This window comes from Falco rusticolus, chromosome 9 (assembly GCF_015220075.1).
Source record: "Falco rusticolus isolate bFalRus1 chromosome 9, bFalRus1.pri, whole genome shotgun sequence".
Taxonomy (NCBI): Eukaryota; Metazoa; Chordata; class Aves; order Falconiformes; family Falconidae; genus Falco; species Falco rusticolus.
This window is the reverse complement of record NC_051195.1, coordinates 48749581-48969329: the sequence shown is the minus strand read 5'-3', so window position 1 is coordinate 48969329 and position 219749 is coordinate 48749581. Positions and strand designations below refer to the sequence as shown.

The 219749-nt window shown below is 46.2% G+C and overlaps 7 protein-coding genes across 24 annotated transcripts; 4 read left to right on the top strand and 3 right to left on the bottom strand.

The window, feature by feature from the left end:
- Positions 1 to 2642: 2642 nt before the first annotated feature.
- AK8 (adenylate kinase 8) lies at positions 2643 to 75362 on the bottom strand. The gene is made up of 13 exons (XM_037398943.1): positions 75240 to 75362; positions 72571 to 72655; positions 68494 to 68543; positions 67651 to 67764; positions 61935 to 62003; positions 53419 to 53500; positions 51788 to 51859; positions 50747 to 50947; positions 47793 to 47924; positions 44813 to 44902; positions 31546 to 31687; positions 5440 to 5520; positions 2643 to 3237 (listed from the first exon to the last, which is right to left on the bottom strand). Exons 1-13 carry the CDS (start codon positions 75315 to 75317, stop codon positions 2991 to 2993), a joined length of 1443 nt encoding a protein of 480 aa, XP_037254840.1. The 5' UTR covers positions 75318 to 75362; the 3' UTR covers positions 2643 to 2990.
- On the top strand, positions 74879 to 82143 carry SPACA9 (sperm acrosome associated 9). Of its 2 annotated transcripts, none has more exons than XM_037398946.1 (4): positions 74879 to 74914; positions 76036 to 76189; positions 79050 to 79252; positions 79790 to 82143. In XM_037398946.1, exons 2-4 carry the CDS (start codon positions 76046 to 76048, stop codon positions 80172 to 80174), a joined length of 732 nt encoding a protein of 243 aa, XP_037254843.1. In that variant the 5' UTR covers positions 74879 to 74914; positions 76036 to 76045; the 3' UTR covers positions 80175 to 82143. The 2 variants fall into 2 exon arrangements, with proteins under 2 accessions (XP_037254843.1, XP_037254842.1); XM_037398945.1 differs by lacking the exon at positions 74879 to 74914 and adding an exon at positions 75428 to 75535.
- Positions 82144 to 85064: 2921 nt separating this feature from the next.
- TSC1 (TSC complex subunit 1) lies at positions 85065 to 114035 on the bottom strand. Of its 7 annotated transcripts, none has more exons than XM_037398937.1 (23): positions 114014 to 114035; positions 106620 to 106682; positions 104948 to 105123; positions 104012 to 104115; positions 103203 to 103355; positions 101365 to 101509; positions 100157 to 100311; positions 99766 to 99839; positions 98134 to 98312; positions 97539 to 97648; positions 97177 to 97300; positions 96687 to 96802; positions 96283 to 96355; positions 94804 to 94902; positions 94134 to 94704; positions 93381 to 93424; positions 92579 to 92745; positions 91502 to 91684; positions 91022 to 91132; positions 90341 to 90463; positions 89124 to 89311; positions 88851 to 89012; positions 85065 to 88139 (listed from the first exon to the last, which is right to left on the bottom strand). In XM_037398937.1, exons 3-23 carry the CDS (start codon positions 105051 to 105053, stop codon positions 87653 to 87655), a joined length of 3474 nt encoding a protein of 1157 aa, XP_037254834.1. In that variant the 5' UTR covers positions 105054 to 105123; positions 106620 to 106682; positions 114014 to 114035; the 3' UTR covers positions 85065 to 87652. The 7 variants fall into 7 exon arrangements, with proteins under 7 accessions (XP_037254834.1, XP_037254837.1, XP_037254838.1 ...); XM_037398940.1 differs by lacking the exon at positions 114014 to 114035 and adding an exon at positions 113831 to 113972 and having other exon boundaries at positions 89124 to 89308; XM_037398941.1 differs by lacking the exon at positions 114014 to 114035 and adding an exon at positions 113831 to 113972 and having other exon boundaries at positions 96687 to 96799.
- A 4477-nt stretch (positions 114036 to 118512) lies between these two features.
- GFI1B (growth factor independent 1B transcriptional repressor) lies at positions 118513 to 130018 on the top strand. Of its 2 annotated transcripts, XM_037400905.1 has the most exons (7): positions 118513 to 118682; positions 123985 to 124113; positions 125624 to 125770; positions 126332 to 126594; positions 126860 to 126997; positions 127451 to 127616; positions 128079 to 130018. In XM_037400905.1, exons 2-7 carry the CDS (start codon positions 123999 to 124001, stop codon positions 128255 to 128257), a joined length of 1008 nt encoding a protein of 335 aa, XP_037256802.1. In that variant the 5' UTR covers positions 118513 to 118682; positions 123985 to 123998; the 3' UTR covers positions 128258 to 130018. The 2 variants fall into 2 exon arrangements, with proteins under 2 accessions (XP_037256802.1, XP_037256803.1); XM_037400906.1 differs by lacking the exon at positions 118513 to 118682 and having other exon boundaries at positions 124010 to 124113; positions 125589 to 125770.
- A 4095-nt stretch (positions 130019 to 134113) lies between these two features.
- CEL (carboxyl ester lipase) lies at positions 134114 to 149583 on the top strand. 3 transcript variants are annotated; one of them, XM_037400899.1, is made up of 14 exons: positions 134114 to 134341; positions 140528 to 140723; positions 141391 to 141495; positions 141910 to 143406; positions 143912 to 144062; positions 144503 to 144625; positions 144971 to 145168; positions 145262 to 145392; positions 145824 to 145931; positions 146154 to 146271; positions 147183 to 147369; positions 147917 to 148120; positions 148613 to 148810; positions 149320 to 149583. In XM_037400899.1, the coding sequence occupies exons 4-14, from the start codon at positions 143185 to 143187 to the stop codon at positions 149528 to 149530; spliced, it is 1851 nt and encodes a 616-aa protein (XP_037256796.1). In that variant the 5' UTR covers positions 134114 to 134341; positions 140528 to 140723; positions 141391 to 141495; positions 141910 to 143184; the 3' UTR covers positions 149531 to 149583. The 3 variants fall into 3 exon arrangements, with proteins under 3 accessions (XP_037256796.1, XP_037256798.1, XP_037256797.1); XM_037400901.1 differs by having other exon boundaries at positions 134116 to 134341; positions 141910 to 142477; XM_037400900.1 differs by lacking the exon at positions 134114 to 134341 and adding an exon at positions 140018 to 140033.
- Positions 149584 to 150596: 1013 nt separating this feature from the next.
- GTF3C5 (general transcription factor IIIC subunit 5) lies at positions 150597 to 159596 on the top strand. 3 transcript variants are annotated; one of them, XM_037400902.1, is made up of 11 exons: positions 150597 to 150780; positions 151112 to 151334; positions 151578 to 151776; positions 152810 to 153005; positions 153370 to 153474; positions 153986 to 154100; positions 154763 to 154843; positions 155390 to 155487; positions 156128 to 156210; positions 156506 to 156648; positions 157335 to 159596. In XM_037400902.1, the coding sequence occupies exons 1-11, from the start codon at positions 150631 to 150633 to the stop codon at positions 157580 to 157582; spliced, it is 1641 nt and encodes a 546-aa protein (XP_037256799.1). In that variant the 5' UTR covers positions 150597 to 150630; the 3' UTR covers positions 157583 to 159596. The 3 variants fall into 3 exon arrangements, with proteins under 3 accessions (XP_037256799.1, XP_037256800.1, XP_037256801.1); XM_037400903.1 differs by having other exon boundaries at positions 157313 to 159596; XM_037400904.1 differs by having other exon boundaries at positions 150669 to 150780; positions 151159 to 151334.
- RALGDS (ral guanine nucleotide dissociation stimulator) lies at positions 157992 to 219491 on the bottom strand. Of its 6 annotated transcripts, none has more exons than XM_037400896.1 (18): positions 219368 to 219491; positions 166523 to 166633; positions 165791 to 165984; positions 165320 to 165394; positions 164939 to 165132; positions 164414 to 164535; positions 164048 to 164263; positions 163822 to 163925; positions 163399 to 163483; positions 162646 to 162723; positions 162472 to 162558; positions 162073 to 162105; positions 161710 to 161831; positions 161444 to 161539; positions 161098 to 161299; positions 160525 to 160884; positions 160277 to 160391; positions 157992 to 160076 (listed from the first exon to the last, which is right to left on the bottom strand). In XM_037400896.1, the coding sequence occupies exons 1-18, from the start codon at positions 219383 to 219385 to the stop codon at positions 159901 to 159903; spliced, it is 2388 nt and encodes a 795-aa protein (XP_037256793.1). In that variant the 5' UTR covers positions 219386 to 219491; the 3' UTR covers positions 157992 to 159900. The 6 variants fall into 6 exon arrangements, with proteins under 6 accessions (XP_037256793.1, XP_037256790.1, XP_037256789.1 ...); XM_037400893.1 differs by lacking the exon at positions 219368 to 219491 and adding an exon at positions 203758 to 203975; XM_037400892.1 differs by lacking the exon at positions 219368 to 219491 and adding an exon at positions 183567 to 183856 and having other exon boundaries at positions 160525 to 160851.
- Between the last annotated feature and the right edge of the window lie 258 nt (positions 219492 to 219749).

Below are 219749 nucleotides of genomic sequence, written 5' to 3'. Positions count from 1 at the left end.
GACAGGGTCAGAACCACAGTTTGCTCCTACTTAAGATCAACTGGGCTGCTCTGGGAAGCAGGACTGGGGGCGCTGGCCCCTGCCAAGCTGCCTTTGCTCCAAACCAAACTGGACGGACCTGCAGATGTGCGTGGCTGGCGCTTCCATTGCTACAGCCCCGCAGCTCCAGCACCTTGCGAGCGGACGGTGGCACCACCGGCTACGCCCGAGGGCTCTGCGCTGGCACCGCACCGAGCGGCACGCATGCCCCTCGGGGAAAGCCGAGAAACCAAAGGAGGCGGCAGGGAAAACCTGCCAGAGCTGCAGGGGGTCACTGCAGAGGTGGTGCAGGAGGGCTGGGTCTCCTGCCTGGGGTGCTCACGCATCCTTCCCTCACAGCGTGCCAAGGGATCCATTCTTTGGAGCAAGTGGACACAAAAGTTTGTGGAACAGTTGGACACACTCATCTTGTCACTGAACTACGTAATTAACAGCATAATATATAGGGTATAGCACAACCTCCAAGCAGCCCTCTCCACAAAGCGTCTTCGGGAAGCGGAGTGATGAAGGATGTCCATTTCGGAACTGGGCAAGCTGTACAATAAGTAACGTCCAGTCCCTGCTGCGTTCTTACCACCTCCTCTTTACCTTGTTTTTCTCATTGCTCAACATTTGTTTTGCCAGAATAAGATGCTAATAAAATCAAGCGTAGTTACCAAATTGGTTTTCAAGTGTTGCATTCCAATTATAAAAGCCTAATTCCTCCTTCCACCCACTGAACCTTTTTGGTATTAACAGGCTTTACTATGCAAAGTGATGCAGGGGCTGTTTCGTTTACAGTAATTAAATGAGTGTCAATTGTTTTAGTTGTTTCTGAGGGAGAGTTCTACACGAGTATTAGCATGTTCTGCTAACCCTTACGTTCTGCACTTCAGGCCTGCTGCAAACCCTTGGGGGTTGACCATTGACCTGAGACTCCGTACCCAGACATGCCAAGTGCATCTCAATGAGACGAGCTCTTTTTCTCAGTTTCTATGGAACCAGCAGAGCGGAACTAATATAGCGTCCGCATATAGATGAAAGAATGAAGAGGAAAAAGGGCTTTACAGCTAAATTAATTAAGCAGATGTACCTGTCTAATTAAAGATGCACTGTTCCTTTTGTACCCTAGCTGCAGTACAAACAGTATTTAAATAAACTCTCTACCCATTTCATCTATCAAAATATTTAGTAGGAACACTCAGATGAAGGTGATATTAGCAAGATGAGCTTCCCATGTATTATTAATAGAAGGGCTCCCAATTATGCACGAATGCTACAGCCTATCTTTCTAGCAATAGCATAAAAAACAGCTGCCCAAGTAGGTTACCAAACAGCACATTTGTAACAGGTAGGACGGTTATAAATGCCCTTGCCCAGCTTTACGCGAGGGTTTGTGGCTGGGCCCTGCGTCGTGGGAGCAGCCTCTACCTCAGCCCGGTGCTGCAAGCCAGAATTCCTCGGCACAAGAGGCACAGAGGACTCGGCTCGCTTGCCTGCTGCCAGAGAATTTGGCTTTCTTAGATTTCAAAGATACTGAGGTTTTTAAAGGTGCCCTCAAGGCTGTAAAGTCTAATTCCCCTTTACCAAACCCCCCCAAAGCTACTGACAATTCCGACCTTAAACTCTCCCAACATAATACAACATCCCCGTAGCCACCTGGATAACCAGGGGCTCCCCACTTGAATTTACTCAACAGGTGCGAGGAGGCAATTTGGCACGGACATCTCTACAGCACTCCCTGAAGACCTGGGGACACACAACCAAAGCCAGCAACAAAGACCCAAACTTATCTACAGCAACAGGACTGGAGAAGTCCTCCAAACCCAAAAGGCTTCTGGAGGCCTGTCCTCTCCGAAAGGAGAAGGCACGTGCCTCCTGCATCATCCCAGCTACAGAGGCTTCCAGGAGAAAGCATGAAGCTCCTCCCCAGCCCTGGTCAAGGGGAATTCACACATACGCAAGGGAGAAGTAGAAGGAGACATAATAGAGGCATCAAATTCAGCGCTCCTCTGAATCACAACAAATCACGCCCCTTTCTTAGAAACATTAAGGATGAGCATTTCCACAGCCAGAGACTGAGCTAACAGAGTGCTGTGGTTTTCATCACAGATTTTCCAGTTAAGAAAGACTCACCTGAGCATTTACTGCTGCCAAATCCAGCCGAAGCAAAAAGAAAATCCAGGCACCAACCTGCCTAGCCACAGCTCAGTCAGGGCAGCCACAGAAAACAGAATTTAGTAACCTATCTGCTCCTGCAGCTCGTTATGTCCTTGATTGGGTTCTGAAAGTGATGAACCTGTAACCAGTTTTCTATGGCTCTGGGTATTTTTTTCAGTTTTTTTGAGTTTTTCTGCCCATCCATAGGGTTGGACTGCAGAACAGGGTGACAGGGACAAGTGTTTTGTCAGAACTTTTTAAGCAATCTGAGTTAACAAGGGAGCAAAAACCTCTGCACCCTGGCCTCAAAACACTGCAGCTGTCTTTGGGGAATGTGCCCTGCAGAGCTGCAAGCTTTGTTTTCCTATTTGCTTTTGTGTTTGCTTGCAATGAGTGTGACAGTGCGGTAGGCAGGTAGTGCCTGTGTAGTTTTGTGGAAAGCATCAGGTGAATTAAGACACAAACACATCTAATAGCTTTAATACTCCAAATTGGCTTCATAGCCGTTACACAGTTAAGGCAAAACTACTATTCACTGGATCACAGAATCAGAAAAAGACACTGAATTAAACACAGGAACTTCCCTAGCCACAGTGCTTCGTACCTTGCATCACAAAACAAAAGCCAAAAACATTTCCCCTATAGCACAATTTCTTACTCTCTGTACTTCACTCGGCCTTGGTGAGCTTCAAATTTAACACAGCTTGGCTGACTTTCTCTTCACTGGTGGTAACTTGCCACTTCAGTGACCAGACTGCAAATGTTACAGGGAAAAATTCAAAATCAGCTGTTCCAGAGAACATCCTTATTAATTATAAGCTTTTTAATTTTTTGCATGGAAGGGGCGTAATGATACAGCTTTCTATAAACTCAAAGACAACGTGAGGGTCTTGGTCAGCATTAACGTAAAAGGCATCTTCATAGAACTTCTCCAGTTCCTTGACATTCCTGTAATAGGTCTCCACACGCTTCTTGATATTTTCTTCCTTGTCTCTAGGGTTCTGCCTGAGACGGGCTTGGATCTCTGGTGTGGGTGCTGGTCTGAACGTAGTGTGGTACCTGGAGATGAGATACAAATGCCATTGCTGCAGCTCAAGCTGAGGACGCAGCAGACATTTCCTAAGATACTCCATGGTTTTGCTTATCACAGTTCCTTGCAAGTGCCTTTTTCTGCTCTGGGTTGGGGGTTTAAAACAATGATTGCAAATTTCAGGGCACGTAACATGTCATTCCAGCTCTCAAGAATCCTGGAGACTCAAAAGCCAAGAGTTTCTCTTGAGGTGACACAGAGAGAGTGCTGCTAGTGTTTATATACTTCACACAGGTGTGGAGAAATCCCTATTATATGCCCAACGCTCTGGGTTCAGAAGCATTTCCAGGTCTGTTCCAGATCCAGTCCCAAGGTAACACGCTTTACTTGTTCACTTGCATCTAAAAAATCCTAACCTGAAACCTCAGCATCCGTTAAAAACCTTTGCTGTGGTTTACTGTTATGCTGATGCTGCATATTAGGAAAAAACTGCCAAATGTTCAGTGCTTTGTGTGTTGAATCAGTGAGCCCAGACATAACCCTGTGTCCAGGCATTGCTGAAAGACCTGTAAATTAAAATGTCTCTAAGGCTCTCAGACAGTGGGGATGTTCCTGCCAAGATTCAACAGTGCAGCAACAGGGCTGGGATCACCCATATTACATTCTGAAAGTATTTCCTATTAGCAAGCATGTGGCCGAGTGCTTCCAGCAAACAGCAGAAGGGCAGCAGAAGCACAGCCCTCACCCAGCACAGTCTCCAAATCACCACAAGCTTGAGCTTGAAAGACAGGTATGTGTCCTCTTGATAAGCCACTACAAATAGGATTAATACTGTTACTGCTCTTTTGCAAACATCAATTTCAATTTTCTGCCATGGTAATTCTACTTCTGAGTAAATGTCTCCTGCGCCCTAGTAAGAAACCAGTTAACCCCTCTTCCCATACAGCCAAATTTTCTGAAACTGTTGGGACAGATGGAAACTGAGGAGAGAAGCAGAGCCTGTGTCTCTGCACAGAACTGCATTACAGCTCCTGTTGGTACAATGATGTGGACAGAGTTCATCCCACGTCAGAATTAGAGCACAGCTGAAGGCCGCCCTCCTCACTGCTGCAGCCAGCGGTGCAGGTTTAACATAATGCCGAGGATTAGATACAGCATCCAAACCAATTCAATTCACAATGAATTTGGAAGGAATAAACCACAGAGTTTGGAAGAAGGAAGCGTGTTAACTGGAGCAGATACTGAACAGGCTAATCCTAATGATAAGAAATGCAAAGATGTGTGAATGATTTGCTTCATACTGTTCTGTTCTTCCGAACAACTGCATCACTTATTACTGCAACAAAGAGAACAGTTACAGCAAATCACTGTTGTCACAAGTTAATGTTGCACCTCAAGTGAGATGTTTGAATAATCAGGTATCACTTTAGGACAAATCCAGTATTTATGACTTTAACCTTTGACGGTTCAGCATTTGTCTTTGATTCAATAGGATGTATTTAACCATTAGAAAAGTAAACCAGTGGTTTAAAACTTAAGTGTGGGGAATCATAAAACAGAGCATAAGTGAAGTTGCAAATGCACGCCAATTTCAGCAGGTATTTAGGAAGATAGTACATTGTTACTTGTTCCCCGAAAAACAAGGGTGGAGAAGACAGTAAGCCTGAAGGCTGTGGGTGAAACAGGGTGATGTGACTGCCAGTGAGATGAACTGCCACATTTCAGAACCCAATCTTACAGGGACTCAGTGACTCAAATGAGTTTGCTCTACTGAGCAGGAAATATATTAATATCTCACAGCAGACACAACCATTACAGGAGCTGGGGGAAGTAAAACGCATCAAGTTTTCCATTTTCCCTGGCTGGGAAGCCTTCAAAATTCCCATGGGAACGTCTGAAAACCATCTGCATTTAGGCTAGGTTTCAGACATCTTCCCTCAGCCTTATTTTACCAAACCATTTAGTTACCATTAAAATGTTAGACCTGAGCTACTTGCTGCTGTAGATTTCAGGCTCCAAGATTTTAAAATGTCCTATTCTGCAAACAGGAGCTTGCAGCAGGTGGTGGGTTGGTGCTCAAGTAGCTATGGAAGTTTTAACTTTTCTTTTAAGGAATCCCTAAGCAAGAGTACAACGTTCCTGAGTTTCCTTAGATTTCTATCAAGTCTGTTTGGTGCTTTCATTTCACTGGCAGTCTTGAAAATCGTTAAACATCCAACTTGAGTGCTAACCTTTCCCCAGTGACAGGATCAGTCCTCCGTTGAGACAGTCGTTCCATGATAGATTCATAGGGGAGATTAAAGAAAAACACCCTATGGAGAACATAATAATTGTGTTAACATCCTGAGAACATCACTTGTGACCTTCAGAGTATAAGTTAATCCTTACCCAAACAAACGGCGCACACAAACGGGGAAGTGACAGTACCACTCAAAACCGCAGCATCAAAAAGCACTTGCATATGCACAGGACCTCTGCGCTCTGGTTCTCCTCCTCACGTGTTGTTTAGGCTCCAGCTTATCAAGGCAGAAGCTCTTTGACACGCAGTGCCGTGTGGTGCTGTGTGCACTGACAGGGCTTGACAGACAATCCAGCATGGGCACCAGTGACTGGATTACAGCTGGAGCCTATCTCAGGGTCTGTCATAGCTTGCTCACAATCCAGCAGTTACCTCTGAACTTCCTCTGGATCCAGCTTCCCAACCCAACTAGCAAACACAATCACAATGGCATGCTGCGAAAGGTAAATAAAAAATTGGTGGTACTGTTCACGTCAAGGACAGAAAAAGAGCTTGTCTGCCAGGATTATATGTGTTCTTCCCTAATAACAGCACTGCACAACTCAGTGCCCACAAAAGGGATTTTCCTCTTGCTGTTTTAGTCCACTGCCACCTCTTTTGCCCATGCCACCCCACACAGCCCCACAGTGTGAGTCCTCCTGTCCCCTGCTCCTGTCTTGTGTCCTCAAAAGCAGAATGGCTAATAAGACTCAATACGCGCTGTGTTATGATGCTGACAATTCCCTGTCCCTTCCGTTAGCATTGACCTGCAGAGAACAGCGCCAGGGCTTGGAAGGCAGCTCAGTACAGCATACCCCACTCGGCAATCAGCCTTGCTGTTGAGACTGCTAAAGAGGAAATACTAATGTTTGATTTTAAGATAAAAATCTGCAATTCTCATTGAGTCTGAACAAGACATAGTTGCTCAGCATCTTAAAAGGTCAGACGCCCAGTGTCAGTGGTGTGGGTTCCATGCTATGAAGGATGGAGTGGGACTTGCTAACGCATTTCACACAGGTTACACAAAAGCCCTGATTTGAATCAAGGATGCAGTCCCAGAAAAAAATACACAACACTATTGACCCCAGTCACATTACACTGTTGCCTATAAATTGTTGTGTCCATCTCACGTTGATTCCTCCTTGGCATTTTGGTTCATTATAATGGTGCTGTTAATTTTATATTCTAGTCGAAAAGCTCTTCAGCAGAAAATTCTCAACAAACTGCTGAGAATGAGCAGATCCTGCACCCTCTGTCCCCCTGCTATTGGAGACTAAAGCAGATCCGGAGAGAGATTACATTCAATTATTAATTCAGAACAAAATAAAAAATAAGGCTTCCTTTGAAAACTTATGAAAATAAACTTTTACCAACCAAGCACAGCCTGAAGACTGTAAATACATCTTTCTTTATAACACACCTTCTCCTGCTGCTGCCTTCAAGGCCAGGCTTCCTATTTTCGTTTGTGTCTGCCTCTCACAGAAGATACTGTATGCTTCAGACATTCACCAAAGGAACATTTTACCCTGACTGGGTGGGATCAGACCAGATGAAAGGCTGAGCTTTACCTTGGCATGCACATAGCAGATTACTAGAATCCTTTGTAGGATTTAAAGTTATGAAAATCATCTCTCTTTTCAAATGTTTACAGATAATGACTTCTATTCACACTGTGGTAACAAAATAACAGCCAGGAATAAAACATTCAAGATCTTGGAGATTCCAAAGACAGGAAAGAACAACAGTTTCAACACTCTTTTATCCCTTACACTCTTAACATTTTGTTTTTCTTTGTTTCTGTTGCCCAACAGTGGCACGAAAACGTGATTGTCAGAACAGGTAACATCTGATGATATGTCTCAAGATGAATATTCTAGTAGAGAGGAACAACATTTATACAGTCATGATAATTGATACGGTTTCCTATTATATTCTGAAATAAACAAAACCACTAAAGGATTATAACCTGGCATATCAAGAAAGCTTGTCGTAATTCATAGTTACTAACACAAAAAGTATTGTGGTATTTGAAACGGAAGAGCCTAAAAACTCCACTTAAAAAGCTGCCAACAAAATGAACTCTGAAAGCCTTGTCTGAGATTCCCTTCTTTTTTATACAAGATGCTTCTTATTATCCAGCCTGGTGTCACCATTAAAGAAGAGTGTAGGGGGAAGATGTGGGAAAGTATAGACATCTGTGCTAATACGGATTTTTTCCCCCCACATGCATTGTATAATGGCACACACAGAATATACTGTACAACAGCCCAAACTCCTAATCCAATGGTCCTTCCAGTGGAAGGTGGGATGCCTTACCCTGCCATACCATACTTCTCCTATAGATCAGAGAAAACAACACTCCCCAGGGCTGTCAGTTTAAAATTGTTCAGAAGCAGGAAAAAAAGATGAAGGGGAAAAACACTGTCAGAACTACCGTCTCGACTTAAAATACTTCCAATTAGAAAGCTTTATTATCATTTTGAAGGAGACACATACCACACACAGTCTATTATGCAGCCCCAGGAGGCTTACTCACGTGAGTAAAGCCTATTTACATGTATGCACTCTGTGAAGCGTTAGCCTTGGCTATATGCTACGTCCCCTCCAGCTCCTCAAGGTATTTCTGAGCAACATTTTGCCTGTGTCCCTCTCTCAGGCTACTATGATTCTGGTCGCATAACAAACCTGACCCTCCAGCTGTCCAGGTAACATGTCTGTTGGATTTCTCTTGGAAATCCTCATTAAGATAGAGAGCTGCATCCACGACCTTGATCCAGCATTGACGGCAGTAGCTGGAACAACTCCCTACAAATACTGGATTCATCTCCAAGCAGAGCTTGGCCCCTTCCACATACCAAGTGTAATTTTTTTCACATAAATGCATTCTCTGTAAAGCTCGCTTTAGGAATCAGCCAGGCTTTGTATGTTGTAATGTGTCACAACTTCTATCAAGGGGAAATAGGAAACAGATGTCATCAGAATTGGTAGACAGGGAGGCGAGGAAACACAGCCTCATATCAAAGTATACTACATTATACTGCTAGATTAGCATCTAGTGCAGCTTCTCTTTCAGAGTTGGCAAGCTGTTCAGCTCTGCAACAGGTGAATTATGTCAATCAGCAGCAACGCGAGATGCGCACCAGAGAGGGCTGGGCAGAGCTGCACCAAGAATCCCCACTCCCACATCGCGGGATCAGCATCTACCCAGTGGCAACCACAGATCATTGGCATCTGGTTAAAAATTGGTGCTCTGTGGGGTGTAACTCAGCAGAGCCCCTCAGCCCAGGTCTCTGAGGACAAATGCCTCCCTAACTACCACGGAGTGGCAACACTGCTGCTAGATGCAGGACTGAAGCCAAGTGATTCATAAGCAAAACTCTGTCCTCTCCTTTTTGTTGTCTCTCCCAGGAGAGGGATGTGAGAGAAGGTCTAGTCCCATCCCCTAGCTTTCACAGATAATAAATCTGTGAACACAAATATTAAAAGGGAAAAAAAAATCTTATGTCAGAATCCTGTCTCTTTCTCACTGTACTTGACATCACTTATCTAATCTATTACAGCTTTCAGATACATTAGAGAGATTAAATTCCAACAAATTAATAATGCTGATGACACCTTCACTGTGTACCTAGTCAAATGAGAACTAGTTGCCTTTGGACGACGATGAAATATATAAGGCCTCTAACAGCTGGAATTTAATGTTGTTTTCCTACCAGCCATCTGGCATTCCAAAAGTGTATTCCAATTGCTTCTGGCTTCTGACTATTCAGGCAGCATTGTCTAAGATCCTAGTGGTCACCACGGTATCCTGAGGCTTCCCTTTGCAAACGGAGAGAGGAGAAGGTACAAGTATGGGTGGGAGAAGTCTTATTTCACACCTGATCGTGAGGCAGGTTTTTTGGAAAAATGTGTCACAACCACAAAGTCAAGAAAGGCTTTTTGACCTACACACCAGCCTTCAACTAATCCTGAACTACATTTGTTCCAGATGGCAACCAACCTAGTTGATCCAAGTTATTAACAATTGACAGTGCTCAGAGTTGTCCTCAGGAGAATTTTTTTCAGTGGTAGTTTTCCTGTTTTGCGGACATAATGTCAGCAACTTAAAGCATCTATAATGGAAAAATGATGAGTGTTGCTACAAGACAAGCAAGTACTGTGTGCCTGAATTCTGGTATCCCTGAGCTACGGATTAAGGGACATCCTCCTGCATACTGACAGTCACCTTCCAGGATGGCTCCACTGCCTTGCCAGCTGCCTTCACATCTCGGGAGAACTAAAGCTCTTTCTGTAAGCCACAGCCTTCCACTGGTTTTGGTCTTGTAATTTAAACACAGCTGTGTCATGGGGCTGATCTAGATGGGTCCAAATGTTGACTGCTCTAGACCTGAGCTATTTACTTAGGTCAGATTCTCATCCTTGGCATTTCCCATTACCTGGAGTTGCTCTGGATTGACACTGGTGAAGGGGAGCCCAAAGCCAAGTCCTTTTTGTAGAATTATTTCTGTGAAATTTGACCTATACCATTAAATCTAATTGAATTCATACCTTGTTTTCATTTAACGATGAAAAGACAATGCAACATGTATCTGAGACAGAATCCTGACTCCTTATCTGGCTTTTAAAAACCAAGACTACTGATTTGCTTGTGGCTATACCAGGGCCAGATCAAACCTCGCAATAAAGTTAGGATTCTTGAATCAGAAAAAAAGTACACCACCAAATGACACTGGGCCACTTTTAATGCAGCATTTAAACTTTTGAGTGGAAACTGCAACTTTAAAAATAGTAAGCTATTAATCTTTCCCTTATTTTCTTGACTCCTATATATCTTCTCCCTCGTAGGCAGGTACCAGCTGCCATATTCCCATTCTTCATGCTCTGCACTCTGCAAAAAAAAGAGGCCCCTGCTGGCCAATTCTTGTTTAAAATTGTGCATAATTGATAGTGGCAAATCTACCCCAGCTGTGTCTAAAACCTCTCCAGGGGCAAGAAAAACACTCTCTGTGACTGTCATTAACTACTAAATTAGCAAGTGCTCCTGGCAGTTTACAACGTACCACATCAGTCTGCTTTAAAAAAAAAAAAAAAAAGTGAAAATCAAGATGCCTGTGTGATCTCAAAGTTGCAGCAAACTTTGCTGGCAGGGCTTTGACAGAACCCCAGTTCAATCAGAGCAAAAGAGAACGGGAAAGAGAGAGCAAGACAGAGAGAGGAAGAAGAGGAAAGGACAGAAAGTTACCCTCCTTTCCAGGCAGACAAATAAAAAATGTCAAATTCAAGGTTAGCAAACTGAGCCTGTCATAAGACACAGTACATCTTACTCAATATGGAGATATCAGCACAGTGCTATCTGATGCTATGGCACAATTCCCCATGGAAAATAACTCTCCTGGAGGACTTAGTTCTGGCAAGGCAATGGCTACCATTTTTGTAATTGAGATATAAAGCTGAAAAAAAGAGATGAGGCTGTTGAAGTGTGTGGATGCGGTAGCTCTCTAAAAGGCTACCACAGGTACAATCCTTGTGTGATCACTGGCACAAAGGCAAGCTCCTCCCTTTGGTTCATAAAACAGAGCCAAAGCAGGCGGAGAAGGAAATACCACATTTCTCACAAAAGGATGGAAAAGCCTTGGGGGGCATTACGGACAGAACTGGCACAGAGACAAGTACTGACTCAAGTAACTCTCCTGAATTTGGCTAAACTGTAAGACCCACTGTTAAATTTGACTACGTGTTTTGTTTTAAAAGTTTCCAAAAATGCATAAAACTGTACAAACTTTTGGATCACACAGAGACCACAAGCCAGCCAGGGGCGGGACGGCAGGCTTGGCCATGACACAAGAAAAATCTGCATTGCAAAAAGGTCTTTTTCTTGGGTAGCACCATTGAATTATCACAATAATATGGCAAATCAAGTTAGTGGTTCAAGCTGACAGGTACAAGGAAGTTCAGATTTGAATCCAAGTGACTAATCCCAGATAAAACCCAGGTCATCTCATCTTTATTGACTTTTTAGCCAGAGACACCCGACTTGGATCAATCAGTTCCCCTAAAGAATGCTCCTTTTCCTGTAGCTTACAGACACCTTGAACCTGAAACCTTGGCTAAGCCTCTTCTCAAGCACTAAGGGCCCAGCCACAGGATCCTGAGCACATTGTCTTTCCATAATTACACTCTGCATCCCCAAATTCCCTCTTAAAAATTAACTGGTTACATAGATCCCATTTACCTTTCCCCCAGTCTTGCTCAGGTTTCTCTCAATGCAGGTATGTTGCCCATGGGTAAAGAGACTATGAAGGATCTTCTGAGGCTGTGCTACAGAGACTGGACATGGATCTTCGTTTACATCCTATCCTAAATACTCTTTCTGCATGTCTCTGCAATGAATGAAATGATCCTTATCTCTTATTTATGGAAGGAGCTGTTAAGAGCTTTTTATCACCAATGTCTTTCAAATTCTGGGATATCTTCTGATGAAAGATGCTTGAATCTATTTTGGGAAGTAATTTCACCCTCTAGGTTTTGACCATAAGGGAAAATACATTGCATAAACAGTAAAACACAGGTTAATCATCACAAATGTTTTGCCTATTGAGCTCCTGTAGCAATTCACGTGACAACAAACTATTTCCAGACGCTGGATCTTTCTTTTCAAATGGATGCATTTCTGTCGAGTAACTACAAAAGGCAGCTAAGTGGGGCACTATTCCCAGGACATGGCTTCTGGCCAGGGGAGCGAGATGAACAACATCCTTCGTAGCTGCAGATGTTCCTTCCCTTCACCAGCAGTGCAGAGTAATGACTCCGTTAGTTTTCCACCTGCTAGTTAGATGTGCTCAGCCTCCAACAGCCAAGGTGGCAGGGTCCCTCTCACATCACACCCCACCAGCCTGGTATCCCAGCAGCATCCCAGTGGGTGCCACACCAGTTTACGCAGGGGGAGCAGGCGCAGCCCTGCCGGGTAGCACTGCCCATCTGTTTGATAGAACAATGGGCTGGATCTTGAGCTGGGAAAAAGCAAAGTGGCTGCACTGGCATCATGCAGATTTACACCAGTGAAGAACCCCAGGCCTTTTGGCAGTGAGAGCCATTCCACGTGACAGTGGTCTGAAGAACTACCGGCTGTGTAAACGTTACATAAGCACAGCGAAAGGCACACATACACAGAGCAAATGTTTTCATACTAGGGGCTTCAATGCATTTTTAAAGCTTCTTTTGAAAAGGCAGTATTAACTCTTTCCATACGTAATAAGTGGCTGGGATGCATTAGTACCTCCATTCAAAACTGCTTTACATTTCTCCCCTCATTTTTATTCTTTCCCTCTTTCTTACTCTCAGCTGTTATTCTAGCATCTTTGCATTCCCCCTGGAGTTCATTCCAGCGGTGCTTTATGAATCACAGAATAAGATGGCAGCCAGCACCGCTTTAGAGTAATGTGGCTGGCACAATTTCCACTATCCGCAAGGTTAATCAAACTCAAGCCTCAGATAATCGAAAGCCTCTGCAGCCCTGGAGGCCTGAGGTCAGGAACCTGAACTCGCTTCCCCAAATGCAGTCATGTTTCCTTAGATGCTTGCACCCCTCCCCTGCAATAATTAGATTCTGCAAAGCAAATCTTGAGTGGAGCAAGAACCCCAGGGTTAAGCACGAGCAAACTCATATCAGTACTGATGCCTTTGCTACCTGTCTGGAGTTTTTCTCTAGCACCTCCTGCTCCTAACAAGGAAACCTATACTCCTCTTTCTTATTAAATAAACAGAATCAAATTTATAGTAAATTATGTTTAATCTTAAGTGTCCCTATAAATTATTACATTAAACTCCCCCCACTCCCATAATTTAAACGCTAACTTGTGGTGGTGGTAGGATATTTGGTATGTAAAGTAAAATAAATAGAATAACTAACACCAAAAAAGTGTATGATTTGAGGGCAAGGGGAGGGAATAAAAGAATGGATTATAATGTGTCATTTTATATGTGTGTCAAAGGAAACCAATTTCATAATAGGGAATAAAAATTCCCTGTTTAAATACTGTCAAATAAATCCTCAAATGTAATAGGGTTCACTTCTGGGGAAAAGAAAACTAAATCTGATTAAATATTAATGTGGCATAGTATTAATTAAGAGAGAAAAAAGTCCATCAAGAGAACCCCAATATGTTTACTGTGTCCCCAGGAAGCTGGAAAATTTCACAATCAAGTGTGTAAATGTTCTAAAAAAGGGTCCTGAATATTTTATGAATATTTGTCATAAAACAGAAATAATAACCACTGTGCAGAGCTATTAGAATTAATATTTATGCTGCCCGCCATGAAATATTCATGGGGACAGAGAAAGGGGGGCCCGTAAGACAAGAATTAATTTACATTGGGCTTGGTTTACCCACTGGCTTGATGTTTAAAGACGGGTTGACAAGCCTCCATATGAATCCGTCAGTCACTTGCAGCAGTAGGTGGGGTGAAGGCAGGGGGAGGCGGGGGGGAAACGGGTCCAAGCTGCTGACAGCTCACAGATTGAGTTTCTGACAGCCCTTAAAAAATCTAAACGGCCCCCCACCTTTTTTTCCTTCTTCCATTGCCCAAGGCGCTCTGTACTGCCACCGTTCATCCGATCTCCCCTTCCATCTGCTGAAATTAAGGAATTAATGAGCGCTATACACTTTACAGCGGGCCCCAGGAATGTTTACTGGTGATTAAATTATAATGCAGCCAAGCTGTATAATTCATGAACCAATTAAAGGAAGTGTTAGTTGATTTGATGGGATGAGGACGTACAAAAAGCATTTAACTAATAGGGAACCGTGGGCTGCCGGTCGCTTTGGCTTTCTCAGATTACGCGGCTAATTGCTCTGCTTTATAGGGCTGTCACAGATAGCCATACATATTTCATTGTTCTCAAATACTTCAATTGTTTGCTTTCGTGTTGCTGCTGTAATATGTAGAAGCCCAGCCAAACTTCAGTGTAGTTAAAGCACTACTCTGCAAAAGCAGGTTGCTTTGGGAGGAGGGAGGAATGAGGGGGGGCAGAAGAGAAGGCTGGCTGACAAAGGAGTAACTTAAAGCTTCAGAGTTAAATGTCACTCAGCAATTACATGATTAAAAGGTGCAACATATGATAGTCTTTTGTTTTACAACTTTTTGGACACTAATATTCTATGCTGACTTCACCACAGAGAAAATATTGGTATACTAAGCTGCATGGTTTTTTTTTTTAATACTGAGGAGCAAAAGAAGAAGGTGGAGAGGGAAGTATATTTAAAAAAATCCAGCAGGGAGGAGCTAGATTGCTGTGGTTATCAAGAATAATACATCGTGTTTTAACTCACATGGTTCGATATTCTAAAAGACATGAGAGATGATGAAGGAGGTTGATTTCCCATCTGGGAGAATGCTCAATGTCTAATTCAGAGAGCTGCTGAGTCGTGCTAGCTAGTCATACCAACAGCTTCAGTTTATTACACAAGGAATGGGGGAATTTACCATTTCTGCTGTTTTATAAAGCACTCCCGCCCAGCTGACAGGCCACAGGATCTGATGAAATGGATTCTCTTGATTTGAGGAGGCCTATCAGTCAAGTTACTCTTGTCCTCAGTCAAAACCAGGCACGTTCTTCTAGCAATGAAATCCTCAACCCATATACGGAAGCACATGTACTGCTGAAGAAATTAGGTACTATCAGATAAGTATCACAAGCACGTACCCTAATTTGTGGTTAGACCCTGAAATCTATTGAATAAAGAACCAGCTGGGTAAATATGCTCTTTCTGTAGCTCAGGGATGAAGACTGCAAACTTCTGTGGGTTCCTAACGAGGTATACTGTCACCCACCTGAGGAACACCATGGCAAAACCTGACCTCCTGTCTAATTTAGAGCTTTACATTGCAAAGTATTGTACAAACACCAACTCAATGACTTTCAAGATATCCTATTATGCAAAGCTTATAATCTGGTTCATCCCTTTCCTTGCACTGTTCCTTCCAGGATTTGGGTTTGGAAAGCAGACCCTTCGGAGAGCCCTCATTGACATCCCAGCATGTGCCTCTCCTCCTCCTGTGCCCCCACCCTATGGCGCAGAGCATGAAATCCCCTCTCCACATCTGCCTGTTCCAGTGAGCCCAAGAGGGTGTGCTGGTCTGCCAGAAGCAAAACTCTATGCAAAACCACACCAGTTTTAAGGAAGGTTTTGTTAGTTAGGGACAGTCAGCAGCTGGTGCTCAGCATAACTCTTCAAAACGTGCCAGCTTCACTTTGACGTTCCAGTTATGAGCCATCTCCCAGCCCAGCACTACAACACTAAACTAAGAAAATCCATCTCTGCCCTCCTGTTGGAATTGTTCTGTTTTATATAAAGAATTACATCAAACCAGGAAAGCAGAATATCTTTGCAGTCCAATGCAGGTGTTCACCAGGGAGGCAGGAGACAGGCTTACATTCAGTGAATACTTACTTTTTTCTAAAAAGCAGAGCAAGCTTAAGAAGCCTCAGAAAGAAGGAGCTGAATGTCCCATTTCCCAGGACAGCACTCAGATTAGCCAGCTAGGGGTTGTCCAGATGGAGAAGCAGGCAGGAGAAAAATAATCTTGGGATACTAAAGAAAAAAAATTTCTCATATAGCTCGGCCCTGATGTGAAAAAGGTATTGTGCCAAAAAAAGAATGATTTAAAATAATTTCCTTTATTCAGAACTACTATATATTGTTAGTTTGTCCCTAGCTTCTGGGTTAAGTAATGTAAAACTTTAGTTTAAGATATTAGTTTAATAGGTAGTCTCCAAAATAAGGGATAATGACCCAGTTACACAGCAGGAAAACTTGCCGTTAACCCACTGTGTGGTTGAGTAAAATGGAAATGGGATTGCCTGTTCTAGAAAATAGAAAGGTTAAACTGTCTGGGAGATAAGGTTGATCCTAAACTCACCTAAGTGGACAGTGCCTACGATCTGAAACCTGACTAGGCAGATAATCATCTGGACAGTTATACACACAGTCAAAAGCAAATGTGTGATCTTGGTAGGCTCTGAATTATACCATTGTTGGATTAATGCATCTGCGGTTTGGTAAAATCCATGAAATACATGTATGGACACTCAGCATCTGGGTTCACAACAGAGCGTGTGTGTGTGTGCTCATGTAGGTAAACTGAACGAGCTCACGCACTGGCCCCAGAAGCAGTGAGCTGCATCAGTGTGGGCCTTACACAGGGAAAAAGCAGAGGCTCGGTGCAGGCCCGGGAATCTTTCTGCCAACGATTGCTAACAGGAAACGTCAGAACTTGGCAATGTCAAGAAATCAGAAAGACTGCAGAAAGTATTTTCTTTGTTGCTTCTGAAGTGCCCTGGATACAATCAATCATACAGAAAAAAACCTATATTTTGGTTCAATGTGGAAAGGGCTATTTGCATTTCAATATGTTCAACTTATCCTGCCAATAAAAACATGGAATCGTGAAGAAGAGATCAGGCCACTGCAGTGAAAAACAAGAGATGACATCCTGCAGACCTTTCAGATAAAACAACTCCTTGCTTGTAACATTTCTGTTGACGTCCCAATATTTCTGAATGATTGGGTTTTCAAATGAGATCAGTCAGCATGCAAATGAGGAAACGGGATCAAGACATCTCCCATATCTGATTGGATAGAGAAATTATCAAAAGACCCTTTTTTCATATCAAATTTCCATCACAAAAGGTCAAACTTTCAACTCCCATTACTTTTGCTAACTGCATTTCACTGTGTCTGCCAGCTCATTGCTGCTGCTGTTTTCAGAGGAAAAAAGAGAGAAGTAACAAATGATTACATCTTCTCCCACATCTGTCATACAGGATGGACAAACATTTTCTAATCTTATTCTATTTTTCTCCACAGCCCTCAAAATCCTTGCAGCCAAAACATCACTTCTAACCTGATTAGCTATTCCCAGGTTGTTCTTATTTTTACAGGTTCTCCTCTTATTTTCTAGCCTACAGACTGACAAGAGCACCAGCTGTTTTGCCAGAATGTTTTGTTCTACAGTTTGCCCATTTTAAATACTTTTTGATGTGTGCTTTCCTAAAATATATTTCCTTGTGTTGTCTGGCTGGACTCACCTCTAAATACTCAAGTAATGGATGTTCCAGAAAAACAAGAGAAAGAGAGAGCAACATTTCCCCCAGAATCCTCACATAGTTTTATTTCCTCTTGCAGTCCATCCCTGACCACAGATGCTGCCTGGCCTTCCCAACATTTTGATCCATTCCTCCAGTGAACATCTGATCATGGCTTGAGACTGCAAGGCTTTGCCCTGCCTACTCAAAACACTCAGCTCATGCAAATTCAGAGGACTTAGACCCCTGCATCCAAACACAGGAGAGCTCAGCACCCCTAGGTCTCATCCACTGCTTTTCTAGGTTTAAAGCTGAATTTTGAAGCAGCAGAGATAGCAAGTGGGGCAAGCACAGGAAGATGAAGACATTAGTAAAAAGTGCAGGATTCAATGTATTTGTTGCTACTGATCCCATAAAAATTCTCTCTCAACATTATTATCATTGCAACATATATAACCCATCAGATTAGTACCTAGAGATTTCTACTCTTCTGATTTTCTCTGTTCTTCTTATTGCTCAACAACTAAATGTTTCACAAAGCCATTTCCTACAGAAATATTTATGTTCCCAAATGTTTATTGGCCCCTCTATCATGATCAAGCTTTTATGAGCACTCTATACAGAACTGAATTAAATACATAATTCCTGATCTATCAGATCTTGGCTTGATGCTGCGTTTTGTCTATTTTATACAGCAAGGCACTGTAGTGAACTACAGAACACCTTACAGAAAAACTAATTTATACAGTAAAGGTATTTCTATCCAACACTGACTGTGTGGGTTAGTGATTACAGAAAGCTAATGAGGACCAGGAGGATCTAGAATTTAAATTCCAGGAAAGGCATTTATTCATTGTGCTAGTTTTCTGAACAACCTTTTCCGGTAATTTCTATGCAGCTATGAACATTAGGCTCTGTAGCATCACATGCTGGAAGGAGATGGAGGATGCTTCTTGGAAATGTTACACAAACACTTCTCCCTCACTTGCTCCACGTCACACAGGTGTCCACAGCTACACAGGTGATTTGCCCTCAATTGGTGATAACTGATTGGACTCTCTATTCTTGCTGGCAGCTGTGAGTTATAACCAGTTAACAGATCAGTCTGTTGGCTGGCTCCAGGAGCTATTCTCCCAGATTACTTCCATCATCTTTGATTTTTCATTTTTCTTCTCTTCTCCTTTTGACCAAAAGTGCCTGTGGTGATTTGTGAATATCTGTATATATCTAGTCAACTGAAATTTTGGCCTCTTTACCACATCAGATCAAAGCAATGTTCCCTGCTCCTTCGTACCTAACAAATGCCAGTTGCAGAATACAGGGAGACTTTGTGCATGTTAAGTTCTTCAACAGCGAGATAATGGTGACTGCATTTTATCTATAGGTATCAACTCTTCACAAAACTGTTACTATTGAAACACTAATCATCAGGCCACTCGAATGGACGAAAAGTTAAAGGTTAAAATTTGTAGTATTCTTTTTTTTCCTGGGACAAGTCTGGTCAAAGGTTGTTCCAGGATGAACTGGGGATCTTAGTCACTAGGTATAGTCCAGCGTTCACATGATTTAATAATAGGCTCTTCGATGTAGCTGAAAAAAATCTAAAAGGATCTGCTGATTGGAAGCTATATTTGACACTCAGAACCTGAGGTGTGGGCTTCTAATGATGAGTAATTGCATAGCAAGTTATTCAGTCTTGGATTGATTTCACAGGCAACTTTTAAACAGAGTGATTTTTTTTCATCTAAAAGATACTACAGTTCAAACAAGACTCTGTCTGAATCTGTGGTGAATTACAATGTGTTTGGAATTAACCAGACAGAACCTGACATCTAATGAAAATGAAAAAGATGGATTTTTGTTCTTAGAACTGTTGTAAATAAAAAAGATTCCTGTTCCTTAAAAGGCCTATCAACTTTGCATAACTGTTTGTACCTAGAAATAAATTGAAGGTAAGGGCACTCACCTTCACTTGCAGTTTGTACATACCAGGAAAATGTAAAAGGCTGAATGTTTATAGTTATTTTCTCCCTAATACGACATAGAATCCTGCCTAACACCATAATGAAAAAATCCTTTTACAAAATCCAGTCCTCTGGTTTTTCCAAGGGCAAAGCTTCCAGGTTATGCAACAATTAAGGATTTTCAAAATATACTGTTCATACAACCACACAAATCCACTGGCACAGACCCACTTCATGCACCATGTTAAGACTTTGGCATTTTCAGAAATATCAGACCTTCACAGCACATTTTTGCAAGGGCAGGGAGGAACTCCGAACAGGTTTTTGTGTAGGCTTCCAGTAAACGGAAGCTTACACTGCCATTACCATCAATCACCCCAGAATATCAGCAGCGATATAGCGTCTTTCATTAAAAAAATACCGCAGCTTCTTTCAGAAGGACTGCCACTTGCCATTTCTTTTAGGTAATCAGATAGCCGTTAATTAATAAACCTGTCAGGTGAATTGTCCTGCTCTGGTCATCATTATCCATTCTGTAACAGAATCCTGCTATCATCACTGCTATCCACCCCATAGCTTCCAGCTCAATTAACTTAATGCTATGCAAATGAGAGGCTCTCCTCATCATTAGCTTATAGCCCACAAATGTTAATAACATAATTGGGCCTTCAACAGGGTAATTAGACACGATTTCTTCCATTAGTCTTACAAGGCTAATTATTGTTGATAGGAGAGAGGGGATGAGTCCCAGTGCTGCATGCAAAGAGGGGCATCTGGTTAAAGCAAATATAGACAAAACATCAACAAGGTAAAACAACAGTTGAGATCTATAGCAGGGTCAGGTAGGGGTGGGAGGAAGGAAAACCACATGATGGGAAGCTTAGGAACCACTGGGGAAATTCTGTACAAGGCAGGAACTAAAACCAAATATCCAGCCTGAATATGGAGCTCTCCTACACTTATCAGTATAACAACATGACGCTTGATAAATCAGAGGAAGCTACTCTCAAGTTTTTGCAGACAGGACAATTTGGAAGCTGTCCTGATCAAAATCCCTAGGTTTGAAATGCAAACATACAGCCATAGAAGAGACCTTAATAACTGAATCTGGTCCTAGATCTCCCTTGTCATTATGCCCAAGCTTCTCTCCTGCCATCATCGGGGTTTGCTGTGTTTTATTGGATGATTTTTCTGAGTAACAGCTACTTGCTGTGAGTAAGAATTACAGAACTGGAATACAAGGAATTCTTTAATAATCACAAAGCAAAATGAATTTCAGCAATCTATTCACGGAAACTTAATAAAACCCTGGATTCAGTATTATGGACTGGCAGTAACATTAAAAAAAAAGAAAAGGTATCAAGTTTTCAGGCTGAGATTATATTTTGGTGGAAATAAAGCTAAGGGCTTGCTCCTATACCAGTTAACTCTATGCAGTCTCATCCACGGAGGTTAGAAATGTACAGCTGGAGACAGAATTCTGTGAGAAAACCATACTTTTAAAAGGAGAAAGTAAACTTTCCAAAAATATGGCAAGTTCACCATACACACCTCTTGGCTCTGACTGTTCAGTGTTTTACTTCAAAAACCGCTTAGAAAAACATACGTCAATCTGAAGAGCCCGCAGGACTCAAGAGGTTGAGAAACCATGTGATTGCTTTATTTTGTTTCTGTTTTCTTTAACTTTGGGGCACAATCATGGCCAATACCAATCCTTTGATTTCACTGCAAGTATGTGAGGAGGAACTCCTCCTATACACTTGGCCTGCTAATCAGCTTAGTTTACGTTCATAAAAGTAGTGAAAGGGTTAAGGAAGGTGTTATAAATACCTTAGATACTTGGTTGAACAAAAGAGGCTCTGATAGTTGTAAGGTAAGTAGTGGGAGTGAGATAAGGGGACACCTGGATAATCTCAAGGTAGACAGCTCAGTCCTGAGAAGGGATACACAGGACCACAGAGATAAGGAAGTTACACGAGAAGAGAACGGCCTTGCAGGATATGGTCTACTGGTCCCAGAAATGAGTTTGCACAGAAGTGAAGTTCCATCAGCAGGCACAGCGAAGAAGACTACAAGCTGTCATCTGAAGACCTCTACGGCTACCCGAAGACCACCAGGGAAGATGACTGTGCATTTGGACCAGCGATTTGCATATGTTCATGAGTTCCGGGAAATCTCATGTATATGTGAATAAGTTCTTGGAAACCTTATGAATATGTATAACTTCATGATATATAATCTCTAAAAATTTGCCAGATTGGGGGAAGCACTTACAGTGGAGCTATCCCCAGTGCTACCCCAGTGCTGCAATAAAGAATGCCTTACTTAGTAACAGTGCTGTTATTGAGTTTTATTGTACTGGACTCCTTACCCAGCTGCACCTAGCCTCCCATTTTGGCGAGGTTAGAAAGCAAGGGGGTTTGGATGCTGCTGATCTTTGTATCAGTAGCAGCATTTACTAGAAGGTAAAATTAAACAATTCTTTTTTAACCTGCTGCACCTTGATCTTTGGTCCATTACATCAAAAAAACAGACTGTCCTCTGGATCGTTCTCTCAGTGCATATCAGTGGGATATTAACCAGCATTCATATCAGAATAATATTAGACTACAATTTTTTAAAAAATAATTTTTATCATGCGCAAAGCATGAAAGTGGTCTTATTGAGCTCAGAAATACAGCACATGTTAGAAAAGGATAACGTTTAAAAGCCTCTGTGGGACGGATGAAAGCCTTACTCAAAATGTATTTCAAGCCTTACAGAGTTCTGCAATACAGAATTTTGTAAACATAATGTATTTAAGGACAGAAAATATGAACCTTATACAGCACAAAAGCACTGAGTCACCACTTACACCTGAGCCAAAGGAAGACAATTTAAGTGATGGTGATTAATACATTCATGTGACTGCAGGTGATCCAGGCCAACAGAATTATATCCAGTGCATTTGTCAGACATAAGGGACCATTCCTACATCCTTTCTGCAGAATAAGCTATGACAGTATTCAGATTCACTCTCTTAAATTGCCCTGCACTTGTTAAATTTACTTACTAGAAAATTCTGAGCAAATATCTTGTTCCAAGACAAACAGCAGTAAATCCACTGATGTTTTAATGAAGATTACACTTTCTAATCCTCATGGTAATGACAAACTAGTCTCCATTCAATATGCAATATTACTTGACAGTTTTAATCACCCAAGCCGTATTATATTTGCTACAGACTGATGCACTTGTCTTCCCAGATCTTCAGCTTGGAGAATCTAAGCAAAAGAAGCATCATGCCTGTTCTGACTCTGGTTTTCAGTGTGGGCCAATTTTGCTAGCCACACTAGCTCTGAGTAATGGTTTACTCGGGGATTAGTCTCTGATCCAAGGAGACTACTAAATCGGAGCATAGCTGGCACAATCTTCCCTAAGTTTTTACTCCAGAATTCCTGAATTCTGTAATCATGGATTTAAAGGTAATGTCCATTTGTAATGTGGTTCCTCTAAAAGTACTGCCCCTGCGCTCTCAGTATCAGACAGCAAATGCAGTAACAGGCTTTCATAAACTTGGTTTTAACCTGCACAGATGTAAGGGTGACCTTTCTACATTTACTCAGAACAATATTCAGCCAACTTTTGCTACCACGTTGCTGAAGTAAATTGTAGGGGATCAACACAATGTGAGATGCTTGACAACACCCGACAGCCCTCCCTTTCTAATTGTGCTGTCTCAGACACTAAATGTCTTCATCTATACTTGTCACACATGTAAAACTCTCATTAGTTTTATCTATATATGTTCTCTTATCCAATACAAATTAAAACACTGCTACACCATTATATTTAAAGTTTTCCTTCCTTGTTTGTTTTTCAAAAGTTTTTCTGGTTCTAGTCAGATCTTGAAACCAGTATCTTCCTTACAAAAGCTCCTAAATCCTACAAAATCAGACTTGCATGTACATGGTTCTTATTTGTATGTGAACTACTGAGGAAATTAAGGAAAAATCTTGAAAATGACTGCTTTAGTCCATGCATAAATATTCAGAATTGACAAAGCACATCATATTTTACCCTGCTGAGATCAATCAGTGTTAGATGCCTCGAAGCGCACTAATGGTGCATGACTGCAGCTACACCTTTCCTACATACCTGTCTTAGCAAAACTGTTAGTTAAACATGACTCTGTACCAAGCAGCCTCACAGAAGGAGCTACAGCACTCAACATCTTGAATCCAGCTGGATCCAACCCAGAGTCAGTCACAGAGAGCAAGATGAACAGAGAGCAAACTGGGAGGCCCGAGGGAACCCAGGTCTGTGAGCTCTCAGGTATATTCTTTGGCGACAAAAATGCCTGAATAAAAACCTGAGCAAAGAGAGTGCAGAGGGGAAAAAGCACAGGTTAGACTACTTGACTACTATTTAAATGATAAAGCTTTGATTTCCATGACTGTTTCGTTTCATTCCTTAAACAAAAGTTGTGTCTTAGGTAAATGCCCTGAACAACCTTTGTTGATTTGAAGCGATTAGTACCATGAAGTTATCATTGTGAACTAGGATTTTAAAAGCCCGGTTCTTCTTTCAGGGCCTCTCAGTTCTCCTCTCAAAACAACTTTTTTTCCCCTGACAGGATAGAAATGTGCAAGTTGCCAATGCTGACAACAGGACACCCCTCATCTCAGCTTCCTGAGTAATATGGGAAAGGTTTAAATACAAACATGTGAGAACTTGGCTACTAGGTTCAGTAAAAATCTTCAGTTTTTTCTAGGAACTAAAGACAATACCCTATAATAAATAGGTTTTATCTGTAGGGAGGAAAGCCAGTCCTTTGTCCTGAAGTGACTGAGAGCATGTAAGGGCACAGGACTCTTGAGTAGCTGACCAAATCAGGCCTTCTTGGATCTTGACTCTTCCTGAAATGTTGTGTGATTTACCTAGCTCCTTCCAAACTGCAGAGTCGAGTACTCAAACAGAAAGCTTCCTGTAAGGTTGAATTTGACATTATTCAAAGTTCTTTGACTCTTCAAGATTCAAATACAACCCAATGTCACCTCATCAAAGTCACCTTGTTCAAATTGCTGCTGCTACACAGGCATCTCATTTTGGCAGCCAAAGGAGGAGCTAGGAGCTCTGCCTTGAAAGCATGGATACTTCACAGCACTGAAAGCATTAACGTTAAGCCCAGCGCTTTCACAGTTTGACTGTATCTGTTCCCATGCAGAGAAAGCAGGGACACTGCTGGTTTGGTTTGCCTTTTCTAAAACTTGCTGCCATTGCCAGAGACATGAAAAGTAGCTTGGGCTCTACTGCTTTACAGAATTTTCTCTCTCCAGTTAGGTATTGAGTTCAGAAAGGCAGCCTTGATTCGAGTGGGATTTTCTGAGAAAAATGGTTTCAGCATAAGGCAATGAGGTCTTCATTTCAAACCTGAAAGTCTTCAGGTTTCCTAATGTCTCCTCATTTGTGAGACAGTTACTGCAGAAAAATATCCCACCTTTCAGCAGCAAAAAGAATGAAAGGACTGTGCATGTGGGTTTGGGTCCTTGAAAAAAAAAAAAAACCAAAACACCTGACTTAGAAGTAGAAACTTTTCTTCCTTCTCTTCCTGGAGACTTAGGAAGCTTGCTGAGATCAGAGATCTCCTTAATTGCCATACCCAGGATTTCACCAAACAATCTCCAGCCATCAAAAGGAGCTTATATGAGGTAACTTCTAAAAATAATACCCGCCTCCCACAACTGAAGCCAAATATACCTGCTATTCTTGCTGGAGCAGAATAAGCTTGTGAGAGCAAATGCAGCATCCTACAAAAAGCCCATAGAAGGGTTTGAAAACTGCACTTGCTGTCGTTGGCTGAAGATGCGTATTAGCACCTTTCCCCAGGATAGGAAGGCTCTTATGGTACCACTATAGGTCTGGCAGAATGGGCAGCAGAAGTGCATATTCTTTTTATTGTAATCATCTGACTTTCTGTCTATTGGATTATTTAACAGCAGTAGCTTCTATTCAGATTAGTGTTATGTCATTAGGGAAGACAGAGCACAGTCTACAAAGGAAGAGATGGAGAATAGAGTATAAGGATCCCTCACCAAAGGCCAAACCTCAGAAATCTGCGTAAGGAGCTGCTTCCATCAGTTTTGTGTAGGGTAAAAGACTGTGTGTGTACAGCTTTTTGCACTACACGTGGAGAATTAGTTGTCACTATTAAGTAGCCCATGGACGTGACTGCTTAACAGAGCCTTCATGCCAGAGCAATGTATACCTTTTCATGCACAGCTGTTACACATAAAGTAATAGGAGCTTCCCTGATGTATTTTTCCCATTACGGAGTGCTCAGCAATGTCTCTTGCAATAGAGGCAGATCAGGAAACAAAGGTAAAAGACTTAATTAAAATCTTGTCAATGAGCAGGGTAAGTCTCAAAACACTTGAATCAAGAGGTAAGACAGTGACTGAATTATTGTAGCTTGGAAAAGGCTACGGGGTAGCAACCATGCATTAAACTGATCCCACTCACTGAGGGAAGCAGATGAGTCATTCACTAGTCCAAGTGAGAGGAAGTTTGTTAATTTTGCCCAGTAAGCACAATCTGTATTGGATTTTGGTTGGGAAAAAAACTTGTAATTTTTACCACTTGGCCAGGGTGTTCTGCTCCCTCAGAGCATGGCTATATGTGTACTTGATGTATAGCCAGCATAGCTAAGCGGATGAGTACTTCCACTGGAGTGGGGAAGGCAAATAAGAATTCATAACCTAAACCAAACTTTCTAAATTATGTTTCTATTTCATAAGCATACCATTGACCTCAAGAAGATCCTGCCCTTTAGTTCCTGCTGTCTTGCCCCTTAGTTTTTACCAGACCAGTCAGTCTCTTTTACGTTGAACATGTGATGGAGCAGGAAGAGCCTAGCTGAGGTGGGAGCAATGATAGGCAAAGGGATAATAAAAAGGAAACCAATTAGTATTAGTGAAGACAAGAAGTCAGTAAACCAGCAATATAATGGCTCTGGTAAGAGCCAGCTGCTTTCTAATCAGAAGAGACAAAAAATGAGAATGACTGAAACAGAAAATTGGTCTGCCTATTATTTTTACTACTTTCTTTATAAACTAACCCAAATCCTGCCTAGGTCACTTGGACTTTTCCTATTCTTTCTCTCTCCCTGGTGCTGGCAGATTTTACTGTACTGATTTAGTACTTTGATTACCACATCATTTTTCTGATTTTTGTTTTCTTTTTTCCCCCTGAAAATTAGAAGAAAATAAGGAGATATCATTATAACATTTCTTCTTTGTTTCTCATCATATTTTTGTATGCCATCAATTAAAAACACATCTATTATAAATACACAATATCCATCAGTTAAATTAGGCCAAAGTTTTAAAAATGCCCTGTAAGATTTTTCCATGTCGGAATAATTCAATCACTATTATGTTTCCTTGATGCAACTATTTTGGGACTTAGCTTGTTCCTTGATAGGATTTTAATTAAGTCATTTACATTTAATTTCCAAAAATGTAGCTGTTACAGAAAGCAGCAAGGAAACGAAAAGACAAAAAGAAACCTGAAGACAGCCAATCTTTAAGAAAAATATTTCTGATATAAAAATGAATCTGAGGAATACATATTCAGTGATAAGTATTCCAGTCCATGTCTGGTAAACTCTCAGATAATGGCAGCATGGTAGGGTCACTGGGGTTCTATTAGCTCAATTAATGAGGAGTAAGATAAGGCTAACACCTAGCTCTTCAAACGGCTAAAAAATAGAGCTGATAGTAATGGAGTTATTAACCTTCACCAGCCATTGAATTTTGCTGCTGATTCAAACTCCATTTCCTAGTTCAGACCTCCATTAATAGGCTGTTTATTATCCCTAATCCACATTGGGATCAGCTGCAGAAATATGAAAGCCCCATGTAAAGACCAAATAGTTAAAAAAAAATATCTTTTTTTTCCATTCTGATTTTTCCCTTTTCAACATATTCACAGATGCTGCCTTAGAAATTAGGAACTTCATTATCCTAAATTGTTTGAATATGGGTTCTTAGTAGAGTGATGAAAAAGAAGCTTTAAACATATTATGTAAAAAGATGACATAATTGGGGATACAGTCACATCATTTTGAAGACCAAATAGAACATTGCTGGAAAACTTGCACTGCAGAAGCTATTGCTTTTTATTTTCTCTAGTGGGAAAGAAAAAAACTTTACTATTTGAAAAATGGGTATTTGAAATATATTACGTATATATTATTAAGTCAATCCTCAAGTTCATCCTTCCCCTGTCCAGATTTGTCTGTCCACTTGTATTGTTTGTCAATACTACTGTAATATAACTAATCAATACTGAAATGTAAAACAATCGACCCTGGATTCAGATCAGATGGAAAAAAACAAAGGAATTGATGGAACAGAGGAATGAGGAATCCCAGGACACACTTAGCAGCAGAGCCCCTTGGCATGGATGGAAGGGCTCATTTTATCAGCTTGAGAACTCTAACACCAACCTGGCTACAATTTTAACTACAGAGATCTTGAGTTAAAGGGTCTTTAGGCTTCCTGCTGAGTTTGCATACACTCAATTGAGATTTGTGACACACTGTGATTTTTCAGTATTTTTTCAGAGAAAAAGACACTATATAGTTACTTATAGTCTACACACACAAGACATTCTTCCAAAACCTATCACAATAACACCTAACAGAGTATCAGCAATCATGAATAATGGAGTTAGGATCAAAGTAAAAAATGTTTATGCCAATATATATACATCCAGTACACAGTGCTACTCTCAAAACTGAATGCAGTTCTGGTTGTCCCATCTCAGCACAGAAACAGCTAGAATAACTACAGAAGTTAGAGAAGAGGGAGACAGGCTGGTCAGAGTAGTGAAACGACTTCTAGGAAAGGAAAAAGGATAGACAGACCAAGGTTCTTTGCCTGGGAAAGAGGTGACTGAACAGGCATATACAAAAGGCTTATAAAATCAGGATTGTTAGGACACACGAACAGGGAACGCTTACAACTGTTTCTCAGTAGAGGAAAGGAACTTGGAAAAAACACTGTGAATTATTTTCATGTGACACCCAGTGAAAAAGAGAAACTCCCTTCCATGTGATTTGGTGGAGGCCAAAAGTACAGTTTTGAAAAAGAGACTATAAAGTCAAGGAAAATGGGCTATTAGACAGTTGTCCAGATGACCCTCTGGCTCAGGGAATCTTTAAACTGCTGATTGCCTTAAGCTGGCCTGGAACCAGCAGACAGCTGGTCATGAACCAGCTGAAGCTAATGACAAGAGATATATAACAGATGACACTGTTGCTGCTGAACCTTATTTTAATTGTAAGTTTGGGAGAGAACAGAAGGGGTAAGAAATATTTTGGTAGATATTAAATAGTGTTTTCCATATATTAGAATTTTCCTTGGCTATACTATGTATTTCTTACTGTTGCTCAAGCATTAACAATAAAAAAAGCTAAAATAACTATTTACAGTCATTTGGACAAAGAACTGAATTCAGTTCTTTGCGTTAGTAGTTGTGATGCCAACCTGTAACTGTATTTGGATTCCCACTTACCATAGGCATTAAGTGGTTAATGGTGTTCTTTTACTAGATAGCTGAGAGGCCACTAATAGATTCAGCTTCTTATTTGCCCTAAAGGCTGCCACAGTTCAATACGATTAGGATCCTGTCCACTTAAGCAGTAACTGCTTCACAGGGAGGAACATAGAAAGCAATACATGTCTTCTTCCAGTACAGAAAGAGCAGTTCTTTAGTAGACAGGTTTTGTCTGATACAGGCAGGTTTTCCTGTACCACTCTTGTAAGCAAGCCTTCGTCCTACTGCAAATTCTAATTTAAAGAAAACCCTGCACCTCACTTTTTCAGCGGAAAATGAATTATTTTCCTTTTTGTTCCAGGGCAGTTCTTCGGATGCAGTGGCTGATGCTGTATGAGTTTTTTTTATTATTACATTTTAACAAACTTTATAGCCCATTTTGTTTGTTTTCAAATAACTTTATTTTCCTTCTTTTCTACCATCAATTACTAGGTTTGTTTTTCTTTCCATAAGATGGAGGAGTCAGGAGACTGATCCTGCTCAATGCTGTATAATTTAGTATTATGTGTACTAGCTTTATGAGGTGGGAGTCAGATAAAACATAGTATTTGAACACTAACCATTTATTAGCTCTAAGGAATAGATTTGTGACTTGACAAGCAGACAATAACTCTGTGTTCTGATCAGCCAAAGAGGTCTACTTTGAGTTCAAAACACAGAGTAACATACCCTTTCACAAATAATTTTGTTTACTGATGTGACTAGATTTTAATAATAAACTTGATATATATGTAAATTTATTTTAATCTAATTTCATCAACAGAGCCCTCCTAAAAATGAGACTTTGTAGATTATTCTGTGTCTGATTTATAGATTTCCGCATCCTATTCCCAGATTGATTTCAAGGCTATAATTCTATCAGGTTTTTCTCCTGATGTCAGAAACACCACCTCTGCAGATAGTGTTTTATAACTAGCATCACAACTGAAACTGAATTACTGCCCTGCTATCCTATGCTGCAATATGTCCTTTTGTTTATAATCACCCTCTCTCCCTTATATACCTACTGCTTCAGTTTCATGGAAAATATCAGCTCCGAAATCAATCAGGTAGCAAGATGTCTATTTTTGTCCCTTACTTCAACCCCTGTATGAAATAGTAGGGGCCAAATTCTTAATTCAGATATGAATGTGCAGAGCTCTTTAAAGAAAATGGAAGCTAAGCAAATGGATCAGTGCCAAATTTCTACACAGACAATTTTATAATGAGTTGTTCTTCCTCACTTGATGAGGTCTCAATCCTGTAAAGGAGCACAGGGCACACGCTTGAGTATTCACACTGATCTCAGGTACTCAGGTACATGTTGAGGGACTCAGGATCTACTTTCTAAACGCACATGACTAATAATCCATGGGAAATGTTATTTAACTGAATCTAGCATAAGTTTCAAGATTCTTTCTCTCTTTTCTCACGAAATGGATTCCTGTTTAAGATGTATATTATCTTACTTTTAATAAAGAAAGCTACTGCTGTTTTCACATACTTTAATTTTTAAACCTTGATGGCATGACAGCTAGATGCCTCCCTTCTCTCACTCCAACTCAATCTTACCCTTTTACATTTTTCCACTATACCCTGTACGGGGAGTGGGGAGGGGACTGAGGGCAGCCACACGGAAGACACAGGAAGAGTGACTTTGCCAACTTAAACACTTACTGGGTAATGTACCTTTTCCACTACTAGTTTTTAAATAAGAATAAGCTTCCTGGAAGCACAAAGACTACAGATTTCCAATGTATGCCTTCGGAACATCCACTGTGTCAGCCAGTGGTATGGACAGAGCCAGGAACCCCTAGGAGAGGAATGGAAAAGCCTCTTGGCTTTGATCAGTACACCAGTATTTCAAATCCTCACCACCTTTGGACGAACTGTAAAGAGTAACCCTATTTTATTTGCCTGGCAGTCATAACAGTTCTCTTTTGATGCTCATTTCTCTTATATTACATTTCTGAACACTTCATTATCGCTCAAATAAAATATAATTCTCATGTTGTTTTTAATTATTTCACAAAACCCACAAGTCTCATAATGAGCTCCTCACAATACTAATATATTTCCATGATATTATGCCAATGCTAAAGAAAGATGATGTAGATCCCCCTCCTGCTGCAAATAAAATGCACCTTCTGATATAATCCAAACTTTAATCCATTTCTTATGGTTTGCCTTTAGAGGCAACTCAAACAAATAACCAGAAAAACAAACCTCTCTCCCACAGTTTGGCCATCTGGAGGATTTGTAAGGCCAGTGCTCTATTTCCCACTCTCCAGGAGCAAGACCCCTTTTCTAGCTAAGGAAGCAATAAATAAGTAAGATGCAAGAGCCTATGCAATGTCAATAAAGATCTGTATCGTTCCATAAACAAATTTTTCATATATGTAACGTCATGATTGATAAATTTATATCTTACCTGTTTGGAATAATATGTGCTTTTTGCAGCTGTTCTCCCTGCTCTATGTCCCTTGGGAAGCCATAAAGCACCCAACCATTGGTCATGCAGTCTAGTGAGTTTAGGCGTTCTGCCAGGATCTTCATAACAAGGTTGTCTGAGACTGCAAAGGATTAAAAAGATGACATTTATTTTGTATGCTGAGTCTGCAATTAAGGAGGATACACAGTACTTTTTCTGTTTAGACTGCCACAGGAACTAAACCACAAAGAATTATTCCTGTTTATGAGTGATAGATTTTGCAGAAAGGAGTTACTGTTGACTTCTGCATATTTACTGTACTATCATGGAACCCCCAAACTCACAAGGAACTGTAGGACTAAAGCAAAGTATTTGGCAGAAACTGATGCCTACATAATTTTGCTATGTACATTTTCCCTCTGCCTTACTGGGCTGATGTCACAATGAAGTGTGTGACACAATCTTATCAAAATGCAAAAATAATGACCTGAGTTGTGTAAAAGAAATCCTAAGACAGGAAAGCAATTTCTGTAGCATTCTGTATTTAACTTAGCAGGTGATAATGGTTCTGCCACAGCAGGCTAGATGTGATATTTCTCCAATTTGCCCAAAGGCTTGAAGCTTTTACAACTGAAAATAAATTTCCAAAATGTATTTCAGCTACTGTAATTACTGCATTGATGACTCCCTAATTTTAGAAATAAAAGTTCTCTTTCCTCTATTATTATTTTTCTTTAGGGCAAGAGAAACATCAGCACAATGCTGACTAGGATTACAATTACTATGCAGGTTTAAAAATTCTATTTAATGGGACACAGTGGCAAGAAGGTATCCTGCATTTTTTCACTATAGCCTTCATAAAGTAAAATAGTTCAATCAAGATACTTAAACTTATGTATCTTGTAATATTTTTTCCCCCAGAAGATTCAAAAGATTATGTTCAACAAGAGTGACTATAAATTTTCCAAGGACTCTTGCAATGTGCTGAGCTTAATGTCAAATAACCCCAAAGAAAGGTCAGCAAAATCACCTCAAGCTACTTCCCAAAGAAGCAGCCAAAACAATTTTCAAGCAGCAATGAGAGTCCCTTCTCTTTATTTGTACGGTATGTCTAATACACTGTTGCCTCTACTGGAAACAAGCGATAAAAAATGCTACATAAATCCACATCTTGGAATGTTGATGTTTTGATACTCACCCTGCCATCGCATCTGCATACAAAAATACAACAAGTACTTGTAGGAGAGCATATGTGTCAGATTTCTAACAATGCAATTCGCTTTAGAACTAGCTGACAGGAATACGCCTGTATTTTAGTAGAGTATATTATTAGCAGTGCACATTTATACCCTGGGTACCAGCAGGTTTTAAACCGTAATAATAGAATCCATTTGCTTCTTGAAATTTAACATTTCCTTAAAACTTACACCTCTACCATGAAATTCATTACTTCTCCTTTAAATAATCAAATTACTGAGTTTACAGAATTGCACTCAGGATTCAATGTACCAGCAAAAAGGGAGGAAACCCACAGGGAATTAATTAGAAAACAGATTAGGGTATTAATTGAGAATATCCACATTATAAAAACACAAGTTAAGGAGAGTAATATTCTCCATCTGCTAAAAGAAAAAAGGAATGGAATAAGACCAGACACTTGACAAGAGAGCAAAATGACAATGCAAAACTAGGCATTCTGTTAAAAATAGGATTCATAAAATTAACAATACAATAGCGCAGCAGCAGGCAGAAATGTTATTAGACAGATGATACTTATCTAAGACCTGCGCTGCAGGCAGGTGTAGAGAGGATAACAGGAGAATTTCAGTGCTCTTTGCAGGGCAGTTCTCCCCACCCTCCAGGTTACAAGAACTAATACAAACCCAAGACACTGTAATAGGAAAAAATAAAAATAAAAATAAATAAAAAATTAAATCCCACTTTCTCTTTCCCCAAAACATATTCCATACAAAGACCAGTGGAATTTTCCTGTAGTCCTGAATTTCTGGCTGCAGCACTAAACTTTCTGTCTCGATGCATGTTATTTTATCATGATTCCTACTGCAATCATTAACACGGATTTACAAAGATGCCAAATTACATGATTTTTTTTTTAAAATGTTTTCAGAATGCTTAAAACAGTTTAGCAAGGGATTGGAATAAAACCTACAAACCCATGAGTAAGGCTGCACTAAAGTAGGATCCTGCCAGAGCTGACATCCCTGCGAGATGAACAGGGAATCGGCGCAGAGGCTGAAAGCCCCAGGAATGGCACAGAGAAATAAGCGGGTATACTGTGCTGTTGAGCTTCCAGCTGATTGTAGGAGATTCTCCAGTTCCAGGGGCCAAACTGCTTCCATCCTGCGTATGGGAAGGAGAAACACTACAGCCTACATGAAAATTAAAAAGCAATCGTGATGGGAACCAGACAGCATCTCGATCTGATCACTTCCCATAGGCCTTCTGTGAATTCTTATTATCAAAATCCTCTACTTTGGTCACTATTTTTGAATAAAACTGTAGCAATCACAAAAGCAAAAAAAAAATCTGACACGATGCAGTGACAATTAATTAACAATTTATCTAATGGTATGCCAGCTTGGGGTTTTTTTGAGTAATACTGGGGATATGGGGTAACTCTGACACCTTGCTAATTTCAGCTATGACTGACTGGAAGATATCAGCAATACACTTGAGATTGTACATTCATGTACATATATATATCACTGAATAATATAGATGCTTACATATTTTCTGTGCCTCCCTCTAAAGCTTGATGGTGAGAAATAAAACATAAACAAGTCAGACAGCAAGCTCTGCTCTCCTCTTGATTAGCAAACATACCTATCACTTCAACACAATAGGGGAACATAGCTTGTTGGCTGTTCAATGGCATTACAAAGTACATCAGCTGCCCTTGAACAGGAACAGTCACACTTAAAACAGCTGCATTAAAACTGTAAAACATCTTCTGCAGACCAGAGGAGGAAAAAAAAAAAAGAAAAAAGAGAAAAAAGGAAGAAAGAAATCAGTATTATTCTTATTTTGCTGTGGTACAGAGTGGGTTATGTAGAAATCTGCAGTATAGTATTCCTTTTTACTCATGTGAAACTGTCTCTTGAACATAAGGCAAATTAATAACCTGTAACTGGAGTGGCACACAGTCTGTAAGTAACACCACAGGTATCCTGGCCTTAAGCACATGACCCAACGGGCTATATAGCAAAGTAAAATCTTGACTGCCTCATCAGAAAAGCTCTACCTATGTGTTTTAAGTAGATTATGAAGCACAAGAGCTTTGAATAATCAATTCCTTGTGTGAAGTTTCCAACTCTGAAAGTTGGAGGAATGAGGCTCTAGAGAGATTTTACTTTATCATTAGAGAAGTCCACAGGTAAGTTTCTTGTAAAAATTACAGTGTGCTACAAAGAGATATCCAGATTAGGTAATGTGGAAGCACATCTCTATTAAGGTGAGAAATCAAGGTACAGGAGCAAAATTCATCCATCAGAGGCAATGCTGCGGAACTGATGAGCTACAGTGATACCATGTTGAGAGCAGCCTACATAGCTGTGGACTGAGGTCACGGTGAACCTCCGAAATGGTATATATGGCAGAATGAGGCCACAGTCAGCTCCATATAGAAATGTAATTCATTCACGCATATGTTCTTTCCTAACATCAATACCACACAGCACCTCTCCTTCATCTCCCAGCCCGTCTAGACCATGTTAATGGTTTAGACTATGCAGCTGAATTAGAAGCTGTGGACCTAAGAAGTGATCTAATCAATTCAAGGGTATGATCAGGCAGAGTACAGGTGACAGAGGCTTAAATTGCTGCTGTTCATGCTGGAACTACTGCATGGACACCTAGAGATTTTCTATATCGAGGGCTGTCAATCAGCACCTTCCAACAAACCATTTAAAAAATAAATTTACTTCCCAGAGCTTCAAAGGTTTTCACAAGTATAAGGTACTCCTCATGTAAAGTACTTCCTCATGAAACTCCTAGGAGTGTGGCCTATTAGCTCTTACCCAGCCCATAGATCTGCAGGACTAATAGAAAAGGGGATCAGGCAATCAGTTGACAAAATCATAGCACCTGCTCAAGGCAAAAGTAACAGAACATTAAAGGCACAGTCTGAAAGGCAAAAACACTACTTGAGAGATTACAGGGCACTGTTCTCCAATAGCTTCTATGCTGTCAGTGCTCCAAGCTATACAATTATCAGACTTAAATTGATTCCTCCTCCATGTATTTCCCTTTAAAACAGACTTTTGAAGGGTATTGACTCACTTCTTCAAACCTATAAAACCTCAATTCTATGTGCAGCATAAATGCATTTTTTGTGGACAAAAATTGTCAGGTTTGTGCTGTAAAAAGTTTAAGGTCCTTTTGACAATATTGTCCATTTATGCTTTATCCTTCCCTTAGAGATTTTTTTTTTAGCTAGGTCTGAAGACTTTCACAGCTAATTCAGATGCCTGAGGCTTGATCCCAGTACTTGACAGTTAACATCTTGCCCTAAGTAAAAGCTACCGCCAAAGGCTACTTTCCTGGATTGTCCTGTCAATCCTAAATTTAGGCAAAGCATGAGATTTACTTATTTTATCACTCTATAAACGCTGGATTATTCACAACGGGTCATTTTATTTGTTTTTTTGGGAGAAGCGTTCTATTTTCTTGCCCACGTTCAGGACCTCGGCGATGGTATCAATTTGTTGTTACCACGGAGGTCGATCGATGTTTTAATCCCATCCTGCCAGCTTCGCGCGAAGGGGCTGCTTTCCCATTTCCCAGCACACAGCCCAATGTGCTTAGTGGGAATGATATATAAAAAAAAAAAAAAAGCAGCCAAGCGCGGGGGCGGCGGGAGGAGCCGGGCAGCGGGGCGGAGGGAGCGGCTGTGCCGGCGGCGGGGGCCTGCCCTCGTGCCCCCCGCGCCGCCCGCCGCCGTTGGTTGTTCTTTACCGCCACCTGGCGGGCGCGGCGGGCAGCGCGGGGCGGCGGCTGCCGGGACCCGGGACCCAGTGCTCGGTACCCGGTGCTCGGTACGCGCCCGGCGGGCAGCCGCGGAACCGCCGGAGCCTCGGGAACGCAGGGAAAGGGAACAGGATCTGCTTCGTCCGCCTGCGTTACGGGCACCGGCGGGCTGCCACGGCGAACCGGCAGCATCTCCGGGCTTGTGGCGCTGGAAGCCGGCAACGGAGGCACCGGCACAAGCAGCCGCAGCGGCACGGCCTTGGCTGCCGTTGTAATTTCATCAAACGGAAAATTTACACAGAAATACCGTCTGCGCTCGCTCATTTGACATATACAGCACTGCTGAGCATGGCTTCCCGCGAGGATTGGAATATTGATTTTAATACGGTAAAATAAACAATATAAACCATTTCATTTCCACATTTCAGATTTTTTTCTTTATTCAAATATTTTTGTTTCTTCAAATATTTTTGTTTCTTCAAGTATATTACAATATTTTTGGGGGGAGGCTTTTAGTCATTTAAAATAGGAATGAGCTGTATTAAAGAGAAAGTAATAATGTTTCTAAAGCAGGTATGATCCCAAATCATCGATCAAGCGATCCGTGATAAATTAAGACCTTCAGAAAAGCACGGTAAAGGAGAGCATCACGCTCTCCGGCAGTTACCAAGCCAGAGATTGAGGAATCTCAATCTGCTCGCATTTAGTGACTCGATAAGACGCCAGCCCCTTACACTGCTTTACCTGCTACTGGCATCTTCAGATTTAGCAATGGAAATCCAGCCCAGATTCCAGCATATGAACACAAAAAGCTTTTCTCCCCTAAAACTAGCACCGGTGATGTTTTGGGTGCCCGTGTGTACCTGCCTAACAGCAGAGGCCATCGGTGAGTCTCGGGCCGATCCAGTGGGCTGGCACTAAGGTCAAGATCCACGTACCCAGGCCCCTGCCCACGCTCACTCACTGACTGCAGCTTGGCTCGAGGTGAATCAGGTTTTCTGCCTCAGTTTACCCACCTGCAAGGCAAAAGCTGCTCTTTTACCTCACAGGGATGTTTCCAACCTGAAAATTTTGAAAACTAGTAACAAAATGTGTATTTGCACTACTACTTTTTACTCCTTCAGCTTCTGCATAGCTGGACACAAGACAGCAACTGCTGTTCTAACCCATCTAACACATCATTCCCACTATCAACCAAGTTCCCCAATTCCTCCTTATTACTCAACTAGTCCAGCTCTACTGAAGAGCACAGGGCTTGTGACAGGGCAGAATTTGGCCTACAAAACCCTTTTTGACAGTGACTGCAGTAAAAAAAGAATAAATTTGGTCTGATGAACATGGTGAAAAACATCTTGGCTTTCTATACCAAATACTGCTGCAGCACATGATGAGAAGAAGAGAGGAGTTAAGGGGGCTGTCATCCCTTACCAGTGATGCCTGCGTGTCTCCCCTTGCTGCTCCTCCTGACACCTACCAGCCCCACTAAAGGGACATTCAAAAATTGTAAAGCCGTACGCAAAAGCTATTAAATGTTTTGCTTGACATTTAACAAGTCTCTTTCATACAGGAGCCTGATTCTGCATGTATGACACCCAGTGAAATAGAGCCAAAGGCAGAATTTGATGTTAAACTCCAAAGACCATAAAAGGGAATGCTGCCAATATGCAACATGCTTTTTCTTCCAGTTTACTTATAAAAACTCATGTGATTTTCCCATCCCAAACTCCAAAATGAAAAACAAACAGGATTTAAGTCAGCAGACTTTTGCTGAGGAGCTAGTGCTGCAAGAAGAGTAGCAGGAAATGAAACATCAGTTTTCTAAGTTTCTAAGAACGATTGTCCGCAATAAAGATCAAAATAAATCTAAAAGATTAATACTTAGCATTTCTACTGCACTTTGCTGTTTAAAAGCCCCTGACAACCATGAGGCCCCGTATGGCCAAGGACCACAGTGTCACTCAGATCCATGAGGGCTTGTGGCACTTTGGTGGCACACAACAATGCCTGCTGACTGAAAATGAGAACTGTGGGCATCCGATAGGTTTTAACTTACAACCTGTTTTACCCCCTCCTTCATGCAAACCCCTAGCCTGCAGCAGCACTACCCCTGTGAGCTGCGATACCTCGTATTGGACTATTGATACTCCAGTAACATCAGTAATGATGAATACTGCTGCAAAACCAGGAAATTCACAAAATATATACAGGCAGGACTGACTGATTATCACAATTCCTCCAGAAAACAATGGCAGTGGACTCTTAAATAAAATAGTTTGGGTTTTTTTTGCTCTGGTCTGGCTTCCAGGGTTGGTTTTTTGGGATATTTTTTTTTGTTGTTTTTTTACTGTTAAATATGGTGGCCTTTAAAAACATCTTTGTAGACTGAGTGCCCCAAGTGTTACTTCAGCCCTGAATATCTGCTAGGTAGATATGCCAATTTTGATTGTTGCATGTTGTGTAGAATAAAGAAAAATACCTTCTAAATTTTCAAATAAAGAAAAAGAGGACTCTAAGTTATACTGTAGTGATTCAACACGCAAAAAAAGTAAAATTCAGGGAAGAAGATAACTTACTGCCTATATGCCTTCATGTAAAACTTTCTATTCTACAACCTTGCATTTTTTATTAAAATATGGACACTTAAAACAGAAAAAAACCCATTAAATTTTATTTTGTTCTCTTGACCACCAATTTTCTCCTAGTAGGAAAAAAGCCTGCTACCTATTTTCCATAAAAAAACCTTTGTAGCAGTCCCAGAGGAAAAGTCAAAAGTTTGACTTGAAAAACGGAGCTACTTCAAAAGCATTGTCAAACAGAGGTGAAGGTTTCTTAAAAATGCATAAATTAAAGTACGGTGTATTCATAAATATCTCCATAACTTTACACAGTATATTTGTGATTGAGGTGCATATACAGGTAAACATATAGCATCATTATAAAATTAACTTAAATAACGCAGAAAATGGATTTGTTTATTAGCTACTGTTTAGGTTCTGTGTGTGTGTGCGCATGTGTGTGTGCATGTGTGTGAAAAATGAAAGAAAAATGGAGAGTTTTTTTCAATAATAAAAAGGGAGTTGCACTGCAGGGCCCCTAAAGCTTGTGAAAAATTAAACTCGACGGATTCAAACTGTCCTATTTCCACTTCAAAAGAGAAGAGGCACTGAGCTCTTCCCAACTTATCTTCAAACGCCCAGCACCCTAGAAAGTTTCTTTAAAAAAAATAAAGTCTCTAGTTCCCCCAAGCACTGTACCCGTTACTGTAGCTGCTGTCTCTCCCTCTTCTAATTATACCCATGTGAGTCTATTAATCAACTTGTAAATTATTTAGAGAGCCATGCGCTGTCTTCAGCTAGTACAAACACACTGCATGCAAAGACTTGCTGAAAACCAATGGAGCTCCCAAAGGGTCTCTCTCCAATGTTCAGACAGCCTGCAGCTCGCCAGTACAGCGCTGTTAAAAACAAGAAATAACACTAAGCTTACCTCCTCAGATATAAAGATTTACTCAGCCTTTCAACTCTGAAACTCTTTGCAAGTTTTTAACAAAGAGAAAGCTGCTCTATTGTCAAATCTGTACTTCACACTTAGTGATGAGAATATTAATTTGATGTCAAAAAAACCCCCAAGTGCTTTCAGTGAGACTGTGATCACAATCACCAGGGGACCCCAACTTTCAGAGGCTACACCAAAAAGCACCCCTTTAAAACCATTCCAATTTAAAATAAGGGGGAAAAAATAAAATCTACATTTGTACAGTAATAGTTTTTATTAGAAAATAGGAGAAATTAGGGAATTCCAGATTTTACCCCCTGCATGCAGACTGCCATTGGGGACAGCTTCAGATATTACTACTTAAAAAATAGAAAAAGGAAGGGGAAAAAACAACACAGATTGTGTGTGTTCAACTCTAACAGGCTGCAAACAGTGCAGTGTTCTCTGTTTTCCATGAATCAGCTCTCTTTTACCACCTGAATCTTCATATTGATGGAAAAAACAATTACCCAAACTAATAGTGGTTCTCCCAGCTGAAAAGCAGAATTTTACTGGTTTGGGAGTGGTTTTTTCCCCCCTCCTCTTCATGCTCTTTTCCTGTTATCTCACTTTTCTTGGCTCCATTTATTGCAGCATTGCAAATAGATACATTAATTAGCAGTGATTACTCCATGCTATTTCACCATGAAAACATGGAAAATTGAATAGACAGAATGGCATGCAAATTTCTTTTCAACTGATGACCTTTCTTATTTTAGTGATGCCCCCAATGCCAACATCTTTCTGCCTCTATTTTCATTAATAAAATGCAAACATCTCAAGGAGCAAATACCAGGGAATGGGTGGGGAGCAGATACGCTTTCTGAATATTTTTTTTTCTCCCAGGGTATCAAATTCTGACAGACACCTTTAAAATGGTGCACATAGATCCTCCAGATGTAACTTCAAATTAACGCATGCCCATGTTTGCAATGAGACAGGTCCAGAAGGCAGTCTAGACCGCTTCAGAATTACAGCAACCCGGAGACACAAATTTTGCATAAAGGTCTTCACAAAGCCTGTGGGGTCTATGAACAGGCTATCTACATATGCATCATTTGTCCGTAGCCTGAATTACTGGAAGCGGAGGAACAGTCTACAGAACAGTCTCTTCACAACATTCCAGAAGGAATCACACCGAATGAATTAATTTATCTGAGTTGTCTTGCTGCTTGTGGAAAGGTTCTGGCCACTATGCTCACCACTTACTCCAAATGGAAGGTCTCCTATGCTGCCCAAGCAAACGGCGTGTGCTTATTGACCCAGATTTAAACTAACTGGAGTTAGTGACCAGAAGACTGGTCTCAGACTTCAATGCTGGTAATTTTCTGCCCAGAGTATAGTCAGCAATAATTACCCAGTATTCAGCAAAAACCACAATATCCTAAAGGAAAAGTCTCTGCATTTCAGACTGGTTGTCCAAAGAACAAGTCTATGTTTATGACAGACAGAATGCAGTTGAGTTGCTTGACTTTTCACTGAAAATGCATTTTTCAATATCTAGTGTGTACCAACTGTAGACTAGAATGTCCTGGGAATTAAAACATTAATGGGCTTCAAAATATCTATGCTACCTTAATTAAGCAAAATAAATCACCATATACAAAACTGAGAAGTTTGATAAAGCAGGAGATGTAAAAAATACAGAAAATGGGAATGCACTGAGTTGCCTTCTGGGGTGAATAATAGAATTGTCTGGGCTGTTCTTGAAATACATGTTGTATACATGAAGCTGCAGTACAGGAAAAAACAATATAAAGAATGTTTGTGAATCCTAAACCCAAGAAGAGATCTGAGTGAGTCAACCAGAACTAGAACAGACCAGTGGACAGCCTCAATAACTCAGTAACAAGGTAGCTTTAAATAAGCTGTTTTTTGAGTAAACTAGTTTTTGAGCATTTTTATGACACCACAACATAACCCGTTGGCAAGCTTAAATGACTAATTGTATGCAATCAGTTGTGTCCACAAGAAGGGAAACCACACTGAGATCAATCCCCAGGGCAAGCATTTTAAGAATATATGAGGCACATCCTCAAGATTTTATGGCACTAGTTTCATTTTGAGTAGTAATGATTTGAGTACAACATTTCTCATGGTCTGTCTTTAGTTCCAGAGTATTCTGTGATGTTATCACTTGCATGATTCCTCTCCCAAAGGAGCAACTAAGCTTACTTGGTAAATAACTAGAAATGCAATGAAAATTTTGAAGTTCTAATTGCTTTTCCAGTTATAACACTGTCTGCTATTGACTAAACTAACTCTTTTCAAATTTCATTTTCTTGAAACTGAATATAGTCAATAGTGTGAGAATCTTTCCTCTGTATTAACCTGGTTGTAACTCTGTAGCAAGACAGCAAGGATTCTTTGCCCATCTTTCCCCTTCAGTACACTATATTATTTCATTTTCTCCAAGCCTCTTGCGAGGGCCATAATGAATTCTTGTTAGTGTTTACTAATGTAAATTCATTCTTTGTTATTCCTGGGAGAGGAGGATTAGCAAAATGACAGAACTTATTATTTCTGGTATTGCTATATAATATTTATTTTTATTCAGCCCTTAATTCCGTTATATGTCCCACAAAATAAAATATATGTGCATACAGGAAAAACTAAGGGAGAAATTTTCAGCACAACATGGTTATGATTCCCATTAACTTTCAGGAGCATTGTACAGCTTTATCCTTGCATGCTATATTAAAAAATTAATCTAAATCTGAAATAATTTCTAATTTGGAGGAAGAAAGGAATTACAACTTCAATGTCATTTTCCTGAAATGAAAGCAGCTCCCCTGGACTAAGGATGTGCATATTTTTAGGACTGGCTAAAAATTACAATCTGTGCAATTATTTTACTCTATTGGGAATGCTTTTGGTATCTCCTTTAAGGAACTTTAATGGTTAAGATGAAGTTTATAAAATATACAAAGAGCACTTTAGTAAGGAAAGCTTTTAAAGGACCTATCTTTGAACAAATAGATCATCCAGACTCCCATCTCAGCCATAACTGAAATTTAGAGAGTGAGGCTGTCCTTTACTTCACAGAGATGAGAAAAAAGTGAAATTAGAGTACGCACATAAGGTTCTGACATTGATGGATACCATGAAAAAGACACAAACCCAGAGCTTAAAATGATCTCCATGTGTGAGTTAGACTGGATACACAAGTAGTCACATTCAGGTCAATCAGACTATACACACGAAGTTACTCCCATATGTGAAGATCCAGGGTGCATTGTAATTCACATAGGCTAAGATCTCTTGCCTTTGAGTGAAAAGGCCATTCTGATTAGCAATACCTCCAAATCAGAAAATCCTTTCCTAGATCTCTGTGCCTGCATTACAGAGGACCCAGCTTCCTTCTTTCAGGCTGTAGAGATTCATGTTTTCCATTCTAGTGGTTCCCACATAAACTCCTAGTCCCAGCAATAGAGTGGTTGCCACGGAAAATTGATGCATTGAACAAGCCAAGTTACTGCATTATAAGTAAATGCAATCCATCCACTACAGATGAAGTTTAGAGTTAAAATGTATTGCCTTGTGGCTTGATAAAGTGACTGACAGAGGGATAGAATACCCAAAGCTGCAGGCTGCCAAAGGTCTTTTTTTAAATGCTTAGAAAAGTAGTGAATCTTTTGGTATGGTATCAAGGGAACCTCAGTTAATTTTATAGGCTCATGTCTCAGATCTGTGTAATTCAGTCTAAGAATTAAGCTATTGTGCAAAACCCAGGACTTTCAAGCTTTCCACCTCACCAAATTATTTTCCTTGCCAAAAATAAAAGACAATGAAGATTTCTCTTTGCTCTGGGGGGGTTTGCTCAAAATTCCATTAATACTGAAGCTTAACCGAGATTTCTCAATCTTCAGCAAGATTGTCTCCTTATATTTGTATATAACCATTTGGCCTGTTGCCAGAAACAGGACTGAAAATTCCTCTTCCAGACCACTGTGATTTGGCAAAATAAACATTCTTCCACCCTACTGAAACACAACTTATCCTTTGGAACCACAGATCTTTTCTGATTTTTAATACCCACCACATACAGGAGCTGTCCTTGTGCAAGATCACTAACAAACATGTAAGTTTAAGCTGCTGCTCTAAGGAACTTATAGTATTTATAATTTATACGAAATCACTGCAGAGCTTTCCAAAAGCAAAGCATGCTTAGATATTCTTTATGGCAGTCCTCTCCTAACCCAAAAGTGCTGATAGAAATGAAGTGCAAAGAAACTTTAATTTTAAAATATTTGCATGAAAGTAGAGGAATCTACAGTAGCGTTCTAAAAGTCAAAATCCACATAGAAAAGCAGAGTCTTTATGGAAATCCACTTGAAATACAAATGAAACACCATACTGTGTTGTAAGTAACAGTTTTTAAGTGTATTAAAAGTTTTTTAAGTTTTAAAAATAAAAGTTTTTAAGTGTAGTAAAAAATTTATAAAACTAACATTTTAAAATTATACATCTATAGAGATAAAAATATGGAATTCAAATTTTGGAATGTGTACAAGAAATTGGAATGTCACTGGAACAGTGAACTATTTGCTTGGAAGATATTGAAGAGCTTTGAAATCTAACTTCTGTTATGCAGCGCTACAAATCATATGTAATGAATGGAATTAATCAACTTCCAGATTACTCTGATGTAACTCAGATTAGAATATGACCAAGAAAAAATCACTCACAATTTATTTTTTGCCACAAATTTGTAACTACAGTGTAATGAGACAACAACATGTCCTACCTGGGTATCCATTGTCAATATAAGGCTTAACGAGTTCTCCAAGTTTTGTCTTCTCTGCAACAGCCTCCTTTAGCAGTTGCCCACAGCAAACTAACAGGAAGGAAGAACAAAAAAGACACAAGGTTAAATTTTAAAAAGGAAGCAACAAAGAAAAGAAAAGAAAAAAAAAAACCCAGAAGCTGCATACTGGAATAAGGTCACTGAATAAAATAAAAGTTGTAGGTTTTTTGGGTTTGTTGTTAGTATATTATTATTTTTTTTTTTGGCCAAGCAGAGCAAAAAGCGAAAGAGACCGAGCACAGGAGAATACTGAATAAAAAAGAATACATTTGGTAAAGAACATATTAAAAACAGAGACAGAAGGAAAGATATTAATCAAATATGTTTCTGAAATAATAACTCAAGGGATTGCTAGCAGTTTTCACTTTTTATAAACTTATAATTACTGAATAAAGTTACACCTGCTGAACAGCATCTGAACTGCACTGTTGGAGGTGCAGGATAATCCACAGTTCAAGGAAGTGACTCCCTAGATCATTTAATGATCATGTAAGAATTATACTTAAAAAACTGCGCTAATGCAATATTATCATTGACTTCAAATACACAGAACACCAGGAGATGCAGATTTAAAGTATTAGTCAGGACAGCTGTACATGAAATACTGCTACTTTGGGCTTGGATAGCACTTTCTGACCAATATTAATGAGTCTTACTGCCCCATGCCTGTAGATACCACAGTCCTGACCCTTATTTTACAGAGAGGGAGCTAAGACATAGAGAGGTTACACAACATCACAAGTCCTAGTTTCAACTCAGTTTTGGTAAGTATTAGATAAAAGTCACTCTGTACGTTACTGCATGACCTTTCAATTAATAATCACAAGTTGATTCCACCTTTTCTGAAATCAATAGCACCAATATCTACAGCTGCACTGACTTTAACAAAAAAAGAAGAAAGCTCTTTCATCTGCATTATCCCTGTTAATCACACTGTTTGGCAAACAAGAGTAAGAACACTGCACAGGAACATCTCTTGGACAAAGCTGATGAAGCTTAATGTTTAAGTGACAAGGAATGAACACAAATTTCAACAGGCACTAGTTGCCCTGGAGAAGCAAATTCATATTCACAATAAATGGTGTAAAACCGTAACAAACTCAGTGCACAGACCCCAACTTAAGACAACTGATACATATATATATAATTTCAATCTAATTCATGCGACTGTTTAAACACAGGTCTAAATTTTTAAGCCTGTGCTTCAATCCCAAGGACCTAACTGGAAATTAAGTATATGCTGAATACTATTCTGAAAAATTACAGTCTTCTGACTCTGTTTTAAATACTTAATTCTTCAAGTATTTGGTTTACAGTATACTTAAAATTCAACATATGGATAAAGGTATTTAGTAAAAAGAGCTGCAACTCTCTCATATAGTAGTTACTTTAAAAAAAAATATGTAAATTTTGACCTAGATGAAAACACTATCAAACTTGCAGGTTTAGAAATAAAGTTAAAAAAATAATTCAGAAACATGAAAACAAGTTAATTTTTCATTAACACATTCAAATATGCATTTTATTTTTCATTAAGCCAATTAAACAATTATTAAAAATACAGCTTTGAATAATCTACAAATGTTTTCAATATGAATCGATAAAACAGTGCTATTAAAATAACTGATAGCATAATGATTCTATCAATTTTATTTGTACTTATCAGTATTGTAACATAGATTTTTAAATAATTTAAGTTTATCTTTTTTAATTTCACTGGATATCATTTGAGTCATATTCACAGGGGTTTTTAAAACACTAAAATAACAATAAAAAGATTTAAAATACAAGAATACTAAACCTAGAAGCCCAAACTGATAGGTAGACAGTTTTATAGCCGTTTCTGTACCTCTAACGAACTGCACAAACCTACGACCTAGCCATTACTTGGACCAATTATATGGAAAACATATGGTTTTTTTCTGAAGGTTCAAGGTTGAACTTGAAATAATTGATTTCTTTTCTGAGCAGATCTACTGATCCTGTAATTGAAAACAATACCACTCAGATCTTGAGGTTATTCTTCACATGTAAAGCCAAATCCAGGGTCAATGAAATCTTTTGACTTCACCAGGAGTTCAGGGAAGACACTAGCAAACTGGCACATCACTATGGACAACAGAGTAAGTTCTACTAATTAAAGAATCTCCTGAAGATAAAAAAATCATTTCCTACTTAACTGATTTTTTTATTTGATATACATTGAAAGAATACTAATGAAATAAACTTCCATTTTACTTCACAAAGAAGATATGACTAATCAGCAAATTTTACAGATATGAGACATTTGTTTGAAGTAATTTGTGGCTACTCCACTATTAGAAGACATTATAGAACATGGACACATATTGCATTGATCTTATCACCAAGCTGTGTACTCATGTTATAGGACTTTATAACATTAGCATGCTAACCATGAACAAGTCTCATACAGAATTTTCTGGGCCTCTTTTACAAGAGAAAAGAGAGCACACTTTTAAACAATTACTTCCTTTTCTAATACATTACTTCAGATGCACAGAACCTGAGTCTTCATTAAAGTTCAGAGGAAAATCTATTTTAAAAGTACCCCAATTTTGGTCAGGCAGCTGAAAGTGCAAAGACATTACTCATGATCCACTGATCCACAGAGGAATTCAGTGCACTACAGGAATCTAACACATGGAAAAATAGTGATGCAAAGAGTATAAAAAATGATGACTGAAAAAATGTTAGAACTGGTTTGTCACAGAATATATGCTCTATTGGTTTATATTTCTTCATTGAAATACTCTTCACTTCCCTCAAAAATTTGACATCCATAGCAATGGAGAAACAGAGAAATTTTATGAGCAAGTAAGAAAGACAGACAGCAAAAGATAAATGATCAAAAAGAGAGAAAGAGGGAATTCAGCAAAGTGCATATTTACTGAGAACTTACTGTTGACAACACCGTATTTCTGAGCTATTAGTGCTGCCTGCAGGCTCTTCCCACTGCCTGGGGGTCCACAAAACAGAACCCGTGGTGTAAAGGGGGCAGCTGATCGGTGCCGTGTTTGGACATACGTAAGGACTAGAATAGGAGAGAAAGGCAAGAAATACAGTTTACATGTTTGGTTGTTGTTGGTTTTTTTTAAATATAAGTACTGATTAACTTCTGTCTTTATTTTAAGAAGGTTATAATGCTGATTATTTATTTTATCACCGAAACATCCAGATACTCCATCCAAAATCAGGACTGATAAAACTGTCATGTCAGCAACTTGCACTGAGAGGCACTTTAGAAATCTTACTATTATCACATTCCTATAATTTCTTTCATCAGTAGATGTAGATGTCAAAAGCATTTTAAAGAGCAGATTCAATTAATAATTGCTCTTTTACCATGTTGTTTTTAACAGAAGTAATTTTTGCTTGATAGGTACAATTTTACCATGCAAATTAGAGGGATATAATTACATTTAATACTTTCTGCAGTTTGTGAACAAATATTTAAGCATAAAAACTCAGGATGCTAAATTAACATGTCATTTATCCAGTTGTGTGTGTGTGATTAACAGACTCCTAATTACAATATTATAGACTTGTAGCATAGGATGTTACATCACAATACAGCACGAACAACACTTAACCGAGTATGATTTTATTCTTTTATCCATTATTTTTGCATAACGTATAAAGGATATGGGAGCTTCTATATCCAATTTCACTCTGTTTGCTGGACATCATTCTTCTACACTTTGAACCGTGCAGGAAAAACTACATTTGGGTCAATCTACAGATTATAAAAGCTTTGGAAAGACCACAGGACACATGAAGCATCATCAACATTGCTGTATCACAGAGATCTGAACTTTGTTACAAAATCAAAAAAGAACCTGACAGATCACCAAGAAGCTAAAAGAAGGCACAGCTTAGCAGTGAGGGAAGATTAGGATAGCATTTGAATATAGCCAAAGACTCTTACTCCCCATACCCCTTTTATGGCTAACAGTAACTAGTGAGGAGAGCAGCTGAAGCTTCAGCACAAGCTATGCAAGCTTTCCAGGGTTCATTATTCAAATGCCATTGCTAAAGTTCACGCCACTGAAACCTGACTGCTGTGGTTACCCATGATTAAAGCAGCATGGGCACACCTACACAGGCTTTGATTTCCTCTGTAATTGCAATAGATACAATTAAGTGTTAGCCCAGACATCTTCGGTTCAAATATAACACTCTAAAGAGTCCTTGTAATAAAACAGTATTTTAGTCTAACAAATAGGACAGGCTTAGACTTGTAATGTTTGTATGAATCATAAGCCCATATTAAAAAAAAATCCAAACACAAAGGATTGCTGGAGAACATCATAAGGCTCAGTATTTTAACTACCACTGTTAACACGTTGCTGTATACTAACTAACAATTTTTTCTGAGGACCCTCTGCTACACACTTTGGTATCATTATAAAATCTTTTTGCAATAACAAGCATCTCCAACAAACTCCAGCCCTGCTACTTCTAGATAGTGGACCTAAAATGCTGAGGAACTAACTCATACTGCAACCACATGGGATTGTGTATCTCCCTTTCTCTGGTGCCACAAGCTGTACTGGGTTACTGCGCTGTACAATTGTATTTGATGTCACGTATCCTAGTATACATTAGCAGTAATCGCATTAAAGTTTAAAATTTTACAGATTTTTATAATTGTATGAAACATTCCACAGTAATACTAATATTGGTGAGAAATCTCCTCTTTCTTTTTTAACTCTATCTGTAACAATAAAAGTACTTAACAAAACCCCTGAAAAATAGTAATAGAAAATAGTGTGTTTGCTGCATAGCTTCCTAAAAACCAAGTATCAGCTACCCAAGGAGTGCTCTAGTTATTCTGAACATTTTCCATAGCCCAGTGTATTGAAAAGCACAAACATTACAGGCAAAGCACCCTGCTTACAAATGATGCTTAATTTGCAGTAAATAACCAAGTTAATTAGGAGTAATGATCCCCTAGACAGTCTCCACATCTAATTATTCTTAAAAAAAATAAATATCTGGCTGCTTGATGCACTGCAGAAAAAAGATCTAGAGAGAATTTTTTCATTCCAGTTTTCAATTTATCTCACTACATTATTAATTAATAATAATTAATATTCAGGCTCTCACATTTTTATTTACAATTCAAGGCATGAATTCTTTATGAATGATGATATGAACTTTTAAATTTAATTAAGTAATTTAGAGGTAATTAATGTGTAAATTCAGAATATAAACTTCCTACTTGTTTATCTTAAAAGTGCAGCACTTGTTATTAAAAAAAGACCTTTCTGAGATGCAAAATTACTGGGATATAACAGATCATCTACAGACTGACAGCTACAAAGTACATTATCAATTGGTCTTTCTGGCAGTTTCCTTATTCTCTTCTTGAAGAATCAACATTAGAAGTCAGATTGCATTACAATCAGGCAAAGGCAAACAAGAATTGTTGAACAGAAAAGCTATGAGGACAAACAGCTTTTAAATAATGAAATGTTACCAGCTTTGAACTACTCCTACTTCTTGTTATCAGACTTGTGGAAGGTACTAGCCCTTTGGGAGATTAACAATTGAGCCACAATGCAGCCTTTTAGAAGAGACTCTTGCAGAAATAACCGTGACATTTGCTCTACTGAGTCAGCTGTTCCTTGGCAGGACTGTGGAACTAAGACTTTCCAGTTATCTGCACTTACTCTAGTCCTGTAAAATAATTACCAGGAACAGCTCAAACACTATACTAGAGAGAACACAGCTCAGCTGGGAGCCATCTGTGTTGACTAATCCTAATCCTACAAACCATCTCTAACGGCTAGGACATACCTTTCAAATAAGGGTTTATCAACTATCAGATTTGCCACAAAGGTACATATTTACCTTGTGAGAGGACATCCATAGACGGTTGGTCTGCATTGATTGATTTCAAAACTTTTTGGTAGGTCTGGAAAACCTCAGGAAAGTTTCTGTGATATTCCAGCAGTTTCTTTGACATCTCCTGTTCAGATAGATCTTCTGGTTTCACCAAACGTTGCTGTACCAGGGGATCACTTGGCCAGTCAAAGGTTGTATGGTACACCTCTAGAAGTTAGACACTGATTAGGAACTAAGAGGATGACTTAATAGGTCTTGCTCAGCTCCAAAAAGTTTCCTAAACAAAATCAAGGTCTTTAATCTTTATATTGTGGCACAAGCAATAACTTGTGCATGTCCCTTGCTACTTGTACTGACAGCTGACTATTACTCTGCAGATGCACAGTTAGGAAGTGGCCAAGGTAACTGGCCACCCGTGTAGCCAGGACAGCAGGATGAGTAAGAACCAGGACCTGGGGATAGCTCTCCGAATTCTTAGACTGAACCTTAAGCAAGACCTTTGATAAGCAAATCTCCTTTATAGCAAGTAAAAGCCATTTTAGTTAAGAATGTTCCCTCTAATTCCAATCCTAAAACTTCCAACGTGATTTTTTTCATGAGCAATGTCAGGATTTTATTTCATGATGGATGACTGGTAATGATACTCAACAGACAATACAGAGCTAAGTCTATTTGACAGTCATTTAATGGAAGATACCTAAAAAGTATATCTGCATCTCAGAAAAAAACCCAGGATCTAGCAAAGATGCATAGCAAAATTTAAGCTCATGTGAAGAGATCCAACCTTCAAATATTCTGTACTGCCATAGTCTACTGTTTGCAGGCCCAATACTGAGCTTTACATTTTCCCATACTTCATTGGCACAAAAAATAATGCAATGTCAACAAATACTTTTCCCAAGCAGTTTAGATTTATTTCATATAAATAAATTTATATAGCTTAAAGGGATACCATCTAAATTTTGATCCCACTGTTTTTACAGTGTTTCTTGACACCAGGCAACACTCCAGTTTCTAGTGGAAATTAGAAACAAACACATACTGCACCTTCTGTGAAGGGATCAAGCCTTTTCCCACTGTTCCTCTCTACCAGCACAGTGTCTGGAGCATAAAGCACAACTAAGCACAAAAAAAAAAAAAAAAGAAGAAGAAAAAAAGTGTAGCTCTTGTTAGTTACTTGTGTAGCTCTTGTTAGTTAAGTATTTCAAGCACATTTGCCTCATTCTCCTTTCCGAATATTCTACCTGCAAGTACTTTATGCTGCTTCTAAACAGAATTTCAGAATTTTGTTCCACCTCCTAAACAGTATAGAGGGATAAAATACATGTTAATACAGTCCAGTACCCATAAGTACTAGTTGTCCCCATCATCCACACCAATTAACAGGGTTCCCCCTCACTTAACACTGTACCTGGAGCCTAGGACAGAAGTGCCCACAGATCATTCAGGACCGATTCTCTTCTATACCACAAACAATTACTTTTAACTCAGGTACTTTGGTAGTGAGAGCAGTGAAACTTTTTAATAATCGCACAGAAGAGTGTTCAAACTTGACTAGAGAGCATCAAAAGATGGGAATCTCTCAGTTCCCTAGGTTCCTTTTGGCTAATCATCCTCACAGTTAAACACTGTCATTTAATTACTATTTTCAGTGCATTTGATTACAGGTTTCAAACAAGTTCCTCTTATGACTTTCTTCTCTGTATCAAATAGCTCTTTCAAATACTTTTCTCCCTATTAAGGTACTCACACACTGTAAATCTCCTCTCAATCTTCTTTTTCATTAAGTAGACAGACTGAATTTTAAGATTCTCATTCAGGTCTTGGTTGCACAGATATAATTGTGAGCAAAACTCAACTTCAGATGTTATTAGCTATATTAAAAATACATGCAAGTACTAGACATTAAACATTTTTGCCTAACTCTATTGCAGTGATTCTGAATTCTTCATTAACAGTCAAATCTCATCCAGATCAAATCCAAAGTGACAATTCATCAAGTTCGCTAACATTCAGTTCGCTATCCACTAGCAAGCTCTACATTTATCATTTCACACTGTATTCCACACCGTTGTAATAATTTCTTACATTCTAAGTAGGTCCTCTAACTACATTCATTTGGGACAACTGGCTTCTAAGATGGCAAGGGCAACTGTCACTGTCTTGTCTATCAGCACTGCCAGTAAACACACATTCCTCTCAAATCCACCCATACTCTGAAAGGTCAAGCTTAAAGTCACAATGTTTCCACTTCACTTGGTGGAATAAAGTTTGCTAGGTTGGCATTCTCCAATTCAATAGAAGGATGAATTTGTATTTAGTACACAAAGAATTGTTTTGGTCTGAGGATAAAGGCTGATTTCTAGAGATGGAAGTCAGAGAAAACTTGGACCCACTCCTAGGACAGAAACAAAGCTACCAATAGCTGCTCAGAGACACTTGCTGGAGTGGTCTTGAATTTACAGAACTCTAACGTGTAAGAAAAGGGGTCTTGTGTGAAAGACAGGGTTTAAAGTCTCACAGGTTTTTGAGTGAATCTGAACCATACTGAAATATTCTGCTGTCTGGTGACTCCAGTGTCTTCAGTATTGGTATTGAATTTATTGAGGATTTGGGGGGATAAACACTTCCAGTCTTTCCTACTGGATGCAATCACACATAAACCTTGTACTGCTTACCAACATGCCTAGGAATGATGCCAGATGATTGCAGCATCCATGCCTGTTCCTGATTTTCAGGGAAGCCTTCCAAAATCCATCCCTATTGAACCAAAACATGAAACAGTTATTGATCCTAGAAGAGAAAAAAACCCAAAAGTTAGCACTAAATATCAGTGCTATTTGCACTAAAATTACCTCATTTGGATCCCACAACAGCACGGTATTTATTATGGATGCTTGTGAGAGAAGAACGCAAACATGAAGCACTGATATTTTTCTGAAATGGCATGCACTAATACCACTGCCACAGAGAGATGGGAACTTACGTATTGTTGCAATGATTTTTTTTTCATGTTTCAATCTTAAAAAGAAAAAAAGAAACTTCTATCTTGAATAAAAACAACCCAAAACAATTTCTACAGTTTTGAAATATTCAAAAGGATACCAGCCCACACTGTGTATAAAAAAGAGGCTAAACAAATCTAAAGACAGATTTAATGCCAAGAACACTGAGGAAAATATGCACGCTTTCATTATTTTCTTAAATTATACAGGAAAACTCACAGTAATGGAACCAGCATTCCCAAAGCTAATGAAGCAACAGAGCAAAAGAAAGAAAAAAGAAAAAAGAGCCTTTTGCTCCCTTAAGTCCTTGTTATAGCCAGCTAAGTGTTGGATTGAGCATCTTTAAAAAAACATTTACAGATCTGTGAAATACCATAGGACAGCTACAGCCTCAGTCAGTTTCTGTGTGATGCAGTATGTGAAATCTAATCCACTTCCCAGTCTCAAGTCTGAATCTTCTGAACTTTCCCTAATTTATCTGTTAGTTGCTTAACCACACATATGCTTGTCACTATATCCTATACCTCAAAATAACTTGGTGGTACTACAATAAATCTGGAAACCATCTTTGTACTGAAATAAAGAAAATATTTTAATATTGCATTAGCTAGCAATCATTATCATCTCCCACATAAATCTGAAGCTCTGTCAGTATGGGGTCCAAAGGTTTTAGAAATATTTCAGGAAAACATATCTCCATTACTTCTGTAGGAGGAAATTGGGACATTCCAATTATACAAGAAAATAGAGTAGAATATTTAAAATTCCTTAATTAGCCCGGTTTCAGAAACATGTCATCCTGCTGATATCTGTAGAAAATAAGAGACTCTAGTAACTGCAAGCCATTTTTGCCACTCCCAGTGTTTGCTCTATCAAATTACAATGAACCACTGCCTAAGGTCACACAGGTGTGGAGAAACTGATTTGTCCCTTGGGACTCGCAGGAGGCAAGGCTGCACAATATTTTTACCATATGCTAGGAACTTCAGCACTAGTTCTGAATGTATTGTGCCTGTACAACATATATATAGGCCCAGCTCCTCTTCTGGGGAGAAATAGCATCAGAGGTCTGAAGCCAATGAATCTATGCCAATTTACACAATTACACAAGATCTGGCTCATTTTCTCCACTCCAAGTGCAATACTTTTGAAAACTAAACCAAAACAAACAAAACCCCCCCACCCCTCAAAACCATTGCTTCTGATGTCACTACAGCTTATTGCTCAAAATCACATGCTGAGCAACAGGCAGTAAACACAGTATTGTATTTTAACAATGTATAGCACACTTCAAGAGGTTTATATACAAATTTCAAAGGTCCTTAAAACAGGCAATAAGCAATTTTACAGCTGAAAGTTTTTGCAAGAAAACATAGCTCAGTATATAGCTTCCTGCAACAAATACATTTTAAGGCATTAAACAAATGCAAAATAAACACACACTACAAAAATAGTTAGCATTTTGGATCTTATTTCCAAAGGTCTCAGAGTTCCAGGGTATCAGTCAGTCCCTAATTAGAATACATTATCCATCTACTTGACACTTCAGTGAAATGTCTATTCCACCACAGAGCTGCAGCTTTGTTCAGAACAGGTTTATTGATATTCTGCTGCATTCCCTCTCCATACCCCCAGTGGCTTGGTTCTGTTTTATCACACATCAAAAAGGCCGTATGCTCAGGGCACCCCATGCACAGCTCAGAGCTGGAGGTCTGAACAGCTGCAAGTAGTATGGTATCACAGGAGGGACAAGCTCCAAGCAGATGTCACAGATAAAAAAAAAAAAAAAAAGAAAAGAAAAAAAAGAGTAAAAAGGGAGTGTGGCTTGGGAACGAAGCAAGAGGAAGCAAGACACAGCAGAGCAAGACCTGACTTAAAATATGCCTATCATGCTTTATGCAAACACTGGTCTTTTTTGCCCTTCTGCCTATCATTAAAGTGTAATTAGTAACTTCACATGGTAAATTTGTTTCTTTAAGAAGCCATCTATTTTTTGTTCTTGATAGCAGTAACCTTACATCCATGCATGGATTGCACCTTATCACATCAAGGGTGGAACAAAGGCTAAAAGTGAGTAATTCCACAGTGCCTTTACTCTGTGGTCACTGTTTCCTCTCTTTCAGCTGGAAACCTCAACCATTCCCACACAAGACTGCAAGACTGCTGTAAATATAGCATTCTGCTGTTGCCTTAATGCCAGGTGAAGTGCTCCTTGGAGACCCATGCCATGCTGAAAATCAGCAACAAGGAAGTACTTGCAAAGCCATCACTTTCCTCTCTGGATTTAGGGAATCTGGAGAAAAGGAAATGCTCAAGGTCGTTCCCAAATGGAAATCTCACTCCTTTGCTGGCACTACTCTCAGCTATAATACCAAGCCTACATATTTTCACACTTTCCACCCCAATAATAATGACTTGGGTATTCAAGTTCTCTCTTTCTATTTGACCTGCACATCCTCAATATTTTTTTTAAATTAAAAAATCCAAAATTGACACTGCCTGAATATAATGAAAAGAGATAGTGCAAAGAAATAATGCTGACTTACATGGCATATCTGAAAAATCTCAGCCACAAGCATAAAGATCAAAGGTCATAAACACTGCTGCCTTCAGGAAGCATCATCATTCAGTATTTTTTAGAAAGTATTAATGCCTTTCACTCCCATCTGATGAATGGGGACATACAATAACAGAAAAAAAACCAGTATCAGTAATAACTTTGCTAGTATGGATCTAAAATTTCTGTGATTTTCAGAAAACAGCAGACTGAGGAGAGTGCAGTAGAAAATACTGTCAATGAGGCTTCTGCAATCCATCAACATTAGCAGTACGGATGATGGAAGAAGCTCAAACTTTACCAAACTTCCCATTAGACAGAAACCTTTTATTCCCCACATTATTTTTGTAGGTTGAGTAAGCTGCAAAGCTACTAAAAAAAAGTCACATTCTTCTTGGATAACAAAAAAGATAGTGAATAGGCAGATTCTCTCTCCAGATAAATCTACATAACTTCACTATCCTTGCATGGAGTTTTAGAGAAACAACATGATGATCTTTACCTGCCAAGGTAAAACCAAAAAGAACCAATAGCCACTGGTCTCTTCACCTTCCTTTTCCAGGGTAGCCACTACCATTCTGAACCGTTTAATACCAATCAAAAGTAATCCTGCCACTTCTTCTGTCAATCACTGGCCTAAGCTTAATTTCTAAATGGTCCTAAGGTATCAGTAAGGTTGCTCAGCTTGCTCTCTCACAAATTCATCATGCAGCAATCTCTTCACTAGCCTTCTCCAATTCTATAAATTCCCTCCACACCACCAGCAGTCAGAGGTGCCACAGCCAACATGTACTAACCCTGTAAGATGAAAAGTCTTCATATCAGCTTCACAAGTCCCAGGTTCTAACATTATGCTTGCAATAAGTTTTCTGCGTATGCTGGAAGACCTACCTGTCTGATCTTTTGCAGTCCTAACTGCATTTGTATTAGAAGAACACGTAACACAGAGTCTCAGCAGAGCTGTTGATCAATAAAAATGCTCTCCTTAGAGAATGCCTGTGACATCTATAAACCTGTGAGTGTCAAAACAATGGCACAAAAATTTCTGTATTCCTACTGTCAGTGGGATGAAAGCTGTACAATTAATGTCAAGCCAATGACACCACAAGGAGAAATAAAACAAACAGCTGGTGGTACTATGGTCCAACATACTGCTCCTAATCTATTAACATTTTCAGTAAAAAAATGCTGAGTCATGTTTTGAAAGAAATGGCATAAATCTCTTCAATGATGTAAAAACCCCACAGTATTAATTCTATTTCCAATCACGCAAGGAAAATATTGCAATTAAAATGCACAGATGCCCTTTCAAATGGAAAAGAGTTATATAATCTGAGGAAGTTTTAGTGACTATGAATTACTGTCTAATAATTCAAAGATTTTTAATAACCATCATGACTTTGAAAAGTCAATTATGTTTTTTTCCTAAAAATAGCTGAAACCTTAACTAGACCAGTAACATCCACTCCATTCCTGCTGAATGTCAGGGAAGCTTTATAAAGGGTTGATTTTCCCCCTAGTTCTGTAAGACATCCAGCACTGATTCAGTATTGTTGGTGGTAACAGGAACATAAAATGTAGGCAGGACACTATGCAGCTGTTGGCATTTTAACCATCTTGTCACCTTACTCAGAGATTATGTGACTTAATACTTAACATAACAGTCACTGAGAGATCCTTCCCTTGCTAGTAAAAGGAGAACTAGAACCATGCCAACAATTATAGAAAGCACGGGGCAAAAAAAGCGCAGAGTGGATGCAGCCTTTGGAGAGCAACAGATTTCACTTACACACTGATGGTTAGTAAAACTCCCTTTAACAATATCACAACAAACACTGGAAAAATTAGCTATTGGAAACATACCTTGTTTTAATCAGGCAGAGAGATTTATGTGAAAAAATAAGCATGTTGGAGAGGTTTTAGAGCTTCTGTTATAAAACCCTAAACTGAAGAGTTGTTCACCTACTTGCTAGTTTACAGCAACTACTGCCATCCAACAGCTCTCCTCCAGATAGCATGAGAGGACAGATTGCCCCCAGCAACTATTACCTTTGAGAGATCATGTGAGAAAATATTTAACCAAAAATACTGAAAATGCCAGGGTACTTTGGCATCTTCCCTATCCTACCTGTTAACGACCTAGTAGCACAACCAGAGAATCTGTTAGTGTTAAGCTGAAGGGGCCTGTGTTTGGGGTCTGAAACCAGCCTAAAGCCTAGCAGTCAGAAGAGCAGGTTTTCTCTTGGGTTTGTCATCTAAGTTACTTTCATTTCTACAGGTTTAAAGATATTTTAAACATACTCACTAGAGGAGAAGTTTCACTTGAGATAGATGTTCCACATCTTGCCACAAGGACAAGGTAGTAAATCATACAATCACCTCACTGCCTGTATATCCATGATATCTCTTTGCACTGCTTACATAAAAAATGTTGACATTCATAGTCTTCTTTTGCTGCTCATTTGCTAGTATATCCAGAGCTGACAATATTGGTTTCTCAAGCGTATCTCAGCTACAGTCTTTAATTCAAAATGCCACAAAAATGAACAAGATGGTACAACACATGCATGTTTTTAAACAGGTTCTCCTGTCGATTGAAAGACCTAAGGCCTGTGTGAATTTAGTACAGATAAACAAATAAATTAAACACTACCAGATACTTGCTCTGTCGTACCAAATAACTATTCTGAGTTAAAACAAAATAAAATACTTCAGCTAAAAAGACCTTAAAGAGAAACCAGACAGACCCACACAATTCAAGCACAGTGTCTAGCAATGCAAAAGTTTAATTCTACTTTGCAAATTAAAAATTAATAAATCAATTATGGTGTAAGATGCACAGTGTTTTGTAGAGAAAAACTGATAACCCTTAGGTTTTCTGCCAATCTCTTTACTCCTTTCTTTCTAAGGATGCAAAAATAATTGCTTCAATTTCCCAGATGATGAAGAATGGAGCAAGAAACGTGGGATCCTAAACCACACAAAAAATGGTCCAATTGGAAAAGAAGGGGAGGGGGTTATGTCCATATACATAAAGAATGAGAAAATTCTTCACAGCCTTCCCAGGCCTTGACCATATGTATCAGTGTAGGAAGGGAACTCACAGAGAAACAACAGCTTGGTTGAGGAAGAAAATAAGAGCTTGAACCAACAGCAGTGTGCATTTTGCCTAAAACCTGTGTCTTATCTGCATGGCAAAGTAGATTTTATTAGTTCATAGTAAGTAGAAAGAAGGCAGGACAGGGCATGAGAAAAATCCACACTTTGCAGTTCAGGGTTGCAGGTACATTTCAAAATCCTAACACTTTGACAACTCCCCACATAAGCAAATACTGGTGTAGTTTAAAAGTGCAGGGTTCAGCTTATCACTATGTTACTCCAAAGTTGCAGAAATTCAACCCCATGAATGTCAATAGGATTCATGTCTGGTATAAATCAAGAATAACTTAGAGATGAGCTATGTTTCTGTTTAATGAATTTCCCTTCATAGAAACAATTGCTCACATTTCCTTGAAGGAGGAAAAGTCCTAGCCTGTCATGAGTAAATATGTATGGGAACCAATAACACATCCCAAAGTTTTGTTATAGTGAGTCTTATGTTAAACCTGGATATAGCTAAAAATGCAACGAAATGTTCAAAAACCACCCACATAAATTTTTATTCCTTCAGAGCTTTCTCTACTGATGAAAGAGGAAGGACTTTTATAGCAAGATACTTCCCAATACAAGTAAGGGCACTGTCATGCAAATAAGGGTACTCATGCACTCTTTTCTGACCTGGTAAAAGAACAAGATTAGCTGGGCAAGGAAAGGTTTGGTTTAGCTTAATGACTTTTCTCAGTAATATTAAACACCAGCAGATAGTATTCTAAATTAAATTCTCATGCAACCAGTGAATTAGGCAATGGAATAGGTCAAAGTTTTGCTATTGCTAGTTCTAAGCTACTGCTTAAACAGACCAGCATACTACCTATTTTGCTACAACTATATGCTCCCTACAGAAATATGACACAGACATACGTCCTCTGGCAAACCTCTCAGGCAGGAACAATTTAAGAGATCACATCTCCAGCTATTCATTACCATCCTGATCAAGTTATCCTTTCCACAGTTCATACACTGGAACTGACCATCTGATCTAGCTTACACAAGGCAGGTCCATCAAAAGTCACTTCCAGCAATGGCTTAAGCTAGGATAGTTGACTTTGCACTGAAGCACATGAAGACTTCTTTGGCAATCATTCACAATATCCCAGTTCTAAAGACCAAAACCTTCAATCAGGGGCAGAAAATCTTTTCAACTCTTCTTGCTAGTTTTGTTGATGTTTCTCTGTGCCTACAGACACCTCTGCACTACAGAATTATCATCTCAAAAACTACAAGGCTAAGGCCCAGCCCCTAAGATGACTGTCTTATATCAATGGAAGGATCCAGTCTGCAGATCATCACAGATTACATCAAAAATCACAGAGAAAGAAGTACAAGACATAAGGTTTTTAGCATTTCCAGTTTCTTTCAGTGCCTAATACTAGGAAGCAATTGTCACACTTCAATGAAATGTTAATTACCAGCCCTGCTTTATTCAACCAACGAGACAGATGATGATGATGTTGAGAAGCAACAGATTTTAACGAAACTATGAGCTTTGCAATATTTCTGTGAGGTTAGGAAGTACTAGTTATCCCCTGACGCAAAGGTGTGAGTGTGACAGAGTGACTGTTCTGAAAACATGTACTATTTATCTAAAAAAAGGTGTTTAGTCCTTCATGAATGCAACAACTACTTTGTACTGGACATTTTCCTCTCAAGAAGTCCATCAAGTAATGTAGTCTGTATTTTGGCACTGTTTAAAAGCAGGGGTTTATCCATTACATCAGTATGTCTCCTATAAATAATCCCTTATACTGGGCTGATTATGGACTCAATAAACCATAACATCTGTGATTCTAAAACAAACATGTAAAAGAGATTTTGCTTTCCTTGAGCCCTGACATTAATTTCAACCAATATTAATCTAGTTAAGTTATCTTTTGGTTCTGTGTTAAAGGTCTCTACTCACACTAAGGCTAAACACATAGGGGCACAGGGGGGAAAGACACACATCTGTGAATACAGCTAAACCTATTCAGTTGCCTATTTGTGTAAACTAACAGTGAACATATTAATTATTACTTAGAAGAGAGTATATTCAAATGCATTTTTTTCCTAACACAAGAAGAAATAAAAGACACAATGAGAAATAAAGAAAATTGACATGAGTTATATTAGACTATTTTTCCCCCTTTCCACAATAAGAATTAAAATCTTAACATATTGATTTCTATATATTTTCTGTTTATCTGTTTTGTCCACTGTATCTCTGCCAGTTGCCCCAGGCAATCAACAAAGCTACGCTTGTTCAGCCTTTGATCATCCCTGTGCTTGAATATTAGCATATGCATACTCTCATCCTCCCCTTTATCCTGTTAATAAAGCTCCAAACTCCCTCTGCTGATGTTCAAGAAAGCAATCCACTCCAGAGCCCCCAATGATTTGCCCCCATTCCCTCCTCTGCTCAGGACTCAGAATACTAACTACTATGCACGAGTTGTGTAAGTGCTTATCCACCAGCCCTCTGTGGAGCAATTCTTACTTGTTTGATGCAGTCCACGTTTGACAGACGTTCCTGGATCAGATTGGCCCAAAGCGCATTGGGAATTTTCTAAAGAAAGAACAAAAAAAGGCTGAATATTCACAATTGAGTTCAAAAGGAATTTTACCATGCAGGCGTATTCCGGTTAAAGGTGAAGTGAGATGTCATCTTAAAAATAAATAAATAAATCTGTGCAACTCCCAAGTCATTAACATAATATATCAGAGAGCTAATAAGGGCACAAAAATCAGTATTAAAGGTAAGCTGAACAGAAAGCCTACATCCATGCTTTTTGCACACTAACATGGAAGCAGGGCCAAGTCTGGCACGCTAACACACACACTGGACACCAAACCCGCAAAGGGATCCGTAAGAACACCACATTCACAATAGTCCTTCTTACCACGAGTGTCTGACCCACTACTGCTTCATAGGTCAGCTGGCTCAGCTTTAGTGATCTTCACAGGTATCGTGTGAGACAAGCAGAATCTCAGACACACAGCAAGTAACAACAGTCTGATATTCGGGAGGTTTGTTTCACAATTTCAAGCAACTGTCACTCTTTCATGAACCAGAAAGTTTATTTAAAATACATCTAGTTTATTTAACATACATCTTATGGTTAAAGTTAGTTTTAAAGTTAGTTCATATTTAAACTCAGGACTGTGAAATGGATTGAAACTGCATGTGCCAGTATTTTCAGAAGTGCTGTTTCTTTTTTTTACTTTACCCATGTCTAGAGATGTTTTGTAAGACAGTATTGGCTATCTAACAGAAGAACAGAGTTCCTCTACAGATTTAGCTTCCCCCTCCGCCCAATATTTCTTCCATCATTGTATTAGATTTCCTGAGAAGAAACTAACAATACCCTTCTTTCCTTCTTGTAAGAATTTTCTTCACTACCTTGTTAATTTAGGCCTTCAATCTATGCTGAACTTGGTTAAACAAACTCTGTTAGCCAGTTTAACTTGATAAAAGTCTAAACCTTTGGCCATGTCAGGCAGAACTGCTGTTAATCATTTGACCAAATGCCTTGTCTCGGTCTCATTCATTTTATTGTTATTGGCAAAATAAAAGTCAGAAAAAAATCTGCAGTCAGATTCTCTACTTCCTGAGTCAAAAAATTATCTTTCACCTAACAATGTGAGGTTGACATTTTGTTCCATGCGGTTCCATATATTGTGGGTTCCCATCTCTTTTTTTCTAACCAAACAGTCTGAAGAGCATAATCCTAAAAAAAGAGTATTTCTGTAGGCTTATGTTGTACAAAAGGATGTAGAGAAATAAAATGAAAATGTGGCTGACTATGCAGAAAGATTTCATAACAATCTTCTTCATTAAATCATGAAACTATGTGACCAAGAGTGGTGGAAACACTATCACACAAGTCACTTCAAAGAGTGGAGAAAGCACTGCAGAATACAGAAGAGAGACCAGTCGTCATCTGACTGTGGAACAGACAAGGTGGCCCAGTCAGGTAGTGGGTTTTCTTGTTTCATTTATCTCTGCTGTCCCCAGTCCTCAGTGCCTTTCCTAATATCAGCCATTCGTAAGGCAACATTCAAGCAGGTAAAAAAGGGAAAGAAATTGCTGTGTTTCTTGAAAGTCATCAGGTCCCTTAGGGTGCTGCGTCAAAGCCTCCTGCAGCCTCTCACTGCTGGAGCCTGGGTCTGTGGCTTTGAGTCTGTCACCTTCCAAAGGTGCATCAAGCTGCTATCAAAAACAGCTAGCGTCTTGCTTACTTCTTTGATGTGTCATGTCAAGACAGACTAGCAACTGCTGGGGGTCTACTCTGCTAAGCCTTGCCAAACCAATTTAAACCAAAATTATACTAACTTCTTTCAGTGCAGTGGTATTCTTAGTCCTCTCTTTTGAGCAGGGTTTATTGCACAAAAAACTGTCAAGGACACACATGCAGGTATTTCAGTGTTTTAGTTCCTTCTGCTCTCTGTGGCTCCATTCCAGTCTCATTTCCTGGTCAGTTTTCCTCCTACTGAGCAGTGGCCTACAAAATCATTTTCAATAGGTTGCTTGCAGAATGCCTCATTATTCAACTAGAAATCATTAAATCTGATACATATCAGGTAGCACATTTACAATTTCTCTCATAAACACTCACATAAATATATCATGAGCCTGGTAGATGGGACTGTACCTCCCAGGAATTGCAATAATGGACTATGACACATTTCTACTTGATAACTGCAGAACCATATCTTATCTAAGACACGCTGAGTCTGTCCCAACATTCCGTTTAGTTAACGGAAAGACCTGCTGCTATGGTATTTTGTTTATGTTCACACCACTTTTCTGTGCACACTGGTTTAATCACTATTCCCATACTGATGAAAAACGGTACTCACTCATTATTAATTTTAAATATTCCATGTTATTTCAGGGACATCATACATCAACTTACATGCCTGATCTACTCAGAGTTAAATGTGAATGATCTTTTCATAAAACTGCTACTCTTTTTTGGGGGGGAGGGAAGGAGCACTTTCACTGGACATTTTTATTGCAAGGTTTGGATATATTTGTTCTGAAAACAGCTACAGCTAAAAACCTCTGGGTTCTCCAAGTTTGCACCTTGGAGAGAAACGCAGTCAAGCTGAAGAAACAGAGTTTAGTATTCTGAGAATCATTCATGTTTAGATGTAGCTTGTTCTGATAAATGCACATGAAAGGCTGGCCTTTTTTATGTGTACACAAGACTGGAACAGTTCCTATTTGTTCCTTCATAGTGGCATGTCCTGGAATAGATTAGAATGCTGACCATGCATAGATAAGGATGCCTTGGGTTTTCCTTTATTATATTTCTTCTTAAAAAGCACAGGGATATGATGCAACTCTAGAGTAGTTTTCAGTCATTAAGCAGTATGCAAACACCTTAACTGCAATTTAGTATAGCATTAAGAACACACCCATCCCACAAGCCCACAATTACCACAGTTGTTTCAACTTCTTTTATTATCCAGTTAACAGGAAAAGTGAAACATGCGATAGCTCATCATTAAACTTCACTATAGGAAAAACCTGAAGGTGCTTCCCATTAACATTATAATAACTAGAGATGGGGGAATAATTTGCAATGATTTATCCAAAAATGTAGCCTCTTTTTCTGTTCATGGAATATTTATTGATAGCTCGTGGTTCTTCAAATGTATTGAATATTCAAAAAATTTGACTTTGTTTTTAAAATAATTTTACATGCAGAATGATCACATTTTGCTTTGAACAGTCAATATTTAAAATTCACTACCTGAGCTGTGCTCATTAGTAAGTGGCCAGGTGTGCGTTAGTGAATGATCGGATGTCCAACTTGAAAAATTGAGCTTTAGAGAATAATCACGTATTTAAAATATGCTTTCCATGAATTCTTGTGCCAGAAAAACTCAAAATGCTTTAATATTCACTGGGAGCAAACACAAAAGAGATGAAAGCTTGGCTAAAGATAAGTAAAATATGTGAACAAACATTTGCAGACCTTTTTGCAGTGTTTGCCCAGATCTAGTAACACTGGCCTACTGACCTAAAAATGAATGACCTTTGGCTCTGGGGTTAATTTAGCCACAGTAACTTATATGCATGAAATGTTCCTCTAACAACATTAAACAGCGTTATATGATCTTCACACCAGACTTTCAAAACAGTCTTAGTTCCTGCTTTTCCTCTTTCCATTTATTAAATTGCTTTGGCCAGGACTACAACTTTTTAATGCCCTGGTTGCATCAAAGATAGTATAAACAGCTATTGTTCTGTTCCTGAATAGACACTCAAACCCTATTAGTGCTAATGGATGTTATGTATGCTAGAGGAGTCAAGTTAACCACTTGCTTCAGCAGAATCAGGGGTCAGTTACAGCAACAGTAGATTTAGTCAGCAGACGTGACTCAGTAGGGGAAAATACAGCTCTGGAGATGACAATTTGGCTACGTTTTAAGTCATTGTAAAGCTTACATTGATTTAGAGGAAGTAAGGAGCTCCCTCCTAGTTTTAGGCATAACATGTGAAGAATCAAGCTCATATAAAAGAACAAAAGAAATGATTTAGTGAAAACTTCTTCTAGGATCTAACATCTCAAAAACAAAGGCAAACTGCAGAGTACTAAACCACCACCACATTCTGTTCTCTGGGTGTTCCTTACTACCTGATTAGCCTTGACATTTTTGACTTTCATCTTCCATACCATCCATCTTTTTAAATCAAATAAACCCAAAAGGACACCCTTGAAAGTGCATCTGTATAGTCTGAAATATGTTAATAATTACAGTAATTAAACCAAAGGGAATTTTTGTTTTAAATTCTCCCCCTCCAAGTTGAAATTTATGAACCTAGCAAAACAATCTTTAATAATTAGAAGATTTCTAAGTACATATTCTGAATAAGAATCATTTCATATCATCCCAACCAAAAGCAAACCCTTTTGCCAGTAAGTTCAGTGAGAACAACGAACTCTTTCCTCTCAGATCTTTAAGTATATTACTCAAGGCATCTCCAAACTGCATTCACTAATGCAGTGTAATAAACACTACCCTATTTTCAGCCTGATTTTCTACAGAAAAAAAAATAATCTATGTATCACACCATCTACCATCTCAGCAAGTTATAAATCTGTTGGCCAGTTCTAATCAAATTTAGCAGTAGTTTAGAATTCTCACAGATATGAAATTGCTTTAATTTTTATGAAAATAGGTGATGAGGGAGAAAAGATAAACTCAAACTAGTTGACTTGCTAGACAGACTTCTTTCATTCTATTACTCATGGAACAGGACATCTGAAGAAAGGAATCAGCTAAAAGGGGAGGAATCAGAAGCAGAGATGCTTCTGTGTATTTGGGATATTTTTTTCAACATATTTTTCTGATCTACTTGTCACTAGCCTTCAATAACAAGACAATTACATTGCTGATCAACTAATCCTGTGAGTCATGGCATCTGGAAAGAATGTTCTTCAGACCAACTGCTTTGAACATTAGTTAGGAGGCCCACAATGATGCATGAATGGACTTGAAAACCTGCTTGGAGCAAACCAGGTACTTTGAGTTGGGTAGAGCACACAACCCAAGAACTGAATGATCTCCCGAGTCAGCTGCTATTGCCTCAGCTTGAGAGCTTCCAGGTTTTCAGTAACTGACTGGATTGTCATACTCCTTTTGAGTTAATGCACCAAGTAAGTTATTTGTGTCATGCTACAGAGAAATCAAGTATGCACAACTAAGTAGCACTGTCAGATCAAAAAAAGTTCTTTGTGTACATATTTTCCAGAGCATTTTGTACCAAAGGAGACCTCGGAGACTAGTGCTTATTTTATTGAGGTTATCAAACATGCTGAAATAGAAGACGCTTTGTTTCATGACATAATGAAACATTCTTTAAATTGTACTGTGCTTACCTGGACTTGTCTCAATTCTGTTGCTCATGTCTAAGGTTAATGTTTTCAAGACCTCCATTACTTTACATTGTCTTCCTCTCCTGCCCCTGTTCTACGCCCCGACACATTCTTATCTTTGCTCATGTCTTCTATCTAGCAGAGGTTACCCTTCTTCTCTGAAAGACCCTGTACCTACAGATACACAAACCAATGTACAAACCACCACAGATATAAAAATATTTGCTCTGATCTACTCAACTCAGAGCAGTGGAAATCATGGGAACGCCACATAATTCCTTTACTGTGAAATGAGAACTACTATTATTACAACCTCTTACACACCTGTTTTCTTTCTTTATATGCCTTTGCTTCCTTTGTCAGTGCCAATATTTCCTTGAATAACAAAGTCTCCTGAGAGACACGTATGGCATCCAAATGTTTACAAAGCCACATTGCCTGAGGGAAGAAGGAAAAAAAAACCAAACCAAAGGTCAAAATATTTGGAAAGAAAATGAAGGACTTTTTCAGAAGGCTGCAGAAAGATAGAGAGCATTTTCCTAGCTTTCCTTTCAGTAAACAGACTATATATGTAACTTTAAGCAGTTTCTTATAAAGATGTTCAGGAGTCTACAGCTTTGAATAAGGTCTTTTTCATCTAATGTACTATAACACAGATCATAAAGAAGAAAGCACTTTTCATAGCATGCATACACCACCATCATCTGCAACTTCTGTGGTCAGCTTTCTCTGTGGTTGAAACACAACTCTGACATTTTCTATTAAGCAGTACCAGTGGACATGACAGACAACTGGCCATGCAAATGGAGCAATCCATAATATGGGAACACCAGAAACGTGTAACTACGGTATTCCTCCCAGGTTAATTAGTCCTGTTAAAAAGCTGGGAAAACAAGGTGGGCAGAATTCTGTTGCATTACGTTAGTATCACTACCGCTACCTAAGCGAGTTCTTGCAGAGCTCTCTTGCATGTTTCCATTTAACCTGTAGTGTAATGTACAGGTGTATCCCTTAGGAATGCCACCCTTCAATTCATCTTGTGCTCTTCTATCACTTAGCAAATCTTGAAAATCACATTCTCAGAATAAGATTTTCACAAGTACTGAGCTCAGTAGAAAGTAAAAAGGGTAAAGGACAATGTTGTATCATAGAAGGCAGTATACTTACAACTGTAGTTTTCCCAGAAGCAGGTGGACCAAGTACACAAATTCTTGAAGCTATGAAACAAGAATATGTGAATGTCAAGATGCAGAAGACCAAAAATCCCAACCAGTTTCCCCACTATTGCATTGTACAATATAAATGTAATCACAATTAAACAATTATTTCAGTTGGAAATCTGCCTGAACAGAGACTTCAGGATTGGGCTCCACTGGGGAAAAAAAGGGGGAACACTAAGTCAGTCAGTGCCACCTGGGTCTTCCTTTAATCTCCATGGTCAATGAGATTAATACTCTGACTAAACATGCCACTTAGAGAGATATCTTATAATCTCTCTATCTCAATCAATTTAACACATGGATAGTTTAGTGGGTGAACCAGAGCATAAGATACATGAGTTTAACTTTTATTCCCAAAACATTGATTTAGACCCAACACATTTTGTGATGAAAAAATATTTTAACTTGTACATGCAGGACAGGACTATTTATAAGTGACTATTATCATAATCATAGAACAGATAAGATTGAATGGGACTTCTTGAGATCATCTCTTCTCTCGTTTCCCTTACACAGTATGGTAGTAAAAATACTTTTTATTTTTGCAAAGCTTTTGGCTCTCATCACAAAAGATGCAATTTCACTTTTTAGTTTCATCTAAATAGGTTGTGTCAGGGCTCAGAGATTCAGGTACTGCAAAATTAAGCATTCTCTCTCTACCCTTTTGAACAGTTACCTTCAATTTTTCTAGTCATCATTAAAAGTCATGTAATTTTCTTTGTCCCTGTATCTTGTGTTCCTCTACTGCGTGTCCCTCTTCTTTCCCTGAGGGGACGAGGTGGGAAAAATGCATCCCAGCTCTGGGGAATTCTTAATCTAATGCTTACAGACAACACAATAGGTATCACTGTTCTAAGTTTCATCAAGAATGAATTAAGAGGCAAGACAAACAAGGGGAAATGGAGTAACTCTTAGGAAAAAGTACATGGGACTTTTTCCATGAACACACCTTGGACTGCAATCCCTTGAGCTGTCATTTTATACTAAATTTGATGTTTCTTCCCCCCTATACCCTGGGGAGAAACAAACAAACCAAAACAGACTTTATACAGAACGGATAGTTTACTATTTAGTGGCAGTAACATAGGTCAAAACAGAGGCGGGATCTAGTCACCCAAAAACCTCTTCAGCTTTTGATAACCAAGAGAGATACAGTGCCTGATGGCAGCAGACAGGAAAGGATGTGAAATGTATTTTTATAAGGCTTTCCATGCACTTAACAGTTATTGGGCAGGTGCAATTTTTAAACATACATGAAACCCAAATTACAGATTCATCTTTACAAAGTTATCTGACTTGGAAGGTTTAAGAAAAACTCCCCCCTTATTGGTTCTTGCAAGTGCAACAGAACTAGTACACAATGTAGAAAAATACTTTAAAAGGATACATCAGCTGTTTTTATCACCTAATTTCTTTCAAATGTAATGTGATTAAATCCTAGGGTGTTTTTTTTTAATCTAACACCTTGAAACTCCAGCCCGGTACTTAGGAATTATTTATAAACAGCGTCATAAAAGAGTGCTCGGGTGCCAACACTAATCAACTTCTTCAAACCACTTCAAAGAAAATCAAAAAACCTTTCCATCCACAGATCCTTTTGAGGTTTAACTAGGAGCATGATTTAAAATTCACAAGAAAACCCTTAGGTATTGAAGCTTTAATACACAGCTTTCTTGGACAAACGTTTGATAAAAAACGAAACATACCATTATATACACCATATCATGCTTTAATATTGCCCAGGGCTACTGTAAATGCTCACTTTGTACTAAATCTGGTTTTCTCTCTGCTTAGTGGCTGGCAGCAGATGGGGCAGTGTAATTCACTGATTTACTCATTTGCACACTTGTAAGACTCCTCTAAAGCCTTCTCCCTAAACATATGACACAAGGGCACAACCAGGACACCACTGTATGTAATGTTTAACCCTCTCCAATCAGCAAATAGTCAGTATTTAATACTGGAAGTCTGCACCAGCAGCTAAACGAAGTGAGGAAAATCTAGAAGATGCCTTTTCCTTCAGTAACAAATCACATCTCATTCCATGTTTAGTCTTGATGAAATGTTACAGGATTTACTCTTCCAAGTAAATTAAGTTTTAACATTCAACAATGTTTTTAGTAAAAACAAAATTAATCCTGGAATAATGAAAAAGAACAGCTGGACTCACTGAGTTCCATTTAAGTCCAATAGATTCTATGGGTAATATTAAGGTAACAAAATTTGCTTAACTTGTAAGAGAAATCCTTTGTCAAACAGGAGACACACGCAGTATACCATGAACATTCTTGCAGAACTTTTTACATTTCTTCAGAGGTTTGACTGTAAAGGAAGAACTCCCAGAAATGCCACTTGGACCCTGAAAGCTTTTTCCATTAGCACAAACCAAGATAATAGTGTAGAAAACTAGTATCTTCATATATGAAAGAATTATCAGTCTTCATGTGGTTCTTTAAGGTTTTTAGAAGGAACACATGAGAGAACAATAGTAGAGAGCCTTAAGCACACTTTAGCCACACATTTGACCTACGAGATTTTCAAGACAGTTGTAAGCTATAATCATCATTAGACTTGTTTATATTTTTAAGAGTACTTTAGATCCTATTATTAATTAAAAAGGTTTTCTAACTTCACACCTGGGATAGATGCAATGCTTCTTTTCCACGCATCTCCGTTTGAAATTTTCTCTAGGGCTAAAACTGTCTAGCAAGGCAAGATCATGAAAATTCATCACTTTACTGATGGCTCTAATAAGGTTTTTTTTTTTCTTCTAAATAGTCAGCACCTTCAGCCACGATCAAAAGGTAAAATCAACTCTGCTACAGATTTCTGTTACATTATTTTCCATATATAATTTATTCTTAAAACAACATTTAGGCTTTAATTTTAATTGGAGTTCTTTGGCTTTCTTAATAGGTTTTTCCAGACCAAAAGCAGACAGCATTTTTCCTTTGACAAACAACTGCTGTAGTTCTATCTTTAGCCTCTAAGTACTGAAGTCATAAAATGGAAACCTGCCTAATTCTGTTCAAATAATACTGCGGGGCTCATGGACAAATGTTAGCTCAATGTGAAGAAATTTTATCAGCATTCTGTCAAACCGCACAAAATTCTTCTGCATATTTTCCATGGGTCTATAAAACAGATTGATTACTCATGCTGCCTGCAACAGAAAAGGCTGGACACAATTTGCAGGATTTGAAATTATTTTTTTTTTGCTATTTAGCAGCATTTCAGTCAACATCCATCTGATCACCACCACTAAGAGCTCACGGCACCTCTAGTGATAATGATTTCATTGATGCTGCAGCAGAACTTTCATAATGGTTTACCATGGTTTTAAAGAAACATCAAAGCAACATGACACCAGCTATCCCTGACAGCTCATGCAGAACAAAAATTATAGTTCAGTTGTGCATATCCAAATATAATCTGCCTAAGGGTGAACAGTTTGTAAATCAAATAATTTGATTGAGAGTACATGCTTTTATTGTGTAGAATCCAGACTTCCTATTCAATTTATCAGGTTTTGTTATACATACAAGTAGGCATGCTCCCTGTTCCTTCATCTGAGATGCCACTGAGCAGTGGAACTCATTAACAGCAGCTAGTAACTAACTAATCAAAAAACAGAGAATCTGCCAGCCCAGGTAGAATAGGAAACCAAATTTACACCTGACAAAAGGAGTAATTAGCGAGCTTAAAGACAACAGGAAATATCAGATGGGGCACAGAACGCATTAATAATTAATACACTAGAACTCTTTGTTATTCCCTTAGAGGGTTTCATTGTTATAACTGTTAAAGTGCATTTTTTATTAGATTACCCACTAAAAAAAGAAATTAAAAGCATCTTACCTATAACTATTCCAAAACGCTCACTTTTTTCTCCACCCCTCCCACCCACCCCCCAAAACACAGTCTGAAAAGTTTTATCCATCATCTGCCAACTGAAGTGCAGCCTTCAAACAGCTGTTTACAAATAAGGAATTGAACTATTTATGGTGTCTCAGTTTTCACATACCATCATCATTGTTTTGCTTTAAGTGGTTTATCATATACTGAATGGGATCATCTGGCTTATGAATTAATAGTTCTTCAAGCATGTTCTGAAAATAAATAGGACAAAGTCAGAGGAAAATTTAACATAGCTATGCAGTTATGATATATTGCATTTTTACAGCAATGTTACAATGAGGATCTTAAAGAATTTATAAATGCTTGTTTATTTTCTTAAGGCCCCTTTCATAGACAAAATTCAGACTATGAAACCCGTTTTCAATGCTGAAAAAACTGAAGTAAAGCATGGTCAGAAATTTTCCAATTAAAAAACCCACAAAACCTATTTGCTTTGACTTATTTATGATACATACAGAGACCAGAAAGGTTTGCCTCGAGCAGTATGGTGTTGATAAGTGTTGAACCAGCATTTACATAAAAACCATACAAGGAGTTTCAAAACCAGAGTCAACTTATATTACTGTCTCTGCAGGGCAAGTTAAACCTCCTTCTGAAGCACATTCCCACAAGTTTCTGACTAGCCTAGAGGACTGCAGAACAGATAAGACCTGCAGAAAACACAAAACCAACAACTAATCAAAGCCACAAAACCAGCACATTTCATTTTGGTAACTACCAGTCTTCCTCCTACATGAAAAGTAAGCGGTGGGGGGAAGGCTTAAATAATTTCCTTGAATGTCTATTTCAGAGCCCATTTTCGTATTAAATATTTGAGATTATACAGGGCCTTGCTTCACCAAGCACCAAAAGCAGTGTGGATCTTCTGCTCATTTCAGTGAGGATTGTAGCTTTTACAGGCAGAGAAAGAAATAATACTGAGAAACACTAACTCCATAGATTTTCTTAAAAGACATTTCAGCATAGCCAAAAAATCTGTAATTAGAACTAAACACCAAACAGCAACTAATGTTCTGACGTAGATTACCTACTGAAATGCTTGCACTAGAATAGGACATCTCTTTCTAAAAATCAGTCATAACACTTTAATATTTGCAAGTAAATTCCATAAAATCTGTATATTCCATAAAATTTTATATTCTAACCAATTGATTGTCTTTTATTGGAGTGGCCTATTTTCCTTTTCTAATTCATCCACTTCATTATAATAATTAAAACACTCAATTTTATTTACAAACTGTTTTACATCCAAGTTCTGATGCTTCAAGATCTGCGCAGTGCATAGCATGGAGTATAAAATTTGTATTTTTATTGGGAGTACATTTAAAAATTACTACCTTTTTTAAATTTCATAACATTCATTTAAACTAACAAAACTTAATTTGGTGCCACAATTATCAGCAGCTGTAAAGACAAAAAAAAAGCTAAGAAAATCTGGTGTTACTACGAACTGTTCAGGCTGACAGTGATTGATACTTTCACTATTTCATGCCCAAGCCCTACCAGATTTACACACATGCTTCATTTAATTCAGCTCTGCTAATCTCAGTTTAATTTTGCATGAGTTGTTACCGTTAATCCCTCGGGGAGGGTCACGTTTTGGGTGTCGTGTTTTAGGCTTCACATTTGGGGGTCTGTAAATGTTTTAAGTTTAGGGCAGTAATTTCAATGCTGTGTTTGTTTGTACCATTATGTTGCTGCAATACAACTGAAGCATGAAAAGGGGGCTCCGAGTAAATTCCTGAGCGTTTAATGTAAAATGAGATCCTGCAGCTGCGTTCAATGCCTCATGGCACGGAGAACACAGTATTTCCGTAAAAAAACCCACAAATATGCTACACTAGACATACCCCATGGCCCTGAGTTACAAGAAAAAAAACAAAAGGTGTTTGTGTGTAGGGATAGGAAATAAAATAAGCACGTGTGTGTTTTCTAGTGGATTTGAAAAAGTAAAAAGGCCTTATAACATAGAGTTACGAGTTAGCAGCGGTACACAGGGGAAGTCTCTCTAACAAGTTCTCGTATCGGGGCAGCAGAACTATTACTCAGTCACTCGCAGAAGCCTCCCCACGCACGACAGAAGGGCTTTCTCCGAACTCACAGAACAGAACATACCTTTTTTTAAGGCAGGGAACCCCACCGTGCTATTTACTGAAATCACAGCGATGTGAGCAGTGTACCTCTTTATTTTTGACACACACGGCTCCACAGAGAACCCACCGCAGCAGCAGGGCGGGCAGGGAGCGGTGTCGGGGGAGGCGGGTAGGGGGCTGCCGGGCCGTTCCCTCAGCGGCCCCTCGGGCGGGGCGAACCCTCGGCCCAGCCCTTCCCGCCCTCCGTCCGCTCCCGCCGCCTCCCTCCCCGCGGCCCGGCCCGGCCCGGCCCGGCCTTTCCCGGCTTCCACACCTGCCTCCCGCAGGCTGCCGCCTTCCTCCGCGAAGAAACGGCACGTACGAACCCCAGCAGTTGCCAGGCTACCGTTAAACTTAATTAAGTTAATTAATTAAGAGAGCCCTCGGCAGGTGCGCTTTCCCCTCACGCGGGGACACCCGCCCGCCGGTTTCCACAGGAGCCCGGTACCGGCCGCTGACGGGAGGGCGGCGGCGCTGCCCCCCAGAGCCAGCCGGGCTCGGGCCCCCCGCCGGAGGTCGTGAGGAAACCGGGCGGCCCCCCCAGCCCGGGGCCGGGCCGTCGCTCGCGGGTGCCCCTCACCACCCCCCGGGCCCACCGGGCCGGTGTTGGGGTGCCCCCGCGGGGCGGGCGCGGCCCGTTCACCTGCAGGAGCCGGAAGAGCTCCCGCTCCTCCGCGTAGGCGCCCACCGGCGGCGGCCACGGCCGGGTGGGGGCGTCCATGGCCGCCCCTAGCAACCAGCCCCGCCGCTCCGCCGCGTTGCTAAGGCGTGCGTCATCACGGCGCGACGCGGCGAGGCCCCGCGAACTGCCGGGGGTTTCGTCATCGAACAGCGCCGCACCGCCCCAGGGGAGACGCGCGGTTGCCGGGGAGACGGCGGTGCGGTTGTAGGGGGCCCGGCCAGGCGCTGCCCACACCGGCTCCTCGGCAGGCGCCGCCGGTAGGGAGCCGCGGGGCGGGGGAGCGAGGTCCGCTGGGGCCCCGGGCGGCGGGCAGGGGCGGGGGGCGGCGGGCAGGCGAGCCCCGCGGGAGGGCCCGCCGCGGCCCGGGGGGCGCCGGAGCGGGGCAGCCCTGGGGCGGCCGCGGGGGCCGGAGCAGCCGCCTCTCCCCCCGGCCCGGCCGCAGCCGTGCGGCTGATGCACCGCGCGGTGCTGCGACAGAGCCCGGGGCTGATGGCCCGGACCGGCATCGGGCCCGTCGGGGCGCTCCGCCGCTTTGGCAGCGCCGTTACAAACCGTTACCTTACTCGGGGGCTCTGGGGCTGCAGAGCTTTGACACAACATATCTTACCTTATTGCCTTCTGTTTTCTCCCCCCGCCCCTTTTTTTTAATTTTTCCACTAACCTACACAGTTCCAAAGCAGGTGAAAGAGTTACATATGTAGAACAGCATCGTTTCTAAAAAGCAGCTCCCTTCCTCTCCTTCTCTCCCAAAATCCAGGAGAAAAAAAATGAATGAGATAAAGGAGGCTCTAAAAAACACGGAGCAGAACTACAAGCTCTTCCGGCAGCAGCAGTTTACATTTATTAGAGCACTGCGATGCACCCGAGAGAATGCCCGTGACATGTTAAGACCCGTGGCAAGCATCAGCCAGGTACAAAGTATTCAGCACAAAGTTCTCTGCTGATGAGAACAGGGACCGATGCAGGGCTGTCGTGCACTTGGGTCTAGCTGAGGGATGAATAAATGTTTTTACTAAGGGAAGATGCACAAAAACTCTCTAGTAACATTTGTGTATACCTCTGCAAACCAGTGGCAAAAGATTAAGTAGGGAAGAGAAATACCTATGTTAGGTCTTCCCATTACAGAGAAGGAATTTTACTGCTGAGCATCACTCTATGATTTAGTTTAACACCATCATTTCACTGCTGAGCCGCAGCCAGAAATACAGGGTACAAGAAAACAATCAAACCGACCCTCCTTCCCCAGCCACACATGGAATCCATAATCCTTAACTTGTAGTAACCGGCATGCTTGCCTCTTCCCCCTGGTATTGGTGCTGCTGTATCTTTCTATAGTGCTTATTAAAAATAATGGCTGTGTTACAGAGGTAGGATGATGGATTGAGGGCTGAAAGTCTCAAGTGGGCTAGGGGTTTTCTGGGCTGGTGAGTGAATTGTCTTGGAATTTTTATAACATGGGATGTTTTAAGTAGTGCGAAGAACTTAAACCACCTGCAGACAAGAGGGGGAAGAAAAATCTAAATAAAATTAGAACTGTGGATTTGAGACAGCAGAACCCAGGCACAAAAACCAGCTGGATGCCAAAGCCAGAGTGAAAGCCAAGCTGTTATTAGGATTAGGACACAGTAGCGAGCTGGTTGTCTTTTCTAAGGGCTGATTCTCTCTAATGTAAGTGCTTTGCTCGTAACATTGAAGAGGATTGTGACAGACATAATGCTGAACCATTTTTTCCAAAAATAGGCATTGAGGTTTTGCATAACATTATGCTGTTTTTAAAAGCGCCAATATTTCAGTGGCATTGAGCAAGCCTGAGCTCTGCTGTTTGGCAGAGGTGGAAGGCCGGTTTGTTGCGGGGATGAAACCTTGTAGGTAACGACTTCAGCAGTTACATTGATCCATCTTTTGTGGTACAGTAATATGTGAACTTTGTGGTGGCAAACTGTACTGCACGGACAGTCCTCAGGGTACCATCACATTACCCCGGGGGGAGGATAAGAAAGGGAAAAGAGCGGGTTACTGGGGAGAACCAGGAGCAACTGATGCAGCACATATTGGTGATGTGTTGTACAGGAATCAAACCGCTACCAAATAGTTTACTAGTGACAAAAACAGACATCCATTTTATTTCACTACCATTCTCCTGAATCAGCCCAACTCTGTTTTTAATTTTGCATGGGTGGGCACAAGAATAAAAACAACTAATGCAGAAATATGTGTGGCCTCAGCCTACAGTTGGCTTGACTGCCAGCTTTCTTTGCATGTAAACACAGACCCTACAGAAAAAAAAATGATACTGCACTTGAACATGGCTACATTTCTATCCCCTAAAAGCTCAATGTGGTAGCATTTTTAGTGTTGAGTGATGACATTTCTCAGAGAAAAAGAGGAAAGCATAGTAAGGTGGAAAGGTCGAAGAGCACACCATGGTCAGGCAATGGCAGCAGCTCCTTAAAAGACTTCTGCGTGGAGTAGGGTATAAAGTCAAATCCCAAGTGAGACAAACTCCTCAACCATTTCTTCAGCCAGAGATTCAAATCACCCAGTGGGTCTCTGCACTGCAGAGCCTGGCTGTGGCCGTGACATCAGCCCAGCGCAGGGGCTGTGCATGAACTCCCCTGGCTGCAGCTCAGCTGCTCCGCAGCTGCTGGCTAATGCAGAGCTGGGCAGCCCTTGCGAGTCGTTGTTCCTTGTAGTCCTGGTCCCCATCCTGGTTAGGCAGGTGCATTAACGCTCTGTTGTTGATGTGGCCAAAAAGAAGTCCTGTTATCCCAGCGGTGAACATCCAAGCTAAAACACTATTCTCTTTAGGACTATTTCTGCTCAGAGCAGCAATAAAAAATCCTGCCACTCACAAGGACACAATGCTCAGCAAACAGTGTGGAAGGAGGAATCTGTAGTGGAAATGGACCCTTAGGGGCCATTTTTTATTTTTCTTACAAACCTGCTGAGAGTTTGCCCAAGCACATAGCATGGCTTTTCTGTATGCAGAAACCATACTGATGTTGGAACAGCTACTTCGTTCTTGTCTTGAAACCTTAACAGAAAGCACTGAAGGTGTTAAGAGTCCAGCTATGACTGCCAACCAGATCGCACAGTATTTTATATTCTGACCACTCACATCTGAAGTGCCTATAATTTCTTTGGAGAAGGTACTTAATCTCTTGGCATAACGTTTCATCATGAATTACCATTCACTCCAAGTAACAAAAAAGCTCAAGGCAAATAGGGAATATCATTGCTATAACAGGTTAGCAAGGACAATTTAGGTTAAATGGGATTAGTTTTCAGTCACATCTAGTGATGCCAAATAACCATGAAGAATGTGTGATGCAAACACATCACTCCAAACCATTCCCAGCACAGTCACTGCCCTCACCTCCCACCGGGCTCTGCCTAGGCAGCCGTGGCAGTGGGTACCCTGCTCAAAGCAGGCAGAAACTCTGCTCACGCTTACCCTGTTTCTGCAGTGCTTACAGCGGAGCTGTATTGTTGGCAGTGGTGCTCCTGTACTTCTTCAAAGAGGGAGGAAGGCTCACCGGTGTGCTGACATGCAGATCAGTTGCCCCAGCCCTCTTCGGTCAAGAGGAGCGACAAGCAAACATCTCAGATGTGCTCTAGAAATCCTACTACCTGCCATGTTATTGCAGTTTCCGTAGTGGCTCAGGCCTGCGGTGTCACAAGAGAAAGCAGCTTCTCCTCACTACCCTGAGTAACTTTGCAGCATAAGTTAAATGTAATTTAACATGCATGACTGTCTGTCCCCATGTACAGGTACAGTCCTACATGGACCATCACTGTAACAATTCCACAGACAGGTGTATCCTCAACATGTTCCTAAACATCTGCAACGATCTATGCAATCTCTGCCAGAAGCTGGAAACTCTGCAATCTGGTAACGACATCACCGATGGCATTTTGGAGAGATGCAAGCTGCTCCTTAGCCACAGCAATGATCTGAGCACCATCCGAGCTAAGTAAGTCTCTCCATCAGCTTGGCTTCTCTAAGGCAACTGTCACATATTCCCACTTGACTTCATCAATTCTGTTAGAACACCTTTCTGGCTTTAGCGCGGGTACAAGGTGCTACCCAGTTTGCTCTTCCAGCTGTTGGGAAAACATTGCCAGCTTCCATTCACAAAAAGGGGGTGGTTTATTTGTTCTTTTTACCCGTGCACGGCAGGGCATATACAGGCAGGTTAGCACCCCGAAGTCCCATGCAATGCTCAGGCTGTTTACCTCCTTCCTCCTATTCCTGCTCTGCACAGAGCTCGTTTCTGTGGTACAAGTGCCTGTACGTGCTCTTGAAGCCCTCCAGATCCAGCCCAACAGCGGCACCAGTGTGTTTGGCAGGACTCCTTTCTCAGGATGCAGTTCTAGCCGCGCCTTTTTGTTTTGAGGAAACAGCTGGCTGTGCATTTCTGCTCCTCCACTGGGGTCCTGGGGTGGCACCGTGGGCTCACCAGGTTGCATTGTGGGGACTACTCTGCCAGTTTTTTCCTTCTGTCCCGCAGATACCCCCACGATGTAGTGAATCGCCTGAGCTGTGACGAAGCAAAGAATCATTACGGAGGTGTGGTGAGCCTCATCCCCATCGTTCTAGACTACGTGAAGGAGTGGGTAGACCACACTGAGAAGCTGCCACGGTACATGCTGTGTAACGAGAGTGGTGGAAGTGCTCTCTCTGAGAAGAGGACACCCCAGGGTGCGCCAGCTAGGGCAGCCGTTTCCCAACCACCACCTCCTGTGCCCCTTGGAGCTCAGACCTCAGCTAGTAACAACAAGAATGTACAAGCACAGGGGAGTAAGTGTGTCTGGAAGAAGTACCTGAATAACACAGAAAATCACAGTGGGAAACTTAAAGGTCCCTGGAAACCACCAGGTAGACATGCCTTTTAAGGGATCAAAGTTCACACATCTTCTGCTTACCGCCTTTGATCAGGCAGCTAATTAAAGACAATGAAATAAACACTAGAGATCCTTCCTGTCTGAGTCCACTTTCTGAGGAATTAGCCTCATAAGCCAGACAGACACATACTCTTTCCCTTGCTGATAATTCCACTCTCCTCAAAGTCGTATCCCAACAGACGCAGCTGGAGCACTACAGCTGGTCCCTTTGACCAGCGCTGCGGTGGGAGCAGGGAGTAGGCAGGAGTCATCAGGTTCTAATCTCTCAGGCAATGAATCTTCAGCAAGCTACCTGAAACAGGCGATTACAGTTTCCCAGTCCTCTTGCTGAGGAACTCACTCACCAAAGCCAGAGGTGTGAAGAGCCTGCATGTCTGAAGGACGTGAGGCAGAGTGGCAAAGGCCTCTCATTATAGATTCAGACATGTTTGAGATTTAGACTTGTCCCTAAAGTTCCCTCACCCCACTGAAGTTGTGTGGTGATTTGGACCACTGCATCGATGCTTACGGGACAGCAATGATGTCTCCTTTACATGCCACTGAGCTGCAGTGGGCAGTGTGCTCCGGCTGCGCTCTGTTGCATCCTTCTTGCAGGCTCTCGCGCCATTGCAGGGACACACCACTCCCCTGACACCTGTTTGACTCCTTTGGCATCCAAGCTAGAGATGTAAAGGAGAACAAACCTCATTCTGCACTTAGTTTGGTAGACTGACAATACCCGAACTTGATTGAATAAAACCCCTGTCCTCCCCAGAGCTCTGCAAAACTAACGTCATTTCTGCTAAATGTGATTGACGGGAATCTGGTGGGAGCAGAGAGAGAAAGCTGTGGCCGTTTTCAGATGGTTCCTCTTCAAATTGCAAATTAAAATGTCTGTGCTTTCCCTTTTCCGAGACGAGAATCCAGCTTGCTTAGCTTTCAAGGATGTTACGAGGTCTAGTTCATTAAAAACTGCAAGGCATCTGAAATAGTCTCATGCTGCTTTGCTACCAGCACTTTGCAATTCCAGTGCAGCCACTTTGTGCCGGTGCTGAGAACAGCTGGCTGCCCAGCCTGCCCAGGGAGGGTCGGCAGAGCCACAGGCTATTCCCATTCTCTGGAGCTGAGATGCCCTTTTGGCAGTGCTTTTATTCAACCCGTTAACTGCGAACTTAAGATCTCAATAGCGCGGTGTCTCCCCTGTATCTGACAGCTCTTTTCCCCTCCCACAGGCACATTAGCTCCTGTTCTTTGCATCCTGCTGGAAGACACTCCTGAATAAACAATCTCCCCTTGCATACCTGCCTCAGTGTGCTGCAACTGTGAGAAAGCTTTTGCTTTAAGACAACCAGATTTTAGCAACAAGCAGCCAAAAAAAAAAGGGAGAATTAATGCAGAGGAGGGAACATAGGAAGGAATGATAGCTCCGGTGAAATGGGAAGCGTTTGCAAGAGCATTTTTATTTCTCACAGAACTCCACCTTTCTTTTGCACCTTTTTCCCCCTTCCCCTGTCCACTGCACTGTGGTGCAATATATCTATCCACTCTGGAGTAGGAGCCTATTTTTAGGAGATGACATGATCCAACTGAGTCGAACCTTGGTGAACTCAAAATGGTAACAAAGCTCGCCAGGGTCACCCAGAGACTCCTGGGCACTAGGGGGGCCACAGCTGGCAGCACCAGACCATCACCCTCTCGGGCTTTACTTGCAAGCCCTGTCGCAGAAGCAGCTTCAGGCAGAAAAATCAAAAGACGCTCGCAGCTGCCTTACTGTGTTTCATGTTGCAAAAACACGTGTCCGATGACAGTTGCCACCTTGGAAAGTTTTACAGAACAAGTACACGCTGTGTGGACTAAAACACAAGTGCTGGGGACACAAGAGACACTGTTCCCAGATCTCCCTCACTGTTGTGCAGTTTAAATTTGAACACGCAGGCTCTGACGAGACCAAAATTATCCTCCAGTTTGTGGTTCACTTTCAGCTTCCACTGCACAGCACAGATGGCTTGTCAGAACAGTCCTCTCCAACGCAGCCTACTACCTCCCCAACCCAACGCCGCTGCCATTGTCTGTCCGTACTCCACCAGGGTTGCGATACAGGCAGGAAACACAGTTCCCAAACCTTAATTATAATTTCTACCCTAGCCTTATCCTTTCAATCAGTCTGATGCAGTCAAAATTTTAAGGTACAAGCAGAAAACTTGCAGTCTGAAGTTTGGCAATGACATGACCAGAATCTGTTGGAAGACTGCAAAGTTAAGTCTCACAAAAATGTCTAGACAAATTACTTAATTTCCATACAAGTTCTCCTCTTCCAGAGTGGATGGACACTTCAAAAGACAAAAAGATACAGCAAGGATTGTTTTTCTCTACTACAAATCAAGCTGTTTGAAGAATTTACATGAACAGGATGTAAATGCCAAACACAGAAGTGCAATAAAGTTTTACTTTAGCCTCTGTGAGCATAAATTGCAAGATACACACTGAGAAACCAGGCAGGGCACCGACTGGCTTACTGAGAGATCTGTCACTTAGTCCAGAAAATAAATGCGTCTTTTTTGTTCAAAGACTGAAGAGATGTGGGCGGTAGCGGATGATCTCCACAGAACCCTGGCAGCTGCAGGCTCCCCCTGAAGCACCCAAGGGTCAGTCCAGGCTGTAGCCAACCTGTGATCGGGTTGAAATAGTTGGGATGTCAAGCACCTGCGCCAGCGGCCCACCCGCCGAGAGGAAGGGGCACAGCTCGGATCCCCAGCCAAGCTCGTGCACCAGGGCTGGCGGTGGGCTCTCAAGGGAACGAGAGGGGGGAGCCACAGCAGCAGGGACACTTGGCATCCCCAAAATGTTGTTAAAGGATGAGGGGTGAGGTGGTGAGCTTTGCCCGGTGGCTGTAGCTGGGAGGCAGCGGAGCAAGGGCTGGGTCCTGCCCACCAGCTGTGGGCCCCTGCGCTGCCCCCCTCACACTCTCATATTAGTGTCCACTGGGCAAAGGCTCTTAAAAGTGGTTTTTGAAAAGCTCTGACAATCCCACTGTGCCCCCAGCCCCCACCCAAAAGGGCTTCGTAACACTGGTTACACGTAAGCCGCGGGGCTGCAGCACGCCAGGTCCCACTCCTTCCCCAGCTCCTGCTGCTGGCACGTCAATTTTTCTTCCCTTTCATTTCAAAGGAGCCATCGGCTGCTCCCTGTCACCACCACCCTGCTCAGGCAGGCCGCTCACCCCCTGACAGGACAGCTTTGTTTTCGGGAGTTCTGAATGCATGTGGAGGGCGTGTAGCACCACTGCAAACTGAGCTTTACTAAAAGCTCAACTGCAAAGTGAGCATGGCAGTGCTGAGACAGAGCACAGACCACTTCGAAGAAACCATAAATAGCGTTTGGCACACATTAAAGATCACCAAGTCAGTCCAAAACCAGACAGTGCTCTTGGATTGACAAGGACTTCCAGAAAAAAAGAAAAAAGATTTCACCATGTAAAGCTCACAAACACCAAAATCATCAAGACCATCAGTCAGAATTACTTGGATAAAGTTTTGTGCGAAAAGTAAAGCCTATGTGAATGCTAACTAAGCTTTATTTGCAAAGCTCCTGTGCGTACGAACATATGAAAAAATAACTCTAGTTCAGAAAATCAGTAGAAGTTTTTTGTAACCAATTACTTTTAGAATCCACCACTGCACCAGCAGCTCAGTAGTTCCAATAAATCAGGATCGATCAGCAAACATACTTTACATTCAGGAAATGAAATGATTTCTTCCCTAATGTCCACTGCATGTTTATCAGCTGGGTTATAAACCACCAAACATACTGTTGAGCATTAGCAAGTAGGGAAGGTACTTTATTTTTCTCGTTGTACCCTAGTGAATGTACTTCTGTCTGTAATATATACCTAATTATTTTTTACACCGGCAAGTGCAGCTTTTCAATGCTAAGCTTGTTAAGGGACATGCAAAATGGATTTAAGGTAAGGTAAGAGCAAGTCAAATTCACTTTGTGCTTTGTTTTCAGTTCACTTACACTGCTGTAGAACTTGTCCCAGTGCAAAAGGCCCCCAAACAACTTTCTATAGCACTTAACTTTAAGCTAATGTTTATGGTAACTTTTATATAATAAAATTCTCCATAAACACCGTTACTCAGACAAAGCATGTTCACAGACAGACTGTATGTAACTTGCACCATCCCCTTGCACATGTTGTTCAAATTTAAGAATTATACTCAGTCGTTAACTGGAATGCTGAGGTGCATGTATGAATTTCTAAATTTCTTTGAGTAACCTTTCAAATATTTATTTATTTCAAGAAAAAAAAAACCCAACAAAAATGCCAGCTGGGAAAAAAAACCCCAAAAAAACCCCCATGAGAACAACCTTAACCTGCTAGTTTACGCTTACAGTAAAATGGCCCCAAAGTTGCCCTTAGTTTGAGAAACTGTTGTCCTGCACATACAGTGACTCTCGAGCAGGGCACGGACCAGAAAAGCACGTAGACAAGGACAGAGCGAGTCAGCCAGCTTCTGACAGTGTCCCCAGCTTTGCAAACAACAGTCTTTGACATTTTCAGCTATTAATTTGTCTAATTGCTGTGTAATCTCTAGACTGCGTGAACAATGCCATACAGAAAGCTCATACGCAGATTTGCAGTACTGAATTGTTCGCAGTTAATTTATGGATTATACCGGCATGTTGTCAAGTTTGGTTTTCACAGAAGAAAAAAGCCTTTGGCTCCATGCAGAAAAATAAGCTTCTAACAACGAACCCCATGCAAAAAGGGGCAGAACCACTTATCTGCTCTGTACCACGCAGATCTTGGAAGATGTTTCGATAATGACCTTGTTTCTGCATGTTTCCTCTCAGCACAGCTTGGGCCCAAAGAGGTCAGCTTGCAGGGAATTTAACACAAAGTAGTGCAAAACAATACATTTTATTTGTTCACAGTTAAACACAAGCAACTGCCTTAACATTTTAGAACATTCTAATAAGGACAGCAAAACCTCCTTTTGGTTTAAGTTCTCTTTAGCTTACGATTGTACCATTTCCTCGTATTTCATATTTATGGCATTTAATGTGGATTGTTTAACATGCTTACAAAGAGCGAGGCAGGGAACAGATTAACTTGACAAAGACAGCAATTTTAGATTTAACTAAAAGCAGTCAGTTAAAAAAAAAAAATCTGTTTCCACTTCACTGATGGGACCCCTTCAAACAAACTGCAAGTTAACTACATACAGCAGACTTACCAAAAAAAAAAAAATTGCAAAATTTGTTCCTCCATAATCTTTGTGGTCCATAAACAAACCTAAAGTGGTTTCCATTACTATCCCGTTGCTAAAAATCCTTTTTAAAAGAAGAAAAAAGCCACCTTATCAATGAGCTTGCGTTACTGCCAGGGCATTTTTGTAACTGACAACAAAAACCACCTCTCCTCAGAACAAGTGAAGTCGTCGTATAAAGCAAGAAACTTCTGGGCTTGGCAGAGCAGAAGGATGGGCGAACACACTCCTCCAGCACAACGGCACCCAAGAGCTGAGCCAGCCCTCCAAGGGCAAGGTGCAAACCATTCACTCCTGGGGCTGGGACCCGCTGGGGCAAGAGGGCAGGAAACCTCCAAATCTTACCGAAACATACGCTACCACGTTTGCTACCACTAAGTCTTAGAAAAACCTATGGACATGTCGACAAAACCAGTCTGTCACTTACAACCAACTCTCTATTTTCTATTCCATGCAGATTCAAGCTTGGACAAAACCACTGAAGTTCACCTTTACTTTCAGAGTTAGGACTGACCAACCGAAAGGACACAGAGTCATTGAGACAGGCAGAAATGTATTTAGACCCTAGGTGTTACGGAAGAAGTGGAAACGGGACGAAAAACACTGTCAGGCGCCCGCTGGCATTATTGCCAGCTGCTTTGACAGAGTCCTGTTCCTAACCAGGTTAAGAAGGGATTTGATCTACAAGTGCAAGTGTATATGTGAGACTATTCTTAAACAGCAGCTGCCACCCACAAAACATTTAAGAAAAGAGGCCACGTGTGATGCAGGGTAACCGTGAAGCCCGACATGTCTAAGTTCACACAGACCCAGACATATCTAACACTTAAAACAAGCACACTGCTTTCCTAACAGCAGGCTCTCTTTCTTCTGTCACAAAGGACACAGTCTGACCACTGAGAAGCCCTGATCCCACAGTCCTCCTTCACAGAAGGCTCATCGCTGACTTAAAACACGACCAATGCAGAAAGGCTTCGTGACAGAATTCCGATTCTCAGTTTGAGCAGGCTTTATCCCTGGCCTTGTCTTCCAAGGAAACGGGATGAGGGCGAAGGGGAGATACCTGGAGCCAAACTGACATCACTGAGCTGAAAAATGTGCTGCAGTCTGAGCAGAACAGCACTCAAAGGAAACCATGTTCTGTAAGGCAAGCCTGAAAACGCATTCCCAGGAAGAATGAAGCCAATTTCTTGCACTCAAAACACAGTGGCCTTGCTCAGATCTGGAACGAAGACCAGAGCTATGAAACAGGGCCAGGCAGCACAAGTATTTCCCCGATTAGAGAAACAAACGCTCCTCTGCAAATCTTCATAAGCTTGCAATGCTACACACATGTTCTGCACGCTCTCCCTTACTTCATTCAGTAAAGTTTCCCTTTCCCTCTTCTCCCACCCCAACTGCTTTCCCATACGAACCAGTCTGAGGTCAGTACCGGTCTGTCAGGCAAACAAATACCAGAAAGATCAGAAGCTAGTGTTTTAACAAGTCTTCAGCAAATACGGTCTCTTCCGCATGACAAGCTCCAGTTCCTTATTAAGTGTCTGTTCAAATGTAACTTGCCAGGAAATGTTAAGGACAATATAAACAATGATCATTAATCAGGGCAAATGAATCGTTTTGCAGAGGTACACTGTTCTTTAAACATTTAGGTATTTGATCAGAGTCCAACTTAATGAAGACTGGGCTCTGAGGATGAGGGACAGGCAAAATAAGAGACCTTTAGATGAATGCACTAGAAATTGTAGCGCTGCTTCGTTCCAGGATGAAAGCAACCGAAGTCACCCGGACAGGCAGCACAGATAACTGCTCTAAATTGGGAAGCTTGCAAGGAAATACAAAGCATTCATAATAGACTCACAAATGTAAATTTGGCCTCATATTGCACTCAAGTTCATAAACGCAGCCACTCAACTGGGGACAGGGAGAAAGGGAAAAAATACTTGCAAATGCTAACAGTTGTCCCTTCAAATTAGTACACGCTGCTAAGGACTGAATTTGAGAAAGAAGAAAGAGTTAGGCTGGGCATTTCAATTCCAGACCCAAAAATCCACTTTGCATTCATTCAGCAGCCTTCTTCCGTTTCTGGACATCAATCCTATTCCGCTGCATGAGCTAGCTGCTCAGACCAAAAAAACATAAAAGCTTTTAGTTAAACTTGCATTCACGCCTCCTGTTCTATGCCAAGAATATGAAAATAACACTGACTGACTATCTTCCTTTTTAACTGTGGTCATGATGAGTTTCATTGTAGTCCATGATATGAAGCTGTCCAACACTGCATTCCTGGATCTTAGGCGAGAGGCTAAGGTTATCGGGGCTTGGAGGGGCCTTTGTCTCCATGCTTGGATCTTTATATAGTTCAGTCTTTAGAGCATCAGAAAGCCTGTTGATGGTTACACCCTCCTCATCACACTGGCTCTCACTCTTGTTGCGAAATAATTCTCGTGCCTTCATTCCAAGGAAGCTCTTGGAGCTGGGGAGCGAACCTACAGTCAGTGGGACAGCAGTTGAGGGCTCCAGCAACACGGATGCCTCCCAGCGACTGCTGAATCTCTGGTTCTGGGGTTTTTCTGGGGTGGAGAGCTCACTGCTGCTGCCACCCTTACTGCTACTACTGCCTCGAGTGCTGGGAGGTTTGGTCTCTCCGTTTCTACCATTTATTTCTTCACTGTATCCTGCCACAGTATCTTCATTACCACAGTCCAGCCTGTTTTGGAAAGAGAGAGGATACAGTGTCAAGGAAATGGTAGCAACTTCGCAATGGAAAAGGGAAGGCAGGTGACCCTGATTGGCTTTCCATTTCTGCTTCTGTGTAAGTACTTCCAACAGTTTTCTTGTCACAGTTTTGCAGCAAAGCAGAAGTGACAGAGGGTAACTGCAAAGTAAGTGTCACATGCTCAGCTTTGCAACACCCAGTGTTTGCAAGCCCAAAGCGAACAATAATCACAAAGCAGAATGGAACTCTATCCTGATCTGTTAAGGTAAAGGACGAGATCTGTACATCGTTCCTTGGATTGCAGATCTTTCTTTAACCTAGCCCAAGCATAGGCGATTGTCACAAATCCGGTGTGCAAGAAATTACCCTGATGCTGTAGCAGAATGTGGTGCAGGAAAAAAAATAAAGGTATGATCTCAGGGAAAGCACAGAAACACCTAGATGCTTTATGTAAAACAACTACTTAACAGTGTAACAATTTTTAGATTAAAGAGACTGGTCTGAAAAGTACTTCATGAGCACTTCCAGTTTTTTCAATGACTGTCAGTTACCTGGGCAGAGTCCTGAAATAGATTCAGCCTATAAAAGGGGGAGTAACAGAAATGTTTTGAGATGATGCATCCAAGTGCTAGGAATTCCACAAGGGTATCAAATTCCAAGGAGCTGGTCATCAGTCCAGCACATTTTACATCTCACCCTTACCTTTCTTCTGCTGCTTCAGCTGCTTCGGTTTTATCGTCTTCAAGTTTTTTCAGTAAGCTGCTCTTTTCCAGCCGGCCAAACAGATCCAAGATCTCCAGTTCAAATGCCTGTGTGATTCTTTTCTGGGCCTTGTACCTACTTTCTACTGCTTGCAGCTGACCTCTGAGCAGAAAAAGAAACCAAAATCCATCAGGTCCAGTGTCTCCAGATTCTGCCTCAACTATGACAATGCATCTGTCAATGCATAGCTAAAATTTTAGATGAAACCCCTACCTTGCTTGGATTTTGACATCTTCCAGGTATTTCTTTTGCTCCAGGAAGAGGTGGTCCTTTTTAGCAAGCTGACATTCCAGTTCAGCTATCCGTTTCTGGGAAGCATCAAGCCTCTGGCTTTGCTGTTGAACACACAATTTTGCTTTCTCCAGTTCTTTCCGAAAAGCAGCGTGCAACATTTCAACCTCCTCAAAGGAAAGAACACAATGTTAAAGTATAATGATTGTGTGTTATTTTTATTAATATTTAGACATGTTTCTAATGCTATACATAGGCACATTTTTAAACAAGATGGAATAAAAGAAGCGTTTCTAAAAACAGATATAGAAAACTGTATACTCTGAAGATGTACACTATTAAGTTACTGTGAAAATAACCATACATCACTGGAATTTATTAGCACTTTATTGTTCCTTATGAAGTGTCTTTTAAGCAAAGCAAACTTGCCACTTCTGCACCAGATTAGAATAGACAAACGCTGTTTTAAAGCCATTTTTGCAACATGACCTTCATTAAATACCAGTCAAAGACTTTTCTTTTTCTTTTAAAGCTTATTATTCACCTTCTTTAATTACTTGCTCTCACGCAGGAACAGTTATATTGTTGTGTAATTTACTCGCTTCTAATTAAAAAAAGGTTTCTTTGAAGTCAGGAAGTAAAACCATATGAACCACAGAAGTTTTGGTAAAGTTAATACTAACTCTTAATAGGAAAACAACTGAGTGAGAAGAATAAGACTGGTTGTTTTAAAACAGCACCTCACAAAAACCTGTAAAATCCTGGTTAAGATCTTTCTACAAATTCTAGCACTACTACTCTACGTTATACACCTTCGCAAGCAGAAAAGCCCACAGTTACTTTACTAGTAATAGCCTGCTGCCAGTTACATTAAGAGCACAGTAAAGTCTTGGCCTCTGGCAAGAAAAAATTGTTAAGAATTTACATCAAGTGACTAAAAGTGACTTCAGGTGTACCCCAATATCCTCCCTTCTTAGCTTTCAGGCACTGGACATTGGAGATATTCCACAAACCTATAGCACACAAAAATATCTGAATATTTTCAAATATGGAATCCAATCCCTGAAAATCAATTTCAAAACAAACTGTTAATTTACGAGGCACCTCCTTCATAATGAACACAAGGCTGAGAACTGCTTGATGATGACCTCAAGTGAAGTCTTCCCTAAAAGGCACCCTCTGCAACTCTGCAAGTGTACCTTTGTAGTGTCTGTGTGCTTGTGCTGCAGCTGCTCCAGGTACAGCTCATTGACCTCCCCAAGAACCAGAAGCTGCCTGTTCAAGAACTCCATCTGCTGTTGCACTGATTCACTGTTGGAAAGCTTTGAAAAGAAATTGAACAGAATCAAACACTGGAACGAATAGTTCAGCAGGAGAGTCACAGCTGATCGCCACTGTGTTCACAGGATATTTTTATAAGGGAGGGAGACAAAGACAAGAACATAATGCATCATAGGTAATAAGTGTTAAATAAAGTGGTTTTCATAAAGCTGGTGGCAATCCATACAGAACTTCACCATCTAGGTACTGCCTCCCCTAAGATAATCGTGTTTCCACTTAACACAAGAAGTCCATTCAACTTCTGATATAAGCAAAGATATAGCAGGGCTTGGATACAAGTTCACATTGCTCAATCTGCAAATTCCTACTGTAGAAAAAAAAGAGCCAAAATGAGAAGTTTCAGAAGCCTTTGAACAGAGTTTGAGGTTTCTTCATCAAAACACATTTCTCTGTGTTGTTTTTGTGCAATTAATATCAGATTCTATGGACATAAGCACTAGCTTCTTTCAGAAGAATAAAGAAAAAGCACCTGATAAAAATAATCTGAAAAAAACCCCAGACAGACACAAGGGGACCCTGGAAGCAGCAACTTTTCTTACCTTTTGAGAAACTTGGCTAAGCAGCAATTCAGTGTGACACACCTTGTTGTTAGCCTTCTTCAATTCTAACCTCAGATCTGCAATCATATTCCGGCAGTCTTCCAGCTTGGTCTGTTCAAATGAAAACGACCTCACTCAGGGTTCTGAAAATTTAATAAGGACTAGCAGCGGCACATGGCTGGAGGGCCATAACCCCCAGCGCTGTAAAACAAGTTACACTGAGCACTTGTGAAAGCCCCGAAACCATTTCAGAAACTGCATTTCCCTATTGCCAAACTGAAGACAGGACAAAACAGAACTATAAAAGGATGACGACTAAGTTAGGCATTTCCAATTATGCACCGTCTTATTCTGAATCAGAGCAGTATCTCTAATAGAGATACGTAACTTTCTCTCAGATATTTCATGCCCTGTTATTAGGAAGGTTATTTTTAAAACCAGTAAGTAGATAACAATTTTGTTCAGTGTTGTGCTTCATACCTGCAATTCCTGGCTCTGGTTGTAGAATTCCTCCCGGTCATGTTGCAGCTGTCTGATCTGGCTGTGAAGCTGAGCCACTATATTTTCATGTTCCTCCTGAAACTGGTGGTACCTTGCTTGCTCTTTCTGCAGACTCAGTTTCAAGGCCTGGATTTCTTTTTCCTGTAGTTTCAGCTGATCTTTCTGTTAAGAACCCCATACAAAGCATCAGACAAGACACCTGCCTTATCAGTCAGAACATCTGTCCTAACTTGCTAGCTAAGTAAAGCTATGAATTAATAGCATGAAGACGTAACACTTTTCCACAGATATAATGTTCATAGATAGAGCATGTTCTTAAGGCTTTTGGGGTTTGATTTGTTTCTTGGCTGAAAAAGAGATTTAATGGCAGTAGAGTGGACAGGCTGAAAACCCAGTCACGTCCAGAGGCACAATGAGCAATAGCAGATTCTTCCACTGCACCTCACACTTTCCACAGGGATTTGGGTTTCACAGCTCAAGCAACAGTCCATCTTCCAAAACCTATCTGGAAGTCTATTTTTGGCTCTTGAACTGAATTATCAAAAGGTGAAACTGTTGATGGAATTCGCTATAATATGGAGATAGAGAAGGAAACATGGCTAAATCCGTAATGAGACATCCTTCAATGCACTTATAACTTCAAATTTTATCCTAGAAAAACATTCAAGTTTTCCAAGTTTTTGCTATTACTCCTCAAATGAGGATTGAAAGGACAATACTTCTTCAAATAATGCAGTGAGGTTTAGCTAGGCATTAAGTAACCGCTCCACTAATTGTGAAGCCTTTAACATTATGCAAAGGTAAGTGCTGGCAGGGGTCAAGCATGCAGGCATCCACTGATTCAGCTGCCTACAGTCAAACAGAAACTACTGGTCTGAATAATCACAGAGCATGTAACTTGTCCCCAAGTCACTCCACAAACACTGACTTTAATAAGGTAGAGAAATGAGGCTTCTTTTTTAATTAGTGGTACTGAAAGATACTGGCCAAACCAATTAATACTCATTTTAGCACTAGTGTGTTTAAAATCACTGCTAGAGTTGTAGCCCTGCTCACCATGGCAGCATTATGTTCCTCCAGAGCTGTTGCTTTAATCACTTTTCGCAAGAGTCGACGATTCCGAAGGGCATGCTGCTGTCTTTTGAAGCGTTCATATAATAACTGGTTGTGCAGCAAAAGCAATTGGTTACGCAGGGTGTGAATCTCATCTGAAGGGGGAGAACCTGGATGAGAGTTAGAAGACAGAAGAGGTTACTCAGCTGTAATGTCCCTGTTCCACACAGGGGAAATTTTCTAAAATAAGCAAACTAGACTTCTTTGAAATTACAAGTTAAAAATCTGCCTGCTCCATTTGATCATCAACACAAACTTAAAATTTTAAACATTTCTCCCAGGGCAACATGTGTATGTTTCAGATGGATTGCTCCTTCTATTAGGAAAAAAGGCCAAGCTCACTATCACCATGGAAGCCTAAGAGCACAAAACTACGACACATGTGAAGCAGCAAGAAAAACCAATCATCAGGTTTAGATTCAAATAGTACTGAAAAGCTGGAAAGATCTGCTCGATGATCTGCACCACACTGAAGGCTAGCAGATGTTAAATGGCCAAAAGCAGAAACATCTAGAATTGTGGGGAAGGCAGTTTTAACTTTTTAAACATGAAAAAAAGCAGCTCATCTCACTAGAAAAAAGATGTCTATCTGCTAAACAGATAAACCATGACTTAATGGAGGGCACCATCTTTCTGCAGTGTTACAAAAAAAAGAAAAAAAAAAGAAAAAAGTATGCAGGTCATTGTTTAAGCAAGTCTAATAATAGAGGAACAGATTGCCAAAACACATGAGAAACTTCCTCACCTCCAAAGTGAGTCCAGTCAGCAGATTTGCTTGGCAGAGACAATCTGAAAAATGAAAATGCACCATTAAACAGTAAGTTTAAACACAAAACCACTCTGCAAGTCACTGCAAAATGGAATGCCCACCTCAAAAGAGCTTACAGCCTAATAAAAGTACAATTATGGTTAGTCTGCATGAAAAGAGTATGGAGGATCCGTGGCGAGGTTGCAAGGGCAGAGGATGGAGGGCATAATTTCTTAGAAGCTGGAGAAAAATTCTCTCAGGCATAGAGAACAGCATAAGGACAAAGGAATACAGCAGATACACCTACACCTTAGATCTGGTTCTCCAGTTCTTAGCTTCACGTGTATTAGAAAGAAGAAAGTGTCAATCTCCCCATGGCCTCTACATTTGCTTTTGAGTATCTAGTGTGAGACTTAAACCTGATAAACAAATCTCACTAACAGTGGTACCAAACCCATACTTGTAGCACAGCCAACAGCCCTACTTCTTCATCCCAAGCTGTCAGTGAAGGCAGTAAGAGTACAATGGTCACAGGCCCCCTTTTTTTATATCAAAACAAACACATCAGCGTTGCAAATATAAAAACCCTCCACCCAGAACCCCTAACTCAGATAAGAGTCATGTTTCACAGAACATGGTTTCATTGTAGATTTCCAGAACTGGCTGCTTTTCAGGCACAGCTATTAAAATAAAGCCAGCACAGAAAGGAGTAACAAGAACATTTGCGAAGTAAGATTTTCAGTCACCTACTTGTTCAGCTCCTTAGTGTGTGCATCCGCTCCTTGCTGTATCAGTCTGTCCAGTACTTCCACGGGAGAAGTTGAGGACATGCACTCATCATCCTGGGTTCCCTTGGCTTTCTTTAGCAGCTCCTCAGTCTTCTTGCCAACGAAGAGGTAGGCAGTCTTTGGTAATGCAACCTCAAAAAGGTGCTCATAGAGGGGAGGCTGCCCACTCCCAGACACCACTCCTCTTTGTGCTGGTACTTTGTAAGGGCTGGGAGTGCGGATACTTGTCTCCCCAGAGGTTCCTTCCCTGTTACCAGCAGGGCTTTCACCAGAGCCTCCACAGGGCTTGTCTATGGGAGTAAACGTTTGTTTGGGTGTTTCCCGTGCACTCTCAGGCCCAGGCTTGTCCAGGGAAGATGTTAGAGGCTCAGAGGTCTGACTGTGTCCCTGAACACTAGAGGCTACTGAATGGGTCTTCTTCTGAGAGCCTGACAGACTTTCATTTGTGCGGTAAAATGGAGAGTCAAATCCTCCTCTAGGCACCATGTGTTCAGCATCGGTTGTGATCTCGGAGATCTCTTTAGATATTGCATCTGAGAAGGATGGCAGGGAGGAGCACAGTTATGGATGTTGTATTTTGACATTACAAACAATGCCTTAGCTAAGATGTACGTAAGGATGACAGAAATTACCTTCCTCTCTGTCCTTTTCAGCACTATCTTCAAAAGACAAACCACCCAAAAACTCTGGAAGATCACTTAAGGTTACTGAACTTTTACTACTGGGTGTGTCTGAAGAAAAGAAAAGAAAAAAGAAACGTTAGTTGTACAAATGCCATTCTCTCCAGCCTTATCAGAGCACAAACCCAAAGTCTTTTACTACTGTAAGTTCCTTAGAATAAGCTTGCCCCTCCTTCAGATGCTTCCTCAAAGGAGGAAGCTATCTGACTCCTGTTCCATTCCATGTGGAAACCAGTTCAGAGATCAGTCACTGGTCGGCCCTGATGCTGAAATGCAATTTTGTAAACTTAACATTTGCTGTTGCACAACAAGCCTAGGCAACTGCCTGTATGAGTAAGAATGGAATAAGAATGGGCTGTTTGCAATTTAACACACTAAATAAAGTGGCTTAAGTGTAATGTGACTATTATTCTTCCATATTATCATTAAACTCCCCTTTAGCTTCTGATCTGCCTACACAAGGACACAGCACTTAACCTGAAAAAAGGAAGTTCAGCAAACCGATGTAATACAAATTTGACAATATGTGGCTACCGATCAAAACTCTGAGACAGCTGCCAGGGAAATACACACTAAAGCATGCAGGATAGAAACTTCATACTCATAGCTTAGTCACAGATAAAGAATCTAGTGAAAAAACCTAGCCTGCTCTTAACTGGGAATTCAGAAAGTTCAGATTCTGTTGTTGCTATACAACTTCACAAAGGAAAACCAGCTTTAAATTTCACTATCGTCTCCACTTTGAGGATGGTAAAGATTCACAGTACAGAAGTCTCAAATATAGCGCCAAAATCCCTTTCTACAGCTGTCACAGGTATGGATGACAGAACGGAAAATGGCATCTAGATTTACCTATTAGAAGCTGAGTTCCTCAACCATCCACTGTTGATTTCAATATTCCACAGGACTTTAAAAAAAAAGGTTCAAGTACAGCAATATAATTGTAGATAGAAAACAAAAGTGGTTCCAAGAGCCTTTAAAAGGGAGTATCTTATCTATCCTTATGTGTAGCCTTACAGTTTGATCCAAACATGTGACATAAAACTTGAAATAAGTTCATGTACAACTTGTTGTTTCTAATTTAAAAAAAAATCCTCAAAGAATTAGCTTTTAAAAAAAAAGTCCTTTTCCAGCCTTCAGCGTAGATCTGTATATTTAAACATGCATAAGAATGTATGAGGGCCAGTTAAAAAAAATTCTGCAAGCTATTTCTGAAGATGAGTAGTTAAAATTAAATCAAAAGCATCACAAGAAGGTTTTAAGTTCAATCACAGGTTAAGGCAGGATCCTGGAACTACAAAGAACTCGCAGGGGGTGGGATGGGGAGAGAAAAACCTGTGGGAAAGTGTTTGGTAACTGGAATACAAGTCAATAAAAACAGGATTCATTTATAATAGGCTATTGTAATGAGGAGAGGAAAACTGAGTTTACCCAATGATTTATCACTGTTTATGACATTTTGCTGTCGGTACAGTAAAGGCCTCCCAGTATCTGGTTTGTCCTCCTGAAAAAAAAAGCCAAAAACCAAAACTCAACATAGATTCTCTGCATCAGACATCTGTTGGAAACAAACCCCTTGGTCAGTTCCATAGAAAGGAAATTCCTTCAAATACATGGCTTAAATAGCAAGCCAATATAAGAAGTCTTAAAACCGTGCACCGTGGAAAAGGCAATAGTTGTCTAAACTGAGAAGAAAATTAGGTTTTGCAATGAATTGCAACGTGTTTTGTAAATCAGTTACTCTGATTTTTCTTTCTCTGTTATGGTTCCTGCCTGTATGGCAAGCCAATGAAAAAAAATAATCAGATCTGTTTGGCAAAAGAACTTCATTATACCTTTTTAGAAGGTGTGGCAGCAGCTGAAGGGAGTGAAACATGCACAAAGTCATCTGAAGTGCAGGATGGAGGAGGAGATGTGGCTGGCGTTCCCAAAGGTGTTCCTTTTCCCCCTGCTGAAATAGAGGAGCAAAAGCTTTCTCAGCAGGCTCCCACTGCCTCCTTTCAGCCAAATATTGTATGTGAAGAACTGTACATTCAAACACTATCTCAACCATTTACTACTTAATCTCTTTCAACTATTTATCAAGATAAAAGTGCAGTTTCCAAAAGGCTTGCTTCAGACTTTGGCTCTTAATTCACTGTAACTTATTTCCTGTCTCAGTGTTTGCATTAGCACTGCTCTAGATGACCAGGTACTCAGTTCATGGAAGTAATGACTTAAGGCTATCAAATTGTGGCATTCCTGTTCAAGCTGACAGCAAAATTTACAGCCAAAATTTCTATTATAATAAACCTTGAAGGCCTAATTCCAAAATTCAGCACGCACCAGATGTGCCAAAAGCTTTGCTGTAAGGTTGTGATGCAGACTGGGATGATTCTGATGGGACAACTCCAGGGGAGGTTGGTGGAGTGGTCATACCACAAACTGCAGAAGGACTCCAGATGGTAACCTGTGTAAAAGCAATACACAATAAACACAAATCAGTGAAGCTCAGAAAAGGAACACGTGAAGCACCTGTATCCAGGTTCTGACATAGGAAATCAGATGGGGATTAAATCTGAAATATACACTAAGTTCTAAAGAATTCACAGTACTTCTCAGAAACAAGTTTTTTTAAGACTGTCACGAGGAACGACAAACAAAGTGCAAAGCATTAAAAACATGCTGTGCTGCATCTTCTCCTTTACCTGCTGTGGCTCAGTTGACTGCCGTATTGACTGTGGGCTCAGAATCTGAGGTAGCTGCCCTGGCATTTGTGATAGTGTTAGCCGAGGAGTGGAATATGGGGTAGAAGTCCCTGAAAGTGTTTGGTTTTTTTTAAAAAAAAAAAAAAAAAAAAAAATTAAAAGTATCCAGCACATTAAAGACAAATCAATGTACTTCTGGCTAGTACTAGAGGCTTTTAACCAAAACATTTTGATTCCATTCAACACACACATTTGTAGTTAGCAAACAAGAGACTTTTCTTCCAGCCTCAAAAAATATCTACTGAATATATTAGATACTACAGCTCTTTTTTTGGTTGGTTTGTTGTTTTGGGGCAGGGGGGACAGGGGAGGAGGAAACAGCAGAAAGGCAACTTTGCAAACATACTGTATGTCTGCATGACCAGAGCATGTATGTATATATTTCCTTCTTTTTTTTTTTTTTTAAATGACAGTCTATTTTATGGTGCCCTAAGAATCAGACTTTAAGTGGAATAAATTAGTAAGATGTCTTTTTGCTGTAAGGCGAGTTTTCCTCCAGGAATTGGGTATTCATTAGGTGTCAGGCAGGTCTTACCATAGCTGCTCTGTGTGTCAACGTAATGGCTGGCACTGGGGTCAGTTTGATGATGTTTTAAGCTTGTGCAGAGTTTCCGAGACACAGAGTAATAACCATCTTCATACGAGGCTTCTGCAGGGTCCAGGGAGATTTTGGCACATTCTATCACAACATCATGAGTTTCTAGTCTTTTCCACCTGCAGACAGTTTTTGGATCCAAAAGAGTAAGTTAGTCAATTATTGTTACAAACAAGAGTTCCTGGAGACATGAGGAATTGGCTTGTAGGATGGCTCATTTGTTCCAGACAGCTTTGCATGCTCCCAGCCAAAACTGGAACAAGGCACCATACAGAAATTGCAACCAGATGACTTGTAAGAGGGGGTCTCAAAGAGGAGACAAACAGCTTTGACACAGAGATCCATAAAGGTCTGCCATGGAGCGCTCTGGAAAGGAGGAACAGCATACGAAGAGTTGGTGGATCCTGAGCTTCAGCAGCTGTAGAAATCAGCTCAACTAGACTCAGATGTTGGTAGTCAAAATTTAGACATGCCAGCAGTGAGGGAATCTTACATTATTTAAGCAAACACCATCTGCAATGCCAGTTTGAGGTCTGTGTTTTTCCTCCCAAGTTTTGGGAATGCTTTTTATTATTACTGCCTCCTTCGTTCTGAAAACTTTTTTCTCTCCCTAAATTAAGCAGCCAGATTAGATCTGCCCAATATTTCAGGGTATAGCAGTTCACTGTAAAGAAGAGAAAGCACACAAGGCTATCTGTTAAAGGCCAAATTGCTTTTGAATGTAAGCTATTATGTGCAAGATACCAAACCAGAAGGCTTCAACTGGTAGTTTTGTGCCAATTGTACTCCTTAGCAGCGCCACCCTCCCCCCTGTCTGGGAGAAGCCTGCAAAATTGGGCATTGTGATATTCAATGGGTTCCCATTTAGTAGTGTTTTCCTAGTGGCTCTGAAAAGCAGGGCAAGAGCACTACTGTGCAGCAACAAGAGTCAATTGCTCCTCTTCAGTGGCTGGGCCTGTGGAGACAAGAGAAAAGCAGCAAGTGGTGCTGCTGCAGGCAAATGAGCCTATTTCTAAAGAAAACTAATACAGCTGATAATGTTAAGACATACCTGTTAAAAGAATTGATCTGTTAACTGAACCAATATCTAGGTACCAAAACAAGACACACTGAAGCCATTTTAAACACTTAAATCCCACCAAGTACTTCAACAAACCAAAAAAAAAATAAACGACCCAAACCTTAAGCCAATGAAGCAAGTCAGTGGTAGTTTCCCTTTATTCATTATAACCAAATTCTTATAGAATTTTATGAGGATGTTTGATTGTTAAGTCAAATTAAGACAAAGTCAACTGTTAAGTAGAAGACAGATTCTATCCCAGACACAAAATTAATTCAGAACCCCAACATTATTAATGGCCTTCCACAACAGTTTTTGCTTATTCATCCAGCTGTAAGCTTGGATGAAGAAATGCTACACGTTTACCTGGTGCACCTATGAATATGGGTGGCAAAACACCACTGGCACACACTGCTGCTGACAGACAAGGTTTTGCTGTAAGCCTTCTGAAATAACCCAGCTAAAAGCTGCTCATTTCTAGCCTTTCCTAATAGCAGAGTGAACATATATACCTTCGTGGGTCCAGTTCATGGTCCTTAGATCCAGTCACTAATTCTGGATGAATTCGCACATGTTCCATCATTGGCTGGATGAGCAAGAGCAAGAAGAAGTATGTATTATCGGTACAGCATCTTTTCATTGCACTAAACTACACAAAGGTGATGAGCAAGCTACTGATCCCTACAGTTCAGAATGTTACATTTAACAGATAAAGCTAACACACATCATCACAGCTTCAAGAGATGATCTTGCTCCCACCTGAGATTTCAGTCTTCCAATAGCCAGTTTTTATTCTGCTTTGCAGAGCAGCCCTCAATTAAATCAATGTAGTGTATTAAATTGCCAAATACCTGCCTTTATACAGCTATGAATTCCTTGTCTCAGGTAATATACACATTTTACCTTGACTACCTCTTCAAAGGTCTCCAAGTTTTCCTTCATACTGTAGTGAGAACGCAGAAAGGAGACAAAATTGCAAGGATACATTCCATAAAGACGATGAAAGAGAGCATAAACGCTGGCATGAAGATGGACAAGATAAATCTCTGCCACGTGACCTGGAAAAAGTAGTTAGAATCTTTTTCATTACATTGGAGAAAAGAATAAAACTTCTAAGGATGCAAGCAAAGTACTTTTAAATTTAAAATGTTAACTGGAACAAGTCTTCTGAGATATGAATAGTCCCTAGCGAAACTGTGAAGTCTTCTGAGAGTATAAGCAATACTTTCTCATCAGCTCACAGCAAAACCAAAAATTAAGACACGGACCATTAACTCCAACCAGTATCCTGTCGTTCTCAAAGCACAGCATTTTTTTTATTATTCAAGTTAAAACCCGAAACCCCTCTAGATAGTGAGCCAGAGTTTGCAAGACTGCCTGCCTGATTAAAAATAAAAACTAAGGATTACTTCACTTCAAAGGTAAAAACTAAAAGCTTGTACCCACAAAAAGCAAACATGACAGATTTGAACCTTACTAGCCACCTTACAAGTTCCAATCCTACTTGCCATGCAAAATGGCTCTCTGAATAGCACTTCTATATGCTTAACACAGCATTTGTTCATACAGCCATGAGACACATTTATAACACTTGTGTTACATATCAGACACCTTACAACAAATTCAGCAAAACCAATTCATCAGAACCAATGCTACAACTGAGAAGCCTAGTTCTACCAAGACTTTCATGAGTGCTGATAGTTGCATATTAAAAGAAAACCTCACATGTTTCTTCCCCCTCCCCATCCATACCTAGCAATCTCAAATTCCCAAACATCTGCCTCAAATATTAGCATTTTATCTTCTCTGTTCCATTAAGATCAGTCTCTGCTTTTCACTGTCATCAGGGTAGCACTTTGGTCCAGTGAAACATCATGTAGTAGCAGCACCACATGGACCAATCTAAGACACTTAGAAATTTTGAGCAAAGAAGCACTCCCTGATGCTAACTATAAAAAACAGACCAGTTTGTGGGCCCTAATACTTCATTTTCTGCATTTAAATAATCTCAGACCATTAAGAGTCTCACAAAAGAATGCGCTCACCAACTGTGCAAGAGTCACAAGGATACTACTAAACCATAACTGCATGCAACAAAGTTGAAATCTCACCTGGATTCTGCAAGCACCAGGCTGAGAGACGCCCAAAGATACCAAAGAAATCATGAAGGTACTGTTTGCCAGACTGAGGAATCATTGGCAACATGGTTATCAGCACTAGGACACCTGTGGTGAGTACTACTACATCTGTGTCAGTCTGCAAGAAGGGGAAAATCCTGCATTAGTCAATTAAAAGTGTTGAACTTAAACCTACAATATTTTAATGAACCAAGACTATTTTCTCTTTCATGCATAACAACCCTAAGAAGAAAAGATTTGGGATTCTTACTCCTATTCTGCTGCTGCTTTTCTGTATAAAGACTTGACTTAAGTTAACAAGTGAACATGACCACAGTTCCATAATAGAGTAGAAAAAAAAAATAAATACTGGTATGTGAAGTATCTTACACACTGCCTTCCTTCCTTCCCAGAGCTAAGAACACACAGCATTCAGAGCCTGAGAAACTGCAAATCTGATTCAGGGTATTCAAGGATGTTGGCCAGTTACCAACGCAAGGGTCAAAAGCTTTTCTATCAAACCTGGTTGATGACTCCAGCTGCTAAGTATCTCATAAAGTGGTAATTCAAACAATAACTAGAACCCATACCAAGAGAAAGGGAGGTGGCAGTAAAAATTTTTAGTTAGATGACATCAGTAACAGAGAATCAGATTTTAGGACAGGACACAGAAAATGTTTAAACTCTCCTGGTGGGCTCCCTACTTGCTTCCCCAGCTTAATGCACATTTTTCTTGGTATTTCCTCTGCTTTGTCAGGACAGGGGTGCAAACAGCACAGGTAAGCCTGTGGCCAGATGCGCTGAGCTGGTCTTGGTACCTCCCAAAAGCCATTTGGGCTGGTCAGACATATTCAGTGTTACGATTTTTTCTTCATCTGTGTAATCTACAGCCTCTGTTCTCCCTCAGTCAGACATAACCCTTTCACAGCATATTTCACATCCATCACTATCCCTCTGTACACATCCCCAGCACTTCCACATCTCTGTTCTGCTCCTGCCAGCTTTCTGACACACTTCACTCCTCTCACAATCAGGTAAGACTCACACTGAAAAGGGTAACAGAACTCGTCAGGCCCATCAGGAGTTCCACTAACAGCACTTGTAGCTTCTTTGGCAGTTAAAAATTTGTTGTGTTTTTGTTTTGAAGAGCACTGGTACATGACTACATTTTATTGTCACTTATATGACTAATATAAATTCTTCACTATCATATTAATCAATATTACTGACAACACATTTTAGGTCTCAAAACACTTTCCATTCTTTATTCACTGTTACAATACTGTACAGTATTATAACTGATAAATTTGCAGATGGGGAGAAAAAAAAGCATGGAGAAGCAGCTACTTCCTTGTAATCCAGCAGGTCTGTAGCCAGGAAGGGAAAGCCTGCAAATTCCAAGGTAATTTCACCATGGAATAGTCTGTTGCATGGCCCATCTACACTGCAAGGGCAGTATACCAGCTGACATGCACAAATTTCAGAATATGCTAATGGGAAGTTATTGTATTTCTCATTAATTCACATTCAAGATATCCATCAACTTCACTGATGGTCTTTAACTTACTTTTCTAAAAGTTTTAGTAAACTTTCCTAACTCCAAGTTATACAGTGACAGTGGCTTTTACAAACAAGATTGTCGGTAATAACAGATCAGCACAGAATATTTAGCTGATGTAATTGCACTGTGGCTTAGTGTCCTAATCAACAATTTATTTTTCTCACAGCTTAACTAAACGACATCAAAACAGAAAACAAATGTCTTGTATAACAAGTACATATGTTTACAGCAGGTGTACAAGTGTTTGATGGACAATACTGACAGTTCTTACCTTGAGACATTTAAGTAATGAAAGGAGGAGAGGTGCTTGAGAAAGCTTATGTTTCCAAGATGGTTGTCGTCTTATCACATGTCCCAGCAGAGAGAGAGTGGGTAAACGGGTAGCAGCTTTGCCCATATATTCATTAATTTTGTCCAGTAGATGCTGATAGAGGATTTTGCAAAGAGTGGTAGAAAAAGAAAAGGTATTTACATTTAACTGGTAGATGCTCTTTTTCACCGATCTATATTCAGCAGTTTGCCACAGCTGACTATGGAAACTATGGGCATTTTACAAATATACAGGATCCAAAAGCAAATAAAACCCAGCAATAAATTTAAGTCTGCTGGCAGCCAAATGCAAACCATTCAGTCCAGAATCAGTCAGTGCATTTCAAAACATTTATCATAAATAAATAATTAAAAAATCCTGATCAGCAGAAGTAAAACAATTTGTAGTGCCATTCTCTCAATCTATTTAAAAATCCTTACTTGCTCTCAAAATACCCAATTTTTTTTAGGCTAACACATCCAACATTGAGCAAGTGGCAGCAGCACTGCAAAGAGACCACATCAGTCCTCAGAAAACTTTCATTTGTAGAGATTCTTTGCTTAATTGGGTCACTTTAAGCAACCCAGGAAACTGAGACCTTTGAAGGCTTTTTTTAAAATTTAACTAGCATTTACTATAGAGATACTACATCTCTACAACAAGGTAATTCTATACCAGAATGGAAAAACAAGAATTCTAAGAGATGCTATTTAAAGGCTGCTTCAATACCAGGCTAAAATCTGCTATGCTAAATAACAAGAATTTTTTACCTTGTCATGAGGCTCTTGCAACGTGGACAGTATATGCAGTGCCTGCTGAGAATTGGTTTCCAAGTAATAGTCCACCAGGTTGTTCACAAGCATAGGTCCACGGTCTATTTGTTTACAGCAAGAAAAAAAGCACACATTCTCAATACACTAAAAGTGAAGCATTTGTTACAGGGACATTGCGCAACTTGTTACACAATTAATAACGTAAACCAGCACTTAGTGTTTACCAGACCTCTGGGAAAATGAGACCTCTCAACTACATTTTCTAATTTCTAACCATTCAAGCAATTGCATTCTGCTCAGGGAAGGGAACGAGTTTTTTTAATAACTAATGATTACAGTCTAACCTTAAAAACCTAGTAGTACCTGAACTGCAACAGTGTTTTACCCAGTACAGGAAAAGAGTTCAGGAGTAACTTTACATTCTCTCCCTTCAGCAGATAAAGACGACCAAGTTCATGAAAGAGTGCTCTCACGCTCTGAAAAGGCTCTATCAAGATAAGGGATGCCTTAATAGCAGCAACCATTTTTTCAAGAAAGTCTGAGTCTGTTGTTTTGTTTGGGGTTTTTTTGTTGCTTATTTTTAAAATTAACAAAATCCCACTACTTCCCATAATGTGGATAACACCTAATTCTTTCTAGATACATTTGAAAAAGAAAGTTCTATCACCTCCTAACTTGAGGCTATGCCCCAGGAAAAGCTAGCCATTTTATAATGGCATTTTAACAATTACATAACAGATCTTCCAAGAGGCAGGCCATTAAGCAAAATGGACTGAAGAGAAGCTTCAATCCTTAAAGCAATTTCAAGCTCAAGTATGAAGAGTTTCTTTCAAGTTGCATTTGCAAAGACTGTGTTTGATAGAAAAAAAACCCCATTATTCTACCTTTATTGGTGTGAAAGCAATTCCTCAAATTACGTAAAGGAATACATACCACAAATGAGATTATCCTTGAACGCAGCTGTTATATCTTCCAGGACACCCAGAATTGGAGAATCCAGCATTGAGAGGAGCTCACCAACATTTCCTTGCTGGGCCATGATGCATGTACTGACATGAATGTGGAGGTTAAAATTTCAGGAACTTCCTCATTGGTGCCTCTCTACCAGACTAGGAGAGAAGAGAGAGCAGATGAATGAACTTTCCTTTTTCCCTTTCAATCTTAAATCTCTCATTACTTCCCTACTTCTTTTCTGCAGTATTGCCCATTTAACAATGAAATGTTTGCTAGATTTTACACACCTGTAATAAAAGCTGTAAGAGAAAAGTTTCCAAAGAAGCCAATGAGTCACAAGCAGAGTTTTCTTCCTCTTTTTAAGAGAGACATTAATCTGTTTTGCAGAAGAACTTGGCTAGCATGTATAGACTATCAGAGCATTCTATTACCATATTTTTTTGATTTGCTCTCCAGGCCAGTCAAGAAGACTAAACTTCTGAATAAAATGCAAATAACTCCCTGGAATCACTCCATTCTCACTTTCCTACAGCAACACCTCAACTAACCTTTCAAACCCTTTACATAGCGGTCTACACTCTGAAGAAAACATCTCAACATCCTTCTTCACCACTCTGGCTAGATTAGAAATTCACTGCCCTCAGCTTTTCATTATTGCATACTAATAGATTTGTGCTTTAATACTTGCAACGTGGCCAAGTTGCAGCTGTCAGGAAACTCAGTTTGGGTTACTACAGCTGCTGTTCCTCAGCCACCCTGCACGTACTAAACCACAGGCTGAGAAGCACAACATACCTTGATTGCACATATATTATTCACGAATAACATATTAAAAACTCTGCAGTGCAAAAACTGTTTATAGATATTAAAACTCATATAGATTAGAACAAGTCTTACGAGGAGCAGCTGTGGGAACCGGGGTTGTTCAGTCTGGAGGAGACTCAGGGGGAACCTTACTGCTCTCTACAACTACCTGAAAGGAGGTTGTAGACAGGTGGGGTCAGTCTCTTCTCCCAAGTAACAAGCAACAGGAAAAGAGCAAACAGCCTCAAGTTGCCCCAAGGGAGATTTACATTGGACATTAGTAAAAGTATCTTCACCGAAAGGGTGGTCAGGCACCCAAACAAGCTGCCCAGGGAGGTGGTGGAATCACCATCCCTGGAGGTATTTAAAGAACACACAGATGTGGCGCTTCTGGTTTAATGGTGGGCTTGGCAGTCCTGGGTTAACAGTGGACGTGATGATCTCAAAGATCTTTTCAAACCTAAATGATTCTGTGATTAAATGCAACAGTGTGCAGATAACATGACTGGTCAGCTTCACAGTACCAAGCAGGAGTAAACCTAAGCCATTTCAGGCTTTTAAAATGGCTTTCTCTGATGTATCAGCAACAGAGGGATTCAGGTGTCACATCTATCTATCTATTGCAACATGATTCAATTTTTTCTTAATCCATAAGAATCCCAGGCTGTACATTCCCACTGGCAGAAATAATCTGGCTTCACATCAAACCAGATTTTATTAGCAAGGGTTTCTTCTTTCCTCCTACTTCCAGCTAGCACACATTTTTCACTTCCTCCATGGAAGGCAAGACAACACATACCAAGTTTACACACAAGATTTTTCTTTACTGCTGTTGTGTATACAGCACCTGTTCTGTGGATGAGCTGAGCCGCTGTCTGCAATGCTGTCAGCCACACACCTTTCATGATCACTAATAAAGAAAAAGCATGAAGAGGTTAACAAAAGGCACAATTTATTTCTTCCTTATCAAACCTTGTATATTCAGAACAGCAGTAAGTTCTTTACTAATAGCAGAGCTATGTATGTACCTGCTGTGTGAGGAAAGTCAGTCCTTAGTAAGTGGTGCACAGTTGCCTTTTTCAGAATTGTCAGCAGGTTAACTTTTGCTATTGCCTCAAACTAAACGGCTTTCTCAAGACTGTAGTTTTGTATTGTGAATCTTCAAAAGCTGCTAAAGAGTTTTATTTATCGTAGGTAAAATCTTACATACAAACAAGTCCTCTCTTACCCTACCAAATTCTGAACCTAGAATAATTACTGTAATTGTTTAAGTCTTTAGATTCTAGTCAGAACATTGTTAGACATTAATTAGCCAAGGGCCATATATCAGTGCCCTATTTTAAATGATAATGCTGTAATTACTTATATACATATTACTTTCTTGAAAGCTTATGTTTAACGTTACTGGACAGAAGGAGTTAACCTGTCTACCCGTAAACTTTGTCATTTGCAACATACCACTCTGTAGTTGCAGAACTGCCCAAGGTCATTTTTATTAGGGCCACAAGACGTCAGCTTACTTAATCTGGCACTGACTGCAAATTCGAAGGTGATAATATGGCACCACACTCATAACAGGCATTTCACTAGCAACAAACTTTAGGTGTTCCAGTGATCACCATTCTGGAACATAAAACCCCCTACCCTCTGTTTTCAATGATCATAGCTGCACGGCTGAACAGGACAAATAAAATTTCAGTGCATCTACAAGCAGCTAGCAGAGTCTGCTCATTGAAGTGTTTCAGATTTAAATGCGATTTTCTTTTCAAGCCCCATGCTGGCAAGACCTTAAAAACTTGCAGACTGAAAAGTGGCTGGTACTGCAAGCAAGACTTTGAACTAAAGATAATAAAATAGAAACTTGAGGTGGAGGAAGATTCACTTTTTATCAAGAACAGAATGGATCTCGGCTTTCCAAAAAGATTAGAGCTGGGATTTGTTGTGGCTTGGGGTTCTGGGGTTTGGTTTTGGGGGTTGTTTTTTTTGGGGGGGGGAGAGGGGTGTTGTTTGTGTTGTTGGGTTTTTTTATCTATACATGGTACAGACTCAAGCTTCAGCTTCTTTCTCAAAGAGCTTGCTGTTTAGAAGCCATGTTCAAAGAGTGACACCATCCTTTCAAAAAGTTTAAAGCCACTCACTCACCCATGCAACAATCTAAGGAGTCAACCTTCCACTTTGTTACTGATTTTCAGGAGTCAACTGCTTTTTCAGTTTCTAGTACTCACTGCAGTATTTAATTTACTAAATTACAGTTATACTGAGATACCCTGAATGCATGCAGAACTATATATGGGGAAATAAGTGTACTGCAAGTAACCTATTCCTTTATTTCCGAGAACACCATCTTTGAGACTGTAAAGGGCTTGCTAACATAGGTGTCTCAATTTCTACCAGGATACAGTCTCAGTCATGGTTAAGCAATAGATTCACCAGCTTCCTAAGCAACATGAATTAGTTGTTTAAAGTCTAGTTAACAAGAGATGTGCGACCACACCCCCAAACCAGCTGCAAGCAAAACCTGTTTTGAGATTTAAAGGAGCATAAATCCTAGTGTCTCTGCTTTTTTAGCCCATGAAGACCTTGTCAACTCCCTTTTCTTTGATTTCTCACCCCCCACCATAATGAAAATAATGCTTTTATTTCTTATTTTCTTACTAATAACAGTAATACTATTAAACTTGGATCAGATCTTCATCACACTAGTAAAAACCTCAACAGCAGGTTTCACTAATTCTGATATTGCCTGAGGAAATTCTATAGCATGGTGAAATCAAGAAACATGCTTTTGCAGACACCCTACATAGGTTCAGGAAGTCAGGTTCAACAATACACTTGCAGGCAGATGGGAAAAACACCAGTTATACGTTGAGTAGGTAAGAAGATTTCAAACTTTACGCTACTGGCCCGATGACACGCACAAACACTACAATCAGATAAAAGCAAGGTTGATACCACAAGCTTAGTTGCCGATAACTATACACACAGGTAACTAACAACTTCCCAAGCTCCCTAAACTAAAATAGATGGCTCAAGTGACCTTCTGCCAATAAACCCGGCATATTTTAAATAAACTTGTCGATCACGCGCTGAAGTACTTTACATAAAGTGGAGCAAACTCCACTCCAAAAGCCCATGTTCAAAATATTAATAAAAGTATTTCAAACCACATCTACAAATGGGACAATATTACACACAGGTATTTCACTAGATGGAAAATTTATCTGCTGAAGTTACATATACTAGTATAATGTCATCACCCTGCTATACAAAATGGTCACAATTTAAAAAAAAAACAACAAACCAACAAATAACAGCTTTCTCAATGCAGGAATATAAAGTAATTTGTGAGGAATGGATTTGAAATCTTCAGTAAGACTAAGACTGGAGATCCTCTAATCATATTGGGTCTGCAATGCCCAACACAAACAAACAAACCGGGAAATTCCAGCAATAGTCTTAAATCACGTCACACTTTTTTCAAGCAAAGACGGCTGAATAACTAGTTTACAGGCAACAGGCTTTTAACTTTAATCAGAAAACACTGTTCTGGTAGGTGAAGCACAGTTCCCAGGGCTCACTGTGTCAGTGTGATTTATGACCAGCCCCACCAGTAATTTGTGATGTGATTTTCAAAACTTGTAAATACAGACCTCAGGACAAGCCAGGTCCATGACCTTGTAAACCAGTGAGATCATCCATTGAATGCCACAGCATTTTTTATCTGGGATTGATACATCTGTAGTGAACAGGCTCACCCTTAAATCTTTACAGTATCATATAACAATCACACCTTTCTTCTCAAATACATAGGATACAAGAGGAGTCTCTTTAATGCTTCCATCCCTAGCTATAGCAATCATTCTCCTGTTCGGAGAATTTTCACATCCTTGCAGCCATGCTTGGAACTGACAAGATTACAACAAAGTCTGTAACTTTTCCATATGGTTTGAGTCACCGATTCTTCACTAACTGTTAAAATCAGTTTTATATAAAAGATCCAAGGCACTAGATAGTAAAGAGTGGAAAAAAAATACCTTTTTAAATACTTTTTAAAATGCAACAGTTTTATCTCACTGGAAGATACAACACCAACAGCAAACTTAGTCTTATATTCAAGAGCTTTCATAAAGACAAATTTTAGTAGAAAGTATTAATTTTAACTACCAATACAACTTTGGAGCCAGCTTACAGGAGAAAAAGAAGCAGCCAACAAGCCAAAAACCAATTTGGTTTAAATTTTTTTTTCAGTAGCTAATTTAACCACAACACAATACAGTTAAGCCACAAACACAAAGGAAAAGACTGTAAAAATATTCATTGGAAAAGGCTAAATAGAGAAAGAGATAGCAGAGTATTTCCAAAGATTATGACTTCTGTAAGTATTTCTGTCAAGAGAAGATGTTCTTCTGTTCAGTGTATTTTTATCTCGAGCCAAATGAAAAAGCAGCTGGTAGTGCCAGTTATGCGGCTCTGAGGGGTGGGGAGGAGGGGGACACACTCAACACAAAATGCACACTCCTCCCAGAATGTCCTTCACATTTGCTGTAACGTAGAAATTCAGACACCAGAAGCACTTATTCTGGGGCGATGGGGATCAACATCAGCATTTCACCCCTCTTCATTAATCATAAGTTAAATTTGGGGCACGTATTCCCCTTGCCCCCTCCTGCCAAGAGTAAAGGAGGCTCACCACCACATACGACAACTGCTGACAGCAATGAAGGGAAGCCAGACCTCAAGACTTAGACTTTTCCATCTGATTTCTACTGCCAGGTAAAGTAAGGTTCCGCTTTGGCAGAGGCCATGAATCAGGACACAAGTATTTTACAGCAATCACTGGTTTCAAAGAAAAACTCAGATTGACAACAAAGCAGCCCTTCTCACTCAAATCTTTGAAATGTTGGTCATGAAAGGATAAGCCTCACTCCCTCCCATCCTATATAAAAAAGATCCAAGCCTGTCTTATACTTCCTAACAATACTAAATTTTATATTTTCTTCACAGGCAAACTTAATGCTACCATTATAGAAGTGACATAAGCAATGAATGAAAAGTGACAGTAGGGAGAAAAATCACTGGTGGCAATAGAAAAGTAAGCAGCTGATCATTCCCTTTTTCATCAGCCAGAAATAATAACTCTCAACACTTTAAACTTCAGTTGAAACTGATCATTACAATTGGCAGTACAATTAATTTAATTTATGTAGTCATTTGTAAAGAATTAAGTGCCTGGCTTCTAGTAGTCCATGTTTTCCTGGTTATTTTAAGATCTGATACAAGATCCCATTCCTAAACTCGATAATTCTAACTCATTATTATATATTATATTCTCCTGTACTCTGTTACAGATGCTTAACCAAGCAGCAACAGGAAGATCACAAAAACCCAATAACCCCAAACACAGAATCACGTTCAGCATTTTTAAAGATTCTTTTGAAACTGTGCTGTGCTAACAAACTATGCTCATCGCTACCCATCAAATTTCTGTCAGAGGGAAAATTGTTTAAAAGCAATGCACGTCAAAAAGAGCCGACACATGGTAGGGCTGACACTGAACCCTTTGGCAGAAGCCACGCTAACAAGCCAGTTACCAGCCTGAAAGGGAATGATTTAATTTCCTGATACACAAATGCATGTATTAATAGCAAATAAATAAATAAGAACGAGCACTGTTTTTCTATGCCAATTTAATTAACAATATACAAGGAAAATAAGTTCAACTAAAGAATCTTGTTAAAACTATGAACAGGTAAAGAGAGCGCTCTGGACTTTGCAGTAATGCATGTGCCTCCTGAATCTCCACAGCAGCTTTTTTGCCACCAAGAGAAACCTTTAAACAGAGTGAGGCTGCAATTCAGTAATCTTGAAGCCACTGCAAACTACCCAGTGTACTCAGCTGAAGCATTTTAGCTACTCCAAGAATTAAAGTAGGCATTAACTTTTAAATTAAAAACAAAAAATACTACCCAGGAAAGTGACAGCAGTTCACCACTGCAAGAAGTTTGCTCTGTATTTTAACGTGCTACCCAAAGAAATGCTTACGCTAACAAAGGAAATATTATTACTTGTCCTCATTATGTTTATTAAACTACACGAAAATATAGCAGACACATACCAGACCAAGATCCTAAGTTACAACACTCTTTCAAAAAATATGCAACTGTCTGCAACATGCCATAAAATCTGGTACCCTTCCCCTGCCTCCACCATTACAAAGTGCTTTGATTATTCAATTTGCTTATTATGGAAGGTATTTTTTTTCAAAGATAGATAGCCCTATGTATATATTCTTATATATATATGAGTGTGTGCACATATGCATGTGTGTTACAAGCTATTCAGTTCTTATATCGAGACTGAGTGGAAATCACATCACCAGCCCATATCAGGGCTAACAAGAAGGTGTCTGGCAGTGGTAAGAATTTCACCAATCTGTGTAAGTCAACATCCCAGCAGTCCAGCTCTAAATAGGGCCAGCATTCATTTTAAACTACAAATAGTTACTAAAGTCAAATATTTGTTTAAACACCAAAACATCTGCAATTGGACTGTATATCTCATGTGGGAAACCTTTAATAATGCTACTTTTTATCAGTCACCATGAAAGTAAATTCTCAATTAACAAAGAGTGAAGGAGTGGGGATTAAACACAGCCAGAGATAAAATCATTTTAATTAAAGCTTATCTCATGACACATTAGATATTCTGACTGTATTTTTATCTGAGTAAGTCCATGCAACTGCATATAAGGGCGATTTATTACTGGGTTGACTAGGCTGTTAAAAAAAAACCAACAGAAACAAAGCTGAATAAATGAACAAAGAAAAACAAGGCAAAAAAGTGTTTTACTAAGTAAAGGATTTTAAGACCATTATTTTATTTTAAGCTTAAACGTGGCATAGCTGTTTCTGATAAGCAGAGTATCTGACTGCTGCTTAGCAAAGTACAGTCAACTGCATGCAGAAGTATGTATTCCCAAGGCTTGCACTAATTATTAAAACTTCCTGACTTTTCAAAGATTCAGTTTGTAGCTGTTCATGCATGTAAACTGAAGAGGGATTTTTCCACCTAATAGGATCACTTCAGTAGTGCTTCAATTACGATGGATTTCTAACAACTTGCCACGGAAGTTTATGTCAGGGAACTACAAGATGAGACCAGACAAAGAAGGAAAGCCTTCTGTATTAGCATCCACTGGAAGGTTCTCTGGAAACAGCAGCTCTGGAAACAGTCGTGCACACAAAACCTGATCCCAGTTTCTGTGTTATTTCTACGGGGTTTGAATCATATCCTCCTTTAAGGCATGTTCTTTCTGTCACGCACTGCCTTGTAAAAGACTCATCAAATAAAAATAACAAACCGAAACAAACAAGGAAAGAAGCACTGACTAAACTGATAAAACAACGACCCCGCATCCACAGCAAACAAAGGCTGTAAACTTCAGAACTGCAGTCTTCCAAGTTCTTTGTGACAACAGGAAGCAAAATGTTTTCTGGTACAAGTCAACAACATCCTGACTTCACATCACCTCCCACCAGCCGGGCGCCAAGCCCCCCTCAGCGAGGGGACAGACCTGTACCACTGTGCAGCGCCTGCCCCGGCCCAGGGGACCCTTGGCGAGCGGGGGGGCAGGGCAGGGCTGGCGGGGGCCGTTGGGGCGGCTGACACGGAGGCGCGGAGGCTTCTTCGGCCGAGCGCGCAGAGCCGGAGCGGCGCGGCCCTGGCGGGGGACCGGGGGGGCAGCGCCCAGCCCCGGGCAGCCCGGCCGCGGGGGGCGGGAGTGGCTGGGGGGGAGGGAAAGGGGGCGGCGGGGGGAAGGGGACGAGGGGGGAAGGGGACGAAGGGGGAGCATCGCCCCCTCCCCCCCCCGCCCCGCCAGACTTCACCCTCGCCTTCCCATCCCCCCGGCCCCTTCCCTTTCTCCAGCCGCCTCCTCCCCGAGCCCTTTCTCCCTGCCTCCCCGCTCGTCTCTTCTCTCGGCCTCCTTCTCTCCGTCCCCCACGTCTGCCTCCGCTCTCGCCCCGCTGGGGGAGGAAGGAGGAGGCCCAGCGCACTCACCTCTCCTTCTCCTCCCCTCAGCTGTTTACCACTCAGGGCTCCTCTAGCCCACAGGGCGCCGCCATCTTGGCCCTGCCTCCCCCTCCCATTCACTAGCCGTTTCTCCCCTCGGATCCCTCCGCCGCACAAACTAGTCCCGCCTCTCCGCCTCGCTCCCCTCTCGCGCCGCGCCGCGCCCCTCACCGCCCCACTCGGCTCTTCCCCCTCAAGGACCCTTCTCCCTGGCGGGGAGCCGGGGGGTGTGTGTATGTGTGTGTGACTCCCTCCGCGCCCGCCCTCTCTCCCGCGGCGGAGGTATCCCGGCTGGGGAGCGATGCGGCCCCGAGGAGGTCGCGTGATTCTGGGGGCGGTGCTGCGGGCGGGCGGGCGCGTCAGGCGGGGCGGGGCCGGGCGCGGCCGGTAAACAAGGCCCGGCCTGAGGGGAGCGGGGCAGCCGCGGCGGGCAGGGGGCAGCGTCTGGCCTCCCTAGGCCTTCCCAGCGGCCGGCCCGGGCCCCCGCCCCTCCCCGGTGCCCAGCGTTTGCCCTGTGTCGCTGCCGAGCCCGTGCCCGCCCTCGGGTCGGCCGAGGCTGCTGTCAGGCCGCACCGTGAGGCGGGGGCCAGGCCCATGCCCATGCCTAAAAGTGTTTATTCAGTGCGCAGGTGTGCTGAGAGGGAATAAAAAGGGCTTAAAAGTGCCTCTGGGTGTGTGCAGTAACGGTGACGGGGCGGCTGGGCATCACAAGTCCTAGAAAGAAACTGCAGGGCAGGTGCCCAAACCTGGATTGCCTTCGAACTGGTGAATATGCAAAGCTCATCTCATTCTTCCTTTTTTTGGACCCCTAAGCCAAACCATGGACAAGAATAATTTTTTTCTTTTCTGAAATAACGCAATGGTACGGCACAATCCATCCTTCCTTCCAGATAAAGAGTGTTTTGCCCTGTGGAAAATGTAGAGTAGGAAAGAAGAATGGAAATTACCTCAGGGAAGGCTTACCAGCCTTCGGTTTTGTACGCTGCACCCAACAGGTTTGCAACTCCACATTTCAATCCCCACTGGCAGGATCTCAGTGTTTCTCATTCTCCAAGGAGAGGCAGCTCTGTGGGGATGCACCCGAAGGTGCTTGGCAAGCTGCTGATAAACTCCTCGATCCATATGAATTCTCCTCAGTCGCCAGCAGGAATCGTGGACGTTAAGTTTGCAAGGTAGAAACTGGGTGTAAGGAAATAAAAGCAGATTAGAATGCCATCTGAGAAGTATCGGCTGATTTTTAACTTCTGCAGCATCAGTTGTGGTGTTCCGCAGCTTTCATCCCTGCAGGGCTGAGATGGATCCTTCCCGCTGCACCTGCAGTAGGTCATCCTGCTTCTGGATGAGATAGAGTTGCTTGGAGCCAGCATGTTTTTAATCTAGTCCTCCTGCCTTGTGCATGACAATTAATATTTATTACAGTCTGGACTGAGCAATGGTATTTTTTTTCCTGCTGTGTAGAAGACATGTTTATTTAATCTGCCACAGAAAAAGAGTGGAAATTAGGATGAGCTTCAGAAAAGAGCTGGAAGCAATTAGTTGTGTTATTTTACTGTGTCTTAATTGCCATAACATTCAAATCGACAAAGAAAACATGGATGCTACAGGAGGGGTTTGATCCTAGATTTGAAAAGGAAAACAACTGCATTAGAATGGACATGATGTGTTATAATTAACCTGTTTATTATTACTGTTACACATTTAATAATCTATTTACTTAGGAAGCACTGGAGCATATGAAGTGTAGTAAGAACTCACAGCAATACACAAGATTAAACTGTCCTGGGATGCCAGCAGAACTTGCTGTACCTCCACCACAGCCCATGTGTGTCAGTGCCTGGACAAGCCTACATGAGCCCAGCTAAAGCCCTCTGCAGCTCTCTGTTCTCTGCTGACTCTGAAATGAGTGAGCAGGGAGAATTACACCACCAGGAAGAACATAAAATAAGAATGACCACAGGGGGTCAGCTCAAAGGTCCTTCTAGCCTAAAGTATATCTCTGGTACGCTTTTTTTTTTTTTTTTTTTTTTTTTTTTAAATTCAGCTTGTATAAATCGCCTTTTGATGGCAATTTCAATGGAGAGGAGAGGTGGTAAGTTTAACAGAAGCCATAAGCAGAAATCTAGGGAAGAGCAAGAACACAAAAAGCCAAGGCGATAGCTGGCTGTGCTCCCATCCTGCAACTATTTGCTTTGTAGGAACTCTTGAAATAAAATAAAGGGAGAAAGGGTGGGTGAGAGCTGAACCAGACTCTAGTGTAGTGATAACAGTAATATGCATAAAAGAGAGTATTTGTGCTCATTATCTCAGGGATCAGTTTGTATGCAATTATATCTGGGCTTTGTGAGGTGATGGCTACTTGGGGAAGCAGAACAGCTGATACAGATGTTTTATTTGCAGCTGCTCTACACACAGGTTACTGACACTGGGAGATGTAGTCATCCTCCAAAGGACTGTACCCAGTGCTTCTTGGAGCACCTCTGAAACCAGCTAGCTTGTGAGGTTTCACTGAACATGCTATTAGATTTATCACACAGCTAGTTCTCTCTATCATTTTGTGTGTGGCTGACTTGCTGTTGCTGTCTCTAGTTTAAGAGCCACATTCTGCAGCCATTTGCGCTTTATGTCAATGGGAAGTCTGTGCTCAGGGGTGCTGGCAGAAGCCAGCTCCAATGTTTCATAAAATAACATCTCAGTCCTTTCAGCAGCTTGTCATTTTCCTGTTTTGTTTAATTCCTGTAACTGTCTTCATATGAAACCCTGAAGCTGCAATGTACATTTTGGTTTTCTGTTACAATGCTTGTTTTTGTAGCGGGAAATGTAATCCTTCAAATGCCTGTGTTTAAGAGGATGCAAATCAGCTTGCTAGCACAATGCCTTGGGAACGTTTCTTTCATGCAAAACCCAGCTAGATAAATAAGGAGGGGAGGGGGGAGAGGGAAAAGGGATTGTTTGCTTCTATAAACAACAAGAATTAATTACGTTCAGTAAATGACAGATGGGTTAAGATCAAAATCTGAATCTTTCTCAATGGGGGTGAAATCTACACTCCTGTCCCTGAGTTGCATCAAAACCCATTGCACAGCCTGTCTGGTGCCACAGGGCAGTGACAGGGTGCAATGACAAGAGCTGTGACTTGTGGCTGGCCTGGTAGACAGTGCTAGGGCCAGCATGCCTGGCACCACTGCCTGCTACAGCAGGATGCAAAATACCTCTGTGATGAATCTCAAGTGCCTGCTCCATCATCTGCCTACCACTGACACTGCTGCAGGACAGAAAAAGGGTTATTGCTTCCTGGTGCTTTCAGCACCCCAAGCTGCAGTAGGAAAAGGGACCCAAGTGAGTCCTGGTTTAATGCAACAGACTGTAGAAACAGCACAAAGTGTTTGAAAGCTCACAGAGAGCAAAAAAACACCGTGCTATAAAGGTGTTTCTCTAACAGTGATATCCCGGTACTTGGCACTCGACAGCGGCATGTATGCTTATATACATTTTAAATTATAAACTTCTTGGAAGGTGTCTTTGCTGTCCCAGTTCCAGCCATGCACAGGGTGTGCTGTAGTGCAGGAAGGGACAACCGAGGGCACATACAGCTCATGTTCTTGCACAGTCAGGAAGATTGCGATAACCAGAGAATACGTGAAATAAGGAATTACTTCCCCGCCCCCCCCCCCCCCCCCCCCCCCAGCATTTGGGGACATCATCTCTCCTTGTTTGTCCCCAAACAAGAGTCATGCCAAAGATTCTGAAAAAAAAAAAAAAAAATCACTGCTCTCCAGCTCCTGCTCCCACCTCTGCTAGAGAACAACCAGGTCATCTGAGAAAAGTCACTCTGCATCTGCTTCATTCTCCCTCCTTCCACCCTGCCGTTGGGGGGGGGGGCTTGGCAGTCAATTATTTCACATTTGCAAACCCATTTTCAAACCCATTTTCAAACCTTTTTTGAAAGCAAGTGATAGAAGTGCAAATTCTTATTATTGCTCTTGAAGAGCTTTTTGCAAAGATGCTTGTTAATGAGCTTGCTTAATGAGCTTTCTTAAATCTATATTTATATCCTATATACAGCTGTATATAGATAGAGCAATGCCTAAAATATGTATGGATTGCACACACATATGCCTAGGAAAATGAAGGCTGATTAACACACATCTTTTTCAGTTACTGTGCAAGTATTTATTCCTTTTTCCTTGGAAATTGGAGAGATAAAAGATCCATTCTGGAATAAAATAATTTTGTGCATATGTGCTAGATGGTTTTGTTTATGAGACTGAAGTATGTGAGTGTGTGTATGTGAGACAGATGGTGTGTCTGTTTGTGAAAGATATGATGCGTGGATGAATGTGTGTAAAAGTACAGGTTTCTTAAGAGCTATTCTTTTTTTCTTTTCTTTTTTTTTCCTAAAGAAAAGACAAAATAACAAATGTCTGCTTGGTACATTATTTCACCATGTCATGCTCTTTGTCAATATGACAGAGGAATATTCCTGCAGAAGGTGAAGCTGCCCCAGAAAGTGAAGGGTGCTGCCCTGAGGGTTTCGAGCTGGGCATCATGAATTCTCTTCAAGTTTTAAAAGTCCTGGAAAGTTTTGATAAGCAAATACTTTCTGTGCTCTGCTTCTCTATTGGCTGTTTCTTCACCGCCAGATTTTGACACAAATAATCTGATTGAAAAATCAGGGAGGGGAACAGGGGCAAAAAAACAGAGAGAGAAAAAAGGAGAAGTATCTATTTCAGCAGACTGCGACTAAGTGAAAAAGTGGAAGAGGAGTCCAGAGAGAAGACGACGTCTCGCTTGTCTGGGGAGATTTCAAGGCGAATCCAGTAAAGCAAAGTCCCCCAAACAGGTGATTGATTTATTCTCTTAAAAGCTTTTAATTTCATTGTTTTTTCTTTTCTCTGATATGTTTTTCTAAGCTTTTTCTCCTTCTTTGCTTGTGTTTGTAAATAATGTAACATATTCCACTGTGTAAGTCACTTGTCCTGAGGATTCCTTTATGATAATGGTTCACTTAATTCAAATGAGTCAAACCTTTTAAAATTATATACCATATACTTCACTCTGGTGAAAATGGTAATAGTAGAACAACATAGAAAAGATGTGACAACGGTCTCAGATACCTGTGTCCCAGCGAGCTCCATGCAGCAGGAATAGTTTCTAGATGTAGACTTTTGTACTTAAGCATTGAGGAGAAGGCATACTATATTTTTCTTTTAAATTGCTCTTTTACAGGGCCAGACCTTTAAATTCAGAAAGCAGCACACCTCTGCTGACATCAATTAATCTGTGCCAATTTTGCTACATGAGAATTCAGTGTCCCCTGTTAAGGATTTTTGCTTCAAATCTCTTATTTTTTTCCATCCTTTCTACATATAGGCTGATTAGTGTAACAATTTTTAGCGTATGGAATTAGCTATTTATAGACACTACTCATATACCACCAGCTTGATTCAATACATTGAGCAGGAAAGCAAATGATTTGCAAGTTCACACCGTAACTATCTATACGTTAAAGGGATATAGAATTTATAGAATTTGTTAAATTGCACTATGTAAGTCTAGTTAACCATAGAAGCCTAAGGCAAAGTTTGCTGAAGTCAGTGGCATTCCCAGCATCACTAGGAGCTAAATGAGTTTTCTGAAGAACAAATACTGCAATTATATTCTAAACATTTTTTCTAGATACTGCAGATGTACAAGCATTTCTGTTCCCCTTCTTGGACAAAATTTCCACCATAATTTGCTAGCCCTGCCATAATGTCCATTTGCCCAGTATTACCACAGGAATTAAAAATGCTCTGCTCAGTTTTCCACTAAAAAAAGCCGCATTCAAGTTACTTGCCCCAAGTCCATTTCATTTTGCAAAGGTGGACTAGTGACGACATGATTAATTTTGTTGTAAAGAACTAAAGTTATTTTTTAATATGACTTTATATTTAAAGAATCAGAACTCCATAAAACCTCTTATTTTATTTGGACTCTTAAAATTTTTGAACACAGGTCATGTTCTGTTTTGTGCTTTTTCCTCAAAAATGTAGTCTTCTGAAAGACAAAGTATTCTTATTTTTGGATGCTTCATCTTTGCCAGGAAGAAAAGAAAAAAGCAATATTAAGATTTAAATATAAATTAAGCAATGTGAAGGAAATAAGCCTTTTTTAGCCTAAAACTTTGTATGCTCTTTGGACCTATATGAAGACATATCAATTGCAAGCTAAAATCAAGTATTTCTGCTAACTAGAGTGAGAAAAGGGGTTTCATCTCTACAATTAACCTTGTAAATTTGAAAACAAGTTCACCTGAATTTAGAGGAAAATGAAAGCCAGCTTTGGAATGGAACTTATGCTGCAAATTGGGTTTCTGATTCAGCGTGACACAATCCTGCAAACACCTGTTCCCAAACACAGCGTTTCGTGTTATGAATTGTCTCACTGAAGGAACCAGAGAGAGCAGCTCCATAATCTAATTCAGCGAGAATATGAATTTCTTCTAAATTCTATCAAAGGGCTCAATCCTGTATTTTTGGGTACTGTGAGCTGCCATGCAGTGAAGAGGGAGTTAGGGCTTCAGGAGGAACATAGGATCAAGTGAAATTAGGATCCTGAAGTCAAAAACCACCCCCTAAAAAAAACCCTTTTAATTTGGTTCTTGCACAATCACCAGTGTTTCAGTATTACATTCAGTTTTACATGTGATACTCTGAAAAATACCAGAGATACCAGAGAGCATCACTGAGGATGAAGGAACTTTGAGTTTGAGCATCGGAGGGGAACACGCGAATGCTGGGTCCACTTTCAGATCTGATGGGGGAATTTGTAACTGGCAAAAGAAGCCCTTCTGAGGTGCTTCAGGTCAGGTACCCAAAATAGTGAAGGAGGCAGATTGATTACTACGTTGTTGTACAGCTACATGAATGGCTAACAAATAACAATGTCAATTCTGGCCAGCTGCAGATTTTGTATTCTTTATTGAATCCAAAAAATGCCACGACACTTCCATTTTAGTAGGCACTCTTGCCCAAACAACGAACTCCCTTGTTCACTTGCCAATCTGGGTAGAAACTGTTGCCACAGAGGCTGGCAAGAACAGACTCCATAAAAATGAAGTTTAATTTCTAGCAAAAGGTTGAAGCTGAATTTGGTCAGAAGCTTCAATGACTTTAAGACACAGCAGAGTCTTTTGGTCATGGCACTACTCTCCTTGTAGAATATAGTTAGCCATTAGTAGCAGCTGATCACTTGCTATTGATAATCTTTAGTTTCAAGGACAGATAGTATTTTTTTCTCTCACAATCTGTGCTTCTAGCTTTCCTCTAACCCAGCTGGGTGAATTACAAAGACAGTCCAATGCAGTTGTTAATTAACTATGCTTTGGGCTCCCAGTTCCTGTTTTCTCTGTAAAATGGGGTGGGGGAAGGTAACTTCCTTTTGTAACGTTCAGTAGTGCATTAGAAATCGTTGTGCTCAGTAGAGGCCCTTATCAGCAGCCAAGATACTGGACCAAATTTGACTTTTACATATGCTGGGGCAAACACATCCAGAAAAATCCCGTTGATTTGTGTGCATCTACTTTCAACTGCCACCAGAAAAGAAGGGCTGTATGTAGTGCGTTTGTCTATTTAGCATATGGGTACTACCATAAAACACTGCAAGACTGCTTGTGCCACCCATCGCCAATCCTCTAATGTACCTGGCTAAGCTGTCTGGCTAATGCCATAGGGTCGTCTAGCCAGCGCGCAGGGGGAGCGACTCCTCCAGCAGACACCCCCGGGGTGCAGGCTTCCACCCTGCGAAGTTACCCGCTGTCGAGCCACCTCCTCCACTGTGTAGGAAGCCCAGGGAAATTAACTGGTTAATTCAGGCAGAGAAATCCACTGTCTAAAGTTTGCTGGGATGAATGCCCTCCATTGTGGACACAGTGCTGCCCCACCACATGGGAAAATCCCTTTGACATGAGTGGAAATTCCATGTGTAAAGGGTTTGTATGGAGTTTGCAGGACTCTTGGGGCACATCTACGCTGCAGAGTGCAGCTCCGTGCACAGCCCATCTGGGACTGACCGAGAGCAGCGAGACCCTCGGAGCCAAGCACTCCTGCTAGGTGCAGAGGCTACAGAGCACACTGCTAAAAGGGCTGTACCCACTGCAGAACAACCCGTCTTTGTACCAAGCTGGAGGGATTTCTGTGCCCACAGCCCTTCGCCAGGCAGATAGACTTTGCAATACTTAGAAGGGACCTCATCAGAGAGTTACAGGAGAGCAAATACAGCAACGTACCTCAGCGTCCCTTCCCTTAAGGGCATACTTATGGTTCATTCTCAGTACTGTTTTGTCCTCTTTCTAAAATTAAATTAACAAATCTACTCTTGGCCTCTGTTTTGTCCTATTCATCTCAAGTTACATGCAAATTTCTTGGAAAAAGATGAAGAAAAACAGGTGAGTCATTTCAGAAGAAAAAAAATGGTTAGCAACACCACGAGTTATCCCTGAAGTCATAGAAGAAACAGTGGGAATCCTGGAAGAGATTTAAAAAGACAGCTGTAACTCCATTTCTGAACGCAGCTGGGCCAGTGAGCACTTGACTCACCACCAACAGCGGGCTTGGCAATCCACCTTCCAGAGCAGACCTTGCTGTGAATTCCACAGCACACGTGCCTGCAGCTGTAGGCACCGCTGCAAATGTGGCCCTCGGTTACCTTTAAACGAACCCCCACTGGCCTGTGTAATTATATTTAGCATGTAAGGGTGGTACAGGCACTTCTGAACCCTAGGGAGCAGCCCTTTTCCATCCCTGGCTGGTTGGGATTCCAGGAGGCCACACTGCTCTGTCCTGACTTAGACAGATGCTTCAGGCCATTCCAGCTTAACAGAAGCAAACCTTGGTGGCGTTTGGGTTTTTTTTTTGTAAATAAGTAGGCTACACTTCAGCTGCTGTCAGGAAAAAACAACTCAATAAGGCACTTTACCATCAACAGAGAGCCAGGACTTACTGCTGACTTTTCATATAAAATGTAGCAAGATTTGCTTTTAGTGCTACTATCCTGAACAATTACAAGGGAAAAATGCAAATACGTATGGAAATAAGGTGCCAGCTGATACAGCCACACACAGCATCGAGCCTGTTGTCGCACTGCCTACATCAGAACTGTTACTAGCCATGGGGAGTGGGCACAGGGCGGGCTGGGTTCTGGGTAGTAAAGATAACAGATGCATTGCAAGAGAATTTTGTACGATTAAATTTCAGCATTTTATGTTTGTTCCTAACCCTTCTTTTCAACGGTTTGTGATATTTGAGTCAGATCCAAAAGGTAACCTCTCTCACCCAGCACTTCTGCTCTGCCTCTGCTTTACTGTTTGTCAGCCAGAATACAAAATCCCCAAGCCACAGCCAGCAAGAAGGAAACTCACCACACATCATGGCTGTGGGGATTTTCTGCTATGTCTCTCCTATTATTGATGTCGTTTCTATAATTATTATTTGTGTAGCCATTTCACAGAGCAGCCCATGTCATGGCTTGGGACTGCACCCTCCTAGGCAGGGTACAAACACTAAGACAGACCCTTTCTCCCAGCCTGCGGTCCCAGGTATGTCCTTGCAGGGAGGGTACGGTCAGAGATGCACTGTGTCCTGTAGCCAGGGCAGAGAGCTACGAGAGAGATCCTGACTGCTAATGTATCTTTGCCACAGGCACAGTTTTGATCTGTAACACGGGACTCAATTTAAGCATGCCCCTGTTCCCCCACCTACAATATAAAGGTAACAGTAATCCTTTGCCTCAACGTAGGGGTAGATGGTGAAGTGTAATTTTTATGGAGTATACTGTAATCTGCAATGCCATCTTCAATCTGCCATCCCATCTCTACATTCAGTGGCAGAGACTATCTCACAGCAGGTTTTTTCACTTAGCCCCCTCCACAGCTGTGTGTTTTCCCCAGAGTTGAGATTCACCAGGTGCCTATGCCTAAACCCATGCAACTACTCCCTGCTTTTCAGCTGGGTGGAGGGACGTTTGAGATGAACCCTGTCTGCCTAGCAGAAGGGTTTTGATTCTCATCACTGCTGCATACAGAGGTGACGTGCTGGGCGAACAAATGAGACAGTACCCCCCAAACCACTGAGACTGACCTGCCGTTTTTCTGTGTTTCTGCCCAGGCAGTGAATGGAAAATGCCACGTTCCTTTTTGGTGAAGAGCAAAAAGGCTCATACCTATCACCAACACCGCTTTGTGGAAGATGACCTGCCTATACTCACGTGGGATCCAATAACCTCTCCCTTCACTGGTGAGTCAATCTATCCACTGGGCTTGTAAGAATACACCGAGGCAAATTAATAATTGAGTACGCAAGCTAAGGGATTAGCATGAGTGAGCTTAAGAGTAACTAAGGGCTTTCACACAGGAATATCCGTCTCAGGACAAACTGATCCCCTGCTGTGTGCCCTCTTTCTCTAGGCCAAATCCACACAGTCCCACTGAAACCAAATTTAGATCCTCCCTTTGTTTCCTGCTGGATTGCTGGGGAGGTTTGACATATAAGATTGCTGTGTGGACTTGGGCATGTTTGGGAAAGATGACCAACTTCTGGCAGCTAACAGCTCGGAAAAAAGCTTGCACTTGGTTGTCAGTCTTCTGCAAACCCACCACTCTGCTACCTTGATCTCCAGCCTGCTGTGCTCACTGCCTTGTTCCCTCTGGACCTACATCTTCTCTACCTCAGTGTATTACCACCTCCTCCCGATGATTTGCAGTGAAGGTCACAGCTAGGGTGAGAAAATACTAGTGATGCCCTAACACTGACTGTGAAAGAAGCCCTACACACTCACAGGTGAAGGGGCAGCTGCGATAGACTATATTAGCACCAACCAACAATTCTGCTTACGCCTGCTGTCCTCCTTCTGCTCATGTTCATGCTCTCCCACAGCCACCCATGCAGTGGCAGGGCTGGGGCAATTATCTTCTTCCTTCAGGCCCCACTCAAATTTTCTTTATTCAAATCTAGGATCAACTTACCCTTTGTTCTAGCCCTGGCAATCAAATTAGAGTCCAGCCCTATGATAAGTTTGATAAAAAAGAAAGGGGGTGACATTTTAATTTAAATTCCTGCCATCGTCCTTTGGCCATTTGTTGTGTCTCTCTGGTGCACAAGAGGGTTTGGACAACAGAGGAATAATGTCCTTCAGCAGCCCAGTCCCATCTCCAGCAGAAAGGAGGCATGTATATCGAACCTCTGTCCATTTTAGATTCTTACTATAAAGTCTACTTCTAACAAGTGCTGGTTGGTCTCTTTAAGGGCTGGGACAAGCATGGAGAAATGGGAGCATGGGCAGGAGGAGACGAGGCTCTGTGATCACCTTTGCAACTGCAGAAGCAGTTACCTCCCCTCTCTGCTTCCCTACCTGGCTGTCCATAAATTCAGTTAACAATACCAAACCCTCTTAGGGGAGGGGTGGGAAGGTTAATAAGTTAGTGATTGTTAGTCACCTGCACAAATGAAAATGGGTTTAAATAAGGAAATGATTCTTATAGGCATGTGGCCTTCTAGGGTCTATTTTCTCTATATAGGGTATCAAGTGTCTGATCGTTTCTTCCTGCCCCCCTCTACCTTGCCTATCTCATCCTACCTGGAATTTCCCTTTGTCAGCAATGGATGGACCTTGACTGCCGCACTGATTGCACCACTCCACACTTACGCAGGGAACTGAGCAGGAGTTCATACAGAAGTATGAATGCCACCTTAACAGACTCTTCTCTTAACAGCTAGAGTAAACTGTGATACTACTGTGTGATTACAGCCATAGGAGACAAGACACCAGAGGACATCAAGAAACAGGACCTAGAATGCATGGTTCCAAAACAAGAAAAGGACTCATCTGAACTGAAGGAAGAAAGTGTCCCTGTCCAGTACCTGAGCAGGATGCTGCCAGGCCCTTCAGCTCAAGGTCTGCTACCCAAGACCACAATTGCAAGAGAGGGCAGGGCAGGGCTGGCTTATGGATTCTCTGCAACTGGGTCCAGATTTTCAGTAAATGGCAGCTCTTATTTTGACGTCAATGGTCAAATTTGCCCCAGGCAGAGGTCATCAAGAGCCTTCTGTGTTTCCCTTTACAATTCTGGTTTAGATCAGCATCTCCCTGAAGGACGAAGCTATGATTCCCAATGAGTGAGCCTCCAAATCTCAAGGACTAAGGCAGCTCTGTGCTACAAGGGTCAAGGCAGGTGTCCACATGATACTTGTTCAAACAGCACATGAAACAGGGCTAATGGGGGGGTTAATATTCCCTTAGCAACCCCTCTCCCATAAAATTTCCTCAGATTGAAATCAAAGCCATAGTAGGAACTTTATATAGGGATCAAGATTTGAATCAGGAGTTAACAGCTGCAACTCCCAAGGTCAGGCAAGAAATTAAGTGGGGGAATGGTACCTGGGGAACTTTTTTTACTGGTGCCCAGCTGCAGGCAATGGCATGACACTCACTTCTCCCTCTCCTTTGCAAACTCAGAGATGGCCATCCCAGGTCTGCAGATCAAAGACTGCACTAACACGACAAGCACCCCTACCTTCTACAAAACCGGCTTTTCTTGGGATGCTTTCCATTTGCCATACAGCTACCAACAGATGTCTTCCACCATGCAGTCAGCCCTCTTGGAGCACCCAGTTAGCCTATACAGAAGCCACCTCCTGCCAAGCACCGAGCCCCCTCTGGATTACAGCATCCATTACTCCTCAGACATGGAGACCTACCACTGCATGAAGTGCAACAAGGTGTGTGTCAGATGAGAACCTCAGGGATGGCCTAGAGTGATTTTCAATGCATACCTCAGGGTTTCACTGGGTTACACCAAAGTGCAATGCATGTGGCTCAAAACGGGTACCTACTTGTTCTCCTGGCTAGGGGACAAGGGTGCTAGGAATGATGCAGTTCACATGGCCCACGAGAGGGAAGAATCAAATAAAGAGAAGGAACTGAAAACAGAGATGAGACACAGCCTCCTCATATAAAAAAATCACTTGCTTTTGTTTTTTGCAGGTATTCTCCACTCCCCACGGACTGGAGGTCCATGTCCGAAGGTCCCACAGTGGGACCCGTCCCTTTGCTTGTGAAGTATGTGGCAAAACCTTTGGACACGCTGTAAGCCTGGAGCAGCACACCAACATTCACTCCCAGGTGGGTAGCACATTTCCAGAGAACCAGCTCTCCAGAGCTCAGGAGTGCTTGGACCTTAGCTGTTGCTTACTCCATTATAAAGGAAGTGACATTTCCTAGGTTACAAACGTGATGACTTCCCTATAGCACCCCATGACAACGACAGCAGCTCTGAAGTCTGTAGAGCTTGGTCTCACAAATCTCAGGCTGCCCTTGCGAATTCCTTGGAGGGGTGGGGAGGATTGTTGCTACTGGTTCTTCTGTCTCACCTCCTCCTAAAGGGTGCAGGAGTTTGGATCACAAGATGTAACCTATTTCCATAAGTAACCCTCCCCACATTCTCTTTGTACTGCAACTAGCATATCAGTCCGTGAGCCGAGGAGATTTGCTTATCAAATCTACTATTCTCAACACTCTTCAAGCTCTGTCACGTCTTGCAGCCACAGACATCCCATGATTTTCGTTTCCTAACAGGAAAGAAGTTTTGAGTGCAAGATGTGTGGGAAGACATTCAAACGTTCCTCCACCCTCTCCACTCATCTCCTGATCCATTCAGACACACGGCCCTATCCCTGCCAGTACTGCGGCAAGCGCTTCCACCAGAAGTCAGATATGAAGAAACACACTTACATCCACACTGGTGAGAAAATATTCCCAATAAGCAAATACAAATTAATAGTCCATCACATTGATACACATACATTGTCCCCAGACAGAGATATTGGACTAGGGACAAGTGTCCAGTGGCACTGGGAAGTCATTCTTCCCTGGGTGGTAAGACAGCAGAAGGTCTAAGCATCACCGAGATGCACATCCTCCTGTGTGACAAGGAGGTGTTATTGACCAGCCTCCAGTGTGCGTCATGGTTGTCCCCAGCCCCAGATGCAGACAGGGCATGGGTCGCACCGCTGGAGAGGACTGCCTCTGGTTCTTCTCACCCTCTGGTGCTGGATCAGAGTGCAGATGCATTAGCAGGACAGCTGGACTGTCAGCACCCTGATGCCCAGGCATAGCCAAGTCAGGTCCAAGTCCACTAAAAGGCATTTCTACCTCCCTTCTCTCATCTGTCTAAGTGTTTCTTGCCATTTTCTCTGCCCTGCAGGGGAGAAGCCCCACAAATGCCAGGTCTGCGGCAAAGCCTTCAGCCAGAGCTCTAACCTCATCACTCACAGCCGCAAGCACACCGGCTTCAAGCCCTTCAGCTGTGAGCTCTGTGCCAAGGGCTTCCAGCGCAAGGTGGACCTACGGAGGCACCGAGAGACCCAGCACAGTCTCAAGTGAGGGATGGCTCTAGGTCTTTGCTGGAGCTCCCACTGCATGCTCCAGGGAAGACGACTCCACAGCGTCTCCATCCAGCGTGGGGCTGCCGACTTCTTAAAGCTCATATAGTGTCCTGTGTTCCCATGGGGACTGGCAAAGTCATGCCATTGGTGTTCTGGCACCCCATGGCCTTGCACGCCCCAGTAGGTGACAAAGAAACCTGTAGGAGCTCTCACTTTTCAATTACAACAGGTGCCAGCCCAGATCTCATATCACCTGCGCAAATCCAGAGGAATTCCTCCAAGGTCACTGTTATTCTGGATTTATACCATGTGCAGAATCTGGTTTATCAGACTGACCAGCAGCGAGGTGGGAACTCCTGGGCCAGTGGCAGCAACAATCTGTGCCAAGCTAGTGCTGTAACCATGTTCTGCTTTGATGGTTAGGAAGATAAGGCTGGGTCATGCAAATAGATGGCATTCAGTGAGCTGTATTCAACCTGGACAGGGCTTCTGCAGAGACTTGCTCAGGTCATAAATTCTGGCAACAGACACCTAAAGTAATTTTCTTTCAGCAAAGCATTGACTGTGATCAAATGACAACTTAACTGTGTTGTATTTTTAGCTTGGAGTGGGAGGAAAATACTGGAAAAACAGCTCCTATCCCTAGCTGATAACAGGGGTCTCTCAGTGCATTCCTCATACGCACCACACTGCAAAGATCCCTGGCTTAGTGGCAACCAGGCAAGCTCCAGGAAGAGCCGTGCCACAGCACTAGGCATAGGCTAATAAGTCCCATGTCTCAGTACCATGCAAGAGAGACTGGCTCTTCTTGGAATCCAGGCTGGTATGTCCCACAATATTTCACTGCATGCTGGACATACTGACTTAAGAGCTGTCCTGGGCAATCCTGTGTCACTGCATAGTCAGGAACAGCCCCTGGATACCAATGTCAAGGGCCAGAGCTCTGCTTTCCAGCCACTCTCTTAAAGGAGGAAGTGACCTAGTCTGTACACATTGGCATAATATGCAAGTACCTTACAAATATTACACAAACAGAGCAGCAGTATTTCCTCCTGTGTCCGGGTCTAGGGGTTGAAGCAAAGCACTGGAACAAGTAAAGCACCAGTTCCCCTCCAAGCTCTGCTGCGTTCTCACTGTATAACCTTTGGCAAGTCAGTGCACTGGGCTTTTATTTCTCCACCCCTCCTGGTGATGGGTAGGTTCGTAGAGTCCCTTGAGTTCTTAACGGGAAGGACAAAGTAGTATCATAGCATTAGGAAGACAAGCGCTTTCAGTTAAGCAGGGCATTGTAGCAGCACACAGCCTGCCCCATAACTACATCCCTGAACATATGGCCTCGGACAATGACACCAGCGGGAAGCAGCCTGGAGAACAGGCCGCGGCACTAGCCATTTCACTCCAAACGCTTATGAAGGAAGGCTGCCATCATGGGCAAAGAAGAAACGGTCTAAGTGGAAAATTCAATTATTGTCAGGACAGAAGAGGTCTGTCCTGCCCTCAGTTACACTGCTGTAAATCCAAAGTTATTCTCCCAAGACCTAAAATGTACTTGCCCATGTTTTATGCTGTGCCTAAGCTGTTAGTCATTAATATGCATTCTGGAAGCTCAAAACAGAGTCTGTACTCCTGGCTTTACTTGTACACTGTAAATATGTATTTATACTTATTCTAATGTATATTTTTATTGCACTATACCAGACAGTGACAACACGTACAGACCTGCTGGGATTTATCTGATAAATCTGTTCCCTGTGGGTAACTGGGCTAACACAGTGCATGTCAAGTCAAAAATATCCATTTCAAGAAAGGCTTATACATGGCTCTGGAGATGCAGGTACTGGGGATGGAGGGGAAAAGAAGGGAAAGATTACAGCATTGTCCCATACGGCCCAGGTGGAAATAAAGATGGAAATTCACATGCAGAACAGGGCTCCCATCAGGAGCAGAGCTCCCAGACTTAGACATGAAGTCCAATTCGGGGAGCAGGGGGCTACTGGCTACAGAACAGCCATGAACAATGCTCAGAGCCTGGGATCGGGGGCATTCATCTCCAGAGATCAGTGCAGAGCCACACACAAGCAGCAAGTCAGCTCTCCAGAGCAAGAGAGCTGTGCAGCTGCAACTGCCTCAGATGACACGGGATTGTGTACCCAGACAACGGTGCTATCAAAGACCCTGCTAAGACTCTGCTGTCCTTTCCTGAGTCATGCCAGAACCTGGGCAGGGCAGAGCCTCCAGGGGAGGTGTACAACCTGTGACAGAACTGGGTTTAGGGAACTGGTCCTCAGGTCCTGACCATGACACCAGGCACACATATGTGTGAACACTCACCATGTACACATGCACAAGCCTTACTCAAGGTAAAGTCATTTCAGCTCATTAAAACTGTTGCCAAAAATGCAAACCATGTTTGTTATTCCCCTTGTCCTCCACAAATCTGCAAGCAGAAATATTTAAAGAGCGTGTCAGCATGTGAACTGCTCAGGAGCAAACACCCTCCAGCCCCAAAACACAGGGGCACACTGGCAGAGACTTCCCTGTCTGTCCTGGAGCCAGCAGGTGTGCCTGACTCATCCAAAGCTCCCCAATTCTGGCCATTCTGGAGGGAAGTGCTAGCACACACCGATTGGCACAGTGGCAAAAGTGCCTGTAAAACCACTCATAAAACCAAATCAGACAGCTGGTTCTTCTGAGCCTGCTAAACAAGAGCTACTGCATCCATGAGATTTCCATTCCTATCTTTGATTTCCGTGGTACAGAGGAGGTATAGCCTTCAACACGCAGCTGGGGTCTTTCTGTCCTAAACCTGTGCTTTTACAGCCTGCTTCTCCCTCCTAACAAAAGCACAGATCACCCCGGTCCTGTCCTACTTCCCCAGGACTCTAGGGCAGGCAGATGCTTTCACCATTACTGCAGTTACTGAGCCCAGAGATTACTGAAGAGCAGTCACACGCTCTCACTGAAGTGTCACCCTTACCCTAATATTTGTGAGGAGCCAGGTGAGCACGTCCCCAGGAGATGCACAGGCTGCTTTAGGTGTGTGGGCAGTGAGTAGAGCAACACACTGGGGTGGCCTTAGGGACCGTGCTGTGGCAGAGCTGTGCCCAGGGAAACGTGTCTGTGGGCACGGCAGCTGAGGGGGGCCAGGCTGACCCACTCCCACAGGCACTGGGAGCCTATCTCCAGAAACACGGGCTGTGGATGGAGGCCAGCTGGCAAAGGCCAGTGAGCCAGTACAGCCGGAGTCAGGAGGTGACCTGAGAAGGGAGGATTAAAGAGGGAATTAATTTGCAGAGTTTTCCATTAAGGCACTACAGTTTCTTCCTCTTGAGTAAGGTGCTGGTTTCAGATCATAGAGTAACACTGCCTGAGCCCTGTCCTTCCCTTAGGACTACAGATACCAGCAGCCCAGTGGAAAAATGAGGCAGAGCCCCACAGCCCCTTGCTGGCTGCAATCGCTGCTCAGGGAGAGCTGTCTCCTGAGGAACAGGATGGAGGGACCCAGCCTGGCTGCGCTGCGGAGCAAACGGCAGCACTCTGCGTGGTTCCCTGGGCTTTCATCTGCAGCCCCTGAAGCTCTGGAAATGCAGGAGAAGGAGTGAGGAAGGAAGCAGATCCGGCATTACCCAAACCTTGCCACACCAGGCTGGGGGAGAGCCTTCCGCTCCCAACATGGTACCAGCCACAGGCTGGCCTGCTGCATGGAGCCAGCAAAGGGATTTCTGGATCCCTGGAACTACTGAATTCACACAACGGGTACCCAAAGATGCTCAGCACCTGTCAGGATCAGGCCTTGGCTGGCACAAACTCCAAACACACCTGGCCTTGCTCTCCAAACATACAAATCCTCCCCAGTTCTGACTGCTCTGAAAACAACCCCTTTCCCACCATCTTCCCTTGCATCAAAAACATTCTGGTCAGTCAATCAAGGAAACTGATAACAAAAAGCAAAATCTCAACTAATCTTTGTGGCTGAAGAAAGAGCTGATTGTTCTTGCCTCTCTCCGAGCCTGCCCTGTATTCTGCACTTCCCCAGTCCTCTTCATGCCTTCTTCCCTTTATTGCTGGGGAAAGAAAATCCTGGTCTCTGGGCTGTTTTGTTTAGCAAATGAGGCACATGCAAAGCAGTAACCCCGGGCATCTGTCAGGTGGAGAGAGAGGTGCCTCTGTGTCTTCCAGACAGCCTTCAGGCACCGAGAGCAGCAGTTCAGAAATACTATGAGCAAGGGTGGATTTAAGTTTGGACACGGGATGCATCTTTCTCTTCCTAATGAGAAGAGAGCCACAGGACACCTGCAGGAAGCAGCGGTGTGTTCCCAGCTAGCGCAGCATTCCACTGGAGCTTATCTTCAGGTTGTATTAACCTCTACAGAGCAGAATCCTAGGGAGGGCCAAACCCTGAAGTTTTCACATTGTGTTGGCAATGGTTAGGGAAGGCCTAACCAGAACTGAGAGGAAGAACAGGGAAAATTTAGGTTCCAGTTCAGTACAGGCTGTATTGAGGAAAACAAAAATAATAAAAAAATGTGCTGAGTCCAGTTGCTTCCACCCTAGACCCCACAAAAAAGCATTTTCAGTGAAAAAAAGATAAGAGCAGAGTCCCTTGTCCTCACAGCAGGTCATTCCCCCAGGGCCATGCAGTCATAGGTGATGGGGACACACCAGCAGGTTAGTTCCAGCCCATCAGCACAGCACACAAGGGGAAACCTGGAGGCATTAGATAAACTCCCAGGAAAAGATTCATAGATGTGTTTCCCTGTGTAGGGCAAACATTCCTGCCTGCCATTAAGGGCCTAACCTGGGAACAGACAGGGAACTTGACCTCCAAAGCTGCTACAGAATTAAAAAAGGACACCACAAACAACTTTTTTATCACTTATTCCGCCCTCAAAGCAGAGATGTTTTTCTACTTTTCCACTGGAACAGCACATCCACACAAAGCAGACAACCCAGAACAGCCACGCCAAAATTATTCAAGGATTGTTAAATCAGTTGGTTGCCTCTGTGCTGGATGAGACCTAAGAAAAAACAGATCCCTGCAGAGTTCCTCACCCACCGTCTTACAACTAACAGTCACCACAGACACACACTGATCTTAAGGCTGCAACCCCGAGCTGAGACTTGAGATCTGCCACGTTTCCTGCATGACCTCAGGCAAGACAATTGCTGGATTTCTGAAGTTGTTCAGCACACTGTGAAGCTCACAGAAAGCTTCACCCCATTTGTGAGAAGAGGATAATAATTCCCCATCTCCCCTTCACTTGTTTATTTCAACGGTAAAATAGCCCAGAATGGGACTGCCCCTCCTTATCTGCTCCATGCAGCACCTCACACAATGGAGCCTTGATCTCGGCTGGGACGCCTAAGTGCTACTGCGATACTAATAACAAGCAATAGAAACTTAATTCACCAAAGCAACCTCATTTCATAACTGACTTCGAAAGAAATCCTCCAAGCATGCACAGCCAGACCCCAACATTAAAACCACGACACTGCCAAATGGGTGGAGAAACAGGGTGAGCAGAAACATGGAGAGGATAAGCCAGACATGAGCAGCATTTCCACTGATGAATAATATTCCAGGCAGAGGAACAGAGCTGGATACGGATGCTACAAACATCCCACTTCACACCCTCATTTTAAAGGTGTTGCTTCAATTAAAGCATTTTTCAATCTGGTCCTGGGGCCGATTTTGACCTGCTGGCCCAAGGGTGATTGTGTTCACCATAGCAGGCAGCAAGGCAGGCAGAGAGCAGAGTCCCCAGGAATGGGGAAATCTGAGGCTGGGGAGGAGCTGAGTGTGCACTGGGCTCAGCTTTGGTCTGATAAGTTTATCAAGCACTGCCGGCTGCTAACTGTCAGCCAGCAAAGTGGGCCTGTTAGGGAGGAGGAACAGCTCCCAGGGCAAGATAGCAGAGCCAGTGCCTTATCAGAGTGCCTGAGCCCAAGAGGGAACTGGAGAGCGAGCACTTTCCAACCACTTCATCTGAACAACAGACAGATTGGCAGGAAAGGCCTGTCAGCCCTTCGCTTCTGCCACCCAGGCATCAACACGGAGCCCCCATCCATGCAAATAACCCTGGTAAGTGCAGCATGAGAGTTGCAAATGTGAACACAGGGGCCTGAGAGGATGCACAGGGTAGGTTTTCTTAGGAACATTGCTCAGCAGGGAGAGTCAGATTTACAGCAAGCAACTCAGATGCTTACTGAGCAAGCTGCTCCTGTTCGGTGCCCAAAGCAGCACTTCTCCCCCCCACTACCTTCCCTAGGTTTGGGAGGGGACTTTAGCACTTCAGAATAACATTAGTCACTAAATTTTGGTGTACAGATAATTGCCTTGTTTTCCCTTTACTGTTTCTGAAAAATATTAAAAAAATCACTGAGAGAATAGAAGAGGAAAAACCTGACCATTCCCTTCTGAGCTGCAAGAGTATGGGCCAGCAAACACCCCTTCAGACCTGCTCCTAGGGCAGCAATAACCAGGTCAATGCAGCTGACAGCAGAGAGACTCTCCTACATTTGGATGAGCTCCCTTGGACCTGTGCAAGCTCTCTGTCCAGAAACCTCAGCCATGACAGGGAGGGTAATAAGAGATTCCCACATGGCACATCCCCTGCTTGGTTTCCCTGCTGAGGATGGGCCATGCAGGACAGAACCACCATCAGACCAGCTGTTTCAACACGCAGGGTTTCTTGGGTCTGTCAGACCACACTGTGAGCAGGTCGCTGCTCATTTAGTGCATCTGGGCAGATGCCATCCTGCATCTCACCCACTTCTGGGTCTTTGGCTGGGTTCAAGCTGGTGCCTTGGGTCCTGTCCGTATGAGAGGATTTTACTGAGAGCTGGCCCCAGTACAAACCCTGACCCTGTGCTGGGAGGATGTGTTCATGTTTGGCTGCAAGTGCTGTCCCAAGCCCTGCAGGTGATATGAGGTGGGAAACCTGCAGCAACAACGTAGGCCAGGATACCTCCAGTGTAAGCTAGTCACTCAGGGGCTCCCTTTCTGGTAACAACCCTAGGAAGCAATTTAGCTCCTCCTAAAGCACATATGTAAAATAGGACAGAAGTCATGCCTTCAACACACCTCCTTCTCTCCCTGAAGAAAAAGGGAGCCTAGTATCTGTAGACATCTAGCGCTACATGCGTCACACCCCTGTGGTTTCTGCACTACTCTCAGGCCAAGTTTCTCACAGCTGTTTCTGCTCCAACCCATAATCTACTGTTCTCCAGGCCATGAGCAAGCTCTAAGCCGTTAAATTCCTCTGTGCATCAAGGGCTCCTAGGCAAGTCCCAAGTACAACAGCTACATTCAGTGCTGGCCAACACAACTCTGAGGTTCATGGCTTCCTCATGAAGAATGAGGAGTTAAAAAAACCCTACCCCATTGATTCTGCCTTCCTCTTGAATAATTTTAAAGCAATGGGACTTAATCTTACATCCCAGGCCCTCCTGTATTAGGAGCTTTGGTGGGATTTTTGGCAGTGGTCAAGCCCACTGGTTTCTTCTCTTTATAAAATAGAAGTTATCTCTTGTCTCAGTTGGGGAAGGGGAAGTCAGAGATGATGGAGCATTCCTGTTCTTGAAAGGGCCCCATCCTGAGAGTGTGGACATGGTGAACCAGTGTGTCAGTCAGACATCCCTGCACTAGCTCCTTATTTAGATCCAGCCTGTAGCAGCTTGACTGCAAATCAGTCAGGCTCAGTGGACACCCAGCTGTGACAGCACCTAGAAAAGAGTCCAGAAACTGCAGTTGCATCTTCTCACATCATACATCATGGATAACCCTAAATATGAGACTCAAAACTCAGAGGAGTGTATTCCTGGCTTTGACATTGTCAGCTGATCTGAGCCAGTCACTATCCCTCCCTATGTCTGAGGTTTTCCCATTTGCAAAGTGAGGATAATAACACAGACTTGCTTTGAGATCAACAGATGAGAGCAAGGTAGAATTGCTGCACGTGCACAGTAACCTCACACTGGGGTGGCACTGTGAAAACACACAAAGCATCAAAGCGAGGTCTCTGCATTGTGATCTGCCAGCCTGCATTCTTCATTTTAAAATGTTTGCCCAAATTTGAGTAGGACAACTAGAAATGGAACTCAGGTCACCTGGACTTCCAGTTTTGTTTGTTAACCAACTCTCCATCTTACCTCCTTGCAGTATATCTAAGCAGGACATCCCAAGTAAAACTCTGTTCTTCAGAAGAGTATCAGGTACCACTGTAAGATTTTATTTCTGAGTTCTTCAAGATACTTACAAAGATATGCACAAAACTAATTTTTAGTGCCTTACATTAAAGGCAGAGCAGAAGGCCTTATGGTTTCAGAGAATGCACACAGGACAGCTGAGGTTTCCTATCTTAACTGGAACTTAAGGAAACAATTAGCTAGAAAGTCAGAGAGCCATGTCTGTGCACCTGCTCTATAGTCCCACAACACTGCATTTAGAAATACTAAATGATACTTGGCATTTGAATAGCGTGTACTACCTAAAGATTTCAAAATGCTCCACAAAGATGGGAACACCTTATCCCTGTTTCACAAGGAAACCAAGAGCCAGGGAGAAAGTAACTCAAGGTCATACAGAGAGCAAGTAAACGACCTAAGAAATGAACCAAGGCGTTTTAGCTCCCAGCTCTTATTTCAGTCATTAGGCAGTGGGCAAAATTAAGCCCTGTTGTTATAGAAACAGCTGCATAAGTTGTACCAGTGGAATTTGGTGCGTTCTCTCAAAAAAAAAAAAAAAGGTAGATGACCATCTTGGAGCCCCGTCATATCTTTACTCACACTGTTCCTTGCTACTGCAAGTCTAGAAGAAACCACTACATACCATGACCTATTGCAAGACAAATTCCTATTTTCTTAACTATGTGTTCCCACTGAAGAGGGCACAACACACAACAGTCAGCAGGATTTAGCCCCTAGCCTGCAAGTTTTCTCACAGCATCATTATAATTTTGCAGGAGATACAACACAAGCCTTGTGGTTGTCAGGATCAGTAATGTATATTTTTGGGGCACCACTTCCTCAATCCCAAAGTCCACAGCAATCTTAGCTCAGAAGGGAATGTGACTCAGACCTTCAACTGAAGGACTGTCATCTGCAAACCCTGAAGACTAGATGTGGCCATGGTTTTATCACTGGCCACCAGCTGCCTCTAGAGCCCTTGCCTCCTCCCCAATGATTCAGCAAATCTTCTTCGTGGATAAAAACAAGCATGCAAGTGAACAAATCACAATGTCAGATTACAAAAATGAGCGGGGAAAAACTGCAGCTCAAAGGAGGGAGATAGAAGCTGGTAAAGTCGCATGGTTCAAGGACTGAAAGGCCTGGGAAGACTTTTTTTTTTTTTGAAGGGGATGTGAAAAAATAGTGTTGTAATTTGGATTCTTTACACTGTGAAACACTACAAATGAAAGAGAACATAATGTGGAAGGAAATGAAGTATATTCTGCCCTCTGCTATCTGGGCATTGCAGAGGGCTGATATGGATTTTTACTGGTATAGATGAGAACAGAATAGTCCATTCCAGCTTACACTGCAGCAAAGTTCCACTAAGCAAACTATTTTCAGCAGGAGTTTCTGCTTTCCATAACAAAGACTTTCAATAGTTTGGAAATCCATTGTCTGGCGCTTTGAACATCACTATTCCTGGAAAAAAACGTTCTGCAAGTAATTTGGTATCTAAGGCACAGCAGAGAGTGGTTAGAAAAATTGTTTTAACTTCTGACAGTTTTGGCCACTGTATCATATTTATATATTACAGCTCTTTTCTGTAAAAATTTTGTTTCCTGCTGTAACAGCTTCTGAGGTAAAACACAGTATCAGCTTAACAGCTCATGATACACAGTCTATAGGATAGAAAGTAAAGAAGAAACTTCAGCCAGACCTTGGCTAGGAGGTGTAATATTTCCCCTAATGGCATTCAGCCCTGACACTCCAGTCAGACCCCAATGCTTCCAAGAATGCCGTGAAAACCCTAATGAAAATAGGAGTGTCTGGAATTTATGGAGAGTTCACATCATGTCTGTGGAACCTGTCAGCCCACTGGGTCCTCTGATAACTGAGGCAGAGATGCAGCCTTCCACTAGATGAACTGCAACACAGAAAGCAAGTATAGAAGGAAGAGGAGCTCAGGAACTGTGTGCACACGCATCGTGGATGGATAAACTGAAGCCAACTTTGGTCTCATATTGCTTTCACACTCTTCCTGTTTTACCTCACTATCCAGCACAGAAATTAATGTTTTTGACACTAAAGTGAACTAAGCAGGACTGACTTACCTTGCTATGGGTTTGTGTATTTTCTGTGAATACTTATGCACTCACCCCACCAACAACTTTGAGCTCACAAAATTTCCTTGCCCCCTTTCTGAGGGCTCCTGGGGGGATCAAGGTTTTGGTGTACATACTTACAGTACCTGCTGCTCTTCCCTAGGAGACACAAAAGAAGCAACCACAGCACAAGCCACAGACCCTTCTCCCCCACTCACACAGGAAGATAATGCTATATAAAACATGTGCAAGCAATGCCAGGGCTGTCTCCTTTTAAAGCATCTCCCTGTACTGCCACCTGCTTTCACAGGTTTGGGGGTTTCCTCCCAAGTCTAACAATAATCAGGTGTGCTCTGAAAGCTCAAGTGTCAGAGCCAACCGAATTACATTTTTGAAGGTAGAAAAGGGGAGACCTTATCACCATGTTGCAGTATTTAAAGCGTGGCTACAAAGAAGATGGAGACTCCCTTTTTACAATGAGTCACATGGAAAAGAGGAGGAGTGATGGGTACAAGTTACTCCTGGGGAGATTCCGATTAGACACAAGACGAACATTTTTCACAATGAGAGCAATCAGCGACTGGAATAGTCTCCCCAGAGAAGTGGTGGATTCCCTGACACTGGATGCTTTTAAGATTCAGCAGGACAGGGTGCTGGGCCATCTTGTCGAGACCCTGAATTTGCCAAGAAGGGTTGAACCAGATGATCCTTGAGATCCCTTCCAACCTGGTGTTCTATGATTCTATGAAAACGTGGTACTACTGCACCCTACAGGCTAAAACCAGCAAATATATATTAAAACAAAAAAACCCCAAAAACCCCCCACAATTCCTAAGCCAGGCTCACACTTCGGGAAGGGAGACTGGCTCAGGGCTGCTGGGTATTTAAAGCTGACGGTTCTGCCCCACCCTGGAGTTCTCACAGAATGAGTGCTCCCACTGCCCACCCTGCTGGGACAAGCAGGAGGAACAGCAGTGGCTGTGACACTAACATGCAAACATACACACACACACAGATGCCCCCAACCCTACCTCAAGGACCTCATGGTGGTGGTGGTGGGAGCAGCGCTCAGCAGTGCTGGAGCTGCCCTGCACACCCCAGCTGCTGTGCGCAGGGTACCCACGGAAAAGGGGGAGCTCAGGGATGGGGGAAGTAGGTTGCTGGGGTGGGAAATGGGATGGAGACTTTCACCTGTTTAAGCTGCTGCCTTGTTCTGTTTTATCCCTCTTGATTTGATACAATGGAGGCAGGCACACTTGAGAAACTGCCTGGACAGCAGAAGCTTTAGCAAAAGTCCACCTCAGGACCTGCCAAGTGAGGGGACCTGGTGATTTGATGAAGATGCCTGCCTCCCCCAGCACACTACAGGCGGCATGGGATGCAGTGAGCCCGGCTTTTTGCCTGCTTCCAGTGGGATGGAGCCGAGGGGAGAGTGTGCAGGAGTCAATGCCAAATGTTCCTGTGATCGCGCTCACTGGACCTGTTCCCTTTTGGCCCCTGGTTGGTTTTGCCAGGAGAACAGTCTGTGAAATCTCCCACAAGAAACATCTTTCATTTTCTCACTGTAGTCCTTCATCGGCACTTAAAAAAAAATAATTATCTTAACTGCATTTCCATCTTGCCTTGCCCATGTACCCTACTGAGCGGCAGTAATGACAGTGGAGCAAATGCAGAGGCATTTCACAGGGGTTAAGAGTCAACTGCCTGAGGGTTTCCTGCCAGAGTGCAGGGGACCTCTGTCATTGTGCAGATGGATGTAGCTTTGCAGGGGGGGGTTAAATTTCAATTTTCTTTCTTCACTGGTGTCATGAGATTCTTTCCTGGTACCACCACTATGTGATAGGGAGGTGGGCCCAAAGTTAAACTCACCCAGCTGAGTCCCTTCTCTTCCAAAACCTGGAGCACAAACTTTGTTTTTGCATGTTCCCGTGAAGGCCCCAAGTCTGTGTGTGCTGGGGGCAGAAAGCAAACCCGATCCTTTCCCTGTTTCTTAGGGAGGGCTACAACAACCCCCAGGTGTCTGGTGAGAACCTGATTGGCCTCAGCAGGGCCCGTCGCCCGCACAACGCAATCTTTGTGAACTTTGATGATGAAGAAATCCCAACTAAACCACTGGATGCTGCTGTACAGACCTGGAAGAAAATGTGTACCAATCCTGTGGATAGAAAGGTGGAGGAAGAACTGAGAAAGGTACGTGCCTTATTCCTGACCTGAGCACTATACTGTGGCATACAGACCTCACCAGAAATTGTTGTGGTTTTAAATACTGCTGGCTTCTCTGAAGGTTCTGGGACGGGGTTTCCAGTTTAACCTTGTTAACAAGTGAGATATGAGCCTGTGTAATTATGCCAGGGACCCACATCCAGGCCTTTGGGTTCCACTCCCATTCAATATCAGCTGTCCTTTGTGCCCTTAGCAAAAATACACATTTGCTTTTTCTGTTCTCTAATCTATCAGACAAGAAGGGCTGTACTGGCAAATTCTGCCAGGGATACAGGAATATTTGGTGTCCTGAACAGCTGCAGCTCCCCTTGAAATGATGGGTGGGATAAAACTTTGTCAAGGCATGACAATGTCACGTCAGGAAAGTGAGTGAGTGGCATGTATCTGAAATGCTACCCACAGCTCTGAAATTTTATTCCTTAGAGTTGGCCATGTTCTGAAAATGAATTTTGCAATGTGCCTTGTGCAGAGCTCTCCAGCCCTTTTAGAGAGTAGACTGGCTGCTAGATGGACATTGTCTGCTTTTCTGAGGATAACGATGGGCAAATCCGAAGTCTGACCAACATAACAAGTCTCATCAGATGCCACTGAGACCACTGTGTTCAATTCCATGGTTGTTTCTGTATTATTTCAGCTCTTTGAAGTCCGTCCCGTCTGGTCTCGGAATGCAGTAAAAGCCAATATCAGTGTCCACCCGGACAAGCTGAAACTTCTGTTGCCGTATTTGGCCTGTTACATGGTAAGTCTGTACATCTGCCCTTGTGCCTGTCTGAGGCTGCTGAGAGGCAGAGCAAGGGTGCATCAGCTGGGTGTTCCTGGTTCTCTAAATCTTGTGCAGGATGCTAGGTTTCAGGCTTTGGGACAGATGATTCCCATGCCCTGATTTTGCAGAGGGAAAGTGGGGGGAAAGGACCTTCTGAGGTTATCTCATAAGTCAAAGACAGAGCCGGCATCCAGTCGTTAACATCAGGTCGCATCTCCCTCTTTCCAAGTTAAAGGATTTTGTTGATTTTCTCCTCTCCCTACTTTGCTAAAGTCACCATACCCCAAGGATCAGCCTGCCTTACACACACCAGCCCAGCACTTCTGTTACAGAACAAGGGATATTCTGCTCATCTTCAGCTCATTATTGGTTGTTTTTTTTCACGTCTAGGTTATGCCCCTAACGACATGCCCGTGAAAGCAAAGCACAGCACGTATAACTACAGTCTGCCCATCAATGTCAAGAAGCAAGGTACGTTGTACCAGTAGAAGGGCTTTCTTTGGTTAAATAAGCAGTGAAGGTGGCAAAGAGCAGCTGGCATATGAGTCTGCAGAGGAGGAGGATGATGAAGAGGAGGAGGAAGAGGACTTCAGGCCTTCTGATGGGAGTGAAAATGAAATGGAGACAGAGATTCTGGACTATGTGTGAACTCCGTGAGCCGTCTCGCTGCTGTTGGGCAGAATCGTCTCTGCTCTCGTTCCATGACAGCTGTGGGTTCAGCGACCATGCCCAGGATGTGGGAAAGCAGAACTTGTACTAAGACGACCACGGTCTCTCTACACTGACGGCAGTGCCTGCTGATGGCCGTCACTGTGGGTGTTTGCGAGGCATTGCCCACATTTTCACACTTGCTGGCCAACAAGCCCTGCAGCAAACTCGCAAGAGCGAGCCCAGAATCCAGACCAGCAGGCAGCACACCGGAATGGAGGAGGAGCTGCATTCCCAGATCTCTCCATGGGTGAGAAGTGCACTTTGGCTGGGTTGGTGGCCATGTGGACAACAGAAGAGGTGCCTGAGGAGGTGCTGGGGGAGCACTGCAGTGTCACCGGAGTCCCTAAGGCAGGTGCTGCCCTTCTGCTCAGCTAAGGGGAGTGAAAATACTGTGCCATGACTTCAGCATTGACCCTCAGTGGCGATGTTGGAAATAAAGCCATCAGCAAAAGACACTTTTTGGCAGTGAATAATTCTCTTCTGCAGGATGAAGATAACAGAACAGAGTAATTCCCTTCTGCTGTCCTCACTAGCTGGCACACTTCTCAGCTCTGTTTTGACCTCCCCAGCAGTTAGCAAGGACGGAAGGAAGCGGGCAATGGGGCAGAACTTCAGGTCCACAGTGGTTGGCCACTCATTAGTCTGCCATCGCTGGCTGGATTGTCAGCACCCATTAAAGAGACATTAAAGATCTGCTGGCGTTTTCTGAGTCTTGTGCATTCCCTAGTGTTACGCGTGCAAGGTTTCTCAGTAGTTGCCGATGATATGCTCTAATGCTTGGCTTAACGTTGATTTCAGCCTCCTGCACTTATGTGAGGCTTTCCATAACTTCAGGATTTTTTTATGTTCTCTGAAGTTCTGTTAGACTGAGAGATTTCCTTAGGTTTGGCGTCCAGCCCACAAAAGCAACATCTGCAGGGCTCTCACACTGTGACGCCAGTCTTACCTTAAGCCATGGTTTGGCCTCAGCCTACTGAAGGACAGGTGTGTAGAGGCTCCTCTGGTTTATGCAAGAGCCAAGACTGGGTCATGGCATTGACGCACAGCTGCACTCCTAGCTCTATATATATCCCTCCATCTGGGGACTTGGTCTTCAGGTGTGCACTCACCATGGCTCGCTGGGAGATCCTGTGCTTTGCCTTGTGCTCCTACCTCGGGGTAGCATGGGCTGCAACTGTAAGTACAAAAGCATTTCTTACAGCCTTGCAAGGCATTTTGCTGTTCATGCCTGAATGAGCAAGCTGCTGCCACCTCTGGTCTGGAGCCCATGAAAGGGCCTGCAGACTGTGACAGCCGAGACAGGGTGTTTTCCTGCCCTAAACATGGCAAAGGCTCTCAACAACGTTTTTCCAAAAGTTTGTGCACAGTTCTGTGTCAGGTCTGGCCTGGTTTACACCTGAAGGTCCTCACCTTCTGCCATTCACCTTTGGGAGCGCAGGGGAATTGCTGCTGCCTATCTGCTCCGAAGGGCAGCCTGCAGACATCTGCAGGGGCACATCTCCAGCGGCAGCTACCTGGGGCCTTTCCATAAGGTTCCAAAGGGCTGGCTGGGGAAGCTGGGCTGCGAGTGGGTCCATCTGGGGACTGGCCAGGGCAAGGTGTGGGTGCTGGCAACATGGGAAGACAGAAGCATGACAAACTCTGCAATGGATTTTTCTGTTCTCAATGGTGCCATGTGTAGCTGGGTGTGGTGCTCACCGAAGGAGGTTTTGTGGAAGGTGAGAATAAAAAACTGGGGCTCTTTGGGGACTACATCGACATCTTCAGAGGTATCCCCTTCGCTGCCCCTCCAAGGACTCTGGAAGACCCTCAACCTCATCCTGGCTGGGATGGTAAGATCCAGCTTTTGAATGCCTTTGGTTTGGGGTTTTATTTTCACTTCTCTCTCTTTAGTCCATTATCGACAAGCCAGAGATGTTGCTGCCTGCTTTCATCTACTAAGCAGCACCAAGAAAAAGCTTAGTCTCATGGTGGGTATGACAGTCTGTGTCTAAGTGTTCCCAAGCAATTCAATTAATCACATGAAGTAACAAAACCAAAGCAGGGCACCTGCACCTCCCCTCCCCATGCTTTAGCTGTCTGGAGCTAATTCACATGCAAAAGGGTCCCACTTTGCCACTCCCTCAAACTGGTCTCAGGGGCTGGGGAGGCTTTGCTGCCTCTGTGCTGGACTCACAGAGGAGAGGATGGATGAACGGACAGTCAGTTTGCAACCACAGGATGGAGTTGATGCCTCTAACTAGGACCTGCTGTCTTCCCTCTCTCCTCTCAGGAACACTGCAGACAAAAAAATTCAAAAATCGCTGCATGCAGATGACACTTACACAAACTGATGTCCGTGGGAGTGAGGACTGTCTCTATCTGAACATCTGGATTCCTCAAGGGAAAAGACACAGTATGTGCTTGGCTGAGACCTGGAGAGGAGATTCTCAGCTGCCTTTTGTGGACAAATTGCTCTGGAGTACCTCCCAGCAGCTACACTCCCGCAGTGGGCAACTGCAGGAGCACTGACTTTGAGAGGGAAAGGTGGGAAATGTCAGTCAATGTCCCTCAACTGCAGCCTGTTGGGAGTTTCAGCCTCTTCTACAGGGTGTTGACTTTCTTGGCCATAGGCTATTGCAAAGTATCATGTCTGCTCATGCCCAGGTGGAGGGATGCTCAGCAAGTGGGTATGGGGATGGATGGGAAGCATCTTCTAGCTATGCTGTGGCTCACGCTGCTTTTCTTCCTCATCTCCCAGTCTCTACCAACTTGCCAGTCATGGTCTGGATCTACGGCGGTGCCTTCCTTGTAGGAGGGAGTCAGGGAGCCAACTTCCTCAATAACTACCTTTATGATGGCGAGGAGATTGCTGTGCGGGGCAACGTCATTGTGGTAACCATCAACTATCGCCTGGGACCCCTGGGCTTCCTGAGCACTGGAGACGCAAACTTGCCAGGTACCATAGCTGTTCCCTCTTCAGGGGACTGTTACAGGTCCTCATCAGCTTTGCTGTGCCCTTGCTCAATGGAGGGTGCTCTCTGTCATTCAGGGAACTACGGGCTGAAGGATCAGCACATGGCTATTGCCTGGGTGAAGAGGAATATCAAGGCCTTTGGGGGTGACCCAGATAACATCACCATCTTTGGGGAATCAGCTGGTGCCGTCAGTGTCTCCCTGCAGGTGTGTTGTTCTTGTTGGACCCCACCAGAGCCACTTCTCTCTAAATGGGAGAGATGGTCCCCTTGGCGCTCTGCTGCTTTCTCCCATACACACTGCCTGGTTGACATCCTCTTCTGCCCAGGGACCGCAACACTCAGCCTCTTGGCTTTGAGCTGCTCCTTCAGTTTAATCAGTCCCACAGCTTCAGGCAGGTGTCCTCGCTCTTGGGACCTCTGATTAAACAGCATTTACTTGCCATGCCCCCCTACTCTGCTCCTTCTCTCACCATATCACCTTTTAACTTTAACTGCTGAAACTGGTAAACAGCACGAGAGCTGGCAGCTTCCCTGGGCCTGGTGCACAAGATTTGGGGTGATTGGCCAGGTCTGGCGGGCAGTGGTCTCTTCAGGAGTTTGCACCTGAAACCCTCTTGTTTCTATTCTGCACCACAGACATTGACTCCAAAGAACAAGGGCCTGTTCAAGAGGGCCATCAGCCAGAGTGGTGTCGGTCTCTGCAGCTGGGCCATCCAGAGGGACCCACTCGCCTGGGCTAAAAAGGTAACGTGAAAGTCTTGCCTGAGGGAATGGAAAAACCAAAAAAGTGATTCCCTAGAGAAAAGCATAACTAGCAAGGGATTCAGCAGGAGCCATGCTGCCCAACAGCTGTGGAAACATGATGCTTTAAAACCAACCACTCCTCTGCCTCTGTGCAGCTGGTAACAAAGCCTGGCTTTGGAAGGTAACGCTAGGAGGTTTCTCTCTCTCTCTCTCCTCCTGCAGATTGGAGAAAAGGTGGGCTGCCCCACAGACAACACCACTATCTTGGCCAACTGCCTGCGCATTTCTGACCCTAAAGCTGTGACGCTGGCCTACCACCTGGAGCTGATCAACTTGCCCTGTAAGTCCCCTGGCCCTTGCTGTGCTCCATCACCCACCCAGGGCTCACCGTGCCTTTGGTGGGACACTGAGGCCATTGCTAGGAATGCTGAAGCAGTGCCTGTGTCCTTCAGAAAGGGGACAATAATGACAGATGGTGCAGCCACCCTTCCACAGGCAGGTGCACATTGTGCTGAATGAACACTGTCCATCACGCCGTGGCAGTAGAGGCAAAGGAATTATCCAAGGGCCATGCCTTGGCTCCAAAGCAACTGTCTGGGCTTTCTATTCTGTGAAAGCAGCAAGAGCAATTGCAGAACACAGCTTACAAGCAAAAAAATAATTGACCACAATGCTGCTATTTTCATTTGAGTCACTGGGTGGAGTGTAGCACTCTCACACCAGCTAGGGAAAGCTTCTGCTCTTGCTGCCTCTGAGCATTTCTTTCCCAAGAAGACTCTCCTCTGCTTGCTTTCCTCATGCTCCTAGTAAATAGCCCCAACGTTTAGCCTTGCTCAGGACCCAGAGTGGCCAAGCCACTGCTGTGCAGCTGCACTAACCAAAGCTGGCTGTCCTGGCAATGAGTGAGCACAGCCAGATGGGATGGGGAGGGGAAGTTCTGCTCATCCCTACCTTTGGCTGTGCTTTTTAGGAAGGCACTGGGTGGAGGAGAGGAATTTTTGATGTTACCTGCTGGTACTTGGCTGGCAGATGTCTTGTTCTTCTCCCCCTCCTACAGGCATGAGTTTTACTGAATGTGAACCTGTGGTCACCCTGCTTCTGGGTGACATTCTGCCCATGCTGAAGTCACCGCCCAAGCTCTCATTCACCTTGGCCTATTCTTTCTATAGTTCTTTGATCACAGGATATGCCAGACCACACATCTGTCTTTTCTCAGCTCCTAATGGACTCCAATTTTTTCTTCTGCCGCAGCTCCCCTGGTTCACACACTCGCCCTCACGCCTGTCATCGATGGAGACTTCCTCCCAGACATGCCAGAGAAGCTCTTTGCCAATGCTGCTGACATTGACTACATCGCTGGGGTCAACAACATGGATGGACATATCTTTGCTGGCATTGATTTACCTGCTATCAACCGCCCGCTAGTGAAAATCACTGCGTAAGTAAAGGATGCTCTTAAAACTCCTAACAGGAAGAATCTTCTCTTTTAAGGTAGCTCCTAAACTCTGAGGACTTTGACCTGAGTGGACAGGGAACTCACTTTCAAAAGAGGGTGTCACTCCAAGCCAGGCTGCCTAGGGCATATGTTGCCAGATCCAGAGCCTTCAAGAAAAAGCACTACCTACTGGGGAAGCCTCCCCATATACCTTTAAGGTGCTCCTGAACACAGCACCAGCCACAGGCTTGGCAGCCCTGATGCTCTCTGTCCAGAGCAGGTACATGCTGGGTGCCCGTCCCATCAGACTCCTCCAGGAATGAAAGGAACTGGTGGCCAATTTGGCCCCAAGCTGCTCTGCTGAGAAAGCTGGGAAGCACATGCCCTCCATCTAAGACCTGGAATGAAATCACTGGCTTTTACCCCACCAAACCTTTGCTAACTGCAGGGCTGGATGTAAACACCGATGGGGGCTGGGATCCTTTTCTATGAGCCCTGCCCTACTTGGAGCTGCTGGTCTGTAATTAGTTGATACTACTTGTCTTTTCAGGGACGAGGTCTATAATTTGATCAAAGGACTTACTGTGGACAGGGGCCAGACTGGAGCCAATGCAACATACACTCTCTACACGCAACCGTGGGGTGACAAGCCGGACCAGGAGGTTATGAAGAAGACAGTGGTGGACCTGATTACTGACTACATCTTCCTGGTTCCCACACAGTGGGCACTGAAACTGCACCTGCAGAATGCCCGGTGAGCAGCTCAGCCCTGGCAGGAGCCCAAAGCCTGCCTGGGGGCCAAAATGCTGCTTTCACAGCAAGCCCAAGGGGCTGAGGAGCAGGTTAAGAGGGCTGAACTTGAAGGAGGCAGGCTTTTTGTACTGAGTACATGCTTACACATAGCTCGTACAAACACTACCTCTGTAACACTGCAAGGGAGTCATGCTAGGAATTTGGTTTACATTCCCATTAAAACAAGTTTATGCTTCCTAAAACATTCACACTCCATCCTAGCAATGTTTGATGCCACGAGACCTGGCACTGGGATGATATGAGGGTTAGGGTGAGAATCAGAATATCTATCGAAGAATGTTTTTTCCCTCTGAGACCACCTCTTAGATGCATGTGAGCACCTTCCAAGGCTGAATCTTGGGCTCTGCTGGTATTTGGAGCATGGTTATGAATCTGCACCCACTTCTCTGCTCTCCACTCGCAGCTGCTTAGCAAATCTATTTTATCTCCCCAGGAATTCCAAGACATATAGCTACGTGTTCTCCCAGCCGTCCCGAATGCCTGTCTACCCAAGCTGGGTAGGGGCAGACCACGCTGATGACTTGCAGTATGTGTTTGGGAAACCCTTCGCCACCCCCCTGGGCTACCTGCCCAAGCACAGGACTGTCTCAAAAGCCATGATTGCTTACTGGACCAATTTTGCCAGGACAGGGTGAGTGATTCTGGTTCCACATGGATTTGGGGCTTGCTGCAGCACTTCAGCCTGCTGCTTTTGCCTATTAACTTCTCAGGAACAATTCCCAAAAGCTGGGTGTCCTCTGTCTGTTGTGAGCCTGGCTCTATGTCTCCCAATGGTGGAATTTGCTCTAGGTCTTCCTCATCCAAAGAACACCTGGGGACAGCAGAAACATTTTCTGAACTTGTGAACTCTGCTTAAACTTAACAATGAGGTTTTTTTCTGAATCCTGGTGTTCAGATAGGAATTAAGCCCCCGCATGCAGCCAGGGACAATGCTAGTGGGGACCAAGGGAGGAGACTGCAGGCTGGCAAGTTGCTCCTAGCAGGCAGAATTGCTATTGCTTGGCCCAGTGTCAGGCTCTCTCTTTGCACGCACTTAAAGCCTCACTTGAGCAGACAGGGGCCCTGTCAAATAATTCAAATCTTGCTGCATCCACAAGCTGCTCTGATAAAACCAAAGTTCTATGCCTCCTTTTTCCTCAGTGATCCCAACAAAGGGAATTCAGAGGTGCCTGTTACCTGGCCGCCCTACAGCAACGAGGGCACTTACTACCTGGAAATTAACAACAAGATGAACCAGAGCTCCGTGAAGCAGAATCTGAAATCCCGGTATGTGGACTTCTGGAACTCAGTCTATCGGAAGCTGCCACAGGTTGCCAACATCACCCTGACCGAGGAACTGCTGTGGAATTAAGAAAAAGACACCTTTTAGAGATAGGCCCAGCTCATTAAAGGCTCTGTTGTAACTGAGTGATTTTTGGCTTTTCCATTTCTTTGCTGTGGCAGGATTTTCTCCCTAACATTAAGGTCAGGCAGTAAGTGACATCCAGTCCCTGTGCAACGCGTGTTCCCCTGACCCATAACACAGCACTGTCATAGAATCATTTAGGTTGGAAAAGACTTTGAGATCGTCAAGTCCAGCCATTAACCCAGCACTGCCCAGCCCACCACTAAACCACATCCCTCAGCACCACACCTAAGTGTTTTTTAAACACCTCCAGGGATGGGGATTCCACCACCTCCCTGGGCAACCCGTTCCAATGCCTGACCACCCTTTCGGTGAAGAATTTTTTCCTAATATCTCATCTAAACCTCCCCTGGGGCAACTGGAGGCCATTTCCTCTTGTCCTGTTGCTTGTTACCTAGGGGAAGAGACCGACCTCCCCTGCCCATGGCCTCCTGTCAGGTGGCTGTAGAGAGCAACCAGGGCCCCCCTCAGCCCCCTCCTCGCCAGGTTGAACTCCCCACCGTCCCCCATCACCTTGTGCCCCAGCCCCGCCACCCCTCTCTGGTCACCTCCAGCCCCTCAGCGTCCCTCCTGAGGCCGGGGGCCCAAAGCCGAGCGCGGGATTCACGGTGTGGCCTCACCGGTGCTGGGCACGGGGACCACTGCTACCCTGCTCCCGCTGACCACACCATTTTGGCCACCAGTTTTCAGCAGGTCCCGGCAAAGGTGCTGGTGGCCTGGCTGCGGCTGGGCCTGCTCTGCCTTGCTGCCTGTGGGAGCCCTGGCAGGGCAGGCCCTCCACACCCCCGCTGTTAAGTACCAGCTTTTAGATAATTACAGCTGTAACAAGGAACGCAAACCAACTGTGAGCTGTCGCCATATGTGCACAGAAATCACCTCAGAAACGCACTGAGGGCTGAGTAACCCCAAGGGGGACGGCTGCTCTGCGCTGGCATAGGCCGCCTCCACTGCCGCAGCTCCGTGGTAGGAACCATCGTGCGGCGGAACCTTTGTACCGCGGCCGCGGGGGGGGGGTGGCGGCGGGGCGGGAGCTGGGCAGGGGAGCCATGGCGGCGGCCAGGCCGTGGGGGGAGCGGGGCTCGGCCGTGCTGGAGCTGCCCCGCACGCCGCGATTGGTTTGCGTGGAGTACCCAGGGCTGGTGCGGGACGTCGGGGCCATGCTGCGGACACTGGGAGGAGAGCAGGGGGTGTCGCGGGTGAGGAGGGCCCCAGTGGCTGTGGCGCGGGGTGGGTAGCCGGGGCCAGGACCCCCCTGGCCGGGCCGTGCAGGCCCAGCGTGTCCCCACGCGTGAGGCTGCTGCCCACGGGAGAGAAAAGGGGAGAGGGGAGACGTGAGGCGGGGGGGAGGCTTGAGGCGGAGGGATGAGGTGTGAGGCGAGGCGGGAGTGTCCCCCTGAGGGTGCGGGGGTTCGCGTCCCGCGGGGGGCTGGGCCGCGGCTGAGGGGGAGGGAGGCCCCCCCTCCGGGCCCGGGGCAGGGGGGCTGCGCCGTGCCCGCTAAGGGAGACCTGGCCTGCCCCTGCTGACAGATCTACGCCGACCCTGCCAAAAGGCTGGAGCTCTATTTCCGCCCCAGGGACCCTTACTGCCATCCAGTCTGTGCCAATCGCTTCCCCACCTCCACCATGCTGCTCAAGGTGAAGAGGAGGACCAAGAAGAAGAAGCAGTCGGAGGCTGAAGAACAAATCCAGCCAGAAGTCCAGTTTGAAATGGAAATTCTTGGGATTGTCACCACCGTTTACAAATTTCAAGGTAATACTGGAGTTTGTGCCCACGTGGCTTAAAGATAAGTGTGTCTGATGGGAAGGGGAAGTGTCTCCCTTTAAACCTCTCAGGACTGGAACGAAAAACCAAATGTCCCGTTGTTACAGCCTCCTTGCTGTATAAACCTTGGCATAAAATTAGCAGGCTTTTGCTCCTGAAAGCTGACTGTTGTGAGAAATGCCGTTACATTCACAATGAATTTCATAACATTTTAACTTTTGTTTCTCGCAGGAATGTCTGATTTCCAGTACCTGGCGATGCACTCTGCTCCTGACGGCAAACCAACCTCCATGTATGACAAAGTCCTAATGCTCAAACCAGAGAAGGAAGAATTTTTCAATAGAGAATTACCTCTCTACATCCCGCCACCAATTTTCTCACGTCTGGACACTCCTGTTGACTATTTTTATCGGCCAGATATACAACACCGGTTAGTGCCTTTTCTATTAATGTGGTAAATAGCTGTGTTTGGTTCTATAATGGACAGGTAGTGAAACATTGTGTTGGTTTGATATGTACCTCTAACAGACAAGTCTTCAAGTTAAGATTTCTTTTTTCATCACTCGAAGGTGCCTCCAGTCCATTCTGGCTTCAGAATTATTACAGGATCTCTGCTCTTGAAGCATCAGAGCAGCACTAAATACATCATTCATGTGTTTCACCTGTTTAAGCTGCTGCCTTGTTCTGTTTTATCCCTCTTGATTTGATACAATGGAGGCAGGCACACTTGAGAAACTGCCTGGACAGCAGAAGCTTTAGCAAAAGTCCACCTCAGGACCTGCCAAGTGAGGGGACCTGGTGATCTGATGAAGATGCCTGCCTCCCCCAGCACGCTACAGGCGGCATGGGATGCAGTGAGCCCGGCTTTTTGCCTGCTTCCAGTGGGATGGAGCCGAGGGGAGAGTGTGCAGAGTCAATGCCAAATGTTCCTGTGATCGCGCTCACTGGACCTGTTCCCTTTTGGCCCCTGGCTGGTTTTGCCAGGAGAACAGTCTGTGAAATCTCCCACAAGAAACATCTTTCATTTTCTCACTGTAGTCCTTCATCGGCACTTAAAAAAAAAAATTATCTTAACTGCATTTCCATCTTGCCTTGCCCACATACCCTACTGAGCGGCAGTAATGACAGTGGAGCAAATGCAGAGGCATTTCATAGGGGTTAAGAGTCAACTGCCTGAGGGTTTCCTGCCAGAGTGCAGGGGACCTCTGTCATTGTGCAGATGGATGTAGCTTTGCAGGGGGGGGTTAAATTTCAATTTTCTTTCTTCACTGGTGTCATGAGATTCTTTCCTGGTACCACCACTATGTGATAGGGAGGTGGGCCCAAAGTTAAACTCACCCAGCTGAGTCCCTTCTCTTCCAAAACCTGGAGCACAAACTTTGTTTTTGCATGTTCCCGTGAAGGCCCCAAGTCTGTGTGTGCTGGGGGCAGAAAGCAAACCCGATCCTTTCCCTGTTTCTTAGGGAGGGCTACAACAACCCCCAGGTGTCTGGTGAGAACCTGATTGGCCTCAGCAGGGCCCGTCGCCCACACAACGCAATCTTTGTGAACTTTGATGATGAAGAAATCCCAACTAAACCACTGGATGCTGCTGTACAGACCTGGAAGAAAATGTGTACCAATCCTGTGGATAGAAAGGTGGAGGAAGAACTGAGAAAGGTACGTGCCTTATTCCTGACCTGAGCATTATTGCAGCATGCTGCGCAGGAAAAAACTGCATGCAGCCATTTTATCTGACTTGCCCAAAAATTTTTGGTGATTGTAGCTGAATGATACAGCAACTGTCAGTAGACACCCCTGACCCTGTTGTGTTCAGTTCCGTTATGCAAGTGAAAATTTGAGTCTCTTTTTGCAGGCAACTCACATTAAGTACCTTTTGGTGCCGCTAGTTCTTACATTAGTGTTCTCATAGCTCATACTAAGAGCCAAAGGCCCCAGTACAGAAGAATGTCCATTTGGAAAGCTGAACTGTCATTGGTAACCCACTTCCCACTCTTTCATGGTTGTTTCTGTATTATTTCAGCTCTTTGAAGTCCGTCCCGTCTGGTCTCGGAATGCAGTAAAAGCCAATATCAGTGTCCACCCGGACAAGCTGAAACTTCTGTTGCCGTATTTGGCCTATTACATGGTAAGTCTGTACATCTGCCCTTGTGCCTGTCTGAGGCTGCTGAGAGGCAGAGCAAGGGTGCACCAGCTGGGTGTTCCTGGTCCCTTACAGTTTCTGAGGTCCTAAGTACCTGAGCTTAATGTTACGTAAAGAAAAAGAGGGAAGGAAAGCCTTGCTTCTGAACAGAAGTTAAAGCCACGGAGGATTCAGTAACTGTTTTCTCCGCTGGTTCTAATCACCTTTGCAGTTCAGTTAGATGTGCGAATTGACTCTCCATCTGGCAACGGTGGCAGAGGTTTTCCGAACATTTTATTGTGTCCTTGCAAGTTAATTTGTAAAAGCACACAAATATTTGTGCTTCAGTGCACTGATTGCCCAAGTTACAGTATATAAATACTGACGCAGCAAGTGAGGAAAGTGGTGGTAAAAGAAATAATCTTAGGGCAACGAGGGGAAATACTAGAATTCTCTAAGAACCTCTGCAGCACTGTACAGTGTATTTGTAACTGTCTCCCCATATGTGTTTATACAGTTAACAGGTCCTTGGAGAAGCTTATGGGTTAGGTTTGGGTATGACCCCAGAAAACACCCTGAAGCAAAGATTTATCAAGTACTGGACTTCCGAATTCGCTGTGGAATGAAATATGGTAAAAGGGCCCAACCCACAGAGATGCTCTCTCTGCTTTCTGGTTAATCCTGGTAGTACTTTTCTTTTTACTTTTCAAACTGTTTCTGCTCTGATGAAGGTGACACCTTTTGAGCTCACTGCTTACTGTAGTTCTTCTGTTTAATACTTTATTTCATAGTATGCAGTATGTCTTCCCTCATTTGGCATATTCCAAACTCAATGGACAGCTGGCTGACTTTCCTCCTCCATTTGTTCAAAGCCCAAGTGGATGTAGCAGATCATCTTCCCCCTTGTTCAGGGTAGGCACTGAGCAGTAGATTATGTGGCTTACCTAGTAGCTTTTCCTCATGGACCTCAACATCTTGTGCAGGACAGTAGGTCTCAGACCTTGGGACATTGGGTTCCCCTGCTGTGAATTTTGCAGAGGGAAAGTGGGGGGAAAGTACCTTCTGAGGTCATCTGTCCATGACAGAGCCGGCATCCAGTTGTTAACATCAGGTTGCGTCTCCCTCTTTCCAAGTTAAAGGATTTTGTTGATTTTCTCCTCTCCCCACTTAGCTAAAGTCACCATACCCCAAGGATCAGCCTGCCTTACACACACCAGCCCAGCACTTCTGTTACAGAACAAGGGATATTCTGCTCATCTTCAGCTCATTATTGGTTTTTTTTTTTCACGTCTAGGTTATGCCCCTAATGACATGCCCGTGAAAGCAAAGCGCAGCACGTATAACTACAGTCTGCCCATCACTGTCAAGAAGCAAGGTATGCTGTGCCAGTAGAAGGGTTATCTGGCTCTTCTGTTTCTCAGTTTACCCCATCCTAGTTACAGGTGGTGAAGGGTCTTCCTGTGTTCTAGCTGAGCCAAAACTGCAGCTTTATTTCTGGGTATAATACGGTGCTGTTGTTAAGCCAGTAGAAGTGTCTCCTGGTGAGAAGTGTTGCGAGGGTCTGGGGTGCACACCTGGCTGAGCTACAGTATCTGTTAGCAGACAGAAGGGAGTTGTGCAAGCAATGCTGCAGGAATTCAGCATGCACTTCTGTTCAGTGATGGTGCAGAGCAAGGGGAGAGTCATTCTCTTTTCTTTGTCAAGGAGGAGTAGAAAAGGTTAAAATTATGAACAAATGTGTGGAAAAAGCCACCAAACTCACCACCTTTCGCACAATTGAAGAATAAGCAACACATGCTCATTTGTTGGGTTGGTCTGGTTTCTGCTGACTAGCAAAGTTGAATCAATGTAGAGAAGTGACAGTACAATGCCACAGAGTGAAAGATGTCTCTGATTAGGACTTTTTTTTTTTGTCTTTCAGTGAGTCATACAGTCAGTGTACATGATCTGAAACAGGGGCTTGGTACCTCCGGTGCATCCAGTACAAAAAAACCTGCATCCAGCAGGTATAAACTAAAGGTAAGCATTACTCTTATCAGAAGCTTAGAATAGCTTAGTGAAAAAGGGGTGTTTCCTGCTTTGTCAGTCATTAAGGAGACAGCTGTGAGTGAGTTGATGTCCTTGGGTTTACCCGAGAAGCTGCTAGTTGTACACGTCACTACAGAACTTCACCTGCTGTGTGCATGTTTCTTACATGCTGCAAGATGGGATTGGTACTCAGCCCTAGTCTTAGATGTGATGAGCATTTTGTTTCAATTGATAAAATTGCAACTTCACGGGCAGTGAAGTGCAATAAATGACCATGTGTTTATCAGCTCATCCTGCAAAATCCAGCAGGGCAAAATAAATATTTTGCTAGGATGAAACATATGATCCACTGTTGTGCAGTAGCGGGCTGCAGAGAGAGCTGCAGTTTGAAGAGATGAGGTGTGTTCTCTGCCCAGCTGTGCTGTTGTGACTATAAGTGCAGTGAAATTTAGGTGCATTCCTTCCGTCAGCTTTATCTTTTGCCATATGCAGACCTATGTCTTGGAACTGGTTTGTGTTGGAAGTGCCTGGTTTTTGAATCGGCTCATCAGAAGTACTTCGCAGTTATGCCAGAGTTGTCCTGTTTCACTGTAAAATGCACATTAATGTTTTCCTTCTTTCTTCCTCTTAGGAATCCATCTACATTTTCCGAGAAGGAGCCTTACCGCCTTATCGGCAGATGTTCTACCAGCTCTGTGACTTGAATGTGGAAAGGTATTGCACACTGGCAGCTGAGTCTTCTGTTAGAGCTAGATTTCAAAGCCTGTTGTTATATCCAGTCCATTCCCCTCTCTCATTGACCAGAAACTTAGGAAGTGTTTAGCTTCTGGATAAAAATGGAACAGGCTTCACATGTGAATTTCCTTTCCCATATGACAGTTACCTGAATAACCAAGTATGCTATTCCAACTCAATGAAGTAAAAGAGAAGTAAGCCATAGCCTGTCTCCTTTGAAGCCTACATCTGAATGTAGAAGGCTAACGTTTCCTTCCCTTTTGCTGCTTTTTAGCCTACAGAAAATCATCCATCGGAATGATGGCACAGAGTCAGAATGCACAGAGCGGGACGGGTGGTGCCTTCCAAAGACTAGTGATGATCTGCGAGATACCATGTCTCTGATGATAAAGCAGATAATCAGATCCACAAGACCTGGTAAGGACGCTTCTGAACGTCACAATGTGTTACTGCCTTGCAGATGGTGTTGAGATGTGGGCTGAATAAGGATGTTGTGGTCAGCACTGGGCAGCAGTGTTCCTGTATTTGCCGCCTCCTTTGTGCTACACCTGGTGTTCTGGTGTTCTTTGTGTTCTCGCTCATAACAGTGTGAGCTGAAGCTGTTCTGCAGTGTGAACATGGGTTGGAATTAGGAGTGGCTGGGACTAAAGTTTTCCGGTTCATCTTCCCACTGCCACGGCCTTCAGGTTTTAAATACCTTTGCACAGCGGTAATCAGGTTCTTATTCTTACTGATGTATCTGTTGGTGGCATTTTACTTGATTAATGTTATTAATTGAACAAGAAGTGAGAAAGTTATTTTTGCACGATGCTGGGCCAAAGCAGTATCCCAGTGAGTTAGGTCAGAATCAGCCAGGAGAGAAGGCATAGCACTGCAGATCTGCTGCTGTTCTGCTGGAGTTCCCAGAGTATGAAAACAGATTGCTTTGGGCTTGATCAAATTCTATTAAGATACACAACATTAGCTGTGCCCCTCCAGCTTCTGCCTTCCTCTCGCATGTTTTATGAACTCTACTGTAAATGCCCCTAGGTTTCACTGAGCAAGGCATCACAGTGTCTTTCTTCCTTCCTTCCCAATTAAGCTCTTTTCTCAAATACAAGCAGCAGTGAAGACGGCAAAGAGCAGCTGGCATATGAGTCTGCAGAGGATGAGGATGATGAAGAGGAGGAGGAAGAGGACTTCAAGCCTTCTGATGGGAGTGAAAATGAAATGGAGACAGAGATTCTGGACTATGTGTGAACTCCGTGAGCCGTCTGGCTGCTGTTGGGCAGAATCGTCTCTGCTCTCGTTCCATGACAGCTGTGGGTTCAGCGACCATGCCCAGGATGTGGGAAAGCAGAACTTGTACTAAGACGACCACGGTCTCTCTACACTGACGGCAGTGCCTGCTGATGGCCGTCACTGTGGGTGTTTGCGAGGCATTGCCCACATTTTCACACTTGTTGGCCAACAAGCCCTGCAGCAAACTCGCAAGAGCGAGCCCAGAATCCAGACCAGCAGGCAGCACGCCGGAATGGAGGAGGAGCTGCATTCCCAGATCTCTCCATGGGTGAGAAGTGCACTTGCAGGTTCAAATGAATAGGGTTCATTTGAAAATGGGGCACCAGTCCCTCAAACACAAACCGAAGCTCAACCCAGCAGAGTTAAGGTAAGGCGCAAGCGCTGCCTCCCCTGCAGTCAGGTCCACTCCTCTTTCTCCAGGAACATGCTGGCATTTGGGGGAAGGAGAACAGGACAATCCCTGCCTTGGGACAGAGACGTTTGAGCATCAGTATTTTATTGCAAAGACTAATTACATTGCTGTGTACAAGTCACACCAGGCAGTGTGCTCCTTCATTGAAGTGGTACAAAATACATATGGTACAGCCAGTCCCTCCAGTGACGCTGGGCTGCTGGGGTACATGGGCAGGAGGGGACCAGCCTGGCCTCAGGGTGGGCAGGAGCTGGCAGGCACAGAGCAGAGGGAAGACCCTGGGGTGCCAGTGCCCAAGGGCGGGCAGGGGGGGAGGCAGGAGGCTGCCCCTGCGTCAGAGAGCCAGGGGCTCCCATCATGTGCAGCGATGGGCGATGCCACCTGAGGGGACACGGGGCTGGGAGAGCTCAGTGCCAGCCACGCTCACACCTAAGCAGCCTCTTCCCTACCTGGTGCCAGGGGCCTGCAGCCCAGCTCCTGCCAGAAGCCCAGGCCCCTCTCCTGGAGCCGGGGAAGGTGTTGTACCCATCCAGCAGCACGGACAGACGGGAAACAAACATGTGCTGGAAGGAAGCACTTAAAAAAAAAACACAAAAAGAGATGGAGCCAGGAGCCAGAAAAGGTCCCCCTTCAGTTAGTGTTTCCTGCAATGATTAAAACAAGTGTCTGGCCCCTGCTTGAGCGACTAGTGGTAAAGAAACAAGAGGGGGTGGCTGATGGGGTCTGCACCTCATGAGCATGGCTGAACGACGCTGCTTCTGCCACCATTCCTCCCAGCAGCCTTAAATACCAGGGTGGGGAGAGGAGAGGGACTGGGCTGCAGGGCGAGGGGAGGGTGGATTAGTAAAATGTACAAGTTCATCTCTTCTATTTACAACCAATAAATATTGAAAAGAAAAATCAGTAAACTTTTGTTTTATACAAAAAAAGTCTCATTGCTGCTTCTCCCAGGGTCACTGTTTGAAAAAGTCTGGTTAAAGCCCGAGGTGAGTGGCACTTTCTGTGGGTCAGGCAGTGGCAGCTGGGGCAGCTGGGGCACCCTGAGCTCTCCGGCTCCTCGCCTGCCTGCGCAGACCCAAGGTCTCTATTTACACAAGTTCAGACAGAAATTTGCTCTCCTCCTCATTCGGCTGGCAGCGCTGGGGGCACGGCCCAAAGCTTCCCCCGACGGTAGAGGAGACACTGGCGTTTGATCTTTGGTGCAAGTTTGAACGTGGGCCGTCGAAGTCCAGCTGGAGGATGCGGTGGATCGGGGAGAGGAGTGAGACCATGCGGGCTTCCAGTTAAGAGCACACAGCGCCTACTCCACCATGGCAGGGGCACAGCCCTCCTCCACAGGGCTCCGAGCATCGGTGCGAGGCTCCATCCCTTCCAGCTTGCTTCCCAGCCTGGGGCATCCATGGCTTCTCCCACGAGAAGGACAGGCAGAGATGTGTGGTGATGCCAGTTATCCCAGGGAGGAAGGATGTGGAGGTAAAAACGCCAGGGAAGCCAGGAAGGAGAGCACCCCACCCTGTGGGAGGGTAACGGCTCGTGTTCTGCTCCTTGCAAATGGCCCCTCTGCGAGTCACCGCTCCCCGGCTTGCTTGGACACAAGGCACCTACGGCAGAGGCGGGCTCCAGCTCTGGGCTGGCCGACGGCTGGACTAGTGTCACACCGTGGAAGGTTTTACAAAAGAAAAAAAAAAAAAGGGAGAAAAAAAAAAAAAGAGAGAGAGCTATTCCCTCCCCCTCCCCCCCACTGCCTTCCTGTGTAGAAAAAAGACCTGATTGAAACGGGGGCTTGTGCAAGGAGTGGCGGAGGCTGACAGCGGCTGCCAAAGCACCCTGGCTCTCAGCGTGGGAGGGAGATGCACGGCTGTCCCCCCGGGAGGGTCACTCCTTGCTGTGCTGGGCAGCAGGAGCACCGGCCGCAGCCCAGCCCAGAGCAGCCTGCCCCCAAGGCCCCGATGGTGATGGTGGCAGTGGGGCTGAGGCTAGAAGATGCCTTTGGCGATCTTCAGGCCTTTCTGCTTCATCCTGGGCAGGGTGGAGCTGGAGCCGTGCTTGATCTTCACCCCCTTGGAGAAGCCCCGCTTCTTGAGCACGAAGTCGTAGTTGGCGGCAGAGTTCATGGCGTAGAAGACATTGGCATTGTCGGGGATCTTCAGCTCTGGAAATGACCGAGGATGGAGGTCAGTTGGGCACCCTTTCCCTGAAAGGGGCCCAGAGTAGAGCTGAGGGTTGTCCCCGGGTGCTGGGACCCGTTGTGCTGTCACCTCCCAGCCCAGCTCCAACCCAGTGCTGCCCAGGCTGCAGGGCTGCATGGCCAGCTGGGGACGCAGCCCCCAGGAAAGCCCCCCCAGCACACACCTCTCTCCTCTGAGATGATCTGAACAAGCTCATAGTCTTCAGGCCGGTCCCCGTCCAAGTTGTGCTTGGCCATGGCCTTGCGAATAACGACGGGGGTCTTATCCTGACTTGTCACCTGTGAGCACAGAGTGTTATTAACCCGGGGGGTGCAGAACACTGCAAAGCTCCCAGTACTGTCACCTCCCACGCCCACACCCAAATGGGGCGAGCCGCTCCTCCCTGGCGTCACCGCGGGTGCCTGCGCTCACCAGGATGCTCTTGTACATGTTGCCGTTGTCCACGGCCAGGCTGACGCGGATGATGCAACAGTCATCGACCTGCTGGTTGTAGAGGGGCAGCGAGAGGGAGGAGTAGCTGGAGATGCCAGAGACTGAGCGCTTGTGGGTGCGGGAGGCCGTCACCGGCGTGGAGGAGACGGAAGAGGACGAGGCACTGCTGGAGCCTGAGCCAATGCCCGATGTGTCCAGGGATGAGAGGGAGGTGGATTCCCAGAACTGGAGGGCAGGAAGGAGAGGGGATGCGGAGGACACAGTGGGTTTAACTTCTCCATCGGCCACAGACGGGGCGTACCAGCGCTGGGGGAGGGAGGCCAGAGGGATCTCACTGACCTGTGACAACGGGGGACCGACACGACTACAGCCACTGGAGGCACAAGAGCCTTGCCATGCTGCCAGAGCATCGCAGGGCAGGGGCCTCCCTAGCCCCAGCAGGTCAGAAACAGCCCCTGGGACTCCCCCCACGCTCCCCCCAGTGCCAGGGCAGTCCCCGGGCAATGGCTGCACCTGCCTCTGGTGGCCCGGACCCCGCGAGCTGCCCCATACCTTCTTCTCCTGGCAGTCGGGGGACTCAGGGATGAAGCTGATGTTGATCTCCTCCACGTCAGAGCTGCTGGAGCCGGCAGAGGTGACGCTTACCGAGTCGGTGGCATCCCCGCTGCACAGGTACTGCCCGCACTTGAGCTGGTCGAAGGATTTTGAGTGGGAGCTGCCACTGGCACAGGGCTCGGTGCTTGGCGGCTGCCGGCTGCCAGGAGAGACGTGGGGCAGGTGAGAAGGGAGCAGAGCGAAGGTGCATTTGGCTGGGCAGGACAGTGGCCACCCCAGCCTGGTCCCCTGCAATGCTCAGCCAGAGATACCCCTGCATCCCACCGGGGACGAGCAGACTCACTCGCTCCATCGCTTGATGATCCCCGTGTTTTTCTTCGCCTTCAACGTGTTGCTGGCTGACTCCGACAGCGGCTCGATCTCGCACGACAGCCCGTAGCTGGGAGGGGAGAGGTGAGGGTTGGAGCTCTGTGTGCTGCCCCGGCTGCAGCGAGCCAAGGGATGTGGAGCGGGGAGCAGCGCTGGGCAGCTGTGGCTCAGCAGCTGGAGGAGATGGGCGGTGGGACCTCCCAACACGCCGGTGGCAGCACGGCCCTGGCCCCTGCTCACCTCTCGGCCTCGCTGAGCCGCTCCAGGCTGTGGAACCAGTCCACGAACTGGTCCTCCTGCGTGAAGCTGTAGTTGTTGCAGGCCAACTGAAGCAGCTTGATCTGGGCGATGACTTCGAACTCCTGCAGCAAATGGAGGCCATAAGATCAGATGTGTTTGCCAGCCCCAGCCTCCTCCACAAACAGCCCAGCCCCATGCACAGAGGCAGATAGAAAGGACCAGAATCCCCCTTCCCAACAATGAAGAACATGACGGCAAAACAGGAGAGGGAACAACCCCAAAGGGACCGGCACAGCCTGGGCTTGCACCAAGTCAGCCTCCTCCTTCCACCCCGCTGCACTGCTGCCAGGGCAAAGCTCTCACCTTCCTTCTCTTCTCAAAGTTGATCAGCCCACCCTGGAAGAGAAGGAGCCGAATGTCAGTGTGGAGCAGGCAGAAAAATACTGCTCCCATGCCCATGTCCCTGCTGAGGGACATTTCCATGGGCTAACAGAGGTGGATGCGCAGCGTTGGACACAAGATGCGCAGGGTGCAGTGTCGGACACAAGATGCGCAGCGTTGGACACAAGATGCGCAGGGTGCAGTGTCGGACACAAGATGCGCAGCGTTGGACACAAGATGCGCAGGGTGCAGTGTCGGACACAAGATGCGCAGGGTGCAGTGTCGGACACAGGACACACGGGGGACCAGCCCTCCTTTTATCAGCCCAGGCTCTGGGGCAGCTGTGCAGAGCAAGGGGAGGATAGAGATGGAGGTACATACGTCCAGGAAATCCTTCATGGCAGTGTCGAGCATCACCAGGTCTGTGAGGAAGGTGCCAAGGTAGGGAATGGTGCCCTGCATCACGCCCTATGGGGACAGAAGGGACAGCGGGGTCAGCAGTGACCTGGGACCAGCCGGGGCAGCTGGCACAGGGGGCAGCCGTGCCAGACTCACCATCTCTCGCTGCTGCTGCTGCCGCTTCTGAGCCCTCTTTGGGTTGATCTCCAAGGTGGCAAATTTGGATGTGCCCTCCTGGATGGTGAGAAGAGGTAGGGATCAGCACGGGTGGGAAACTGCACTCATAGGTGAACTAGAATTCACACCTGCTTTCATTGGTACAGCTTTCCTTGCAGAGGGAAAGCGGGACGAGGGGAAGAGGAGGAAATCAAAACTGAGCTTTTTCAGGGCTCACAGGGAGGAGAGGGTTAGTGAATAGCAACTGCTGCTCTGTTTCCAGCTCCTCCTCAATGGGATGTTTTGTTCCCTTTCGCATTTTGTGCCCTCTCTGCCCCCAAACTGCAGAGGCTCCATGGGGAAGGAGGACATTTTTGCTGCAGCCTTTCACAAACCCTACAGCCCCACCTGAAATTAAGAGGACTTTGCACCTCGCTGTTAAAATGCAGCTGACTCTGGAGAGAAGCTGTCACCCAGTGCACTGGATCCTATCCCAATGCTTATCTCTTGCTGAATTCCTTTGTGAGCTTCAGGCAATGATGACTTTTGGGCAGGGAAGCAGAAAGCCCAGCCCGTTTGGAAACCCCTGCCTGCACCTCAGACTCAGCACACCCTGCCCTGCACCCCTGCCTGTGACCACAGCAGCGCTCCCAAGGCTTTAGCCCGGTGGCTGGAACACCATGGAAATTTCTGCCGGCATCAGCCTGAGCTCCCTGCCCGAGACAGGGCAACGCAGGTGTCGCTTCCCCATACCTTAATGAGAAGCTCCCGGCTCAGCGAGTGGTTATTCTCATCGGAGAAGATCTCTGAGAGCTCGTGGAAAGTGCGGAAGCTTTCCCTGCTCAGGGGGAAACAAGAGAAAAGTCAGCACCGCTGCCACGGTGTGGTCTCCTCCTTGGGCTCTCTTCTGCTCCTGCAGCTGACCCCAGCTACACTCACAGCTCTAGCAGAGCCTCGTGTTTGGATGCTCCGCATGGAAGGGAGGTGCAGGTGACGATACTTTTATTTCCTCACCCTCCTCAGGTCCCTGACACCTTACACTGGTCCCTGGGTTTTGGGCACACTCCAGGAGGCAATGCTGGAGCTGAGATGACCCCATCTGCAAGCTCAAGGGCCGCAGCAGCCGAAGCATGGCCTCCCCTTTGAAACCTCCCAGCAGCTGCAGGAGCTGCTTACCGCAGGACCTCATCCCAGGTCTTCTTCAGACGGTGAACAGCATTGCACTGCAGAGCCGACAGGATGGCTCGGAGGGAGGAGAAGTTCTTCAGGATGCGGCACTCCTGGGGGCAGACAAGGAGATGACACGTTAAAGAAAGCTCAGGGATCCGCTGGGATTCACGCAGCGCAAAACCTCAGCCCTTGGGCTGAGGAGGGAGGCGAGCAGGATGGTGAGCTGTCCTACCCGAGCCACTTCGATCCACCGCTCCACCACTTTAGCCCTCTGCTGTGGCTTCAGGGACCGGTCCCCGAGACATGTGGCGATGACACAGTTGGCCACGCTATTGAACTGCGAGACTGTGGCGCGGATGGTGGGCGCCAGGTGCTCTTTACCCTTCTTGTCTCGCTGGGACCAGATGCAGCCCAGGCAGTGGTATGGCACCACTTTCTTAAAGAGCTCCTGAAAGATAAAGGGATGGAGATGGGTCTCCTTGGGTTCCCTGAGAAGGGGACAGGCCAGGAGGAAACGATAGATGGGAAGAGACAGGCCTGGGCCCAGAGCAGCAGGCAGGCAGAGTACCATCCACCCAGCTGTCAGACGAATACTCACAGCGTCCATCAGCGTGAACTGTTCTGCCACCATCTCTGGGGAGAAGGAGAGGAAATCCGGCTTCCCGTCCCCAACGCCATTCTCCTCCACCAGCTGGAAGGTGCAGCCACCGTGGTCCACAGCTGTGAGGGACGGCACGAAGCTGAGCATCGCTGCCATGAGCCAGGGCCCACGCCGCCCCACGCCAGCCCCCTGCAGACACCCACATCCCACCTCCTGGGCTCTTAATTCCCATCTGGCTTCACGCCTTGAGAAGCAAGGCTCAGATAAAAGGATAGTCATTTTAAACCTGGACACAAGCGTCTGCAGAGGATTAAAGGCAGATTAACCAATCCACTTAGAAATCCCACTTCTGGTGCAGTCAGATTAGCTTCCCAGTGTACCTCCATGGAAATGCAGGCAGGGTGGACGGTAGCTCAGCCACGTGGCAAGACCCAAGGTTTGGGAGACCCTCGATGCCAACCAGTAGCATTCCCTTCACCTGCAGCCCCAAACAACCCCCCACAAGCGGGGAAAGGACCCCACCTTCTGCCTCGGACTCGCTCTGCTCCTGCTGCTGGAACTGGGCCAGCAGGATGCGGGCTCGGCGCTCCAGGTCCGAGCCGGGGATGTTGTGGCGCACGTAGGAGATGAGCTGCTTGAGGCAGGCAAAGTCTGGGGGCTTGCGGAAGTCCTCTGAGTACTGGTCCAGCCAGGCGCCCAGGATGGAGGAGATGGTGCTGCAGGGAGCGGGGAAACACAGGCAAGCCCAGCATGAGAAGTGGGAGCCAGGAGAAGCCTGTGTGCACCCCCGCCGAGCCCCAGGCACCAGGAGCACCCCTGGGACAACACATGCCTTTGTAGGAGAAACAAAGAGCTATCACCAGAGCCACCCATCTTGTTCATGCACAGCACAGCCAGACTTACTTCTTCAGCTCCATCCTCTCATCCACAGCATGCCTGGCATGGTCCCCATTCGCCTGCACATGGAGTTTGCCATACCTGGTGGGGCACAGCGAGGAGGCAGTGAGCATCCTAGACTCAGCTGCCTCGCAATACTGCCTCTTCTCCCTCCACATCACCTCCAGGTCTGCCAGGGGGTCAGAATGAATCTCCCACACTGTCCTGCTCCCCCGACTCCGCTTCAGCCCCCGTGTTACAGGAAGAGGGAAGCAGCCAGCACTGGCCACCTTGTGGCAGGGTTCCAGCTGGAAGGGCTCCAGCTCTCTGGGAAGTTGTGTCCGCCCTGCCCTGCCCAAAACTTTTACACTGATGGAGTTGGGAGAAGCTCATCAGCCCTCCAAAGCATGGCAGCAGAAGATGCTGGGGCACCCCTGGCTGAGGAGGGTCAGGCACTGGTCACCCCCAGGTGTGTTTTGGGGCTCAGGGCAGCCTCACCTGTTAAGCAGCAGGTCCAGCACTTGCTTGGTGGTGGCAAAGGCCCGGTAAGTGCACAGGAAGATGGTGACATAGGTGGAGTCATTGCCTTTGAAGGCTGAGACCAGGTACTCCACCAGCTTCTCCAAGGTCCCAGCTTTTATTGTCCGCACCTTACATGTCTCGTAGAGGTTTAAAGCCGACTCATTCTCAAACTGCCAGGACAGGAACAGAAGTCAGTAGGTTGGGTGAAGACAGACAAGTTCAAGTGCGATGTGGTCCAACCAGCCTCACAAGCCACCGTTTGGGTCTAGGCTGGGACCCCCTACAGTGCCTGGGGCTCTTGTGATGGGCCTGGGGAAAGGGAAGCTGGGTCTCCTTGGACACCAAATACCAGCAACTCAGCTGAGAAGACTTGAGCATTTGGGAAATCTTAGGAAAGGCTCAAGGTTGCCAAAATCTAGGTGCAAATCAGAGTTGCAAAATGGAGCTTCAGATTGTTTCCCCCATGTCCCTTCCCACGGGGCAGAGGCCAGCAGATGCTTCCACATCCCTGCTCCCAACAAAACATAAGATTCCCAGATAAGGCTCGGAAGGACCTCCCAGGACAGGAGTGTATGGGGCAGCAAGAAGAGGGCAAGCCAGGGGCTGGTATTGATCCTGCCAAGCCCTGACATCTAGCCACCATGTCTCCGGCAGGGAAAGATCTGAACACACCCTGTTGGCAGGAGGCTGGCAGAGCCCCCAGCTTACCCCCAGCCACCGCTGCCCTTTGTTGGCCGTGTGATGGAGCTGCACTTTCCGGAGCGATATGCTGTAGATCACACCATCCTCCACCTCTTCTCCGATCTCCTGTGTGGAGCTCTGCATGGGAAGACGAGATACACCATGAGATAAGGAGAGTGAAGCGTGGCAGAGATGCTCTTGTGGGCTCATATGAGGCATCCCAGCAAGCCAAAGGCAACAGCCGGCAGGCAGCGAGTCTCCCTCGCCTGCTCAGAAATGGAAACCAGGCGACACCAGTCCTGGCCAGCTTAACTCCGGGTCCACCTGAGCCCGCACACTGGCAGAGCCAGGGCTTTAGGATGCCGCTCTGTCTGCTCCACGTCCCCTGGCTCCACGGCTCAGCCCTGCTGCTAACGCAGGCTGTGCCAGCACCGAGTGCTGGGGAGGACCCCTCACCGGGCAGCAAGGGGGGCGGGGGGCAGCACACCCCCCTACCCATCCCTGGCTGCTTCCCCCTCCCTGAGCCTTTGCCTTTCCCGTAAGGTGCCATCGCTGCCTGGTCTGACCGTAATCTCCATAATCTGCCCCTGCTGGACCCCAGCACCTCGGCGCACCTTCCGCAATAAATAATAACTGTCAAACCAAACCGCCCGCGAGCTTCAGCAGCGCCAGCCACGCAGGCAAGGCAGGAATCCATGGGGAGAGCTGGAAGCTGAGGGGAAACCCCAGCGAGCAGCACCGAAGTGGGCTCGGGCACAGCCGGGACAGGTCCCTGCACCCCTGGGGCCAGGCACCTCCAGGCCACAGCCCAGCCCAGCCACACGGCTCACAGTTCTGCTCCAGGGGATGCAGACCACCCAAAACCTGGTGAGGAAAGACGAGATGCCTCTCAGGGCAGATCTCTAGACACACGCCTCCCCCAGCCCCACATGCCAGCACGGGGCTCAGCGGTGGCCCCAGCCCCACAAGGACAATTTGGTTCCCTCCTCCTCCTCTCTCACCACGCTCTGCTGAGTCAGTGCCTCTCTTAAGAAGATTTATCCAGATCCTTTTAAACACTGCGGGGATCTCCCCCGCCCTCATCCCCCATGCCAAATGGCGGGGCAGGGTGTAAGACGGAGCAAATCCCACTGCTCAGCAGATGGGCAAAACACCCCCACGCAATGAGCTGGCCACGCGCTGGGGTGCAGGGGCTCGGGGACAAGTCCCCACTGCATATCATGCCGCCAGTCAGGGGCCAGAGCCAGCCCACGGCTTCCCCTGCAGCCTGCCTCCTGGGAGCACAAACCCCCTGAGCAATGGTGACAACACAGGGCTTGCCAGGGAACAAGCTGCCATGGGGCAACCCAGGATGGAGCCCCAGGAGTGACACTGCTCCCTGCAAAAAAATCCCCTTCCCAAGCCGCTCCCCATGAACGTGGGAACAGCCCTGGCCTCGGACGATGCTGCACATCCAGAGGCACCAAGCAGAAAGTGCCGAACACGATGCTGAGCTGACGTGTGGAACGTGCACCTAACGTGCTCTCTAACCCACCATCCCTCACTATTGCCGTCACAGCAGCAGCCACCGCGCTGTTATCGCACCCTGCTCAAGTCAAGTGCTTGTTAGCAAGGAATCAAGGCAGGGAACCGCAGCCAGCTCAAAGAGTAAGGGGAAAACTTGAAAAAGCCTCTCATTCATGGTTGTAATGAATGAGGACAGAGAATCCCCCTGGGCAGGGTTACTCGACTTCTTCCTCACTTTCCGCTGAACTTGCTCTTCTCAGTTCATGCCAGACTGCGGCGAGGTTTGGTTTGCTGAAGCTCGAGGGGTTGTAAGGCTCCCAACTTCGGCTCTGCTAGGAACACCACAAGTCCTTCCCGAGTTTCACCGGCTTCCAGACCAACCCTGACAGCACCCGCAGGAGGCAGCGAACAGACCAGACATCCTTCCAGACACCTGCGTCAGTCCCTCTCTTGTTCTGTGTTCTGCGATAACGGCATAACTTTATGTTCAAACAGGTCTGAATTTGAAGAACAGAAGAGGCACCCACCAGCACAGCGTGCCCTGTGCCTTCCCAGACAGCACGACATGGCAGTGCATCTCCCTCCTGCCTCAATAAATCTCCTGGGCTGGCGATGCTGGCTGCTGGGGGCAGCGCAGATCTGAGCCCAGCTTCCCTCTGCTCTGCTGCCCCAGGCCCAGGCAGGCAGCCCCCCACCCCTGACAGCTGGCACCACAGCCTGAACGCTGACAGGGGCACAAACCAGCCCCTGAGCCCACCTCGACTCCCTGCTCCTCTGCAGCCCCCCGTCACGTCTGCGCTGGGAGCAGCCACCCGTGACGCTGGCCCTGGTGCGGAGAAGACGAAGCCATTTAAACGTGTCAGCGAGGGGAAGGTGAGCCTGGTACATAGCTAAAGGCACTGGCAGCTGAGGGAGAGCTGGGCTTCTTCCCCATCACCTCTCCCTCTCTCCATCAACAGCTCATAGAAATGAGGTGCTCCTCAGCCAGGTGAGCCACCTCCAACCCCTTTAGCCTGAGCTGGGAATCGGGGGGGACCAGCATGACCTCAGGAGAGAGCTGCCAGCACTGCTGAAGCCTTGCTCCCGATCAGCCACCTACAGTGATGGTACCTAACCTGAGCCCAACTCAGCCAAGTTGTCTTTCTTCCACCTACACATGCTGTTTCCAACAAAAAGAAAGCAAAGCCATGGAAACTCTTCCCAGTTTGTTCACAGAGACCATCAGACTCTGGTGCCCACAGCTACACACCATCCTCCAGAAGCGACAGCAGTAGATGCTTCTCGAGCACACAAGCCCACTGCCGAAGGGGCAGTGATGGAGAACAGGGATCAGCACCAGCAGTGCTATACATCAGCTCTCCCGGGCTCTCTCCCAGTCTTGACCACCCAACCGGTCCACCAGCCCTACCCTGCCCATCTTCCCGTCACGCTGACTTTGGCCCACAGGAGGAGACCTCTGTACAGCCTCACTCAGCAAATGGATTTGGCTGGGCAGTTGTAGACCCTAAACAAAAAATCAGATGCTCGTTGAGATGCAATTAAATTAATAAAGAAATCAAATCATGTAAGAGGACAAAATGTCCCAGGATCAATCTGTGAATCATTGGCAGCTGCTGTGCAACTACAGTGGAAAGTATTGCCGTAACTGTGCAGGGGTTTCCACTCCATATTTCGTGTCATGTGCAGAGGATACACCCAATTTTGATGTGTGTAGAAGCAAATTTCATTTCCTTCCCATATTCAAGACTGTCAGATTCATTCAGTTTTTGTCTTGCTGACTTGTGCGATATCCCCAAAGTTCCCCCTTTGCAAACCACACACAAAATACGCAGCTTCCCAGCGGTCTTCAGCCAGGCTCATGCCAAGAACCAGGCGAGCTGTTACACTGGTACATTTTAAAATTTGGCTATTTATATTCTATGTGAGCTTCCTCTTTCCTACGGCTGCTTCTCCAAGATGCTGATTGTGCATTCTGCACATGCTGGTTAAAAACCAACGAAGCAAAAAGCAGCAGCAGGATGGAGCCAGTGAAGTCCCACTCCGACACCTGCACCAAAGGCACGTTTGTCCCTTTGCAGATGAGGGGACACTGGGTGGGAGCAGGGTCAGGAGACACAAAACCTTGACCTGTGGCTTGTGCGTGTGCCAGCCACCAAGAATACCGCAATCCTAAACCTGGACTCACACCAGGATTTCCAGCACATCAACCAAAGATGAGCATCTTCAAAATGGTCTGTGAAGAGCTCTGACAAGTGCTGGTAAATATTACTGCAAAGCTACTGCTCCCCCCTGCCTGCCCTACACCTCCGCTGGAGTTTTCTGCCCCTCGCAGCAGAAGGGAACGTGAGTCTGGCCCCAGCCAGCACCGCCGCAGCCCAGCACCCACAGACAAACCCTCCTCCACCAGCGGTTCAGCCTGAGTAACTCAGCACCGCACCACGGCAGAGCCACTGGTGAGCAGTCCCCGCCTCGCACTGCATCGCGTTGGTAGAAGAGATGCATCCAACGGGCCCAGGCAGCGCTTTAAACAGCTGCAACAGATTCAGAAAAGCCCATCTGTGAAAGCACTAACTGTGAGCATGTTGATGGTTACAGCACTGGCACCTTCCATCACTCTTAGAGAAGGGACTCAGTACCCCAGAAAGTGAGATCCAATGCATTTCACGATGTGTACCAAAAGAGGGAAGACACAGAAAATTAACATTTGACCACGATCTCTCCAGCTCAGCGTGCAGATCCTGCTCCTCTCCATACAGCTGGAAAAAGGCCTCCCGATGGAGGGGCACCTTGTTTTCCTTGAAAAACCATATGTTTAACTTCGGGGTATCAGACGCGCAGCTCTGCAGAGCAGAGGCTTTGCGAAAGGAGCCGTAAGTGAACTCTGCAGGAGTTCATCCCCTGCAATATGAAACTGGAGGTCTGCACCAGATGGCTTGCCTGGTTTTAGAGACTGCCTCTTCCAAGTGCAGATAGCCCGGGGCTGCCTGAGCAACAAGCTCCCACTGATAGTTCAAAGCGTCTGTGACTACACCAGGGAGGAATTCCTGCTCCGTGCAATAAACTCAGCTCCTCTCTGGTGAATGTTCTAGTACACGGCGTGGCGTCGAACCCCACGTCTTCACACGGAGGTTTAATAAGGAGCTCTGAGACGCAGCCAAGGTTTGCGAGCCTGGAGGAAGGGCTGTGCTGCGAGGGACCCTTGCAGGAGCCAGGCAGAGAGCAGCCGGGAATCTGCCCTCATCTCTGCTCTCCAGCTGAAGGGAAGGGAAAACGCAAAAGCCAAACAGCAAAGCAAAATATTGGCTAGGGATCTGCGTTTGGGAAAGTGTTTGAGATCAGTCACCAAGGCGGTTTTAGTAAGACAGAAGCAAAGTACAGGCTGAAGTGTGAGCGTGACAGCATCCCTGCACGTTACACACAGGCAATTATCCAACAATTACCAGGTCTTAAGAGCTCTGGTCCCACGTGCCCTGGGTTAGCGCACTGGCTCCAAAAACACAAAATAACGAACTGTTATTGGAAGAAGGTATTAATTTCAGCACACGTGGAAGAGGCAAAACTGCTTAAAGTGCTTTTACTGATGCTCCCTGGACAACAGCTGGTTTAAAGATCAAGATGCTTGTGTTACTCTGTTCCCTTCCAGCTGGGCTCTACAAAATGCTTGTCCCACAGGCAGGTATAACACAGCTGGGAGTATCTTTGCACCATGATTTCCAAGGGCCACTGCCACCAGCCACATGAGAGAAGCAGACGGTAACCCTGCCCATGGGAAGCCGGGATCCTCGGCCTGTTGGGAATTAACAGCCTCGTCGGCTACCGAGGCAAAAAAGGCAGAGCTGAGCCTCAGAGACATCACCAGGAGTTTCTCATTGAAGTTCTGTATTTGCACAGGTTTGAAAGGGCTTGACGAAAGCTGGCAAAGCCAGAAACAGAAGGTGGGGGTCTGGTCTTTACAACCCCCAGCCCCTTCTCGGAGGAATCCCTTCCCCCTGGCGAGAGGGGAAACGGGCCCTTCCAGAAACGAAACCAGGTCCACCAAGGGCTGTCCCCTCCACGGCTGACACGAGCCCCAAGTTAACTTTCGTTTCGCTCTCAGGAGCAAATTCCCAACCCATGCAACGAATGGCAGTGACTTTGGGGCCTCTTATGTAAACCGAAGCGTACGACATTATGTAAAAGGAAATAGGAAAAAAGTCACCCCCATCGAGTGAAAGGAAAACAACTGCAGTTCCGTGAACCAAAGATAAAACCTGCAAAAGCAGAAGTGCCCTCCGTCCTACACAGCCAAAATAAGCGCACGCAGCAGAACACCCTTCCTCACGGGGACTTCCAGGCAAAAAGCCCCAGGGTGGATGTTTTCCCAGCTCTGCCGGGCAGGATCACCCCGTCCACTCCTTGCACTCACCAGCAGTTTCCTTCCCCCAGCCGCGCTCAGGAAGGCTGCAGAGACCACCCAAAGCGGGCACGGAAGCTGCCGAACGCCCCCCACTTCGGGGAAATGCCTACCCCGGTGACCCACAGCACGTGCTTTGGATCCGCAGCCCCATGGAGGGCAGGAGCACCCTTGCTCCCAAACAGCACCCCACCGAGGACCGTGGGGGCACCGGGGTACAATGGTTCTGTGCTCCTGCTGCCGCTGATGGAGCTCCAGCCCCCCCGCCCTGGGCACTGCTCCCCACGTAGGGGTATTAGGGAGATGGACACCATTCCTTCAGGCTTTCAGCTCTCTGCCTGCTCAGTGCTGCCTCAACCCAGCACCAACAGCCCATTAAAACGTAACGACAAAGGGAGAAACAAGAAAAGACTAGAAAAAGGGCCAGAAGCTAAACTTCAACCCACGATGAAAAGGGGGTGTTTTTGCCAGGACACCACAACAGCGGCGACAGCTGAGAGCCTGTTCTTGCCCCGTCAGCTGCTGGTCTCCGCAGCTGGGCTTCCCTGACACCCCCAGCTCTGCTTCAGGTGTTTCCACATAGAAAGCTGCGCTCAGCACCCGCAGGGAACAGCCCTGAAGCCACGCATCACCCAGCACCACACGCTCCCAGGGAGCAGGATAGGGCAGAGGAAGGGTGCACATCACCCCGTATCTGCCTCTCCTGGGGATTTCACACCTCCCCCCTCGGGGTTGGGGCTGCCCCAGATCGACGGCAGGTCTGATCCTGCCTCTGTAACCCAGCAGGGTTAGCGGCAATATCCAAGGCAGTCTTCTCCACCCTGGCAGCTTAGGAAGAGGAGAAAGCAGCGGCTGGTGGATCGGTTACAAAGGCATCTTGTGACTCGCATGCAGTGAGTCAGCGGCTGGAGTGAGGATTAGGAGCTCAGCACTTGGGTCCAGAAACGAGACAGAGCAGATACACAGGATTCCTCCCCCATTTGCTTTTGTTTTGCTTTTAAAGAAAACTAAGAGCCTGCTCACATGTAGAGACTTTTTCGTTCTTTTTATGGTCTGGAAATGAAGAGTCAAAGATCTGCAAAGACTTTGTGTATCCGCTCCGTCCTCTCCAGACTCCAAGGGGGCAGGATCAGGCCCCCTGATGCAGGTGCTGCAGGACCAGCCTTACTAGGGGACTCCCCAGAGAAAAGTAAACTCCATCTGCCGCTGGCAGTGCCAGAGATGCCAGATGACTGTTAAACTCCAAACCCTGTGTTTCCTACACCTGGGAGTACAGAAGACCACCAGCACCTCCACCTAGACATCTGCATCCCATGAGAAGACACTTCCAAAGCTGGACCACCCTCATGTTCCCTACCAGGGGACGTGCTGGGACGGGCTCCCTTCAGAGGCTGCTGAAGGTTAGAAGAAAACTGAGTGCAGCAGGTTTTGCTTCCTCTCTAAGTCGATGGAAAAAAGATCCCGCCGACACAGCAGTTCTAGCTCTTGCTCCACAGTCCTTAGCTTTGTGTTCGTGATCACTTTGGCGTGTGTTTCGGCAGCATCCATGCTCAGCGCCAACGCCTACGCAGAGTCAGGCTCGCATAGGAGGGACGCAGCTGGCCTTGGCTTACACAGCAACCGCTCCGCTATGAACTCGCCTACAGCCCAGGGGGTAATTACTGGAAGTGAAACCAGAACGACATGACTGGTGAAAACCGGTGTATGAAAAATTAATACCTATTGCTCTGTAAGGTTAAATAAAGACTGTCTCATAGTAAAGTCATTTCAGCTCAGAACAAAGGTCTGTATTTCGCCAAGACGGAACACAAAAATCTGCAAAACCCATAGCAGAAACAAGTTCAAAAATTGATTATTTGTGTGTGTGTGTGCAACAGCACCTGGAAGTCGCACGCAACACGACGGCTCTATAGTGCCTTGTTCAAATGCGAAGAAAAACAGGACGGATGTCCCGAAGAGGTTGCAGCTCAAGCCGACCTGACCTAACGATACTCCATCGATCCCACTGCTGAAACGGGCCCCTCGAGCTCCCAGTACATTATTTCTGCAGCAGCAAGAACCGCCACGGGTGTTTGATTAGGTTGGCATGTGGGAGCCGACGTACCTTGAAACCAATCGGTACAGTCACTCCTGAAACGTCAGGTATGTCTTCACAATCGTTAACTAGAACACACAGACTTGTTCGCTGTTGCAAATGCTGGTAATGCTGGTCCCTCGCGTCTACCAGCACCTGCGAGCCAGTGAGTCCATCCCTCCTGAAAGTCAAGCCTTTACATTCTCAGAGACACAAAGCCTTGAACGAGTATTTCCCTGTTCTTAGCTCGTAGCCCATGTGCCAGTCCAGACAACCAAAAAATCAATTTTAAGGTGTATCGGCTGCTCTAAAACCGGCTCCGTTTGTCAAACCTCCCCCTCACCCCCGGCACGTACATGACCCACATGAGCCAAGCACACACTGGGGCGCACACCTGCGGCACAAGCAAGGCATGCGGGATGCACAGCAAGGGCAAAGCAACTCGTGGCTCCAGCAGCTGCCTGGCACAGGACACCAGCCCAGAGCCAGGAGGTGGCTTTCAACCCCCCATGCCACCAAACCATCCCACCAGTCCCACGCCAACATCTCCCAGGGAGTTTTGCCCCACGCCGTTCCCAAGCAGCCTGGATAAGCTGTAAATGGCTGGCTGTGCAGTAACTCACCTGCTGGAGCTTGCAGAGGGAAAAAGAAAACAATGTCCTATCTTTCCATGATTTTGAAGATGCACAGATTGGGGTGGACACGTTGGAGGCTGTCCAAAAGCCACGGCCCTGTCTGGCTGCGGTCTGGCTTATGGTAACTGCGCCGTCTCCCTTCAGTTTGAACGAGGTTAATTTCGATTTAGCTCAGATACATCTTTAGCTTAGATAAGCTGAACCAAAATAAGCCCTCGTGAAATAAATGTGTCCACCCATGTGTTTACACTGCCTTACGCCAACTTACATTCCCTCCGCTAAAGCTGGTGTGACTGAAGCGTGGGCAAAGCCGACAAGCCTAGACCTCTTGGACCCCCCCCTCCCTAAAATCCCACTGCCCCAGCCTGTGCAGGGGAGGATGCCCGGGGGGCTCTAGATGCCCCCAGCCCACCCCGACCCCAGAGCAGGGCAGGCTCAGGCGCTCCCCCAGCCCGGTTCAATGGCACCACTGTGCTCCTCGGGGCCGGAGAGGGGCTCGCGGTGCCGGTGGCACAGAACAGCCTCGCCGCATGGCTTGCTCTTTGTGTGCGTGTCTGCATCAGGGTGACCCAGTAAACAGCTGAAGCAGAGAAAATGCAGGAACAATCCAGCGCAGGGAGGCAATGAGGGGCTGCCGGTGAAAGGACCGGAGGAATAAATGCGAGGCTTTGTTCTCCGGCCGTGCCCCTCACGCCCAACTCCCACCGCGGCCAGGATGACGTAGGATGCCTCCATTTGCTGCCGGCATGTTCCCAGCCACCCCGCGCCGAGATCCGGGCTGAGCCCGGCTCGTCCCAGCCTCCTCCTGACACCCGCAGCCCCAGCGTGTCCCACCACAGCCCAGCTGCAGGTCCCAGGTCATCCCCTTCGTCCCAGGGAAAGGCTGGGAGAGATTCTCCTCTTGGATGGTGCCCCGCTCCCTGTCCCCCTCCCTGGGGTGCCTGTGGGAAGCTGGAAGGGAGAAGAGCAAGCACTTTTGCTTTGTAATCAAGAAAATCTCACCTTCCCAGCATTACTTAAATAGGTGTCAATGAGGCATTAGGTGCTATATAAGCAGGCAGAGGGGCAGGAGTCAACAAGATGACACCTGGGGCGCCTGCGATCAGGCTGCTCAGCCAACTAATTCCGATTTCCACAGCTGAAGCAACCGAGAGCTGAAGTTTAATTGGCACCTTTGGGGAGAAAACAACTGGAAAAAAATTATTAAATAATAAATAAAAAAAATCCAGCTGTTGTCAAGTGCCTGAACACACATGCCAGGAGCCCAAGCAGCGAGATTTGGAGCGAGGCCCTGCCCTGAGTGCTGGGGGGCCAGATCCTGCGCACGCAAGGGGTGGAGAGCGGCTGCGGCATGAGGAACGTGGGTGTGTGTGCAGCTGGGTGGTGGGATGAATTCCCTACCCAGACCCTCAGCTCTGCACTCGTAGATGTGGGTGCTGCTGTGGACCATGCCAGAGCAGGACCTGCCGGCAGCCAGCCCTCTGCCAGGCGCCAGCCAAACCCGGGGGGTGGCAGGGAGGCAGCGGGCAGTGTCACACAGGGTCACTCCACTTCCCCACCTGCCCTGATTCAGCACAGACTTTTGGAACTAAGTTTTCTCCTGCCACTTAAGCCACAGCCCTTCTCCAGCGATGGCTGATGACGAAGGTGTACCAGCATCTGCAGCAGCACGCCTGCACCTGCTCGGGGACACCAGTCATGGGGATTTCAACCCGGTGCTGGATCACCGTGGGCATTTGCAGGCAAGCATTCCCTCACGTGGCTAAAGCTCCTTTGTGGCAGGTAAAGCACCACACAAGCCTGTTCCTCCTGGCCACAGCACTTTGGTGAGCCAGCACAGACACGCTCCTACCCTGACTCGTCTGTTCCTGCCCTGTTCATCCCCTGGGATTGCCATCCACGGGTGAGCATCCCTGTGGATCACCCTCCCATTTAAAATGAGTTCGGGGAACAAACCCTGAGATACCCAAAAAGCTGATGTGCACAACAACCATGGGGCATCCTTCCCTGGCTCCTTTCCTTTGACACTGCCTGGACCAAAGTCGAGCCCCAAACAGCCCTATCCTCCCCAGAGCTGAGTTTTGCTGAGGAACACGCTAAAATCCATGGAAATGAGGACTTGGAGAGATGGAGTTTGTGGGGTACCCTCCCCCTCAAGAAACACCTCTGGGAATAAGTGTCTGTTATGACACTGGCATGAGCCATAACTGTTCTCTGAGTCACTCCAGCGTGCTGTGAGGGAGGGACCAGCCTGGCCTCTCCTAATGCCAGCTCTCATTGTCGCAACCGGGACTGGATCTAGTAAACCACATTGTCTAGAAACCCAGTAATCACAGTGATGTTCACCAGCAACACTCGGCACAGGGATCTGGCCAAGGGGCCCTGACCTGCACAACTGCAGCCAGGACCAAATATCCATTAAAGAAAGAAATCAAAAGCAAACAAAAAGCAACGTTTGGAGAAAAGCTGGGCTGCTTTAACATGATAAACAAAACTGAGGATTTGCTTTGCTCTGAAAAGTCTGCAGTGATTGTGGGGGTCACAGTGTGGGAGGAATGGGGGTGACACCATCAGCCACGGCTCACCCCCAAAACACACACCCTCCAGCTCACCAGCTCTGCTGCTGCTGCGATGCACAGAACTGGACCTCACCAGTCCTGAGCCTTTCAGGCAAGTGTCTTTGACCAAAATCCCTGAGGTTTTTGCCTGAACAGGCAGGCAAGGTCCTGAACACCCCAACCACACCATGGTGCACCCATCGGCATCCCCGCCTGCTTCCCACAGCTGAGTGTTCACCCTGCCAGTCTCAGGCAACATGCTTGGCTTTGCCCAGCCTGGCTAAACGATGGTTTCCTGAAGTTGGTTCCAACCCTATGAGGTGAACCCAAACCAAACACATCATTTCACAGATGAAAACAGGGCTGGAGCGGGGAGCCTGGGGCAGGCTCAGCTTGCGAGTCTCCATGGAGACCCAACCACTGCGAAGTGCAGGGAAAGGCTGCGTGGTTTTGCTGCATCACATGAAAAGAAGTTCCTGGTAAGAAGGGGAGTGAGCCCTTTGAAAAGCAGGTTTCCACACAGCCCCTCAGCCCAGCTGCTGTTTGTTAACATGTGGTTAGCAGAAAGAAAAGCCACTCTAAAAATAATGCCTCAGCATTCCAGATGAAGTTGCCTCTGATGAGTTTCCTCTCCAATATGCTCTGTTTGCAAGTTGAAACAACTTTTTTCCTCCCCTGTCAGCTCCAAGGACTCGGCTGGTGCCTGGCAGCTAGAGCCATCTCCATCTCGCCTCCGCCGAGCCCGGGGCTGGCCAGGCAGCTGTGCCCACCAGCCCCCGCTGCACGGGCACCCAGCACCCCACATGCAGAGCGGGAAGATGCCCTTCCCCATCCCAGCGTGCTTCTGACAGCCGGGCTCATCGAAATACCAACTGTGTAATGAAAACAAACTCACTGCTGTCAAGCTATGCAAGTGAAACCGGCCACACGTGCTTAATCTCCACTGACATTTAGCTGTCACATAACTAGTGACCCTCAGGTATGTTGGAGAGAAACTCTCGGCGGTTATCTAACATAAAAGCACTGCCCTGTAAGAACCTGCACCAACACAGCCCCGAGAATAGAGCCAAAAACTTTATAGAGATTATTTGCATAATGTCATAAAACCATATCAAAATCAGGTGGAGACGGATGGAGGTTTTGGGTGTTGCAGAGTCCCCAATTCACTGCACGGAAGGAGACGGGCGTTTGCTCACTGCAGCCCACGCGATGGCATGGCCCACCCAGAGATTTAGGAAAGGACTTTCCCCATCGCCTCTGGGAAAGCCCTTCCCAGGTATTAAGAGAACAAAAGGCCCATCCACAAAAGCCCTTCTGCAAACACCAGATTACACTGAGCAAAGCTACTCCCGTGCGAGTAGGTTCCCTGCACCTCCATCCCTGCTCCGACTCCCTCCCGGTGTCTCCATGCCGATGGCCAACTTGCAAGGCAAAGCCCCCAGGGAGCAGCCGGGATTACTCCACGCAGGAGCTCAGCGCTCCCTTTCCCTAAAAGCTCAGGAGCAAAGTCCAAATGCATCTTCATTGGAGCTCCATGAGCCAGGAGGGCTGAGGCTGCTGGGATGACCCACACGGGGACAGGAACAAGACAAAAAGTAGCCAAACAACTCCATCCTTCCCCTGCTGCCCATCTTCCCAAGCAGGCATGCTCCAGCCAGAGGCTGCAATACAGTTTCAGTGTGATGCTTAACAGGTCTCCCTGGGCGCAGGGTCCCTCCTCCAAAAACCCCTCGTGCCAGCCTCACCTTCCAGCCTACGGATGGATGCTCCTTGCTGCAGAATGACGGTCCCACAGAGCCCCACCAAGCATTTTGGACAGGTTGTGGATGCTGCTGTTGGGTCTGACCCAGCACCACGCACACTAACAGCACCGGCCGAACAAAGTAATCTATGGAGGGTATGAGTCCTACAACCCAACTCTTTCTCCCCAAGGCCCAAGTAATGTTTCAAATCCTGACTCCCCTCATCCAGACCCTGCAGGTGACATCCCACCAAAGTAATGCACAAACTCCAACCCACCATGAGCTGCGCTGGAGCCCCCCGGGCCCCCTGCCAGCAGCTCGGCCAGCTTTGTATCCAAATCCCGCTCCTTAGCAACGACATTTTTTCCCCCCTCTTGCTGAGTCCATGGGAGATGAAGAAATATTTGAGAACTGAAGCAGCCCTGCCTGCCGCAAATATATATTTCAAGAAAAGGCATACGTCCGCTTGGAAGCCAGTCACTAGGCAGCTCTGGAGATAAGGGCGTTAGAAAAAGTACAAGCAGGGGATAGTCAGCCTTTAAATGTGGTCTAGAGTGACCTAAATAAGCTCTCAGCTCCTTCAATTACACGTCTCTTGGCTGACAATTAGAGAAGCTGAAAGGGTGATGGAGGAGCTGCTAGCAGTGAAGCCCTTCCTATGGCTGGACCAACTCAGGTGGCCCTAAAAACAAGCCGTGCGCTGGCCCTAATGGTGGGATGGTCACAGGCAGCCCCCAGCTCCCAAACAGTGCGATCTGGGGGGCCCTGAAGCACCCCAAGCTGCAGCACAGGACCGCCTGCCTCCCCCGCTGCAGGGGTGGCCAGGGAGGGGTTCCCCATCCAGCCTGTAGGTCAACAAAGTGTTCCGTTCCCAGGTCTGCCAGTCCGGTGCTAAATCCAGTAAACCTCAGCGAGATCCCAGTACCGGAGGATATCCCACCTCTGTGGAAACATGGCATGGCAGCCTCCAAGAAACACAACTCTTATACAAACACATTTAGAAGCCTCTCTCCAACTTCTCTCTAACCATATTCAATAATAATTATTAAAATCCCTCCCAACCTGTTCCCACCCTGCAGCAGCCCCCAACAATCAGCATCTGAACCCACTCCTGGCCTCACCGCCGGCTCCAAACCTTTCTGGAAGGGAGCCAGAAGGTAGGTCCCCATCCAAGAAGTATCAACAGATGATGTTCATCTGGCAAATTGCAAGGGGCATATCAGGTTGTGCCTGGGGGAGGAGAACAAGCTGGGAGAAAAGGATCTTCTTCCAAAGGCACCATAGGAAGCTAAAAGAAAATACCTTTTAAGAGATATCTGTTCCCTTCCCTCGCCTCCCTCCCAGCTGTAAAGAGCAAGCACTGACCTCCAAGGCATCTGGGCTGAGCAATTCAAGTTTCTGAGGATGCGTTTAGCAACTGAAAATCTCCTGATCGTGCAGAAAACAAACAGAGCCAGATTCACAGGGACACAAGTGGCTTTGCTATGCGTCAGCTCAGCCACTTGTCTAGAGGTTCGCAACATCAGCCCCATGAAAGTTTCAGTCTGTGTCATCTGCAGGGGTGCTTATGGCATGATTGTCCAGCAAGGGCCAGGAGGAGGGCCACCAAATTCACTCTGTGGCTGCCACTGGATAGGAAGGGCACTCATTGCTGATTTGGGATGGACTGGAACTGGAAAGGCCAGAGCAAAAGGTCTGCAAAGCTGCTCTGCCAGTCCCTTGCTTCAGACAGTCTAAATTTTCCATTCCCTGTGGTTAAAATCACGGTGAGAACACCCAGTAACACGTGGCCATGAGACCTTGAGTAGGACCTCAGAGTGATGCCTGGGTGATCGATACTGTTGCTGCAGGAGACATCCAAAGAGCTGCCCTGCTGACATCCGCAGGGGCTCAGCTGAGGAGTGGAAAATGAGATCCACATTCTCCGCAACTCGCCCAGCAGCTTTCCAGGGATCCTCTATTCCCTGTGGGACCAGACTATCCGCCTCATAAACTGGCACAGCTCCTCCAAAAACAGCTCTGTCCCAGCACAGGGGACGTGCCGAGCCCAGGAAGCGCAGCTCCCTTGGGCAGAGGTGTCAGCCCAGGGCTCCCATCAGGGACTGATGGCAGCGCTATCAACGGGGCTCCACAAAACACCTATGGTCTCCAGGGGGTTCCTTAATCAAATAATCTGCCTTCTCCCAGAGTGCATCTTGCACAGTAACTCGACCCGAGGATTATAACCACACCAGGCTGCTGCCAGGACAGTTGTCACAACACTGAGACTCTTATTTTCCTTCCCTCTGTTGTGCACTGCGATGCCGGCCAGCATTAGTGAGCAACGTGGAAGCCCACACATGAGAATATAGTAGAGATTAGTGGCTCCCTGAGCATCTCAAAGCTTCTCGGGAGACAGCAGGTCACTATACACCACTCTGGGATGTAACTTTTCTTGCCACCGCTTGCAAATGGATGCTAGAGCGAAAGGAGGGATCTGTTGGCCAGTTGTTCAGGGCTGGCTCCAGGACTGTGCTCTGACCCTCACGCAGCACAGAGCCACGTACAGCCCAGAGGGGAAATATGGGCAAACCAACCTCAGAGGACCTGGTGGGTACTCACCTCTCTCTCCACCGCGCACAGGTGAGCGAGGGCTCGCTCAGGAACAGCGGGGGCCATGCTGAGCGCCCCCCAGCCCTGCTGACTTTTCCTTTGCAGCCCCCATCACCAGAGATGCTGCCAAACCCTCTCCAGCACTCCAGAGCCTGCTCTGCTTGGGGTGCACGGGGGCTCGCATGTGCCAGGCAGCCTCCCCCTGGGGTGAGAGGAGCAGCACGCTGCAATCGCCCCCTCTTTTCCTCCCCCTTTCCCACTCCTTTTGCTCTCTCTGCCAAAAGCACGGCCCCTCGGCCTCCCGGAGCGCTGCGGGCCGGAGAGGCTGGACTTCCTGCCAGGCATAACACGAACCAGATGATGTTCTCCATGTACTCTGGGCGATGTCAGTACACCCACCCCCAGGAGAGAGAAGCAGGGAGGGGGGGAAGGGGGGAAAATAAGCTGGATGGAGCTTCCATGAACTCTCGGCAGAGCTGATGAGCCCCAGCCACAAAGCCAGAGGTGAACAGATACAGCCGGAGCCGATAATCCCAGCGTTGGCTAGCTGAGACTCGCCATCACAGGTCATGGGATAAATGGTTTAGTGCTGGGAGAAGGAGCCGGCACCCCTGAAATGCTGGCTGCCCTCCGCAGCTATCTGCACAGCAACCCAAAAAGGTTTAGTGGCGATTCCCCTCCTCCAGGGAAGCATCCAGAACAGAGAAGCACATCTGGAGCTGGCTCTAAATCCCAGCAAAGCCAGGCTTGGTGACCCTTGCTGGTATTAACCCCTGCACCACCAGCACGCCCGTAGGCCAGCCCGCAGCTCTTGGGCGCTGACATGCAAGCACCACCTCTAACACCAAAACCTTCCTCCAGCTGAGCTTCTCCCAACACGTTTGCCCCAAATCAATGACATTCCTGGCACACCGAAGATGATCATTTATTCTAAGAAAAAAAGCACAGCTCTGAGTCAGATTATTTTGGGTGCCTCCACACACAACTGCCATCAACAAACCACTTGGGCTGAAACCTCCAGGGAACTGGTCCGACCCTGAACCGCCAGGCGCCGAATCCAAAGCAGCACAAATATTTTGCATCCTCCAGCAAAGTCCTCCTGATGCCTGTAGCCTTCCCAGAGGACACTTTTGCGGTTTGGCCAAGCCTGAAGCCTTTACGAGCAGCTCAGATCACAGCAGACTCCTACCTCCAGCAGCAAGAGTCTCAAATAAAATATTAAAAGCCCCGGTTTCAGCAATCTGCCCCGTTTCCCGGTTGTTTGGAGGGAAAGCGTCTCTGTGGCTTCTCCCAGCGGAGAGCCTGGCAGCCTCCCTGCCAGCCAGGCACGGGGAGAGGGGCAAACCGAGCAGGGGCCCCCACTTACTACATACATTGCAACAGGGTTACACACAGCAGGCAGCCTGCAGCCACCCCCTCACCAGCCTGCGGGCCAGCTTTGGCCACTCCACCAGCGAGATGGCAACCCCAAAGCAAAGCGGGGTGTGCGGCGGGGCCCCCTCCGCGCCCCCCCTCCCCAGCTCACCGCAGCGGTACCACCACCAACCGCCCCCCCCTTCCCCCGCTCTCACCTCCAGCGGCGGCAGGTCGGGGTCGAGCTGGGTGAAGCTGTGCAGCACCACGGGGCTGCTCTCGCCGGCCACCTCCAGCCTCACGCCGCCCCAGAGGCTCCGCGCCCGCCGGCAGCCCTCGAACATCCTCTCGGGGGCGGGCGCGGCCGCATGGTGCGGGGGGGCGCGCCGGCGGCTCACCATGGGCAGCGCCGCCGCATCCCCGGCGCCGCGCTCCGCCGCCGGCCCCGCCAGCGCCCCCGGGGGGGGGACGGGGCTCCGCCGGGGGGGGTGGGGGGGAGGGGATGCCCGCGGGGAGACGCGGAGCCGGCGGGCAGAGGGGCGGCCGGCGGGATGGAACGGAGCGGAGCGGCTCGGGAGGCGCGGCGGGAGCGCCCGCAGAGCGGGGCAGGCGGCCGGGAGCCCGCAGCCGCCGCCGAGCAGCCTGATGTCACGGCGGGGCCGGGACGGAGCCGGCCGGGCTGCAAAACCAGGCACTGGATTCCTGCCGCTGCCTCCGCCCGCCCGGGGGCGGCACGGCTCGGCACGGCCCGGCCCCCGCGGGGGGGACACCGCACCCGCGCAGCCCACGGAAACGGCGGGCGGGGGCTGCGGGAGGGGCGAAGCCTGGAGGGGATGGGGGTGGGAATGGGGATGGGGGGGGCGATGCTCCAGGAGACCCCCCCCGAGGGGGAGGATGCGAGCAGTGGGCTTTTAACCGGGGGGGGGGGGGGGGGGGCGGGGCGGGAGGGAGCAAAGCTGTAGGGGTGACAGCGGCTCTGGAGAGGGACACTTGTATCCCCAGGGGTTCGTGCAGCACCCAGAACTGGGGTTCACCCACCACCACCCGAAGAAAAGTCTTAAATCCAAGCGCTGGAGCATTAACAGCGCGTGTTTGTGTCCCAACAGACAAAGTTTTCTCACACGGCAGGAGCGCAGCCCCCCGCCAGCTGTGCTGCTGTGCCGGGAGCGCTGCCCAGCTCCGCTGCCCGCAGCTGGACGGTACCGGCAGCATCCCCGGGGGGATGAGGGGACGTGACCGGGGCCCCGCAGTGAGTCAGTGCCGGGGCAGGGTCTGACACCCCCACCCCCCCCTTGCCATGCACCGGCAGGGCAGGGAGCAGGGGCCAGGGCACCTGCGCTTGGCCCAGCAGGGACCCACGGTCTGGGGGGACAGTGGGGACTCAGATCCCACTTTAAAGAGGCCCCAGGCCCCCAAGACGATGCTGAAACCCTGTAACATAATTTTGTTTTCAGAGGCAAAGAGGAACAGGCAAACCTGTCATTAGTCACCCCCCCAGCGCTGAGCACAGCGTGCTCTCACCCTCCCTGGGCTCTTCCTCTTCCCTCCTCACATGCTGCCCATAAACCGTGTCACAGGGTCTGGGCAGCTGCTGCTGACACCACCAAAACCCAGACTTTTACGCCTCAGCTCTCTGCGCAGCTGAAATAACATCAACCTCCCAGGGCCTTCCAGCCCTGCGGCTTTATTCCCAACGAGAACATGGAGCCGATGCTCACGCGTCCAGCTCTGCCCAGGGCACCGGCAGCTCCTGCCTGGGCAGGAAAGGATTAACACAGCTGCCAGGGATGTGGTGTGCTTCCAACTTGAAAGTTTACCAGGCAGAAGGATGAGTGAGGACAATGTGGGCTATTGTCCTCCTTATCTGAAGCCACAGAGGGTCAAGGGGACTCCCTGGGACACCCTGGGAAAGGGGAGCCAGCCCTGTGCCAGGGCTTCGCGCCCCCGAGGCAGCCCTGCACCTTCCGGATGCTCTCTTAGCAGTGATGCAGATTTTAGGGCTGCCCAGGCGCAGAGATGAAGCCCCGATCCCTGCCCCGGTCACCCCACGGTGCCAGACAGGTCACCTGAGCTTTCTCTGCTGCAGAAAGGACACAACGATGCTCCGCACAGAGATGTCCCCAGACCCACCGGCAGGTCATGCAGAAACCGCGTGATGCCGCAAGATGTGCTATGAAACGAGACCGGTGGCGTGCATCGGTTCACTTGGCGCATGCAGAAATCAGAGGCAGCACCAGGTTCTCCAGCAGCAATCAGTTGCCTCTCTGGGCTGTAGGGTCTCTGGGAGGGAGACGGTGCTTTTCTTCGGTGTTTATCTCTTAGGGCAGTGTAATCACGGCCCACCACTGGAATTGCGTGGCACTGCTCGAGTGCACGTAATAACAGCCCTACTCATTTTCAGTTGGCAAAACCCTTCAAAACCCTCCAGCTTCATCTGACCTCTAAGGAAAGATGCAGCTCTGTTTGATGGGCAATTTTCACCGGTCCCTTGGTTGACCACTAAAGATGGTTTCAGGGGAGAAACACTTCTGATAATGGATAATAAATAATATAAGGCAGGAAGGCAACTGCAAGGGTTTAAAAATAGCCAGCCAGTTTCCTTTCTCCTCTCCTGGGAACCTTCTGGGTCTGAAAAGCAAAACACTCAAAGCGGGGTCAGGAGCCCAAGTTCAGGATGTTTGCTCAGTGTAGCTAACCCCAAACACTCAGCCGTCAGGGACCAGGCTCTTGAAAGTCATGAGATTCAAAATAAATAACTTTGCAGGGCTTCTTATTTGCCTCTAAGCATACAGCCACAAGGGAACATGCAGTATCACACCCTCAGGTTTCTCTCCTGCACCCCTGAAGGTCTAGAAATTGAAAATAGTGAAACAGAAAAATGCAATTATTTTATATGATGTGACTCCCAGAGCAGGGGATTTAAGAAAATGATCAATGACTGACTCATTAAAAAAAGAAAATCATCAACAATTTACACTTGGCAAACCCAGCAAAAACTTTTCACGACACGCTGAGCATTTGCATTGACGCCAGCTATAAATGTCCCATCAATTTAGTGGGCGCAGGAGCAAAGACGGGTGCAGGAACCGGGAAATCCCTTACTTTGTTTCTTTCCACCACTCTGCAATCAGCACTTGGCTGAATAAATACAAGCCCATACGGCCGATACCTACAGATCACAAACCTACGCTCCTCTGCCGCAGTCTCCAGCCTGCAGGCTTCCCTGCACGGTGAATAATGTGGAGTGGGTAACACCGAGAGGCTTTTGGAAACTCTTAGCTAGTTCCCTGGTTTAGCTCAATCCATTTGGGTCAGGATTGAGATCTTAGTTTGTTTCTTAGTAACGGGGCTCAGCGCAGACCCCAAGTTGGCTCTCCCTGTCTCGTACAAGCTCTTAGATGCAGCCTTCGAGCATCCCCCTCTGCTCCATCCTCCAGCCCTCCCAGTGACTGCCCTCCTTCGCTTTCATCTCACTGCTCCACTTCCAAGAAGGGCTTTCCAGCGTATTTCCTACAGGACAAAACTCACGGTGACCCAGTTCCCGTGCTCAATATTGCTGGGTTTTTTTTTCTTCCATCAGGCCACGGGCTGAGCGAGCGAGGCTGCCCACCCCACAGCTTTGCTCAGCCATGCTTTAGCTGCCTCCTGCATGGCATCAGGCTGCCTGCAAACACCCCCCTGCTCCTGCCACTGCCCCGAGGGCATGCAGCAGCACCGCCTCGCAAAACCCCCATTTTCTTGAGCCTCCGCGATCCTACAGCAGGGCAGATGCCAGAGGAAAGAAGGAAACGTCAGCTCCCACCACAGGAGGCAAGAATTGGGCCCAGCCGCCTCTCACAGCCCCTCTGGAGCATCGCACAGCACCAGCTTTCACTGTTCGACGAGAGTGACGAGGGACCCAAACCGGCAGCCCCCCGATGGGAACCAGGCTGTGCTGTCTGGGAGTCACAACGTTATCCAGTCTCTGTCCCAAGCTCCAGCACCAACTCACGAGGCGCATTGAGTAAATCCCTGCAGTGCCCCGTGTCAGGCTGCTCGCCATAAAATGGAGACGGGAACACTTCCTTCTATTGTAGGGGCTGGGGAAGCCCTTCTCATGGCTGTTTGTAAGGCACGTTGGAGGAAAAGCACTACCGAGAGAAAAGAAATAGTAACTAAAGGTCAGGCTGTTCGTTGCACTTGCATTTGAGTCCTAAATCAAAACTTTTGGGGCATTCAGATTTTAATTTGAAAGACTTTCATTGCCACTTCCCAGTCTCAACTGGAAAATTATTTTATAAGAAATAATAATAAACTAGTACCCTCTTTTCTACTTCTGGACAAAGAAAAAAACTTCCAGGCTTGTGCAAGAAGGGGAAATGATGTCACTGTTCCTGTCACTGCTCCATTCCGTACAATCCACATAAAGATGTCAGGTTAGAGCAGTTGCTCCCAAAATTTGGGGACCAGCAGATCACAGCCAGCCCTCAGTCCCTTGCAGTCCCAATTCAAACTTGCAAACACCACCCATGCCCCTGTTTAAGCAGGTTTTAGAGGTGAGCCACACACCACTTGCCACGGCTTATAGCAAGCTCGGATTTTAGAAATTCTCTGCCAAGTATTTCAGATCCAAGGCAGTTGGATCATTCACTCTGCCTCCAGGTTTTGGGAGTTTCTCAGGGCCGATCAGGCACTGTGAACTCTTTGTGCTGGCAGGGAGGAAGGCTGACCCAGGCTCTCCTGCACTTTGTGCCCCTTCTGACAGTGGCACCTGTTCTCCAGCTGCAACATCCCCTCCTCCCTACGGCCCCCCACGGGCAGCTACCGATTAAGCGCCGGGTTAATTCAGGAACGCAGCTCTCCTCCAGCCTCTCCGAAGCATGCCAAACGTCTAACACAGCGAGGCAAGCTCCTAATTATTGGCAGTTCCTAGCAGAGGAAGCACACCAAATCCCCAGGCAATTAGGATCTAAAACTCTCCATCCAGCTATTCTGTGTTTCATTTCCTGCAGCCCCTGCGCACAGCTGGGCTATGGCATCTCCTGCGGAGACTCCAGCCTCCTGAAGCTCAGCAGCGACGATGCAATTATGCCACAAACCTCGGAGACTCAAGAGCTTGCAGGAATATTTCTCCCCAATGCAACAGCTGGGTGGGATGGCATGAGAAGTAGTGTTTGAGCATCTTTCATTACAGAGTGGCAAGTGACAACACAAACCGCTGTTTTTCAAGCTTGCTGACCTCTAAAAGCTCAGCAGAACCAGGCCAATGTGGCAGGGCAGGATGGAGTCGAGCCACTTTCTAAGAAACAACTGACCATAGCATGCTGTGTGCTGGCATTTCTGGGGAGAGGCGCCTTGATGCCTTCGCGGCCATTTAAATGGAAAGAAAACACTCAGAAAAATAAGAGGCAAAATGTAACTCCTAACATTAAAACATGCCCAGAAAGCCAAAGACATCAGGGTCCATCTTGTGAAAAGCACCAAGAGACCGTACAGCATTTTGCAGGGCACTGGTGGCAAGGGGATGCAGGAAAACAGGCATGAAGGCTTGCCCAGAACTTGCTGTTTGGAGAGGATCACGAGACACCCAGTGAGTTTTGTCACGGACCATCCCCACGCTGAGAGGGAGCTGTGGCTGCAGCTCGGGGCTGCAGCGTTTTCCTTTTCCACGTGCTTCTCTGCTGCCGGCCGCAGCGTTCCCCCGAGTGCCGAGCTCAGCAGGCATTACGCTGCTGGAGCCTGACACGCTGCAGACACGCCAGAGCTCCTCTGGTAAAGACTGTTTCTTGAGCTGTTTGTCTTTAAAGGCAGCTTTTATCTCCCCATCACCTTTCTGCCAGCATGTTTCAGTCAGCTCTTTTAACAAATACCACCTAAGGTGCTTAAAACCAAAAGAAAAACAGGAAAAACATTTTTTGGTGTTGCTTAGCGATCAGCGTACGGTGAGTGCAAGTCTCCCAGGTGCTCAGAGTTATTGCAGTTTCCATCCTTGCTCGCATGGGTCCTCTGCACAACAGTCAGGAAAAGAAAAATCACCAGGAGAAAATAGGAGAAAGGTTACGAAGCCACAAAAATTGGCAGGGAAAGATGGGAATGGGTGTAGCCCCTGAAGATAGAGGAAACTTGTTTATGAAATCAAACCAGCCCTTTTCATCTACCAGAAAAATAAAATGACATCGTGAGATTTCATTACATATTGGAAACACGTATCTGATCGCTGATGTTGGGCAAGGTCCAATGGTGGCGGTTTCACTGGCAGAGCATCCCGAGACTTCCAGGGTCCCCCAACAAGTCCCCCAACAACTGGAGTCACTTTTCCACCACCAGCTCAGCACCCTGAGCCCCTTGCATCCCAGAGGGTCCCTGAGTGCTGCCGGCCCCTGCCCTGCCCTGCTCAGACACGGGCGGCCAGGGGCTACGCCGATGCACAAAGCAAAGTTAATCTGCCTCCAGCTACACCACTTCCCAGAAGAAACACAACCTATCGGAGAATTTACTGGGCATATCTTATTCCCTTTACCACAACCTTCAACAAGGGAGGTTGCATGCTGGATTTTCTGTACACATGACTGTTCCTCGCCCCAGCACCTTTGTACTGGGGCCAGACTGGGAGCAATAGCTCAGTTCAAGACACTGCTCTGTTGAACACACAAAATCTGTACTGCAATGACTGGCTGGTGGCTGCCTGTGAAACAGGGAGCAGCATTGCCCACTGCTACAGCTTTGGGATGCTCATGTCATTGCTTGGGCAGGGCTGAGTGGCCCCATCGATCACTCCCACCCAAACCCCCTTCCAAATCACCTGGACAGCAGGAAGTGCTCTCCATGGTGAGGCTCATGAGTCCAGGTGGAAAATAAACATAATGAAGCTCTGGCTCTGCTCACCTTTCAAAAATACAGTCAAGGGCAGGCAGTACGTTTTTCCACTGACAGCCACCAGCCAAAATGACACCTTCAGCTGAATCGTGTAAAAGGAGACTCTCAGAAACAAGAGGCTCTGGCAACCAATCAATAAAGAAATCCCAGCGGATAACAAAGAAACTTTGCTCATTAGGGTGCCTGTCCTCATCATCAGCTCCTGCCTCCCCCAGCACACTCTCTAGCCCTGCTCTCACCCGTGCCTCCCCCGGCACCACCACAGCCACGAAGGTAGCACGTACACCTGCATTACCCACACCAGCCAGGGAACTGGGACCAGCCCTCGGGTCCCACTCTCCAGTCAGGGGAATGGAGGGCAGCTTTATTCCGGCTGTCATCCCAGTGGCTCTGCTCCTGGGCTAGGGAAGGGGAAGAGAGGCTCATCCCCTGCCCTCTGCCACGGTGACAGCTCCTGCCAGCACGTATAGGGCATTGCTGAGCGCCTGCACTTGCCTTATATCTGGGGATGTGCTGTGACCCCACGCTGCTGTTTGCCCTCCCTGGGGACGGGGATGCAGGTTTGCATCTGTGTGACTACCCCAGCGTGCTCAGACTTAGCTCCCTGAACCTGATCAGCGCCATATGCATACATTTCCCCATCTCTGGAACGACGTATCTTAACGCCCGTAGGGAAAGGAACGGTGCCATGAAGCTGCGAAGAAGTCCAAAAGTGATGCCAGAGCACAAGCACAGGGAAGCAGCACAGAGAGCTGGTATGTTGCACAAGACTAAATTACGTCCAAAGACTGGCTAAAACATAAGAGCCAAACAGGCTGCAGCAAGATGCTGGGCTGCAGAGCTGATCTGATCTGAAGAGCTACAGGTAGCAAAATAGAACAGATTTACATGTAGCCTCGGTTTAGAACAGTTAGCCCAGTATAGGAACAGGATGGAACAGATCTAAATGCCAGATCCTGGAAATAAGTGAAGCAACAGGAAGGTGTACCGTGCATATAACATTAAAAACACAAGTAAATAACTGAGGTTACTTAAAATAAGAAATCCAGTTAAACAGGAACAAAGCCCCTTAAGGGGGGATAGGGAAAAGGATGTTCCAACAATGGTCCTGTATCTCCTTCGGCTGCACAAACGTCAGGGAAAGCATACATCAAAACCCAGACGGGTTGGAAAGCCGCCGTGAAAGCTGCAGGAAAGCTGACTTGATCTGAAATGAGGAGTGAAACCTTGGAGCCGGGCTCTGGTGGAGTGAAGAGCTGATGTGATTGAAAGTGAGCAGCACAGAGAGGAGCCAGAGGGGCCGGCGCAGCCGCAGGGATGAAGGAGAAGGGAGAGGAGCTGCAGAAGGAGCACAGCAGGAGGGACGTCCAGCAGCTGGACCAGCAGCCAGCATGGCTGGGTGCTTGGGGCCGGGTGCTTGCTGACGCCGTGTGGCCCCTGCCAAGTTATTTGGGCCAAATTCACTTCGGTCTGGGCTGGGGCACAGTGAGTGGACACCAAAATATTCTGTTTTAACAGCCTGAGTACACACTCACTGGTGTCAGCCATGTGAGAGTCAGGAAAAGAGGCTGGCAAGAGCTGGAAAGGGAAAGTTTCATCGCCCAGCCCTGAGCCAGGTATTGCAGAGATGAAACAGTCACATGACTAAAAAGTCAATTAAGAATTGTAAAAGTCTTTTAGTATTCCCAGGTATTGTTAGTCCCTCAGTCAAGGATGTTCAGAAAAAAAAATGTTTTTCCCTTCGGTAATTACCACTTTAAAAGGTTTCCGCTCCGCATTGTTTTAGCGGGGGGAAGTTATTCCAGTGCCTCGCTCAATGGCCAGCAAAACTCTTTTTGTTGTGGGTTTTTGGCATGGAGGAGCAATGTTCTTTCTTCCAAACAATACTGTACGCCAGTGGCCGAGGGCCAGATTTATCTCTCGGTTACAGTGGCACAAATATCAACAAACTCGGCAAGCGTCGCTGAGTCACACCATGGTGCTGAGTCCAGCCACGGTGCTGCTGACCCTCTCGACATTCCACCTCTGGGTCCATGATTTATGCTGTTTTTACTTTAAATCTTGGCTCCAGGAATCACTTTGAGTGCTAAAGAATTTCAGTCTTCATTAAAATTAAAAGGTCAGCCTGTGAGCACTGAAACTACTTGTGTTGTTTCCTACGGTTTCACGTCTCGAGATGGTCTTTCATGCCTAAAAATGTACAAACTGAGAATGAAAATGGTTTTGTGGTTGAAGTGTTTGTAAGAAGCATCTCCCACATGGATTTCTGGTGTCTAATAATACATGAACTGATGCGACAGATGTTTTGGGGCATTTACAAGATCCTTTTCCTCCTTTCAACCATCTAATTTCATCATATTTGCACAGACTTAACTATCTGCAAGCCCTCAGCCAAACTTGTGTGAAGCGGGCCAGCAGGTTCAGAAGTCATTTGGGAGAGAGGACACAGGCAGACAGACATGACAGCATTAGCCTGATTTTACGTAATTAGATTTTAAGAATTTTCTGTCCCCCTAATTGCAAGGAAAACAGCTAGAAAACATGAGCAGAGCTTCTGCAGGAGGATCAGGGACCAGAGAGTGAGCGAAACAAGCTGTTCCATGAGGGTCTCGCCCAGCTTCAGTGAGACTTTCTGCAGCAGCGAGGCAGCATCCTGCCCCCCCCTGAGCTTCTCCTACCTTGGACTCTCACGGAACAGAAAGCACAGGATGATTGATCAGTTCCTGAGCAGCCAGCATCATTACAGGTCAATTTTTTTTTTTTAATCTCAGCAATGAACATTATATCCCTATCTCTGGTTAATTACCCATTGCTATGTGAGCAGCGCTGTTAAGGAGCAGTGTGTTTTTATGACACGTGGATGCGCAACACAGTGGCACGCAGGTGCAGCACCAGCTGGGACACCCACTCAGTCCCCTTTTTGCAAAAGCCAGACCCCTGGAGAGCTTCCCTTTCCCACCTTCTTGCCCCGGTGGAGGTTCACCAGCTTTTGCAAAGCTCTTCTCCAGAGCAGGCTTGCAGCAAGAGGGCTGGGGCAGTGGGGCGATCGAGGGCCCCTGGAAATGCAGGTGTGTTGTAGGTCTTGGATGGAATTTGGGGCCAGGCTGCAACCAGCTGGACTGTCAGCAGCAGCCAGGTCTCCCACACTTGGGGACAGGGCCCTGCCTTGTGCTGACCCCAAAATAACTGGGGATGGGTAAGCAGGGCCAGGTCCCTCCAGGGGCAGGGGCTGTGGGTGCAGAGGCATCCAGCCCTGTGCAGTGGGAAAAGGTGGAGCTGTGCCCCTGTAGCTTGTCCCTGTGTTTCCCCCATTCCTCTGCTGAATAAAAAGGGAAATCCGGGATTTTCAGCTGCTTTTGATTCCCTCTTGCTCCACACACAGCAGGGTGGGAAGGGATTAGTCTCCATTTCCTGGCTCCAGACAGCTCAAAGGGCTGCCCAGGCAGGACCCCCCCGGTCAGGGGCTCCCCGACCCACGACCACGATGCTGCCGGACCCCTGCATCACTGCAACAGTTGGCTCCATCCTGCCTCCCCCAGTCCTCCGCGCATCTCCCCAGAGACCCCGGACATGCCTCCCAGCTGCTCTGGTCAGTCAGCTCAGGGTCTGGCACTACAAACCACGTTCCCTCCTTCCTCACTGGGCTGTGGTTTCTAACTTGTACTTGGTTTCCAGCATGGGAAGTAGAAGTGCTGGGCAAGGTACGGTGATGAAAGAAAAACCCAGACTCTGAGAAATGCACATAGGAACCTAAAGGGAGAAGAAAAGAAGAAAAGGAAGAGCAGAAAGGGGCTATTTTAAAGGTGGGGTTTGGGGGCTGTATCCTGGCAGGCAGGAGAGCAAGCCCCCTCATCTTGAGCCACCAGCATCACCAGGGCGCCCGGTTTGTTTCCTTGTCAATAACATCACAGCTAGCCAGTGCCAAGATTGCCGCATAGCTCATCGCAAATAGCTCCTCAACAGCTCCAAGTCAAGGGCCTGATCCTGCTGGCTGTCCTCTGGAGCTCAGAGAACCCTCCCCCAAACTAAAGAGGTGGATGGCAGCGGTTAGCAGGACAGTATCAGGGATTCCCCACTCGAGCTGCTGCCAGAGGGAGCGAAGACCCAAGGTGTCCAGCCACCGAGTGCTGCCCCAGCCCCAGCACACCTGGGGACAACCCCAGCACGAGCTCTAAGTCAGGAGAGGGGCAAGGACACAGGACAGAGGAGAGATCTGCATGACTCTGCACACAGACAACAAGAAAATCAACAAAGCAGCCTTTGGATGTAAACAGCCCTTGGGGTTCATAAAGTCAAGACCTCACTTTAAGATAGAGGAAAATTCTTACCATAGAGGCACAGAGGAAGACGAGCACCCGAGACACTGCTCACAACCAGCATCTGCATGGAGGTAATGCCTGAAAGCCTCAGCTGTGGACCACAACACAGGGTGTTTGCTGCCGTGCCAGCAATGTGCTCCCCTCTCCAGACACCATGTGTGACGCCACACACATGACTCCAGAAACTGGGAGTTAAAAATACCAAATATCACAAGTTCTGCCCAAACCGAACCACCAGCCTGCCGGGTCGCTACGTTACAGTGTCATATGACACAGCTAAGAGCTCTGCCACCGGGCAGAAGGATCTGGTGAGAGCCACCTCCTCAGGGCAAGACATAGCCAATGGTTTCAGCAGTGGTAATACTAAAACAAAGCAATTCAAGCACTCCAGGTTCACAACAGGCAGACCCAACACCAAGCTCTATCTTGGCTGTCCTCTGTTACTCGGGTTGTAGCGTTTTACCACCTCCCAAGCACATTGCACTGAAACCAAAGATGCTATTTGCATCAAAATGGCACTTGATAGCCAGCACAGTGGCCAAATCAAGCTGTTTCAAACCAGCGCTCCTGGCAAGGTAGTCGCTTAGCATTATTTGAAGCTCACATGGCTAAATTCACCCTTACCCAAATGCAGCAGCAGTGCCTGCCTGTGCTTGGCAATGCTTAAACAGTTGGTGTCGTGCATGGGGACACTAGTGCACAGTGAGGGTCAGGGGATCCACCGAAGCCACGTGCTGGCTTGGGAGAGGTGCTGAGCGCGCCGAGGCACGTTGGTGCTGGCCAAGGTGCAGCCGTGCAGTGACTGTGTGCCGACATAAGGATGTTTTCAGCAACGCCATGGACTGCCAGAGCGAGCTTACATCAGCACGAAGCAGTGCCACCCGCGCCTGCGGCAGCAGCCACATCTGAGGGCAGGCAGGGTCCGGTGCAAGGCATTTAACCGCACATCAATGCACGCAGGGCACACCTCTGCTTCAGTATTGCCACTCAGCTGTCTCAGCTGCCACGCAGCCCTGGGGCTCACTGTCTGCTGCCAAACATGGGGTAAATAAACCGGGCCAGCTCTGATGGAGTCCCTGGATGGAGATGCCCAGGGCTATATCCACACTCTGCTGTCACATTTGTGACTGTAAATGGGGTGAAACCTCTGTTTCCCTGTGTTTGCAGCTGGCATATTTCCAAATCAAGTGGTTGTATTGATGACAGCCTTGTCCCCGGGCCAGCTCCGCTGCAGGATGCGGCACGGGAAGCTGTGCAGAGGAGGGATGGGGCTGCACTGGCAGGCAGGAGACACGCACACCTACCGACTCACAATCTCCGCTTAGGGAGAGCAGTATAGCCAGGGCTGAAGTGCCCCTGTGCTCTTGCAACGACCCCAAGCAGGCATGCAGCAACCTGCCTTTGACCATAATGTGCCAAACCAGTCAGTAAACGGTGTTTGCCTTGTTTGAGCACACATGGGCACCGAGCAGCACTGGCAGCCCTCACGGTGCACTCCTGCAACAGCTGCATCTGCAGGCGCTGCTCAGAACCCCAATGCAAAGTGACAGGTGACAGCAAATTGTATTGACGGACTCTTATTGAATCAAACCGTCAGGAGGCAGCTGCTCCGCGGCCCGCTGCCGATCTGCCGTTCATCGGGGTGCCCAGCCTCGGGGTGTGGGGATGGAGCCAACTACCGCCAGCAGCACATGGGCACCAGGACCAGGCATCTGCCTCAGCGGTGCCTGGAGCCACAAAAAATGCTCTGCCAAGTTTGAGGGTCCCCAAGGTATCATCAGGATGGAAAAATGAGAGCTGTGAGCAAGAAAGCCAAAAGCACAAAGAAGAGATCCCATTTCACTGGAGAAGGGAAAGTGCAAGAAGCAGAGCCTGCACCTCTTGGAAATACACGTCTGCAGAGTAAAAACTGCAAGAGGAGCAAGCTCTTACATTGTCCTTAGATTTCAGAAAAGCTGGCGCTAAGGGATAGGAAGGAAAAGCAAAGCAAAGCAGAGAAACACTCTGGGATGTCACCTTGGACATCAATTTATGTCCTTAGCTAGAGACAGATTGCAATACCACCAAAACTGGTGGGTTTGCCTTGATTTACACCAGTAGACGATGTGGCACACAGTATTTTACCCGATTTGATTTGCAGTTTCTGCTCCGCAGCTAGCGCTAGCAAGCACAGATCCAGCCAGGCCACTTATAAAAATATGTGGAAAGCAGATCGATTGAACAGTTGCTGGAAACTTCAGCTCCTTCTGCACTTGCAATACACAGAGAATCAGCATTGCTTTAATCGCACCAACAACTCCATCAGGGCAGCAGCAAGAGTCGGTCGGGCAATTCCAGCCCTTGCAGCGGTGGAGTGCCAGCAAGCACCCGGCACTGCTGCACACGCACAGCAGCCACCCGGAGGTGGCACTGGTGTGATCATGCCTGACCAGCCAGCTACACACAGGGCAAGCAGAGATGCTTGGTGAGTATCACACATCTCAAAATCTGCAAATAGGACATCGCAGGGGTGACCGTGTTTGGACTGTGATGACAAACCTTCGGGCAGGATGAGCCCCTGAGGCAGACGGTACCGCAGGGAGTTGCAGCAGGCGCTGGTCGAGGCTCCAGAGGTCTGCGTTTTTATTTCACTTTGGCAACCCTCGTCTGCCTGACCACATCAGCACAGTCCTGCTAACTGCTTATTTAAAGTAACCCTGAAATTACTGGCCCGGCACTCCCATGGCTGTGTTTCACTTGTTTACTCCGTCGACAAACACAGGCTCACACAGAGGCTACAACTCTGGTTGCTTTAGCACTGGTGGACCAAATGTAGCAGTAATCGGTGACCCTTTTCCCCATCCCTTTAAGCCAGTGTAAATCCTCAGCTATCACACCAACCATTCCTTCTCTGAAGCCTCACGAAGGGCTGGAAACGGGGACTGCCGCCACCCCAAAAGCTGCTGGGACAGCCACAGAGACACCGCCTCAGCCACCAGCCAGCCAAAGGTCGCCCATCGCCTCGCACGTTCACAGCTCACAGGGGTCCAGCCGGCTGATGGGGCAGCAGCATCAGTCCCAGGGGAGGGTAAAACCAGCACAGGGGTACGGACATGGCAGAGGGGTTACACGAGCTGTCCCCGGCGGCTGTGGCAGCACTCCATAGCACCACTGCAGGGGCCACCAGCAGGCTTGAAGCTGCCCCATACACGCACGCAAGGCGTTAGATGGGCTCAGCCTTCAGCCTGGCCAGGGCAATTCCCAGAAATCCCAAGGCTTTACAGTGTGCTTCTAAGTTTCTGCCCTTACAAATGAGAATTCAACCTGGGAGACTTTTTCCATAGTTTCTAATTTTCCCCAAGGACACAGAGCGATGATTTGCCCAAGGGAAAAGGGGAGTTTGGCCAAGGGCAGGGATGGAGGGATTTGTTGTTTTGACTGTAATTGTGGTCAGGAAACAGTCCTAGCGCTCATTTTCAGCTCCTCCCTCTCGATAACATCTACCATACGCAGGCAGTGGAAAAGAAACAGCCTTTGATATCAACATGACAGAGTTTGATTCATTGTGGGGCTGTTTGCAGCTATCACTTCACCTCAGCGCCCGGCACACGGCATCAGCCTTTGATCAACGCGAGCACCAACTTGCAGCCCCACTTGGCTCTTGGTGGAAGCCCTTCTGCTGCCGAGGGGCACAGGCTGGCAAAGCTGCACTGGGGAAGCAGACGGATGCTGCTGGGGCTGGAGCTGCTTCTGGGGCTGCTGGAGATGTTAAATGTCTTGACCCCAGCAGGGCTACACCAGCAGGACAAGAGGCTTTCACACCGTGCAACCCACCCGCTCACCAGCTCACCCCAGGGCCCAAAGGCACCTGCTGCCCCACGGGCAGCCCCCCGGAGGGAGCTCAGCCCCACTGGCCCAGCACAGGGAAAGCACCTACCAGCCAGCCCTGGGGATTCAGCCTGCCAAGCCTGGCGAGGAAGGTGCCTTTCCAGCCCCTTCACAGAGCCATAAACAGGAGAGCCGTCCTCCCTGCTGTGGGACACAACCCTGGAGGCACCACACTGAATCCGGCTCTGGTGCCCGTTGACTAAGCAGATCCCCTCACCCCTTGGGGCATGGGAAGTAACACCATTCCCACCCACTCCCTGGAGGATTAATTTACACAGCACTTCAAGGTGATACTGGTGCTGCACAGGAACAATAGAAACTGGAAATTAGCAGCTCGTTACTGCTGATCTGAAAGGTTTTCTTCTATGTGCCAGAGTACAGTGTTTCACCCAAGACACCTGGGTTGCAATCAGCTACGCTTAAAGCTCAACTGAACGAGACCTCAAATGCAGCGGGGAATCAGCCTGTGCCACAGCAAACCTGGGAAATCATCATTTGTTCCCATCTCCAGCTCCTCTGAGCCTGGCTTTAAGGTCAACCCAAGCTTTTATCTGCTCCTGTATTCTAGTACGCTGGGAAAAAAATAATATTAGAGGAATAAATTAGCATGTGAAATGTAATTTAACTAATTAGTCCACTGGAGTGGAAAATATTTGCTAACCACTTTGAAGTCAAACCTAACTGCGCTTATTAGGACATCACAGAGGGGAAAGGAAGGAGGCAAAGGTGGGGAGGCCACCAGGACAGGCTCTGGAGGATGCAAGTGCCCAAGCAGGACACTGAGAATTTCACCTGATCACTTTTCTTCTCCCTCTGTAGAGCCGCACTAAGCGTCCAACTCGGACACAGCTGTGCTGGAGGAGACCAAAGGCCATGCTGCACTCTCCTCGACTTGCCATTTACTGGGCGTTGCAACAAGAGGGTATTTCCCACTGATTTTCACTGTGACACAGGGCGGGGTCAGTTGCGTGGCATTGGCCTGGGATGCCCAACCATGACTGGACCAGTTCACCAGGCAGGAGGGATGCGCTGGGACCACGGGGCCTGGGCAGCAGCCCCTCACCACCACAGGGCATCAGCTCACTGGTGCCTCCCAGCCCTGCAGGCTCCCACTCCCAGGGAGCGGATATTGCCAATTAAGCTGACAAACCAGCATGCCATAAAAGCTCCATCATATTAGGGAACTGCCTGAGATGCCACAAAAAGCCGTTATATCACTTGCAACAGTCCGTTCATTGATTTCCCCATTTCCCCGATATAGAAACTGTTGCTCTTTTATTAGCAAAGCTTTGGAAATCCCTACCCATAATAGCAAGAGAGGCACCCTGGGAAATTTTGCAACTGCTGTGACTGAATTATGAAAGGGAGGGATTGACAACTTCATTGAAAGCTAGCAAGGGAGAGAGAAACAAGAACCTCCTCTGCCCGACACACACCACCATGTTGGGGGTAGCCGGAGGGGGGGGGCGTTCCTCTTCCAGCTGGCCAGCCACTGGACACGGGCATGGGCAACCCATTTCCATCACTCCCAATGCTCTACTGCCTGCTGGTGACATGCTCCCCAAAGAAGCCCTATTCCTTGATGGGGTAGAGCAGTTTTCCTGAAAAACAAGCAAACCGAAAACCCTGGGGCTCACGTCTTTGTGAAGTGTCCCAAGATCTGTGCTTTGCCTGGCTCCTTTCCTCCTTTTTGAGGCCAAAGCCCTGCTCCCCAGGGAACCCAGCCTGAAAGGGGTCAGTTGCGCGTTCACTGAATGGATTTGCAGCACGAAGAAAGCCCATCTTTCAAGCCAGGCCTTCCCACAGATACGGCCCAACTGGGGATGAAGGCTGATGGGCAGATCCTGCAGGAAAGGTCCACTGAGCTCCATTTCCACACGATGCCTTGCACGTGCAGGAGGTCCAGGCCAAAGAGATGGCAAGATTTGTCCTCCAGGGAGAGGAGAGACCTGACAGCAGCCCGGGCACGCCAGGTCTCAGCAGGAGCACACGCAGCGGTGACCAGATGCTCCTGTGGCCCCATAAAAGCAAGTGCCAACAGGAGTCAGGGGCGCAGCAGAACACAGCTCTGCTCCCATGGCTTTCGGCTTTGCCTCGTGCCCCCTGCCTGGGTCTCCGGTGTCACTGCACCCCTGTGCCCCCCCTGCAACACTCCCAGTCCTCACGGTTGCATCCCGACGCCTCTGCCACTCGGTCCCCTTGCTGCTGCAGAAGCCTGCATGGCAGCTCCCACCTGGGGAGACTGAAAACACTCGCCCAACTCCTCATCCACAAAACCAAACAGGCTCCGGACCCGAGGAAGGTTTCTGAGCACTCTGGGAGCACGGCTGGCTCGGATGCGGAGCACGGCACAGGAGCATGTGGCAGCACATGGCACAGTTCCTCTGGTAGGGGTACCAGCCATGGGGAGGGGAGGGCAGGGAGGGCTCATGGCGGGGGCTACAGGGTGCTTTGGGAAGAGAGGAGCTCAGTGATGGGGCATGATGCTCCTTTTGCAAAGGGCAGGGAGGGTCACAAAGAACCAACTTAACTGCGGCAACGCAGCCACCACCCCAGAGTACCTTTGCAAAGGGCAGCAGGGCTTGGGGCAGGTGGGGGATGTAGCTGAGACCTGCAGTGCCGGGAAAAGCTCCAACTCCCTTCCCATGAAATTGATTTGTTTGACCCTCTCCCACCCCTGCCTCCTGCAGACCTGCCCAAGTACTCCAGCACTTGCCACGGGTCAGGAAGGCAGCGCTGGGCCCAGGCCAGCCCGCTGTGGTGCTGTTAGCATGCTCCCGGCTTGATTTCTGGCCCCCCATCTCTCAGCAGAGCTTCCTTTGGGTGTGAGGATCCAAAGGTCCCCATGTAACACATGTTGCTACACTTTTCCCAACAAGCTGGTGCCATCTCCAAGAAAAAACAGGCAATTCATGAGCCTGGAAGTCCTGAAACAGAGGGGAAAATGCCAACAGGGCTCCCTCAACCACGTCCACACAGACTGGCAAAAGTGATGGCATGAGATGAGTAGGTACCTGCACGTGGGTGTGTGTGACACACCAAACCCTGCCTGACTGGGGGGAAATCTTTCAGCTGTGAAAGAGGAGTTTCCCCATCACTCCGCAGACAGAAGTGCTGCTGGGGACTTCCCCAGTAGCATTTCCTCACCGGCTGGTGCTTTGCAGCAGAGGTAGGTGCCAGCTCTGTGGGGGCTGCTATGCCCCCAGTTTCCTGGAATGGAAAAGCAGGGGACATACTCAGCCTCGAAGCAGTGGCACATGAGCACAGAGAGGCAGCGCAATCCCTGATCTGCCTCCAGCTCACAGGTGCTGCCAGCCAATGCTCGCCCCTGGGGGTCTCATCCTGCTCTGCCCAACGCAGGAGAGGGCAGGGGATGAAAGCACCAGTGGAGCGCCAAGCTGGGACAGGTGATCATGGCTGGGAAATGCACAAGGTGCACATGCAGAGCCTCAATTTACATGGAAATGGGGATGCTAGAGACCACCAGCCCCCAGCCTGACCTCCTGGCAGTTTAACTTTCCACAGGGAAGCGCTAACATGACGGAGCTAACACCCCAGCGATGACCCAAGGGCTGGGGACACCCCAATGTGCACTGGTTGGTGCCTCACCATGACATGATTCCCAGGACTGGCTGTGACCCAGCAGCTGCCAAAGAGTCAGTAGGAATTGTTAAAAACTCAACCAACCAAAACCAGAAAGCCCAACCCTCTAACACAGTGCACGACCTCCTTAAAAAAAAGATTTTTTTCTGCAATAAACCCAGGAATATGATTAGCAAGCGGAGGTCACTTCCAAGCCACCCAGGCCAGGGCATCCCCCGTGCCAGGTCCCAGCCACTGCCCAGGTCTCCAGCTCAGGCTTTCCCCTCTGCAGGGAGGGAAGCCCCCACCTGTGTCGGGCAAACCCTGAGGGATCCCCCGCGCCGCAGGGAAATCCAGCACCAGATCGAAATACTGAGTGGGAATGGCTATCACGTAGCGTAAGCCTCGAGAAATCTGCTGCTTGAAGGTCCAGCTAAAGGAGAATAAAGCATCCAGCTGCTGGTTCGCCCACTTCATCCCCTGCTCCAGCCTCCTCCCCACGCCGGCTGCCCTCCCTCCTTCCCACACATGCTGCGGGAGGCACCTGCGCTTTCGGGGCATATTTCCCACCCCGGCACACCCTGCCAGCTCTGCAGTGGCCGTCACAGGTTTCTTCATTAGTGCAGTCGATCCCGGCAAAGCCTTGAGGTGTTTCTAAATATAGGAGGCTCCCTGCAAGTCCCCTGTCCCTGCAGAGACACTTGCAGGCTGCTGAGCTGGGGCTTCCCACCCCTGCTGAGATCCAACACCGCCCTGCAGGAAAGTCCTCCCTCTTCCCAGGGAAGCAAGGTTGAATCTGTACTGTCATTTCACCTCTTTAACCACACAGATAACGTACAAGGGAAGATAACACTAACCATGACATATCAATTGTTTGCCATCAAGAAAATCCAGATTTAAGCCTCCCCTGCAGTGACAGTATGAACACTGAACACACACAGCAAGAACATGGACTTTCCCTGCTCCAAAATCAAAGGAAGTTTTGCCTCAAATTTTAAAAGCACCTGGATCACACCCAAAATCCGTACACAGGCAGGATGCTGACCGCTCACCACCCGCCAGCTCTGGAAAGCATTGCCCCCGTTTTGGGTTCTCCAGTAGCTTTATCGCGGGGTCCGTCCTTGCACAGTCAGATTCACGGTGTATTTCTGCGAGGGGCAGAGTCGAGGTGACAGGAGAAGCCCTCCCCAGGAATCCCCTGACCCCAACACACTGGGAAACCTGCACCTCAGTGCTGCAACCAACACCGATATTTGCATCGTGGACCAAACCCTGCAGCTGGTTACAGCTGCAGCACCACAGCAGAGTGAGAGGGCAGGAGCGTGCCCACAGCCAGCAAGCCCAGGCAGGGCAGCCACCAAGGTGCGCGGAGGCAGAGCCGAGCTCTGCAGCCAGTTGCTGCCTCCCAGGTTTTCACATCCATCAGCCACCCCAGGGCAGCAGAGCCAGAACACACACAGAGCAAACACTCCCTTTTACACTGAGCTACAACACAAGTTGTCTTCCATGTAGGAAGCCTCCCCTCCTTCCCAAACTCCTCCTTTCATTTTGGTGCCTTGGATTTGGCAGATGCAAGACATGGTCTGCCTCAAAATACACCGCTTCAGAAAGGAAACAATCACATCTGGAGGTGGTGCCAGCTCTTGGCATCTTTAACTTCGCCAGAAGTTCACCACCCCCGGATGGCGCCGGGGTGGGGTCACAGCACCTCTCTGCCCCTTGCACACCCACCCACCCCGTCCCTGGAGCCAAAAACGGGCTGGCAGCTTGCTTGCCTTCTACTTACATCATCATCCTGCACGCTCAGGGGGATATCCAACATGCACATCTGCACAGGCTGCACCAGTGCCTTCTGCACATTGAACAAAGGTTTTGCCTCCATCTTCCCGGGGATGGAGGGGCTGCTCATTCTTCTCTGTCTCCTCCGCCGCTCCTCTTCCAGGAGCGGGTCCAGCCCAGGCAGTGAAACAAATTGGAGATCTCTCCCTGCTCAATTTTGTCAGCACATCTTGCCAACAGCTGCTGCTTCTGCTGCTCTAAGAGGTCTTATTTCCTTCCTTGCAAATCAAAGAGCTGCGAGGAGCTGCACCAAGAGGCTGTGTGTGCGCGTGTGTGAGCAAGTGCGTCTGTGTGTGTGCATGTGTGTAGCTGGCGATGTTCCTGAGATCGGTGAAACAGCCCTCTGCAAGCATGCCACGGCACGCTGCCTTCCCCCAGCCTCTCCTTTCTTTCAGGGCAATCTCGGTGCTGGCTCTAGCTGCTGCTTTGCACTGGCGTGAGGTTTTCAGCCTCATCTACATGCATGGCACTCGCAAACCCCGTGCATTGTCTCAGAGACACAACAGGTTCTGCCTGCTGTTGATTTCTGATTATGACCAAATTGTGTCTGCAGCAGCTACAGCATTTCCCTCTGGCTGTTGTGGCAGGCAAACAAGCAGAGCTGGAAGGATGAGAGGGTGTGAGACAGAGAGCGTGAATGATTGGAGCTGGAGCCTCCCCTTTTCTTTCCTTCTCTTCTTCCATCCCTGCTTTCCATTGTCAGAGGCAGTTTCAGCTCAGTGCCTTCCTGTACTCCGAGGACCACAGCAAGGCTTAAATAATTCACATCCAGAGTGCTTGGGAACCTTATGGCACTGAAAATGCAGCATGGCACTAAAAGACAGTGAATATTGGTGATCATTTTGTTTGCAGGTCAATTCCGTGTGGAAAGTTTTGCCCAGGTGAGTATGGCACCAGCTGCCTTTTCCACCAGAAAGAGCCCGTGACTCCAAAACAGAGTTTTGCTAGAGGGAGTATGGCACAAAATGGGGTGGTTGTGCTACAAAGAGCATCTCCCTACAGAATTTGCACCAACAGTAGCAGTAGTGTGAGTCAACATGGAGCAATATGTATATCACCTACATACACGTACCACACAGATGTTATTGCTCTCACAAACAAGAATAAACCTGGGGTCAAGCCCATGACCCTCATCAGCTGCAGGAACAGGCGCAGTGACTGGGGGAAACACCCAGGGTGTCTCTTCAGGGAGGGAAGAGGGGGGGGAGCAGTTTTGGTGGGTGCATCAAGCTGCACGCAGCAAGCACAGTCACTGGGGCAGCTAAGCACCCATCAGATGGGCATGTGAAATGACGGGGCCAAATCAATCAAAAAGTCCCCATCGCCCTCAAAAAGGAGTTTATGTCCTTACAGCTGCCCTTCTTGCTGGGGCCGGCGGGGGTGCTGAATAGGGTGAGCAGACCCTGCTGCAGGCAGGCGTTTCTGGGTGCTTTCCCATGGCTGCAGGCAGCAGCGGGTCCCACTCTGGGGCTGCCCCTTGTCGCACGAGGGCAAAGGTCCTGGACGATGCAGCCCTGCCCCGGCTTTCCCAAACCCAGCTGCTGCCTGAGGCCACAAGCCCAGCCTGCGGCACGCCTGGGTTTCAGGGGAGAACCGAGGAGCCCCGCTGAGCCGAGCATTCCTGCAGCGTGAGGTAAGCTGGGCTTGGAGCCCTGCTCAGCACCCAGCCAGCACCAGCCCCACTCCCTCCTGGCCTCCGTGGCTGGGCTGAGTCATTCACACAGGAGCCAGAGCCAGCCAAGACGCTGGGGTTAGATGGGTCTCACACACAAGGACCCTTGGTGTCGCTCCCAGTCAGAGCTGGACACCTTCCCAGCACACTGGGGCAGAGCGTGGGACTGCAGCAGGATCCAGCTCACCATTCCCGAGAGAAATGCAGGGGTGAGAAAACCAGTGCTTACATGCTGCGGGAATGGGAACTAATGGACAAGCCTGGAACGAGAACAGATAGCAATAAACCCACCATAAAATAAGTTTCAACTGGAAATTAGACAGGTTTTTGAACCACCATATGGCTGAGATGAGCAGCCGCAAGGACACAGAGGGCAGCACCGCACCAGCCCTGGCAACGGCTTCGCAGGGGAGGAGAGGTCACAGCACACGGACAAAGCAGTATTTCCAGGGCGGTCTCCCAACTCCCAGCTGACAGCATTTTGGCAACTGTCTGGCTCTTTTCATCACAGACAGGTAGTGCCACAGCCCAGGAAACACCCTGGCATGGCCAGTTGCTGTCTTTCTACGCACACGATGTCTTGGTGACAATACAATATGCGCTCCCACAGAGGACGGTCCCACATTTCACACTGCTGTCACCAGCAACAAAACCTGCCCCCAGCATGGGCCGTACCCACAGCTCTGGTTCCAGGAAAGGTGATTCAAACCTGGCCTTCAGCCCCAGCTCAGGTAAATCATCTCCCTGCAACAAAAGATTGGCAGAGCGCGCCTTTCCAACAACAACTTTCCAGTAACAAGCTGGGCTTGGTCAGCTGGGATTGCACCTTCCAGCAGGCCTAAGTGACTGCACCGACATCCTGGGAAGGACACAGACATCACACTCAAGTGCCAGTCTCCAAGGGCTACCACCCCCAGGAATCCACTTATCCTGTCCAGCAGCTAATCTTTACCACAAGAACAGGAGTCTTTGCAAAGGTAGTGTGAAGGTGTAGGAGTCGCATCATCTGCTGGTGTTCCAGTTTGTGGTGTGCCCCTGGATTTCATGGTAACAGCAAGGGACAGATGGCAGAGGCTGCTACGCCAGAGCATAGGCTTCTGGCAGGGGCTCAGTCTGCTCTGCTGGTCCCCAGAGCCCAGCAACCTCCCACCAGGCAGCCGTGAAGATGCCAAAGGGATAACCCTTCTGGAAAAGTCGCGCAGCATGCAGGCAGACTGTGAAGGAAAGCAAAACTGCAAGTGCAGAGTCCCAGGAGAGATGCCAGGCAGAGCAGCAGCAAAGAGTCTGGACAAAGAAACGGCCGTTCTGGAGAACTGTCTCAATCCAACAGGAACGGGACACAGTGGGTGGGGGCTGAAGGGACACGGGAGCTGCTGTGCATGGAAGGCTTCAGCCAAAGGTAACCAGGCAGACGTCATGGGCACTCACACAGTCCCGGAGGCAGTGTGGGACCTTCCCCTGCTCACCAGCGGCCAGCTTGTGCATGTCCACCCACCTGTCTCCCCGCACACCTGCATAAGTCACTGGGGAACGTAATGGTCCTTCAACAGAAACCAGCAAAGTAGTTTCAATTTCCCACTGGGAGATTTTTAGCAGAAGTACAAAGCAAAGATTCCCCCGGCATCAAACCAGCCCAGACATGATGATCCCACGCAGATTTCTGAACGACAGCCTCATCCTATTGCTCCTCCAGACTGGCTGGCACAAGTGGAAACTGTACTACGATCCCAGAACCTCCAGCAACAGCGGTCGAACACCTTAAACGTACCGCTGCAAGGTTAGCAGAGGAGCCATCCCCACAAGCACAGGACCAACTCACTGCTGGCACCCAACAGCAGCGTAGGGCAGCCTTGCAGGGGGTGGAGGAGAAATCTCTCCCAGTATCACCGTACCCCAGCGGCTACTTCTGGCAGACCGAGAAACCCCAGCACAGCCACTGATGCTTCCCCATTACATTTTGTAGTGGACATCTTGTTTTCTACAGATCCAGCTGAGCAGATAAAGCCCATCATGAGACCTCACTGCTTAGCAACAATTACTGGAAAAACACTGTTTTCCAGTAACAGTCCTGGCAGGAACAGAGCAACTGCAGGGCAATTAAACAGCGATCCCTATGCTGGGTGCATCCTGCTCCCGACTGCTTTGCTGCTGCCCCAGGGAGAGACTGACTCCTGCATCCATCCCTTAAGGTCTGAACAGCCTCCACTACCCTACAAGCACATCATTTTGGGCACACCGTGATGGGCCACGACTGAATCTCTGCATAGGTGGATGCAGGTTTCAGTGACATACTCATGCACAGGATGGTCTTAGTACCCAGCACAGCTGCAATGGTGTAAACACTTGGAATACTCCAAGAACTGATGACCAACCTCTCCCACCATGGTGGTCATTCCTTATGCCAAGTGACTCACGAGGACAAAGGCCCACCTAAGGAAGGCTGACTGCAGTGCTTGATGCAGTCAGGCATCAAAGACTTCCACAAAATTAAAGAAACTCCACAGAAATAACAATGGCGAGTTTGTTTTTCAAAGGAAATTGCAACTCCATGTATTGTCTGCCAGCCCAAACATCACGGCATCCTGCACATGCACGAGAACGCTGCACTTGAGAGAAATGACACAAAACCAACTGGTTTATTTTCACTGCATGAGGCTGCTAGAAAGGCAAAGAGGAAACAAAGCAGCATGACGAGTGAAAGGCAAATGGAAAATCCCAACAGTTCTTCCCCTTTGATACTTACCGGTAATAGAAAAAGGAAATCGGCTTTCAAAAACACAGAAATCCCAACCTGATATCATGCCTCTGAAGAACTCTGGCATTTACAAAAAGCCTAGAGGTAGATTTAGAGAGGCAGATACAGGCACAGGCATGACGGTGGATGCCTAGCGGGACTTCCAGGAGACCATGAGCTGGTAGAATACCTATTTTTCAGTGAAAATCCAAGACACTTTGATATTTAAGCTCATGGGTGCTTCTGTATATCTCACTTGAAATTTGTCTGTCTTGTCGCAAATGAGCTAGTAGAACAAATCCCATGGAGTTGTATCTGCACCCTTGTTTTCAGCCATTTATTTGAAGAGGCCACCCTTGTTCCCTCAAAGTTGCTCCTGACAGCAGCCACAGCCCGTGCGGCACCTCATGTCTCTGGAAAGCCTGTCTGGCATTCAGCATCCTGAGCTGAATAAATTCCCATGCTCCCCAGAATAGATACATATGCAAAATTAATTTGCAATCAAGCCCGTGCGAAGCATGAGACAGCCTTGTAATAGGTGCAGAGCTGCAATTACCAATGCAAACTGAAAGCCAACAAGCATTAAAGCGGGGGGGGGGGGGGGGGGTGGGGAGAGGGGGGAACCAATTAGTTTTCTTGGGATTCCTCCACACATTTGCCACTTGAGGGATTTCAATTTCCACGCTCCCCTGCGGCTGACAGTGCACCCTGGCAGCCATCATGTCCCCATGGGGAGGGGATGGGGATGCTTCCCCACGGCTTCCCCATAGCCTCCCCCTCTGTGGTCCCTGATGCGGCTGTGCTGGACCGGTCTCCATGGAGACTGTCACTGCAGCAACAGAGACCAGAGGTGCAGCTCAGGGGGCTGTGAGAGGATGCAAGAGGATGCAAACGAGACTGAGGACCACCTCTCCCCCATAGGAAAGGGGCTGTCAGGTACCCACCCCGCCACCCCCCTTCTGCTTCTGAGGCTGCTTCCCTGCATTGGCAGGATAAAAGGGCTCTGCTGCTTGTGATCCATCTGCCTCGTCCCGTGCTGAAAGCACTTTATCCTATTGAAATCAGTCCCATGGGAGACAGTAATACTGAGCTGTCATGGCGGGTACAGCATCGGGAAGGAGCAGTGCTCAAGGCTGTCATGGCAACAGTTTATCGAGTTTCTGTAATGGCCCTCCCCCAGAGATCGGGACACCAATGCAGCAGCCCCAGGTGCACACAGCTGGGGAGCCCAGGGTGGAGGAAGGACCTGTTGTCCCTAGACAGATGTCACAGAGCAGCCCCCCACTCCCTTCTGCCCTGAGGGGCACCAGCACCCCGCACCACCACACTGCAGGAGAGCGCAGAGGTGGGCAGTCACCATATGACCCCCTGCAGTTCATAGCTGCCACCGCCACCCCTTCCTCACGCACCCCAAAGCTAACCTCAGTTTCCACTAGGCTGAGCCCTTTTAATGACACCTCCCTGGTGTCCCCACCCCACCCCACCGCGCTGCCGGAGAGACCCAGGTGCCGCTCTAATGTAGGGAAATCCCTGGCACAGGACCTGCACCGCTGGGATGACTGTATTCATGCTTGGGTGCCCAGCTTCCCAGGCTGGGCTCACACGGCAGGCTTGGGAGCTGCGGGCTGCAGGGGTACTGGCGTGGGAGGATGCCACAAACTGTCCTGTGCCCATCACAGCTGTTCCCTGCCAGCTCCAAACCCAAGGAAAAGCTCCATCATCTCCCAAAACACCTGCCTGTCAGGGAAGCCCGCAACACTCCAGCATGGAGAGATCTCAGGAAAGATCAGGGCCAGGAAATAAGCTCCCAAACGCCAGCACTCCCCGGCTCCCCCAAGGCCAGCTGCAGCCCGTGGGACGTGGGCACAACAGAGCTCAGTGGTCCCCGCACCAGCCCGGCAGCGTGGCCAGCTGCTTCCTGCAGCAAACAAAATCTTTGCTGGAGAGAAAGGTGCTGCAGGAAACTGAGAGCTGAGGGCACCAGCAAGTGTGACAATGCCCACTGTTAGTAACTGTGATTTCTCCGTCGGGGTTTATCCCACTCGGCAGCCAGGCCAGAGCAGCAGCCACCTGCGGCGAGAGACCAGGCTGGCAGCAAGGCCAGGGCATCTCTCCCGGGAGATGTCTGCATGCAGCCAGGCCTGTAGGCGATCGGGGGCATGCAGGTGTGATGTATAGCACAACGCAACGTCTGGAGCACTTGCCAGAGACAGAGCATCCACTAATTCACCCGCTTGGCCGAGCCTCCAGCACTGGGCAGAGCTGTTCCCTTAGCACATTTTCCAGGGTTTAGCTGAAGCTTAAACAAACCCAGAGGAGGTTCCCGCCCCCCCACCCTTGGAGCCTGCTCTCATCCACAGGACCTCATGTTATTTAAAACCCTCTCAGCTCCTCACACATACTTGAGCCTACATAACACAGGGCCAGGAGGTTATCTGTAGATCCACATCACTGTTCCATGTCACTTGGCAGACAAGGAACTGTGGGCTCAGAGAGATAAGAGACAGCTCAGAGGTTTCCAGCCCTATGCACTAAACCAAAGGTTCTCCAGATCCTCCCTCTTCGTGCTGGATTTGCAGGCTAGGGGGTTTAAAGAAGCTTCCACCACATGCAGTCCCCTCTCCACCAGCCTGTGTCAGCCAGGGGGATGGGAAACACTTGTTGCACAGCCAGATTCCTGAAACAGGTTGACTTTCCTGGAAGTTTCCTTCAGGCCTCCTGTTCAGCTGCTCCCCATCTTCCTGTGAAAACAGAGGAGGGTTCGACATCGCTTTCTTGGCTGCAAGGGGAGCCAATGCCTTTTGCAGACCTCTCCCGAGAGGGATGGTCCCAGATCAGGGAGGGAGAGGCATTTCAGCCTGGAATGGCAGGGGGCAAGGACACAGCAGGGCAGGACAGACCAGACCCCAGGGCTGTCGGCTTCAGCAGACACAGCCCAGAGAGCACGGAGGCCCTTCCCTGACCTCCCCGAGGGCCGCAGCCAGACCCCAGCTTTCCCAGACCCGGCCCCCATGCAGCGCAGACGTGCAGCCCGCCCCAAAGGGGGCTGTGTTCCCCCCACCCCATCCCCAGCCAGGTCTGCAGCCCCTCAGGGACTAGAGGGCTGCTGCATTTTGGGGATGGCAAATTGTGAACTCACTTTGCTTTGCACAGATTAATGAGCCATCCTACCAACCCACCGTCTCCGGGTGATCTTAAAGCAGAGTGGAGGGTGAAGCCCCCTCAAGCATTGCAGAGCAGTGCTGCTTTTAGGCCGAGCCATGACTTTTGGCTGCAGAAAGGGAGTATGTCAGGGTTTTCCACACCAGCCCAGCAGCAGACATAGGAGCTGGGGAACACCATCCAGCACCATGTGGCTGCATCAGCATCCTCACTGCCTATGGGGTCCCAGGCATGACACCAACCAGGACCCTTGCAGCTGGAAAAACATGTGGCTGGCACCAGCAGACCGAGAAAGCACCCTCTGCATTTGCAGGAGGCCCCACCAGAGCAGCATGGGAGGTAGAACACCCTCCCTCCAGCACCATACCAGTCTCCTGCTTCACACCCAGCACAGCCATCTAGTGACATCGGATGAAACTCTGCCCTGGAGGCCCACCATTGATTTCCGTTGCCTAACGACAGGAAAGCTTTATAATCCTATTAACTAAACACCCTTTCAAGCAGCACTGGGAACAGCGCAAAGGGGAGTTGTATAAGCAGTTAAAGCCCCACCGGTGCAGCTCCCAGCTCTGATAGGTGCTGGGTGAATTCCCCAAAAGCCGGGCTGCAACACCCACAGTGGCAGCTGCGGTGTCGGCGGTGGCCCCCGCAGAGCTGGATCCTACAAAGAAACACATCCTTTGGCTGCAGGTCTCTGGCCAGAGGGCAAAGGAGCTAGGAAGCCTTGCACAGGAAAATAGTGCCCACACATGCAAACTTGCAAGACTTGGCCCCTGAAATACTGACAAATACCATTGCGTTTCAATCTCTTCCTAATCACCACCACCCTGGTTGTACTTATAGATGTTTCCCAGCAAAAGCTACACTGCTGTGGCCAAAATATATGAACATTTCATGGAAGAACATGAATTTCATTGCAGCTTCCTAAGGAGAAAGGATACATTTCAGAATACTTATATTCACAAAATGTTTTAAGATTGCATCCCTCCCCCCTAGTTTGCATTACTGGCGCAGGGGGTTAAAAAAATATTAAGTCAGCTTGTGGAGGATGTAAAATTCCAGTTTCCCACCCACCCCCAGGTACCACAGTGCCACGCTGAATTTCCACGCAAGGGCAAGAAGACTCGGTGCTCTGGTGAGCTCCAAGAAAATGCTGCTGAGCCACGTGCAGGGCCCGAGGCTGGAGCAGCTGTGAGTACTGTGGCCAGACCTCCCACCAAGTGCCACAGGAGGGGCTGTGCCACGGCACAAAATATGGATGCCTGGCTGATGCCTCATCCAACTCAAATCCCTTTGAGTCCAGGTCCCTTCCAAATGGCATGGTCAGGATATCTGCAGTGGTTAGCCCGAGGAGGAGGGTCTGTGCTGTGACAGGAGGGAGATAAATGCCTTTCCACAGGCAGAAATGCACCTTCCCCATACTGTGGAAGCATATATCAGTCATCTCCCCTCCCTTTCAATTAGTTATTCACACAGCAGTGCAAATTGCCGGGTCTAATATTTTCCATGATGGGTTATGAATGCAGAAGCACAGGATGGGTTCTTTTGTCAGGGGACACAATGCTGCAGGCATCCCCATCAGTGCCACGTGCAGTGACGGAGCAGGAGGCCAGGCACAGCTCTCAAACAAAATCCTTCCTCCTTTTAGTGCTTCTCCCACTGCAGGCAAAATAAACTACCCTCCATGAGCACTGGGGAAGGAGCCTTTTCCAGCTCCCCCGTAGTGGAACAAAGCTGCGGGGCCACAGGCTCTGGCTTGCAAACCCATCACACCTTGTTATTTTGGTGCCACCAAGGACAGCACAGCCACCAGAAGTGCCTGCCTGTCACCATGGAAATGCTGAATGGGAGGGTTTGAAGCCTGCTGTGACTTTCAACCTCTGCCAAGCAAAACAGAGCCCTTAAACACCCACAAGCCCTGAGCGTTTGCATGAGGAACAGACTTCTACTCCCCTTGACCTGCTGGGCATGAGGCAGTTAACCTGGGACCTCTCCCAGAGAAAAAGAACAGACCCCACTGTTCCTCCAGCCTCCGAACAGTCACAGCTCAGCCTCCTCCCTCAGCTGCCCCTGTCCCGGACCAGCTGCCCTCTCCCAGTGTGCACCCACCAGATCTGCCCCGCAGACACGCCACAGCACAGGCAGCAGCGGTTTTCTGGGTCTGCACAGCCAAAGCTTTTGCACACCACGACCAGCACTGCCATGGGAAGACACCTCCATCCCTTCCCAGCAGACCTGACCGCTGGTCCTCCCCCTGGGGCTGCTCAACCTCCTTGGAAAAGAGCTAGAAAGCAGGCAAGGGTTGGCCATATTCCTGCTCCCTGTAATTCTGAGCAGGGTATGCAGCAGAGCCATCCCGACCAGAGTGTTTCCGCCTGCCCTGGACCTTGCCGTGACACTCTGGCCGCCTATTGCTGTTTCTCATGCCGGTGGCGTCTGTTCCCCAGGGAGGCGGAGAGCCACGACCGTATGGGACACAGGGCCAAGAGGGACAGGCAGGAAACACACGGTGGGAAATCCGCTGTGAGATGGAGGCAGCAGGGCCAAAAGAGCAGAGCAGCTGTCAAAGATTTCAAAGGGGCCTACGGCCTGCCTGTGAGATGACCCCAACCTCCCCAGCCCGTGCCGACAGCCTGCATGGAGCCAGGCAGGCTCCTTCGGCACTGAACGTGGCCTCTGCAGTGTTTGCTTCCTGCCTTCAGGCTCGGCAGGGTGTTCATAGCCAGGGAGCAGGGAACAGATTGGAACTGCACAGAGGAGAAAAGACAAAAAGGAACAGTGGACGTCCCGAGAAGCCCACAAGGGTGCAAGCCAGACACAGCTTTCAGGGTAGTATCAGCCAGCATGTGCCTTCGGGGAAGCTGCAAGCAGGTTCCCAAGGCCACACAGTGAATCCCGGCAGAGCATCACCTCTAGGCTGGGCCAGCAACCAGCACCCCAGCAGCACATCCTCCCCTCTGATAATGCCAGGAGTGTTTCTCTGTCACACAAGCAATCCCTCCTAACAGCACTGGTTACAGCAGTCTGTATCTACACCACACCTCATTTTCTCCCCCACTCCTCCCTTTCCTTTCTAAATCCTACAGGAAAGTGTGGAGCCTTATCTGGGAGGCCTTGACATCCCAGAGCTCTGGCGCCACGTCTAAAGCCTGATTTTCTCCAGATCTTACACAGGAGCAGGGCAGACCAAAGGAGGGCTTCTCCACCCTCTCTGAGCAACAGCAGGCAAGTGACCCATCGGAGCACAGCTGTGCCCCTTCCTCCCCCCCCCCCCCCCGACCCCCTCAGCCCTGCCCCTTTCCTTCCTCCCCCCCCACCTTTGAAATCTCTCTGCAGGCAGGCAGAGTGAAGGACACAGTATTGCAGCTACACCTCCTCAAGGGAACACGCGATGTTCTCCATCCCGGAGCACAGGAGGGCAGGAGCCAGCGGGGCCCACCAGAGCACCGCTCAGCAAACGCAGAGCGGGCTGTAAATCTGTGCAGAGGATGAACTCCCACTGTGCTCCCAGGCCTCCAGGGAGCGGGAACTCTGTGATCCCCTGGCACACCACCACCAAGCCGCCTTTGACGTCAGCTCATGTCTACAAACATTGTCTTTGACCCATGGCCAAAACTTGCAATGCAGGGGAATATCAACAGAGAAAGTGAATATCCATAGAGATATCCCGCAGAGCGCCTGCTCCGAGCGCGCTAGGTGACAAGGGGCCGAGGGCTGAGGGTGAATGCGCAGGCGCACCTGGCATGACTTGGGAGCCGAAAGGTCCCCAAGAAATCAAGTAATTTAAAATGCAAATCCCCAAGGAAAACAGATGGGTGAACCCTCACTCCAGGTCACTCAGGCTGGACTCTGGCAGGCCCAGCAGGAAAACCTACTAACATCTGGAGGCTCCGCCGCTGCCAGCAGATCCCGCAGCAGCTGGGGGCTGGCCCCAGGCAGAGCAAACTGCATGTTTGGGTGCTGAGCTGTCCCCCACACAGCTCTGCTCTGTCGCTGCCAGCAGCTGCCGCGGCCACTCCTGAGTGCCCGGCAGCGTGTTCCACCACACCGCCCCACGCACCTATCTCGGTCCTCCTGCACCCACACCAGCGCAGATGTGGCAGCCTGGAAAGCAGCAAAGGCCCCTCTCCCAGCCGCTGCTGATGGAAAGGTCAGGCGCTTGCCTGTTGTTTACAGAGTGCTAGGGAAAGCTGGGGGATGGGTTGACTGGTAACAGTGGGAACCAGCACAAAAGGGAGCTGTGGATCAGGGCTTTCTTTTCATACCAGGGACACGGTCATTGACATGGCCTTGCTGAGGTCTCACAGCAGCTTTGGGACTGGACCTCAGGTCTCCAAGGATGGAGCCGGCTCATATTAATCATCACCAAGAAGCTAAACAGCTTCTCCTCGGTGAGCAAGATGCAAACATCAAGCTCCGCTGAGCGGATCTGCTCCTCGCAGCAGAGCCCAGCCTGGCACGCACGTCCCTTTCCAAGAGCCAGGCGCCTGCCATGCCCCAGCTCGCGTCACCACTGCCACTTCTCAGCACTGATGAAGGCAAAAAACCCAGGCAGTAACTCATAGGGAAAACAACAGTGCCATCTGCTGCACAGCCCCACTTGGCCCCGAGCGCCCCGACAGCCGCGGCCTGCCCACGCAAGGCACTCGGGCAGGCTGGCACCGCGTCACCGTGGCGTGCAGAACGCAGCCCCAGCCAGCACCAAGCCAGGCACGGAGGCAGCAGCAAGCAGCCCTGCAGGGGGAAAGCAACCCTACCGCAGCCCTGACAGCCACCCGCAGCTGAACCACCGGGCACAGCCTCTGGTTTGCATAGAAGAGCAAAGGACGGCAGGATGGGGAGGCAGAGCAGAACGAGAGAGTGTCCCAGAGCCCATTTTGTGATTGCAGGGTGTGAAGCAAGCTCACTCGGTAAAGGCAGGCAAACAACCTCCCTCCTCCATCAGCACCCTGCAGGTGAAGCACATCTTCCAGCCTCTCTACAGGCAAGGGGAGGGGGGAAGAGGCAAACAGCCCCTAACACTTGCGGAGCCTTAGCAAGCTAGCTGACACCGTCCCCAGCATCTCCTTTGGAAAGAAATCTCAGATCCTGGCACTAGATACCATGCACTGCCAGATGCTCTTTGTCAGGGGACACCTGGTGAGAGCAGGGTCAGCCTGAGGGGGCTGAGAGCGTTTTCTCTGCACCTCCAGCCCCAGCAGCTGTGTGTAGTTGCCTGTTAGCCACCCCTGCTCCACAAGTGATTGCAGTCTGGTGGCAGGTGAAGCTGGTTCTCTGCATACACTGCCTGGAAAGCGTGCTGACATCCTCCACGAGACATGTGTTGCTATAGCAATGGGAAAGGTATCAGAAGCAAAACCGGCATTGATGGATAGTGCAGATTGCTGTTCAGATTACCATGCAAGATCAGGACCCCTGCTTCTTAAGGTCCAGGAGCCAGGCACCACGTAGGGAATGGCACAGTGAAAACACTGCAAGGAACTGAAAAAACACAACCCCAAAGATGCCCAGAATAAACAAAGTTCTGGAAAGCCCCTCCTTTCTTCACATAAAGAGCCATCTCAAAGCAAACTGACCCTGAAGATAATGAACTGCACTGAGCTACAGGATGTCAAATCAATCATTACAGTATCCCAGAGATTTATCTTGGAGCCTACAGCAGTCATTGCATCCTCTGCTCACGTCTGATCAGCCCTGTCTGCAGGCACATACACACATGCATGAGTGGGAGCTCCAGATGGAGCAGCTGAACCACACTGAGGAGGGACTTTTCATCTCTCTACCAGCTTCCTCCCAGACCCTGCTGCCAGCTGGACTCTCGTTTGCTGTCACTTGTTGCCAACTCACCCTCGTGCCCGTGGCAGAGCACCACCAAGACTTAACTCCTAGCCATTGGAGTCACTTCAGACACAGCTCCCTTCTCTGCCTCCCAGCAGATGACAGAGACACAAACAAATTCAGCTCCAGCCTTGCTTGCCTGCACTCAGGCACTCTGCGTCCTGCCCTCAGCCAGCCCCAAGACTGCTTGTCCACCATCTGTTCCCTTCTCCAGCCCAAATGGCCGGTAAAGGAGAGAGAGGGGATGAGTCTGCAGCCTCTGGGAGCTTGGTTCAGGATGGAAGCCACCTTCTGACTCACGTGCAGGTTTCGGTTTTAAAGGCTGCAGTTCACCTTTGCACATGAACCTTTGCTTTCACATGTCATGACACCCTGAACAACACACCTGCAGCAATTAGATCGGAGATGAAAAAAAGAATCTTGTTGTTTGCCCAGCTTATTTACTTTGCAGCACTCAGTTTTCCCAGTTGTTTGTGTGGGTCTTTCCCTTAGCAACCAGGGAGAGAAACATTTATGAGGCATGAAAAATGTAGTTGTACAGCCATAAGAACTGGCAGGGTGCGGCTGCAGGCACAGCTGGAAATTCCTCTTAACTAGTAGTCACAAGTGACAGGACTTCAATGAATTGCACCCCTCAAACAGCAAAATGGCTCATCCTTTTCATGCAGGACATGCAGGCAGAATCAGGACTTCTAACCTGTGCTCTCCACTGTAACACCCGCCATGCAGAATCCCAGGCTTGTAACAAATACCTCTACGTGCCTCAGTTTACCCATATATAAAATGGGACTAAGTATAAAAAGTGACATGAAGGCTAAAGTTGAGACCTTAATACAAAGCACTCTGTAGGAATGCAACCTGCATTCCCCAACATGGAAGGCAGGCTGACATCTTTTTCCAGACAGCTTTATGCCTTTAATCTTCTGGATCTCCCAGCAAGATTATGCTCCCCAGTTCACAGCCATGGTGACAGTACTCTTGTTCTTGACCCTTGGCAGGGTCAGGATCCAAACCCTGGTATTTTGGTTGCCAATCCCCTTTTCCAAAGAGATGTGCCACAATCCCACATGCATGCATGCTGGCACCAGCTCCTGCCTCACACACTTACCCCCAACAGAGCTTATTTAGCTTTTGGTTACAGGGCTAGATCAAGGCAAATGAGGCCCAGACCAAATGGACCCACTGGGTGCAGGAGGCGGCTCTGGTATGCACATTTTCCAGTCCAAAAATGGATCCCAGCCCACTTTTCCATCACAGCATCAGCCCTTCCCTTTATTCATTCTTGGGCTCCCAGGAGCCAGTATTGCCCACTTACCTTCCCACCACCCCCACAAGGGCAGCAGCACAGACCCTCCTTCCCTGGGAAGGGGTTGCGGTGGGAGAGGAACACGAGGATGAACACACTCAGAGGAGCATCAGGACCAGAGTGCCACTGGCGAGACCCCCACATGTCATGCCTTCGCTTCACCCTCCCCTGCCCCAAAAGCACCAGTGGGTTTGTGAGCGTAGAGCTTTAGTCCACCTCGGCTCAATTTGGCTTCATTTAGCCTCACAGACACACCAGGCAGGAACAAGGGCCCTCCTGGTGCCCCTTGGCCCCGGCGCTGCCTGGCAAGCTGCAGCCCCGGCTCGCTGGCACAGCACGCAGCAGCCTCGCAGCCTGCCAGCGGCCACGCAGCCCATGAACGGCTGCAGCATCGCAGTGACAGCCAGACCCTGTCCCGAACTGTCTTGCTTTCGCTCTCAATCCTTCATCTCCACTTCTGCTGGCCGCACTTACCCATTGCGCAGAGAGAAAGCGAAAAAAAACCCCCATGAGATCCACAAACACGCACGCACACCCCCGCAAAGGCTGCTTCCCCCTCGCCAAAGCTCACGCCGCAGAGCAGGGGCTGGACGGTATCCCCCTACGCCAGCCGGCAGCGAGGGACAGGCACCTGCCGACCCCCAGGACATCACCGCCAGAGCCCACCCGCTCCCCGGCACCGCACACGCGTTGGGCGCACCGCGGACTCATCCCGAGCCCCCCCCCCCCCCAAGCCGGGTGCCGGAGGGACCGAGCGCGGCTCCCCCCGCGGTTGCGCCCCGGAGCCGGGGCACCCTGGCAGCGCCCCGGGGGGACAAAGCGGGCGGGCGAAAGGCGCAGCTCACCTGAGTGTCGATCATCATGGTGCCCCGCGCATAGCCTCCGCCGGCCGCTCCGGGGCTCCGCGGGGCCGGGCTCAGCGCCCCTCCGCGCCGCCCGGCGGCCGGGCCCGCAGCGCGCCGGCCATGGGGCCCCGCCGCCCCCGGGGAGCCGCCGCCAGCGCCGAGCGCGGCCGGGAGAGCCGAGGCCGGGAGAGCCGAGCGGGGCGGCACCGCGCGGGGCGGGGGCGCCGCTGCCGGGGGGCGGGGGCCGTGCCCGGCTCCGCCCGGCCTGGCCCCCGCATCCCGGGGAGGCGCCGGCAGGTGGGTGCGCGGCGGGGGGGTGTACCCCTGCAGGTGCCGCCTCCGCCGAGTGCCCTGCGCCCCCACGCCTGCTTGGGTGCCATGG

Excerpts from the sequence above, each read along its gene's own strand:
- AK8 (XM_037398943.1), bottom strand. The coding sequence starts at position 75,317 with ATGGACGCCCCCACCCGGCCGTGGCCGCCGCCGGTGGGCGCCTACGCG. Across the intron at positions 72,656-75,239 it reads AGCTCTTCCGGCTCCTGCAG|AACATGCTTGAAGAACTATT; the intron begins GTGAACGGGCCG and ends ATTTATTTTCAG. Across the intron at positions 62,004-67,650 it reads CATATAAAGAAAGAAAACAG|AAAATTCCCAATGCGCTTTG; the intron begins GTGTGTAAGAGG and ends TTCTTTCTTTAG.
- SPACA9 (XM_037398946.1), top strand. The coding sequence starts at position 76,046 with ATGAATGAGATAAAGGAGGCTCTAAAAAACACGGAGCAGAACTACAAG. Across the intron at positions 76,190-79,049 it reads CCGTGGCAAGCATCAGCCAG|GTACAGTCCTACATGGACCA; the intron begins GTACAAAGTATT and ends CCCCATGTACAG. Across the intron at positions 79,253-79,789 it reads CTGAGCACCATCCGAGCTAA|ATACCCCCACGATGTAGTGA; the intron begins GTAAGTCTCTCC and ends TCTGTCCCGCAG.
- CEL (XM_037400899.1), top strand. The coding sequence starts at position 143,185 with ATGGTTTGGCCTCAGCCTACTGAAGGACAGGTGTGTAGAGGCTCCTCT. Across the intron at positions 147,370-147,916 it reads CCGCTAGTGAAAATCACTGC|GGACGAGGTCTATAATTTGA; the intron begins GTAAGTAAAGGA and ends TTGTCTTTTCAG. Across the intron at positions 148,121-148,612 it reads CTGCACCTGCAGAATGCCCG|GAATTCCAAGACATATAGCT; the intron begins GTGAGCAGCTCA and ends TTATCTCCCCAG.
- TSC1 (XM_037398937.1), bottom strand. The coding sequence starts at position 105,053 with ATGGCCCAGCAAGGAAATGTTGGTGAGCTCCTCTCAATGCTGGATTCT. Across the intron at positions 100,312-101,364 it reads CTGGTGCTTGCAGAATCCAG|GTCACGTGGCAGAGATTTAT; the intron begins GTGAGATTTCAA and ends TACTTTTTCCAG. Across the intron at positions 94,705-94,803 it reads TGAAAAGGACAGAGAGGAAG|ATGCAATATCTAAAGAGATC; the intron begins GTAATTTCTGTC and ends CATCCTTCTCAG.
- GTF3C5 (XM_037400902.1), top strand. The coding sequence starts at position 150,631 with ATGGCGGCGGCCAGGCCGTGGGGGGAGCGGGGCTCGGCCGTGCTGGAG. Across the intron at positions 151,335-151,577 it reads CACCGTTTACAAATTTCAAG|GAATGTCTGATTTCCAGTAC; the intron begins GTAATACTGGAG and ends TGTTTCTCGCAG. Across the intron at positions 156,649-157,334 it reads AATCAGATCCACAAGACCTG|CAGTGAAGACGGCAAAGAGC; the intron begins GTAAGGACGCTT and ends AAATACAAGCAG.
- GFI1B (XM_037400905.1), top strand. The coding sequence starts at position 123,999 with ATGCCACGTTCCTTTTTGGTGAAGAGCAAAAAGGCTCATACCTATCAC. Across the intron at positions 124,114-125,623 it reads AATAACCTCTCCCTTCACTG|CCATAGGAGACAAGACACCA; the intron begins GTGAGTCAATCT and ends GTGTGATTACAG. Across the intron at positions 126,998-127,450 it reads ACACCAACATTCACTCCCAG|GAAAGAAGTTTTGAGTGCAA; the intron begins GTGGGTAGCACA and ends GTTTCCTAACAG.
- RALGDS (XM_037400898.1), bottom strand. The coding sequence starts at position 183,749 with ATGGTGAGCCGCCGGCGCGCCCCCCCGCACCATGCGGCCGCGCCCGCC. Across the intron at positions 165,133-165,319 it reads GAGAGGATGGAGCTGAAGAA|CACCATCTCCTCCATCCTGG; the intron begins GTAAGTCTGGCT and ends CGCTCCCTGCAG. Across the intron at positions 162,106-162,471 it reads CCATGAAGGATTTCCTGGAC|GGTGGGCTGATCAACTTTGA; the intron begins GTATGTACCTCC and ends CTTCTCTTCCAG.